At 36.3% G+C, this 288,358-nt stretch overlaps 11 protein-coding genes, 1 long non-coding RNA gene and 1 other non-coding gene across 15 annotated transcripts in view; 5 read left to right on the plus strand and 8 right to left on the minus strand.

Annotated features, from left to right (window-relative positions):
• Positions 1-4,435, minus strand: part of rtkna (rhotekin a) — a 60,805-nt gene extending 56,370 nt beyond the window's left edge. Inside the window, exon 1 of one of the 2 annotated variants that reach the window (XM_046841205.1) lies at positions 4,143-4,434. In XM_046841205.1, the coding sequence (XP_046697161.1) occupies positions 4,143-4,253 (111 nt within the window). In that variant the 5' untranslated portion in view covers positions 4,254-4,434. Of the gene's footprint in view, positions 1-4,142 lie in introns of both variants that reach the window. The other variant, XM_046841208.1, reaches the window with a different exon arrangement.
• Positions 4,436-6,803: 2,368 nt separating this feature from the next.
• Positions 6,804-12,936, minus strand: smn1 (survival of motor neuron 1, telomeric). The gene is made up of 9 exons (XM_046841869.1): positions 12,777-12,936; positions 12,467-12,538; positions 11,475-11,594; positions 10,138-10,335; positions 9,896-10,057; positions 9,686-9,760; positions 7,577-7,687; positions 7,418-7,492; positions 6,804-6,918 (listed from the first exon to the last, which is right to left on the minus strand). The coding sequence occupies exons 1-8, from the start codon at positions 12,822-12,824 to the stop codon at positions 7,439-7,441; spliced, it is 840 nt and encodes a 279-aa protein (XP_046697825.1). The 5' UTR covers positions 12,825-12,936; the 3' UTR covers positions 6,804-6,918; positions 7,418-7,438.
• A 15-nt stretch (positions 12,937-12,951) lies between these two features.
• LOC124380677 (heat shock protein family B (small) member 11) lies at positions 12,952-15,086 on the plus strand. Its single transcript, XM_046841870.1, has 5 exons — positions 12,952-13,092; positions 13,165-13,271; positions 14,302-14,370; positions 14,568-14,611; positions 14,695-15,086. The coding sequence occupies exons 1-5, from the start codon at positions 13,001-13,003 to the stop codon at positions 14,785-14,787; spliced, it is 405 nt and encodes a 134-aa protein (XP_046697826.1). The 5' UTR covers positions 12,952-13,000; the 3' UTR covers positions 14,788-15,086.
• mccc2 (methylcrotonyl-CoA carboxylase subunit 2) lies at positions 14,602-23,588 on the minus strand. Its single transcript, XM_046841868.1, is given in 18 exon segments — positions 14,602-15,271; positions 16,060-16,145; positions 16,286-16,400; positions 16,778-16,934; positions 17,618-17,684; positions 18,058-18,134; positions 18,245-18,317; positions 18,846-18,871; positions 18,874-18,940; positions 19,044-19,143; positions 19,233-19,297; positions 19,391-19,504; positions 20,388-20,500; positions 20,859-20,986; positions 21,074-21,175; positions 22,566-22,650; positions 22,858-22,924; positions 23,365-23,588. Coding segments are annotated over 18 exon segments (1,689 nt in total). The 5' UTR covers positions 23,494-23,588; the 3' UTR covers positions 14,602-15,153.
• A 1,037-nt stretch (positions 23,589-24,625) lies between these two features.
• Positions 24,626-33,077, minus strand: LOC124380927. The gene is made up of 31 exons (XM_046842247.1): positions 33,071-33,077; positions 32,753-32,816; positions 32,487-32,655; positions 32,307-32,380; positions 31,945-32,227; positions 31,825-31,861; positions 31,451-31,737; positions 31,316-31,370; positions 31,146-31,238; positions 30,591-31,065; positions 30,343-30,506; positions 30,083-30,226; positions 29,595-29,727; positions 29,404-29,491; positions 29,277-29,316; positions 28,997-29,180; positions 28,711-28,899; positions 28,438-28,621; positions 28,223-28,340; positions 27,993-28,087; positions 27,789-27,879; positions 27,425-27,704; positions 27,263-27,353; positions 27,081-27,169; positions 26,791-26,977; positions 26,525-26,712; positions 26,194-26,410; positions 26,022-26,091; positions 25,839-25,922; positions 25,359-25,750; positions 24,626-25,084 (listed from the first exon to the last, which is right to left on the minus strand). Exons 1-25 carry the CDS (start codon positions 33,075-33,077, stop codon positions 26,947-26,949), a joined length of 3,465 nt encoding a protein of 1,154 aa, XP_046698203.1. The 3' UTR covers positions 24,626-25,084; positions 25,359-25,750; positions 25,839-25,922; positions 26,022-26,091; positions 26,194-26,410; positions 26,525-26,712; positions 26,791-26,946.
• On the minus strand, positions 32,948-38,575 carry LOC124380551 (transcription factor TFIIIB component B'' homolog). The gene is made up of 13 exons (XM_046841649.1): positions 38,397-38,575; positions 37,678-37,914; positions 36,894-37,500; positions 36,690-36,793; positions 36,536-36,592; positions 35,362-35,481; positions 35,136-35,269; positions 34,896-34,990; positions 34,728-34,782; positions 34,497-34,625; positions 33,531-33,806; positions 33,199-33,401; positions 32,948-33,089 (listed from the first exon to the last, which is right to left on the minus strand). The coding sequence occupies exons 2-13, from the start codon at positions 37,911-37,913 to the stop codon at positions 33,087-33,089; spliced, it is 2,019 nt and encodes a 672-aa protein (XP_046697605.1). The 5' UTR covers position 37,914; positions 38,397-38,575; the 3' UTR covers positions 32,948-33,086.
• A 3,073-nt stretch (positions 38,576-41,648) lies between these two features.
• On the minus strand, positions 41,649-64,557 carry si:ch211-204c21.1 (disabled homolog 2). Its single transcript, XM_046841648.1, has 15 exons — positions 64,235-64,557; positions 55,868-56,070; positions 50,206-50,354; positions 48,961-49,059; positions 48,730-48,861; positions 48,554-48,637; positions 47,989-48,012; positions 47,846-47,878; positions 47,429-47,491; positions 45,923-46,510; positions 44,777-44,930; positions 44,110-44,610; positions 43,900-43,979; positions 43,107-43,203; positions 41,649-42,940 (listed from the first exon to the last, which is right to left on the minus strand). Exons 2-14 carry the CDS (start codon positions 55,947-55,949, stop codon positions 43,135-43,137), a joined length of 2,058 nt encoding a protein of 685 aa, XP_046697604.1. The 5' UTR covers positions 55,950-56,070; positions 64,235-64,557; the 3' UTR covers positions 41,649-42,940; positions 43,107-43,134.
• Positions 64,558-68,877: 4,320 nt separating this feature from the next.
• Positions 68,878-71,558, minus strand: LOC124380800. The gene is made up of 3 exons (XR_006924732.1): positions 71,263-71,558; positions 69,528-69,583; positions 68,878-69,038 (listed from the first exon to the last, which is right to left on the minus strand). It is a non-coding gene; the product is annotated as an uncharacterized LOC124380800 (long non-coding RNA).
• An 8,733-nt stretch (positions 71,559-80,291) lies between these two features.
• Positions 80,292-81,991, plus strand: LOC124380703. Its single transcript, XM_046841912.1, has one exon. The coding sequence runs from the start codon at positions 81,260-81,262 to the stop codon at positions 81,935-81,937; it is 678 nt and encodes a 225-aa protein (XP_046697868.1). The 5' UTR covers positions 80,292-81,259; the 3' UTR covers positions 81,938-81,991.
• A 9,156-nt stretch (positions 81,992-91,147) lies between these two features.
• Positions 91,148-220,978, plus strand: tmem8b (transmembrane protein 8B). The gene is made up of 13 exons (XM_046841153.1): positions 91,148-91,348; positions 132,639-132,828; positions 142,857-143,064; positions 150,377-150,510; positions 152,885-153,153; positions 189,427-189,806; positions 202,319-202,415; positions 204,127-204,250; positions 204,767-204,909; positions 207,412-207,590; positions 208,640-208,786; positions 209,400-209,516; positions 219,728-220,978. The coding sequence occupies exons 1-13, from the start codon at positions 91,264-91,266 to the stop codon at positions 220,061-220,063; spliced, it is 2,409 nt and encodes an 802-aa protein (XP_046697109.1). The 5' UTR covers positions 91,148-91,263; the 3' UTR covers positions 220,064-220,978.
• A 5,978-nt stretch (positions 220,979-226,956) lies between these two features.
• On the minus strand, positions 226,957-240,354 carry si:ch73-337l15.2 (glutathione hydrolase 6). 2 transcript variants are annotated; one of them, XM_046841152.1, is made up of 4 exons: positions 240,119-240,354; positions 232,388-232,688; positions 232,167-232,280; positions 226,957-230,227 (listed from the first exon to the last, which is right to left on the minus strand). In XM_046841152.1, the coding sequence occupies exon 4, from the start codon at positions 230,151-230,153 to the stop codon at positions 229,275-229,277; it is 879 nt and encodes a 292-aa protein (XP_046697108.1). In that variant the 5' UTR covers positions 230,154-230,227; positions 232,167-232,280; positions 232,388-232,688; positions 240,119-240,354; the 3' UTR covers positions 226,957-229,274. The 2 variants fall into 2 exon arrangements, with proteins under 2 accessions (XP_046697108.1, XP_046697107.1); XM_046841151.1 differs by having other exon boundaries at positions 232,167-232,688.
• A 40,342-nt stretch (positions 240,355-280,696) lies between these two features.
• tars1 (threonyl-tRNA synthetase 1) overlaps positions 280,697-288,358 on the plus strand; it is a 20,255-nt gene continuing 12,593 nt past the window's right edge. Inside the window, exons 1-5 of the mRNA XM_046841913.1 lie at positions 280,697-280,898; positions 281,238-281,312; positions 283,451-283,641; positions 285,782-285,905; positions 286,682-286,803. Coding sequence (XP_046697869.1) covers positions 280,839-280,898; positions 281,238-281,312; positions 283,451-283,641; positions 285,782-285,905; positions 286,682-286,803 — 572 coding nt within the window. The 5' untranslated portion in view covers positions 280,697-280,838. The remainder of the gene's footprint in view (positions 280,899-281,237; positions 281,313-283,450; positions 283,642-285,781; positions 285,906-286,681; positions 286,804-288,358) is intronic.
• Positions 284,043-284,115, plus strand: trnag-ccc. The gene has a single exon. It is a non-coding gene; the product is annotated as a tRNA-Gly (tRNA).

Raw genomic sequence — 288,358 nt, forward strand, 5'->3', positions numbered from 1 at the left:
TTTTCACATGCAGGGACATTTCTGCCAGGGACTCGCGGTTCATTCTGTTGGAATCCCAAAGTATGCACAAATCACAAAACATGCCCTCCTGCTTAGGCCCCGGTGTTGAGAGATTCCTCATTGTTGTGCGGTGCCTCAGGGTTCTTCCGAGAAGCCGGAATTGGCATTTTTACATTCTTCACCATCAAAAAGCTCATTCAGGGCTCGTGTTACCTGTAGCTTCCCTGCGGATATGGGCAGTCGGTGTCAAAAAGGGCTTGTGTCCTCGATATTTGAGACAATGCACCGTCTGGAATCAGTACTTGGTTCATGCGAGTCATTAAGGCTGCGTACGAATAACAGTGTCTTAAATATTTCCACATGGCTTAACCCTTATATATAAAACCCACCGAGGACACACGCCTTTGCAGCAGATCAACACAAAATATCCAAGAAGAAGGTGCAGGAAATGTGGGAAAGTGCTTAAAGGAAATTCACTGCCTCAGTAAACAGTCCACCGAGACCGTGCAAACAATGCAAATCTACAGACTTACATAAAGGCTCGCAGGGAAACGTGTATGCGTGTCTCCTAGCGTATAAGGTTTCATAGGACAATTTACTGGCAGTCATCGATACCGCTTAAGTACACGATGCTCGCTTTACGTCGATGTACAGCGTGTGTGTACATATTGAACTGTATCGAAAGAAAAAAGAAGCAGAAGATGTAGGAGTGTGTGGCCAAGATGGGTGTGTCTGGTGCTTGGAAGCCGCAGTCACCTCCAACCACTTCCTCTCGATGGAGAAAAAAAAAAAAAAACTCCTTTAGCAGGCAGCCAGCAAAGTTTGGTGGACCGTTTACTCAAGTGAAAATAAACCCTCTAACATTTAGAAAATAAAAATAACTCAATGTGGAATGTTACGACCTGCGGCCCAACACAGCGTTATAAACGTGGACAGACTGAAAGATTTGGCTTTTTATCAATTATTTGTGTATGTAGATTGACAGCTGAAACACAACAACACACACACACACACACACACACACACACACACACGGGAAAACAGGAAGGAATTTTGTCATGCTGATTTAACAAAGATCAGAAGCAGGGCATCGGAGCTATTAATATAGTTTGACAAAGGGCCCTAAAAACTGCACATGGTTATGAAAGTAACTCTAAAGCAAGTTAGAAATACACATGGTCAGTGGGGTTTCAATTGAAAATCATCCATGATGAGATAAAATATGATAACTTTTAATAACAACACGTTCTGAAGTTTTATTTCTATTATGCTGCAGCGGTTTGCCAACATTTTATCCATTTATGGTTACATAGTACCTTCTGGAATGTCCCTGTGTACGTTCTCATTGTAATTATAAGAACAAGTGCACCAATATTAACCTGTGATTCGCCCTGCAAGTACAATAATGGTCTTTTCCAAAATTGGCATTTTCTGACCAATCAGAGTTGAGAATTCTGCGGAGCGTATCGCATCATTCTGATGTTCAGTAGAATAATATAAATCTTCAGAAAAGATACGCATAAATGACCAAGGCCAAAAGCACGATATCGAAACTGAGTAAAAAGTTGAACATGAGTAAAAGTGGATGGTTTCGCAGCTCTGCGGTAAAAACGTGGTAAAAGTTTCAGAGGGAAATTTCTGACATGGTGCACATGAGAAACTTCTCTGAAAAGCATAACAACATGCAAAAATAATTTCTTATAGACTAGGCTTGTGAACATTAATCCAGGAAACAACTTTTCAAGAAAATGTATATTTAAGATATACATAAAACAAAAACTTTTACAGGAAATACACTTCCAATTCATTTATGTAATTATTGGTGCATTTAGTCAATAAATGTGGCCAAAAAAACACTGATCTGACTGAGACAGCAGACCCAACACAAATACTTCAAACAATCTAATATGTAGTTAAAAAATAGGATTCATCCCAACCGGAATGGCGAAAAACTGGTGCACAGAATCAAAAGGAAACCCTCTCTCACAAACGTGTAGAGCCAATCAGATCGCGACATCCAAAACTCAATACTGCGTAGGTGGAGCGTCTGATTCTGAAACTGCGGGTGAATCAGACTTGGTGGGCAGGATGTGGATTAGTACTGATTTATGAATGAGTAAGTTGAGGTGATGCTCATTCTCAGCAAATGGTGTCCTACATGATCACACTGTCCAAATCACTTCAGAAGTGGTGAAAATATGTCCTACAAATCTCCTGCTTGGTCCCAACACAGTAGTGAAATATTTATTGTGTAGTTCTGAGATTTTACCTGGAATTCAGATCTTCGTGTGTTATTATGTTCTGTGCGGCTCAAATGTTTCGATTTAATGCATATGTGGTGTGGTGTATCTTCAAGTCCCAAATATTGGAGCAGCTCCACTTTAACTCCTCCTTTCTCTCGGCTGTAACATCTTCCTGATAGACACATTTTCTTTTTAAAATACGTATAAATCATCAGACTACTGAAATTTGTTCCTGGTCTGCAGAACTCCTGCCTGCATCTATGCATGGAAGTGTATTTATCTTATCACTGAGCAGGGATTAAAGCTAAATATATTATCAGTTATATTATACTGGTAGATGTTACCTTTCCACATTTCATGCAGATATAAAGCTTGAAGGTAGACACTTTCACCATCACAAAAGCATTGATGATTATCCAACAGATCTTCTTCCAGGATGCAGGGTTTTATCACTCAGCTCATACCTACTGTAGCTTTCTAATGGCAATCTGAGCCCAGTACCCAAACCCTGGCATTGTAAAGCTCAATTAGGTCAGCTTGTGTATGAAGTCTGAGCTTTGCTCTGATGAAAAGATTGTTTTTCAAATGTCCAGCGAACTTTATCCCATCAGAGATATCCAAAGAGTATGGAAATACGCCATGACGTCAGAAAAACCTATCACGAAATGCTGATAGGGTGTAATCTCAATCAGATATCAGTGGGATATTGTTGGCCAAGTAAATGGTGTGAAAGAACACACATGAATATTGAATGAGAACTTGAAAGAAAGGCGAGACGGTAAATGGGAACGGCTTCAATGTCACAGCTGTGAGATAAACGAAACATATCAGATTTTTTTTTGCAATCTGAGCAAGACCGAGCACCTTTAATCTGCAAAACAGACCTCAACATAATTACGCATGATAGAGGAAGAGGATTTACTGCATATATGTCACATTTAGACATAAAAACAGGCTTGAGTGTAGGATATTATGGTAAAATGGTCTGAAAGCCACACCATAACAAGCTGGAAAGAGAAACCTACTATTGTGAAGGAAACTTTTCAACTTTTTTTGAGGAGGCGAGTTAAAAATAATTACAGGTTACAGAAGGTTCGCCTTCAAATATATTTTATAATATATATATATATATATATATATATACACATACATACATAAACCTGAATGCAAACCTTGTGTAAGCTGTAATTCTTGATGATAGATAGATAGATAGATAGATAGATAGATAGATAGATAGATAGATAGATAGATAGATAGATAGATAGATAGATAGATAGATAGATACTTGAAAGACAGTAAATGAGACTTAACATGCCATTAGGGCAATTAACGTTTACCAATATTTACTTTTTTCTAATATATACACCAAATATAAATTTTCACATTTTAAGGTATATACATGTACGAGTTTATATTTATATGTTAAAAGTTAGTTTTAAAAGCATTTTGAGACTTCACAGCAGTTGATTAATACTAGCATACTAGCGTTCTTGATAGTAGTCCATGTTCAAACAACATGGCTTCCCCTCACTGCAAATATACATACTCGGGTGCATACTATCCAGTATGCAAGTATGCGCTTCAGCTGTAACTAAGACAAGCTCATTTTAAAGCTAGTTTACGCTGTTTATTTTGTTATTCAGCTCGAATGGAATATATAATATTAATAATAATAATAATAATAATAATAATAATATTATATAATATAACAACTTTTCTACTGAGTTAGATCTTGTAGATGTGAACAGGACACATACTAAACAGTAACTCCGAATAAATACACCGATAAATAGTGTTTATTTTCCATCCTATAACTGAATGAGTGTCTCCCTGCTCAATCAGTTCTTTGAGGACCAGGAGTGAAGGAGAACATGATGGAGAGTGTGTAAGGAAGCTCACCTGTGGTGTGTCCAGCAGAATGCTCTGTCTGAACTTCCCCCTGCGCAGCTCCATCTCCAGAGCCGAGCCGCGGGCGATGGTGACTCTGGAGGACTGGTTTCGGCAAAACATTGTGAAAAACAGAAACAAACCCCTTCCACGGGGTCTCCAGTAAACGCGGCGGGTTTCCCCTTCACCTCAGAAACACTTTCCCTTTCAGAACAGTAAATCCCTGTGATAAAACACCGCCTGCGAGCAGACTCGATGTGAAGGTGACAAATCCCTACTTTAGTGAAGTGAGCGCGGATACGGGCTGCAGCCTGCGCCCTAGATTCAGCGCCTACTCAAGTGCGCCCCCTGGTGGACACCTGATAAGATGAATAAAGTCAAGAAGCTTTTATTGTCATTTCAACTCTATACAGTATAAACAGCATAAAGCTACATAACAGAAATGAGTTAAGAACATTTAACTTGTGTTGTAAGTTGTCCAACGCCACATACTGTGCATCGTGTGCAACCTGGTGAAAACAGTGCAAAAAGTCAACACAAGACAAGTGTAGGACAAATACAAAACACACAGTAAACCTACTGTGTATTATACAGGGCTGTGTACAAGAAAGAACTGGATACATGAATGTGCTTGTAAATAAACACAAAATGTAAACATAAAATGTTGTGCAAAAAACAGCATGTTGTAATAATAAAATAATATAATGTGTGGTACTGAAGACATTGATGTGTGAAATGAGTATGAGTGTGTGTTTGAGTTCGGATTTGTAGCAGCTCAGTAGCACACAGTTGGGTGTGTGTGAATTCCAGTTCAGTTGTGTTGTGGAGCCTGATGGCTTGAGGGAAAAAACTGTTGCACAGTCCGGATGTGAGGCCCAATTGCTTCGGAACCTCTTCCCTTTTGGTAGGAGAGTGAAAAGTGTGTGTGAGGGGTTTGTGGGGTCGTTCACAATGTTTGGCTTTGCGGATGCAGCGTTTAGTGGGAATGTCCTTGATAGAGGTGAGAGACTCAGATGATCTCCTCAGCTGTCCTCACTATCCTCTGTAAGGTCTTGCGATCCAAGACGGTGCAGTTACCAAACCAGGCAGTAATGTGACCCAAACAAACGTTGTTCTTTTCCTTAAACATGCATATTGTTTAAGGGTCATTATTTCATTATATGAAATATATTTATATGCTTGAAAGAGGACGTGGGGAACTATTTCAGTAATATCCATACAACCACTTCTCTTCCTGTTCCTATATACAGGTTGCACAGGTCTAAGGTTAAGAACAGTTCATCAGAAGAGCTCCAGCAGGGGTTACAGACGAGGCCAGAAACCACAAGCTTCAACATTATCCTTCAGTTGGCCCCAAATACCAGAATGCCTCTTTTATTAGATCCGCTTGTCCATCAACCCAGTGTGTGGTAGCACTTCAACGACTCCTGCTGTAAAAAGAATTTCTTAACTTAAATAGATTAGTGCTCAAACTGTGAGGGGGAAAAAAAACCTGTGCCACCGTGACACGCTGATAATTACTTAATAGTGAAAGCAGCTTAACCAGCATTAAAAAAAATTCACCCTACATCTAAACACCTTGTCACGAGTCCTACATATTCACTGTATGTGGCTTGTTGCAAATTTGAGTGTTTAAGCCAGGTTTATACTTTACATTTTATTTATTTATTATTACATTTAGAATAATTAAGATCCTGAATTTTCACCTGGGTAACCTTACGATTTCACTACACCCATGAATCAAGCCTTCTCATTTCAGCTCACTTACAGTATGTATCTTGTTTTCAATTCAATTTGAATAATGTGGTTACCAATAGACTGTTACAAACCAGCTGGACAAAATATGTAAAGAATAGAACATTTAAATTACAAAATAAAACCAAATAAAAATAAAAGTGTAAAATGATCCCTAATGAGTAATCTAGTGATGACGGTGGCAATAATAAAACTTCCTGAAACAAAGGAAGAAATTAACCTGTTTTCCTATTGTAATGCCTGTTAATGCAAGTTTCTAATGTCACTAGATTTGAAATAGAGAGCAGTAGGGCTGTAACTCGAGTAACTTGATTACAAAAGTTTGTTTAGTCCATTTAACTAAACACAGAGCACTGCGTTTCCCCACGGACCATTATTACCGACGCACCATCCAAATTTTTGATGGAATATGGCTAATAAATGCACTATATGCAATATCAGCAATTAAAAAAAAATTTCCAAAAAAAAAAAAAAAATTCTTTTAAGAGACCTCTTATTTATTACTATTGCTCTTTAATATATATATAAAAAAAAACAGTACTTATGATTATTCAATGGAATAATTGTTAGATTACTCGATTATAGATCGATATAGCAGCAGCCTTAAAGAGCAGTTAATAAGAATGTAATACCACGAGAAAGCAGATTTATCAACAACTACAACAGATGCTTTTGTTACAAGGGTGAGCTAGAATGTGAATCTTCCAGGGGGGCGGGGGCATGGGGGGGGGGGGAGGGTTAGTGCCAAGAATGCAAGACATCAGAACAAAGATATGAAAATGTCACAAAAATGCCACTGTAATTAAATACTGTGTTCTGACCAAAAAAAATAATTACATTTATTGTTCAAAATTTAGAATTTAAATTTCCACTTTAAATCACAAGTCGTCATTGTTTAAAAAAAAAAGATCAGACAAGTTTGGAAAAAAGAAAACATTTAATTCATTTATGTACAAAGAATACAAAACATTATTTTGAAGATGAACAAGTGCAGAACTTCAGCAACATCATCAGAGACTGAAGTCAGTTTAACCTGTGGTAGAGAAACAAGACCAAGGGTATGCATGACAAATTAAATCCAGCTGACTCAAATTATTGGCACTCTTCATCTGTACAAAATAACTGATACAAACCAAAGGTTTCACTCAAGTGGAGTCTGTTTTGGCTTAATTGCATAGTCTTATCAAGTCGATATTATACAAAGAAGAGAGCTCACATGAGCACCCTGGAAGAAATCTCAGGGAGAAATAGTCTAATAAGCATTTTAGGAATTTGTCAATCCTCCCTAGATGTTAAAAGCTAACTGTGGAATACCCCCATTTTTATTTATTTTTATTTTATTTGATTATGAATCCACAATGCAACAAGCAGGAAAGAAATAATCAATAAGATCAATCAAACTGACTTTCCTTTTTATCAACCATGGAAAGGAAGTAGTTTTGAATATATCCATGCACACATACCACTGTAACCATTTGTCAATAAACTCTTACACTAGAATACAAAAATAAAATAAAGAATCAATGACGTACCAGTATGAACTTTTCATTGCTTCATTTGTGATGGGACTTCTTTCCGGTAGCTTCTCTGCGACCTTGTTTTAAGCCCTGTAAGGCGTCAAGAGATGTATTTACCACACAAATGTTTTTTTTTCCAGTGGCATAAAAGTAGTGAATGTAGTAATTACTCACTAAGTAGTATCCTGTGTGGTAGCCACTCATGTACCATGAAATCAGCATGCTGCCTAAAGCCTCATCATCCTCCAGCATGTCAGGACTAATTGGTGGTGGCGGTGGGATCATCTGTGCAAGAGGTGAGAACTTTTAGTTCAATCCATACCATAATACTATAATATTACTATAATACTGTATTATTAGTGTTTCAAAGCTTAAATTTGAACTTTGAACAGCAGTAGACGAAGTAAACAAACTATTTGGTTCAGTTAAACACAAATATTATTTCAGTAAAAGTGCAAAAGTATTTGTTTTCAAATGTGCTTAAGAATCAAAAATTCTATGAAATTATGGCTATAATGTTCCTATTATTACTAATATACAAGTCCTATTATTATCATTTTTATCACAAGACTCTTTGCTTACATCAAAAACAGTTTAGGTGAAAAGACTAATGTTACTCTTAGCAACACATCAATTAATAGAATGAGTCACTGACACACTGATATCTATAAAAAAAATAAAAATATCATGAACCCAGGACCTTCTTCAAAAACTACCTCAAATAAATGTTCTGCTTGCTGTTGAACTAACGCTGAACTACCGCAATTTCCGGACTATTAAACGCACCAAAATATAAGCCACACCCACTGAATTTGACAAAGGTGTTTATTTTGAACATAAATACGCCGCACCTGTCTATAAGCCGCAGGTGTCTACACTAAAACTAATAAACTTTACACAGGCTTTAACAAAAGACAGTGACTGTTACACGGCTTGTATCTAAACAGTAGCCTACCAAGAAAGTCATTGTTCACTGTCTTCCTCCTTCCTTTCACAACAATTTCTCTCGGGATTTTTTCTTCTGGCATCGTCGTGTGTTTAAAAATCACCATCGGTGTAGCTTTTCCCCCCGATGCCGTGCAGCTCAGAACACAGGTGAAGTGCGTTTTTCATGCCCGGTTGATGATTTGCATTTCCTGTAGACAGTCCGAGCGAGCGGCAGGTCAAACATCAGAGGAACCTCATCCATATTTATGATGTGGTGCGGCCTGATTCAGTGGGAGCGCATCTGATTTAATATAAAGAGTTTCATTGGTTCACCTGAACCCGTTCTGCTATTTCATTGGTCTAATGTTATGGGGCTCAGTTTTTTGAAGCTTGTGAAACCGGGAAAACCCCCCAAAAAATCCATAAATTAGCCGCTTCATTGTTTAAGCTGCGGGGTTCAAAGCGTGGGAAAAAAGTATCGGCTTATAGTCCGGAAAATACGGTATATGTCTGTGCTAAATAAATACCAACCAGTTTTTCTCCAATCAAATAAAAACGTACGACTGATTTTGCAAAACGTAGTGGAGTAAAATGTTCGATATTTGACTTTGAAATGCAGTCAATTTAAAGTCTCCCCAAATGGAAATACTTCAGTAAAATACAGGTAAATGAAAAAGCTACTTAATACAGTAACATTAACTTCATAACTGTCCACCACTGGCTTTGACCTGCCAACTTGGTCAATAGGTTCAAATAAAAATTTCAGAAATGGGACTTTCAGTATACGTATGTATATATATTGTCTGGAGCAGCATATTTCTTCCTCACAGCATCTCTCTCATCCATACTACCCACAATACACTCTTTCCAATCTTCCACTCTTTCCCCTCTTCTGGTTTTTGACTATTTTTGGTCTGTGACCTAACAAACCAGTGTCAAAAATTAGTTACTGATAGAAACTTTAAAGCACATTTGTAGGTAGTTCTGTATAATCATGTCTGCCAAATGCCATAAATGTCCGGTTCAGGGTCATGTGCACCTGACACCAGCCGGCAGACGCCACTTGTAAGAATAGCTCCTGGGAATAAGAACATTTGAAACTTTACAGTAGGAAAAACCAACAATCTCTTACTCAAAGAGCATCTTATAACTTTTCTGGGCACAACCTTCTTTTCTGATTGGCTTCCACAGAAGAATATGCCAAACTGATTGGTAGGCCTGGAGTATGTGGTGGGCTTGTTAAGCAAAACCTACAGGCAGACTTCAGTAATCACTAGTTAGGCGTTTTTGATTGACTGATTCAGTCGATCAATCCACCCCATCACTAGTAAAAAAAAAAAAAAAAAAGTGTCTCACCGGTGGCCCTGGAGGCATCATTGGAGACCATCCAGGAAAGGCCGGTCCAGGGCCTCCACCTCTTCTATTGTCAGACTGAAGAAGACATGAGCATTAGCGTGGTCTATGTTAGTGATGATTATATCACTCATCGCAATCAGTGTTTGAACCATTCATCCCGAAGGGTCTCACTACTGAATTACACACAATACAGACTTCATATTTACTCACCATTCTAAAGTGAGAGCCAGGAGGAGGAACAGGAGGAAACCCAGGGCCCCACATAGGAGGTAGCACTGGAGATTTGCCTTTAGCTTTGTGTTTCGGCTGATTAGACTGATGTGGAGTAGAAGACCTGTCGCTCTCCTCTGTAGAAGAAGCCACCTCTTGCCCCTAAGATTTAGTCAGCATTAGAACGTACGTACTTGAGTGCTAAAAACAATGTGCATAAAAACAGAATAAACGTCATGTACATCAGTTATCTTTTGCGACTCTCCATCCGCCTCTGCAGCGTCTGTGAGAAGGTCGCTCAGATTCTGTTCCTCCTCGTTCCCGTAGTCATTGTAATATACGACGCAGGTCCCCTTTTCCAGGTTGACTGAGGAAATGGTTGCAGCGTACAGGTTTCCATCTTGGGACCAATATGCGTAACAGGTATCACCAACTTTCCACTGTAAAAGACAATTACAATTTCCATTTGATCAGTTTGGATCTCATTACACGTGTGGTCTCTAAGAGAATCTAAAAAATCTTCTTGTGAATGAATGAATGAATGAATGTGACCTTTCAGGGAAATTGTTGACAAAGAAATTGGTTGCTAATGCAAACTTTTAAGCTTCTAGACAAACCAAAGCATGTTCTGAAAAGAAGCACATTTGGGATTGACAATCAGGTGTTCACAAACTTCTGGCCCCATCGCATCTAGTAATAAAAATAAAAAAAAATGTGCATAATGGATCTTAAATTTGTTCACAGCCTAAAGAAATCATGGTTTCCCTGAGGTTTACCAGCAGAACATTTGCTTCATACTCTACAGCAGACGCGGATGCACTGTGTATTCAGACAACTTTCTATCAGAGCCAACATTAACCTTTCCAGCATTTTGTGCTACTCTTACATGAGATCGGAGCAGGCGTGCTAATTTACCATCCCCACAAACATCAATGAGCCTTTAGCACTCATGACCCATTTATCAGGATACAAGCTATGCTTTTATGGACTACTTAAAAGGGCACTAACCACTACAGAACAGGAAAATCCCAATATAATGCTGTTTTGGAGTTTCCATGAGCCTGCCATCTAGACCTTCCCAAAACACTCAGATCTGTACACTCGATTTTTATAGAGAGATATTTAACCTGTTAGCGGTTTTAATGGAATGACTGATTGGTGTATGTACACAAATCTCAGTCCCTTATAAATCCAGATCCAATATATCCGAAAGCGTGTTTCTGTCTACAGGCTGCTCGAACGCTAGGCATATTTGAAAGAACATATCTATCGTCTAAATGACTTTTCTCTGTTATGAAAATAAAACGAATGCAGGCACAGGATTCGTCTGACTGATGCACACCTTCACTCTATCCTGAATTGCCACAGTACAGACTTGTTCATTAAATATGCTGACCATGGTTGCCCTCTACTTGGACCATGGAGTTAATTTTGGCCCCTGCTATAATCGAGTTTGACTCCAATGCTTCAGATGGTCAGAAAACAGGATTTAGTTTATTTTTAATTCTGGGAAAAAACCATCAAAGAGAAACAGAATAATCCACATCAGTGTTCAAATGTCTGTGGCAGTGTGATTTACCTCTCCATCAGGAGATGTGTTACACTTCTTCTTGCTTTTGCTCTTTTTGGTGTTTTTCCGTTTATTGCCAGGTTTCTCTTTGGTGAGGGGAGCCATGGCGTCTTCTCCTTTCAGAGCATTCTGTAAAAGGAAAGAAAGGAAGAGGTATGGTAATTAAGTGTTTCAAGATTGTGTGTTTCGGTCATGCATGAAATATTTTTGTGGGACACAGCATTTCTCTATATTCCAAGAGGTGATTAATGCGATTAGAATCAGCACACTTGAAGCAGCAGTGAACACAACATATGTTGTTGTTGAGGGTTGATTTGTCTGAAGTAATGAATGTGTCAAAAGATCAGATATGAAATGGTGACCACGATAGAGGGTCGTAAAACAGCCATATGTGAATAACATGCTACTTTTTAGAAAAAATATTGATGAATGGGATCAGCCACCATTACTGGAAAAAACTTGGGCATTTCAGGATGATGACAGTGGATAAAGGAATGTTTGGATATCAATAAAAAAAAAACAGATAGCTGAAGTGGGAATTTAAACTCTGGTGGCAGGGGCAGCAAGGCCTTCAGAATCCCAAACTTATGTTCTAATACACTTGTTTATAAATTTATATTCATTTATTTCCAATAGTCTATTCTCTTCCTTTAATAGTGTTTCGGTTTGACTTTATCCAATTAGATTGCAGCCATCACGTAGTGCCATCAAAACATATGTGCTGCAAACTGCACAAGCTTAAATATGTGTTTGGCTTTATTTCTGCTGAATGAAGTCTTTTTCTGTAACTCCAACCCTGAGTCCTGAACTTACATTGTTTCTTTTACTTGTTATTTTAACTTTGTTATTGAATGCGCTACTATTGATAAAAACAGGCCACGACAGAGGCACTTTAAGAGAGCTGATGTTGAAAAGGTGAGAAGATTCAGAGCTCGCAGATGAAACTGGATTCAGTTTGTAAAGTGGCGTTAAATCTGTTCACATTGAACCCGAATGATTACCTTGAAAGATGCCACGGCTTTATCATAGGCTTTAATCAAGGCCGTGTCGTCCCATATATCCGAGTCGTCACTCTGTTCACACAACACAGGAATATAATCACACAGTTATAATGACTTTGTTAATAATTATTGTGGTAATAAAATGAGAAATAAAGATATATAAGTCGCACTTTCTTTACAAAAGTATATCATCGTGTTTTCACTGACACTCCAATAACCATGCTACCAGTTAGCAAAACTAGCATCCCAAGCTTGATGCGCTCATGCTAACTCCATCAAAGCGGTGTACCTACATGAAAACATCTCTTACCTGAGCAGTTCCGCGACAGAACACAACATCACCTGTTCCATTTGCCATTAAAAGACGTGCATACAAAAACAACACAACTGCAAATCCCTAAAACACGCCAGCATGCGCCCTGGTGTGTCGGATGTTGATGACGTTTAAGACATGCGACGATATGAGCTTGAATGGCTGCTTAGCAACATTAGTCTCATTGTTGATCAGGTCTGAGTGTTGATTAGAGATTAATAATGTTAAACACGGCTTTAAACTCGTTTGGAGCTCAGGTGCTGTTCGCGACGTCCAGCGATGAGAATTATCCACCGGAACGCATGATAGACGGGTGAGTTCTGAGTTACCAAAGCACGTAACCATACCAAATTGATGTCAGGACTAGATCTCGTTTCTGTTACAGAAACATGGAGACGTTCTGGCTGTCGACGGGGATTTTCCCTCAAGAGTTCATTATCCGATTTCCAGATAACATGAAGATATCGGTGATATCCATCCACAGTTTTAATAGTAAGTAATCAAAGCAGCTCCAGATATACATTACAGTCGTTCCTATAGTATTTATAAGACTGAATCAACCCTGCATTGTGAACTTTCTGACAAAGTAATTGGTTGCTCACATTTACATGTGGCAGACACCTTTATCCAGAGCGACTGGATAAATTCAGAGAATGGGATTTGAACTCATGACCCTGAGAACCCAAATCCAATGCCTTAAACACTAAGCTACCACCTCCCCTAATACAAACTTCTTTTTACATTTCTAGACAAAGCAAAACAAGTTTAGGGAAAAACTAAATTAATGTGTGATGGTAGTTTGTCTGTATACTTTTGGCCCTACAGTCTCTATTACTAAGCGAAATACAAAGTTATGAATGTGTCAATTTGCATAATGGATCTGACAATCATTTTGGTATTGTATGAGGAAGTCAGGTGTGTCAGAGGAGTATGTGAAGGTGGTGCAGGACATGTATGAGGACAGTGTGACAGTAGTGTGTTAGAGAAGTGAAGAAAAGAGTGCAGGCAGGGTGGAGTGGATGTAGAAGAGTGGCAGGAGTGATTTGTGATAGAAGGGTATCTGTAAGAGTGAAAGGGAAGGTTTATAGGACTGTGGTGAGACCTGCGATGTTGTATGGATTAGAGACAGTGGCATTGAGTAAAAGACAGGAGGTGGAGCTGGAGGTAGCAGAGCTGAAGATGTTGAGGTTTTCGTTGGGAGTGACGACGATGGACAAGATTAGAAATGAGTTTATTAGAGGGACAGCGCATGTAGAACGTTTTGGAGACTGAGAGAGGCCCGATTGAGATGGTTTAGACATGTGGAGGAGGATGTGTTGAGGGAAGACATGCAGGTAAATGGTTTGAAAGAGGCAGATGTAGAGGACAGGGGGGTATGCAGACGGATGATCCGCTGTGGCGACCCCTAATGGAGCAGCCGAAAGATGATGATGATCTGACATTCATTTGTTGCAGACAGAACACATGGTTCGGTGTGCTTTTCATATTCACTAAAGATACAAGTCTTAAATTTTTGTTACAGTAAAACGTTTAAGAATCGAGCAAAGCACAAATGAAGAGGCTGAGGATTTTAAGGTCATGGCAGAAAAGGGTATGTACCTGTTCCTATTTAAACATTTTTACTTTTATTTTATTTTAAACAAAAACCCAACTACTGATGCTATACAACAGTATAGACACAAAAATACTTATCAAAAACAGTCTGTCTACAAAAACACACAACTGAATGAGCTCTAAATGAAAGTATTTTTAATAAAATACTGAGTCACATGACCTTTTTTCTTTTAGAGTTTGAACAAACAGAGGGAAGTCTGCAAACAAATGAAATTTCAGTGAGTTTATTATTTTTTCCCTAATTGCTGTTCTGTCATGCCTATAAGAGATACACTCAATACATATGATGTTTTTTCTCCAGCTTGACTGCTCAAATGCAACACATCTGCGGTTTCTGATCCTCTCTGGATATGATCACTTCGTCTCAGTGCACAAAGTGGGAATACAGGCATAAGACTGACTTTAATGCACCATTAGGACTTGTAAAGTAGCCTTATTATATTTTATACCATGTACAGCAATCATTGTATTTTGTAATGAACTTGTAATAAGATGTCAAATAATCCAACTGTGCCTGTTAAAACTTGCTTGGTGGTAAAAAGCAGCTCGTTAATGTCATACATGATTTATAATAATTAGCTTATTATTATAGAATGCATACAATTATTTCAGAAATTAAAGAGAGACTACTCAATTTATAGTTTCAATCCTTTTACTGCTCGGACCAAGCAGTTAAAAAAAAAAAAAAAACCGTAACATTGACAAACAAAACCATTACGGTCTCTTCAGAATTGACAAAGAACCGAACAAATGTGCAGCTTCACATCCTGAAGATGCCGAAGCGAGTCTTCTGTGCGGGGGCATTAAGTGCGGCGCTCAGACTGAGTCCTAGGACGAGGCGTGTGTCAGCGGGGTCGATGATTCCATCATCCCATAGTCTGATGAATTGAGGAATGCTGGATTAGAGACACCTCAAATCTTACAGCATGATATAAAGCACAAATATAAATACTGATCAGGCATAACATTATGACTGTCTGCCTAATATTGGGTTGGTCCCCCTTTTGCTGCCAAAACAGTTCTGACCCTTCGAGCATTAACAGCATTAACTTCTTTAGCATTAAGAGCTACAGGAGCTCATCTGTTGGATCAGACCACACGGGCCAACCAACGCTCCTCACACCATTAATGAGGCTCGGTCGCCCACGACCCTGTCGCCGGTTCACCGCTGTTCCTTCCTTATACCACTTTTGATAGATACGGACTACTGCAGAGTGAGAACACCATACAGGAGCTGCAGTTTTGGAGATTCTCTGCTCCAGTCGTCTAGACATCACAATTTGGCCCTTGTCAAACTCAATGAAATTCTTACGCTCACCCATTTTTCCTGCTTCATCAACTTTGAAGATAAAATGTTCACTTGCTTCCTAATATACCCAACCCACTAAAACAGGTGCCACGATGAGAAGATAATCAGTGTTATTCACTTCACCGGTCAAAATTTTATGCCTGGTTAGTGTATAATAGAGTGAAGGAGCTTTTCTATATAGAATGTGTTCAATCACTGGGCATTTGTCTGTACAGGGTCTGTACTGAGAAGCTGAATGTATAGTGACTATTATTGTTACTTGTACTACAGTAATTGTGGTAAAAACACTTGTTTGACAGACAGGTGGATGTTTACCTGCAACACGAATATGTTTGTTTGGTATGTTCTGTATGTTACCTGGCACTGGAATAATATGGATTTCCCTCCTCCTCAAATCGTTTGATTATTGGCTCCTTCAAAGCCGCCTCCTGTTCTGCTGTGAGCTAGAAATACAGGCACCAAATCTGAACTTTATAACAGATGAGACTCTACAGAACCATTTTGCCTTTGCAATATATAACAGAATACAAGCAGACATGCTGAAACTAACAACTGACACAATTCGAGATTAGTTTATCCTTACCTGTTTCCCTTCTCTGGCTTTCTGATCTTTTGTGATGGTGGCCAGAACATTGGCTGCTTGCTCTCCTCCCATCACTGAGATGCGTGCGTTCGGCCACGTGTACAGGAATCGGGGACTATAGAAAACGTTTACAGTAAAGCAAAGGAAAAAAAAAAAAAGAGGTAGGATGTGCTAAAATCGGAAAATAACTAATGACCGGGTGGTTTGTTATAGCAGTTCTTATATTTTTATCCATTTATTGTTAAAGGTTTATTTTTTTTACCAATAACAATACCATTTTTTATGTCACCATTTACATGTCAGTGTCTATAATTATTTATTCCCTGACCTGGGTCAGAAAACTTGCAGTTGTCTGTTACAGAGTGCTCAAAGTGAAGTTTTCGAAATATTCAATAAATGTCATGTAGAAAACTTCTATATATTTATTAAAAAATTATGCTTTTTTCGTATAATAAGTTTTATATGTGGGGTGTGGCACAAGTCTTTCATCACCTGTATGCTCTTCCACACATGCCATAGTTTCCCGCCCCGTAGGATCCTCCGATGATTACAGTGAACTTGGGCACATTAGCACAGGCCACAGCAGTCACCATCTTAGCCCCGTCCTTAGCAATGCCACCTGCCTCGTACTCTCTCCCAACCATAAAACCTGCAACGCATACAGCACGTGCTTTACATTAGCGTGTATGTACTCAGTTGTGGAGGAACTTGAAAAATATATACACTGTACACACCAACCAGGCATAACATTATAACATTATGAGTGGTGAGTGAATAACACTGATTTTCTCTTTATCATGGCACCTGTTAGCGTGTGGGATCAATTAGGCAGAAAGTGAACATTTTGTCCTTAAAGTTTGACGTGTTAGAAGCAGGAATAATTGGCGAGTGTAAGGATTTGATTGAGTTTGATGAGCCAGATTGTGATGTCTAGACCACTGGGTCAGAGAATCTCAAAAACTGCAGCTCTTGTGGGCTGTTCCTGGTCTGCAGTGGTCAGAATCTATCAAAAGTGATTTAAGGAAGGAACAGTGGTACACCGGTGACAGGGTCGTGGGTCGCCGAGGCTCACTGATGCACATGGGGAGCGAAGGTTGGTCCATGTGGTCCGATCCGACAGAGGAGCTCATGTAGCTCAAATTGCTGAAGAAGTGAATGCTGTTGATGCTCAATGGGTCGGGACTGTTTTGGCAGCAAAAGTGAGACCAACACAATAAGGCAGATGGTCATAATGTTATGCCTGATCACTTGCCATTAAAGTTATGCCTGGTTGGTGTACATAATAATTAGTTACAAAGATACAAAGAGCTACAAGGTGTAGCTCTGCCTTGCCTGTGATGTTCTGGAGGAAGATCAGGGGAATGTTCCTTTGACAGCACAGCTCAATAAAATGAGTCCCCTGTCAAACACAGATATATGAACTGATTATATATATTTCAGTGACAGAAATGCATATGTTCTACAGCATCTACAGTCCCTGGAGGAAATAAAGCAGCTTTATCCTTTATAATAAATCCATATTTACTCACTAAATGTATATACATACCTAAAGCCAAAACACCAAATATTATGATGCAGTTACCCAATATGTATCATGTGGTAATATTTGCTCAGACATTGCAATAAAACTGGTTCTGTACTTTTAAATTGTTATTTAGAAAAATCTTATACAGTGTTAAATAAAACAGTGCCAACCGGAGCAAGCAGATGCAGATTTATAGATCACTTTTAATGCACCTAAAGTGTGAATGACATATAAAAGAATTAATTACTTTCTTAGCAGATTCTGAGAACAGGACTCCATTATTGCCAATGATCCCGACTGGATAACCGAATATCCGTGCAAAGCCTAGATACAAACAACAGCACCATGAATGAGTATAAAATAAAGTGATTTTCATAATATGCTGAACTGTATTGCTTTATTCATAAAAGGCTCAATATATAGAACAGACGCACCAGTTACTAGTGTGTCCCCATAAAACGCCTTAAATTCGTCAAATTTACTGCCGTCAGCTACCCGAGCGATCACCTGTAATTAAACATGGCTGTCAAACATCTGTATGAATGGAATTAATTACTTTTTCAAATATTATGAATAATACAAATACAGTATTAATAATTGACTTTGGTTTTTAATTAATCCCCCCAACCTACAGAACATTTTGTAATTCTGTAATGCAAGGTTGACTGTTTTGTACAAGAAGATGAATGTCTCCACCAGCATTAAATGATATGAGACTGTTTAACAAAAAGAAAAATAAATAAAAATAGGAAAAAAAAAAAAACTGTTCGCTTTGGAAAATGGCAAGGGTGTGCATCTGATTCCCAGCCACTCTGTGTGGGAAAATAATGTGGTCTGGTAGATTACTGGAGCCTGCTGCTGCCAAAAAAGGACAAACATCACATAGCTTTATTAGAGCTACTCTAAAGGGAATTTAACTGATGTACCCTTTGGCCGAAATTCATATTAGAATATCTTTACATTTCAATCTTTAATCAAAACTCATTTGTAATTATCCAGATTGTGTTGTGTTTAAAAAGACGGATTAAACGTAACCTCCTTCACGTCAAAGTTTCGTTTAAGTTCTCCCCCACAATGCCATAAAGTTCATCTGCTGGGAACAACGGTGCCTCAGGAGGTTCCACAGTGACCTGAAAACATGGAAGTAAAGATCTAACTTGTGTGTGGGTGTAACAAATCTATTATTATAAAAATAACAGCAGAAAACTGAATATCCTCTGGTAGCACACTTACAGAGAGTTTTTTCTGGTAGTTCAGGTTGCGCACTGCTTTCCTGGCTAGGTGAAGAGCATGATCATCATCTAAGGCGTAGTGATCAGTTACACCAGATTTACTGGAAAAAAATGGACGCGGAATTATTTACAGAAAATTAATATTTATATTTTTTTTAAGTATGTCACAAAAAAAAAAAATGAAGTCAACCTGCAGTGAAGGTCAGCACCTCCAAGTTCTTCAGCAGAGACTTCCTCACCAGTAGCAGCTTTTACCTTTTCACACACAGGATGCATTATTAACTCTACAACTCTAAAACCAACACAAGAGGCAGGCTAAACTACATCATTTTGTAAAATTGAACATACAAGTGGAGGTCCTCCAAGAAAAATGGTCCCCTGTTTGCGCACAATGATGCTTTCGTCTGCCATGGCGGGGACATAGGCGCCCCCTGCTGTACAAGAGCCCATCACTACAGCAATCTGCATCAAGAGCACACACTCAGATACTATTCCACATCATGATTATTACAATGCAAGCATATACATAAATATAATTATAAAATGGATCATTCAAAGCTAAATGTGTTTTTCAGCCATGGATTCTCCTGCATATGCCATGCTTATTTCCCTGCATAGACAAGTAAAAGTTGCCATTGATGTTTGCAGTGAAAACAGACTGAATAGATCAAAATTATTTTCGTTTTATACACAGATCTAGAATTACGCCAGCTCAAAACGCCATACAAGGAGATAAAGTAGTGCAATAAGATTTATTTTAATTTATTTTACTTTTGATAAAAAAAACAACTACCTTCCATCCAATCAGAATAATATGTTGTATGTCGTCAAAGTAATCACTCATTTCCCATTACATTACATTACACTTTTGTGTGTAACCAAGCTTTTGAATGTTTTACTTCTGGTTTAGATGCAAAGCAAAACACACATTTCAGTGAAATGTGTATTTTTCAGAACTAGATCTAGCAGAAATTTGCACTCGATTAAGGGTTTTCGCAGGCTGCCACACACACACACATACATTAAAAGTCCATAATGGTTCATTTTCAACAAGGTTTTGGAATGTCCTTTTTAAGTGGCTGAATAACTGAATAATCTGATATTTGACATGAACTTATTTAGCACAATTTGACAAAATAATATATTTTTTTAGCATAAAGTTAAATAAAAGAGCAAGAAATATTGCAAGTGCTGCAAAACTTAATCGACTGACCAGAAACAAAAATAAGATTAAAAGATGAGCACTAATGAAGCTTCAAGATTATAATCAGTCCAGCCTTCATAAAACATCCCATTATCAGAAATACAAATCATGACTCTCCAGAGAGCTCCATCGGATCCTTACCTGTGCAATGCCGTCTGAGGACATGCGTGCCTGGTTGAAGAAGATGCGTCCAAAGTGATCTCTATCAGGAAACACATCAGCCTGTCGGGGTAGGTTCGCCCCTCCAGAATCCACTACAAACAAGATTATTAATGTTTCCAAACTTGCCCAACACAAAGAAAGCATACTGGGGAGGAAAGAGATGCATGAAAATACTTGGAAAGCTCTTTGGACGTTAAAATTTCACGCTCATACACCACCGATAATGTCTTCATAAAAACAGTCAAAGAAACCTCCTTCCTGTTTAGGATGTTATTTTAACTACCCACCAAACATACTGGTTCATATTTGGTCTCGCCATATCTACAATCTCTTAAGAAAAATAGCTGCCATTCATTTCAGTTTAAGAAGCACTCTGTGTTCCCTAAAGCTTCAGAGCCTGACTAGGATAAACATATGACTGATGAACGACTGAAAAATGTTCCAACTCACCCAAATATATACATGGCAAGTGGTTCTGGTGTGCAATTTCCTGAGCACGAAGGTGCTTCTTCACAGTAACTGGATAATAGGTGCCTCCTTTGACAGTGGCATCATTTGCAACTATAACACACTCCACCCTGCAAAAAAATAAATGCAAATTAATTGTTTTCCAGCAGAATTTGTTTTCTCTAACTTTTCTCTGAAAGAAGGGCAGAAGTTCTCACCCAGACACTCTGCCAATGCCAGTGATGATTCCTCCAGCAGGCACTTCCTCATTACTGTAGAGCTCATACGCAGCAAACTGCGACAACTCCAGAAATGGAGAGCTGAACAAAACAAGTGTTGAAGCAAAAAAAAGTGAAATATTAATACAGTACCAGTCAAAAGTTTGGACAAGCCTTCTCTTTCAGTGGTTTCTTTTAGTTTTATTCTTTTTAACATTGTACATCAACATTGAAGGCATGAAAACTATGAAAGAACATGTATGGAATTATGCTGTAAACAAGAAAGTGTTAAACAACCCAGAATGTGTGTTTGATTTTTCAAAGTAGCTACCATTTAGCTACATTTGATGGCAGATTGGCAAACACATCAACATGGCACATCAGATTCACGAGGTAGTCACCTGGAATGGTTTTTAATTCACAGGTTGAGAATTGAAGATTTCATTTGTGGCATTACTTGCCTCAATGTGCTTTAGTCCATCAGTTGTCCCATGTATCTTAAGAACCTTAAAAGTATCCCAAAGTGCAGTCACCAAAACCATCAAACACTATAATGAAACAAGCTCTCAGGAGGCCTGTACCAGAAAAGGAAGACAAAGAGACCTCCGCTGCAGAAGATAAGTTTATTAGAATTAGCAGCCTCAGAAACTGCTGATTACCATAAATGCTTCTTGGAGTTCAAGTGGCAGACATATTTCAACATCAGAGAAGAATGCATGAGTCGAGTCAGGCCTTAATAGTCGAAATGCGGCAAAGAAACCATTACTTCGAAATAACAACAAGCAGAAGAGACTTACAGGGGCCAAAAAACACATGGAATGGATATTAGATCAGTGAAGGAACTGGCCATTGGTCTGACTTGACCAAATTTAGGACTTATGGTAAACAGACTAATCCTGAATGTGTAGTTCCCACTGTGAAGCATGGAGGAGATGGTGTGCGATGGTGTAGGGGTGCTTTGCTGGTAACTTGAGGGTACACTTAAACCAGCATGGCTACCACAGCATTTTGCAGTCACATGTTATCCATCTGTTTTGCAATTACGGGACCATCATTTGTTTTCCAACAGGACAATGATTTCAAACACACCTCTAGGATATGTAAGAGCTATTTGTTTAAGGAGTATGATGGAGTGCTGCATCAGATGGCCTGGCCCCGACAATTACCCGATCTATACCTGGTTGAGATGGTTTGGGATGAGTTGGACCAGAGAGTGAATGAAAAGCAGCCTACAAGCACTTAACACCTCTGGGAACTCTTTAAGTTTGTTGGAAAACAATTCCAGGTGACTACCTCATGACTACCTGACTGAGAGAATGCCAAGAGTGTGGAAAGTTACCAGAATGATCAAACATTCCATATATAGTCTGTCATAATTTGAGTGTCTTTGGTATTAATGTACAATGTGGAAAACAATAAAAATGATTGATCATAGAATGAGAAAGTCCAAACTCTGACTGGTAGTGTACATTAATATGTGGTGGCTTTATACCCCGGGTCCAGCAGCTTGTCAATGCGCTCCCGAGGCAAAAGCTTTCCTCGGGATGTGTGCAGATTTCTAGCTTTCTCTCCTCCACCTGTACAAATGAAATATTGTGTAAACACATTGTTCAGTGTGGGCCAAGGTCAACCTGTCAGAAATTCATTAGAAAAATAAAAATAAATATTAACAATTATATATAATAAATATTAACAATTTTTTATATATATATATATATATATATATATATATATATATATATATATATAAAATTTTTAATTATGCACATAAGACACTCGCTTACCCAGCTTTATCTTTTCTGCTCTGTCTTTCAGCTGCTTAACAAGAGCTTGCATACGTTCATAGTTTTCCTATAAGAAAAAGTTTTATTTAATTGCATATTTTATATTCTAATATTTAATAACTAACATCATAGATAACCTTTAATGTATGCACTTCATTAGACTTTTATCACTACGTTGTTTAACTCAGTGTCTTATACCTTGTTGGAAAATGCTACCTAATATTAGCTTTTGCCATTCATTCTTGTTCACGCGATTAGCTTGAAAAATATAAAGAATAGCGGTTAAGCCCCAAATGACTTCCCCCATTCTTCGATATGTCAGCTATATAGGGCATGACTGTGTGTATTTATTCGCCCTAGCTAGTGCACTAAAAGTTCAATACGAAGCCATTTGACATCAAGCCACACTGAAACCTATCGAGCCAAGGACGTTGCTTTCACCGGCAAAGGCTCACTGTTTCTGGTATCACCAAGTAACTCCAGGCCGCGGCTTCTTGTTTGGCCTACCTGATAATCGGGAGACTGCGAGTCTGGCTGGGAGCCCAGTGTCGCCACTTTCTCTGCATGGTAAAGTCTCGATATAGCGCTCCTGCTACGAAGAAAAGCCACAACCGGTCTGAAGGTGTGCATTAACATATTCTAATGTAGAAATAAAAAAACAAAACTACCGATAAAGTGTGTTAGTGTCACAGCATTCTAGTTATCCAGTACAGTGTCAGAGATAAAGCCACGCCCCCTTAACATCCAGCCAATGGAAACTCTTAAAAAAGGATCCGCCTACATTATAAAGCCTTTGATTGACAGCATGTTGGTTAGTCGCTATACGAAATATAAAGTTTTTAATGTAATTATTATTACTATGACTGACTTCTCAAGTGGCCAAAAATTTAATTTATGGTTGGACGGGAAAAAGTCTTATCCAATACAGATGACGGCCAGAAGTATAGCAAATTTGTTATTTACTAATTAAATAACAAGCCATAGTCTACCAATTTTACACACAGCATTTTCACAGCTTTACCTTGATCTGGGTAGTGACTGCATATCAAAGTTTGGAATAGACCCTGGACAAGACCCTACCATGTGTACCATGTGCGCACACATTCATATATTTTACACCTAATATAAGCCAGTCCACCTACTTCCATCTTTCTAGGAGGTGGGAGGATATATAAAACAAAATAAAATAAAAAATAAAAAAAAAAACCACAGTGGAAACCCACACAAAAAAAGCAAGAGCATACACAAAAAGTCAACATAGTCAACAGTACATTAACCTCAGGATCGAGGAGTTGTAATGATGGACATTTTATGAAAATTACAAAAAATTGGCACACATCTGGTTATATCAGAGCTCAAAAGAAGCAGATGTTAAATTTACTCAAACCTGTTAATTTATCTCCAACCTGTAACCAATAGGGACTCAAAACTGATCTTTAACTCGACATCAACCGCAAAAATAACCATTTCAATTCCCTTTTGGGCCACTTTCAAAAGTGGTATTTAAACATTAGTTACATCTGATATGAAAAATGCAATTTTTCATATCAGATAAATAATATAAGATATAAGAGATTCTATATTAGAGAGATAGATATTTGTGATGCATCAAATCACACAATCTTCAATGATCACAGCACATTAACCTGTAAATGTCCATTTAAAAAAATAGGCACTCTGTAAATATATTATGCAAACATGTTAAGGTTTTTTTTATTCATGCTGTAAAAAAGACCATTGACTGCAATAAAATGCAAGGAATCAAGAATGACATACACAGACATCACTGTGTTTAATCTCAAATAATAAATAAAGCAACAACAATACAACATACATTTATCATGAATTATATCACATAATCCATTGCACCAAGTCAGAAAGCTATAGCTTATTAATGAGAAGAACTCCATGTGAAGGAAACAAAATTCAAGCAATATAAATTAAATATAAATTAAGGATTTTTTTAAGTAAAAGTACATTTGCTTCAACAAGACAAGGCGAAATCTACAATAAGGAGAGTGTCTGATTTAAAAGCTTATACTGGATACTTTAGATAAGAGGTATTGATTTATTGAGCAGCAATGGCAAGATCACAAAGTCTCTGAGGAAATTACTCGTCTACTTCAGTGAAGATATCACAGAGGAAGAACTGCGATACTCTGGCTGGGTCATTATCAGGATTCTCATTGGCTGTAGGAGAGCTCCTTTGCATAGGGGATTTCTTCAGCTAGATTTGACCAAAAAAAAAAAAAAAGTGATAATGTTACTGTGATGATAAAATGTGTCGAACCTCATGCTAACAACACAGAAATGTATATGATCCATGTTCATAGGCTTTCAGATAGTGAACACGTGTCTATCCCTGGTCCTGGACTAGTCTCCCTTAGTATTTTCTCTTAGTGTCTCCATTAGAGAAGAGAAAACATTTGAATGGACATGATAGGAGGTAGCACAGTGCCAATGCTGAAAACCTTTTGTCTACTGCAACTGTAAATTTTTACCTGTAGAGGAGTCACTGATTGAGGTGCACTTTGTGAATCCCTGACTGGAGAGACTGTTGAGGTTGATGGTAAACAGACGCCTGCTTCTGTAGTGCATAACTTTACACGTGGCAGAACAACCCTTGGCCATGTATCTTGAGATATGGGAGATCCACTTGTTATCAAAGAAGCTTCTGCACTCTTTGAGTCTGCTTTCATACTGGATATATTCAAATCCTCTTTTACAGGTGGAATAGCTTCATGGTCAGACTCTTGCTTCTCTCTGGCTGTTTGGGCACTCTGGCGTGTTGATGAGGCGAACCGTGATGGCTGTGGCTGATCAGCTGTTGAAGTTTCACCCTCACTTCTAATACGTGCTCTTTTGTTCAGTATTGGTTTCACCTGCAGTTTGGCTTTTGAGAGATCAGAGGAGTCACTAGAGTGTAGAAGGTGAAGAGTAAGTGAATAGGCTCTAACCATTAAGATGTTAGATTGCCTTACCTCTCCGTCTAGCAGGTGATTTCTTTACCTGTGATACAGATGGGATTTCAGCTGATTCCTTGACCATTTCTGATGATTTTTCACCTATAGTAAAATTGGTAGAATCATTTATTTATTTAATTTTGGGAATGTGTCTTTGTATTCATTATATATTTTTGTTATGCTATTAGAGAAGCTGTTTACTTCTTTATTTTCATCCAAAGTAGGGGCTAAGTGAGAACCCTCAAGTTCTTCCGCATGCTCCGATTTTAAACTTAAATACAAAAGAGCCAGATTAACAATTACATTTTTCATCTCACCTTCAAAAAAAAAAAAAGTAATTCTTCCACAATAAATATGAATTAAAATCCCTTACAGTGTCTTCTCAGGCAGGAGTTGGTGCACATCTTTGGCTTTTAATCTTGTATGCATTTGAAGAGACTTCTCAGATTCTTTTTCTTCTTGGTTTGCTGCAGTCTGATGCAACTTTCTCTTTACCCAATCGGTTATGGTTAGCTGACGAGTTTGTGAAATAGTTTGAAGTGGGTTTGAATGTCCACATTTTCTATCTGTTGAAGATTCATTTTTCGTGCCTGTTTTGTGAATGAAACGTTGAGAATTAGTTTGACTTAAAACAATTGCCGCCAATCATGAAGAAATAATGAAAGAAAAAAAAAAAATCAATGAAAACCTCTTTAAATCTCTACCTTTACTTCTCGTAGGGGATTTCTTTTCTAATTCTGGTTCTTCCAATTTCATCTCCTCAGACAGTGATGGTATGCATGATGCCTCGGAGATATTTGTTACACTCTGTGAGCTCATCACTGTTGACTCATTGTGTCTGTGCAAATCTTCACACTGAGGGGGTTTGAGACTCCAGTCTGCAGTGTCAAGACTGTAACATACATAAGCAAAAATCAATAAATTGAAATATACAAATAATGGATGGATTCATTTGTTTTTTTTTTTTTACCTTGAGAGATGAACAGTGCATGGCATGATGTGATGCTTTCTCTGTAACTGTTCTTCAAGTAGCACCATGTTTTCATTCGGAGGTAGATTAGTTAGTTGTGGTGATGCTGCATCTGGAGATGTTTGTAAACTCAGCATTGTTTCTGTCGGGTCATTCTTACTGCACGCTCTCTTCACCTCCTGCTTGCCTGGTGGCAGAGTTCAGATCGAAATGACACGAATAAAAAAATTAAGATTCACATCTGAAATGAATATTTCAGAAAAGATATATTCCAAACAATATTTTCATACCACTCTTTTTGACAGGAGTTATTGTCCATTAAAGGCGACTGTGGTGAGTCTTCAATTAATGTCTGGGACACATTTTCAATTTTGAGTTCCTGCTCAGAATATTTATATTACATCAATAAATACAGATACCAATACAAAGATTTAAAGGTAGGAATCATTGAAAAAAATTAAAACACACCAACCTTTTGAAAGTGCTCACCAGCTCTTGGAAGACTGTTTTCTAGAGACCAGTCTCTTTCTGCCTCAGTCTTCTCACTGTCCACAGTCGAAGAACTAAAGAACAAAAGTAATTAGGGATATAGAAGTTATTGCAAAAATGTTGATATTTGCTTTTTTTTTTTTACCCTGACGCCTTCATCAGACTATATCTCCTGTCCTCACAGCATGGCTGCACTATTGCTCCTTCGTTGGGCATCGCCATTGATAATTCTTTGTCCTCTGCAGATGACTTCATATCATCTTTAATTATAGTATGTCCTGGTATATTTCCTCTGCTTTCCTCTTCAAGCTTAGGATTCCTGCATAGCTGAAGAGCACTAGAGATGTGTTTTGACTCGAGATCCAAGTCACCCTGAGACATTTTTGGAGATTCCTCTGCAGTGGATTTGGGCTTTAGTTCTTTACCTTTATGAAGAAGGTAATAACAACGATAAATCATCAGTGGACTGGTTAGATTTAAGACAAATAAAAGACATAATATTTGCCTACCTTTACTAACAGAGGTCATGTTTCCTTCGATAGAGGATATACTCTCAACTGACTTTTCATCAGTGGTATTTGAAATACTTGCCAGGTTTCCCTGCTGTAAAACAATTTTAGCTTTAATTTGCAATAAAACCGATAACCGGAACAGAATATAATTGTTTAAATCCTTTAAAAAAAAAAAAAAAAAAGAATATGAACTTTCTTTACATGAGATGATGGCAAGACGATCTGTGTAGTGGTCTGCGGACTCGACTCCTCGACTTTAGCATGTGCCCTTTTAACCAGTTTAGGCTGTGGCTTGACTTGTGAAATCAGAAATAAATAAATGGTGATCACAAAAAAAAATAAAAATAAAAAAATTATAAGAATAATCAAAACAATATTCCATCTGTAAAATTATCAGTGACGGTAAAATAATGAAATAGACATGCATTTACCTAGTCTCTCCCTCCTTCTAGCAGGTGCTTTTTTCTTCTCTGACGAAAGTGGTACATCTTTTGACTTCTCTGTAGAATCCAGACATAATGGGTTGGACACAGCTGACAAATCTCCTACCTTTTGGAAAAGTAAAATGTGATTTAACTGCAGAGACATCACCCTGAATTACTTCAAAATGAGACATTTTGTCCAGTTTCCAGGTAACAAAAGAAACCTTTGCTAGCTCTTCACATGGAGTGTCTTGTCTTTCTGGAAGACTAACTGTAGAGTCTTCTTTGCTGTGAAGCTTGCTTTTTACAGCCTTCTCTGAGACAGGAACGACGAGATCACCCGGCACCAAATGAGAAACCGTCTCACACTGCTGTGTGTCTACGTGGTCTTGAGGTAATGTTTCTGTGCTACATAACAATAGGAAAGTTAGAGAAAATTGTAATGATAATCTTAAACTTAGACAGTCATTCTGAACTGAAGCTATCTAGCCTCTTACCATTCTGATCCAGAATGCAGATTTACAGAAGTGCCTTCATCCTTTGTTTGTGGTGAAAGTATTTCGGGAGACGTGTGTGCTGAGATTTGCTCCTTGCTACTCTCTGCCAGATCCTTAGTAATGACACCCAAATCATTCTGCAGATACACTTTCTCAGTCCCACTTCCTTCCATGGGCATTGAATCTGTTCTGCAAGGTGGAAAAAATTCACTTAGTACACACAAAAAAAATACATATATAATAAATACTGTATATACAATGTACATTCAAGTCTGATTAGACTAACCTAAATGACTCTGATGTAGATAAAATATGTGTCTGGTCAGAAAATCCCAAAGAAGCCTGCTTTTCAACTGTGGGAAGGTCTAGGGCCATCACACAATCATTACTGGATGAAGGCAGGTAGGTCTGCTTAACAGGAATCTCATATAGGGTCAAGATAAAGGTGGGTTCCTCGCCATTGTGACCATCTATGTAAACACAGTGGCAGTTAAAGAGAAGAAGAAAAGGTTCCTACTTCACTGAGATCAGTTAACATTTTGTAAAAAAAAAAAAAAAAAGCTCACCTTCAGTTAGTTGGAGAATTTCTGCTGGGGCACAGACATCCTGTCAAAATATATAACAGGGAATTGGTTTGCATGATATCGAGTGAACAAACGCATTTGATTTAAACAGGACACCGCAGGGCCTTACCTCAGATGGAACGATCATCTGCCCAACGCCAGTATCTTCTCTAGTCTGTGAAGGTGGAGGGAAAGGCAATGATGTACAAGGTGGTATTCTGTAAAGAAAGGAAAAAGGGCTTGTTGAAAATCTCTTGGGTTCAAAGTTCAGTCATGTTTTATTTGTCATAGATGGGTTTGCACGGTGTATGGGGTACATACTTTCCAACATATCCAACAAATTTGCTACTACTACATTCTGAAGCCACGTGAGGCTCATCAGTGCTGGCTGGATTCTGAGTTACTGCAGCAACGCTCTGCAGATCTGGTACTGCTGTAGATGAATCACTGAGATCTGGCAGTATGAGAAGAAGGATACACATTTAACAAATTGCACAGACTTCAGTCAAAACATTCCTTTTTCTCCTCCCATGGCCACTTTGCAAACAAGAAAACTGAGACACGATCTCCAGGGCTCTGTGCCATTCTCATTGGCCAACAGCTGGTTCTTTAATTTCTCAATATATCTGCTTATTCCAGACAGCACAGGAATGCAGTTATTTTAGACAAAGCAAGTGGTTACTTTGATGAGGTTTGCACATGTGGTCAAAGAAACATAAAACCGCTCAGTCACCTTGTATTTGATAAACACAGGGCAGAAAATAGAACTCGGACAATAGAACAAGACAAGGAAACTGATCTGAAGGAACCTGGAACTGATTCAGATTCCATTTGATCCATTGCATGTGACTGAGATGTCTCCACATCTTTGTTGAGCTTCTGCATACTGATGTCTTCAAATGCATTGTGTTGGTCTGTAGCAGGACTATGAGGCAGCCTCTCAGTGGAGACAGCTACAACATTTATATATAAAATAAAAAAAAAAAAAAAAAAAAAGAAGACAATCAAAAATTATAACTCGCAATAAAACATTTAAGTCAGTGTGCATTGTTCTTAACACAGATCTTACAAGGCTGGCTGCTCTTGGGTTCAAAAGTACTGTGAGTCTTGAGGTTTCGTCTTTGGCTTAGGAGAGCTGGGCCTCTAGATTTCTGACTCAGGTTAGGTTTAGGCTTCAGAATTCTGCTCCTCCTTGTTGGTTTGATGCAAAGCTCAGAAGAACCAGCGGCACTACTAAATAAACAAAGTATAGCGTCATGAAAAGACATAACATTTTCCCTACGTTTTCTTTTACATTATTAGATTGTTATTACAAACCTGGCTTGAACAGACACGTCTTCCTGGAAGTCTTCCTTGAGCTCTGGTGCAACTGCACAACCTTGCATTCTAACTTTTACTTCTGGACTTGCAATCAGAGATTCCTGTGTACCCTTTATATTTTCTGATAAGTCATGCAACGTATCCCAAGTTTGTCCCTCCAGAGATGTTTGCAATTCCTCCTTCGGTTCTTGAGTTGCCTGTAGAGACCTCAGTGATCCCAGTTCGCTTTCTATTGGGGTCGGCTTTGAATAGGGCGTAATTTCAGAGGAAGCTGGTGCAGACTCTTTAGGTAAGATTGGAGGCATATATTTCTCAGATTGCTCCATGACATTTGAGATCACCAATGAAGTGCCATGTGAAATAGGTTCACTGGTGGTTGTTTCTTGGGCCATGGGTGTATCTGGATTCTTGCAGAAAGGATCCACGTTATCATCAACCAGAGGTGGAGAACTTTCAAGTGCTGTTGTCCCATCTGTGAAAATCAATTATTTTTTTAATTCAATGTCTAGAACCCATATTCTGTCCAAGTCTACATCATGCTAATAATCTTACCCTTACAAGCCATTGGGTGGAGATGAGGTTTAGTCTCCTCCATTGAGCATGAGGTTGTTACTTTGCTTGGACCTACTTCTGGCTGACTGCACACTAAATAGACATTTTGAAACTTAACGATATGGGTAACCAAACTGTAAACACAAAATCACATCCCTTAACAATCTTACCCTCTGATTTTAAGCAGGAAGGAATGTCTCTGATGTTTGAGATATCAGGTTGTGCCTTCAACACAAACATAAGCAATGAGCAAAGGCTACAATAAGTAACCCTTCATGTCAGTACTGCTTTGAGGCTTCTCTTACCTGTGCAGACTCTGTTAGCTCCAGATCTTCATACGTCCTTTCTTCACAAGAAGCTCTCTCGTTTGTTCTTTCCTCATTTTCTTCAAACACACAATCCTCAACCTCAGCTTCTTCATCATCCATCAAGAGCTTGCTGCACTGAAGTGGAAAAGAGAGCTCTGTGTTTAATGATAGATCCAGAGGACTCACAGATGGATCCTCATCATCACTGTGGTCAGGAGCATGGAAGACCATATCCACCTCTTCACGAGATAACACTACCATTGGCCTTCTTTGGAACATCTGACCTGGGATAGGATTTTTTTTATTTATTTTTAGGAACTTGACATGAATAACCAAAAAAGATATGCATGTTGTTTTCGTTTTAGACTTACTATCTAAATCAGGCAGGCATGATAAATCTATCAGGTTCTGAAAAAAATTGAGAAAAGATTCAGTCAATTTTACACTAAGACCGTTTATGGTACTTGTGCCAAGAATTCTGAAATGTGCACCTCATTCATAGAGTTGTCTTCTTCCGGATTTTCCGATTCCTGGATGATTTGCTCTAATAGACCCATTGTGCTCACAGGTTCAGCCACATCCTGATCTATCATTTTTTCTCTACTTCCCAACTTCCCACTAGTGGACAGATCGCGCTTCACCCTTCCTGCTCTTTGCTTTCTTGTCTGCTGAGTAGAACACTCGATGCTAGATGAAGAAGCATTAGAGCTCATTGAGGGCTCCAAGTCTTGATTTTTGCACTGGACTTTTGAAGGGCTTAGAGAATTTAGCTGCCTGTAATAAACAAACAGGAAAGAGAAAGTAATTAATAAAATGATGGAAATGATAAGGTGAACACCTCGGAGTGATGTACCTTGGGGGGGTCTTTTCCAGCACAACAGCTGCTTGCATCTGAAGTCTTTCATCCTGGACAGGACTGCCTGCTGCCTACAACATCAAAAAAAAAAAAGGGTAGAAGCCAGAATTGGCAGTGACATTGCTGAAAATTACCCAAGTTTTGTACACAAGACATCAATGGGAAGTAAATTCACACCGTCAAAATGGATTCATGGTTATTCTCATATTGACTTTCTGTTTTAATGTCAGCAGCAGCTTCTGGTTTGTTGCATTTCTTCTTTCGTGTTGCAGCCAAATTAGTCAAAAGCTTCTTACTTCGCCTGGTAGTTTTTGGTGGAACTTCAGCTGTGTCTGGAGCATTACATCTAGCCAAATGGAAAATACAAATAAAGTGGGGGATTTGCATGAATTGGAACATCTACAGGCATGAATTTTATCATTCAGAACAGAAATGTGTGTTACTCTTTAGCCTCCTGTAAATCTAACGATGATTCTCCTTCTGCAGTTCCCTCCTCTTGTACTGTACCTAAAAAAAAAAAAAAAAAAAAAATATAATACAGTAAACTGAAAAATCTTGCACAGCATTAAGTAGAGCTTTAAAAGGTCTCTGAGTAAAGAATAAAAAGCTTACTTTTCTGTGCCTTCTTTCTCTTTCTGTTCTTTTTCCCCTTGCCTGCCTCATCTCCATTCAAATCACTGTTTTTGGCTTGTTTTCTCTTCTTTTTAATAGCAGAGCTATTCTCATCCACAATGCTGCCCTCCTCATGTTCACCGACAGACTCTTCATGGTCACTGACTACTGTCAATTTAATGATGAACAGAAAAAGTTCAAAACTTAAACACTGAATACTCACCAAACCGAACAAGCAAGACAATTATGTTGATTAAAGTCTGATCATAACGACAACCTTTGCGCGATTTCTTGCGTTGCTTGGCCTTTTTTTCTTTAGTGGGCTTTTCAGTTTGTTTCTCCTCACTGCTTTTTGAGCTTTTACGCCTTCTTTTGAAGCTGAAGTGCTTCTTGCAAGTTCATCCTCCTTATCTAGGTTTATAGTGTCACCTTCAACACTAAGGCTGCTTAGACCTTCAGTATCCTCCTTGGAATGCACCTCTAAAATGAAACAAAAATGAAAAACAAAATTAAACTAAACTGCCCCAAATACAATTACTTCCTGTTTCAATAACAGGTGCCAATAATAATGCACATTATTACCTGACTTTGACACTTTTATATACATACCACTTGTGTTCTTGCTACATTTCCTTTGCCTTTTCCTTTTGACTTGTTTTTCCACAGAATTGCTTTTGTCTTTATCCTTGTGGACGTCTCTTGTTCGTTTGCATCTCTTTTTAGCAGGGACAGAGGGATTCTCTTCTTTTACATTAGACACATCTTCATTTTCTTTTTCCACAAGGAGGTCTGCATCATCCGCCAAGTCTCCATAATCATCCACACTGAAGACGTCATCGTCGCCAGCATTGTCATCACTAATACAAATTCCATGTGATGTTTTTCCTATCAAAATAAACAAAAAATTTGACTTACTGTAGCATTGAAAAAACGACTGGAGTAAGAAGCTAATTGGCGCTGCTGCTTAACAGATGCTGCAGAGATTGATATTGTTTTGTACTGCTCTTTAGTACACCGACCAGCCATAACTTTTTGGCCACTTATCAAGCATACCAATATGACCACCTGCCTGATATTGTGATGGTCCCGTTTTGCTGTCAAAACAGTCCTGACCCATTGAGCATCAACAGCATTAACTACTTCAGCAATTAGAGCTACAGGAGTTTTCTGTTGGATCAGACCACACGGGACAGCCTTTGCTCCACACCTGCATTAGTGAGCCTTGGTCGCCCATGACCCTGTCACTGGTTCACCACTGTTCCTTCCTTGAAGCACTTTTGATAGATACCGAGTGCTGCAGACCAGGAACATCCCACAAGAGCTGCAGTTTTTGGAGATTCTCTGCCCCAGTCATCTAGAAATCACTACTTGGCCCTCATTAAACTCACTCAAATCCTTACGCTCACCCATTATTCCTGCTTCTAACACATCAACTTTGTGGACAAAATGTTTACTTGCTGCCTGATATACCCAACCCAATAACAGATGCCCTGATCAAGAGATAATCAGTGTCATTTACTCACTGGTCATAATATAATGTCATGCCTGGTCAGTGTACAGTATATATAATGGTACCTTTTGATTTCCTCTGTTTCTTGGTTTTTGGTAGAATCAATTTGACAGATTTTCTTTTGTCTTTATCTTTTGCCAAAATCTTCTCTAGCAAATAGCTGAAGAACTCCTTGTCATAGGGTCGCTTGTTTCCTTGGAAGGGTTAAATATGGGACACACAGACAACAAATTCATTATAAAGTAACTGCATTAATCAAGGCTTATATTTGTAAAGCTGAGAAAGAAGAAACTCACTCAAAGCTTTGTCTACTCTCCATGGGTTGAGTCTCTCCTCCTTCTTAAATTTGTTCTATAAACAACGTCAAATAATAGTAATACAGAAAGTCACAAAACATTAATTGAGGATTATATTTATATGAATGACACCGTGAAAAATGTAAGTAAAAACAAAAAAGAAAATGCCTTAATTGCTATGCGGCTGCGATGGCTTAACAGCTGGCCAACCAAAGTGAAATCCGTCCCCACCATGCTAATGGCCAAGAAGAACAAGTCTGTCTCTGAAACACACAAAGAAAAGAACATTTTAGATATCAGCAGCATAACTAGAAATGTAAAAGCTGGAACTGTGAAACCTAAACAAAATATTTTATATGCAACATAAAGAGGTAAAGAAAAGAAAAAAATGTATATCGGCTGCGTCACCTCTGACTGACCAGCTCTTCACATGGTTTGTTGTTCTGAAACTGGTGTAAGTTGTAGTAGAGCCGCGCTCAAACAGGGCCATCGAGCCCTCCAGCACTTTGGTATTCGAGGTCCTTTGTACTCGCACGCTCAAACTAGAACACAAAATCAGTTGATATTCGATATGATCTTAAAGGCAGTGTATTAAATCCAAAAACATTTGTAACGACAGCTGAAGTAACGATACCTTTCTTCATCCAGAATGATTGATCCGTCCTCCGCCACTCTGACCTTCGGCACCAGCATTTCTTCATTGTCTGACTCCTCTTCATCTTCATCATCCCGTTCTGCTGTTTTTATTTGCTGCCTAAATCATTTTTTAAATGTACTACTTTAGTAATGTAGTTACAAAACTGCACACAATAGCTCTCGGTTTGATATTAGCCTTTATACACTAGTAATAACATCTGCAGGTAACACTTGAGGTGTAATGGAATAGAGGTAGTTCCCCAACTTACGATGGAGATGCATTACAACGACACCATTGTAAATTGAAAAGATCATAAAATGAGACATGGCCTAGCCTACCCTGGAGTCTTAAAGAATAGTGATCAGTATGAAGTGGTATACAGTAATGTATAATAATGTACATCATTTAGCAAAACAGAGCAATTTACACTACCGTAAGGTATAAACTTTACAGTATATATGTATGTGGCAACGGGCGCGTCCACGCTCTCCGTTTCGGTGTCCAGCTGAAATTGGGCTTTGAAACACCAAAAACACAGAAAAACAAACGCTGTAACTCTGAGACAACTGAACTGTGTGGACCACTGAAGAGAGTGAGGCATCTCACAAGGTGGGAGGTGTGCACATCCCGGCAGCACCCCAACGTTTTGAACAAAAATAAATAATTGTACAAATTTTTCGTATAGCAATCAGCAGCCTAAGATTGGAAAAATCGTAAGTCGAACCATTGCAACTCAGGGACTTCTTGTATCAGTCTTTCACTAGACTGTAATGAGGACTTTTCTTAGCGGTGTCTATTTACTGAAATGTTTTATGGCAGTAGAGAGGAAACCTGACTCAGAATGAGCATGAAGACATGAGTGGGGGTTTGGGTAGGGTCCTGAAAGCTGTCAAACTAAAGCTTGAGATCAAACCAGGACTGCTACATCACTGACTTGGCCACAGATAGCAGGGAAATATCTAACATAAGGGTATACTGGTATAAAAAAAGACTTTTAAGCAGCATTCCGATTAAGATGCTTTAATAGAGATGCAAAATATAAATAAAAGTACAATGTGATACTGATTGCTAACCAACTTTACAAAAATACAAACAAAATAACCGACTACCCATAAAAAAATTTAAAACAAAAGATTTCCTGTAGAATATGCTTCGTTGTGATGTTAATTACCTGGGCGAAGGTGGAATAATGGTCTCTGCTTGGTTCTCCACACGCTCTTCGGAAGACCTTTTAGATTGTGTAAAATGAATTCATTAGGTGCAGAATATCTTGAAGATAGTTCTAGATTTTTCTAGAAAAGAACAAAAAACTAAAAGATGCCTACCTCATAGGACTGGTATTGGGTAAGAAGTAGATGAGGTCCCTCATGGTCATTTTACTGCGGTCCAACGCTGTATACTCTTTATGACCAACCGTTCTTTTTTTCATCTATTGGATAAAAAGGAAAATTTACTTGTTAACTATTACTCATTATGACTAATTGTAAAGTCATTCGTTCATTCATATAAAAAAAATCAATTTAATTTACCTTAAGATCCTTTCTCCGTTCAATCTTCATCAGTTCCTTCAGTTTAAGAGCCCTTAAAATCCTGTCTTTGTCTGATGATTTCTCAGTCTTTTCAGAAGAACCTGTCTTATCAAACTGGGAAGGTGTAATGCAAGTTGAAGACAGATCAGAGGAAGATAGACAACCAGGAGGTTCCGGTTCTTGTGATGGTTTTAGAGGAACTTGACCAGGCTGTGGAGATGGTGGAGAATCCTCCATTGAATTTTTCCCATGAACTGTAGACTTTTGAAGACCAGAGGTAGAAGGAGCACACAGAGATGACGTGTTGGTCATTTCCAAACATTTTGCAGGCAGATTTGTAGTAGATGTAGACCTTCTAGGTGACCCTGACTCAGGCAGTTCATTAGAGATTATTGAGACAGAAACCTGAGAAGATGAATTTTTAATCTGAACATGTTCCTCATTTGGAATGGGTGCTGGGGCCAAAATAGGCATCCTGGCTTGACATTTTGTTTGTGTTCGAGGTGTGGAAGTATGTTTCGGTCCGAGTTTTGGAGTCGCTAATATCCTCATTCTTCTACTTGGAGCAGATGAAGTGGCAACTCCACTAGAGGGTGCTCCATCGTTTCTACATTAAAGAGTGAGAAATATGTTCTCCATACTGTATACCATCCAGTGAGTCAGCACGCATTCCTCTATGTTTGATTATAAACTTAATGTCAAACCATATTTAAGGATTCCATTAGTAGCTTAACATCTAAAAAATTATACATTAAACAGTCTCTGCACGACAGGACATACTTACAGGTTCAACCCTGAAGATGTTCCGGGAACATCTACAATAGCTAAATTCTCAGAAGGATTGTTAATTGCTACAGTTTGCTGATGAAATGGCGCTGGTCTGACCACTTCTACAGCTTCGTCGACTGGCAAGGGGTCACCTCCTCCTCTCTCCGCCTCGCAGACCTGCTCGCCGATCGTACCAGTCCGATTTCCAGACCTGACGTTGGGTTTAACGCTGATTCTCGATCTTCTCATCATTCTTAAATAAACAGATAAACAGAGAGGAAAGAGAATTTACAAGTAAAGTACAATTCCAGCACAAACACCACACCACAGAAATACACAACAGACCTAATCACAGAGGACCAATTGCATATAAGGTGCCCATGACTAATCCTAAGGGCCTTCACCTAATCAATTAATATATGGAGGAAAAAAATATATCTATAGATAAGTTCTTTATGTAAGTATTTCAATTTAATATTATTAATATAGGACTAAAGTAGTAGTAAAAATACATATATCAAGTAACAAATAACGCAACAAATAACTGTTATTTGCTGCTTTATTCAAATTTATCCTAACTGTGGTTCAACTGGGCTTGGCTGTGCTGAGACAGCACACACACACACACACACACACACACACACACACACACACACACACACGCGCACCTCCAAACCTTACCACAACACGTGGAAAGTGTCAGTTAACTAACAACCAGAGGACATTATGACTCACTTTAGCAGCAAGCCGCTTTTGAAACGCTGAAGAGTTCAAACACAACTCAATGTTTCTCTGTCTCTGTGTCTCCCAGTGTCTCAGTGTCTCTGTCCCTCTCTCTCAGCACCACACCGGCCGGTTCAGGCTACTCTCTCACGCTGCTGCACTCAGCTGTAGCGTTGTTTCAGGAGATTATGGGAATTGTAGTTTATCTTGATCCAGTTTACATTCCGTAAGGCTGAACAAACCCTTCATTTCCCGTAAACCATTGCGACGAGTTCACCTAAATCAACGGTGATTGATTGGGAACACGTGTTAAGCTGAGCTCTGACGTGACCATTGAATCGTGTTGGTGTTGGACCTGATCAGGAACTAAAAATAATTAATATTATACCAAATGTGTTCAGAATGGTGTAGGATAAACATTTATTTCCTAATGTTCTATAATATATTTTTATTATTTATTTATGCACTTAATTGTATTTATTTTGATAATTCATTTTAATTAAAAATTCTATTTTATTAGACATTATATGCATCTATCTATCTATCTATCTATCTATCTATCTATCTATCTATCTATCTATCTATCTATTTTAATATTTATTCATGCACTTAATTTTATTTTATTTAATTCATTTTAATTAATAATTCTATTTATTTATAAAATTTTATTAGACATTGTATGCATCTATCTATCTATCTATCTATCTATCTATCTATCTATCTATCTATCTATCTATCTATCTATTTTAATATTAATTCATGCACTTAATTTTATTTTATTTAATTCATTTTAATTAATAATTCTATTTATTTATAACATTTTATTAGACATTGTATGCATCTATCTATCTATCTATCTATCTATCTATCTATCTATCTATCTATCTATCTATCTATCTATCTATCATATTAATTTATGCACTTAATTTTATTTTATTTTTAATTAATTCAAATTCTATTTTATTTTATTAGACATTGCATTGCATCTATTTTTTATCAATATAATCATGCACCTATTTTTATTTGTTTTAAATGCATTTAATTCATTCATTTATCTATTTTATTAGACATTATGTTCTTCTATTTTGCAAAGTAATTTAACAAAGCTCTTGCCATTGTATTGCCATTAATTAGTTTCACATGCTTTTAGTAAAACTGTATTTATTATAGCAACACTAAAACTCATATTTGTCTTTTTTCTAATTTCTTCAATGCATCTAGCAAATCTCCGTCATAACGTATTCTTGAAATTACAGTATGGCCTATTTTGCCAGATATAAAGAGAGATTTACAAAAAGTTCAATACTTTAAGTTAATACTCTATTTAGCCGTTTTAATTAAAACAAAATAAAAACAATTCTCACCTTAGTCAAATCAGTACTAAATAAAAAGATTAAAATGCAGTTTTTATGAACATTGATATACATTTAGACATTCACACATATACACATACACACAACTGACATTTGAAACATTATTAAAGAGCCAGAAATTGCTTTATTTAAACACATACTCCAATAAAAGTTGAAATATAAATTGATACAGATAAATAGGACATATTTCAATCCCATTCTTTTAACTGCCATTCCAGTTTATTGTAACAACTACAGTTGCAAGATAAATGCCATAGTGCACAATTGAGTATATATAAATTTTATATATATTTATACACAGACACACACACACACACACACACACACACACACACACACACACACACACACACGCGCGCACCTCCAAACCTTACCACAACACGTGGAAAGTGTCAGTTAACTAACAACCAGAGGACATTATGACTCACTTTAGCAGCAAGCCGCTTTTGAAACGCTGAAGAGTTCAAACACAACTCAATGTTTCTCTGTCTCTGTGTCTCCCAGTGTCTCAGTGTCTCTGTCCCTCTCTCTCAGCACCACACCGGCCGGTTCAGGCTACTCTCTCACGCTGCTGCACTCAGCTGTAGCGTTGTTTCAGGAGATTATGGGAATTGTAGTTTATCTTGATCCAGTTTACATTCCGTAAGGCTGAACAAACCCTTCATTTCCCGTAAACCATTGCGACGAGTTCACCTAAATCAACGGTGATTGATTGGGAACACGTGTTAAGCTGAGCTCTGACGTGACCATTGAATCGTGTTGGTGTTGGACCTGATCAGGAACTAAAAATAATTAATATTATACCAAATGTGTTCAGAATGGTGTAGGATAAACATTTATTTCCTAATGTTCTATAATATATTTTTATTATTTATTTATGCACTTAATTGTATTTATTTTGATAATTCATTTTAATTAAAAATTCTATTTTATTAGACATTATATGCATCTATCTATCTATCTATCTATCTATCTATCTATCTATCTATCTATCTATCTATCTATCTATTTTTAATATTTATTCATGCACTTAATTTTATTTTATTTAATTCATTTTAATTAATAATTCTATTTATTTATAAAATTTTATTAGACATTGTATGCATCTATCTATCTATCTATCTATCTATCTATCTATCTATCTATCTATCTATCTATCTATCTATCTATTTTTAATATTAATTCATGCACTTAATTTTATTTTATTTAATTCATTTTAATTAATAATTCTATTTATTTATAACATTTTATTAGACATTGTATGCATCTATCTATCTATCTATCTATCTATCTATCTATCTATCTATCTATCTATCTATCTATCATATTAATTTATGCACTTAATTTTATTTATTTTTAATTAATTCAAATTCTATTTTATTTTATTAGACATTGCATTGCATCTATTTTTTATCAATATAATCATGCACCTATTTTTATTTGTTTTAAATGCATTTAATTCATTCATTTATCTATTTTATTAGACATTATGTTCTTCTATTTTGCAAAGTAATTTAACAAAGCTCTTGCCATTGTATTGCCATTAATTAGTTTCACATGCTTTTAGTAAAACTGTATTTATTATAGCAACACTAAAACTCATATTTGTCTTTTTTCTAATTTCTTCAATGCATCTAGCAAATCTCCGTCATAACGTATTCTTGAAATTACAGTATGGCCTATTTTGCCAGATATAAAGAGAGATTTACAAAAAGTTCAATACTTTAAGTTAATACTCTATTTAGCCGTTTTAATTAAAACAAAATAAAAACAATTCTCACCTTAGTCAAATCAGTACTAAATAAAAAGATTAAAATGCAGTTTTTATGAACATTGATATACATTTAGACATTCACACATATACACATACACACAACTGACATTTGAAACATTATTAAAGAGCCAGAAATTGCTTTATTTAAACACATACTCCAATAAAAGTTGAAATATAAATTGATACAGATAAATAGGACATATTTCAATCCCATTCTTTTAACTGCCATTCCAGTTTATTGTAACAACTACAGTTGCAAGATAAATGCCATAGTGCACAATTGAGTATATATAAATTTTATATATATTTATACACAGACACACACATAATACACACAGTTCCATACACACATAACTCATAAGTCATTATGACAAGACTTCCAGTACAGTACAGGCAGATCGTCTTTCAGTCTTCCTTTCCTTGCCTTAAAGTCACTGAGGTGAAGGCACGCTGATAATCCAAGTCTTAGATCACGACTTAGATCTCACAGTGTACAGCACACTCCATGCTTACTTGTTTTCTTCGATATGTCACTTGACGTAACATGGTAAGAAAAGTGAGTGTCTGACCATCATCTCGCAATACATACATACACACATATACGTACATAGACGTTCTTATGTCAAGTACATGAACGTTTTAGGATGATCAGTGTCCACATATGACACCTGAACACATTATATAAAACTGAACATTAAGCTTGATAATATTTCAATAGTACAATACAGAGTGGAGTAAAACACTCAGCCCAAGACATTATCAGATCAATACTAGAACAATATAAAGCAGATTGCCAGCTGTAGCCTGTCAATTTTTCTATCATCTCCATAGGAGTGACTGTACTCTGGCCATCATCATCATTAAAAGTATAAAATGACGCACATTAATCCAGCTGGTATGCAGAAATATATGTATCCATTTGGCCACAAACTTCAATGTGGATTAATGATCATGAAAAAATAGCACTCATGTGTCACTAAATAGTCTCGCATTAAAGGATATTTTCTGATAAATCATCTGCAAATTAATAAGTGTCCGCCAAGTAAATGAAATAAAAACACAAGCGATAATACTGCAGTACAGAACACAAAGCTGACCTACTCCACTTTACTGTTCTTCTGTAATTTTTATCTGTGCAATGAACACTCAGCATTCTCCTCTGGTTCAGTTTGTGCTTTCGCGCCACTGGCGGCATTAACCACTAGTTTAGTGCCATATAATGTGAAGCAATATCAGTGTTAATTTGCACTCCGCCGTCGTGGCATCGGGAACTGCATGAAAGGTCATTTTTTACTATGTTTCTGAAGTAGGAGGGCTTTAATGGAGCTTTTGGGTGCCATCTTTGTTAGGCCATGTAGATTGGACAACGCAACGCTTCACAGGAAAACCTTGTGCTTCAACCGGAGTTGCTGTGAAAAAAAAAACCACAACCATAAAATTAGCAGTGCAAACATTATGGGTAGAAGTGTACAAGCCATGTGTACTGACTAAGCAAGTACAGAATGGACAAGATTATGCAAATGATATGAACTGGACTAGCCTAATACATTTACTGTCAAATTTAGTTTGACTCACTTTGGAGATCCATGAATTTGAAGGGTCATCATGCAAAGGGGTTTCCAAATGGGGCTCTAAAGGGATCTGATCCAACAGCCTTGATAGCAGGAGCACTCTGTAAAAATTGCAAATGTTTATCCCCTGCACAACTCATTATATTAGTTTCCAGAAAAACACAAAAGAAGCAAGTGATAACAGTGTGTATATTTTCATATGACTTCTAGTCATGGATGAAATAAAACATGATGGGGGATATTTTTTAAGAAAATATTCACCAAAAACCCATGTAGCATTATACATGTTTTTTTTTTTTTTTTTGCTATTTCACCACAAAACTTTCCCACAATTACACTTTAAAGAATGTAAAAAATGTTTTTAAAGAATGTTCATGAAACTAAATCACTCTTTATATACATTCCTTATGATCAATACATACTATAGCAGTTTGTTTATGTAAGACAAGCAAAACTGTCCAAAAAAGCAGTCTTGATTATAACAAAAACACTACTAATGTGTAAAATGCAGTCGCACATTTGAAAGGGAAATCAGAGAACCGAATGGTATGAACCTGGTAAGTGAATGGATTACACTGCATACACTTGATAAATAAATATGTACTCAATCAGTTATTCTACTTCAGTTAGCTAGTATTACATACAGCTAACAATACACTACAAAAGTCTGGTAAAGCTAAAAGTAACACAGGTCTTATGTCTAGCTTGCAGCATGCCTGCAACGTGAAAACATTAATAATAATGAAACTAAAACCTAGCGAGAATTGTTTCACTACCTGAGGTAAAGAAATGCTTGCCTGAATAGTTGCTGGTGCTCCAAAACCACCTGATCCAAAAGGGCTATCAAACAAGTTCTGGCCACCAACTTTTAGTGGTTCTGTGAAAAACAAGGCATCCATTAAAAACACTTGTTCACAAAAGTAAAAGCAGACTCACAGCGATGTCTGATCACATTGCTATTTAAAGCAAACTGAAAACAGAAAAAAAAGCAAATTCTGCCTTCGTACCATTCTTAGCCAAGGCATTGGGCGGCTTAGCCATTTGGAAATCCTTAAACATTTCCTTGATGTCCCTCTTTTCTTTTTCCCCCAAAGGATCCAGGTCCACAAAGGCATCGGTGTCCAGCTTAGGAGGTTCTTTGACGGGTCCTGACCGTGGTGGGATCAGTGGAGGGGGGCTGGAGCTCTGCTGTCCCCCGGACATCATGCTTGATGTTGGTGGAAAGATGTTGGACTGGAAAGGGTTCCCCAAAGTTGAATGCTGACTCCAGGCTCCATTAGAGACAGGAGTGTTGTTCGGTCCCCAGGAAGGAAGCTGCTGAGTGGATGTAGTCCCAAAAACTCCATGGTTGCCTGGCCAATTTGGGACTGGAGTGTTGGAATAGGGTGAGGGCTGTGTGAAAGTATTAGGGACATTGGTAGTTGCAGGGAACATGGGAGAGAGGGACTCATTCCATGTGGCTGTACCAGGATTTGAGGAGGAAGATGAGTGTCCAAGTGACAGCCCTCCTTAAAAAAAGAAACTCAGTATTGTTAAGCTGAAATGAAACATTCCAACAGAAAGATGGCGCTAGATACATTGCATCTGAAATGGCAGCTTTTCACATTTTTTAAGAAAGAAGCAAAAGGTCAATTGAGGCATATAAAAATCTAACTTAGTTTTTGAAGATTGTACCAAGGCCAGCGAGGGTGTCTGAAGCACCGTTGGAGCTCTTGCTGAAAAAATCAACAGAGCTCAATGGAGTACAGTCGGGTCGAGGAGGAGATGAAGATTCCGACTGGGTGGGTGAAGTGAACGGATCTACAGCAACGTTTTCATTTGTTGGAGACTGAGGAGTGCATACAAAAACATTAAGAAGTTTTTATTATGAATGATATGTGGTACTGTTTATCAAATCCTGAAATGTTGACGTCATTAAAATCACAAAGGCAGAAGAAAATGGCACGTGGTCAGTTCTTACCTAATGTTCTCTAATTCACTGAAGCATTAAGAGATCAGATCAAATCATTAGAACACCATGCAAGAGAACCAGGTTGAGAGCTTAGAACTATAAAACTATGATGATAATGATATTTAGTAAAATGTAAAAAAAAATACAAAATCTATATTTTTTCCAAAACAAAATTCAATATATATGTTGGTGTAAAACTTCTCATTTATCACACATATTCAACATGTGAATATATCTCATATTTATTGGAAAAATAAATAAATAAATAAATAAATAAATAAATAATAATTAAAAAAATAAATATATATATATATATATATATATATATATATATATATATATATATATATATATATATATATATATATATAACTAAATAAGTTTAAGGTATAACCAAATGTTCAGCTTTCTTATTGGGTATTTAGAAAAAGTGCAACCATTCATTAGAACCACAACACTTAAGCATCTGCCATTAACCCGATATAGGTTTTGACTTGTTGTAATGAAAGGTTGAAAATACTAATATGCTATTTCAGCCACAAAATTGTAAAACAGTGTTTATGGGCTAAATATTACTTTAGGTGACAGGGTGGTTAAAGTTAAATTGGTTTGCTTCTTTTATTGTTCGAGATAATATACACAACCTACCTAATCTCATGTCTAGCCATACCCCTGTGTAAATGCAGAGCTAAAAAAATTATATTTAACCACAGTATGTTACAGAAACTGTCTGGAAATAAACAGTAAATAAAGGTTCCTAAAGACCAGGCACATGCTGAAATCACAGGCTGAAAAAACAGCCTCTAGTTTGTAAAATATATAAAATCTGTCAAAATGACCTGTCAAACTGAACATGTTTCCATCCTCACCTTCACACTCCTCCTTCCTCTGCCAGCTTTTGTGTTAAGAGGCGGAGGGCTTATGATAATAGAATCCTTGGCTTGGTTGACAGCAGCTTCAGGCTTGCTTCCGTTCTCATGCTTGACTCCATTCTGAGCCTTTTCCAGAAACAAATCTGGTGTCACTTTTCCGCTATGGCCGTTCTGTTCCCTCTCTGGTATTGTATTTTGAGTCCAGGCAGTTGTCTCTGCTGGTCTGCCATCTAGTGGCCACTGGCCATTACTGAGTGTCTGGACCATTGTCCTGGTGGAGATCTGGTCGAATTGCTGGCCCAAGTAATCTGAGTCACCGTTCTTGGGGTCGCCATTGAAAAATGACTGGGAGTTAGAGTTGTGATTGGCTGTTTGGTTGTTACTTTTGGAGAAGGGATCATCCCGGAAGGGATCGTGGTTAGGGGTGGGGAAGAAGTTGAGCTGAGAGGAAAAGGGGTTCTCAGGCGAGAGGCTGGACTGGGCTCTGAGGGTTGAAGATGAATTGATAAATGGGTTGCCTTTCACACAGTTCTGGTTGCTGTCTATTTCAGTGGACAAATCTAACAAGAGGATGTCCTCAGGTTCCTGAGGAAAGATAACGCATCAGTAAGGAACAAAATTCTATTACGTTTTTTTAAAACAAAACATGCAACCCTGAGAGAGAATGAAAAATGCGTTCATTTTATGATATGCAACCACCAACACTGGCATGCTATGATGATTGACCTCAATGATTCTCATGCACAATCATGACTGGAAAAGAAAGTGTTTTGCTAAAACACTGTAATGGTTCAACTTACTTTACAGACATCTATTTAATTTGATAATTACCTGAACTTTAACTCTCATGGTTATTGCAATTTCATAGAAAAAACAGACACTTCATTAGGAATAAGCATAAAATCCATGCAAATACCATTTCATTGGGGGTTATTATTTTACTACATCCATTCCAAATGCTTTTTCTACGCTGCTTTCCAGATCAATGGACGCATTCATTTTCACAGCCTCTTTCTTTAAACCCTGTAAATATCCTGGGTTTTTGACTAATCAACACTTTTGCTTATTGTTCTTACAGTCAAAGAGGAAGAAAAATCGGTTTCATTTGCAAGAACTAACAGCTAACAAGTGAGTCTTGTGTAAGTAACAACGTCAGATATTATTCTTGGCTTCAGTCAAACTCCATTACTCCCAAAAACCTCATTTCCTTAAAGCGGAGGCCAGTCTGACACTTTGCAAGAAAACCAAAGTCTAGAAAACAAGGTCCAAAAACACAGCTGGAGAGGCAAGCTGGAACCAGACATGTCTAATTTATTTGACATACCATGGTTCTGCTAAAGAACAAGTTTATATGGAGAAACAAGGATCCTGCTAAATATTTGATGTTGATCTCAGTAAAATTCACATAGCTCAGAATACTGGATTAATTACTTGTAAGACAAACGTTGCAAGAATTATTTATTTATTTTGACTCTAACAAGAGTGTTTTACTGGATTACTTACCGAAGGAGAGTTCATGTCTGGCGGGGTTGACATGTCTCCAAACAGGTCCAGCTGTTCCACACCCTAGAGGCAATGAGATGTGGGTGAAAAAAACAGCCGAAAACAAGTGATTAAATTAGTGGTCAGTGACTGCAAGTCATACAAAGTTTAAATGGCCACACAACTAAGAAAAGTTGAAATGTGCTTTAACTGTCAAAAATATTTTAGTTTTCATGAAGTCCAAAAAAAAAAAAAATGCCGGGAGTCTACATGGAGATTGTTAGTTTGTTTGTGTCACTTCCTGTTTTCTGTTTTTCTTGAATTGAAGAACATCATGTTTACGGTTGTCACACAATAAACTTCTGTTATAAGATATAATTAACGCAATACCATGGGTGCTAACCTAAAACCCAAAAACACAACATAACAAATACTTACTTTTCTATTGCCTAGTGAGGCATCGCTTCCATTCTGGAGTTAAAAAAAAGGACATTTATTTCAGCATTATTTTATATATCTAAAGGTTTCATCAGTATATTCTTTATTACTCATTTAACATCCCTGCAATGTTCAATATTTACCTCTACCATTTTGCTTGTTTCTTCCTGAAGAAGAGATAAAATCAGATTAGTAATATCCCAGAAATAACACAAAACACAATAAACATGGCAAATACAGCACATGTCATGTACAACTGTGATTAGAGGTTAATTCATGACGAGAGAACATAAAAGCTATTATTTTCTTAGTCAGCATATGTGGAAATAAAAAAATAAATGTCTGTGGACTCTAAAAAAAAAAAGTAAACCCACCCTGTCTGGACTAAATTTTGAGTGGGCGCTACAATAAGAAACAGGTTTGAAATGTATTTCATGCTTATTCCAAAACATAATCAACTTTGCATTGCTCTCATATCTGGTGCAAATCAAGCTTTTAGCCTTAAAATGATGCGACCTTTTCTTTTTTTTTTTTTGGATGTCTGGACTGACCATTTTTGTTACTATATACAGCATATAATTCCCATAATAACTTTTATGCCGCTGTAAAAAATAGCTCCTTTCTGAGGTGAAAGATGTAATTAGAAAGTCTTAACAGCAGTTTTCTGGTTGTGTATATGCAGTAATCCAATATAAATACATCCTGTACCTTCTTTGAACCTTCTGCTTCTTTTTTCCTCATATTAAAGATGAGCTGAAAGAGGTCCTTCAGGTCAATAACGAGAGGCTCCGCCTGCACGGATATGCGACTGTTACTCTGCTTGCAAATTTGAGTGGAATTTCAAGAAAATTCATTCTATATGCTACAAAGGAACATCATTGGACCTGCTGAGCAGTTTTAATAGCGAAGAACTGGTGCTGGCCCTCTGCACCACACACATAGCCGAATGCTCGATTGTCCGTGACGTCGCGAGCTATGAAAGAGATCTTGTTCACTGCATGTTCCATCAGTATCGCCTACAGAGACACCATCATTTAGAATTAGTGTTAAAAAAAACGGGACACTTTTCTATTTAACATGATGACATATGGAAGCAAATGTCAAAGGCAACTCACCCCTGACTTCTCTTCTGTAATAGTGATTCCTGAGAGAGAGATGTTCACCCAAACTCTCTGTTTGTGTTTGCCCTGAGAGCGTGCGGTTGCCGCTTTGCCCTAAGAAACGGCCACAAGCTTACAAAGTGCAAATACATTTTTAAGGCACTGAAATAAAAAAAAAAAAATGCAACATGTACAGAAAATCTAATGTAACATTAAAAAAAAAAGAATTCAATGCCTGTAACCTGTCCTATACAAAACTCTCCGAAATGCTCATTATTATAGATGACCTGATAAAACAAAGAATGGCAACAAAACCACCTTTTTATACATTTGCTTAAATATTCAGCAATAAAAATCCTGGTTTTTAGCTACTGTCAAAGAAAGTCAATCTGAGTTACCTAAATCCCCTTAATACACCTGCAAAAACAAGAAACACGATATGCACTAAAGTATTGGAACACCTCACTTTTCCAGCCATTTGTGGTTCTTCCCCAAATTGTTCCCATAAAATTGGAGGCACACAAGTGTATAGGATGTCTAGTGGCAGCAATACATTTTCCCTTCACTTTAACACCGGTTTTAGCATGGCAAATATGCACAAAACAAACTTCATGAAGATATGGTTAACATGGGTTTGAGTAGAAAAATCTTGAGTGGCCTGCTATAGAGCTTTGACCTCAACCCTATTGTACACATTTGGGATAAATTGAAACACCTTGTGTACCATCAGTACCTGACTTTACTAAAGCCTTTGGCTAAATTAGCACAAATCTTCTCATCTACACTCCAAAATCGAGTTGAACATCCTCTTAGAAGTGTGGATGCTGTTAGCACAGAAAATTGAGGACTAAATGCGTTCTGGATGAGTGAAAAAAACGCATGCACATCTCATGGTCAGGTGTCCACAAACTTTTGTCTGTATCTTAGAAAATAGCTTGTACTTAATTGTATTTAGTAGTTTTTATAAATAAAGCCCATGTCTAGTCTAATGGTCTTATAAAATTTCATAATGACAAATTCTTTACTTGCTAAGACCTTGTTTGCAGTACTGCTAGCTATTTAAACCATAGAGACCAGATCATTTTTCATAATTTCACAATTATTAAAAAAACCTTTCACGTTTGACTCGACAATTCATTTCCCTTTCATCTCATTTGATCAAACACAATCAGAATGTTTCAAATCTGTAATGTGTTAAATGCAATACTTTTTTTTTACTATTTCTTTAATATTAATCATTAGTCTAGTTTTACTGTCTACCTTCAGTTTCATCATAGAGTCTTGGCTCATTTTGTCCCCTCTGGCCTCAGGCACATCATCCACTCCTATCAGCTTGGCCTTGTACCGAACACCATCACCTTTGAACCTGGCCAGCAGGAACTCATCTGTTTTCTCAGAAGTGGCTAAAGCTGAAATAGAGATATGCAGAAGTACTGTCAAACAACTGAAAGACTTGAATGAGAAGCCTATAACAGAAATGATGTTAAATATGTCATCCAAAAGCTGGTTTTGTGTTAAATGTTACAATGAGATCTAAACTTTTGGAAGCTTTTAAACTACAACAGAGATGAACATTACTTGAGAATACATATGTACTTCCTCAAATATATCATTTTAGGGCAATATGTGCTTTGTGCAAATTTAACCAAATCACCAAGCTGTAAAACACATTTCACTTCTTACATTTCATAGTTTTCTTTTTATACCAGTACCAAACCAGTACTATTTCAAAAGTACAAACTGTCTAGAGTAGTGTGTTTATACTGAAACACGATACTGAGTGTTTCTACATCGAGTCGGTCTGTTTGATAACTCAACAGGGAAGAACAGGTCTTTTGAACAGGTTAGGTGCTTATTAGGCAGCCTTTGTAGTTTGTTTAAAGGTCTTCTCATGTTAGTGACTTTGATTTAACTGCTTCATGTGGTCAAGATTAATGAAGTGTGTCAAAAAAATACAAATACAAAATAAAACAAAACAAAAAGTGCCTTTATGATGATTGGCAGATCAGGGCAAAGTTTTGTGACATAAATCAATTCAGTTCCACGTAACATAAATCAAGATGTAGTTAGATGTATTCCTGGTTGTTTATCTACTGTCAAAAAAAATCGGAGGTACCTAAATTCCATTTATACGCCTGCAAAAACAAGAAATACTATATGCACAAACATATATACACTATATGGGACGCCTGATTTTTCCAGCCATATGTGGTTCTTCCCCAAATTGTTACCTTCTAATTAACACACAAGTGTATATAGGATGTTAAAGGTCAAGTGTATTTCTATAGCGCTTTTTACAATGGTCACTGTCTTAAAGCAGCTTTACAGAACTTAAGAATTAAAGTGAATTATGTGTATGTATCCCTTCGATTTTATGAGGAAGAAACCTTGAGAAGAACCAGATTTAAAAGAGAAACCCATCCCCATTTGGGTGAAATCAAGGGTGTGGTTATAAATCTTAAAACATTACAAAACTCTGGAGAGTGAGAACCACCATGAGTACTGGAGTGTGTAAGTATGAGTAATGTCCTTTCTACAGTCTTATACAGTCAACAGTCTTATAGGTCTAGTGGTAGCATTAAATTCTCCCTTCACTTAAACTCAGAGACCCTAACCTGTTTTAGCATGGCAATGCCCCTGTGTACAAAACAAACTTCATGAAGATATGGTTAACATGGGTTGGAATAGACAAATCTTGAGTGTGGATGTTGTTAAAACAGCAAATGAGGACTAAATGTGTCCTAAATGCTTGAAAAAAATCTCATGGTCAGGTGTCCACAAACTTTTGTCCGGATCTTTAACTCTAACTTTATTAAATGTAGCAGTTAAAAAAAAAGAATAATAATGCCCATGTCTAGTATAATGGTCTTATATAATCTCATAATGACAAGTTCTTTACTTGCTAACGTTCGTAATCCGCTAAGCCTTTATGATGATTGGCAGTTCAGGGCAAAGTTTTGAGATAACAATCAATTCAGTTGTCTCAAGATGTTACGAATCGCTAATGAGCAATTTGAAATCCAGCGTAGCAAAAAACCATTAGCAACATACAATTTTAAGCAGAAACTCTGGAACATCCTCTCTTGACTCCGTGCGTAACCCGTCTCTGAATATGCATAACTTTCACAATGAAAACACTGACAGAGTCTGACAGAATGGTCAGAAATCTAGAATTAGAAATATCACTAGATGTTAGCTTCTTCTATCAGACTTATCCAGCTTCCTGAGATCACTTAAACAGTTTGAATTCCTTGTATCTGACTTATCTACTTCAAGTCTATTGCTGGCCTCTGTTTATCATTTTTCATGGAACTAGTGTTATTTTCTCTCTCACTATCTGGCATTGCTTAACAGCCATATTTTTCTTTCATCTTATTTGACTTGTTTGTTTTGATGCAGGTCTATTGGCTATTCCTCGTCTCTTTCTTCAGAGCTCAGCTAATTGTGTTCGGGTTCTCCACTCGGCTGTCAGCCCGTTTAGATGGCAGGGGCGGAGAGAGGGAGTAAAAGAATGGGTACAGCCAGACAGTTTGAGAACAAACTAAGGGATGCTATTGACTTTTAAAACATTGCAGGGAGTCAACAGGCTGGAGGCTCCCCTTTATTATTACCGGGACACACAGGACAACCCCCACACCAATGAATGTGCAGGCCTCTTTCAGTTGTTTCCTCCCCTTTTAAACAGATTAGACACAAGTGCCTTTGATGACTTTGGCCAGGGTAGTAAGCTTAAGGCTTGGTAAAGTGTGACTCCAATAATTAAACCTCACTTCTACAGTTTCACTAAAATATTTAAAGTGAAAAGCGATTCTAAATAACTTTTTCACTGAATCCTATTAGTTCTGAGGAATTCCTAAAAGTTTTTTACAGAAAGCTGGAATTGTTTAATTGTCTGTAAATTTAAAGTTTCTCCTCATGTCAAATTCTGGGTACTCCAGTTTCCTCCCACCTTCTAAACACATGACTGTATGTGTATGTAAGTTTTCTATAAGTGTGTGAATGAACTGGTGTCCCATCCAAAGTATATTCTTAACTCACTCTGAATCCAAACCCTGACCAATACAAGGTACTTAACGAAAAAAGAAAGACTTAATAAACCCACATCATTGTTTTTCAATTGTGCAACATTACTGCTTCTTGTCTGCAAACACAACCTTGTTGAACATGCTGTTTACGGCGTAACCCCTGACCTCTTGAGTTCATTGTGTGCAAGGCAGCATTATTTTCAGACTAAACATTTCCCACTGTGGTCCTGATATGAGGTGTTCTGACGTTAGCAAGTGACAACCCAGCCATTTACAAATCAGCCTGCTGATAAAAGCGAGTGATACAAGCGAAACCTGAAACAGTCACATCACAGCTGCCGTATATCAGATTTGTCATCTGGTCTTCTAAAAACCAGCTCAAACTAGCAAACCTAAACGACACCTCATCAGCTGGCGTGGGCTAGTTGCACTTGCTTTTGAAAAGGAAATACATTATTGCGTGAACCGTCCTGGTGCACTTTGAAACACAAATCACTGTTAAGATCTTTAGCACGAACTGTGAGAAACACTCCGCTTGTTTTCATGCGTGTGAAAAGGAATCATAAACAGACAGGGTGGAAGGAGATTTGAACTTGCAGCTGGAAGATATTGTGAAGACAGCCTTAATGGAATCCATCATCGGTGCACTCTTGTGCTATGAGCAAGTAAGGCAAAGACAAACAATATCAATGTGCAATAGGTCCAGCTTAGCAAAAATAAATCTAAAGAAATATTGGGTTAAGGAGGCTGACAGAATCCTACACAGAGGCTTTTCATATTCTGTAGTGTTTGTGGCCTGCTTGGAATAGAAGCAGTCTAAAGAAGCAGTAACATGGTGGTGGTCAGGGAATATGTGAGTGGACCAACCAACCATTTTTTTAACAGCATTCAATTATCCATAAGTCTTCTTCTTAATTATTATCTAGTTTTAAGTAAAGAAAAAGCACGTGGGTATGGTGTTATAGAAAATACCATGAGATGTATAGTTATATCACAGCAGCTGTTCCTTCATCACGCTCTCATTTTTCAAGTCAATAGGACAACAAATGCAGCCCATCATGATTATAAGAATCTGTAGAGCTCTCAGTCATCAAGACTTTGTGTCCAATGACACTGGAGACTGAAAAAAAGTCAAATATTCGAAGATTCGATGCTTCGATAGGAGGAGCCTGATGCAAATACCAACCTCACAGTTGAATCTTTATAGAGGTGCTATGAAATGAGAATCAAACCATTTTGTTTATATGGGGGTGCTTAAAGTCTGATATCATAAAGAACTACCATTTTCCCCCTAAATAAGTTAATATACAGCCTATTCTGACAATGCTATGAATAAAAATGTGAAAAGAAAGAAGCTTTTAATAAATATTTTAAATATGCGTGAATAAATCCATTAAATCCCCCCGTGCCAGATTTAAGTTTCAACTTCCATTACCCGTGACGGACACAGGAACATCTTGCCAGCAGGGTTTTCAATATTTTTAACAAAGTCTGGGATATTCTGTTCTTTATTCTGATTCTGAGATTCTAAGATTCTGATTAAATTTTGTAAAAAAACTTTTGATTGTTTTTTGTTACTTCGATGTTGTGCTGTACATAGAGTGTGCTCACACAGGCAATTTAGCCAGTTTAATTAGATTTGCCGACATGTGAAATGCAAATCCAGTCTGCAGTGTGGCCTTTCTGCCATTATTCATTTATTGAAGGTTTATTGATAGAATATGTTTTGTACATTTCTTCTATATCTTTGTGTGATGTTCTGAACATCGTGGCTTTCAAATTGTATGTTGAATCGTTTTATACACATTGCCTTTCACTTGTTGACTGCCTTGTGCCAACACCCCCCCACCCCCCCATAACACACACGCACACATGATTCGACTATCAGTTGATTACAGGCAAGATTTGACCATTCTGATTTGGCTATGTAAATCCTTAGTCGGGGACACCCCTAATTTCCTCACAAAAAACTCCACCGTGTCAAATAATGACATGTTTTAAAAACCATTTCTGTGGCGTATTCATTATATAAGACACTGAGTAGATAAGCAAAATATGGAGTAGACATATTAGAACCTGCACATTTACATAAACCTATGATATAAACCAATCAAAATCAACAGTTTAACACTCCACTCTATACAGCAGTGTGAAGTATATTATTCAGATAATTTGAGTTTGGGAGTTCAAGTATTTGTGTATAAAATGCATCATATCTCAAAGCATGAAAGCTATATTAGGAGCAGGAAGTTCCCCAGAATATAAGTATGTAATGATCTATAATAAACACACTTGCCTTAAAATACTGTGAATACTTGGAGCATTATTGTACGGCTGTGGTATATTTGGATATACACCCAGTCAGACCTTCTGCTTTTTCCACATATGGGGGGTGAGGGGTGGGGGGTGGATGGTCGAGCGTTTCAGGAAAAAGAGAAGTCCTTTATTTGTCAGGTTGAATGGGGTTTCTGTTAAACATTACAGGTCTGTCCATTCTAATGTTCCAATATGTAAGGACATTCAACATATTTAAAAAAAAAAAGATTTATGTGACTACCTAACTATGTAAGAGTTTTTTTGCTATCCCTGAAGTTGCTTGCATTACTGGAAAACAACAGCAGACATAATAACACAGAACTGCCAGCTCCCTTGTTTGGGGAAAAGAAAAAGAGAGATTAGAAACGAAAGAGGATGGATAATGCAACACTAAACCACAATCCTAGTGAGACTCTCCATACATCAAACTGAAGAAACCTCAAATAAACCAGATGCCAAATTCACATGGCCTCCAGCCTTCAAATCATGACCACCGAACATGCAGTTAGAAGAAAACAACCTGTTCCGTAACCATATACCCTGTTGTAACCTCTGAACACCAAGCATGCTCACATACATACCCTTCTTCTTCTCTTTCTTAGATGGCGTCTTCACGGGTGCCTGCTCGGCTGGAGGCATGCCGGACTCCACCTCTGCAGACATTTTTTGAGGCCAGCCTCACGTGACGGGGGTGATCGAAAGCAGCTTTCTGTCCTTCTCCCCACTGTGTAATGTGCTCACTACAGCCTGACTCAGCAGTGGGTCATGTTCAGCAAAGCAGGAGCTGGGGAGATACGCAAGGGCAAAAGAGTGAGTGGAAGAATTCAAGTGGGAAATAAAATCAAGCTAAACACAAGATAAAAGAGTAAACTGTTTGGGGAAAACTGAAATTAAAATTTACCTGCTATGTCACAAACAAGTAAAATCTGTTGGTAAACTGACTGTATCTCTTTTACAGTAAAACCAAACACATGACAGGAAGAGACAGGTCTAATTTGCATCATCTCCAACAGTTTTTGAAAGTGCATAAACATTTAAAAACATTTAAAAACCCTGACAGGAAATGAGTAAAAGCGCATTGAAAAAATATCACGTTCACTATGATGTCCTGCAGTATCAATTATTAAAAATAAAGCAAATCATGAAATTGTAGCATATACAATCTGTATACAAATTTAGGCCGTATAAAGGCATATAAACTCCTTTTCTTTTGAAATGGTAACATTTTACTTCTGCCATTTCACACAAGAATCAGTTCTGAGAGTTCAAAACTTGGAATGTAGGGTGGTGTTGCAAAAAATGTAAAATCTTGCTGTTTATATTAAGTAATTCTAACTTCCATTGCCAAGTTGCAAACCTGTATCAGCATGACAATGCCCTTGAGCACAAAAAATGCTCTATGAAGATGTGCTTTACATGGGTTGGAGTGAAAGATCTTGAGTGGCCTGCTATAGAGCTCTAACATCAACCCACTGAACACCTGTGGGATAAATTGGAGCCCAAATCTTCACAACCATATCCAAAATAGTAGAACATCTTCCCAGAAGAGTGGAGGTTAATATAACAGCAAATTGGGACTAAATTTGGAATGGGATGTTCAAACATCACATCATGAATCTTATGGGATGGTGTCCAAAAACTTTTGTGCATTTAGTGCACCTTATCAAATAAAATATCCTCAATATTTAAAACATAGCTTTCTGTCATATAGTCATATAGTGTAGATAGACAGACAGATAGACAGATAGATAGATAGATAGATAGATAGATAGATAGATAGATAGATAGATAGATAGATAGATAGATAGATAGATAGATAGATAGATAGATAGATTACATTGGTCACATTATATAAATAATTGGCATTAATTATTTATAAACCAAATATAAACCAAAGTGGCCCTGGAGTGAAAGCTGAACAAAGATCCTGCTGCATCCTGAAATGGCAGCACTGTTGTACAATAAGAACATACTTTTCACTGTTTATCACACCGCACCTTACACTGCGCTAGCTTATCTCTCCAAACACTTTTTCGTGTTTCCTTAGTCCTAACAAAGCCATTGTTTAACAAGCGAGCACTGCGGTGGTTATAAATTCTCTCAACTTGAATACCCGTTGTGCACTCGCTTTTTTCTGCATGGAAATTGTAATAGCTTTTCTTACTATAATGTCTAAAAGAAATTTAAAAAAAGGTGCACATCGTCGTATTTGTATAAATAAAAAAAATGGATAAAGAAAGTTGGTTTTAGAACAGATAAAAGAACATATGCTGTCAATATCTTTGCCTCCGTATTCAAGCTATTACAAATGCAACCAAATATGTGGCTAAAGGAAATGGGAGCTTCCCTTGCATCTGGGATCCATAGAGCCTCCACCTTATTTAGAACATAGGCTGATTGTTTTCATGCACTTGTTTTTAATCTATGAAATCAGAGCAAGACCTTTGCACAAATATTTGAGGGTGTCTTTCTTCTGTGCCCGTGTCGAATTATTTAAAAGAACGAAATTTGAAAAGCAATGCTACAATTCTCATTAATCCCCAATTATTAAAATACTTGGAGTTTGTGACGGTGGTGTGAGTTGTGAGTAATGAGAATGAAATGTTCCGAAAAGGTTTAAGAAGCAGGATTTACAATCTAAACACGCAAGCTGTTTACGGACGAGCAAATCCCGGAAGACATCCGGTTACCAACAAACGTTCCTGAAAAATTTTCCAACATGTAAAAGGTCCTCTTTTATTATCTTACAGCCTTATTCCTTTCCTGTTCCTTTTTCAGACTGAGTGAACATAAACACTTTTCTCTGCCACCTGACATTAACACTTCCTCGTGCACACTATAATCAGCTGCACTTCACTGAGCAGCAGCCGACCCACAACCCCAGCTTTTTTTAGCAGGTAATGTATGTAAATTGAGCTGTGAGACTATAAATGGAGATCAGATTATATTATAAACAGAGCAGCTGCATTAGACACAACCACAGCTGCTTCATGCAGTACAAAAACAAAATACTTCAGTCATTATGTGGCCAATAGTTACTAACCTTTGAGAGAATCATTATTACTTAGAAATAGGACACGCCTGTTTTTGAATAAAATGCCAAAATATGAAAGAAATGTGAAGGTGATCAAAAGAATATGGCATGCTAGCAGGCAGGAAAAGCACTGGCAGAACATTTATGGGAATTCTCAGTCTGATACAAATAATCCTCTAAAGCTGTTGGCAAAGATGTTTCTTATTGAACTCTTGCTGGACGGGTGCACACCTAAATCACGGCTAAGAGCTGGTACCCGGCTGTGACCGAATTTCAGAAACACTGGATCTTGAAGCAGACCTGCACACTTAGAGTATGCACATAATCCAGAAAATAAACGAGTTTTTAATTGCAAGCATCTATGCTTTTGAACAGATAGCATGCAATTACTTAAATAACCGCTACACAATGTTTTTACCTTATTTTTTTGCCATATTAAACCTTATAATCATTAAAAGGGGGATGGAAACCCACGTTTGCATAATAGATCTTAATATACTGTTGTTAATACTAATAAGTGTGAATCACATTCATTTTAAAGCAGAATAGCCAGACCCTTTCACTTTTTAGCAGGTTAGCCCTGCCAGTTTACTTTAAACCCTAGGGTTGTGGTTAAAAAATATCACAGCAAAACAGATAAATATTGTGCTGCTCCTGGTTATCAAGAATTAAATGTGTCTCTACAAAAGCTTCAATTTTAGTTGATCTGATATCTCCTACCAGATTGCACAGAGTTTGTCGAAAACATACTGAAGGACAGATCAATTTCGACTATATGCAACCCGACTGCAGACTTACACCCGTTTATTCTAGTATTTCCTCTATTCATGACTATTCACAAGTATATTTGTTATAACTGCTGTATCGAAAAATGTATGCACCGCTTTAACTAATGAAGACTTCCAAAACAGTGTAGAAAATAGTGCCATGTTCTCACTCAGGTTAAAGAACATATTAAAACGTTAAAAAACTCAAAAATGTATATAAAAATGAACATTATACAAATTCCACCCTCTTCAACATGAATAATCTACTGCAAGAAAATAAATTAGTTTGGGAAGCTGGACAGCCAAAAAGAATGGCAACAATCCATGTTTACTGCTAACAAACTACTGCTATAAAGCAAGAATCATAAAATTCTAGACTAGATAGGATTCTTCAAAAACATCTGATAGTTTTCCTAGAAGTGACAAACTACAAAATGTACTATACTATTAGATCTATTACTGTGCTGGTGTCACTAAGGGACAGGTACAAAAAAGCTCTGCAACACCAGGGATTCCCAGGGAACATCTTAGCACACTGGCTAAAAAACAACACTTCTAGCATTGGCTCAAAGTATGTTCTTTCCTTTTGGAGGTCACTATGCCTAAAGGAACTCTTTAGAAGTCACTTGTTGATTTGACTTTCATTTAAAGCCTCTTCCCCCACCAAAACAGATGATTCCAGGACTTCCTGATCATAACTAAGCCCCAAGTCCAACATCTATATTTACACCTAGATTCTGGCCTGATATGACCTCCGGCCTCCAGGATCTTGTGCCAGAAAAGAAAGTGAACAAGAGGACCAGATTTGAAGCTATGACTCCAAGGATCCTTCCAATCAGGGAGAACAATGAGTGTACAGTAAACAGCAGCTTTTCTCTTCCCTGGCTCTATGCCTTTCTCTTCACACAGGCTGCGCAGATCCCTAAATACACACATCAAGGGAAAAAAAAGCTGGAAGCTGAGATGCATCCACCTCAGCACTGTGCCAGGAATGTTTCACAGAGGACAAGTCTCCAAACAAAAACCATCTCCATGGGTGTAGATTTAGCAGTTACCCCAAACAAGACTGCAAAGGTTACAGAAAGTTCTGATACTGCATTTATTTGATTCGCCAAAGACTGTACCTTCAAATTAAACTGTTAGCTTGTTAGCACGAGTCACTGGTTTTTTTAGGACATTTGGAAAATGCATAACGGTAAAAAACATGCTGAGATTACTGCAAGATTCAGAGTGAAAAAAAAAAAAACTTTTACCAGCTGATAACTTCTAGTGTAGACGGGAAAACAGCATGTCATTTGTGGAACTAGAGTAAATGTAATTCTTGATCCATAGTTTTGACCAATAAATCTATTATCCTGGTTTTTACTAAAGGCAACAAGAATATGCTTTTACCAATGCAAATACGTAAACTATAAAATGTGCTTGTGAATGTGTTAATATTTCAGAATTCGAACTGAATAGATCACTAAGTAGCAGCTCAGTAAAAAACTGCTCCAGGTTAAAAGGAGCACTGTCTAATGCTGTGAAAACCCAAAAATTACAACTGTTTCCAGTCAGCAATTAGTCAAATCTTACTGAGTGTCTACAGGCAGGTAAATGAGAAAATAAGGAAATAAGGATTCATGATTTCCACAGTGCATTTTCTGGAGAGTTGCCATGACTCCCACAATCTCCTTAGACAGGTACAGACATCGCTGTTCTACTTTGTTCTGTTGTTCTGTTACACACAATCCATCACCAGAGATACATAAACAAAATGGAGAGAATGCATACACATACAAATAGGTTTAAATGGATATTTCTGTTCAGTTTACCAGTCACAAGTTTGCATAAAACGAGTTGGTCTTTTGAGCGCACACAAACTGTCAGGCATGTAAATATTCACGAAAAGAATTAAGCCGGAAGCAACATGCATCCTCACGATCCAGTCCAAGGTAAAAGAGATTGTTGATCAATTGTATAACAAGAAATGGTTTCTGATTAGAATTGCAGATTATATATAATTTACAAGACTCACACACTGTAAACATACACAGAGCAACACCTTTACTAAATGACTATAGTGAAATGTTATCATATTTCATGGAATGCAATGTAATAATGGCCAAATACACCAAAGTGCTGGTTTGGTAGAACTTGTTCATTCCACTCTATCCTGTCCATTTGTGGAAAAGACCACCACAAGAGTGCTCATACCAGTGCAATACACAACACAATATCAAGTCTGGCTGAGAATAGCACTCTTATCTTATCTTATCTTTTTTATCTTATCTTATCTTATCTTATCTAACTTAGTGGTGGTACTATGGTGAACACCTTCCACTAATAAATGGAGTAGAGACAGACTGGCAAATTGTTCATTTCAACAGATAACCTACAGTCATACAGCAAATGTATAGCTGTGCACATATATGAGAGGTGCATATAATAGCTGCAATTTGATATGCTCATTCAATAGAAACAAGATAAACATACCTTCTCATTACATTGACGTCTAATGGTGCTTAGAATAATTTCCCAAACAACTGAGAATAAGCACTGTAATTACAATCAACCTAAAGCAGTGGTTAAAATAAATATCCTGAACTTATATGGTTTTTAGACACAATAAAAATGATCTCAGTCCCAATCCTTGGGAGAGGGACAGTGTATTTTCCCAGAGTAAGTAGAGACTTTAAGTTAAGTAAGGGTGAGCAGTGAACAGGTATACCATAACAGTTATAATCTGTCACATTGTGTGGTCTTAAAAGTCAGTGGTGTTTTGAGTATAAAACACAACCAAACACCAAACAATGGGCAATGTCAGTTTTCCTCAAGGACATCTGCAAAATGTCCTTGTTAACTTGTAGTGAGAAAATCAGCGATCCTTTTCAATTATAGTATATACGCTTTTAACAGTGTTATAATTAACTCTGGAATGAAACTGTTTGTGAAAACTCCTGACAAATCTGATCTGAGTGGGATCCAAACTTCCTTGACTATCCCAGCCTCATCAAATGGCTTTGAGATGATTAAGGAGTAAACTAAGCAGCCCAGACCTTTATACCATGGCTTTTCATACAAATTGAATCATTACAAATTTGCATGCCCTGGAACGTTTAGTTAACTTAACACCAAAATTACATTATCGTCAAGAAACGTTACTGAACTTACTCAAAATATTATTCAAATTGAGCAGACCTGTATACATCTAACTATCAAGTTCAATTGAAATGAAAGTCAAACATCATCGTCTACTACAGATTTCAAATGAAGAAAACAAATGTTTTCACATCTGGTCTGAACTTCTTTTCTCTTTTTTTTTCCTACCATAGAGCAATGCAGAGTTTTAAGTGATTGTCCAGATTTCCATTCTTTCTTTACAAGAGGGGGAAAGTGGGACACAAACAAATAGGCAGTGCAAAGGTCATTTGCCTCAGCATGTGGCCACCCCACTGAAAAACTGCTCTTCACGTAAAAGAGATACTGTGACTTCTCTAGTGAATTGTACATGTTGCCCATGAAATACAACAATGCAGTTGTTTTTTTTTACCCATTAACAAAGAGAACGGCAAATAAGCAAATTCCAAATAAGAAAAGCTTCCAAAGTTTATTGCTCTTAATGGGACCTCACATTACTTTCTTTGTCCTCCCTGAACTTTCTCTGCCGAAATTTATTTTCCTTCTACTCAGAGGTGGATAGCCTTGAAGAAGAAATGCTTCAGAGAACGGCGAACTGAAGGAATGACTCAAGGAGGGACCTTAACTTGAGCGCCAACATCTGCTTCCAATAAAACTGCACGCATTGTACCAAAAGAGAAAAAAAATCTTGCTCTGACTCATACTTAAACATTGCTAACCCTCTCCACCAAAATGCTATTTCACTTCTTACAACACAGTTTAACACACTTTCTGTAAGATTCAATCTTGATCTCAAAGAAAATGATCAATGATCCTTGACATTTCTAGTTATGTCTGAAAAATCTTTACAACATTTACACATACGGTAGGCTCAAATAAAACATACAGTGAGTCTACAGTGGTATTTCCTTCATTAGATGGAAGCCTGAGGTAGTGGGCAAAAGAGGAGAGAAAGAGAGTCATGTCATAATTACGGTTATTTCTAGGCCTCCCTGACATTTTTTTTTCAGCCTTCCTATCCGCTCTTCCTGTCATCTCTCGTTTCTTTTTCGTTCTACTTCTCCACATCCTGAACTGCTATAAAGGTCCACACACACACACACATTCCTTAATACTTAGATCATTTCTTCATTTCAGGGAAATGGTGTTTGTACACAATGTTCTCCTAAAATAAACAGCAGAAGAAAACATTGGTCATATTCTGTAACAGTTGGTGGTGATTTATTCTGCACTGACTGAACTACATGTCTTTTGGAACCCAAAAAGACGTTATACATCGAAAGAGAACCAGAAAACGACCATTGATCCAATCGGTATTTTATTGATCAATGATTTAAACCATCTTCTTAGTTATTTCTTTAAGAAACACTGAGGATTGATGCTAAACCAACTGGATGAATGAATACATTCCCAAGCCTGTTATGTATGACTATTAAAATGCTAAATCATTTATAAAGCAAATTTCTGTTTGTTTGTTTGTTTGTTTGTTTGTAGATAAAAGCTAGAAATGGTCAGTGGGGTTTAAGCCCAGACTACATTTGATCACATCTCAGGCTACATTTTAATGAAGCCTTATAGAGAATAAAACACAGTCCTCATGCAGGCGCGTCGTGACGCGCAATAACAGCAAAATACACGAAGGTCAAAATGTGGAGAAAGAAAGCAAAACAGTTTCTGGGCAAAACAGACCGATTCGGTTTGGTGTGTCATATCTAAATAACGCGTTACAGACGGACACGCTGGATAGAGAGGACTGTTCAAGGCTGTGCTATTGGTCAGATATGTGGCTTTCGTCCTATTAGGTTGCATAGTAACTACATTTGTAGCATAATATTAACCCCAGGTTGCAAATATGCAGTTCGGATACACACCATACAATGAAACAAAGAATCATTTATTTATACTAAAGGTGCCTTTTTTCAGGCGTGATTTACTGGATATGAATATAACAGGTAGACTAAAATTAGTATTTTGTCATGAAAATCGTCCAGATTTTTTTTTTATTTTAGACAAATGATTGTACTCACCGATGGGTTTTTAATCAGCAGGGTTTGGATCATGCATAGTTTGCGCCCGAGGACCGGATGGCGGTGTTCTGGAGAACCTACAGTGCAGTCGGTCCGCCGTGTAGCCGGGCTTTTACATGAAATGAGATGTTGATGAGATGTTGATGAAATGAGATGAAGTGAGATGAGATGAGATGTGGTAGTCAGATGTTAGCGGCTCTGCTCAGGAATGCGCTGTGATGTTGCTGCAGCAGCGGCTTGAGACGCAGTAACTCCCCCACAGAGTGCCGCCTTTAGCACGGCTTCCAGTTAACTCTGTAAAGGCCGGAACGCGCGCGCGCATACACACTCGCGCGCACACACACACACACACAGACGCACGCACATACAGTACACGCACACACACACTGGGCACACACACACACTGGACTGAGGTAACGACCTAAAGCTCCGTAACAGTTTAAAGACAGTTAGCGAGTCATTCAGACAAGACAGGTAGACAGGAGGACAGAAAGACAGGTGGGCAGGCAGAAAGGCATACAAAAAGACAGATTGGCAGACAGACAGATGGGAAGTCAGAAAGACAGTCTGACAGACAGGCAGGAAGACAGACAGGCAGGAGGATCACAGACAGGTAGGAGGAACACAGACAGGCTGGCAGGCAGAAAGACAGACAGGCTGGCAGGCAGGAAGACAGACTGGCAGGAGGAGCACAGACAGTCTGGCAGGCAGGAGAAACACAGACAGGCTGGCAGGCAGAAAGATGGGCAGGAGGAACACAGACAGGCTGGCAAGCAGGAAGACAGACAGGCAGGAGGAACACAGACAGGCTGGCAGGCAGAAAGACAGACAGAGAGGAGGAACACAGACCGACAGACAGACAGACAGACAGACAGACAGAAGAAACACAGGCTGGCAGGCAGGAAGACAAACAGGCAGAAGGAACACAGACAGGCTGGCAGGCAGAAAGACAGGCAGGAGGAACACAGACAGGCTGGCGAGCAGGCAGACAGACAGGTTGGCAGGCAGGAAGACAGACAGGCAGGAGGAACACAGACAGGCTGGCAGGCAGAAAGACAGACAGACAGGAGGAACACATACAGACAGACAGACAGACAGACAGACATTCAGACAGAAATTCAGACAGACAGACAGACTGGCAAACAGGAGAAATACAGGCTGGCAGGCAGGAAGACAAACAGGCAGGAGGAACACAGACAGTCAGGCAGGAGGAACACAGACAGGCTGGCAGGCAGAAAGACAGACAGACAGGCAGGAGGAACACAGGCAGACAGGTTGGAAGAAAGACAGACAGACAGGAGGAACACAGACAGTCAGGCAGGAGGAACACAGACAGGCTGGCAGGCAGAAAGACAGACAGACAGGAGGAACACAGACAGACAGAGAGGAGGAACACAGACCGACAGACAGACAGACAGACAGACAGAAGAAACATAGGCTGGCAGGCAGGAAGACAAACAGGCAGAAGGAACACAGACAGGCTGGCAGGCAGAAAGACAGGCAGGAGGAACACAGACAGGCTGGCGAGCAGGCAGACAGACAGGTTGGCAGGCAGGAAGACAGACAGACAGGAGGAACACAGACAGGCTGGCAGGCAGGCAGAAAGACAGACAGACAGGAGGAACACATACAGACAGACAGACAGACAGACAGACAGACAGACAGACAGACAGACAGACAGACAAACAGGAGAAATACAGGCTGGCAGGCAGGAAGACAAACAGGCAGGAGGAACACAGACAGTCATGCAGGAGGAACACAGACAGGCTGGCAGGTAGAAAGACAGACAGACAGGAGGAACACAGACAGACAGGCAGGAGAAACACAGACAGACAGGCTGGAAGAACACAGACAGGCCAGCAGGCAGGAAGACAGGTAGGCAAGAAGACAGACAGGTAAAGAGACAGGCAGGCAGACTGGCTAAAAGACAGACAGTCAGGAAGACACACAAGCATAAAGAGAGAATTATAATTAAGTTATAATAAAGATTTAAATAATTAAGGTCTTATAACAACTATAAGAAAATGCAAACTTGCTTAACAGTCTTTTGCATATGTTTTAGAATAAACGAATTAAAATATCTATATATATTGCTTAGCACAACAGTATGCAATGACAGGCTACATTAGCTTATGTAATACACTTTATATCCTGTATATAGGTAGTTTTTTTTTCTAGTTAATTAATTTTGTGTTATCTTGTGTTCATTTATGTTGTGTTATTTAGCCCTTTGATCCTGGAGGAATGTTGTTTAGTTTTCACAGCGCACTTTCTGCATATGATTAAAATGATGATAAAGCCACTTGATTTTACTTCAGTTATTAACTGTGTTAATTTGTGATTGAATTTAAATAAAATTAATAAATTAATAAATTGCTGGTTTATGGTTATAGCTCTGGGACATTGTGCTTTGACAGAATGTAGTTCTCTGTCTCTCACTGCAGCTGCTAGACATGTTTTCCTTATGCTGATGTCACTGCTGACTGTCAACAAAACAACATGCACATTGTATATAAAACTTGTTTTTGGTTACTTTTGCCTCGGTTACTCTTGGCCAGTCACAGTGCAATGACAGATTTCTCCAACTTTTCTCCAAGCAGAAAGACTCTATCTAACAAAAGCAAAAAGGATGAGATTTCACAAAACATTTTGTTATTGTATAGTCCCCAAAGGCGTTCCTTACTTACACAGATACACCCTGAATATCTTAGGAATGCCTACTCTGAGGAATATCTTACTCATTAAATTGTGTGGAAAGCCACATGTTTATGTGACAAGAAAGGAAAAGAAGAGGAAATGGATGTTACACTAACCCTAAAATGATACACTGCTTCCTGCTCATGTGTCGTTACATTTCGCTGACACTGAAGTGGAGTCTGTTTAACCTGTGAGAGTGACAAATTTGCAATAATCCCACAATGAAAAAAAAATATATATAAATAGATAATAGGTAAAAAATATATTTAATGGATATAAGGAAAATAGAATATACTGTATATATTATAGTTTCCTGTATATGGTAAGTATGGTAAGTAACATAACATGCAGTACATTAGTAATTTTTGAATGTGAATGTGTCCTTGATCTTGCTTTACTAAAGCTTGTTATGGGAGATAGAACATCAAGTTCTTTATTTGCAATGGTTTTAAGGTTAAGGTATATTCATGTTTTCCAATAATTCAGCTAATTGCAATCTTTATCAACTCTATAACACAGTTACAGTACCAATAAAACTATTGTCTACTTGGGATGTCAAACAGCAACTTGTAGCTTTTCCTCTCCCTTCACCTACATTGCAGGTTAATGATATATAAGGAATATCTGTATCTGTTTTTCTGAGATTCTAAGAAATGTTATCATATTTGCTCTAAGCAATTTCCCTATTTTTAACCTATTCTGGTTGTGGGATCACTACACACACACACACACACACACACACACACACACACACACACACACACACACACACACACACACACACACACACACACACACACACACACACATACAGCTTGGAGAACATCAATTGAAATCATTGTGAGTGTTTTTCTTTCACATGTTATTCTGTTAAGAATGTTTTACCAGACTTTTTCCAAAGAAATACAACACGAGATCTCTCTCTCTCAACAATACTACAGGGTCGAGCTTTGGAGGTTGATTGCTTGTGTTCATCTCCCACTTTGACTGTTTGACCAGTAGCTCTGAGTCATACACTGATCTCAAGTTATTTTTTTTTGTCTAAGTATATTTCTAACATAAAAAAAGAAGAAGAGGAGAGGAAGAGCAGGCAAGGAAACATCAGAGCAGTGGAAAATCTATGAACGATTTCAGGCGTTCTATCTGTGAGCGACTTTCATGGCTTCCTGAAAAGTGGTTCATTCTTCTGAAGCATCCAGAGGTTATGGGTCACATGATTTCACCTCATCTTTCGCCCTCGATCTTCACTCACAAGAACCTCTTTAATAGGAAGGGCTTCATTGATAAAGCCTACATTCATTGTGGGGTCGTAGTCTGATGAATTTTCGAAATGTAGATATTCAGTCTGTTCTTTGTGCTTACAGTGGTCTAGCACTGATGTGCTTTTGTGGCTGAATTGCATTAGACTAAATGTTTGGGGTTACGAAGGAGGCATGATATCAACGGCATTTGCATTACAGTGAGTCTTAGTGCCCTCCTGTAACAGAAAATGCAACTCCTTCTGTGTCAGCACTGTAAAAATTGTCACTGTTCTTTAAAAGGATAGTGGAACTGACAGGCCTTGTGGAACATTTTGGGCTTGAGACTGAGAAATCTCAGCAAAATGGCCTCAATTTATATGTTTTAATCATGAAAGATGACCCAGACCTGCATATGATTGATGAAAAAAAAATATATTAACTATTAGTCCTTGTTCTATATTTTAAAGAATGAAACTAAAGCAACCACACATGGGTGATAACCTTTTTCCTGTGTTCTGTTGAGGACTGTATTAAAAGGTCAGCAAACTGTGAAGACCGACTGCTTACATCATATCCTCTTCTTCACAATTCTGTTGTCACTCGAGCTGACTAGAATTGCACAATGAAAGTCTGAGGAACACCCCCCCACACACACATACACACACACACACACACACACACACACACACACACACACACACACACACACACACACTTTCTCTCTCCCCCTCAGTAAATGGGAGTTGCTCCCCCAGCAGATCCTTTTCTGAAACTCTGCTTGCTGACTCGTCTCTTTGTAGTTCTCCTGGTGGTGTTTTTCACATCCATCCAGCACAGATGTTCTCTCCCTGTAGTCTTGGAAAGAACTAAAAAAACAAATATTTCCCATAACTCGTGAAACATTTTGTTCCATTCTAATGGGTTATTGTAATCATTACAAGAATTAAGTATTTCACAAAACTAATGGTTCTGAGTGATTGCTACACTATATGAATGTAGACTTTGGTATTAAATAGTAGTAAATATATTGTCATTTATTTAGATTTGTCAATCGTTTTTTGAAATACTGTTCAGGTTACTAAACAGTATATGCTTTTAAAATGATTTAAAATGCAAGCATTTTCTGTATAATTTCCTCCTGTGTTTGTGTGTGTTTGTCTGCTTTTTCGTATTAATGTTTACTATAAGGTACCATTTGTTTCCTTTTACTATGAAGGAAAAGTTGTGGCAGCTCTGACTTGACACTGATTTTAATATTTAATGTTACGATAGTAACTGCCGGTCAGAGCACTGTTCAACAGTGAAAATGTCGAGCTTGCAATTCATCTATAGTTCATGGAGAAGTGAGGACTCACAGAGACACAATGTACTCCAGGTTCCTGCCATCCCGCCGTCATTTCCTGTGGCTTTGCTAATTCATCAACACAAAAAAAATGATTATTCAAATGAATTCAGTGGTTTTCATGAAACTTTCTGTAATCTTACAGAATTGTGAGCTGCCCTGGTTTCCAACAGGGATCAAATCCAAATACCTAAACTATTTTCACACTCAGCTTGTTTTAATTTTAAATAGACTCTGTGCTATTTCCCCTCTATAAGTCAATAGGCCATATGTGAAAGCTTCAAATGAACTCAGAACCCCATAGGCTGGTCCATCTCGGAAGGTGGTCTGAGAATGGTTTGTTTCAAGTCTGCCTTGTGGTTTCGTATGTTGACGCATTGTAAATGCAAAGCACGCCCAGCACACATCTCAAAAGTAGCTGCTTTTTAAAGCCATTTGAACCCCACATGTTTTCTTCTACATTGTTCAGGTCATGTTACATAACAGTTGAGCTTGGAAATGTAAAACTTGGAGTTATGTGGTTAAAGGGGGATATGGTGGCTCTCGTTTCAAAATGTTAGAACAATTTTCTAAAAAACACAAATGGTCGAGGGGGTTCAACATGATACACAAAGCTGAAACAACATGGTTATTCAAAAATGTTATTCTGCCTTTCTTATTGTGTAAGTTTATTATGAACTACATGGCAGCCTTCCTGCGCCAGATGAAATTATGTATAAATGCAAGTGGTTATTGGGTTCAGTCCGAAGAAAACAAGTGAGAATGAGAAGTGGAATGAGAGCTCATGCGAGGTAAAAAGAAACAACAAGTAAGCTGAGACCAGGGCCAAGACCAAGGCAGGGCCAAGACCAAAGCAAATTTTGAATGCAAAGAGAACCAAAATCTCTTTTACTCAGGTACATTTTCTGATCCACCATTAAAGGACTAAATTCAGTTCTTTTAAAAAAGCACACTTTTTGATGGCCTTATTAGTTTCCCCCCACTTTTGTGTTGATTGGTAATTTAATTTTGCAGTCACTGTTTTGTTAAAAAGGCTTATTTACAGCTAACTTGTACCCTCCTGGCACAGTCAACCAGCTAAAATATCTTTGTAGCCCAAAAAAATGAATGAATCAGCATTATATTTCACACTAGATTTGGAGACTTTTTACTGTATACATACTGTATTTCTAAACATTCAAAAGCTAAGAAGTTCAGGTATGCTTTCACATGACTACAACACACGATTCCAAATTCTAGCTTCAGTGGTACCTGGTAATGTTTGGTGAAGGGCTTCCTTTATTTAACCACTACAAACAGGTAACTGTTGTGAAGGTGGTTTTGAAAATTGACACCCCAAGTGCCAACTGAAGTCAGTATGAATATGTGCAATACCTGACAAATGTTTGTGTTCTATATTCTAATTTTGATCTTTATTGCATTTAATAATGCTTTTTTAATAGCTCTACTGCATGAGGTCTATCTTTCTCCTTTACGCTAAACGTTGTTTATTTTAAATATGAGTTCAAATGGTCTTATAAGAATAGAAAAGGTAGAAAAGGTAAATACTTCCTTCAGCTTTCTTCAGTTTGAGTTGAAGAATCAAATGAGTGAATGTATATTTGATTTGCATCATTTGACAGTTTTGTGATGTAAAAATACAACAATTAAGTCATGAAAAGGATCTTGTCATAGTGAATAAGATTTTAGGAAAGTAATGCTGCCTTTAAAATTTTACTTGTTCAAGATATTTAACAGTTTATACTTACGCCAACAGTTAAATGTTTTGTCAGTTAAAAGTAGTTTCTGGCATTTTAACAGTGCATGCCAAACACACTCTTCCATTTTGCATGACCTCTTCTGCTAAAGCCACCATCCAAATGGACAACAAACAAACCGGAGTTTGTGCCAAGAAGCTGAGGAATGCTTCAGACTTCACATCTCATTCTCTTTTAACAAACACAACAACAAACACACCAAAGCCTTAATGTTCTCTTGTCCATCCTCATGTTGACCGAGGGGCTCTCCCACTGTGCACGCGATTAAGAAACTGAAGATCCTCAGACTTACTCTCTATTTTCTTTTTCCTGTTGGAAAAAGGAAACCAATAGCCTTTTTTCCCTGAAGTGTGGGTCAAAGTCCTGGCTTACGAAGCGAGCACAAATAACCCTAAGCACATGGTAGTGTGCGAGTCTCACCAAAACAAAAAACAATGCCACCTTAGCACGACCAAAGTACCTTTTTTAACACTCAGCCAGCGGCTTTATTAGTGTATTAGGTGGGAAAGTCTGGCATGTTGCCCAGCACATAACAGAGGCGACCTTGTTGCATACTAAACGAGGTGTACCATGGTGCTCGGTTGCTTTTGCCGAATCAAGCAAAGCATTTCTGTGTTTTTGTGTCGGGGGAAAATCAGCTTAAAGCCTCACATATGGAACTTGTTACTGTCCTTGGAGATGAAGCGGCCAAGGCCAAGACAAATGCTGTAACGAGGAGCACGCACATCAACCCATGCAGTGATATAAAATGACCCCCTGTAATATTAGACAACAATGTTGACTCTGCAGAGGGGTCTGTGGTAGGAAGGTAGAAACATGGCATACATTTAAAAGTGTACTTACACGAGATTGAAATCTTCACAAGAACTAAATGAGCAGCAAGAATTCGCAGGATCAGTTCCCATTCACTCACAGTTACACACAGCCTTACTCACGGTTACTCAAACATGTGCTTACATAAACAAAAATTATGTAAGCTTTCCTTGATTTCTCTTTTCAGTCTTACCTTTAGATCACAATTTCTAAACAAATATGTATATATTAATCCAGAGCATACAAACCTTATTTCTGACTTTGTATCTTTGTATCTTGATTTCATCAATAAAGAATATATACTCTATCAGCTTGACATAAAATGTGCCTTCAGTACAGTTCTTCATTATTCATTTAGTCTGGGTGTCTCTGCCAGCATTGTTTAGCTAGTGTGAAAATTATATAACACGCACACGGTGATCTATGCTGGACTAACCAAACGTGTAATCACAGTGCTTTTAATTCAGGAAATGTTACCAGCCACCCACACATTTTAGGCTATTAAATTGTGTGTGGATGGATTAGTGTCAAAGCCTTTTTCAGGACAGCTTGGCAATAATAGGCCTTATTCATACTCTAAAGGATTGGGTTTATCACGCATCTGGTGGTCAGTCTGATTATATGTTTAAAGGGTTCCCATTGTATATTACTTTAAAGAAATCTTCTTCATTCAGAAGAACTTAGACTAAGCTTGCTACAGTATAATGTAGATGATTTTTTTAGATATAGTTACTGAAACAGAAAAGTGTCTGCACTCAAAACGTGTTAAAGGTGCAATAGATGATTTAGTACAGATAAGCGAGTAAATATGCAGAATGTTATCAACAATGCGTGTTTAAACAATGTTTTAAATGGCTATAAAAACCAATTTGCAAAACTGTGGTCCATGTCAGACGGCTTGTCTTTCTTTGCATGTGCATCCTCACAGTTTTTTTGTAGACACTCAGTAACACCTCATTCACTCTGCCTCCATCTCAGTCTGTTCGGAAAGAAAAACTAAATCCATTTGGCCCAGAACAGGCAGGTGTTCTTTTACAATAAACAACAAGAAATATATTTGGGAAAAAACTTTATTACAAGGAATATAGTAAAGCTAGAAAACAATCCTGGCTAAGTTTTATTTACATGGTTAGGAATGGGAGGTGGAATTCGAGGTGCAAAATAACATATTTTTGTATTTCATCTGCTTCAACACCAGAGCTCCAGTCATGGGTCATTTTGACTGATTCACATTTAAATGAAATATTTTTAATGCTATATTTGAATATATCCATGTATAAATACCCATGTATAAATGTATTAATATGTATATATATATATATATATATATATATATATATATATATATATATAATAGTTGTACAATCTCATACAGTTGCATAAAAATTTCAGATTGATTTTACTGTCTGTAGAACAAAATGAGAATATAAGAGCTCCTGAGAATCTTTCAATCCTACAAATATTTTTCTCTATCAGAAGCAGCTGCTTTTCTGTCCATTTTATTGCACGTTGTACACTGAAAAAATGAAATAAAGTGATGTGGGTAGAGTATAAAAAGAGAAATAAAAATAGAGAACTGAAAATCATAAATTTGAGGGGCAAAAAAAAAAAATTGTTTAATGTCTGTAATGTCCGGGAGAGATACAGGAATTAGTTTTTCAATGCATTTTATTGAAAGAATGTTGGACAATTCATTCCAAGGATACATTACAGCACATGAGTCACTGAAAAGCATCTGATCTCCAGTAAAACATGCTACTGACTCTGCCAATTGAGCCACGTCATGAGTTTCTGTTCCTCTGACTAACCTTGAGGTTGCACCATAACCCTTCTGTTTGCTTAATTTCAGGAAAAATCTATAATTTAAATGTCATCACTTCTATTTCCAAAGTAAGTTTGCTGGATGTAATTTATTTTGCTCAGTCAAAAACATTTAAATAGGATGTAGTATAACATTTTCTCTTAACAGTTCATCACTGGTATCTAGTGCATAAAAAGAAAGAAGGGACTTTAAATGTAAATGAAATACATATAGAAAGGCTGAGCAAAATAAGAAGGAATAAAAGAGACCAGTTTAACTTTAAAGGTTAAAGAGACACCTAGTTAGAGTAAAGCTCTGCAATATGCAATTATCATTAATTATGCAGCATACTTGGCCTGCATTTTGATTATTCACTCACATTTTTGAGAACATCACATAAATGCTGGGTATAACCTGCTTTGCTCTCAGAACGGCCAAATAAAAGAAATCCATGAATAACATGCATGCTGCTTTTGTATAAAGTGCATGGTGCATGTTTTTGGCTGATCGGAGTGAAACTACTGCCATTGTAGCCTATCGTCTTTAAGATTAGACGTTTGACAGTTAGGGTTGCCAACCGCCCCGTATTTAAGACATAAAAGCAGCTTTCCGTATTAAACCCATACGGAATGCAGTTTGTCCCATATAATCTACATGTATACTGTAGAACATGTAGAACTGTATATAGACTCAATGTACAGTTAATATGGTGATGTGAGTTGTGTGTGTGTGTGTGTGTGTGTGTGTGTGTGTGTGTGTGTGTGTGTGTGTGTCTGTTTGTGCATGAGATCTCTCTGTCATTGGGTGTTGCTACGTTACCTGGGTGCTATCTATTTTAACTAGTGAAAAAAGAAAGAAAAAAGAAAAAAACATTACAGAAATATAAATCAGAATGGGAGATGGAGAACATGTGGCTTGGAGAAGTCCAGGGAAATATGTACATGGCAAATTGTAAATGATGAAGGAGAGATTTTTCTGTAAGCCATATGGTGGTTTTTGCGACGTCAAACAACAAGCGTCCACGGAGACCCATCGACCGAACGACCAACAGCAAAGAACCCACAGTGCAATTTCTATTTTTTTTTTATTGTCACTTGCCAAAACATCTCCAGAGTCTGATATGGGAGGCTACTGTTTTAAAAGCCAGAATTGATTATAAGATGTATTTTTGTATGTATGTTTGTTTGTATGTTCATACAAAATAATACATTTAATTATTGTCTATTCAACATATTGTCAACATAAAGTATATGCTTTATGATGAGATTTTGCCTATTTACATTTAAAATATAAAAATAAAATTATTTCATTATTGTTCAGTCAGGTGATGGGCTTACACATACAGGCAGTTGCCCTGTATTATACAGTTGTTAAAGAATGAAAACACTTTAAAATTAAAATGACAGCTTGCATTTAATCTGTTTCTCTTTGTTGCAGTCACAATTTTATGGTGGTACAATTTGCTCATACAGGTGGTTCATCTGTAAGGTGTGTGACATTTTATTATGACAGTAGAATTCTTTTTAGAATAAAATTGTACATAGGTTAACACAAAAAAAAGTGTTGATATCGGAGATTTATTTAAGCAAAAAAACAGACTTTTTATTTTGAGTGTTCCTTTTAATGTCGCTTATTTTCCTATAAATAATAAAGTTTGTCCCTTATTTTCCTTGCTGAAGTTGGCAACCCTAGCTACAATTGTAAAGATTATCTGAGTTAGTGTTGCCTTGCTTTCAGCATGCACATTCTCCTCACTGCCATTCTCCCCAGAACTCTGACTTCATGTGCCTGCCAGTAGCTAAATGTGTTTTTATGTTCCACAGATTGATGTGCATGAAAATCTTCATGAGATCATCTGTTTCTGAAATATTAAATGTAGCCTGTATGGCACCAGCAACCACGACACAGCAAAGTCACTGAAACAATTGCATGGTGAGTGTACTTGCACTGAACTTACAGTATACTGGTGAGGTGAAAAAGAGCACAAATGTGAAAGAATTGCAAATATGAAGCTGGATTTTGTTGAAATTTATTTTGAAAACGGGTGAAGTTTTATCCCTGCCTCCCCTTCATTTTTTTCATATGAATTGTGTCAGATTGTGCAAAATTATAAATAGAGTCCCACCCAAATATTTGTTCATAATACAGTAGATGTAGAAAGCTAGGCCTATGGTATTTTGTATCTTTTGCAAAAGGGCTTGGTTAAGCATATAATATATCACTCCACATCTGCAGATGTTTAGGGGATGGAATGGGAAGTGAGGATGTTGACAATGTCCTTTGTGAACTCCCGTTAGTGCTGGTTCATCAACTCTGCCTACACATTTTTCCAGAAAGGAAGGCTATCTTATAGATCTCCTTAGTGGGCATTTCACAGTTTCCTCTCATTTTTTCTTTGGTGCAGCTTTAATGAACCCTCTTTTTTAGTGAAAGATATCTTGGTATTCATGTCACATTTTTTGTCTTTCTTCTTTTGCTGAAATTATATATATAATTTGTGTAGTGTAATTGCAAAGAAGATTTAGAATATTTATAGTGAAGAAAAAGATAATGGATGCAAGGCAGAAATATGTTGACATATCTGGGAGGTATACACAGAAAAGTATGTATACATATATGAATATATGAATACATAAGAGAAATCAAATCAAATACTCAAAAACTGCAAAAAGCCCAAATAAAACAAGTGAACTATTAACATAGATTATCATTCTATTAATAAGCCATGGAAGAAAAATATCATTTACCCTTTGAGCTGCCAATGATCCTTTGACTTAACAGCAAACATGTCTTTGAGGGAAAGCAATCACAATAGACTTTACTGCCTCAGCATGGACCACCAGAACTAAGTGCAGTGCAAAACTTAAACAGTCAGTATAATTCTTCAACTTTTTTTTTTTTTTTATGTGGCCTAGGTTCAGATGATAATATGCAGTTTTATAGATGCTACTCACATGAAAATGACTTAAAAAAGTTAACCAGGAAGCATTCAGGTTTTACTGAATTCTCATTCAGGTAAAATCAAGGCTTTGCTTGACTCAGAAGCAGCTAAAACAGGAAAGAACCAATCTGTTTGGAATTGACCATGTTTTTAAGTTTGACCAGGTTATTCCATCAATGGATTTTTTCTTCCCTGATGGCACGGGCATATTCCAAGATGACAATGCCAGGATACATCGGGCTGAAATTGTAAAAGAGTGGTTTAGGGAGCATGCCAGACACAGGATCAGCCTGCCAGACACGGGATCAGTTTCTTTCCCCAGGCAATCACCCTCATTAATAACTAACCATAATTATATTCCCTGCTTCATATCTATAAGTACTGCATTATCAGAACTGTCAATCATCACATTATCCGTATATGTATCACACACTATTGCTGCTGTATATTGTACAAAGTTCTAAAGTAACTCTTTATCATACCTGACGCACAATACTGTTATTTGCACTACCATGCTCTGTCACACTTTATGTACATCACTGATATGTCATATACTCTGTATCCCTATTTAATACTCATACTGTCTATTTTGTCTCACATTGTCTTTATTGTCTTGTATAGCCTGTTTTGTTTTGTCTTGTCTGTTTTGTCTTGTATAGTACAAGCTGAATGTGTTGTGTTATTTATGTCTGTCCTTTTGAGAGTCACAAACAGCTGGAACCAAATTCCTTCTGTGTGTCAACACGCTTAGCCAATAAACCTGATTCTCATTTTGATGACACATCATTTTCACACATGGATTGGCCACCACAGAGGTTTGGACATTTGCAGAGGAGGGACATGGGGTAGGAGAATGCTGAGGATGGAGCCGCCAGGAAGGAGAAAAAGAGAAAGACTAAGAAGGCGGTTTATGGATGTGGTGAGGGAAGACATGCAGGTAGTTGCTTTGAAAGAGGCAGATGTAGAGGACAGGGGGTGTATGGAGACCACAGAGTTAAAAAACTTAACCCCACTGGGAATCTTTGGGATATGCTGGGGAGACTGTGCAGGGGTCTGACTCTCCCATCATCAGTACAAGATCTTGGTGAAAAATTACTGCAACTCTGGATGGGAATAGATGTTGTGACTATGCAGAAGCTTTTTGGAAAGATGCCACGGTGAATGTGTACAGTCAACAAAACTAAAGGCAGTCCAACGAATGAATTAGTGTGTGTGACTTTTTGATTTTTTGGACTGGCAGTGTATAATTAATCATAATTTCCTACTATGGGATCGTTAAATTAATTGATAGGGCCTTCGCGTTACTTTTGCGTTGGTATTTTGCTGCCCTCTAGTGGACAGCATAAATACTGCAAAAATCTTTAAGTGTATCAATACAGTGTTGACGCCTTTTGGAATTCGTTTTAATAATAAATAAAACATAATATCTACAGCGTGCGGATCCAGTTCCTTTTATAGATACAGTATATTGCAGACTGGAAGAAGGAAAGGGCAATTATAGAAAGAATAATGTGTGTACACCAGAAATTCATATGCACAGCATTGACCTTACTGCTGAAACCTGGCAACCAAGATAAATAATAATGTTATTAATGTCATTGTGGACTTTATTAGCGTTGATTAAATGATAAGGCTGCAGGTGGGAATTCCTCACCTCTAACCAGGAAAAGCTAAAGTATACATCTCAACTAGTCAACTTTACTACCAGCCCTGCACAGACTATATGGTACGTGTGTGAAAAGATATACATAGATGTTCATGAAAGTTTACAGAACAAGAAAACAGCTTCATTGGATAACCCTTTACTAACCTTTTATGAGAATATGGAGTGACTTGATTCAAGGACTAACAATGGGAAGGACATTAGAATGCTTGTGATTTATCTCTTTTTTAAATCATAATTTCTTGTAACCTAATTATACAAATGACCACATCTGTAGTAAACTGCACAAGCTCAAATATATACATGTGGATTTAATAACAGTTTTTTCTTTTGGCACACAGAGGAGAAGAACTTTATTTAGTCGCTTAAAAAGAACATTTACAAGACTGACTTTTCAAGAAAACCTGGACATTATAAGGAAAGGTCAGCCAAAACATTTTTAAACTGTTGTTCAGCTTTTTTATAAAAGATTTTGCAGATATTTTTTTAATTTCCTGTACAATTTGCAAAAAAACACACAATTTGCATTAATTTCAAATCCCCAGGAAAAATTTAATGCAAAATAAAATGCACAAAAATGCACTAAAAACCAGGGGTCATTAATAAGGTTAATATCAACTCTTTGGCGTATTAATACAACTTTATTGTCATTGCATAGTACAGGTACACAGCAACGAAATGCAGTTTGGCATCTACCAGAAGTGCAAAATGTAGCAGTCGTGCAAAAATGCAGATAAATATATGACATATTTACAGCAAGTGATAAATATGTAAACATATGTAAAGGGAATAAATATAAAGTCAGTAACTGTGCAGAAATGCGTGGACATCAATTTAGAGTACAGGAATGGTTCTGAGGCTATGGCATTAAAGAGTAATGTGCAGAAGTGAAGGTTAAAATATTATGGCATTTAAGAATTAGCAGCTAAATAACCAGTCGAATATATATATATATATAAATATGTAAGCATATGTACAGTGAATAAATATAAGGCAGTAACAGTGCATTGAGATGTGTGGACAACATTAAGAAGTACAGGAATGGTTCTTAAGGCTGTGGCATTGAAGAGTAATTAGCAAGTCGAATAAACAGTCTACTATATATATATATATATATATATATATATGTTTGTGTTTGTTTTGTAGTGATTAGCGGTGTAGTGTAGAGTTCAGTAGTGTGATGGTGGATGGAAAAAAGCTGTCCCTGAACCTGCTGGTGTTCTGACGTGTTCTGCTGCCATGTCAGATCCTCAGGGATGTGAACTCCCAGGAACTTAAAGCTGGAGACTCGTTCTACCTCAGTTCCATCGATGTTGACAGGTAGATGTCTCCTGCTGTTGAATTTCCGAAAGTCCACAATGAGCTCTTTGGTCTTTGTGGCATTGAGGGTCAGGTTGTTGGTGGCACACCACGCTGCTAGATTATGGATCTCTTCCCTGTAGGCCAATTCGTTATTGTTGTCAATCTGGCCGACCACGGTGGTGTCATCTGCATACTTGATGAAGATGTTGGAGTTATAAAGAGGAGCACAATCGTGGGTGAACAGGGAGTAGAGCAGTGGGCTCTGAACACAGCCCTGCGCTATGCCAGTGCTCAGAATGAGGGTAGAGGATACCTGGTTTCCCAACCTGACAGATTGAGGTCTGTTGGTGAGAAAGTCCAGAATCCATCTGCAAGTGGAGGTGCAGATACCCAGTTCACTGAGCTTTGTGATCAGTACAGTGTTTCGCATATCCCAACTCATCTGGAAGCTGGGGTCAGAGCGCAGGGTCAGCCATGGTACGGCGCCCCTGGAGCTGAAGTGCCTTGCTCAAGGGCTCAACAGTGGCAGCTTGGCAGTGCTGGGGCTTAAACCCCTGACCTTATGATCAGTAACCCAGAGTATTGAATTGTGTTAACGAAGTTACTTGTTTTAGTAATGACATTAATTCTTGCTGACTGAGAAACCTGTCTGTGATGCAGCCTTTTGTTGTATTGCGTTTATAATATGAATGATTTCTATAACCATGGCGGCATAACAATGATATTAAGAGGTGAACGCAGGAGGATGCTGAAGGCCCGCCAATGACGAATGTGTGCACACTTAACCAGCATGACCACCACAGGATGTTCTAATATCATACTATTCCATCTGGTTTTTACTTAGTGGGACCATCATTTATTTTCCAACAGGCCATGACCCCAAACGCATTGCTAAATTATGTGAGTTATTTTTCCAAGGATGAGATCGATGGAGTGCTGCACAATCACCCAATCCAAATCCAGTTGAGATGGTTTGAGATAAGACAAGAGAATGAAGGAAAAGCAGCTAACAAACACGCAACACCTCTGGGAACTCCTCAAGATTGTTGGAAAAGCATTCCAGGTGACTATTTGGTTTCCCTGACCAAAAAAAGAATTTTTTTTTTGATCAAACTATTTGTTCTGTTTTTTCCCCCCCATCTATCTGTTTTGTTTGAGACTTTAATGCTCCATTCCAAAGCCCTTAAATTTGTCAATGTGTCACCTGTTTGATCATTTTGTGCAGTTTTAGCACATGTAACACTAGTTTCTTTCTCATAGCCCTATGCATGTTTTGGAAGAAAAGATCTACACACAGTGTGGAGGAGAAGAGGAGCGGCGCGCGTGTGCGCAGCCGCGCGTCATTGCGCGCTGATTGGATAAGAGTGAAAGCACATCCGTCTGTGTATCCGGAAATGTTGTAGACGAGATCCAAGAAACTCTGCAGCTACATCATATAAAAATAAAAAAAAGCCAGCATACAGGCCGAATGGGGCAGTTCGAGGATCGGTTGACGGAAGAAGTGCGACGTCATAAGCACTTATACGATCCTTCTTCCAAACATTACAAACACAGTGACGTGATGTTCAAGTCGTGGAAGGAAATAGGCAGGACACTGGGTGAAGATCCGGAGGTGTGCATGAAGAAATGGAAAGCGATACGAGACAAATTCGTGCGTTTGAAAAAAAAAATCAAAAACAGAAACGGCGGGGACTCGGGACCGGACGAGGAGAAAGAGCCGGAGTACTGCATGAGGTTGTCGTGGCTCAACGGGTTTATTAAACACCGAGACACGAAGAGCGACGCGGGGGAGTGGAGGCGGTGCGCCGTGCAGCGCGCGACCTGCAGCGACGACGACGACGACAGCGCGTGCACGGAAGCGTCGTCGGTCAGCCAGTCTGCAAAAAAGAGGAAGCGCGTCGCCACAGACACGAGGGTGGAAGTCGCGGACAAACTGGCAATTATACACCAGAAGATGATGCGCTGCTCGTCGGTGGTGTCTCAGCTGAGCGCCGTCGACGAATCCCGTCGGAGCAGCGACGAGTTTTTCACCTTCGCCCAGGCGGTAGCGGACTCCCTCCGGAAACTCCCCCCTGACCGAGTGGAAGCTACCAAAGTGAAACTGTTTACTGTGCTGGGAGAAGCACACAAATCAGCAGGACTTTAGAAAGACTATAGACTATTTAGAGACTATATATATATATATATATATATATATATATATATATATATATATATATATATATATATATATATATATACACACACACACACACACACACATACATATGTATATATAATGTATGTATGTATATGTATATACATATATATGTATATAGTTGTATATGTTTGTAAGATGTCACACACACACACGTGTATCTGATATTCCCTGTTTTTTACACATTTTTCTCTGTTCTGCAAAGGATTTGCCAGCATTCTTACAATAGTTATTTTTATATAAAAACTAATTGGTTCACAACTTTTGTCTTCTAAAAGTTTCATTCATTTTCGTGTTGAAAGCATTTTACATTTGCATTTACATTTGCGGCATTTAGCAGACGCCCTTATCCAGAGCGACGTACAAACGTGCTTTAAATCTCTAGTAGGAACCAATGAAGCAGGAACCAATGAATTTACCCACAGATTTAGTCAGATATCTGTGTGGCGACCTGGAAAAACTCCTTCACATGTTGATGATATTCTCAACTCCAGCTATGAAAACTAAACACTTTCTTTAACACCTTTGTTGTTTTGGATGACAAATAAAAGTAAAGCATTTCAATCAGTGACCCCTAAAGTTAAAATAGAGACAATTTTATACATTTGAATACAGTATATAAGGGATAATCCACATGCAGGTGTATATTACTAAATCTTAATGCATGATGTAAAGAAAAAAACCAAACAGATGTTGCAAAAATTGCGTAATTCACACCTGGCTGTGTTTTATTCCACTTATACCCTGGTCAGTGATGTTTACGGGGCAAAATTTGAATACAATGTGTTGTATCCAGAATTATTCTCGATCTAAAATGATACCCTGAGGTATACAGTGTATATACAATATATATATATATATTATCATTCGGGGTATCATTTTAGATACTAATATAGATTATATACTTAGATACTTAGATAGTATATACAGTATGTATATACATATATACATATATAAGATCACCAATATTGTGATAAGATTATAATTATTTAAATTAACTCTAAGAAAACGCTATTAGAGGTGTGTGTGTGTGTGTGTGTGTGTGTGTGTGTGTGTGTGTGTGTGTGTGTGTGTGTGTGTGTGTGAATTACCTGCGCCTGAGCTGTGTCAGCTGTCTCACTTTCTTTGCTATTTTGACTCTATGTTGCTTTGGTTCTAAGTCTATATATGGCACAGTGGCTAAACTGACAGAACATGTGCATTCAGCAGTTTCAACACACACTTTCCAGCCAATCAGAATGTAATATTCAGGCAGCCCAGGTTTGATGGATACCGTAGCTCATTTCAGATTATAAAAATCAAGGCTGATCATTCATGACTGTAAATTTACACACTCAGGAGCCAAAAAATAAAATATAAAAGCTTTTATAAATGTAAATCTTTTATCAATGAATACCAACATTTTGATGTAAATGCCCATGTAAAGGATTCACACAGAAATCTGTTTATATCCTGCTTAATTAGTGAGGTCTAATGTGGGATTAGTACTTCATATGGCAGAGATCTCGGGAGTAATATCAGGTATATGCACTGTAAACGCTTATTCTGTCATTACTTAAACAATCAAGTAATCTTCACTAAACTACTTGAAATTTGGTATTTTCTACTTATGACTCAAAAATACAAGTTAGTTTAACTTACCTGCAAAATACTTGAACTTAAGATTTAAAGTGTAATGAACTCAAAATCCTGATTCATTAAAATAGCTCATTCTGGTCTTCCTTTGATGTGATTGGCTTAATAAGGAGTTCTGCATGGCAATTACAAAATATAATTACAAAAGGCGATCCTTAATGCCTGTTGCTGATGAAGTTCTGGATTTAAGCTTTTCGTTGTTTGCCAGTTTAATGTCAGTAAGTAAAATTATTATGTAGGTATTAACTTGAAAAATATGATTTTAATTATGAAATATATTTATTTAAATCCTAATGGTACATTTCTATAATAAAGGACAACCCAGCCATCATTAAAATATTTCCAAGTACTTGATGAATTTTGTAAAGCAACACAAGGTTAGTAATTATAGGTATTACTTAAGATAACTTAAAATCATTTCATATTGTCAACATTGAATTTACAGTATTTCTAGTTAATTGTGAGTGATTGTGGCATTTATGGAAGTTTTCTCCTAAAGTCAGCCCCGCCTACTGTCCTGTTCTGAGATGATGTGTCTGCTTTCTTTAAGTCATGTTTAGTGCATCTATATATAACCTGTTTACATTTCAAGAGCCAATTATGCTCAAAGCAGTCTGGGTATTTGTCATACTAGCATGTTGATTTTAAAGCAATAGTTCTCCCAAAAATGAAAATTTGCTTAAAATGTACTCAACACTTTTATGGAAACAAAGGAACAAAATTTGTCAACTGGGCAGTACCTTTCTAAAAAGACACTAATATGCACACTTTATTACTAATATAGACTCTTCAGGGGTAAATAAGATACAAAAGTGTACCTTTTAAAAATGTACCTCCCTGGACACAGGTTTTGTACCTTTTTTTCCTAAGAGTGAACATGTAGTTGAGTTTGATTATTCATGGGAAGAGAAAAGCTGTGTGTTTGTGAGAAACCAATCCATTACTTGTGGATTATTGTGCTGTTTTATCAGCTGTTTGGACTCATTTTGATGGCATGCATTCACTGGAGATGATCTATTGATGAGCAGCTGATGTAATGCTACATTTCTGAAAATCAGATGAAAAAACAAAATCATCTGAATCTTGGATGAAATGAGGGCAAGTCAATTTACCCTAAATTTACTAAGTTTTGAATAAACTTTAATAAAGAAACGTGGCTTTTTCAATACAAGACTTCAAATTAATAAACGTAATTTATATTGCATCCTTTTAAAAGTGTCTTCCAAGTGTTTTCTAGGGTGCATCTATATTTACATAAAAACACGTATATTTCTTAAAATAATAAAAATACATTTAAATATGTGCACATTTTGCTTTGTGCTAACTTTGGTAGTATGTGGCTAATAACAATTTGTCAATATAAGTGATGTGTAGTGATGTGCATATATTTAGTGCGAGTTCTAATAAATATGAATTGTTGTTTGATCTTTAATGCATGATCACCATAATAGATTTATTCTTTTGTCTTTACTAGGTGTCTGATCATTGCAATTCATCCTTGATGTGCCAGTGGGGACAAATTAACGGTACATATTAACATATTTGTGAGATCATTTTTTCCTTAGTTTACTCCATTGTCTATTAATAAATAATAGAAAATGTGATTAGTTAAATTTTTCAAGTGCACGAAGTTCGAGCAGTGATGCAGTGCAGCAGTTAATGTGGGACATTGTTAATGTTGTTACCACCTGTACAGTGTTGTAGAGTGAGGCTGTGTCCCAGTTCTTTTCCATTATAGTATGTACTGCAATTTAATTCATATTGTTTAACTTTACAGTGTTGTGCAGTGTGGCTGTGACCCAGTTCTATTTTTATTATAGTATTTATTGTAATTTAATTAATATTGTTTAATTTTGCACAAGAAATACATTTAATATGCTGTTCAGTATGTTTTATTTTTGATTGCATGAAGCTTTAACAGTCAAAAGTAGTTAGTCAATTCAATTTATAATTAATTATAAATTTTAGTTTAAATTTTTATTAAAAAGTTAATAATATAAGTGCAATTTATTTAACCCCAAGTTAGATTACCTTAGCAATTTAAGTACAGTCTACATGAGCACCAAGTAAAGTAAATTTAAATAAAAAAGTTGGAGAATCCAATACTTGATTTATTTCAGGAGACCAGTTTACTCAATGGGTTGAGATCAGTGAATTTATTAGGGGTTTTCATGGTGTAAAAGTATTGATAATACTACTATTTCTGTCCTTCTGTATAACAAAAAGAAGGTGGTTATATTTCACAGATGGTATTTCCTGTTTATCAGTTTCACATTCAAAATAGATTTTGTTTCTTGATTTTTTTAATTATTATTTTCTGGCCCAAATATGTGCAGCAATAAATCTTTTAAATTTTGCAAAATAGACATGAGTTTATTCTTGTTGTTCATGGTGTTGACCGCCATTAAAACACTGCCCTGCAGCTAAAGAACTTAATAGATTATTGTTTTGGATATGTTCACAACATGTTGAAAGTTGAAGTGTGTGGTTTGGAAGAAATCCTATGCTACAATTAAAGGTGCAATTAAATGTGCAGTGGAAAGTAATGCAGGACAGATCAGCCGAATGGGACCTGGGTTAAAGAAACACTTTGCTGGCTTTTGTGAATTAACCTTAAGCTTGTAAAGATTTCTATGAACAGTTGTCAGATTCAGTAAGATACAGTTAATAAATTACTACCAAAATGATGTCACAGGTGGCTGCCTTTGTGTGTTGGTAAACAGTTTCTGTGTTGATACCTGGAGCTCATTCACCAAAAAAGAGCTAATAAACATCAGGGCTACATTCCCTATTGACTTATATTATAGTTATTGTTTTTATCTTTATTTATTACTTTATTGTTGCACACCATGACAAATTCCTTGTACATGCAACCCATGATACTTGGCAATAAAAATTATTCTGATAATCTATAGCAAGGTGCAGACATGATTATCAGTGAACAAGGTCACTTTAAGTAGGTAAAAAAGGACAAACTTGAATTGTGTAGTTGCTGAGCTAGACAACTTATATCATTTTACACTGCCAGTCCAACATTTATTCCCTCTTCCACAGTTGCAGTAATTTATTTTACCAGGATCTTGGTCCGGATGATGGGAGAGTTGGACTGCTGCGCAAAGTCTTTTCCAGCACATCTAAAAGATTCTCAATGAGGTCTGGTGGTGGCCAATCAATGTGTGAAAATGATGTCTCCTGCTCCCCGAACCGCTCTTTTACATTTTGAGCATTGATGAATCCTGGCATAGGAATATGCTCGTGCCATTAGGGAAGAAAGAATCCATTGATGGAATTTTTATTTTGTTTTCTTTACTTGATGCATTACAAAAATAATGAAAAAGGTCAAATTTAACTATTAAACAGTTCAAATCATTGACACATAAATGAAATTGTTAGTAAATATTTGTGGCATATAACCAATAAAATGTTTGGTTTATTATTATGCTGTTATTGTGGGAAAAAATCTTACATTTTGCTATGGAAAAAGTGACTTCACTTTATTCTGGGCTGCATCACATCACTGATAATTTTCTTTAAAATCACATGTCACAAAGTGTTTCATTTTTTATTTACTCCACATTTAGGGATGGATTGCATGTTTTACAGCAATCTAACCTCATTTGGTCCATGCACAGCAACAGTGTGTGTAGATCTAAAAAACATGGATGGCATTAAAATATATCTTCTGTTAATAAAAATATAAAAAAAACAATATTCATTAAATTGGGATAGACAAGGGAAAGAAAGGTTTACAGGAAAAATGAATTTATTGTAATTATGAGGTAATTGTGGAGCTCGGCCAATTACTTTTCCAGATTAAATAATTCTTACATACTTTAAAGTTGCTTACATGGTGTTGTTGAAGGGGGATTGTTTATACATTTAGACAAAGCTCTTGAAAGAGGCCCAGGGTCGATATATCCATTAACATTTGCCACCTGTGCTCTCCATTTCTCATTCTGTACCTAACCAGATGTTAGAGTTTGGGACTCCAGATGTGTTTGTGACATCAGTACAGATGATGTAGTTGTGGAGGGCAACACATGCCTTGACCGCATTTATAATATTGTAAAGGTGGAACACTATAGGCATATATCATTCTGCGTCTAGAGTGCCATTGTCTTGATTTGGCATGCATTTGTCCATGCCTAAGACTAGATCCTGTAAACTAAAAACCACATCATTTACAATAGATAACGATTGTGTAGTTAGACAATGCAGAAAAATGCGTATTTACAAACCATTTATTACCTTAATTCAGGAAAATAATTAATAATTTCAAGGACAATAGGGCCACAAATTGTTTAGGTTGAATTCAGTTCTTCTTTACCATCTTCTATTACAAAACATTTCAGCTAGGGTTGCCAAATTCAGCAAAGGAAAATAAGGGACAGACTTCCTTCTTTATAGGAAAATAAGGGACATTATAAGGACAGTCAAAATATTTGTATTGTACTGTACCACCTAGTGTATGTCTTTTCAGTGTTTGCATTTAAGTATGTCTATTTTTTTTTTTTTGCTTAAATTAAATGCTAAAATAAATCTCTGATATCAACATTTTTCTTAACCTATGTACAATTTTATTCTAAAAAGAATTCTATTGTCATATTATAATGTCACACACTGTACAGATAAACCACCTGTATGAGCAAATTGTACCTCATTATAATCAATAAAAAGAACGGGTATTTTATTTAAACACAGCAACTGATTAAATGTAGACATGTATGTGGAAATGTTACAGTAAATGTAGAATTTTTTTTTCACTTTTTTATGATCAATAAATGCAAATATTTAAAGTGCAAAAAAATAAAAATAAATAGGGAAAGAAAATATATCAACTTCTTCTTTCTTTGATTCTCAGAGCCCATTTTCCATGAGCACTTCTTCTCACTTCTTGCAGCGACAGTGATTTGTTTTTCATGAAGTAAAGTTTTGTCAAATTCATAGCATAGTGTGTTATAATTCATGGTGATAAACAGTTTGTGTTTCATGAGTTCAACAGAGCATCTGTTCCTTGAGTCACTTGTTTTTCATTATGGAAAATATACATAATGAAAAAATCCAAAAGTAAAAAAGCAGAGATGAGGATTAATATCACAATTATTAGCATCAAAGTGAACTGTATAATGCAGAGCAACTGCCTGTATGTGTAAGCCCATCACCTGACTAAACAATAAATCATTTGAATATTCATATTTTAAATGTAAATAAGCAAAATCAAATCATAAAGCATATACTTTATGTTGACAATATGTTGAATGCACATTCATTAAATGTATTTTTTGTGTGTGCATATACATACAAATAATCAATTTTGGCTTTTAAAACAGTAGCGTCCCATATCAGATGTTCAGAGATGTTCAGGTGACAGGAAAAAAAATAGAAATTGCACTGTGGGTTCTTTGCTGTCGGTCGTTCGATCGATGGGTCTCCGTGGACGCTTGTGGTTTGACGTCCACCATATGGCTTACAGAAAAATCTCTTCTACATCATTTACAATTTGCCATGTACATATTTCCCTGGACTTCTCCAAGCCACATGTTCTCCTTCTCCCATTCTGGTTTATATTTCTGTAATGTTTTTTTCTTTTTTTTTTTTTTCACAAGGGGGACTAGTTGTCAGCTTTGATAGCGTCCAGGTAACTTAGCAACACCCAGTGAGAGAGAGTGTGCACGTGTGGACATGCACAAACACACACACACACACACACACACACACACACACACACACACACACACACACACCTCACATCACCACATTAACTGCACATTTATACTATCTCTACTCTATACTCTATATGTAGATTATAAAGGACAACCTGTGTTCCGTATGGGTTTAATACGGAACGCTGCTTTTGTTTTTGTTTTCTGTAAATGCTGATTTGCTACACTGAGCATGAAGTGCATGCAAAAAACAAGAAATTCACCTTGACAGCTGCACCGTTACAATGTCTCATTAAGTTGATTCTCTTCTTACTCATTTTCCATCTTACATTAAACACTGTCCATGTCTATGTCCAACACTTTAATCACAGTAAACATGCTGTTCATTGAATTGCACACCTTGCAAATATGTTTCAATTATACTATTAAAAAGTGTTTGTTTTTGTAGTCTTTGTTTTGACAATGGACTTAGTGTGTGTAGTATTTATTAAATGAGGATTATTAACCTTCTCCATGACCCAAAATATTGTACGTGTATGTATATGACCTGAAAGTGTATTTAATGCACATGAACCTTTAGCTTCAGATCATTTTCTGGCTGCATACCAATTTATGAATTTCAAATAAATGTCACCTTAACATTTCTACAGAATGAATCATGATGAATCACATGCATTTTTTTTTGTCTGCTGGAAGAAAACCAAGGTTGAGTCTTTGTTTAGATACCATTAAAATGTATGTGCTGTTATGTGAATGCCTTGTCTTGTTATATAACGATTTCACATGCTACTGTTACCAGAAATATCTGTTCTTCACCACTTCATCCTGTTATCATCTTGATTTTTGTAGCATGCCAACAAACCGAATGGCCTTGATCAAAGTGTCTTTGTATGTTTATGCTGATCTGTCAGCACGATCCTGTTTCCTCACAAGCTAAACTATATGAATAAGACCATCATTTCTCTGTTTGTACAATCCAAAAAACATAGTATATAGATGATTGATAGATAATTGCACATATGTGTAAGTGTGTGTAGTGCTATGTGATACACTGGTGTCTCATTCAGCAAGAACGGTATTCCCCACCTTACAACTAATGTATAGGCTCTATACCTACGTCTAATCACAATCAAAGATGCTGTATATATTTTCATTTTTCACCAATACAGCATTTTGTCTGTTTACCATCATTACATGTGTAAATAATTAGCATTAGATACAGTACACCTTCATGCTTTAAAATATTTTAATAATTAAAAATAATATATATATATAAAAACAAGCAAAAACCTAAACTAAACAAACAAAAAAGATCATCAAAGAAAATATATTAGAAAATATGAAATAAACTACATTAAAAAAAGAAATTCTCATGATGTGCTGTAGGGGGCAGCATTTGTCTACTTTATATAGTAAACCTACCATACAAGCATCTTCTGACTATTAATTACAGGGACATCAGTACTATGCACTCTGTAGACCATGGAACTCAGTCATGTACAGCTGTATTCACTTATTGCATGTAATACCTTCTTTCATATTTGTATTTGTAAACAAAAGGCAAATATATAAATAAGAACGTAAAACAATTAAAAAAGTTATACTGTAATACTTAAAAAAAATAAAAACCACGTTAATCTTGTTCGCAACAACGTTAACGCTAAATTTTCTCCCGATTTTGTGATTGATTGACAGCCGCTTTCTCTAATGAACTGCTCAGGAAAGCACGCGCCGTCCAATCTCTGCGGCTCGGAGGAGGAGCCTGCTCGGAATACCCCCCCCCCCTCTTCACTCCCCTCCTCCCCTTCAAACCAGCCGTCAGCCCCTCCTTCTAGTTGACGTCATGCGCGAGCGGCCGGTCCGTCGCGAGACGCGAAGATGTGGACGGGCGCGGTAATATAAACCGGCGGAGAGCCGCTCTCGGAAGGTGCACCTCTGCTCGCTTTTTTTTTCTTTTTTTTTTTCTTTCAAATCGCGATGCGGCGGCTCGGAGATGTGAGGTCGGAATCGGGCCGCCTGCAGCTTCTCGTGCTCATTTCCGCTCATCTTTGCTCCATCACAGGTGAGTCCGTTACCGCGAGATGTCCGGTGTTGCTGCGGAGGAGCTGTTCTTTGTGCTGGTGCTGAAACACTTCGCGTATGTCGCTGCCATCAGAAGGCACAGCTGTCTATAAAAGCTCTGTTTTTATTTTTGTTCATTTAGTTAGACGAACGTGCAAACGACTAGTAGCGGTCGCTTGATGTTCTCCAAGCTTTTACTTTTACTAAAACGCACTGGGTTGTACAAATAAACTGGCAAACAAAGTCTACAAAGAGGTATTTCCGAAGTACAGCATCATCATAACCATTAACATGAGATACAATTCTCCCCCCAAACACATCATTGTACTGAAAAAGTGTACTCTTCAATACACTAGAGGATTTTTTAAATCATCTCTAAAAGGTAATTCCCGGTGTAACTTTCTATCAGTATTTTTGCAAATCAAAAGCATGACATAAAACTTGCATTCTTACACATTATGTCTATGTGAATTCAGTGAACGGCTCACCATCATAAAGCGACTTACACAAACATCTAAAAACACTCATTAATAAATCAGGATCAGGTCTTACACTGTGTATGTCAAATGTAATTGTTTCAACATGCTGTTCTAACTCTTATTTATGTCCTGTGTCTGAATGGAGCTCATGGTAACTGTTATGCTGTTGGTGTCAGTGTGACTATCCTTGTTTAATAAAGATTAAACAAACAAACAAACAAACAAATAAAATAACTCCAAGAACAACAATAAAAAACAACAACAATTAGAGTGTAGCATACAAAGCAATTCCTTACACAAAAAGTCCCCAGTGTTGCATGTTTACCTGCAATATAATGGGTCTGACATTATCTGATGGGTCTGACTGGCAAATCATTTCTCTTGGAATATTTAATTTCAAAGAAGCCACGGATCATGGTTTACAAGGATATGTAGATCATTTGTACATATACAGACAGAGATAGCAGATGAGATAGCAGAGCGAGACAATAATAACCTTTACAGAGTGACAGTGATTAATGAAACACACTGTGGACATTTGCCTCTATGTAGCGAGCATAGAAATCTCCCATGTGGAGCCTAAACATACATGAAATTATAGTGTTCTTCTGGGACTAAAACACTGATGGTGTTAATTCAACATTAGTCCATAGAAAATTAACATTGTTTTTTTTATAATAAAAGCAGCATATAATATGTTTCAAGAAGCTAGTGGTCTGCATTCTAATTAAACCTATCTGGCGTCATGTGGTTTCTCTGCACCATTAATGCAATTTTTCGAATGAGGTTTTGCATAGAACCTTTCCTGAAAGAGATCACCACTGTTATACATGCAAACAACCCAAAGAACCCTTTTAAAAGATAGATGGAACTCTGTTTCATAGTGGAAATGTGCTCTGGCTCATACGAAGCTCCGCAAAGATAAGCCAGATGTTTCTATGTTCTGTTTTAAAGCTGAAAATTACACAGCAGTTGGACTATAAACTGACATCAGTGTCACCACTTAAAAGGCAGCTTTAAAAGGCCGGATGAAGGAAGTCGTGGTGAATTGCTTGGATCACTTCATGCTGTATGGTTACCCTGATTCTGCATTGAATTCACAGCTTTAAATGTCCATGTGTTCTATATTGATATGCAGTGTGTGGTGCATTGAGAGTATATATGGTTTCTCATTGTACTAAAGTCAGAACAATATTATTTCTTTTATGAGCATCTTTTTAAATATAAACACAAACTACCTGCTGAAGGAGCCTGCAATCAGTGGTGAAGCAATTCATAAACACTATTGAACTGACAAACAGTGGAAAGAGGGATATGTGACAGTGAGGCAGCACAGGAACCATAGGCAAAGCTCTGCCCATTTACTCACATTGATCGTGGTATTGATGAGTAGTCAGAGCACAGTGATCTACAGAGGCATGCATAACCACATTAGAATGATAAGGAGCATGGTGTCATGGGAGAATGAGTCACAGCAGACGAAACGTGGATGTTTAATCAGATAGACTTCCATGGAGAAACAAATGTTTACAAAGGTCTATGTGTATATGAATCTGTTTCAGAGAGGACTGCTCTGCATGTCCATATTGCTCAGATAGACGGGTGGGAAATGAAAGAAAAATCAACATGAAGTATCTTAGTGAGATGTGCTGAAAACACCACGAGATGCCAGAACCCATTAAAATGTTCTGTTTGGCATAGATTCTACAAGTCTCTTCAAAAATATATTTCTTTAATTGGCATTTGGTGAAAAGGGCTATTCAAAAAGTCATTCCAAAAATTATTTAGACATTTAGTAAGTTTGAGATTGTAGCATTTGATTTACTGTTTATTTCTTTTTCTTGCTCATCAAACCATTCTGTAAACTCTCATGCCGTTTTGTTTTTCCCTTTAGGGGTAGAGTCAGTCTAAAATAGACCACTCCTATCAGGTCCTAAATGTTTCATCATAGGATATAGGTGATGAAGCAGAAGAACTTTGTATTGATTTGGAGTGATGCTTTACTCTAAGGGGATAAGTTGAAACAAGCCATGCACGACAGAACCACCTTTTTTCCTTTTATTTCTCAAGCATCTGGACAAGGCAAAGGAGTGGAAAGGACAGGAGAGAGAGAGAGATGGAGTTACAGTGGTAGTACGCAATTTTCTTTTCCTGGCTCAATGTGGTTTTGAGCTATTGTTCACATAATTATGCAAGGATGACCAAAATCATTTGAAGTATCCTTCTGACTATTATTAGCAGTCTTATTGAGATCTTGAAGATGCTTTCATATGAAAAAAAAACAGGCTTCATTGAGATTCAGTGTCATAGCCTGTATCTAAGAATTTGGATTCTTAAGTCAGGTGAACATGTTTTGTAAAGATTTATTGAAATATAAATTGAATGTTTAATCTTAGGCAAAAGGTTTCTTTGGAAAGGTGCACAATTCTAAAAGAATTCTACCTGGAACCTTTTCGTATAAAGGGTACATAGAGTTCATAAATTAATATAAAGAGACTGCTGTACTGCTCTGCATACAGATGAACCTTCCAGGGTTTCTTTTAATTTTTTTTTTTAACCTTAAAATCTCATGTATACTGCATAACATTAAGCTTGATTTATGTAAAAATAAGTAATTAATATTTAATTGATTACTATTAAGTCTTTGGCATATCTCCATTTTGAATACATAAATAGAGTACATTTTGTAATCTTTAAAAATTATTTAAAAAGTCTAATTCATAAGCCTAAATGGTTCTGTGGTTTGTCCCTCTCAGGTAACATTTAATGTTTATACGTACTTTTCTGCAGCCGAGTCATTTCTGTCAGAAAGCATTCCTATAGAACCAAAGGCTACTCTAATAACTTTTCTTATTTAAAAAAAGGTATACAGGAGAGTATCTTCAGGAAACTGCGCTGTATGGACAAAAGAGGGTGGACACTCGATTATAAGATTTGAATGTGTTTTAGTAAAGTCAGGTGCTGATGTTTGGTGAAGAGGCCTGTAGTGCAGTCAGAGCTCTTTAGCAGGCCACTCAAGATCTTATACTCCAACCCATGTAAAGCATATCTTAATGGAGCTTGCTTTGTGCAAAGGCACATTGTCATGTTGGAACAGGTTTGAGTCTCCTAGTTCAAGTCAACGGAAAATTGAATGCTACTAGACCCTAAGACACCCAATGCAATTGTGTGCCTCTGACTTTGTGGTAACAGTTTGGAAAATAACCACATATGTCAGGTGCCCCTAGATTTTTGTTTATATAGTGTATGAATTCTTAATGGTTCAAAGAACCCTTGAAGGATTTTTTCTGTTTATAAGTGCACTTATAAACACCTTGCTTTACAGCTTTTTTTTGGTCTCTTACCAGCTGAGAAGAAAAGCAAACCTGTTTTTCCTCAAATCCAGAGAATTACCCAGGAGGTACCTTATATTAGGCATCAGAACATTATTTAGCCCTTGTGTTTCCTGCATTCTCCCTGGAGCTTTTGGAAAAGAGTGTGAGAGATTAGTTACTTAATCAGTGGCTAGACAGAAATGCAGCTTGTCTTCGGCTTGTTCTGTTGAATGTATGATCGAATTATGAGGCTGAAAATCATTTCATCTTGTACAAAACCTGCTCAGAAGTTTCAGAAAACATTTGTTTCAGAAAACATACAATAAATTTATCATGCGATTAAATACTAACCCAATGTGTATTTTTTTCTTTCTGCTTTTTTGCTTTTAAATTAAATAGGTTTTGTGTCATCACAGTTGGAGATAATTTAAACTTGTCTTATCTCTCTTTAAATAATTGTTGTTAATGGAATGCAGTCAGATCATTTTCATTGACAATGCTTTTCAGAAGCAAAAAAAAAAATTAATGTGTTACGCCACATACAACATTCACATCATGTCCAGAATCAGTTAAACCCGTGAGATAACTGGCGCCATGAGAGCCCCACAGGGGAATTTTGGGCATCACTGCTTTGTGCAAACTTGATCATTATACCATCTGACAAATGCGTATTGCAGCACCCTGATTGATGTCATGCCAGAACAAAACTCAATATGTGCTGCACTAAGTTGCTAATCTTGTCTTCAGCAGAAACTAATGGAAGTCTGGCTCTGTGCGCTTGCCGGGCTTGCGGTAACCAAGACAGAGTGAGGAAGCTAACAAAAACAGCATCGGCTTTCAGTGTCTGGGCCAGGAATATGACCAATTTGTGACAAGGGCGATTAAAAAGGTGACAGGGCCTGGCCTTGAGTGGCCAAAAAAGTCAATACTCGATGAAAAATTCAATACTTTAGTGTGGGTTTATGTAGCTATAATAAACTTTTAGGTCATTCATTTTAAAGTAGGTGATTCAATTCAGTATGTGTTGGCGATTTAGAATAGTATAGATGATTCTGTTGAATTTATTTTGTGTTTTTAATTTAGTATAGATCATTTGAAAAGATGATTCACTATATGTTTGGTGATTCAGTATAAGTAATTTAATATAAATGAACCAGTGTATATGATTAGGTGTTGATTATGTATACGGGATTTAGTACAGATTATTCAGTTAATGTGAATAAAGATTGGAAATCAGTGCTACATAGTGCCGCATTAAGGGATAATTTCTCAATTTTAAAAGTGTGAGTTCTTTGTTTATATGCTATATGCTCTTTGTTCACACAAACACACATACACACACACAAAACTGTGAACCTATGAACCTTTAAATCCCTATTTTTTCTTTAACCACAGTGGCTATGGTAACACAACGAACCTTAATAACCCAAACACACAGAACATACATTTGTATGAAAACCCATGGACTAGCTATGCTGTATATTCGACTGAATAATTATAACACATTTAATATTTAATATCACCTTTAATATACCTTCCAAGTACTTCTATCTATCTATCTATCTATCTATCTATCTATCTATCTATCTATCTATCTATCTATCTATCTATCTATCTATCTATCCATCCATCCATCCATCCATCCATCCATCCATCCATCCATCCATCCATCCATCCATCCATCCATCATCTATCTATCTATCTATCTATCTATCTATCTATCTATCCATCCATCCATCCATCCATCTATCTATCTATTCAGTATAATAAAATTATAAGGTGTTTCCATTGCCTTGCATTCTTTTGTTCTGAAACTTATGATTCAGCGAGTCCATTAATAACCAAGTCCTCTGTGCATTGCAGAACTTGTTCAAAATTGGGATTTCATTTTGCTTGTTACAAAGGTTGACTGATGAAAGGCATGAAGCACTCTTGCATCAGTGAAGTCTCAGATGTGCTTCCGGCTCCGCTATCACTTGCTCTCCTATATCTGCATTTCACCTCTCTGAGAATTACAGAGCGTGCTGCAATTTTCCCACCTAAAACGTGCACTGACAAGCAGTCCTGCTGTGTTAGAGGAGCATTCATAAGGGTAGAACAGTCTGTATCGCAATCTGTCGGCTTACACCTCTTTAATTGAGTCATGTTTAAAAGGAAACATGCTAATTTGTTTAGAAATCGGGGCATGCTACAAATCCTAAAGAAAAGAAAAATCTTGATAGAACAATGGGAAAGTATTAATAGCAGGTGAGACATTGACAATTTTTAATGGCATCATTACTCAGGGGGAATGGATGATTACTCACATAGGTACTGTGAACATGAATCAAAGTTCAAGAGGCTACAATGAACAAACTACAGAAAAGATGGATTTCACGTATATTTCATTATTTGGGAGGGAAAAAAAATCCAAAAGATGTTTAGGAACAGGAGGCTTCCTCAAAAGACATTTATAATAAATATAATAATACAATTTATATTTTTTGTTTACTTCTGGAAGTGCATGGAATCAAAGTAGCTGTATTCGGTCTTCTATCACCTAACCGATTGAAATTATCTCCTCAAAGTAACACACCAATAACAAGACCAGCTGTATTAATCAACAGCCTTGTCATCTCAGGGTCCAGTGTTATTAAACCTGCAATGGCTTGCCTATCCAAGAGGTGCCATCTGGTATGGAAAAACAAGAAAATTACAATGACACCAGGTCAAGGCTCATCTATGATCTATATGAGGTGCAATAAAAAAAAAAAAAAAAAAACCACTCAGAAAAATGGGCACAAACCACAAAGAGAATTCATCTAAGCACGGTCAGATGGTGTTCTACATATGTTACTATGTCTACTTAATTAAAAAAAAGACAAAGTCCTATTATGCACTTTGGAGCAAGAACGTAATATAGAGGATTGCAGTTTATCAAATGGTGGACAAGCAAATATACAGCTCAGGGTACATTACATTGACATTTAATGTCATATTTTTTCTTGTTATTTACACATTATCCAAAGAAGTGGACTGAACAAAGAGAAGAACAGAGATCAAACAATTTACAGCAGATTTCTGATCCTAAATGGCAAGCTTTGTTTTGTACCAACCATGCTGAGCTGACACTTGTGTACTCATTTGAAGGGCACATCCTGCTCCAGAGGGTTATACTGTCAGCCTCTGCTCCTCTTGCCGTCTGGGTCTGGCATTAGAGACGCTTTGCTAATTACACTCATCCTCGCATATCCGGTCCCTCGCTGTCTAACCAACTGCCACCAGGGAAAAGAGGTCTCCATTTCTGTCAGGACCCTGTTCTCTCTCTCTCTCTCTCTCTCTCTCTCTCTCTCTCTCTCTCTCTCTCTCTCTCTCTCACTCTCTCTGTCTTTTCCTGCATCTGCCTTTCGTCTGCCTCTGTCATGTACTTGCAGCTTTGGTAAAGGTTACTGCAGCACATGTTTCTTTCGTCCTCAGGGAAACATTAATTAGAAGGAGTGTGCAAAGAGTGTGAGAAACTTTGCTTTCGGGCTTCAAATGAAAGCTTTCTTGATTGCGGACCATGTCAAGACTAATGACAGAGTAGTAGCTAATGGTTTAAGGAGAGAAAGAGTGAGAGATGAGATTGAGCTAAATTGCCACTTAGGCACCCCATTTGGAAAGGGCTTTTAGGAACCTTCTGTCTGACAATGCTTCAAATAAGAGGGCTGAAAACACGTATGGTATGTGCAAGGGGGTGGGGAGGTTGAAGAAGAGTGCTTGTGCACCTGCCCCTTTGCCCCTTGATGTCAGCAGTGTCCTTTTGAATCTTCCTTTTTTTTTTTTCCGGAAAAGCTTATCGAAGGCTCTTATTAAGACAAGAGGTTTCAATCAATCAGAATTTAAATTTAAATAAGAGGCCTGTATTTTCTGCCTTTTACATCACTTGACCTATTGTTGTGCTTCAGCCATGACCTATGACCATACAGTTGGCTAATATAGAATATGGGTGTAACGGTACACATATTCTTACTGACATTCTTCTGTACAGGGCTTTCAGTTTGGTACAATGCAATCATTTATACGTGCGGAACATCTGAGTTCCCTCAGGAACGTATTAAGTGGCAGATCGCAAATTTGTTCACATTGTGTGTTTGTATGTTTATATGTGTGAAGTAAAAAAACAACAAAACAACAAAAAACAAAAAAGAAATCAATAGTGCTAGCATTAGCCCTTAACCAGGAAGTGACTAGCAGCTAACGCTAGCACTATTGATTCTTTTTCTTTTTTCTTTTTTGTTGTTATTGATTTTTTTATTTATTTATTTTTATTTAGCGCTAACGCTATTGATTCTTTAGAGTTTTATGTCCAGCTTCAAGAAGAAAATCCTGACAATTCCACATGTCGAGGGATTGAATGAATGAAGGATGGAAGAAATGAAGACATTTGTTAAAGTCTGCTGAAATAAGTAGATTATAGCTTAACATAATTAAATGTAAAACACACACACACACTTACACACTCTCACACACACCAACCAAATGTGGTCTAAAAAATGTAAAATGTTTAATACAATTTTTCCATTAATTACATTTTTATTAAAATAATTTTAAATTGTGCCAATGTAATCAAAATAATAAAATGTGTATTGCAATATATATAATTAAACAGTAAACTGTTGAGTTTACATTTACAAGCAATTTTATGTTTTGCATTTGTTCCCCCTAACCGTATCGATATTGTACCATGCCGTGACTTAAAAACCGGCGTACATACCGAACCGTGAATCTTGTATACGGTTACACCCATAACATAGAAACAGTGATCAGGGCTTTGGAAGGTTGGAAGGTGTTGGCTGCATGAGTGATGCTGGTGTTGAAAATGATGTAAGATTAATTATTTGCTTTTATAGAATGAGAGTAGCAACTTGAATCTATCTTATTTTCACCACTCAACAGTTTAAGGTTAGGAGTCTTGTTCATGGGCCCACAGTGGCAGCTATAATTTGACCTTTTCATTAGTAGCTCAACATCTTTAGCATCTTTATTCACTTCAGTATATATATATATATATATATATATATATATATATATATATATATATATATATATACTGTTAATCATTCTTCCTCTCTTAGTCTCAGTTGTGCTCGATGTTGACCTACTGTATATGTTCAAACCTATTGAACGTAAATGTTAAAAACTATTTGTGATACATTAGTACTTTTAATAGGGTGTAAAGGCAAAAAAAGATTTCAATCAGAATATCAGTAAAACAGTCTACAGTGAAGCCTTATTGATGTACAGGCAACATTTTGTTTAAACTGAAAAGGTAAAGTTAAAAACTGATATCGGAATTGAAAATCGATGGACTCCACACTACCACATCCAGGGTAGTGAGAATAAACACAGACACATTTTCTTATTCAGAGTTACATTAACATCTTATATAGGAACATGTGACATAATTACATCTGAACATTGACAAAACAAGTCAAATCCAACTATTACATGTTTTAGCTGATATAAAGAGTCATTAATCACTTTTTTCTCCTCCCTTTTGAACTTAATAAGAGAAAAAACACAGCTTACTGTGTCAGTCAGTCCTGAATATTTTCCATGAATGATAAACCTTCATATAACTGAATAGATTTGTATAATTGCTGTATCAAATCTGTAGTGAATTATTATATATTGCATGTTAATATATGTTTAGGTAACACATTACCTATTGTAGATTAACATATGCAACAGATCTTTGCTGTATTTAATTAGATAAATTTAGACTAATTATACCACAGTGGTGTTGAATTGAGTGATTGATTTAGTTTCTCTAACAACAGGGCCTGGACAGTAGTTCCAACTGCAAGCCCAATCGTGGATGTATATTAATGCAGTAATTTGAATAAATTATTGTTATTATATTTAGAATGTATAAAAGGACATGTATATGAAGGAAGCGCTACATGAACAAAGTAAAGTGAAATTGTGTTTCTGGAATGTAACAGTAAAAGCCCACAAAGCAAAATTGGTTTGACCCAGAGATGGGCCACAAATCCCACTTACTTGGCTCAAATTCAGCAATGAATTACAGTACATGGCTGGACCAAGTGTAGTTGGCAGAACTCGGGCTACATATGGCCCATGGCATAGCCTTATCTCAGCCAAATGTATGACTATAGCTGGCCTGATTCTGGTCCTATGTAAGACCAAACAAGTTGGTTCCACATGCAATGTTTTAAAAAGCTCTTGAGCATCTATGGTTTAGTTAATGAACAAGCAGCACCAAGCAAGCACAATGAGGTAAAAACTGCGTGAACCATTGCGCTTTTCTAGATGCAATCTGATTGGTAGATTTATTTATGTAAACTGGCCTTGTCTTGTGCATGAAAAGGTCTGGAGAAAATATGAAATAATTCTAATTTTATTATACATTATAAAGGGTTTTATAATTAAACTACCTTAAATTTTTCATCTAAAATTACCATTATTCATAATTGAATTTATTTGTCTTATGAAACCTTGTTGATAGAGAGCAATAAACCCACATTGCAAACAGGAATAGGGGAAACAGCTGTGTGTATGAAAATATTATCATCTTACTAACTGAAATATCTGAAATTACATTTTAACAGTGGGATAAGACTGGTTACACATATGTGGTCCACAGTTCTATATTTTACATCTGGGCCAAATAATACACTTAACATCTGGCGCATATCTTATTTGCCGCCTTAAAGACGGTTCCATCTCCACTATAATTGTGCCATGTTCGGTTCACATACCTCATGTGTCATATTCTTGTCATATTCATATTCATATTTACGCTCTGTTCCTGCTCCACATCCATCATTCTTTGCTTTCTGTGTCCTCTGTAGTAAACATGTTCCTATGGTTTTCTTGTATAAAATATAAAAATATTCTTTATTACTACTGGGATAAATATGACAATATGAACTGATTTTTACCTGGAAGAATAATCAATCTACACATTTTGCATTGCCATATTACCCCAGTGAAGAAATTCTGTTTCCAGCCTAACGAGAAGCACAACATAAGATTGATCAACTGTCTTAATAAATCAGTTTTATGATGTTTTGTTCTTTAATTAATAAAACGTTTATCTTTGTTGACAAACCTTTGTGGTATACAAGGAGTAAAGCAATTCGGGGCATGCTTTTAGCGAAAAATAACTTTAGGATGGTGACAGTAACTCTGCTTTTGTGCCAGACTGCATCACACAGAACAGCCCACAGTGTTTTATTCCTGACACATCTTGAGGTATTGTAAAGAGTGGAGAAGGCTGAAACGCATTCTACAGTTGTATTGACATTAGTCTGGCTCTTTACACAAGGAAACCTTCAATCTAGCACTGTTTACTTAAAGTAATTACTCACACACTCAGAAGCCTGACTTTGCACCTGCCAGGCCTGACTGTGCTGAAGAGCTGTTATATATCTGTATTTATAATAAATCATACTTCAATTGATTAATAGATATTTAGTGATTGATTAAATACTAATATTAATGCAGTAATGCATATAGACAATAGGAAACTGTTTTAAACATGGCATCAAGCATTGCAGAAAGCAGTGGTTTTATTTTCATTTAATCTCTGAAACCTATAAAAATGAAATATGTTCAATATACTTTCCTGAAAAATGCTTGTGTGGGGTTTGCTACAGGCTAATATTGAGTGGTGAAAGCTTTTAAGAGCTGTACCTTTGATACATATACAGTATACAGAATATAGCTCCTACATGTGTTGCAATGCGCAAAATAACTATCAGAGGACATACATTCCGTAAAGCTGTACTTTATTCTACCACCCGCAGGTTCTGCAGTCGGCAAAAGGCAGCTATTGTTTTGCTAGTTGTAAAGCTTTTGCCAGTGCCACCTGCTGTGGATGCCCAATCACAAACACATTATATAAATGTAATTTTATGCGGATGAACACGCAATAGAGTCAAAGAGAACCGGAAATACAGAGCCAGAAATAGTAATGTAAAAAGAAGTGAGACTTTTTTAGTAACTGTAATGCTTATATGCTAGCGAGCTATCTTTTTCTTCATAGATAATATTATTAGACAACTGCCTCAAATATGCATTCGTATTTATTGTAATGAAATATTAGTTGTTATTAGTTTAATTTTACATCAGTGGGAAGGTAATCAAAAAAATATGTAATACACACAATCAATATGTATTTTGTAATGATGGTCATATTTCCAGTCATAGAAGAAAATTAGCTGGAAAAAATGAGCTAGGGTAAAATTGTGCCTACTGTTAAAATATTATATCATTGAAAGTAGAAGGATGGAGTCAAAGTATTGAGCAGAAATCAGAAAGTATTTACATACAGTATACTCAAGAATTCAGTAGTAAAAGTAAATATTCATAATCAAAAATTGTATGCATGAATATATTTGTTTAGACATTTATTTCATTAAGAATTTTGCTAAACTACACAAACCTAAACGATGGCTTATTGGCTAGCTAATTTTTATTAACTCTTATGGAATGAAGGGAAGTAACATATGTCATGTGACGGAAAGCTGTGATGGGTGCGATTGCTTTTTTTTTTTTTATTAAAAGCTGGAAGACAAATCCAAAATGTGAAAGATCAGGCTCAAAAACAGGCATTAGTGAGGTGATCATTAAACAAAGTTCACCACACAGAGAGAAAATGCAATATACTGTATAATGTTCAGGTGATTAAGAGTTATTAATGATCACAAGTCTGGTGACTGTAAATAGGACAAAGTGGTTTGCTCTGGAGTGTGTGTAAAACAACAAAACTAAACAACCTTTACCAAACTAACTTTCCTCAATATGTTTTATTAGATTTTATTGTTACATTTTGATAATATGTTTGAATTTGCATGAACTAATATGAAATCCAGCTAAAGCAAACCTTTTGCGAGTATATAAGAAGAAGAATTGATGCTTATTATGCTTTGTCGATTCTGATTGTTGATTCGACTCTGTCTCCCGCTTGCCCGTTTTTTTGTGGCAGTCTTTTGTGAAGGTAAATATTAAAATCCAGTGACCATAAATATATATTTTCTGGATTTAGGTAAAATTACAAGTGTTAAATTTCTACAGTACTTGAGGGAAGTACACATTTAACACAATTGAACTTAAAAATAATAACCAAATAAAATGAAATTAGTTTTTAAAGCTGCATGCCAGTTCATTTCCAAACTTGACCGAGCCTTCTGTGCTTCACTTCTTTGGCCTACAAAGCTGCCGGTCCAGCAAATTAACACCCCTAAGCCTCATTATGTCTAAACTATTTCAACAATGGGAGTCACATTGCAAAGTCCTGCCCTTGTAGTTTATGCAATGCCATGCCTTCTGGTCAGATTTTCAGAATTTGTGTATTTTTTCACCTACTGCTTTCCTGTCTTGGGTAGATAATTTAGTGCTTTTCGGTTTTCTTAAATTTTTATAGATAATCTTACAGCTACATCACCTATAATTTCAAATATTTTATATAATCTAGTAGTAAGACACATATTTTATGCTGAATATGTTTTTCAGCATATTTTTAAAAGACATTCATTGTCCAAATTATAGTATATAGTCGAAAAATCCTGCATTTGTCTGGGTATGTAAAAGTGTATGAGGAGTAAGCTAATAATAATGCCAATGCACAGTGAGTCGCCTGCACACATATAGTTGCTTTGTGCTTTCTTTGTTCTAGTCTCTTTGTATGAAAGAATGGAGTGGATTCTGCTGAATACTTTTGCTCTTTGTCTCTTTGTCTAGCTACAAGTCTTTGTGTGTTTTCCCCACCGCTCTCTTATTTGTGCAAAGCTAAAATTAAAGATGGAGGAAAATGCTTTCAGTCATTCTGACTGTCAAAGATCTTTTCTTTCCATGCATTAAATACAGCCTAAATTTGTTTCAGACAAATACAAACCAAAAGCAAAACATAATTTAAACCCAAGATGTGCACTTTTATAGGAAGCATTATTTCAGAGTATTATAATAACATTTTGTTATACAGGAGCATCAGAAGCAATAATGTATTTACCTGAAGGCTGAACACAAACACTCACTTGAAAAATGTCTAAAATCCTGCACAACATTTTTCTTTTTAATTTGTGAAATTTTGCACGTGATGTCTGGACTTCTTGATAAATTAAATTGTTGTATTAATACATTTGCAGAGTCTGCAAAAAAAAAAAAAATGTTTTTATAAAACTACAAAAAACTAGTATAGTATAATTAAATCTAGAATTACATCTGGGGACTAAAGAGAACAGTTACTGGATTTATAAAAGAGGAATGTTGTTACATTTGTGTCTGGTACATAATTATAGCTGCTCAACAGTCCTTCGTCGTTTTCAACTGGTGAAAAGCATGGACTGCAGGCAGGCCAATTCAACACCTGGTCTCTTCGACTACGAAGCCATGCTGTTGTAATAGATGCAGTATGCTATTTAGTATTGATGGGGCCTTTCCAGAAGTGAAAGCTGCCTATTTCATTGAAACTATTACAACCCCATACTACCAGAGATGCAAGCTTTTAAACTGAGCGCTGATTACAATCTGGTTCGTCTCTTTTCTCTTTAGCCTAGACAATGCAGCACCCATGGTTTCCAAAAAGAATTTAAAATTTTGTCTGAATACAGAACAGTTTTCCACTTAGCATCACTCTTTTTTAAATGAGCTTTGGCCCAGAGAAGATGGTGTTGTTTATGGATCATGTCACATATGGCTTCTTCTTTGCATGATAGAGATATAACCTGCATTTGTGGATGACATTGCAAACTGTGTTCACAGACAATGATTTCTGGAGGTCTGAGACCATGCAGTGATTTCTATTACAGAATAAGACCTGCTCTAATGCCGAAGATCACGGGCATCCAGTATTGACTTCCACCTTTGTACTTTTTACACAGAGATTTCTCCAGATTCTCTAAAGCTTTTGATGATATTATGTGTAGAAGATGAGATACTCAAAGTCTTTACAATTTGAATGATGAGGAACATTATTCTAAAATTGTTCCAAAATGTGTAGACAGTTTTTTGCAGCTTGGTGAACCCAGCCTTAATTTTAATAGACTCTGCCTTTTTAAAATACTCTTTTTTATTTTTGTCTTATTACTGACTTGTTGCCAATTATCCTAATTGGTTACTAAATGTTCCTCCAGCTATTTCTTTTTCATAACACTTACTTTTTTCAGACCTTTGTTGCCCCAACCCAACTTTTTAAAACCATTTTACAGCCTTAGACAGCTACAGTTTTATTCATTTCTTAAAATGGTACATTTCCTTAGTTTAAATATTCAATATTTTAAGGGTTTATACAATTTGCAAATCATTACATTATGGTTTTATGTACATTTTATAATTTTTTGGAAATTCAGATTGTAATCTACAGTATAAACAAGGCTAAGTAGTTGATTTTCCTTAAAAATAATTAGTTTACCCTAAGAGGGTTAAAAACCCCAGTTAAATGAATTAGAGGTTAAAATTTAATGTGCGTATGTTAAGTTTGTTTACGTGGCACTGGCAAATGTGTACTTATTTACCGGACTTTTACTTTTATGAGACTAATTAATAAGGATAGTGAGGCCAGTGCATTTAATTTATCGAGTCAGAACAAATGCTAAAATACCTTTAATGCAGCATTAATTTATTCTATTCTGGATTATCTTGTTATTTCCTTCAGCCAAACAATTTCACCTGGTATCAGGTTTACAATCTCCATACAGCATGCAGACTGGGATAATTAAGGGACATTCAGGCTCAGCTGGCTTTCCAGACTACCTCCCTGTCTCTTACACCTCATTTTCCACAATTATTGTGACCTGGAGTAGTGCTATCTTTTAAAAATAAGCCACCCCACTGCTGCTGGGGTTCTCACCTCTGATGAAGGTGCCCAGTAACTCGTTGTTTGCCCAACTTTTAGTCAGGTACAGAATGCCAAGTGCCACAGAATACATTTTATTTTGGCAGTAGTTAATTGGTCTATGTGGTCTATCTTTTAAGCTTGGCAGTTGTTGTGTGCCTATATGAGGCAAATACACTGGTTCAGTGGAGTGCCAACACTGCCAATATTAGGATTTTGACATGAGCAAACATCATGGATCATTAGTAAAAGTGCCTTGCAAAGCTTATTAGCTGGTTTCATTTTGACAGAAAAACATGAATGTAGTGATCGACTCCTGTTTTAATGTAATATTGTTTTCTTCATTATTTAATGGTGTCCTTTAATAGAAAATAAACATCTGCTTAATTATGCAAAAGTAATAAAATATACAATATTTAAAAATTGATTATCTTACATTTACATTATATTTACATTAAATTGAGCAGATTCATTAATAGTATTATGGACTTTTATAAAGTCTAAAAATAAGCTGTCATTTGCAGTTAAAAAAGGTTTTTACTTTACTAAATCAATTGCTCTGTTATATCTCCTTTCACCTTATTGCCAAATCACTAGATTTTACTTTTTCAACTAATTGAAACCATGAGCATGGCTGGAATGTTTGTATATTTTTATATACAAACTATATTTATATGTTCATTTGGTTATAACCAAAAAAAAAACATCTGAAACATCATGGCACAATGCATCGAGAAAACGTCTGAATCTGCATTTATCACCACTTTCACATGTACTGTATTCTTGAGCTATATTGTTTTTGACCCCTGCATTATCAACTTCATTAATTTGCTGGTTTGGGAAAACACGTCTGATGTCACTATGGCAAAATTCTCCAAAAAAGAGAGAAACAGCACATAAACAAGTTTAGCAAATACACAACCAATTGTTGTAGACTTACCCCCCCATGTTTACCCCCAAGGTGGAGTTGCAACAGCTCCACTTATTCAACTGTCCATTAAAATAGCAAAGCAAAAAAGCACTTAAAAGAACTAAATTTTCTTGCATCAATTTAAAGAGGAAATTGAACAAAACATATTAAATTCAATTAAATTAATTAAATTAATTTTTATTTGTATAGCGCATTTAACAATGACCATTGTCTCAAAGCAGCTTGACACAGATAATGTTATGATAAAGAATGAATAAGATGTTCTTTATGTGTAAGTTTCCATATAACAGAAACAACGCAGCCAAAACCTCTCATGTTTTTGGTCTGTGTTTTTTGGTATCCATTTGAAAAGGATAATCTAGATGCAATGCATTTTAACATGAAAATGCAGTTTTTAGATATATCTGGTTTTCCTGGCAAATTAGACATAAGCACATAGCAGTTTGTTGTCAGATACTGACTGATTAAAATGCCTTTAATATGGCTGCACCTCAGGCACAATGCGATTTAAATGCAATTAAACAAATAATACGACTTTCAGTTTTGAAGGTGAGCAGATTTGAAAGATTTGAAAAAGAATTCTCAGTCCAACAAAATCTATGTCTACTATATAGCTGCTATAATTTGCTACCATGTATTATACTACATAATACTAAACTGCCGAAATGTGACCATGCCACCACACATACCATCTCATACTATTTTATATTTTACATTTGCAAACAATTCTGTCACCAAAACAAATTCCTTGTAAGTGCAAACCTACATGGCAATAAGCTCTTTCTGATTCAGATTCTTTCTACCACCTTTGCTACAAACTGAGGCAATGACAATGTCCTCTCCTTTCAGAAATAAGGGCATCACTCCATCTTTACTCTAGTACCACTGAGAATTCAGATAAAAAAAAAAATCTCCTCAACAAAGCATGTGTATGAGATCAGGATGACTCCTGTGTGACTGAGTGGTGCAGCCGATGTCCCTGCAACCCTGCAGCACCAGATTATAACAGATATACCATCATAAACCCTCTGACAGAAAAGCTCTAGGGAGACTGATGGATGTTCATTGTGCTAGTACTGAAAGGCACTGCGAGACATCTAAAATCCGATTCCCTATCGGTCATTTAATAGTATTCCAGAAAGGTCATTAATACTAATCATAAAAAGAAATCCTTCACTGCTTTTCCTCTACTGAGACGTCTAATTGGATTACAGTTTCCCCCTTTCTCATCTTTTCATTTTCTTGAAAAAAATCTGCCTTGATTATTGCATACTGATCTAATATTTCTTGTTCCCTAGGAGTTCCCATTTGAAATGAGCATCGATTGCTCCCTCTCTCTGTTAATACTAAATTCGAGCATGCTTTTGCACCAGTGCTAATGTCACCTGTGTAACCCCACTCCTATTGAACAGGGGAAAAAAGCAGTGTCAGCACATCACAGGTAGCATTGTCAGCAACTCACTTTCCTGTCATTTTGATGGCAACATAATAAGGATATCTGGCGGACATGATTGGCTCGAACATCAGCCACTCAAGTCTTGAATTTCCACACAATCACATATGGACTGTGACGATGATTTAGCAGTGAAAACGACTTTGAAGTCTGGAAAGTCACTAACCAGCCAGATTTGCTTTTTTCAGAAAAGATTGGTGATTAAAGACATCCTTTTCAGACACACAGCATTAAAACCCATTATGCCATAAACTTTATTTACAGAGCACTTGGTTAATACCTGTCATAAACAGCAAATCAAATTTCCCCTTGGTTTTACATTGGCCTGGAGAGCACTTAACTTTGCACTCTTTTCCTTTCCCTCCGTTGTAAACGTGCAAGCCCTGATGAATTACTCTGCTGTTAAACTGGAAATATGGCCTTGCTGATATTTAGCATTTGCGCCCTTTAAAAACACTCCTATTGTTAGGTGAAACTGTATTTTCATCAACTTTTGCTTTGTTTTTCTGTCTGACCTTTTATTCATTTTGCCAAATGTTAAACATGCATATTTCAGATATTTCAGTAAAATAAATTAAAGTAATATTACTGTACAGAGGAATGTGTGCTTTAAGATGACTTTATATATACTATATAAAGGCTGTGTCTTGATATACTAATCAAACCACTGTATAACCATCCCAATCTTCAAAATATGGTAGAAGGTTTAAAAATTTGAAATACACATTAAAGAGTTTAAGTTGAGTTTGCAAAAACAAGAGACTTTGAATAGTCATAAAATTTTTTTTGTTGTTTTTGCTTTTTATTGTTTTGCATTTATCGTACTGCTGGATGAATATGTGCAAATATGTTATTTACTTATTGTTTTACAGTTTTACATATACATAAAACATTCATACATTTTATAAGCTTAAACCTGAGCAGACTGAAACGTTATTTATACATATATTAGTTATGATTTTTTGTTCAAATAAGTAGGTCAGTAAGTCTGGTTTCGTGTAGCAATGCATTTTTTATTAGACAATCTCTTAGACTTTTAAAAAAAAAAGCAGCAAAGAGTGAACTCAAAAGCCCTTTCTTGAATACAATACGCTACCAAAAAAAACAACACAGCCACCTTTTGTCCTGACACAATTATCCGTGTCAAAAAAGGGTATCGTCTGAATCCTCGCCTCTATAAGGATGCTGTCTCGAACTTGACCCTTGATGAAAGAAGCCACTTGTCAGTTTTATTATTATTAGCCCATCCTCTTGTCAAATTATTTCTATTCTCTTCCTCTTTTTATTTTTCCTGTACTTGGCAGATAACCTGCCATACAGCATGAAGCCAAAAATAGGGTTCCTCCATATGTGACGCTACAAGGGATGCTGGCAATGCAGCACAGATTCTTCACACATCGAAAACAGGTCTGATGCAAATATGCCAGTATGCTTTCCAATGCATCAAAGGCATTCATAATAATCACAGAGTTTTGTGCTGGTTTAAAAAGACTACAAAAGGATGGGAAAAAAATCTTAGTTATGCACCAAAGATATGGTGATGTTTTGGGGAGATTTTTAAAAATTTTGAATTCCCAGTAATACAGTACAGATGCTTATCATTCTACCACAACACTACTCAATGCCTGATTCTCATTGGTCACAAGGGGTTGATTAATTTTTTCTAACAGCAGCTTTTTTAATAGTATTGGTTGCAAGGACTACACCTGTAGCTGATGAGACCAATCAGTGCTCACTTTTTCATTCGGCTCCGCCCTCCACTCGTGAACCGCCGCCACACAGTTGTTTGGGGTTTTCTGTAAGAAGATATTATGGAACATTTTATAGAAGAAGTTGCATTTTGTCGCTATCAGGTTGTTCCTGCAGGTATTTCTGAAACATGAGGTGTGACAAGGTTTTTTAATTTCAAGAAAAGTTATTATGTGGTCTAATAGGAAAAACGTAACAGAAACTTTTTCCACAAAATGAAATGTAACTATGACCAAAACAGTATGATGTGTGCTTCTAAAATAAAAATAAAAATGTTTGAATCAGAACATTTATTTGGCATAAATGGAATAAAGCAATTTAGGACATTCTGTTACCAGAAAAAATACATATCGCCTTGTCATTGATTCTTTTTATATAAAAGCATGAGCCATCACAAAAACAAAACAAAACAGTAAACAACAGAAAGCTGGAAGGAAACTAGAAACATTTGGAATTTGCAGGACTTGCTTCAGTTTTCAGAAACCTATGTGATACAAAACTGGCACAGATTTAGCTCTTCACTTTTTGCTTGCTGCAGCAGAATAATCACTGTTATTATTAATAATTGCTTCTACCGCTATTTAGCACACATAATTTACATGAAGCACAGATTCTCTTGGCTCGCTGCTACAGCATTTTCAAGAACCTACTCTTCCATCTCTCCATTACTTCAGCTACGATTGTCACAGTTTTCAGTTGATTACGAAACATTAAACCTCTAAAAATAATTCGCTGCTGGCAGAAAAGTGAGTCTGAATTTATGGAACCTTGAGATGTAGATGTAGTTGATTTATGATCCCTTTGAATCGTCCCTGAAACATGCTTGGCTTGCAGAATCTTGAAGGAAACCAAAGAGCCAGGCAGATTTCTTTTGCATTTGCATCTCAGGGCCAAAAAATGAGGAATATCTCAGCAGGAGTGGTGAAATTTTCAAGGCGAAACCAAGGCAGATATTCAGCTGAAGGATGAAGCGACTTTGTTCTTCTTGTGGAGGCAAGGTCTCATCCTCTCTCAGGGAGAATCAGATGCAGGCCCAGCACAGGATGTAGAGTTGAAAAGGGAAGTTGAAGGAAGCAACACGCTGGAGTCTGAGAGTGCTGGATGAGAGTTATTTCTGCTTTGTACTATTACCAGACTGTCTAGCCTGCTGGTCCCCCAAAGCATGGCTTTGGAGGCACGCGACTTCCCCACACTTATCCATCTATAGATGCTCATATTCTTCTTTTCTTTTTTCTTTTTAGCTTCTTTTTCATTTATCCCAGCATGCACCCTGACCTACTTTTAAACTTTTGGCTCTCCAGCAATCATTGTATGAGCTCTTCTAGTTTGGCAGCTCTTTAGTCTCATTTTTCAAGTAGAAACATGGTTGATTAGGCCATGTTTTTAATTTTAACCAGCTCTGTGTCTGAGCCCTTGTTAGAACTCCTTTATCTCTCAATCCAAATATGATGTGTAGTCATGATTTAGTGTGTAAGTTTTCAGTGGACAAAAATCTCTCAATATTTCCCTACATGACTGTCCTTAGTGCACTATAAAACCAGTGAACACCTGAAGCACTATGCTTTCACACCAAAGTACAATAATACCTAGTAATTCAATTTATCTCAATTTTTTTGAGGGCGTTGACATTGTGTGAAAGTTTTTCTGGGAATTAGGGCTACATATAACTCTCAGAAGCAATTAATTATTTTTGTCTACAAGTTGCCCTAGTATTCTGATGCTACACTAGGCACAAATGAATTTTCAATCTTTCATCTTCTGCTGCAGCCTGTGTCTCATTTTTTATCCTTCACTAAGAGGTGAGGAGGGAAACCTGATGTGGTTGTCCTACTGCCTCAAGGTTTGACACATTGTGTTCGGAGATACTTTTCTGCTCAATATAGTTGTATACCATTGGGAAGCCTGGAGCATATCAGAGGGAAGATTAGTGCAACAGGAGGGGGACACCCTGAACAGTGTACAATTGCACACATATATATACATCCATTCACACAGCGATCAACACGTGTTTAGACTTGGGAAGGAAATCAGAGAACACAGCAAAAACCCATGAAGCACAGGGAGAACATGTAAACTTCTTACACACAGAATGAAAGCTGTAATAATTTTTTTTTTTAACCTGTAAAACTGAATACTACCGTCATATTTTATTTTATTGGCATTAAAATTTCATAAGTCATAACTCAAAAGTAATTCATCACATTGTTATTTACATAAATATACTGAGGCGGTTTTAGAATTTCTTATAGCATTAAATTTGTGTGTGTGTGTGTGTGTGTGTGTGTGTGTGTGTGTGTGTGTGTGTGTGTTAGTCACTGGTTTCTTTCCCACCATGTTTTCTTCTGTTCTTAAGGATTTCTGTTCTCTGTCTTGTAGCATCCAGTTTACTCATAAGTTTGTCAGTAGTGATTCTTTCTTTCTTTCTTTCTTTCTTTCTTTCTTTCTTTCTTTCTTTCTTTCTTTCTTTCTTTCTTCTGTGATACAGAGGTACGATTTAATACTTCAATAGAAGAAGTAGTGGTGACAATCACTTTTGGTGATTTAATACAAAATGACATTGAACGACTCTGAAAGTGTGTAGTTTTACTTCCTGTATTTTATTTTCTAATTGTTTATACAATTCACGGTCATAAAAATATACTACTGGCACTTTCGTAATCAGATGTTGTGTAATTTAGCTCCAGTGTCTCCTTGGATGCTGCCTTATACACTACATCTTATTGAAAGTAGTTGTAGAGAGAAGTAATGAATGAGGTACGGTTTCTTCCCTGAAGGTCTCTATAGATAAAAAAAAAAAAATAAATCAATAGCCACATTTATCCGTGGTCACATATTTTTGAATTTGCAATTTATTTATTTTTTTGCAACCACTGAATTGTTTAATTGCCTTAAGATCAATTGGCATATTAGGAAAGTATTTTTCCTCTACTCAGTAAATCAAGAACTGAATATTATGAGATGAACCAAGGTCTTTTTTTAATTGCTGATCATGTTGAAAGTGGATTATAAAATTTTTAATATGAGATGACTCAAGGAATTGCTAGAAGCATTCGTGTGCATGAAAACTTTACAACACAGCTTTAGATGAACTGATTTGCTGTTTTCCTTAAAATTGAAGATTGCGTTTCAGAAGGCTTCTTAATGAATTGCTTCATTAAGATGGTCTGCTATTCTGTTATTCGTGGTACAACCTTATTACCTTCTGCAATCAATTTGCTGAATTGTAAACTTTAATTAGGGCAACTTTACATTCGGAAGGTGCACACGGCTACCTTCGGAGTGAGCTTTGGATGTGTCTTGCTGGAGTGTCCTGCTCCTGCCTTGGTCATATTTTCCCTGTAAAGGTGAATATCGATTTGTGGCAGTGCAGGAGTGACAGAGCCCTCGACCAGGCTCTGCAAACTATTCAATAACACAGATAGACCAGTTTATGAAACGCCCTCACCATATCATGCCGTGTTTATTACCCTAGCCATCCTCATAAAAAAAGTGAGAGAGCTCCTTGCACTTCCTTCTGCATGCTGAAACGTGATTTCCAGCCTTTAGCAGCACATAAGCAAGTGTGAACATTAGTTAAAATGGTGCAGCTGTGACAGTTTTGGAGTCATAAATCAATACCCACTTTCGCAGCTGGACATTCACCAAGGATGTTATATAATAACATGGTAGACCCACACATTAATCTTTAATCAAGATGCGACATCATTACATGCTAAAATATTGATAGAAAAACAGAGTACAGATTCTAATATAATCCAAGCCATACTGCATCTATGGATGAAAAGACAGTAGAAGCTAGCAGCTGTTAACTACAACAGATAACATCACATAGATTTGCCTGATACCTGTTTTCTAAAACATTTGGACTAGACAAACATGATGTAAATTTGGTCCCATCACTATAGCAACCAAGATCTTGAGAAGCATAGAAGATCATTTATTTTGCTCTTAACTCACCTATATTCTAACAATTTTTATAGGATCTTCATATTTAGCAGTTTCACTGCAACCTTTGATATATGCTTAGACAAATGGCTTATAAGTTCACCAGAAATCCTATGCTCACTTACAGTATACTGAAGATGCAGTGAGGCAGGTGCAAGTGCAGATTTTTCTTTTAATGAAAAACAGATAACATACAGCACAATCTTAGACATCAAAACATGAACTAAGGAAACTAGACATCGTCGGATTGCAACATTACATTGAACAACAGCCGAAGACATAAGCTAGACAATCTTTGCTTTGTAAGACATAACTTAAATGCAAGTGCTTGTTAAATTAAACCATGAATCAGGTGTAGGTTAGTTATGTGACATAACCTAGTGAGGTGCAGTGCCTGATGGAAATTGTTGTAATACCTAACCCTGACACTCATAAATATTCAGAACATAACAGCATCTCAGCATGAATTTGTTTTTTTTGTTGTTAATTAATCTTCATGGCAGATGCTTTAAATAAATGTTGTGTATAAATTATGTAGTTGTTAGATAGTGGATTTTTCTCCCTTCAGTTTATTTAGCATGTATAGAGTCCCCAGGGTCAGACCTTTGTCAGAGGTGATGTTTTTCCTATAAAGTTTTCTGGAACTGGAACACTTTACAGTAGTAAAAATCTTTGCAAAATGATAATAGGAACCAACCTGATGTTCCATAATATCACATGGCTAACAAAAAATAAAAATAATAAAATAAATCTTTAATTAAAAAAAAAAGAAATTGTTGTGATAGAAACTGATTAATACACTGTTACATTAAAGGTAATGCTTTGCTTTAAACCATATCACACCACCTTGCTGTTGATTATTCTGAAAAAGCAAGATAACATCATTTAGATATGACTCAAATAACTATAATACAGACTCTAGGCCTTTAGATTATATATTACACAAAAAAATCACTATCTACACACTTAAGATTCAAAAAGTGTTATATTATGCATTGTTTAGAAAACAGAATATACTCCTTAAACCATTATTACTTCACATGGACACATAAACAGGAAATACTAGAATTTTATTATAACTACTATCAAGCTGTATAAACTCTAAAAACCTGGGCCCAGAAGGCATTTGTAGAACCAGTGAAAAACAATTCTACTAAAAATAAATAAAAATATTAACGTTGTGCGTTAAAAGCTTCACTAGTCGCATTTGATGGTAGTGAGCCTCAGGCAATTACCTGCCTAATGTGTAGCTTAGCCTCTGTATAGGTCTTTGTAGAGGCAGGATTTGTTGGAAAAAAATATTTTCTTGGAGTTTATTGTTGGATTACTGGTGCTGCTGTATATCACCATCTACTGTTTAGACATCCTGAGTGACTAGGAGAGTTGTTCAGTCATCAAGCAAACAGGCATCTATATGGCCAATAGAACATGCCATATAATATTACTGTGAATAATATTATTAAATGTATTATATTAATATTATTTCCTGCAATATGGGTTTAGATAGATAGATAGATAGATAGATAGATAGATAGATAGATAGATAGATAGATAGACCGACCACTAATGATTTCAACCCATTACAAGCGTAATATGTTGCCAAATCCCCTAAATTGGACTTATAATTTACTTAATATAAAGTAACACTGCTTACACAAGTCTAAATGTGTTCAGTCCAGGTGATTCATACTTACATAACATTCCCCCCTGCTGAATACAACACTAGCTAGCAGGCAAACAATGTTAATAAACAGACCACTTAATAATTTAGAGCAATCAATTTAAAAATCCACCTCAGGCTAAGCTATTCTTTGCTGTTTATTAATTGCAGGTATGGACACAGTCCCCCACAGATCAATAAGGCTCCTTTAAAATGTATGGCTTCGGTAATCAATAAGCAGAAATGACCAGGACAAGAGTGGTGTTCACATGCAGGGATTTGTGTCAGTATAGTATATAGAGCACAGTTTTAATTCAGTGAAAATGTATGAATGAAGTACCCGAATGGGTGACATAGTAGACTGAAGAATTAGGAATATATCAACTTCAATCAAATTATGTGCAGCAAACTGGAACGGTTAAATGGTTTTATTTTTTAAAGCTATGGATAAATCAGATTTTAAAGCTGCTATAATGTAACTTCTTGATTCTTGTATATTGAGTATCATATACAGGCAGGGTTCTTTTCAGACTGGTCTGGTCAGTGAGATCAGCCATATTTGAGCATATTTCTATTTTTAAAAGCAAATTTTGTTGCATATTGTTTACAGAACTTTTTGTATAGAAGTTTTATATACCAAATTATTATTATTATAGTTGTTGTTGTTGTACTCATTCATTCATTCATTCATTCATGCATTCATTTGATTATTATTCTTTTTAAATCGACGTCCCTGGGATTTGAATGAAATCTGTTTTACAAGATGCATAAAACATACATGATGAAACAATCTAAAGCTTTGGGCAACTTGAACATCACATAAAAGAAAGAATTCATTTTTATCTGGTCAAAACAAAGCAGGTGGACTAACATTAAATATAACTAAATATTTTATTAAAACAAAATATAATGCAAATAATTAAAAGCATACCAACGTCCGAATTACAAGCATGTATTTTGTATATATTTATTCATCAATATAAAAGAAAACAAAGTACCCAAACATGTTGTAGGTATGATTATTTAAAAAAAAAAAAAAGATCTGATCAGAGACCCTTAAGTTAAATGAAAGTATATGAAATTATTTGTTCATAAAACAGAAGACAAACTTGACAGTTGATTTCAGTTAGTTGTGTCCTTCAGTTACATTTTGCTGTTGTTGTACAATTGTTGTTGTTTTAAATTATCTGTAATGTTGTATGTGTGATTCGAAACAACCGTGTTTTATGATGGTACCAATTATAATGGAAAGCACTTTATATATTTGGAATAAAGTAATGGACTATGACTAGACTATGAGTACTCACTTATTCTTATCTTGCCACCCCATAGCAGGATCTTCATTAAGTATAACTTAAGATTGGCCAATGAAATTGTGTCCACACCTGATAAACAATTTATTATGGTGAACTATAATATGTAAAAGGAGATATTTAATGGTTATATACATAAACCCGTTCAGTGGCCAATTGGTTACTGCCACAGTGGTTGGTTTGTATTGATGTATTATTGTTCTTACCCTAACCATGTGGATTTTTTGTGGATTGGTGACTATGATTTGTCCTTAGGGGTTAATTCTGTGTGTAAACGTGTCCCATGAGTGACTGTTGTCCCATCTAGGGTACATTCCTGCTTCATGCCCAGTGTTTTCAAGACTCTGGATCCACTATGGACCTGACCTGGATAAAGTGGTTACTGAAGATAAATGAACGAAAGAAGGTATAAGGCAGTACACATGGGTCATAGTGTGTACGTACATATGCCTTGGCTATACCACTACTATGAGAAATGTTCACATATTCAGCAGTGTGTGCAACATTCATCAAACTGACATACAGTAATGCCCTCTGGAGCTGCGCCAAAAGTACCCGGTCTATATCTCACTAACTCTGCTGCTTCTTTTCACCCCTGCAGACGCAGCCACCAATGCCATCTGGCTTATATTCATCCGTTAGCATGTCCTTTTTCCCCAGGGCTCATAAAGACTGCACAGAAGACTGAGCAAATTTCCAAGGTTAGACTGTAAAGTGCATGAAGAGGATTGTGCCAGCTCGTCATGTCTGCCAAGAGTGCCAAGTGCCCATGTCTGACTCTTCACTGAGTGATTTACAGACTAGCTGTAGAAATTTAGTCAGTGGAATTGAGATCATGAGATGCAGATAAAGAAAGTGATATAGAGAGAAAGTGAGAGTGAGAGAGAGAACAAACAAAAAGTTCTCTCTTTAAAGGACCCACGTTTAGCATTTAACAAACTTTTTTTTTAAAAGACACCTTCATTATTGAAGGCCCTCTTCACTTTAATTGCATTAACCTTTACGCTGTTTAGCTGTTAAAGAGCTTGCTATTTACACTCAGCAATCTTTTACTGCCTCATGAGGCTGTACTGACCATGAAATGGACTTCAATTGCTGAGCCTGAAGGTTCTGAGGGTTTTATTCAAATCTAATCAACAAGATTTAAATAAAGAACGACAGTCCTAAATCCTCAACTTTTGAATACTTATTAAATAAATATTTAGAGGAGACATCATTAATGTGAGAAACTTTCATTAATATTATTTGTGTCACCCATATGTTCACCCCATATTAGATTATTATAAATGATTCATCAAAAGCCAGATTAAAGCAAAACAAATAGGATGTCCTTGTTGACTTCACAAAGAAAGATTAACGTCTTTGGACAGAGAAGCCTTTGATCATCAGGCTTGTATTAAACATGGCCCAAGGTTGAATCAACCTCTTTCTTGGTGTGTGTATTATGTCTGTATTTTCATTTAGAGATTTAAGATTCAAAACACACCTATTTGTCTGGTATCAAAGCGTCCATCTGTTTCTCCTGTATTGAACGCTATCCCATTGATGAGAGAGAATGAGAGAGTTTTGGCAGCTCAGTTTATTTGCTCTTGCAGAGGCCAGGGCTGGTGTTTACAGCCTCCACTGATCCACTCTGTGGCACTGGATAGATGAGCGATATGAGACTCATTACTCCTGATTGCATTTATCTACCTTGAGCCTGGACCTTCTGAGAACAGACCACGGTGCTGATGGATGTTAACACAAGTAAGGTCAAACGCTGAGGAATTAGACCCTGTTAAAACAAGAATTCAAATCGTTTATCACTGAAATAAAGCAAGTTGTGTATAAGATGTGTAAGGCTCTGTGAGTGTTTTGGATCCAGTTTTTTTTAACTACAATTAGAGACAAACAAGTAAAGAATAAACCATCAACAACAGGGTGGTGTGATCTGGCACAGAATAAAGTGAAGTTACTATTAACACCCAGAAGTTGCTGTTTTCCATTTTAGCAAGTTCATGAGTGTTTAATTCCTTTTATTCAACAGTGATTTGCCAAAGATTACAGTGTTCAATTAATTAGAAAATGACACATCATACATTTCAACAATTGAAGTACATTTTGTAGACTGTCCATGAAACGATAACAAGTCCTTATATATATATATATATATATATATATATATATATATATATATATATATATATATATATATTTATATAATGGACATTTTTCCAAAGCAGCTTTACAGAGGTAATTACAAATATAAATGTTAATTTTATAAATTAGTCCCTATTAGTTTATCCATATTGAACGAGCCAGTGGCAAGAAAAAACTTCCTAAGATGGTACGAGGAAGAAACCTTAAAAAGAACCAAACTCAAAGAGAGCCATTCTCATCTGGGTGATGCTTAACATATATTTATTATAGTTTATTGTTTAGATTCTACAGTGAAATCATTTTTCAGCATATTTCAGTGCATATTTCAGTGCAATAAAAGACTACAGTAAAAAATAAAATTATAATGGACTAATTTTCCTCTCCAGCAACAATAAACATTATGGTCAAGTGGCTTTGGGTGGTCCTGCAAAGAAGTATCATGACCATGGCAATAGAAATGTCATTCATGTTGATGATAACAGCTTTCAAAAATTTCCAAATGGCCTCTCAAGCCGGCTTGTTCATCCTCATAATCACATTGTTAATGCAAATTAACACATTTACCAAACCTTTCACATATTTGGTTGGCCTATTTATCAAATTCCACTGGTAATAATTTCAGCCTCAACATGAGTGTTTAAAAAGTCCATTAGGAGCTGTCCTTATTCAGACAGCTTAACTGCCTAATAGCAGTTGTGTTTTGAAGAATGCATTTTTATGACCAAAGGTTAAAGTTTAGTGCATACCTATTTAAACAGCACTATGTATCAGTGTTTCCGAGTAACAAAACGCTTTATTAAAGTGCTTCATATCGCCAGCCTAAAAGCTGGTTCAAACGTGTTTATAGTTAAATCTAGCCTTTAAGCTGATTGTCAGGACAATTTTCCATAAGTGGGGCATCATGCCAAATATCGTCTGTGAAAACATCTCTGTCTAGACAAAACAAAGATTTTACTTACATCATTATAGCAAAGCTATATATTAGCTGTGATTTTTTGGACATCACAGAGTGTTTTTGATTAATCCTGGAGTACTCATTATGTGTTACTGCCCCTACTTTACTGCTCCAGTACATGACAATACAGAATCTTTCCTTGTTGAGGATCAGTTTGACAGAAATAGCTAAAAGTACCACATGTTATGCCAGCCTCAATCAGACATTACAGCATGCAGGAACTTGCCTATGAACTTATAAACCAGTTAGGGAGAATATAGACACACTGCAAATATTTGAAGGCCATATGCTTTTAGGAACAATAGCAACCTAGACGCTCCAGTCAGGGAGTCAGATGAGCACTCCGCTCCACTCACTGCTATTAATTATGGAGCAGTCACTGCAGGAGTGCGCTTTCTGTAAAGGGAAAGAGCAGACCGCTTTGGGACAACTAACGTGATTCAGGCTTTAATAACGAAAAAAGCACTTCCTGTCAATCTCCTATTATTTGACTTTGGGAAGGGAGGAGAATTGGTCATCTGTTACATACAAAGATAGCCTACTAAAAGATTATAAAATGCTTTTGGGGTAAAGAGCTTTTAAACTGTCCTTTTCAAAGCAAGAATATTTATTCTGCCTTTAGCGTGCAGGGAGATCAGTGCAAAAAATCCCAGCCACATCCTGGAAAGAGCACTGTTCAATCTTGACATTTGGCTGGCGAATTTCAATGACGCATCCAGCCTTTGCAGGGAAAGGTGCCATCTCATTAGGTGACATGTGAAACAGGAAAAGAGGAAAAGCATAGCAGTTAGTCAATTTTCCATACAGGAAGAAGTAGTTATTATGCTTTTTTCTGGTTTGTGTTGTGGAAAAAGTGGAAGACAAGATTAAGAATGTCATTTTTGGTGAAGAAAAAAATACAAGAATTTGATTCAAAAAGATTTTTTTTTTTCTATTTTTTAGTTTGTTATTTCTAAAATGTCCTTGCCCATTCACCAGACAGCTCCCCAGCACACAAAGAGCTACAACTGCATGGGCTGGGGTGGAGTGTTTTGTCACAAATCCACTCTTTGCCACATACATGATCACACAGTTGATTGACGAAGCATGAGTTACAACATCAAACTCATAAACAATTTTGATCCTTTGGCTCCCAGCCACAGATGGCTAACGCTTCATCTGTATTCAAACTCACAACCTAAGGACAATAGTGCAAATGCTTTTCTCTCGCACCACTTGGAATCCCATAAAATCCATTCATTAAACATGTACTTGTTTTAGCACAGAGGGGTATGTTGCTGCCACAAAGCTTCAGGCAAATTAATTCTAAACTTATGGTCTGGAGTGTATACAGTGTAGAGTTTAGACTTTTCTTGCCATATACAGACTGGATTCCTTCAGGTTTATCCAGAAGTGTGAAGAAGGGTATGGATGTGTGTTTGTGTGTGATGGCCTGTATATATAACCATACAATAACCATACAGGATATTGACTTGACTGTAAGCACAGCATTTATGTGATATATTCTAAAGCAGGTACTGAGGATGAATGAATGAATGAAGTTCTTGCATATAGAAATAATTTAGAAATCTCTCTCTGAACATGTCTGAGCAGTTTGTCATAATATTATTTGTGTTATACCAATGACGTCTTCTATTCTCTAAAGGGTTTTTGTAATGGCTGCAGCATTTCCTCATTCTTCACATCTTTCTAACACGTGTCAGGCTGAGAGATGTCCAGGTAATGATGGTAGCAGAGCAGATTACACCTCGCTCTGCTGGAGGAGGCACACATGCATAGCTTTGTAGGATGTAATCTGGGGATTTGGGGTTAGGAGGAGGAGGAGTTGTTAGAAGGGGTAATTGAACTTTGGAAGTACTTTTCCTGTGCTGTACTGCTTTTAGAGCTTAGTGTCAGCCTTGGCGTGTAGAGTCATATAGCATCTAAAAAACTTCAGTAAAAAATATAGATAGTTATTAAACCCAGTATATAGATTTTAAAATCTTTTATCAGTTTATAGGACGGTTGTGAAAAAAAAAATCTGATCTAAAAATTATTATGTAACCAGGAATGTCCCATGTTGTTGTTGTTAATATTGCTGTCAACACTAAAAAACACTTATACCATGTGAAAACTCCATGCTGTGCATGATTAATGGAGTATAACGTTATGAATAAGGGTTTCTTATGGGTCCTTTGAATAGTCCAGGGTTCAATGATAGATAAACAGTCCGTACAATAAACCCTGAGCTGATGATTTGTTTTAGAGCTTTATGCAACTGAATGCAAGTCAACAAGAAAGGTTTTGCCCTGCTATAAAACACCTGTTGTGTTAAGGTTATAAAAGAACTGACTAATAATAGCATTCAATATTTAGAATTTCACCCTACAGGTTTTATTTAAAGCAAAGTGCACTGACTAGAGGTTACTTATCCACAATTATAAGTACTGTACTTTCATTTCCCAGCAGAGGGGACGGACGATTTTAATGTAGCTATAAAGGGCATATTTGATATATTACTTTTTTGAATTGCTACTTGGATCTCTCCACATGAGTCATACACAGGCAATGCAGTCATATTTAAAGCACAACACGAAACCTTCTAGAGTTATTGGTGCAAAGATTATTTGGTATTGTTTGTCAGTTTTCCTCACAAGATTTGTATAGTAACACTATAATGTTTGCATCATGTCAGTCCATAATGTTTCCCAGCACTGGATCATGTGTAATATTAATAGTGATAGAGGCATTTTGATTTGGATAATAACTCCAGAGATGACAGGCAGAAGTGGATAAACAGAAAGAAAACCACAAGGCCTGTGTTAGTGATTTTCACCTGTCATAGATACTTCAGTGAGATTAGGAATACCTTATTTTTAGTGATGTATTTTTGTCTTTTATTTCACACATTTTAAGATTATTTTGACATTTCAAAGTTGTTCAGAAAAGGCAGCAGAAGGTAAGTAGATTGTCAGTGATGGGAAAATGTGAAATCATGATGGAGTTATTATGAACCCCCTGAAGCCAAATAGCATGCTAACATTCCCAGTCTTCTACTTTCAGGCATAAGGTGTTTATTCTTAATGTTGTGCATAAAAAATGCATGTGTATAGAAGAATTTGAGGCAACAGTGATAAAACTGGTTAATGTTTTTCTGCATATTTTTGGTGAAGAAAAGAAGACCTGCCACAGTAAGAGTAGTATACTGTACAAGTAGCAAGAACTGGTAGGGAGAAAAAACTGTAATTTAACTGTATCAAGATTTACTTTGACTGAACAAATATATAAATGTACAGATGTTAAACTTTATTTTCAAATGAAAGATTCTCCCTTAGCATGAATAAGAGCTTTACACACTTTTGGCATCTGGACATTTAGTTGCCCCTAATATTCAGCTAAAATATTTTGCCATGTCTCTTGTAAAACTTGCCAAATGTGTTCTTTGCTAGTTGGTTCTTTCCATGATTTCCATGATAGCTAACACTCAGGCCAAATGTTTGCTCTCTAATTAATGCTTTCCAGTCTTGGCCATATGCTTCGGGTCATTGTCTTCTATGGTGAAGTTGGTTCCAATTAGCTGCAGTCCAGATGGAATTGCATGGTTCCATGGTTATGGAATGCTATTAAGTATCGAGTGGTTGCCATGTTGGTTCAATATTCTTTTCACCCAAAATAATTCTCCAACCTTCCCTGCTCTAAACAACCCTAAACCATTAAGCTTTCATATCTGTGTTTGACTGTGGGAGTGAGGCAGTCTGCTAAAATCTTCTTTCCCATTTTCTGTCTTACATAAGTTCTTCTGTTAGAGCCCAAAATGTCCAATTTGGACCCACCTGCCCAGTTATGGGAAGTAATGAAGTACAAAAACTCTGTAATCAGTAATTTACTTCACAATTGGTTTTTTGGTCAACTTTTTACTTCCACTTTTCATTTAACTTGTTACACAAATATCTGTCCTTTCTACTTCTTACATTTCAAAACCAGACTTGTTACTTCAGTTTTAATCTATTTGGTGAAATGTCAATATTTTTTCTTCTCACTGCGCACCGTTTTCAGCCCATCAACCTATTTCTTGTCATTGCGTGGCTTTTTTAACCTTCCACTGGTGTATCATTTTCTGGCTATCATGCACCACAGGCATAGGCTAGTTTACAAAGCTAACAATGGGCAAAGAATAAGGCAACAAAAAGTATGGGGCTAATGTGAATGAGACAGAGGGAGTCAGCGATGTAAACATGACTTAGAACACCTGATCATCATCGTCTTTGCTCTGCTTGTGTTCTGTATGCTGGTTGTATAGCCTGAATACTTCATTAGGTAACAATATTGGAAATTATTTTGTGTGATCAGAGGTCCAGTTACCAGCATGACACTAAAACAGGCACTACTAATGGCTACTAGTCACTTTTATCTGAGTCTTTTAAAACATAAGTACTTCTACTTCAGTGGAGGATGTGTGTACATTTGCCATCTCTGCATCTGTCCACAGAACATTCTTCCAGTCATTCATTGTCCGATTCTTGTGTTTTTGCCTGTTAACTCGTTTATTGCATATAAACAAAAGGGACATGCATGTGTTTCAAAAATGATGAAAGACTCTTTTGAGGTGCTGTAAATAAAAGTAAACATATTGAAACTTTCCTCACACTACAGAAGCTGTTTATAAGACATCTGTTCAGAGTGAGAAATTTTTGTATATCCAGTCTCTATAATTAGCTTTCTTCGAATGCTATTTTTATTGGTCATATATGAACCCCCAAATACTTCACTGCACTATGTTAAAGTTTGTGATATCTTTAATTTGGAGAATCATGGATGTTTTTTATAATTGTTTAATTTTGCTCTTTTGATTTCAGAAAAGAGTTTTCAGAAATGTAATACGGCTCATTAAGCATAAGAATTTTCATAAACATTCTTAAAGTGATTATGAGACTGCAGTACATCATAGTAATACTAGTGTTGCTAAATTAGATTAGATTAGATTAGATTCAACTTTATTGTCATTACACATATACAAGTACAAGGCAACGAAATGCAGTTTGGGTCTAACCAGAGTCCAATAGCAGCAAGTGCAGGATAAATAGTGTTTACATGATTTAAATTAAATGGTATTATAGGACTATAAACAGTAATTTACAGATATGTATGTACTATGAATATAATATACAGATGAATATATATGTACTATGAACATTATATATATATATATATATATATATATATATATATATATATATATATATATATATATATATATATATATATATATATATATATATATATATATATATATATATACATACATATGGTCCCAGAGTTACGATGGTTCAACTTACGATTTTTCAAACTTAGCATGACGATAGCAATACGACAAAATTGTACAAATATTTAACATTTCGTGCAACAGGCAGCAGCGTATGATGTGCGGTACATTGAACGCGCAGCTGGGATGAGCGTATCTCTCGCCCTGTGAAATGCCCCTCCCTCGCTAGCGGTCGATGGAGTAAAGTTGTCTCAGTGTGTATTTTTTTGTTTCCACCGGTTTCAAACAGCAATTTTAGTGATAAAAGCATGTCTTCCAAGTGCCCAAGTATGTCTCCTGCTTGCAGTGAAAAAAAAGAAGAGGAAAGCCATCAGTTTAGAGCAGAAAATGAAAATTATACATCAGCATGAAGCAGGAAAGGCTGTCACAGTCATAGCACCATCTTCGACTTACGATACAATATTTTTGACTTACAATTGGGTTGCCTTAACGTATCTCCATCGTAAGTAGAGGACTACCTATATATACTGTATATATATATATATATATATATATATATATATATATATATATATATATGTGGATCAAACCTATTCTTTACTAAATTTCTATTGTCCATTCACCAAATGTGTTAGGAGCTGTTGCTTTATTTGTTGTTTGTATGCACATCTGGTTTTACAAAATGTGTACAAGACTGTTTACCCTCCATCCTGTATGTGTCCCAGTGGGTTGGACTAAGCCGAGGACAATCTTTGTTCTTGCTGGCATATTTCCAATTGCAGTAGGAGCTTTTCACACTCTCTCTCTCTCTCCTCTGTCTCTCTCTCTCTCTCACACACACACACACACACACACACACACACACATTCTGCTGGACTAGTCATACGGTCTATTCTCCTGATGCTCTAATCTGTCCTAATGTTTAGGATATTACCTTGACAAGTTGTGAGAAGCATGAATTAACAGGAACATCTGCTTCGGGTGATGTAGAAGTCATCAATTATAATACAGACAAGGGATTATAAAACCACTGAAAACATTGTAAATTGTGAAAGAAATAAGCATTGAGCTGTGTTTCGCAGTTTTTTTCCCAAAAGTAGGAACATATAATAAAAGTTTTTTTGCACTCTTAAAAAAATAGACGGATATGACATGATTGTGTCTTGAACGACTTCTTTTTCATTTATCAGAGGCTTGAAAGTACTTGGATATGTGCCGGTACACCAGAGAGATGGGGAGAAAGAGAGAGTCATCATCAATTATTGATCTGCCATCAATGCTGTAGGCAGAATGTGGCTGGGAGAAGGTGGGGGTGGATGCAGCAAGGAGGCTGATATTAATTTTAATGCCCTTCAATCCCAGGGTGAAATTGAAAAGAAGGGCACCTGTATTGAGCCACAGTAAACTTGCTTGTGTGCGAGATATTGACATGAAATGTAATAAAAAGCTAGCCGTGATTTATCACTGGCTTTCTTCAATGAGAGAGCATGGAGAAGGTTCACAAGGCCCATGAAGAAAAACCTAAGATGTAATCAACTTGATGTTTACCTTGTGCGACTTGTTGCTCATTTTCTTTTAATTACCACATGCAGGTAGTTGGTTTGAAAGAGGCAGATGTAGAGGACAGGGGGGTATGGAGACTGATGATCCGCTGTGGCGACCCCTAATGTGGGAAGCCGAAAGAAGAAGAAGAAGAAGATGTCACAGTTGAATTTTAGCATTTTCCATCTAGTAATTTAGTTGTTGCTACAACTCCAATTCCAAAAACATAAAAAAGTATCCTAGAGTCTTTCAGAAGTAAAGATGGCAGAGGTTCACCAATCTGCATCTGTGTCTACAAATTGTGAAACAATTTCAGAATAATGTTCCTCATCATCAAATTTGGCTTTGAGGATCTCATCATCTATAGTACATAATATCATCAAAATATTCAGAGAAACTAGAGAAATGTCTGTGTATAAGAAAGGGGGTGAAAATCAATACTGGATGCTTGTCATCTTCAGGTCCTCAGCTAGCACTGTATTAAAAACAGGTATCATTCTGTAATGGAAATCACTGCATGGGATTTGCAACACCTCCAAAAATCATTGTCTGTGAACAAATCCACCATTTCATCCACAAATGCAGGTTAAAGCACTTTCATGGAAAGAAGAAGCCATATGTGAATATGATCCAGAAATTTTGCCATCATCTCCAGCTCATTTACAATAGACTGAGTCAAAGTGGAAAACTGTTCTGTGGTCAAACAAATTGACATTTTACATTTTTTAAAAACCATTAATGCTGGACTAAAGAGAATCATCCAGCCTATAATTAGTGCTCAGGTCAAAAGTTTGCATCTCTGATGGTATTGAGGTGCAATAGTGCCTATGAATTGAGCAGCTTTCACATCTAAAAAGAGACCATCAATGCTGAAATGTATATATAAGATTAACAGCAACAAATGCTGCCATTTAGATGACAAGAAGGGTTTGCAGATTGCAGCAAGACAATTCTAAACCACATACTGCATCTATTATGACAGCATGGCTTCATAGTAGTGGTGTGATGGATGGGTGTGATCCTCCTGCTAGCAAACAGTTCACACCTCTTAAAAAACAAATATTATAGAGAAAAGCACACAATATTTTTTTCTGAGATAAAACTTCCTTAAACAAATTTTGAGCAAATTCTTAAAGCCCTTGGTATCTACTTTCATATGTACTATGAAAACTATAGGCACCAACTTTGGTACAAAAAAAGAGTTCAAATAGTATACAGCATGCTACAAGGGGTAATCTATTATAATATACACAACTTTAGATACCCCAATATGCAGTAATGATTTTTTCTAGGATAGTGAACTTGAATTACACATTATGTTAATCACCAAAACCTTTTCAGTAATGACCAACAGGTTTAAAGTACAAATAAAATCACTCCTAAAGACTGTGCATATATTTAGCATCTGTGATCACATACCATACTTGGCCAGTGTGTTAGTCTTCCAGCAAAACTGAAATCACTACACCTGTTTTCTGGCTCACCTATTCCATGCTATAATGTATGTTATTGTGTCAATCATTTTAGGTCTCCTAGTGGTCTAGTGGTTAGGATGCGGCGCTCTTACCGCTGCGGCCTGGGTTCGATCTCCGGTCAGAGAACCAACCCCAGCCACTCTTAGTGCCGGTCCCAAGCCCGGATAAATGGGGAGGGTTGCGTTAGGAAGGTCATCCAGCGTAAAAACATGCAGATGATCCGCTGTGGCGACCCCTAATGGGAAAAGCCGAAATAAAGTTTATTGTGTCAATCATTTTGTACAGTAGATCATTCGATTATTATTTTCATTCACTGAAATTCCATTAAAAGTATATGAACATTACACAGCTGCAACCAACATTAAAGTTATATAAGATCCACAATATATAAAATCCTATTAGATTTGAAATAGTATATCATTATTATGTATACCATAATTACGTACAAATCAATTGTTCTTATTATGTATACAAACAAAAGCAAATTCTATTCTCGACAAATGTTATGTACAGTAATTAATGGGAGAGTGTACAGCTGAGTGGCAGCTTCATTTCCCAAAAGCCTAGTGTCCAACATGCACCCTGTAACCTTGTGTATTAACTCACTCCATGCCTTGGCTTCCCTGCAGTAATAGTCTTCTGAGAGCTAAATATAATGGGCTATTAAGTCTCTGGGCAAACCTAAAGTTTCCTCAGCAGCTACGATGTACATGGAGAGCAACTCTTCAGTGATGTTTAAGCCTTGGAATGCAGTTTTTTCACAAATTAGATTTCAGTTTACCACTTCCTTATCAGGATGTCACATTTTGTTAATTCAATTTGACAATTGAAGGCTGTAAGAGATTAAACAGACAAACAAACAAACAAACAAACAAGTAAGCAAGCAAGCAAGCAAAAAAGTCCTTTGAGATTAAACATTTACAGACTTGTGGACAGCTAGTTTGCCAGTTACAACCATGCATATAGCAGCCTACAGACTGACTGCAGTTATATAACAAAATTATAATACAATATTTGTATTTATTTTGGAAATACACACTATGTAGTTTTGATTCTTTTATGCCTTGTAGGGTGAACAATAATTAGAGGTCATGGAACCTGGCATTTAGCTGTGTAAGCATTACATCAGCGTATGTAACCGTCAAACACCATAGCGTCGCCTTGCTTCTTAACTGACAGAGGGACAAATCAGCTTGTCAGGGGGTAGCAAAGGCAGCCCACAAGTTTTACTTCTAACAGATGCACGATGTTCCAGAAATTATATTGACTGGTGGTTATTAACTGCTTGTTCTTTTGAACTATGTGTTCTGACTACATGTGTTAAAAATGTCTGGCTGATACTTGGTGAAAACCAGCTCATTAAAATTCATGCTAAATTGTTGCTAGTTTGGAGTAACTGCGCCACGATGAGCACAGCTCCAAATGCTCTCTGCCTGCCTGGGTGGTTGTTCACACTGCAATTTTGTTCACACTTTGATGATTTTGTGCGAGGAGCCGATGTGTGGGAAGCGGCGAGGCTGTCGAAGCTAACAGATGAAAAGCCTGTGCTGGTGTCATACATCTGAGAGTCCATCAGCTTAATAAAAGTGTCAGTGCGGCTGATTTGTTATGTCTGTAAATAACAGGGGCTAACAGTAGGGAGAGAGGGGGAAAAAAAGAGAGAGCAAGGTAGCATTAGGAGCTCAGGCATAGATACAGTCCGTGTAATTGTTATATTGCCTCTCGGTTCAGTTCTCAGCTGCTCTAAGCTAGACAGATTTACTTTGACAGCTTCCTCCTGCATTGTCTTGACCCAGACCTCTATGTTGCTCATTTGCTATAATTACCTTATGTGCACCAGCAACCTGTATGTGAAACAATCCTCTGTGTGAAACTACAGTGTAAGCCCAAAGCCACCTTCAAGCCCAAAGTAGCCTGTGAATGAGGTAGAGTTGGACAGTTTTTGTCATTTGGCTAAAGCATCCTCAGTGTACAAGGCTAACTTTGCTGGATAAAGCTTATTCCCACCAGATAAGCTCAATCCATATACACTTGGAGCTAATGCATTTGTGGGTGGTGTCGGCCAAGTGTGGCATAAAAGGTTAAAACCCTGGACTAAATTTATGAAGAGGCTTGGGAATGTAACAGGGGGCTGATAAAGAGACGTGCTCACAGCAATAAGATAGTATAATATGGCATAGAGTTTATACAGATGATAATTGTGAAGACTGCAAAGGGTAAGATTTGCCCCGCTCAAAGAAAGAATAATGAGACATGGTGTCAATAATGAAGATATAAATTGTAATGATGTAAACTCTATTAAAAAAACAACTATGGTTATTTAGCCAGTAAATAATGATGTACCCTAGCTTGCAAGAACCTCAGCCATCCAGCTATACTAGGCATTGAGTACTTTACATGACTTTAGAAAAAATGTGTAGCATTTTATTTTCTATTTATGTAGTTAATCATTCTAAAACTGACTTCTCATATTTTTAAACAAATGAAGAAAAAAAAACAGTTATTGAAATATAAATTAAATGTACCACCCAAAAAATAGAATTGTATTTAATTTGTAAATAATCAAAATAATTTTGACACCATAGACAGCATATGTGTTAAAACAGTGAAAAACATAAAGTGGCCTTAATGAAGAAGTAGTCAACTTCCAGAAGATGAGCATTTATTAGGAGCACTTCTCTTTGCCCTTGGGAGACAAATTGTAATAAATCTGGCCTGCCTGTTGAACACATAGGGAATAGAAAGTAGAAAATACCTAGGTGCCAAGGTATAAATGTTTCCCCCTCTCACATAACGAGAAGATTGCAAGCTATTATGTTTGCTGACAGTGGTGCCACAGGAAGGCAAGGCTCATTACTGCAGATTGCAAAATGTCATATTGGTGTCTCCTCGCTGGCCCTGTGCTAGAGGATAAGAGCAAAATTAATTTTGCATAGTGATTGTTTTGAAGGGGAGCCAAACAGGGGACGGGTTTGATTAAATCACCAATACAGAAGAAAGGGGTTCAATCAAACTGCATCATAACTGTTTCCTCATATCTTCCTTTCATTACACAGCTGGAGAACATACACATCATCTCAGAAGTTCTCACTTGTAGTCCTGGGTGACCACATTGTCTATTAGCATCTTAATGCTGAGCTTATTGTTTTGGTCTACATAAATTGGATTAAATGTGCTTTGATGGATAGCACGAAAGTGCATGCACTGCACAAGAAGGACTGGAGTCAAGAACCCTGAATCTAATGTATTCTCTCCTCATGTTTGTTTGTGCAGGTTGCCTGTTTGTGACAGATTATTTCACCCGGACACCTCGAAAACTGAATGCCTTCCGCTCATTCGCCAGCGTGGAGCTTTTCCACTTCACCGTGCCTGATGACACAGTCGTTGCCGTCTGGAACCTCATCACATTTAAGGAGCAAGGGGGGACATTTGGAGACAACTGTCCTGACCGCAACGTGACAGTGTGAGTCTCCAACACCATCAAGCAATTATGCTTTTCTTTAGCCCAATATCGAAAACACATTTCTGCTTTCAGCAAGAAGTCAGAGGTGCTGAGATTCCTAAAAAAATATATAGCAGGCAAAAAAAAATAAAATACTGCAAAACACCCATTTGTATATTAGTATAAACTGTGTTTTTATAGATATGCACCAAGAAAGAATAATGTTTGGTCTCGCTTTTCTTCTGCTGAAGGAATTACGGTACAAGTAACATTCATCAAATGAGGGTTGTCAGTTACATTGGTTTTCAAAACAATGTTTAACACACTAATCTACTGTACCGTTGCCATTGTGTTTGTTGGCATTTAGATTCAGAAGTGCTAAATGAGCTCAAGTCTTTATTTAAAACAAAATTTGGTGTAAGTGTAAACGCTTCAAAAGTGGTTTTTGAAATGGAAACATTGACCATAATGGTTAAACCAGTTACAGTTAGTACTATTAATACTACTTTTTCAATTAGTACAATTAGTTTTAATTAATACCTTTCTAGAATTATACAAACAGTTATGCTTAAGACAGAACGCTAGTTTTGTTTACAGTTTTACTTGGTGCTTGCCTGCTTACACTATTTAAGATAAGAAAAGAAAAGATAAGATAAGATAAGATAAGTTAAGATAAGATAAGACTTTATTAATCCCGAAGGAAATTCTTGTGCATGACTGCTCCAAGCAAAAAGAATTCAAACGTGTAGTAGTATTAACTAGTATTGCACATTATAGTTCTAAAATATATTGCACATAATAGTGTACAAGTATATAGTTAAATAATATTGCACATTCATGTTGATAATGTGATATCAGAACACATTAGGTTCCTTCCTGAATTACAGAGTTAAAGTAATAGAAACAATCGCATGAAAGAGTTTTCTCCTCCAGTAAATTGCTATTCTTTTCTGAAAATGTTTCATTTGGTCTACACTTGGATTTCAGCTTGAGATGTGGACCATGCTGAAGACTGAATGTTGAAACACTGCTGGGGCTGAAAGCTATAAAAAAAAATTCAGTTGAGATCTATTACTCAGTTAGCCTGACTGGTTATTTTCTGCTCTCTCCATAAAAGCAGCATTTATTACCTCAGAGGCCAAATTTCTGTAACTGAGTGCAGTGTACACTAGAGATCCATTAATATAACATGGGTGAAAACACTGTGATTAAATCATAATGTACTCTTAAATTTTTTAAAATGGGATTTTCAGCAGTTCAGTCTTCTACTTAAAAATGTATATATTTTTTTAATTTTTGATTAAAGATTTAATTACGTTAATTTCAGAGCATAGAAAACAATTTTAACGATCAACAGTTGTCTTTAGAAGAGATCATTTCCAGATGATAATTGGATGTTAAAATGTCTTTCTTTTAGTGGAGAGTGTCTGAAAAGTTTAATAACCTGGACTGAATTTAAAAGTAGGCAAGAGAAGAGACATACTTTAAACTTTTCATTAATTCAAGAATTTAAAATGGATGAACAAAGTCCAAGCTGTCTTTTAGAATTGCAAAGTAATAATGTGGTAAGATGAAACTGACAGTACTGAGCATTTCCTACTGTACAATGTGTTCTTTTAGCTTGTAATTATCAATACAGGTTAACCATCCAAGACAGCTCCATGTGCTTTCTTATCCTTGCTGTGCTAAAACACATTATTTTAACTAAGCGCCGATCTCCTGGACCTGCATTAAGGCAATTAACAGTGACATTAACAGAATATTTAAGTCTTCAAATTTGATCTTTCTTTTAGTCATTACACATTACACATCATGTACAAAACCTGACTTTTGCTTACACGTTAATGTGTTGAAGTAAATATTCCTGGGTAAATCGTGGCCATATATAATAAGAAAATGCATGTCCTTGAGCAAGCATTGCAGCTATAACAAGTAGCGATAGCAAATCCCATCTCTGTGGGGTGTTAGTCACGCCTCTGACAAATATTAAAGATAGAAGAAGTCTGTTTTATGGTTCAACTGCTTTTGTGTTTGTACACTTCAGCTCCTGCTGTGACCTTAAAGTCAAAACACGCTGAATGAAAGGTTAAGGCACTTTAGAAATGTACTGTCCATACCATGAATGCCATGACTCTTATTTTATAATAAAACTGTAGATTAAACAAGAACATTTAACAATTCCCATAATATATAGAAGAGTAAATAAGCGTAAATAAGAGTAAATAAGCTCTTCTGTTACCTGCAGGGGGAATACAAATGGAAAATATAGAGCCATGCTGCAGAAATATCTTCGCCTCAACTTTGCCAGAACCATTTATTTATCTCTTAATGTCAGACATAACTTAAGGGGAGCATAATGCAATAATTACAGCATGCACAGGCATGTTCCAGTGTGTATGCTAATGAAAATTATGACCTCAAGGCCTTTTCATGGATTGAATGGAGTTTTTTCTGCACATGTAAATTAAAACAGTGGGAAGAACAATGCTCTAATAATTAGCTTAATCTAATTATGTATTCAAATATTTTACTAACAGGCATTGTATATTTATCTAAATATAGGACGTTGCCTGGTCCAATTTCCAGCTGTCCAGTTTCAGTGAGTGTGTGCCCACAGTATGATCTTTTGCTGTTGTAACTCATCCACCTCTAGGTCTGTTTGGATAAATCCATAAATGTGCAAGTACACAGGGATTCCTGTTAAAGAATCTATGTAGGAACAGACAGTAAACACTTTTAAATCTTGTTGAATAGGTCTAGTAATTATTTCTTTAACTGTCTCCGTGAATATAACTAATTTGAGTACGGTGTTTCAGTTTTAAACAAAACACAGCATTAATAAACAGTGACTTTCAATCTGCTTCAAAGCCAAAACTGGTACTTGTGCTCAAATGAAATACAAGCAGAATGCCAAGTTACTAATTAAAACACTTTGCTGAACCTTTTCTGTATGTTTTGTTCTCCTGCTACTCACTTCTAACCCCCTACTCCTCAAACCACCACCATGAGGTCCCATTACAGCTGGGATAACGTACGAGGCCAGGCACTCATTCTGTCAATTCAGCTGTCAGAAAGCAAGTAGGGGGTTCCACAATGAGCTGGTAATTAAACGAGGATGCTGTTGAGTGCTGTGGAGAGATAAAGCGGGGAGGGTAACACTGTAGGGAAGGCTGAAATGCAGTGAGATGACTAGGGGATAGTGGAAAGCAGCCACATGCTTCTGTGTTGGGATCAATATCTTAGGGTTGGACTAACCATGACAACTCTAATTAGGCCCAGCATACACGCAAGAACTGGAGTGTAGCAAAACTCCTGAGGTTTTACCAAAACTTTGTATTAGGCATTGTCCGAATGATGTAACTGTTAAATGTTTTTTTCTTCATGCTATTACATAGGAAAAACACAAAATACTATTAGTATTAAAATATCTTCAAATAGTGTAAATCAGTGAAATTTGGACTGTCCCGGGATCTATGGAGAATATCCAGGGTTTTGTTATATTTTAAATTTAGTTGCATTGATGAACGTTATTATATCATTATATTATATTATTTATTATATAGGTCTTAGCTAATTTGACTATATATATGTCAGTTAAATAGGTTCAAAAAGAAAGTATTATTATAAATAATGTTTAATCGGAGATCTGTAATAAAAAGCTATATGGCATAAAAAGATGCACTATTAGACAAAATATTATTGTACACATTAAATTATTGTTCATCTGAATGTTTATTCAAAATAGGTGGGTATGTGGAATTTTTTATACTTAAAAATTACAATCCAAATTAAAACTAACCCCTTATAGTCGTTTTTTTATTCATCTAGGCATCATAAAACAAGTTATTGCCTGATTCATTACTTATTTAACACTTTATACAGTGTACTGACCATTTCTTGGTAATGTATTGCCTTCATTGCTACAGTGCTGGTGTGATATTTTTAAGATTAATTTCTATCATATGGCTCACTGAAGCCCCAGCTGCTCTTTGTACCTTTGCCATGTGAAACAGTGAAACAAACCCTTGACTCAATTAATGTCTGAAACCTGTATCTGTATTCTATGCTTGTTTGTTTAGACGAGAACAAGAACAGCTAGATTTATGCCACTTATTTGCATAATATCAGATTCAAAGGTTGAGCACATCAACAAACTTAATCAAGTCATAAATTGCAAGACAAGTGACAAGAGCACAAAAGCTCCTGGGGTTTCATTATGAGCCTCTTTTTTAAACTTGGGTTGTTTGGTATCTGTGATTTACTATCAATGTAGTTTATGCTTCATTATGTAGCTGCAGGCAAATGTGGCTGCACCTAACCTTTTGTTATTCAGTGATTGTGTGCCACTATTGTGCTGCTAGTATTAAATTTAGTATTAGCATGTCTAGGGTGAGCTGTAAGTTTGGATTATTACAATCTTCTTATACTTTATTTGTATTTATTTATTTATTTAAATCACACTGTCAACCTGACCTGATGGCAGGATAATGCTCACTCTTCTATTTACATACTTTTCCTATTAGTTTTACTTTTATTAAAAAAAAAAAAAAAAACAATGCCTAAAGATGAACTGAATCATAAAATGGGATTATGAGGGTTAAAATACAGCACTAGATATGTGTAATGAGGTATCAGCCTTCTAGTTATAACAGCTGTCCACACTCTAACAGTAATAGACTATAAAATACAGTAATTCAGGTAAAACAACTTATCAGTCTTATCAAATGAACTTTGTACCCCAAACCCCAATTATGCCCTCTACTAATTGTTTAACCTTTCAATATTTAAGGTAATGTTTTGGCTGCTCTGGGTGGCATTTCATAAATGTTTTGCAAAAACTTCATTAAATTCAACATGAAAGAGTTATTTAATTAATAAGCATTTACCATAAAACTCTTTTAAAATTACCAGTTACATAAATTAATTTGTAAACTAACCTGACCTATTCATTATTCAATGAGAACTACTTAATTTGAATATAATGTATTTAAAAAAGTCTGAAACAAACTAAACAAAATAATTGACTTTAATTATATGGCTGGTCTTTTCTAATTAAATCCATATGCCATTCATTCAGATACAGTACAGGAAAGCCAGATGATTGCGATTATACACCTGGAGTGAAAACAAGGTCTGCCAAGTGAAGCTGTTTGTCCCGGTGCTGTGGCACGATTAAATATACACCCTGTGGGAATTTTGAAGTGGTTTGCTACGTGCTGATATTTCATCTCCAGGTCTATTTGCTACTACCCCACAAACATTATGTGTAACCTAAATAAGTCTTTGCATCCTAAAGTGAAGTATAATGTATTCATTTTGGTCAAATATCTTGGTCACACTATATACTCCCTTTTGTTTGCTGAATGAGATAAATGGTACTTATTTATTGTGCCCATAAAGGTGCAAATGTTGTGAAAAAAATTGCAGACATTTATTATCAATATTAATTAACTCAAAAATTATTCTCTTAGCTTTTGGATTGTTGGTGAAATGTTGCTATAAGGATCTAGTTAGCACAGGTTTTGTGGGAATTATTTACAATCTCTCTTTGACTTTTATTTGTTTTCTCTCACTAACAAATCACCATTTAGAACATTTCCTGGTGTATGTTCTTTGTTATTATGCGTACATCTTTCATTTAAATTACTGTTCATTTACGTCTATTGTCTCAGACTCTGGGCCATGTATACAAGTTACAGTACCTCCAGACTTTGCCACAATCGAATGGGGGAGGAATCAACAGCATTTAGCATTATTTAGCATTTGTCCAGCATGGCTAACATTTTAATGGATGTCACGTTAAGCATGCAGGCAGTGCTAATTGGTTCATAACAGACTTTGACATGACCTGCATGTGATAATGACGCCGGAGATTCGGTGCAAGTCCCACACTGACCAGTAGTGCACAAATCATAGAGGAAGTGACAACCATTTTTGTGTAAGTTATAAAAGATAAAAGCAAGACAATATAGACAAGCAGCACGTAATTAGCCCCCGGACATTGCTGAGGTTAAATTCGTTTTGTTGTCTCAGGGAATTTTAAATGATTTACATTCAACTGCATGATGCGGATGCACAAATAAGACTTAATATAGGAACATAAGGGTGAGGAGCAGCAGTGAGCCAGCTGGATCCTACAGGGGGAAGAGCTGAGAACTCTTAATATGGAACAGGGCACAGCAGCATAAATAAGTGCTTCATCATCAGAATGCCGGGGCACAGCTCGTGTCAGCTCCACCAGGGTCCAGATAACCAGTGAAGCAAATATATGCAGACCTATTTTAAAATACCTTATTTAACTGAATAACACATCAGAACTTGCAGATTTTGCTAATTATGAGTTTAAGCAAAGAGTACCGAGTGGAACCTATTATTTATCTATGTACCGGATTCCAATTAATATAGTCTCTAATTTATTACAAATGTGTTTTTTTGAAACTACTGTACATTATTAATGTCACATTTAAATGAAGGCATGAAGTGTATGAAGGCAGTTGATTTATTTGTGTTTGCTGGGTGTGTTTTGTGTTCTTGATTTCAGTCATGAGTTTACAAATAGCATAGATTAAAAAAAAAATCCTAATTTTTCTTCTTATTATTATATATAATATAATTTTCTTATTAAGTTAAAAAGTTATTTTTAATAAACTTTTATAAACTTTTAAAAACATGGTGAATGTAAAAACTAGGTCTATATTATTTATTTGTGTGTTCTGCAATTGAACACACACATTTGTACATTTATGTATTATAAATGATATAAATGATGTAATATTTAATTATTCTAATAAGTCATAATTGTAAGGAACTACCTTGTTATCTTTTTTTACCGCATTTCTTTACAGATTTTTACATTCTTGTCAGGTGTATTCATTTACACATGCATCTTGGAAGTGGCATTGAGGCGAGAAATCACACTATAAGTGTTAAATTAATCTATTTGCATTAACACTGCCCAATATATTGCACCGCTAGAGAAACATCCAATAGTGTGCATTGCACAATGTCTTATTATGTGTCTGTATCCAAAATTCTTCAGTAAATTGAGCACATCGCTTATAAATTCAAATATAATGCTTTGGAGCGAGGTGTCTCTTTTAAATAAAGTTTTTACTTATGATTTTAGCAACATGTTAAAATACTGCATATCCAAGTATTAGAATGATAAAGGTGATTCTTTTGTTTTTACAATACTTTGTAGATATTTGGTTTTGAGACCAAAAGATGAATTTCAGCTTTAATTTCTTGAGATTTTTCTCAATTTTTTAATCAATTAACAATATTGGAACATGTCACTGACAGGTGTTTATTCCTGTGCTCTGTTAGATTAACGGTTTAAACAACTAATAGCTCTGAATGTCTATTCTTGCTTTGTGTTTGAGTTTCATGTAGAACAGAGAGCTGTTTAATAGAGAACAGCAGGTCATTTTGTGTAAGGGAAGAGGGAAATACTATCAGTGCCATCGATAGTATTACAATCCATTCTCCAAACAAGACTTCCAGAGCAGAAATAGAGAGGCCTCTCATTAGCTGTAAGAATCTAAACGTCTGATTGGAAAAGAGACAAATGGAGACAAAATTGAAAGCAAGATAATTCTCTTCTAAATTAGTTTCATTGGTCAAGCATGGTGGAGTTAGTGTCAGAGTTCAGGCTTGCATGGCTGCTTCTGAAACTGACTAAGTAAGCTTTTGATGATGAAGCTCATGATGGGTTGCAAGAAGATGAGTTCAGATGTCTACAGAAACATTATGTCTATTAGTTTCCAAGAAAATGCATCCTATCTAATTTAAACTTCATCATGCAGCAAGATGACCCAAATCGTAAACTGCGGTTTGTCTGCACGCAACCAAAAGTTTAGTGTTATTTACTTTAATTAGATGATGTGTACCTATAATTTAGCTCACCTACAAAATTGGGTGGTCTACCACCAAAGATACAATGTCCTACATTGTTTACCGAAACTAGATTTACAAAAAATTCAGAAAAAGAAAGCTGAAATTCGGATCAGTCCTTCCATATTCATATAATGATCTTTTATCCATGGCCCAGTTTAATAGGGCTACACAATTAGGTGGAACACTTGAATGTGGTTTACCTCAAAGACCGTGTGATTATGTGTTTAGGTGATTATAGTAATTTGTTAGTCTAATTGATAGACATGAGTACGTGTGAGTTTCCCGAAAGAAATGTTTGAAGCTAACATTATACCAGTGGTCCCTTGTGTTTATATGTAATTATAATCCCTTTTTTTAATGATACAGAATTATTTCATTGTGGAGTTTCTGGGAACTGCTTTTTGCCCACTTTTTTGTGAAATGACATGGCAGGTTTACAATGGGTTTAATAATCAGATTTGGCTTTACTGCATTTTAACACGCCTATTTCTGATATATAAAATGATTCTAATGGGCTGCAACAGTTATCGAGTCCACAATTATGCATGTTACAATTTTCTCATTATGATACACATTGTAGTGTGGAATACATGATGGGATAAAAATCTGACTGATCTGTAATCAGGCTCAGTTTGTATTGTTTTTTTTTTTAAATAAAAAAAACACTATGTATCACACTGGAAATAAGATGTGTTTCATATGTCTAAGGCAAACTTGCACAGCCCACATAGGCCCTCCCCAGTCACAGATTTTTTTACTCAGAGACAAAAATAAACCTGTACACCACAAGGACAAAAGCCTTTCTGCACTGACATACTCCAGACATACGAGCTCCTCGGGTGCACAGAAAAAGGGAGGAGGGTGGAATGATTTTTCGAACAACCCTACACTTGCAGTTTGAGTTATTATCTGCCAAAAACCCTAGACTGTAAGATCTGAGTGTCATTCCATTCTGGGATGGTGTCTGTGTGGGACAGGAAGAAAAAACCCAAAAAACATAACATCCATGGTGGTCCTCTTGAAGAAGATATGCTTAAGGATATCATTGCAATCTGCTGCTGAACTTGCACATGAACTTGTACTGTTAAATATTTATGGAGCTGAGAAGAACACTACAGAGCACAAACACACAAATAAAATATAAGTGTACATTTCTATCAAACACACACACACACACACACACACACACACACACACACACACACACACACACACACACACATTCCTAGTTCATTCAATCTCCCACATAGTATAAAAATAAAAACGAGAGCGAGAAAGCAATTGTCAGCTGTTATTGTGATTCCTATTCGCATGAGAATTTTGCATTTGAAGCCTGTCAAGATTCCAATTGACATACTACAGCATCCCAGCTCAGTGGGCCAAGCGAAAGAAATCACGGAAGGTGAAGGCTTTCATGCCATATGATCCATGGCAGATTCCAGCTGTCAGACCTCTATTTTTTTATCTTGAATGGCAGCACTGAAAAGAAAAGGCACTGTTTTTAGGCCCTCTGTCTCTCACATGAAAAAAATAAAATAAAAATAACAAAAGACTCACAAGAATGCGTAACCATTCCATTCATTGATTTGCATCATTTTTCACCACTTTAGCTGAGATAACAGCATGGCAAAAGCATTGTTGCGCTTGAATAGCCTCCAAAACTTGGGATCATTTCACGAAACATTACAAAAGTAGCGCCACATTGGAATATTTATTTTACATTTCAGTTTGGTTCATGAATTATTTAGTATTAGTTATGGTGTTTTGTTTAACTTCCTGTAAAAAGGAGAGAAATTGGAGTGTATGCTGAATTCCACTTGATTTTCCTTTTTCTGATTCTCTCTCTCTCTTTCACTCTCTCTCTCTCTCTCTCTCTCTCTCTCTCTGATATACACACACACACACACACACACACACACACACACACATAGACCACACACTCAGAGTTGCTTGCTCACCCAAATCTAATTAAATGTGCTGAGCTCATTGCTTGTTTGATTTATGAAAACAGTAATGAGATGAGCACAGCTATAATTTTACTAAATCAGAACTTTAGATCTAACTAAAGAGCGTCAGCTTATGACTCGTATTATTCATCCCCACATCCTGAGTATGCGCCTCAATATATTAAAATCATCTTCTTTGGTTGGCAGGTATTTCAGGTCCGGAGCCCCGCCGGTCATCAACCCGTTGAACACCCATTTCCCGAAGGACACCGTCGTCCCAGGGTCATTTGCAGTTACGTTGACATGGACGCTGCCCAACCGTACTACAGGGGTGTTCAATGTTACCAGCCCTCTTCCCGGAGACTGGTTCTTGGCTGCACATCTGCCGAAGGATGAGGGCAAAATCTCTGTCAAGGTGAGAGCAGGCTGTGAGCTCATTATAAAGCGTTTTATGCAAATGCTATTGATTCTGGTGGAAGCCTTTTGTTCATAATGCTAAATCAAACATTCAGACCTCTTGTGTAATAGCTGCTGTCTTGTTAGCTAGTGATGGAAAATTAAGAGCAAATGTGTTATCCTTGTCAGTCATGAATTATTACTCATGCGCTCAGGTGCCAAATGTGTGTAGTTATTATAATCGATTTTCTCAGTTGAAAAGCCTGAATGTAAAACAGATTGTTGTTGAAATCATGTATATGGCCGTTTTTTTTTAACTAAACTTTTTATACACTAAACGTGTGTACATTGAGGATCCTCCTGAATAGAGAAATGAATAAGGGGCATGATATTATTATTATTATTATTATTATTATTATTATTATTATTATTATTATTAATTTATTAATTTATTAATTTATTTATTTGTTTGTTTGTTGATTTATTCGTTTTCTGAAAGATTTACAGGACATCTATTTAAGATTAAACTTGGACTGGACGTAGGGATGTATTTTATGGGTTCCAACAAAAAGAATAGTAAATAGGAGGCACAAGTGTGTGGTCAGATTTGAAGTTCAGAGTAATAAACACTTTAAAATATTAATCTTGAGTAATCCATAGTGGTTTACATGTATTTTACAATTTTGGTTATATTTCAGGAAACATAACCAATAGAGTTTATAAAGATATTTAGACAATAGTATAATTAATTACAAATACAATTATTAACTGCAACTGCAAACACAAAAATTACAACCTGTACTCATGTTTAGTTCAAACAAATGTTTTTTATTCCTTCAACATTTTTTTTTAAATATTTTCCAGGGGCAGAGAACTGAGGATTAAATGTTCCTTCAAATTCAGGCCACATCGACATTGTGTTCGATTGCGAAAATATATCCAGATATTAGAAGCACTAAACATATACTGATATCACTGTATTACACCTGTAGTGTGCATACATGATAAAGCACAGACATTTGTCTATTGTTATTTCAACCATATACAGCTGGTTGTGTCCTGTGGTACACACAGGACTACATAAAGTACGTGTTCAAACGTGCAAAGCAGCAAAAAACATGTAAAAATGATCTAACACCAAGACAATAGTCACAGTAAAGGGAAGTGCAGTGCTGTCTAGTAGGCAATTCTAATGCGGATAATTTCTATAGTTAAAAAAAAGAACAATATTCAATAATTAGGGTTATCGTCAGGGTCAACCATACATCATGGGATATGCTTAACGTATTCTGTGTCAGCAGCAGCCGAATTACCATCTAATAATCACTTTCTGCAAGTTAAAACATTGTATACAAGGCAGTTAAACTAAAATAGGGAAAGGTGGAAGCAGCAAATGGAGCACATTTTCCAAGGATTCATGTTTATACACTAATATTCTGAATGGTTGTACACAAATTAGTGCATGTTCTGCACTTATGACCACCATTATCTGGCCCATAATGGATATAACATTAGTGGCGTTTCTGCATATAAGCATTTTAAATCAGATGGGCTTTTTATTGTTTGTTGACACTATTTCTTTACTGTGCAATAAGAGTGCATCTAGATTCGAGCTTAACGATGTGCAGAAAACATGCACAATCAATACCATGAAATGGCTAGGCTATATCAGCTAGTTAGTATTGTCTTTGTAAGTAATATAAGCGTTTTCTTAGACCTAATGAATTGTTTGTGTGAAATTGCTTGTTGTCAAATTCTATCATTAGAAAAAAATCCTCTTATGGTCTAACAGCCTGATTCTCAGAGAGCTGAGATAATATGCACAGACTTCTCCACTCCATGGAATTTATAATGGGCTGCTTATAGTGTGGTTTGTCAGTATATCATTTACATCCATTAAGATATTCCTCTCAGCTGTAGAGAGAAACATTTGTATGAGATGAGTGATTATTCTCAAAATGTAAAGATTTCTCTAGTGTGTACATTCTGAGCTATACTTCGAAATATCCTATACTTGGAAATAACCTACAATGCAATAGGTCTTTGATAAATTGTAAACCTTAAATAAAATATGATGCAACATAGATTCAATATATTAAACATTTTTGGTTAACGATAAAGAAATATCCTTCTTTTTTCTTATAGCTACCCGATAACTAAATAAAAATATAAAGAGTATTATTTAGTTGTATAGTTCACTAATTACTAATATAGATATAAACAGGAAATATGTTTGTTTGATTATTCATTTATTCATTTATTCAAACACTTTACATCAGAAAGGTTCACAGTGCATTTAGATGTGCATCTCTGAGATGAAAAAGGCGAGTCATGCAAGCTGGAGGGTTTTTTTAAGAAATCTTCCCATGCAGACTCATTTCCATTTAAGACCAATTATGAACTGTCAGTACTCACAGAGTTCAGAGAGTGTGCTGGTATCTCTTTTTACTCTGCCCGAATTGTCAGTGTTTAAGGGTGCTTAGTGGTTTTATTTTAAGCCTTAAAAACATTTGTTTTGTGCCCATGCATTTAAACACAACACTTGGGGTTCAGTGCTCCAAATACATAGTGTAGACTGATATTTGGAGCACTAAACAAAGAAATATGTAGATACTTACAGTGGCACTGCATTACAACCCTAATACTAATGTAATATTCTCTAGACATGAAGAATACTGTTAGTGCCTGTAAAAGAGGCACTGTGCAACAACTCAGAGTCAGTTATAGAGATTGGCATTTTCCTCCCAATGGTGGACTAAGTCATCAAGAGGCTTGACACGGCCAGTAAGACCCAGCTGTCCTGTAAACAGTAAACAACAGCTGTCTCATAAACATAAAAGCCAGCTTGTGAGTCAACATGTGTGCTGTATACGACTGAATCGGTTAGGCATTATGAGGTGTAATACTGAAGCCACTGTCTGCTGGACTTGTTACATTTGTACTAAGAATCTAGCAGAGAGATTTATGTAGGGTAAGGTTTGTGTCATCATTTGCATGTAGTTAAGGAAATATTTGGCATTACATTTCATCAGCAACTGCGTGGTAATAGTAATTGTTATGTGCAATGGGAAGTATTCAATTTCACTATTGTCTAATCAAACATTTGACAACAATGATCAGTGATGACAATTTTTTTAACCATGAACACTCTTTTCAAATTTTATGTTAGTAGCATTCAGGATTTTTTAAACAATGGATTTCCTACATTTCATAGATTCTGCAGAGCACAGAAGTTTATTTTAGCCCCAAGCTTGTGTCTAATCAGTGGGTACCTCTGCAATGTGGGCTCTAGGAAGACTCTAGGAAACAGCTCAGATCACTGAAGCATCTCTGCTAACTGAAGCCACAATTATGAATCAGGAGTGACCAAAAGCTTGGTGCAATGACAGTTTGTCTCAAGATAACTACAGTCTCGTCCCAAATCAATGTGATAATTGGAAGCTGTCAGGAGCCTGGAGATATGATTTTGCCCAGTACACCAAGGTTTGATTTAGGCAGTGACCACACAAGAGGAAGAAATCTGTCAATTTAGTGCTGGGTTGTCTCTCTGTAGCATTTTTTAATCAGTTGCTGTCAGCAGAAAAGTTATTCATGACACTCATTCTCACTGGTCTGGTGTGCATTATTAAGCCCAGCCAGAGATTTGTTGAAGCAAAGACCAAACTAGAAAATTGTGAGAATGGTGTGAGGTCTAACTTAAATCTCTAGTTCCCCAGAGCACCGGCCTTGTATGGTTCAGAACACACTCTAATTGTGTTTCCAGGTGAGGAAGCAGTGGGGAAGCCATTTAGTCTACTCGGGTTGCGTGGCAACAAAATTTAATAGGGTGGCACTTAGTCTAAAAAACTGCTAGACGGTAAGATGATCTGAGTCAGAGCTGCTGTTCAAACTGTGCAATTATTTTTTTTTTACATTGCTTACCTAACTAATGCAAAGTGAGATGTTCTGGGCAGTAAGGAAGACTTGGGGGTTTTAAAGCATATCCATGTTATTACAGAAGCTGGGGATGAGCACAGGAAGGTGCTTTTTATGATTTCTGAGGCTGTGGCACTTGTTGCACCAGGACTGACTCTATGAGATTTGTAGTGCATTTGCATTTCATATGATTAAATGCAGCATTTGTAAGGATGCCAAGCTGAGCCAGTTACATGATGCCAAAATGATGCATTGAACACAGAGATGTTGGGAATTGGCAGTGTGGAGGGTTTAAGGCAAAGCTATATCTTTTCTTCCTCCCGTTTTCAGCACCAGCTGTGCCTTATGTATGCATCCACATGCAAACAACAGATGGGGCTTCTTTTCCAATTTGTTATTTAATGTTGGAGGTGGTTTTTACTTCCCTTTCCAACCTTATTATCCTGCCTCCATTGCCATTCTACCATTTCCACCCTAGATTTGATCAGAAATCATCCGCCACAGTAAGAAAAGTACGATCTAATAGAAAATCATAATATTTAAATGATGCTTTGTAACAGAATGCAAATCAGTTAAGATTAAGATGTTTCTAATGAATCAAGCATCAAGGTCAAAAGAACGCTGGCATGCTTGAACATAATCAAGCTAACAGTTTGTTCTCTGCATGTCCAGATCTAAGGTCTGAGGTATCACATAGCTGAAAGAAAGCACCCAATGAGACAATTTTAGAGCTAGTGGCTGGCAGGATAAGTGATTGCCGGATAGATTGTAACAAAATGAATGAGCGTTCTAATCAAGCTGAGAGCAAATTAGACCGTGATGATACACAAGAGATAATGAACAATGCATGACTCCACAAATGGCTGGTGAAATGACACCTGTCCTGCAGAGTGGATCCACAAATAACGCCATAATGAAAAGAGAATGGTTTCATGACCATTAGCACAAAAGCAAACAATGTCAAGAATGAATAAATAAAGGAGCTCAGATACTATATAGTAAAGTATATGAAAGCATGAAGCATATGAATCTTAAACCTTACTTCTGTATAAGATACACTATGAATAAACACATTCTGTTCTACCCGTCCGTCCGTCCGTCCTCCAGCCCGCCCGTCCGTCCGTCCTCCAACCTGCCCATCCATCCATCCATCCATCCATCCATCCATCCATCCATCCATCCATCCATCCATCCATCCATCCATCCATCCATCTATCTATCTATCTATCTATCTATCTATCTATCTATCTATCTATCTATCTATCTATCTATCTATCTATCTATCTATCTATCCCTCCCTGTCGGTTTTGTTGGACAGGAACACTGAGGATGAGGTGGGAACAGCTTTTAGATGGGATGCCAGTCCACCAGAAAGCCCACCACCAATCCACTTTCTCTACAAACAAAACTTTTTTTGGATCTTTGAATATATAAAACAAACTTCCACTCATTTTATATTAAATAATAAATAAAGATTAATTAAATGATAACCACTGAGGCAACAAAGCATAACATAATTCATAGCATATCACTGTAAGACAATTAGTTCTTTCCTTCCTCATTTTTCATTCTTGGTCATTTTTAATAATCATACGTCAATGTAAGGAGTAGTTTGCGGTGCAGAGTGATTGCCACTCCAAGGGATATTGTTTTGCTGCATTGAGCTGACAGCTATGGCGATAATTTCAACCACTTGTTCTCTACCTTATGTAGTAATAACATGGCTGACTGACCTCAGTGGGAAAGCGTCAATGATTTGCACTATGTCTCTGTCAAGACTGTCTCCAGGAATTAAGTATATGAGAATCCCTCATCACCAGAGCTGGAAAGTCAGTTAGTCATGGGAAACGATATGCTACACATAAGAGCCCTCCGAATGGTAGCAGTAGAATTCAATTAAAAAAAGAACCTTGATGAACTTTTTTGACAGCAAAAACAAGTTCTCATACCTCGAAGGTCAGGGTGATAGTGTATAAAAGACATGGTGTAATTTCTGGACTGGAAATTCTACCAGAATGGATAGAGGAACAGGAAAAAGAGGAAGAGGAGGAGGGTGGTGGTCAGTCATTGTTTGTACAATGATTAATGCATTTGAGAATGGGGCTACCTGCTACAGAGGGAGGCCAGAGGGTAAATGATGAAATGCTGCATTGTGATTTGGCAGTGTGTACCATAATAAATAACACAAGCGCCGATGGAACACTCTTCTAAAACTAGACCCTCACTTTTTTCCCACATTTTACCTCCACTTGCACTTCATTTAATGTGCAAGCTCCATGTGTAAATACTGTACTTGCAAATCTATACAACACATCTTTAATTTGAGCCTATACAACTTCTGGATCCTGGAGAAATTCTTTGTTTTCTGCTGGTATTTTGGATCTCAGCTGTGATTCTGTTGCCAGTGGCTTCCACAAAAACAAATAGCAGCTGAGAATCTTGCAACATGGTTATACAACTGGGTTTTTTTTTCAGCACACATGAATTAGGGCATGTATTGATTACCTCTGTACTGTAAACAAAATTACTTTGGGCCAAAATAAATAAATCAATCAGGTTTTAAATATTACCTTTTATTCCCATTGGCAGATTGGCCTCTGGTGGGCTGGTTTCTTGGCAGTGCCTGAATAGTGTGATATGGCCACACAAACTGCATTTCCAACTACAGAACATATGCAAAACAATCCACTTAGCCACACTTCCATGTGGATAAAACCCCTGACACAGTTCTATATACCCTGCTTATAGAGTCCACCCTCCACATTCTTAATGGTTGTCACCACATTGCTTTGCTTTTTATTTGCAGAAACTCTTTTGCAGGTTGATTTCACATTACCAGTCACCAGCTCTCATTGAAAAATAAATGATTTCTGCTTGCATTGTCTTGTTGCTCTGGGTGTTAGCACATAGTTAGTTAACTAAGTAGACTAAAATCACTTTATTTCTCCAGCAATTCTATTTCCAGTAGTGGTTGCAAATTCCTGCTATTAAACAAAATAATTCTTACAAATGATCTACAAATGACTGACAAACTGACAAAATGTCATACTTCTACCTGCTTCCATTTCACAGGAATGGTTAAATAACTCTTTTGTCTTGTATAACAGCTCAAATGCTAAGCATTTCATGTTCTTGCAAAGTAGCTATCGTAAGTGTCAGTTAATGCTAGCCATGTGTTTGATCTCTTTCATGCCATGTGAAGTGTGAGCTTTGAAGCAGCATGCAAAGCAAAGGTGTTGTCACACAACAGAGCGAAGGCTGACAGTTATGGAATGTGATGCTGCCTTGAGAACTATAGTTAAGACAGTAACTTGGTCTCAGTAGGACCTGATGTTTGCTTTTATCTCATTTTACAGCCAAGTGCAACTCAAATTAAGTGATCAGACAGCTTATGCTTTTTCATCTTCCTCTTTTAGGGTCTTCATGAAGAATGTCAGTACCTCTTCCAACCTCAGCTCATAGTCCAGAGACTTATCGGCATTTCGGTGCTCTACCCGGGCTACTTCATAGACCAGATGATTCCGGGTCACAACAGATCTGTTCTCTACAAGTGAGTAGGCAACTCCATCACATATATGAATACAAAAAGCCACACACAAACAGGTATGCAAATATACTCCGACAGCAGCCCAGCTGGGAATGACTGATTAGTCCCTGATAGGATAAAGCTGAGAGGTTCATTTTTTTTGCAGGTAGATCCTACAAGTCTGCTATCTATTTTTAGGATCCAGAGATTCAATGAGACAGATAGGGACACTTGTGCCATTTGCAGCACTGCTCAGCATACTAACAGCAGGATGTCTACCACACACACAGACACACACACACACACACACTCTTTTCATCATTCTGTGCACATCTTTTTCTGTTCTCTTTCACAAGCCTCTATCATTAAAATGTTCAAATATTAATTAGCGCCTCAAATTTCAAGCAGTTCTTTCTTAAAATAGAAACGGCATCTAAGAGACATAGGTGTAAAATCTGCAGTGCATAACCTTGGGAAAAAAAAAGTGTGGGATTCTCAGTGTGGCCTCACACTTTTAATTTAACACAAAATCATTTGAAATATACAAAGCAGATTCGAGCTTCATACCTTTTCCTATGAACGAAATTTAACCTTTGGTTTATTTTTAACCTTTAAAAGATGCCAGAACATTATAAATCATAGATTAACTCATTAGTCATGTTCATAACATCGGTTGGTTTTAAAAGCATTGTTACTGATCGCTATTGAGGTTTTAGACTAAATAAAGCTAAATCGATTGAAAGTGGAGTGAAAGTGATTTTTATGTCAAAATATTTTCAGTAACATTTGGTCAGGTTCTCCTCACAATCTGGCAGCTGGCAATAAAATATCTGCTTAGAGGGAAAACATAACCTCTATAATATTCCAGACTTTGCAAACAGAAAAACCTCTAATATTTCATCAGTCCAGACAAAGACATCTCGAAGATTCACTATTCTAAAAGAGTCTTATTTTGTTTGTGGACATAATTTCACAATTATGTAAGTTCACAATTATGCCTCATCTAATTTTTAGTTTTATAATTTGTATTATTTTAAATAAATCATGTATACAGAATCAAGATTTTTTTTATTGAATCTTGCCATAGATAACCAAGAGATCCTTGTGCTATTATAAAGAATAATAATAATAATTAAAAATGGGAAAAGTTCAGCATTTTCTAAACATTTTATCCAAACATGGCCTTCAAATCAAGCTCGTGTCAGGCTCACTAAACAATTAAACACATTTTTTTCACCAGAGTAAACATTAATCATGAAATATTAAATTATGTAATTACTTGTGTAATAAACATAACTGTGCAGAAAATTGGAAAAAGCAATACATCATTTAAGCATGAATGAAATGGGAACGGATTCCGAAGAGACAATTTAAATTCAAAGAACCCTGTTTACTGGAACGGTCGTAATGGATCATGTAAACAAATTGTGTTCTGTTTGATTAAGTGTTTGATGCCTTGTTCACATTGCCTAATTACCATGCTACAAAAGTGGAGACAGAATAAGCAGTGTCATGGGTGAAAAAATAGTCCCTCATTTAGTTTTTGTAATTAGTTTATGGCAAATAACATGAAATCCTAGCCCAGTTATGCTTCCATTTAGGGTTCAACATAACACAATTGGACAATTTCTATATTGGATGTAAATGTGAGTACATGATATACAATATATGATTAAATTGTTGACATCTGCCCAATAAACCAATATGTAGGGGTATCCCAAAAGTAAAAAAAATATATATATACTGTATATATATATATATTTGTATAGAATAACTTAATAACAATACATTTTCTGCACTTGAACTAAGAATTCAACGTGTTGCCGCATGACAATGCCTTAGTGCACAAACTGAGGTCCATGAGGAAATAGTTTGCCAAAATTGTAGTAGAAGAACCTGAATGTTTTTCACAGAGCCCTGACCTCAACCTTATTGAACACCTAGGGGATGAACTGTAACCCTGTACTAAGGCTCTTATGGCTGAACAATTACAAATCCCCCCAATTACAAAACCCTCTAAAATCTAGTAAAAAAGCTTTCCTAACTTCTTACAGCAGACTCTATCTGAAGGTCTATATCTGTCCTCAAACATTTGACATATACACAACTCAACTTTGTTACACCTTTTGGCTGACTAAAATAATATTGCTACCTCTTTACTGTGTTCTGGCTTTTTAAAGAATGCTTTGTAAATTATAGCAAACTTATAGGCCAAATAGCCATTAAGTTTTAGAATAAAAGACTGCAGTGCCGAGAGAACACCATCACTGCAATCTTCAAGGACAGTGGACTTATGCATGAACTGACAACACCAAATATGGTAGAAGATTCTACAACATGCAGTCAAGAAACAAACCAACATACCACAATCATGTTTTCCTTCTTTTTTTCCTTTCAGAGTATTTATCCCCAGCTACATATCTTCAGTAAAGGTTCAACTGGTGGACTGCAGCACCAAGAACAGGAGCAGTGAAAGCTGCCCAGTTCTGTTGAAGTTGAGAGCTAGAGCTCCACCAGTACACAACTCCAGTGCTGTAGACTGCAGGGAGAACATGCCATGTGAACTGGAAGTTCCATTGCTGTCTTGGGAACAGTGGTATTACATTCTGGTGGAACGCTACCTCAGTACTGCAGATGTGTACTTCCGAATTGGTATACAGGTCAAAGGTAAGAACATAAAGATCTTTGTCTTTGAATGTTTTTGGTTATTTCAGTCATTTGTAATATAGAGTCATAATCAGTCTTTTGTTCATGTGCATCACATTTCAACACAAGACCTGTGTTCTTTGTGTAATTCTAAACAGAGCTAAAAGCTTAAGCTATCTAAAATAGCATTTTTACTTTACTGTCCTGCAGGTTGCCAGATATTAAGCTAGTGGGACAAAGAAAGGCCACATTTCTAAGCATGACCATGTGTTACTTTGCAATGTAATTATAATCTTCATTCAACTATCCTTAGTGATTGCTTGGCCAGCGTCACAGTGGCTTAAATTAGGCTTTGTTTATATTTAGAGAAATAGAACTAACTACAGTCCCGTATTTTTCGGACTATAAGCCGCTACTTTTTTCCCACGTTTTGAACCCAGTGGCTTAAACAACAAAGCGACTAATTTATGGATTTTACCTGGGTTTTTCCCGGTTTCACAAACTTCAAGCTAAAAAACTTAACCCCACAACATTAGACCAATAAAATTTCCGAACGGAAATGAAAAAACGCACCTCACCTGTGTGATAAACTCCCCAGAGAAATACAGTGGTACCTTGACCTACGAGTTTAATTCGTTCCGTGGGCGAGTTCGTATCTCAATTTGCTCGCACATCAAATCTGTTTTCCATATTGAAAATACTTAAATTGGCATTAATCCGTTCCAACCCTCAAAATGACACCCCGTTTTTATGTTTCATGTTATTAAATTGGAAAAAACATTTCTAAATAACAAATCTTGTATAAAAACATTATAGAAAGAGTATGTAAAGATATAATAAGGTTTTATTCAGTGTATTTTCCTTGGAGATGAGACGACTTGAGCTAACGAAAACGCCGGTGGGGTGTGTGTGTGTGTGTGTGTGTGTGTGTGTGTGTGTGTGTGGAGGGGGTAGAGGCGATAAGTGGAGGCAGAGGGAAAACTCGTTTTTTACTATCACTCTTTTACACTATGTATCTCTAAACTTTAAAATTTTAACTTTTTCTTCTTTCACTACCTAGTGACCGCTCGTACCTCGGAAAACTCGTACATTAATGCACTCGTAGGTCAAGGTACCACTGTATTTGTGAAAGGAAGGAGAAAGACAGTAAACAATGACTTACTTGGTCAACTACTGTTTAGATACAAACTGTTGTAGCGCGTTGAGTCTGGGTGAAGGGAGAGCTCACTCGGACATATTCCTCGGTCTCCACACACGCAGTAATACCGGAAAAATGCAGTGCCAGTCTTTTCCCAAAATACCGCTATGCTCCTAATAGAAGCGCAACATATTTTACCCATTACACTGTGTGTAACGTCTCTTTCGTTAAAGCCTGTGTAAAGTACATCAGTGTAGACAGGTGCGGCTTATTTATGTAAAAAATAAAAATATTTGTCAAATTCAGTGGCTTATATAAGGGTGCGCTTTATAGTCCGGAGATTACGGAATACGTATTAGAAGATATTGCAAGCGACTAAAAACAAAAACAGTAACTGTGCGAGCTAGATTGTATAAAAACGGTTAAATTTTTTTTCCAAGCAAATCCTTACAAAGAAGACAGCACAAACATTACCCAAAACCACAATTGCCAATTGCATTTCATGACAATAATTAATCACAACACAAATAAAAGCAACCAAAACATCTTCTCCTGGCTTGGGTCATGCCCACTTTATGTATATATATATATACATACATACATACAGTGTATGCACACCGATCAAGTATTATGACATTATAACATTATGACCGATAAAATAAATAACACAGATTATCTCTTCATCATGGCGCCTGCTAGTTGGTGGGGTATATTAGGCAGCAAGTGAACATTTTAGAAGCAGAAAAAATGGGTGACTGTAAGGATTTGATTGAGTTTGATGAGGGCCAAATTGTGATTTCCTAGACGACTGGGTCAGAGCATCTCCAAAATTGCAGCTCTTGTGGGCTGGTCTGCAGTGGTCAGTATCTATCAAAAGTGTTACAAGGAAGGAACAGCCAGCAAGCGACAGGATTGTGGGCGGCCGAGGCTCACTGATGCACATGGGGAGCAAAGGTTGGCCCGTGTGGTCTGATCCAACAGATGAGCTCCTGTAGCTCAAATTGCTGAAGAAGTTAATGTAGTTATGCTCGATGGGTCTGAACTGTTTTGGCAGCAAAAGGGGAGAAACACAATATTCGGCAGGTGGTCGTAATGTTATGCCTGATCAGTGTATATAGAACACTAAGCAGATACATAATGAGATACAGCTAGTGTCATTTTGTTACCAGATCTCACTATGTATGATACTGTAACTGGTCTGAGGAAAGAAAAACAAAGTTCATTCAGTACTATGATGCAAAACTGCAGAATGTTTCGAGACTTTTTCTGTCATGTCTTCATTTTCCCATTGGCTTTGTTTTCATCGAAAACGCATGCTGTGCTGCTTTGTGGTATATGCTGCAATATAATTTGCCCTTGTGAAAATTTATGTGCAATACCTTTAATTATTAGCACAAATTTTCACCACCTGGAACAGAAAGATTCTTTTTTTTTGCAGACGCTTCTTGTCATAGTGTGGCAGCGCATTCTCTGTGGAGCACTTTGATGTAGACATGCTGTTCTGTTGTTGTATATTGCATGAGAAAATCCTTGAGATGTGTAAAGTCTGTGGCAGGAAAAGGCTATGTGTGTGTGGGCTTGGGTGAGGGTGGAAAGGCTGGGGGGTAGGAGGAGACTGTGTAGTGCCATTTTGTCCAAATAGAGTGCTTGAGGGCACGCCAACAACTTATCTAATGTGATCTTAGACAAGGAATTGTCACTAGAACATTCAGACGCCTGAGCTGGTGTGCATGTACGAACGTGAAACCCTGAGATTAAAATGGAACAGGCTGAGAGTTTGACATGGGTTTTATTACTTATTTATTTGTATTTATAAGCATAAATATGGAAGGCATATGGCTCAGTGTCTTATTGTTTTCTGATGAAAGCTTTTGTGTCTTGGGGAATATAGGAACCACAAGTGCTGCTTTTGAACACGGATTTTTCTCACTTACACCAGTAAGTGGAGCAGGAAAATTAAAGTGCGGTTGGTGACAAAGGCTTAGCCATGAATCTTGATAAAAAATTGGAGTCTCACTGGGCTAAGCCGAGGCCACTGTCACGCAGAGGAGTCGCTGTTATTATTCTGCCTGATGTGAAGTGTTGATGAATTCCCTGGATCACAGTGTTTTTACTAAAAATGATAAATATAGCAATTTAGTTACACCGAAAGTAAAATAGATGGGAGATTCATTCACACCATGTTTCTTTATAAGAAGCGTATTTCCACCCCAAAGCTTACCTTAATGAATACACACACAGACACACACAAATATATATATATATATATATATATATATATATATATATATATATATATATATATATATATATATATATACAGTGAGGAAAATAAGTATTTGAACACCCTGCTATTTTGCAAGTTCTCCCACTTAGAAATCATGGAGGGGTCTGAAATTGTCATCGTAGGTGCATGTCCACTGTGAGAGACATAATCTAAAAAAAAATCCAGAAATTACAATATATGATTTTATAACTATTTATTTGTATGATACAGCTGCAAATAAGTATTTGAACACTTGAGAAAGTCAATGTTAATATTTGGTACAGTAGCCTTTTTAAAGGCAGACTAACAGGTCTTTGAGGGTCAGAATTCTAGCTGATAGACAGGTGTTCAAATACTTATGACAATGATGACAATTTCAGACCCCTCCATGATTTCTAAGTGGGAGAACTTGCAAAATAGCAGGGTGTTCAAATACTTATTTTCCTCACTGTATATGTGTGTGTGTGTGTGTGTGTGTGTGTGTGTGTGTGTATATGTGTGTGTGTTTGTAAGTGTGTGTACAGTATGTGTGTATGTGTTTACTGTGTGGGTGTGTATACAGTATGTGTGTATGTGTTTACTGTGTGGGTGTGTATACAGTATGCGTGTACTGTACAGTGTATTTGTTTCTTTGTTCTGTATATAGACAGATTCTATAGATATAGACACAAAAATTTGCAAAATTTGCAATATGCATCTAGCATTCATTTTACATTTGGCAAAAGCCTGTATAAAAGCTCATCAGAATTTTTTTAAAGCATACATGTATAATTTCAGGATATACAACACTGATGTTATATTGGTAAAATACATATATGTTAAAATAAGTCTGGCTTGCGGTTAAAGCTGCAACAACTAATCGATACAAAAAATAATAATTAATAATGAAATTCGTTGTCAAACAGAGCTTTTATCGATTAGTTGAGCTGCTCAAGTTACGAGTTAGCGTGACGGCAAGATAACACAGCCGCTCGCGAAATGGTGCAGAGTACAGCCAGCAGCAGGAAGTGTGCGTCCAAAGTCATCCAAGGCAATGAGAACATTTTATATTAAACGCAACAAAGAAAACTGTGCCTGCAAGTTATGCAAAACTGAGCTTGTGTGGCATGGAAGTACCACAGTGATGCACTAGCACTTGAAAAGAAAACACACTGGTGTCACGGATGAAGACGAAACATCAGCACGTTAAGCAAAAACTGTATAATCCTCATCATGTGAAAATGGTAGTTAGATGAAGTGCTTCGGTGTAAACTGCTAACTTTCGGGGCAGTCGCGCTGGATGTGTTCTGTCGTGACTCACGAGGATCAGGTTGCACAATCAACTTGCTCGTGAAATAGTGATGGATTCATTTAAAATGGTTTGAACAAACACTAAATCTAAAAGCATAATAATAGCAGCAGTAAATGATCACATTTTCAGAAACTGTTGTGGTTTTAGGTAAATGTTTATGCATTTGTACAACAAAGTATATTTAAAAAATATATTTTTAATCGAGCCTGTAAGCTTGCTGCATTTGTTCTATTTTCTTTTATAGCATTTGTCTACTACAACAGTAACTTATCTGTTTTCAAACATGATTTACTGCAGTTTTACTTCGTTCAAATTCTTGTTTTCAATGTTTGTATATAAAATGTATGCATATATCATTTAATTATTATACAAAATGTAATTAATTATCAATTCTAGATGTGTATTTATTTATACAAATATAAATGTGTATTTATTTGAACAATTGAAACAAAAAAGTTTTATATTGATTTTTTAAGCATGGTTGTCAACTTGCCACAATACAAATGTTGGTTTACACAAATAGCTTTACCTTTCATACTCAAATGCGGTTGTTGTTTTGTTTTTTTTTTTTAGAAAAAGAAACAACCCAGCATGAGGGAATTATTTCATAGAAGAAATCCCCCATGCACAAGCTTTAAATGTCAAAATTAAAGATAGTTAAACTCTCTGTGGCTTGTGCATTTTTTAAGTACACTTTTATACATATAATTACCCTGAATTATAGTTTAATAGCGTTGTAATAATCAAAACATCTAATAAAAAAAAAAAAAAAATTATCCGATTAATAGAAAATAATCTTTTTTTAACTTGGTCCCTGAACAAAGGACAACAATCCACAGTCCTGTGGTCAAAAATAGGTTATCTTTTATACATGATATTCAGAGACTGATTTTTTGATCCTTCAGTAGGAAGGACAGTGTGGTGTGAAAGTAAATACACTGTAGTATATATTCATCATTTAAATGAAGTCAGGTAGTGGAGTAGTGAGAATGATTACAAGCCAATGAATAAATTTTGTATAACGATCAGAACGTGTGCTGCTTGGCAGACCACAATGGAGTCCACAATGTGTGACCCCAACGGTATTAATGTAGCACCGTGTCACATGGGAGATGATGAAGTGGCTGCACTGATCTGAGTGCATTTTGGAGGACCTTCCACTGCTCAGGAAAAGTGAGTGATTCACAGCAATGTCAATTTTAATATAAGAGATGTTCAATTTATTTGAAAGAAAGTGGATATCCAGATGCTGTTGCGACATAACTAATACTGCCTCCAGACTCATGGAGACCCATCACTCATTCAGACTAATGGAGTTTGAAGATTCACTAATATGATTCAAAAATTCGGCAGCGACAAATCACTTCCAATCTTAGGCTTGTATAATAGAGATGAATGGATATTATAGTTACTAGCACTATAAATGTAAGTATTGTGGAATCTGAATGAATTGCCGGTCTTATTTCATTGCAGTTGACCTACTTTTTAAAACTTATGTCTAAAAAATACCTTGTAGAGGTAAAAAGTAAAATCAGGTTAATTAGTGTTAAAAAGAAAAAGATAAATTAACATTTTTTAAAGCCATAATATTTAGAAACACTGTCATTCCTAGATCTGAATTCATAACAGCAGAACCGACTCACACTCATATCTTATCATAATCCTGAATCATGTTTAATGAAGTGAACAATTTGTTTGGTCACATTGAATGAGTCATTTTCAACACAAGAAGCTGAATACATTTTATATTAACTGCTCTGGGCAGATCACGGGTAATAGGCAATAAATAGAAATACAAAATGTAGTTCAGGTTTCATGCGTGTGAATCTAATAGCACACCACTTATAGTTTTAATGAAATGAGTTCACACAAAAATGCTTTGGTCACACAGTATCTCACAAAAGTGAGTGCACCCCTCACATTTCAGCAACCATTTGAATATATCTTCTCAAGGGTTGAGTTGTTTTAAAGGACAGTAAATCTCTACTGCTATACAAGCTGAACATTGACTACACTTGACTACACATGTACAGTACAGACCAAAAGTTTGGACACACCTGCTCATTCAAAGAGTTTGCTTTATTTTCATGACTATGAAAATTGTAGAGTCACACTGAAGGCATCAAAACTATGAATTAACACATGTGGAATTATATACATAACAAAAAAGTGAACTGAAAATATGTCATATTGTAGGTTCTTCAAAGTAGGCATCAAGAGAATGCCAAGAGTGTGCAAAGCAGTAATCTAACAAAAGGTGGCTACTTTGAAGAACCTACAATATGACATTTTCAGTTGTTTCACACTTTTTTGTTATGTATATAATTCCACATCTGTTAATTCATAGTTTTGATGCCTTCAGTCTGACTCTACAATTTTCATAGTCATGAAAATAAAGAAAACTCTTTGAATGAGAAGGTGTGTCCAAACTTTTGGTCTTTACTGTATATCCATGTTTTATTTCTAGAGTATTGTCCCTTGAGAATATATATAAAAATGGTGGCTGAAATGTAGGGGTGTACTCACTTTTGTGAGATACTGTACTTCTTTAAAAAAGCATCACATGGATGTTAAAAAAAGTTTACATCATAGATTTTTTTATTATATTTATATTATAGCACATAAATGGCTAACATTGTATCAAGAGACAGAGTTTAACCTAGAGTTAATGCAAACAAATTCAGTTTCTTTATTTATTGGCAGTCAGTTATAAAGCAAGCCCAGGACCAGATACAAATCCATAGTTACCAATGTTTTTCAGTGTAAGACCCAAAAAAGTACATGCAGAATTTTTGGACTATAAGTCGCTACTTTTTCCCCACGTTTTGAATCCCGTGGCTTAAACAACGAAGCGGCTAATTTATGAATTTTTCCTGGGTTTTTCCCGGTTTCACAAACTTCAAGCCCAAAAACTGAGCGACATAACAAACCAATGAAATTTCCGAACGGAAACGAAAAAACGCACCTCACCGGTTTTTCTCCGGGAGAAAAACTTTTTTAAAAACGCACGACGATGCCAAAAGATAAACCCCTGAGAGAAATAGTTGTGAAAGGAAGGAGGAAGACAGTAAACAATGACTTTTTTTGGTAGGCTACTGTTTAGATACAAGCCGTTGTAGCGTGTTGAATCTGGGTGAAGGGAGAGCTCACTAACTCCAGTTGCAACAGAAATCATATAAGCAAAGACAGGTTTCCAAAACTCGTGCTTTTTTATTTTTCTTGGCAACAGCGTTATGGGTTAGTCAAAAAAACTTAGAAATCAGCATCAGAAAATAATAAGGACATAATCCTCGTCTTGAACACACGCAGTAATAGTGGAAAAATGCAGTGCCAGCCTATTCCCAAAATACCGCTATGCTCCTAAAGAAAGCGTAACATATTTCACCCGTTACACCGTGTGTAACGTGACTTTCGTTAAAGCCTGTGTAAAGTACATTAGTGTACTTATAGACAGGTGCGGCTTATTTATGTTAAAATAAAAATACAGTACAGACCAAAGTTTGGACACCTGCTCATTCAAAGAGTTTTCTTTATTTTCATGACTATGAAAATTGTAGAGTCACACTGAAGGCATCAAAACTATGAATTAACAGATGTGGAATTATATACATAACAAAAAGTGAACTGAAAATATGTCATATTGTAGGTTCTTCAAAGTAGGCATCAAGAGAATGCCAAGAGTGTGCAAAGCAGTAATCTAAGCAAAAGGTGGCTACTTTGAAGAACCTACAATATGACATTTTCAGTTGTTTCACACTTTTTTGTTATGTATATAATTCCACATCTGTTAATTCATAGTTTTGATGCCTTCAGTGTGACTCTACAATTTTCATAGTCATGAAAATAAAGAAAACTCTTTGAATGAGAAGGTGTGTCCAAACCTTTGGTCTGTACTGTATATCCATGTTTTATTTCTAGAGTATTGTCCCTTGAGAATATATATAAAAATGGTGGCTGAAATGTAGGGGTGTACTCACTTTTGTGAGATACTGTACTTCTTTAAAAAAGCATCACATGGATGTTAAAAAAAGTTTACATCATAGATTTTTTTATTATATTTATATTATAGCACATAAATGGCTAACATTGTATCAAGAGACAGAGTTTAACCTAGAGTTAATGCAAACAAATTCAGTTTCTTTATTTATTGGCAGTCAGTTATAGAGCAAGCCCAGGACCAGATACAAATCCATAGTTACCAATGTTTTTCAGTGTAAGACCCAAAAAAGTACATGCAGAATTTTTGGACTATAAGCCGCTACTTTTTCCCCACGTTTTGAATCCCGTGGCTTAAACAACGAAGCGGCTAATTTATGAATTTTTCCTGGGTTTTTCCCGGTTTCACAAACTTCAAGCCCAAAAACTGAGCGACATAACAAACCAATGAAATTTCCGAACGGAAACGAAAAACGCACCTCACCGGTTTTTCTCCGGAGAAAAACTTTTTTAAAAACGCACGACGATGCCAAAAGATAAACCCCTGAGAGAAATAGTTGTGAAAGGAAGGAGGAAGACAGTAAACAATGACTTTTTTTGGTAGGCTACTGTTTAGATACAAGCCGTTGTAGCGTGTTGAATCTGGGTGAAGGGAGAGCTCACTAACTCCAGTTGCAACAGAAATCATATAAGCAAAGACAGGTTTCCAAAACTCGTGCTTTTTTATTTTTCTTGGCAACAGCGTTATGGGTTAGTCAAAAAAACTTAGAAATCAGCATCAGAAAATAATAAGGACATAATCCTCGTCTTGAACACACGCAGTAATAGTGGAAAAATGCAGTGCCAGCCTATTCCCAAAATACCGCTATGCTCCTAAAGAAAGCGTAACATATTTCACCCGTTACACCGTGTGTAACGTGACTTTCGTTAAAGCCTGTGTAAAGTACATTAGTGTACTTATAGACAGGTGCGGCTTATTTATGTTAAAAATAAAAATACAGTACAGACCAAAAGTTTGGACACACCTTCTCATTCAAAGAGTTTTCTTTATTTTCATGACTATGAAAATTGTAGAGTCACACTGAAGGCATCAAAACTATGAATTAACAGATGTGGAATTATATACATAACAAAAAAGTGTGAAACAACTGAAAATATGTCATATTGTAGGTTCTTCAAAGTAGCCACCTTTTGCTTAGATTACTGCTTTGCACACTCTTGGCATTCTCTTGATGCCTACTTTGAAGAACCTACAATATGACATATTTTCAGTTCACTTTTTTGTTATGTATATAATTCCACATGTGTTCATTCATAGTTTTGATGCCTTCAGTGTGACTCTACAATTTTCAAAGTCATGAAAATAAAGAAAACTCTTTGAATGAGCAGGTGTGTCCAAACTTTTGGTCTGTACTGTATATATAATATGTATAAACTTTTGGTCTGTACTGTATATATAATATATATAAACTTTTGGTCTGTACTGTATATATAATATGTATACAGTACAGACCAAAGTTTGGACACACCTTCTCATTCAAAGAGTTTTCTTTATTTTCATGACTATGAAAATTGTAGAGTCACACTGAAGGCATCAAAACTATGAATTAACAGATGTGGAATTATATACATAACAAAAAGTGTGAAACAACTGAAAATATGTCATATTGTAGGTTCTTCAAAGTAGCCACCTTTTGCTTAGATTACTGCTTTGCACACTCTTGGCATTCTCTTGATGCCTACTTTGAAGAACCTACAATATGACATATTTTCAGTTCACTTTTTGTTATGTATATAATTCCACATGTGTTCATTCATAGTTTTGATGCCTTCAGTGTGACTCTACAATTTTCAAAGTCATGAAAATAAAGAAAACTCTTTGAATGAGCAGGTGTGTCCAAACTTTTGGTCTGTACTGTATATATAATATGTATACAGTACAGACCAAAGTTTGGACACCTTCTCATTCAAAGAGTTTTCTTTATTTTCATGACTATGAAAATTGTAGAGTCACACTGAAGGCATCAAAACTATGAATTAACAGATGTGGAATTATATACATAACAAAAAGTGTGAAACAACTGAAAATGTCATATTGTAGGTTCTTCAAAGTAGCCACCTTTTGCTTAGATTACTGCTTTGCACACTCTTGGCATTCTCTTGATGCCTACTTTGAAGAACCTACAATATGACATATTTTCAGTTTACTTTTTTGTTATGTATATAATTCCACATGTGTTAATTCATAGTTTTGATGCCTTCAGTGTGACTCTACAATTTTCAAAGTCATGAAAATAAAGAAAACTCTTTGAATGAGCAGGTGTGTCCAAACTTTTGGTCTGTACTGTATATATAATATGTATACAGTACAGACCAAAGTTTGGACACACCTTCTCATTCAAAGAGTTTTCTTTATTTTCATGACTATGAAAATTGTAGATTCACACTGAAGGCATCAAAACTATGAATTAACAGATGTGGAATTATATACATAACAAAAAGTGTGAAACAACTGAAAATGTCATATTGTAGGTTCTTCAAAGTAGCCACCTTTTGCTTAGATTACTGCTTTGCACACTCTTGGCATTCTCTTGATGCCTACTTTGAAGAACCTACAATATGACATATTTTCAGTTCACTTTTTGTTATGTATATAATTCCACATGTGTTCATTCATAGTTTTGATGCCTTCAGTGTGACTCTACAATTTTCAAAGTCATGAAAATAAAGAAAACTCTTTGAATGAGCAGGTGTGTCCAAACTTTTGGTCTGTACTGTATATATATATATATATATATATATATATATATATATATATATATATATATATATATATATATATATATATATATATATATATATATATATATATATATATATATATATATATATATATATATATATATATATATATATATATATATATATATATATATATATATATATATATATATATATATATATATATATATATATATATATATATATATATATATATATATATATATATATATATATATATATATATATATATATATATATATATATATATATATATATATATATATATATATATATATATATATATATATATATATATATATATATATATATATATATATATATATATATATATATATATATATATATATATATATATATATATATATATATATATATATATATATATATATATATATATATATATATATATATATATATATATATATATATATATATATATATATATATATATATATATATATATATATATATATATATATATATATATATATATATATATATATATATATATATATATATATATATATATATATATATATATATATATATATATATATATATATATATATATATATATATATATATATATATATATATATATATATATATATATATATATATATATATATATATATATATATATATATATATATATATATATATATATATATATATATATATATATATATATATATATATATATATATATATATATATATATATATATATATATATATATATATATATATATATATATATATATATATATATATATATATATATATATATATATATATATATATATATATATATATATATATATATATATATATATATATATATATATATATATATATATATATATATATATATATATATATATATATATATATATATATATATATATATATATATATATATATATATATATATATATATATATATATATATATATATATATATATATATATATATATATATATATATATATATATATATATATATATATATATATATATATATATATATATATATATATATATATATATATATATATATATATATATATATATATATATATATATATATATATATATATATATATATATATATATATATATATATATATATATATATATATATATATATATATATATATATATATATATATATATATATATATATATATATATATATATATATATATATATATATATATATATATATATATATATATATATATATATATATATATATATATATATATATATATATATATATATATATATATATATATATATATATATATATATATATATATATATATATATATATATATATATATATATATATATATATATATATATATATATATATATATATATATATATATATATATATATATATATATATATATATATATATATATATATATATATATATATATATATATATATATATATATATATATATATATATATATATATATATATATATATATATATATATATATATATATATATATATATATATATATATATATATATATATATATATATATATATATATATATATATATATATATATATATATATATATATATATATATATATATATATATATATATATATATATATATATATATATATATATATATATATATATATATATATATATATATATATATATATATATATATATATATATATATATATATATATATATATATATATATATATATATATATATATATATATATATATATATATATATATATATATATATATATATATATATATATATATATATATATATATATATATATATATATATATATATATATATATATATATATATATATATATATATATATATATATATATATATATATATATATATATATATATATATATATATATATATATATATATATATATATATATATATATATATATATATATATATATATATATATATATATATATATATATATATATATATATATATATATATATATATATATATATATATATATATATATATATATATATATATATATATATATATATATATATATATATATATATATATATATATATATATATATATATATATATATATATATATATATATATATATATATATATATATATATATATATATATATATATATATATATATATATATATATATATATATATATATATATATATATATATATATATATATATATATATATATATATATATATATATATATATATATATATATATATATATATATATATATATATATATATATATATATATATATATATATATATATATATATATATATATATATATATATATATATATATATATATATATATATATATATATATATATATATATATATATATATATATATATATATATATATATATATATATATATATATATATATATATATATATATATATATATATATATATATATATATATATATATATATATATATATATATATATATATATATATATATATATATATATATATATATATATATATATATATATATATATATATATATATATATATATATATATATATATATATATATATATATATATATATATATATATATATATATATATATATATATATATATATATATATATATATATATATATATATATATATATATATATATATATATATATATATATATATATATATATATATATATATATATATATATATATATATATATATATATATATATATATATATATATATATATATATATATATATATATATATATATATATATATATATATATATATATATATATATATATATATATATATATATATATATATATATATATATATATATATATATATATATATATATATATATATATATATATATATATATATATATATATATATATATATATATATATATATATATATATCCACCTTCCAGTGTGCATTTGGTAGGTGAGAGGAAAATTTGGAACCCAGCCATGTGGAGTACACACAAAGAACACTATAAAGCTAAGCCCCAACCAAGAAATTACACACAAGATACTGCATACCACATCTGAACCAGAATATAGTACATGAAACAAAGTATATATTCTTTCTGTATAATATTTCTCTATCCTTGAGCATTCTCTATTTTTTCACCTTTGTATGGTGCTGCAGTATTCCTGGCCATGTTCTGAAGGTAAGCACGGATCAGGAGGGGGCCATTGATGTTCAATGAGGCTGAAAAGGTCTTACACCAGCTTAGATGAAGCACACGCAAGGGAAACAATTGGCCATGATGGGCTGCTCTACCTGTGGACCGTATTATTGCTCTTGAATGAGGAGCAAAAAACCTGTGAAAACTCTCTACGTCTCAAATTGCATTGTGTATTGAGCCATTAAGAAATGGAGCGTGGCTTTACTGCAGTGCAGTTTATTGCTCTCAAGTCTGAGAGTCCAGTCTATTTCACCAGATGCACTTCCACTGTATGGTTGTGTTATGGTTCTAGGTGTTTAAATTTGATGCTGGCATTTACAGTAAGCCCAAGGCTGAAAGTGCTAGCAGACATGAGTGTTGAATAACAGCTGCATCCTATAATATGGACTCAAAATCATGTGATGGAGATCTTCCGGTTCATTATATCAAAGGACTTATTAGCAATCTTTAGTTTTGGATTGAGTAAAAGATGTGCATATGTTAGATATACATTAAACTTTAGGGATTACAAGCTGAGTATGCCACTTGATTTTTATTTAAGCAGGATGTACATCTGAGGATAGATATCTGAGGTCCCTTTCTGAAAACGTTGAAAGTTGAACCTTTTGTTTTAATGGGGCTCAATAAATTAATGTGTGAATGTGAGTGTTTATTATGCCCAGTAATGAACTTGCTTCCCATGACGTGTATTCTCTCCTCATTGCCAGGCATTCCTGATGTAGACTTTGAATCTAAAACCTTGGACAACAAATTAAATATGAAACATTATACTTTAAGTTGTTATTATCATTTTTTCTTGGTAATGTAGCAAAAATCATAATTTTCTTTTAGCATGCTCTGTTATTGTTATTTTTCCTTTGTTTGTGTGCTTGACTCTTACTTATATTCCAGTCTTACACACACACACACACACACACACACACACACACACACACACACACACACACAGGGAAAACTAATTTTCAGCATCTTCTATACAGTAGGTCTTATATAAAAAATAAATGTTGTTTTGCATATGGACCAATAATGATTAGTATGTCTATAAATATGACAATGGTGTGTGTTTTGTTTCATAGTGGCATTTCCTGTTACCACTTTGGACTAGCTCTATGTGTTTTGAGTTAAATATGAAATGAATAATACAAATGTATTTTCGAATCCATATTTAAATATTTTGTTATTCTTATTCTCAATTTAAAGCAAGACATATCATCAGTTCATCAATCAGTCCAGAGAGTGCAAATAAAATGATAAATAGATGAAGCTTGCACCTTTTTTTTGTACATGTATCTAGTTTCTGGTCCAATGAATCGCCTTCAGCTTAATCATTTTTATGTACATACATGTGATTGGATAAGATGCAACAGGGGACCTGCTATAAAAGCTGTGTTGGTCCATGTTTAACAAACTGGAAGGCATTTTTTTCCTCAATACATTGTCATCCCTGCTACAATATTTTTTAAGTATTTGGTATCTGTTTGCTAAAATTCATTGGTCGGACTGGACCTAGTGTAATACATTTTTTAAATTCATTCTGAATAATTTAATCTATTCTGCAGAAGTCCACTCACTCCACCACATTTGCAGTGTCCTGCCATCTTTTTCCTGCCTTGCTAGAACACACACCGTGTATTGCCTGACCTTGTAGAGTCACTGTCCCTTGGATGTAACCTTCAGGTCAGCGCTTTTGTCAGACTTAATTCTATTACACTGTATCTCGCTCCCACCCCCACTCTTCAAATCAATTTCATCTAACAGCACACACTGGCATTCTGCCATTATTCGCAGCTCTCCTACATTGACCACCCACCAGCAGAACTCTTCATCATCCTGCCCTCCTTCCCCCAGTGCTCTGGGACTTTAATTAGCAATATATCCAGGGTCAGTGGAGAATAAAGATCATATTCGGGTTCAACAAAAAGCTTCCTGGAGCGAAAGAGAGAAAGGTGAGAGAGGAGAAAGAGGGAGATAAAGAGGGAGAGAGTGAAAGTGTACTTATGGGAAACATCCGTGCCTTGGGAAGTTTCCTCTCTTGCTCAGCTATTTCTTCATGAACTTTAAATTGCATGTTAACGTAAATGCCAGCTTCAAATAAAAATAAGATAGTTGTTAATTAAAACTTAGCATAGTTTGGAAACCCGGATTTCCCAGCTTACTATTTAAAGGATTCATACCTTGTGTTAAGTAACAGTGCTCTGAATGTCCTGTGAAATGTGAAATCATTTTGACACCACATTTTGAAATAATTTTTCCTGCTGCTTGGAGGTTCTTTACACTCCTTATTTTATTGTGTTTCTATTCCACAAATACTAAACCACCGTAGCCATTACAATTAATAACAGTTAAAACTCTGAAAATGCTAAACCGCTGCGGTGACCCTCTTGATGGTAGCTTTAATTGCAATCATCGCTCATTAGCTCTAGGCATCATTGAGCCCTTGTTTTCCCTGCTCTGTGTTTGAGTGACATTCAGAAAGGCAAATTGAAGCTGGCGGTTATGGGATTTCAGAAGCAGTTTCCAAGACAATGGGCTCCAGCTTTCAGCTGCATAATGAGCATATTTCATCACCAGTCTGTAATTGAAACATCAGCAATAGAGATAAAGGGTTTAGCAAATGGCACATATGCTAACGTTATTTTGCTCGTGTTTGTTTGAGACTTTCAAACAGAACAGATGTAAGTGTGAGCATCCCTGCAATTACCATAGATCTTCAACTTTTTTTTCCTAGCTCTGGAATACAAATGGTTTTAATTAGGACTTTAAAGCGTGGTGAGCTCTCCACATTATTGTGAAGAAATCATATTGAGGAGAAACTTAATCTAAACTAATCCATCACAGTTACGTCAGCTGGGAGTTTTACTGCCTAAACTTGTACCTCTGTTTAAATCTATGTTTTTAAAAACTGTTTGTTGTCGAAAGTCTTAGTATTTTAATCTTGGTATTTTAAGCATGTTGAAATTCCTCAGATTACAACACTAAGACGTTTGACTCACCAGTTAGAAAAGGATCTGCTATTTAAAACAACAAATTTATAGAATACATAGATATTCACATGTAACACTTTCAAGGTTTTACTTTTACTACAAAGAACGTGAATTACCATTGTCACATTTTAATTTTTCTTTCCACAATCATTTACAAATTTTTCTTAGGATAGGGTTACTTTTAGAAATGTTGATTGTTCCCTCAGAGAAAGAAAAAATTTACTTACGGATTATATATTTGAAATATTTGACCATTCCTTGGCTACTGGTTAATACAATACACTTATGTATTGCGTACAGTTCAATTTGTTCAGTAGGTATCATTCAATTCAACTTCAATGTCCTCAGTTCTAGTTTGGGTTACTGTATGTGCAGAATTTTTCAAGACTCCCCTTCATCTGCTTGGGTTTCCTCTCGGTTCTCTGGTTTCTTCCAGATGTCATAATTGGTGACAAAGGTATAAGTGAGTATTTGTCTGCATAGTGCTTTGGGTGTCTTACAGTACATTCAGTGTTCCTGGGATACATTTTAAGTTTACCATGACCCTGTCAAAATGAATAAATGAAAGGAATCATGATATATATATATATATATATATATATATATATATATATATATATATATATATATATATATATATATATATATATATATATATATTTTTTTTTTTATTTGCCTAGCTTGGTTTTAAATGTATTATTTATTAATAATATAACTTAGTCTAATATAACTTACAGTAGCAACCTTGACTAGATAGAAAAGGTGGCCAACCTTTAAGAAGTCATAAAATAATGAATCAGTGGAGCCATGGAGATTGGATTTTATTGTCTGAGAATCATTCAATGGAAAGTGACTCTAAATTCAGGAAGTAAATACAAAATTAGAATAAATATCTTCTAATTTTTGGTGCCAAATAGTTGCGCATTTAGGGTTCATCATAATGACATCATGATTGAGTTCACAACCAGGACCCAAGCATGCATCTGCACTGAGATCAGACACCTGCCAGGGAAGGTAGAGCAGCATTCATCTTTACTGTTGACACACTGACAGCAGCTAATGGCAGGCGATAATGAGCAGTAGACATGTTGTAAAGCTTGCGGCTAACCTTGATGTATGAGTAAAAAGTAGGTTTGAGCGCTGCCCTCAAACCTGAAGGTTGAACATGAAAACCAGACCAGAACTGTGGATTCATTCACACCATCTAAAATAAATAAATAAATAAATAAATGAAACCATGGTTTTATTTCTATTTGATTCATAAACATAAATGGTACTGTTGTGATTTCTGCTTTCAGGCCATGCTTGCGGGCCTATCGGTCTGGCAAAAATGTGTGGGCTGTAGGGTGTTAACCAAGGCTATTAGTCATAACAAACCCTAAAGAGGCAACCACATGGAAATTCCTCTGTTCGCCAAGTCCTTTTTAACCACTGAGCACAAAAACAATGAGTAATTATGGGCTGTATTCAGAATTGAAATAAGCACAAATGATTTAGGAGTTAATACTTAATATGCCTGTGATTTCTGTGCTGATCATAACATCTGCAAAGGCAGGGTAAAATTTGCCTCAAAATGATGTGCTGCTCACACATTAAACTTTAAAGTTTAGAAATTTCTGTACACAGTTCTTTACATGCTAACAGCAGACACAATCTTTCCACAAATTCCTTCCCTTTGTTTTCTCAGTGTTTATGTACTGTAGGATCAGTAGTAGTACATTTCAAGGGTCTTTTCCAGTGACAGACACTTTTTTTTTTGTTTTTACATTGTCTACTGGTTTACACATAGTATAATATTATCTAGCTTTTTGTGTTTTTTTTTTTTACTCTTTAAGTACATGGTTGATGATTAATGATGAGGAAGGTCAAAAAGAAGGTTCATGGATGTGGTGAGGAAAGACATGCAGGTAGTTTGTTTGAAAGTGGCAGATGTAGAGGACAAAGTAGTATGGAGACGGATGATCCGCTGTGGTGAAGGGGTCAGCCGAAAGAAATAGATGTACATGTTTGATGACTTGATATCCATGATTAAATAATATTTAGACTACAAACCTAATACTAACTTAACTTTACACTTTCCTGTGCTGTTGGTGCCAAACCAGTATAGTAAGTTCTTCATTATTATTATTAGGAGGTGCTGTGTTCTAGGCTGGCAGCCAAAACAATGGCTGATCATAATGAAGTACTTGGAGGTTAGGAATGCTGTAGTTAAGCATGGTTAATTTCACCAAGCAGAGAAAATAGAAATAAGAGTACACATGATTACTTTAGAGTAGTCAGAAATACCACTGTATGCAAGCACTAAAAAAGTGCTGCGTGTGTGTGTGTGTGTGCGTGTGTGGGAGGGGGGTATATATATCAAAAGAACGTAAAGCAGTATTTCCATTATCTCTCTTTTATTGGCCTTAATATGTGGTGATATGCCTACAGAGTGCCTATTGCACAGTCAATTAGTGAAATGAAGCAAGGCTAGGGCAACAACACAGGCCATTGGTCTTGGTAAACTAATTACCTGCAGTCAGCTCTACACAACAAGACAAACAAGTTCGAATGGAGCCATGGGCAGATGTTGCAGGGCTTATTTAATGCTGCAGAAGGTGTGAAGGATTGATCAGAACATGATTTATCACAAGCATAACAATGCTTAGTGGCATTCTGAAAACTAATCTCTCGATCAGAGCAAAGAGCATTTTTAATGTTCAGCCTCTTTGGTCACAGATTCATAGCAGTCACTTCATTTCTCCTGATTATATTGGCTTTTTATTGCTGGTTGCATTAAGAGAGTGGGCATGAGTTCAAATCTTTATTGTTATTCAAAGTTATTATTAACTATATCACATTTACATAATCAGAATTACACAATATTTATATCCCTAATATCACATTTACATAATCATATCTATGTAATGTGTACAATATATTTATAATATCAAGGATCATTTAAATTTGGCATATCTATACAAAATTAGTGTGACAAAATATACAGCAAAATTTCAATCCCAATAATTATTAGGGATGCACCGAATATTCGGGCACCGAAAATTTTCCGAAAGATTTTGATCACCGAAAAAACACGCCCGAAACAGTTTGTTGTGATGACGCAAACAGAAACCGCGGACCGCACGTGCTTGTCGGTGTGGACGTATTTCAGTATATCTGAGAAAGACCCACGGATAGCGGATTGCAAAACATGTAATCGCGAAATTTCAAGAGGAATGCGTCTGCAAAGACTTTCTCCAGGTCGGGTTTAATTTATCACCTGAAATCCAAACATCCCGATCGCTATGCTGAATATGAGAGGAACGCGGCACAGAAAAGCAAAACCCCTCCGAGCATGCGCACTCCGTCTGTGGCGGACGTTTTGAAAAGGCAGGAAGTTTCCCAGTGATAGTGTTGTATTGTTGTGTCTTTAAGCAGTTGCACTTGTTCTGAATGCACTTTGTTTTTATGAAAGAACATACTTAATTTTACAACCTTTCAGCAGGCCATTATTATTGAAGTGCATTTAGTTTTTTTTTACAAACATTTAAGTTTGAATTTTAATTAATTTTATCCTGTGCATTGTTGCAATGTGCTATAAATAAATATTTTCATAATTTGTAATTTGAAATTCCTTGATTTTAGTAAGGTTAGTACACAGTCATAGCCATAAATGCAATGGTAATAATAATTGGCATAATTTCTTTCAGTGTTTCGGTTTTCGGCCTTGCTTTCCTCTTTTTGGTTTTTCGGTTTCGGCCAAGAATTTTCATTTCGGTGCATCCCTAATAATTACCAAAAAGATATGGAGATTTTTTAGGCAAAATGTGCACCATGTGCCAATTAAATTCAACCTGGCAGCAAAAGACTAACACTTGGTGTAATGCATCCTTGTTACAATTACAATGTGTATTTGTAATGATAACTGGATTGTAAAAACATGGTGATCAATAACTAATCAACTTCAGCAAGCATTTTATTAGGGCTGCAACGACTAATCAATAATACATAACGTTGTCAACGAATGCGGTTGTCGATACGTAGGGCTGCTCAAGTTACAGGTTAGCGTGACGGCAAGATAGCAGCCGCTTGCAAAATGGTGGAGAGTAAAGGGTCAACCGGCAGCAGGAAGAGGGTGCGTCTCAAGTCACAGATGAAGGCGAAACATCAGCACAGTAAACAAAAACTATATAATCCTCATCATGTGAAAATGGTATAGTATAATAAAGTTTCATTCTCTTTTTATAGCATTTGTCTACTAAACAGTTAACTTATCTGTTTTCAGACGTGATGCATATATATTTTAATTATTATACAAAATTAAGTTTAATATATATATTCTAAATACTTATATATTCACAAATGAAAAAAATTATTTTGTATTATATTTTATAGAGATTTTTTAAGCATGATTGTCAACTTGCCACCTGCAATTATCATTAAAAACAATACAAATGTTGATTTAAACAAATTGCCTCACTTTGCATTCTCAAATGCTGTTTTTTATTTAATTAATTAATTAATTAATTTATTTATAGAAAGAAACAACCCAGCATAAGTGAATTTGTTCAAGGAAAAAATCCTTGCACCCATCAATAACTTAACAAACATTAATTGCCCCTTAATCGATTATCAAAATAATAGTTGGTTGCAGCCCTACATTTCACAATATTAGTACTGAGCTAAAATCTTTTCATCTATATTTCCTTTATTTTCATCGAAAAAATTATTATTTACAGTGCATCTGGAAAGTATTCACAGCGCTTCACTTTTTACAGCCTTATTCCAAAATGCATTAAATTAATTATTTTCTCCAAAATTCCCCCAAAATACCCCATAATGACAACATGAAAGAAGTGTGTTTGAAATATTTGCAAATTTATATAAAAATAAAATATAAATATAAATCACAGGTATATAAGTATTCACAGCCTTTGCTCAATACTTTGTTGAGGCACCATTGGGAACAATTACAGCCTCAAGCATTTTTGAGTATGATGCTACACGCCTGGCACAACTATTTCTGGGCAGTTTTTCCCGATCTTGAGATGAACCATCACCCAGTCTGAGGTCCAGAGCGCTAAAGAACATCCCCACAGCATAATGCTGCCACCACCATGCTTTAATGTAGGTATAGTATTGGCCAGATAATGAGTGGTGCCTGGTTTCCTTCAGACATGATGTTTGGCATTCAGGCCAAAAAGTTCAATCTTAGTTTCTCATGGTCTGAGAGTCCTTCAGGTGCCTTTTGGTAAAGTCCAGGTGGGCTGTCATGTGCCTTTTACTGAGGACTGGCTTCCGTCTGGCCACTCTACAAACAGGCCTGATTAGTGGAGTGCTGCAGAGACTTTTGTTCTTCTGGATGGTTCTCCTCTCTTTACCGTGAAACGTTAGAACTCTTTCCTGGTGGTTCCAAACTTCTTCCATATACAGATAAAGGAGGTTATTGTGTTCATTGGGACCTTCAATGCTGCAGAAATTATTTTGTTACCTTCCCCAGATCTGTGCCTATACAATCCTGTCTCAATTCTGACAATTCCTTGGACTTCATGGCTTGGTTTGTCCTCTGACATGGATTGTTAACTGTGGGACATTATATAGACAAGTGTGTGCCTTTCCAAATCATGTGCAATCAGCTGAAGTACTGTGAATAATTTCCAGATGCACTGAATGTAATGTAATTTGACAAGAATTGGCCAAATGTATTGTTATTTTTAAAACCCCACAAATTAAAAAAAATATTTACATAAATTATTAGTAAAGATTTATAGTCAAAGGTTCATGGGTTCATGCAATATTACAATATTACACTCACATGGCCCACACACCAGAATATATCAAGGCTCTATGAGCTGCCATAAATAAATTCACACTGGTTCCAAACAAATGCGGATGCCCAAGGGTCGGCAAATCCTAGTTCCAAAACTTGCCTGTGCCACCCTGTATGTATGTACTGTATGTATGTATGTATGTATTTACGCGTTAATAACGTGTTCGCACGTTAACTAATTTTATTAACGCGCGATTAATGCAGCGCACATTTCCGTTTGACCATTTTTGTTAAATATATAAATAAATAAAAAAGCAGCGAAATTAAAACCCTTAACACACATTTATTCATGAAGTCATTTCTTTACTATATATATATATATATATATATATATATATATATATATATATATATATATATATATATATATATATATATATATATATATATTGATGCGCATTGGAAACATAGCAAAAGTTCCGTTTGGTGTCCTGATGATTTACGTAATTTAAAACACCATAATTACTTTCAAATATTTACAAGAATATTTTGTCTTCATGCTGTATGTTAAGTTTGGTTTCACTAATAATAAACATACATTTGCATAATGTTTGTCCCTGCCCATGTTGATTAGAGTCTTAAAAACTGGAAGAGTATTAATTAATTGTTTAAGTTGTGATTAATCATGAGTTAACTCATGATAATCATGCGATTAATCACAATGAAATATTTTAATCAATTGTCAGCCCTAATATATATATATATATATATATATATATATATATATATATATATATATATATATATATATATATAAAAATATACCCACACCTCACTATGCTCTTTATCTGTGGGTTTTGCTCATGTTCTTTGTTTATAAAATGTATACTATTTAATAATATGAAATGTGAAACTTTAATTTACAATCATAAATACATTCGGATTAAAATGTACACATTATCTGCAAAAAGTATGCTTGGGACTCGAACACTTTTGTACTGTGCCTTTTTTCTTAAGTAATTGCAGTCCAAAACTCCATGTGTGAACAAAAACTATTCAGTGACTGCTCACAGCCAGAGAAAAGAGCCAGAGATATGTCTAAATTAACAAGCCCATCTTGTTTACATTTGCCCCAGGCTCATTAAATTGGCTCTCATTGCATCGTGCAGATGCCAGGGTGACGTCCAAATTGCTTTAAAACTAAAGGACCACTCTAAGGTTTATGGGTCATTGGTCTAGTAGGCTAAATGCGACGTGTGCGAAATGTGCTGGAAACAAAATGGAAAGTATCCAGATATCTGCAGGCTCGAAATGGTAAAAGATATTAAATGTAGCCTGATAAGCTTCTTTTCAACCACCGCTATGGCACTTACTGGAGAAGACAGGAAAAGTAGAGCAAAAAAAGGAAAGAGTAACATTTATTACAGAGAAGAGAGAGTGTAAAAAGTGAAAAGAGTCAGATGTGAAATGAAATGAGCTTCTTTCTCTCCACAAGAACTCTTATCAAAGCAGGAGTATAGATAGTCTTGCTTTCCTTGAGCCTGCTTACCCATCCTTATCAAGACTCTGGGCCTTGAGAGAGGCAATTAAATAGGTTTAGTGTCTGTTGGTTCTGTGGCTTGTGTTAAGGTTAAAAAAGAATAGCATTGAATTTACTGTGCACATAACAGGATCACAAGGAAACAGAAAAATGTAAGGTGAAGGATTCATTTTGCTATTCAAACTGAACATAATACAAGGATGTTTTTGAAAATGTTGATAATGGTAAAGAAACACATACAAAAGATAAGGCTTGGAAATTCATACCAGAATAAAGGCAAGACCTTGAAAGGATGTATACACACACCAAGCTCATATGATTGAGCTAAAGTTAACTGACTGACACAGTGTTTAAGAAAACATTAAAAATCCCATAGTACAATATTGTTTCAAATAGATTTAGAATTATGAATTCTCCCAACCTGCACTCTATATGCTTTCGTTCTCATGGTTTGAAAGGCCCATGCACAGTATTAAACTTTAAATCCACTCTATGTAGACAAGCCTTGTGCATTATATACTAAAGATGTTTCAGAGGATTTTCATCCATCTTACAAGGTGCAGGATGACCTTGGTTGACACTGCTATAATGCTGAGACAAGAAGAGAGCATTTTACCTTTAGCACAATAAAGCCAGGACAAAAGCGTCTGTGTTGTTCAGTCCACCAGAAACCTGTATGTAAGGTTGACTGTCAAAAATGGAGTTGTGTAGTACCTGTTGTAGGAAGCCTCACATTTCCACCTCTTGTGGGAGCTACATCAACACTGAGTAGTGGTTAGTGGAGATGAATGAAATAATTAAGGTATTTCTGGCCCAGGATTTGCAGCGGTTGTCCTAGACAGCCACATAGCAGTCTGTTGAAGATATAAATACTTATGCTTACATCGTGAACAAAACTGCCCGAACACACACAGGAATTTTTTGTGATGTTATGCAAGATCCATGAAGCCATTGAGCAACTTGGACTGTAATTAATATCAACAGTCTACTACAGTGTCTCAAGACCACAGGTTGCATTAATAGATGTGCATTTACGCACCTATTACTACACACCTCAACAATGTAACAACAATGAATGGACATTATGGACCACACAGATGAGGACGGTTCCCTTTTGAGTCTGGTTCCTCTCAAGGTTTCTTCTCATATCATCTAAGGAAGTTTTTCCTTGCCACAGTCACCATTGGCTTGCTTATCAGTGATAAACAATTATAAAGAGCTTACTTATAGGCAATAAACATACACATTCTTTTATTTAACCTTATTACTGCTTTATTTGTATAAAGCTGCTTTTAGGCGATGTCCATTGTAAAAAGCTTTATAAATCAAATTAAATTTGATTGGTTTGAATTATAAAATTTGATCAAACAAATTGGAAAACCATTTATAAAACCTTCTATGGATAGTGGTGGCTTAGTGTCTAAGAAATGATTGAAAGGTAATGACTTCAAATCCTAGCGCTGCCAAGATGACACTGCTGGGCCTCTGTGTAAAGTCCTTAACTCTGTACTGCTCCATTTCATCAATTATCAAGTGTAAGATGCTCTGGATAAGAGCTGCCAAATGCCATAAATGTAATTTCCAAATAAGTTTTAATAAACAATAATGAAGTCTGTTTAATGTAAATAAATGTAACATTATTTAACACTTTCCATAATTGTGGAGCTACAAGATTTAGACAAATATGTATCAAGGCTTATTCCTTTAAGTGTATTCTGCCTTTAAGACCACTTCTCAGAGTTAATGGTGCCACTAACCCAACACTTGAGTCAAGTCACATTTTTGTTGCCATAAAATAGCCATATCTGATTTTCAAGTTTGGAGGACATTTTGTATGTCAGAGTCAAACCTCTAAAACAAATTTATTTAGGGGCAGGCAAAATGCACACAATTCTGTAACTGTGTTTTCATGACATTATCATCAGGTAACTAAACCTGGGAATAATATTTGTGTATTAAAATAAAACAGAATTTGTGTGTGTTAACTTGTGTGTTATACAGTTTCTTTAAGGGCCAGAAAAATATGTGTTAGGTATAGGTTAGGTATATGTAAGTATTCATAAACATGCATGTAAAATCAAATATCACAAAGTTCTATAATAAGTGAATCAAAAAATGTTTTACAATTGCATGTTCATAATATTCAGTGTTGCTATACACTGCTGTGTAATTAACCTGATACTCATATGTACAAGCCCCTAAAAACTGATTACCGTATTTTTCAGACTATAAGCCGCTACTTTTTTCCTACGCTTTGAACCCGCGGCTTAAACAACGAAGTGGCTAATTTATGAATTTTTCCTGGGTTTTTCACGGTTTCACAAACTTCAAGCCAAAAAACTGATTGACATAACATTAGACCAATGAAAAAACATTTTTTTTTAAACGCACAACGATGCCAAAAGATAAACTCCTGAGAGAAATAGTTGTGAAAGGAAGGAGGAAGACAGTGAACAATGACTTACTCGGTCGGCTACTGTTTAGATACAAGCCGTTGTAGCATGTTGAGTCTGGGTGAAGGGAGAGCTCACTAACTCCAGTTGCAACAGAAATCATATAAGCACAGACAGGTTTCCAAAACTCGTGCTTTTTAATTTTTCTTGGCAACAGCGTTACGGGTTAGTCAAAGAAACTTAGAAATCAGCATCAGAAAATAATGAGCACATAATCCTCGTCTTGAACACACGCCGGAAAAATGCTGTGCCGGTCTTTTTTCAAAATACCGCTATGCTCCTAACGGAAGCGCAACATATTTCACCTGTTACACCGTGTGTAAAGTACATTAGTGTAGACACCTGTGGCTTATAAACAGGTGCAGCTTATTTATGTTAAAAATAAAAATATTTGTAAAACTCGGGTGGGTGCGGCTTATATATGCGCTTTATAGTCCGGAAATTACGGTAATAACAGTCTATATGAGAGCCAGCACAAATTGGAAAACAAATATATATATTTCTTTTATGTTTTACATTTTAATTTAGGTTTATGTGAGTTATTACATATGGTTTATGTCATCAATCCCATTGTCACTTGCCTTATAAACATTACCATAATGGATCTCAAATAGATTTTCCAAATGCTGCCCAAAATCCTTAACACTTCTGCGACTGCATTTTTGTTTTCTAAGTTAAACAGGAACTGAGTTTGTGTGCAGTATGTGCATTTGAATGCTTTTTATAATGTTGATTCAGACAGCACGTCTCTATAACTAATGAAAGGCTGTCAATTTTAATTGCATGCATTCAGACTGTTATTTGGAGTATAGCGGTTTTTGAATGGATAAAGATCTCTCACCTAGATTGTGCTAAAAAGACTGAAATACATCTATTTATCAGTATCTATTCAGTTAATGCTCTATGACTTCTGTAATTCTGTGAATTGCATGAAATGTATCAGATATGTCTACCTGGCTGAGCTGAGTCTTTCTTGTCTTGTCTTGTTTTTACTGATGATAGTTGACATACCTCACCTGCCAAATATTTGGTAGGCTTTGTGTTATGTATCCTTCAGAAAATCATTGAATTTAGTGGTGTACTAAAGATTAAATGCTTCATGTGACAATAAGTGAAGTTCGATTAACAATCTGGTATCACCTCTAGGTAGCGGTGAAGCTGAGAATTCCTGGCTGTCTGAATGGGTATTGCTTTACCCGCAAAGTCAATGAGTCAAATAGTGGACATATAAAAAAACAAATCAGTTCTCCACACTGCTTAACGCGGCATGCCTTCCGACTTTGCTCATGATGAGCCTGAAATGCCACTAGCACCATATCGAAAAAGGTCACATGAAGAAGACACATCTACAGATCAGTGGCTTTCTTACAAGCCATCACAATCATCTGTGATTTTATTTGGTTATACTCAGGGACAACTGTTTGTTAGGATGGGATGTTTAAAAAAAGTTTGCAAATACCTGAAAAAAGTTGGAAAAGTTTGCATATACCTGACTCATATATGGTTCTTCTTCAAACTGTTGCCTGAAAGTTGGAAGCACACATTTATACTGAATGGCTGTGGATTTTGGAGCATTACAATTTCCCTGTACTGAAACTAAGAGGCACAAACATATTCAAGCATGACCATGTCTCTGTGCACTGAGATCCATTGATGCATAGTTTGCCATGGTGTGGTGTGGAAGTGGCCTTCACAGAGCCCTGACTTCAACCCCACTGAACCCCCACTGAACATGTTCCAAAATTTAGTGGAATACCTTTACAAACGAAGACTAAATCTGGAGATCCATTTACAGGGTGTCCACACACTTTTGGCTTTATATTGTATCAACCAATAGCACATCAATAACAAAACATTCTTAGGGACAAACAAAGCATTATAACAAAATGTATGTATGATGGTACAATAAGCCTGAATGAAACAACTACACACACACACACACACACACACACACACACACACACACACACACACACTTCACAGCCAAGTAATCAGATTTTGATGCCAAAACCTTTATTTCATATTGATGTATGTTTCTTTGAAAGGAGGGATAGAGTTTTAATTGAGCTACACCTACTTCCCCGTATTTCAAAAAGCACCCAGAAGCAACAGTTGATCCGTTTAAGTAAATAACCCACAAACAGGAACATCAGACAAGAAGATGTTTAAGAAAAAATAGGAAACTATAAGCTTGATTCTTGTATGACTGTGAAGCGTAGCTATAACTAAAAGTTATACTTGAGATAATCACCAGTAAATAATTTGTAGTTCCAGAAACAATTGCTGGATTTTCTACAAAGGCTGTCATATTCTGAAGCTATCACTCACCTTTTGAGCACCAGACGGAAAGTTTTGTAGGGCAATAAAGAATTTTGAACAGCTTCAGAAAAAGATCCATCTGCAAGCCCGAGGCTGACTTTTGAGAGGCTCCTTCTGAATACAAAAAAAGTTAGCACTAAGCGTTTATTTGCATTCCTAACCATAAGTATTGGTTTGTAGTAGAAGTATAACCCAAAGCAACTATTGAGATATATATATATATCGGTTAAGTGCTTTATTCATATTCATTTTATATATTTGCATTTAAATTAGAAATGGGAAGTGCCCCAATTATAAAGGATTTTTTTGAAAATGGATTTTCTGACTGCGATGCTCCTAAAAATACTGGGAAGAAACCAAGATGGCGGCGTGTTCACTCTTGCTGTTTTACAGTCTATGCATCTTGGTCCATTAGTATTGACATTTTGTTCTTTTGTATACTGTGTACGTGGAAGAATGACATGACATGAGTTGAGTTGAAAAGCATAAAGGTCAGAATGGCAGCATTTTCAGCATGTCATAAATAAACATTACATTCATTACACAACATATGATTTTTTTTTGTCCTGTGAGCTTGCTAAGTGTTTGCTTACAGCCACAGGATCAGTTCATTTTAACTAGATGCCCTTTGCAAAAACAAATTCTGCACCTGCTATTAATAGCTATATTTGAACCCTTTAAATACATAATATATGTTTGACCCAAATAATAGTCATATTCAATTCCATCTTTAGTTTACAAATTGCATTAACATTACAATGTCTTATTTGTCAAAGGCTCTTTTCCCAATACATCTTACAGTTGGACTGAGCAGATCAAAATTTCTTGCTCAACAGCCCCACAGTGGCAGGTTTGCATTGGCAGGGTCTAAACTCACAAATGTCTTATCAGTAGCCCAAAGCCTCAACCACTGAAGATTCACTGCCTTATCATAGTGCTATGTATATCACAGAGATGATTCAGTAATTTGCATTGCTGAGAGCATTTCTGAACTGCCATGCAGAACCCACAGTATGACCTTTGTACCAATGTGTAGCTCTATTGATTGTTATATAATCAATATACTGTATATTGTATCAGGCACTTCATTTCTTGGCTTGAAAATCTAAAATAAATCCAGTGTGGCCTGGAATCAAGTGTAAAGAATGCTAAAACTTAAGATGGTATTTAAATACCTGGATATGATTTGGAGGCCATTAGGTCTTTTTCTAAAAGATATTACAACAATGTGCATAATAATAATAATAATAATAATAATAATAATAATAATAATAATAATAATAAGCATCACATGAGGAATGAGTTAATGCCTTGAATATTCTCTAAAACTGACATCTCATACATATTTTCATATAGACATGCTGTTTAAGTAGAAACTGTCAAGCTATTGGGTGTCATCATTTCACAGTCTAGCCGTCATGCGGATCTTTTGAAATCTTGGCTTTAAAATGAGCAAAAGATGACACGTACTATCAAACCTTCATCAACTGTCAGGTGATTTCCTGTCCATCAAAATGTAGAATGTGAGAGATATGAGAAAGCCCTCTGGAATGTATGCCTATTGAAAATGCTTTTACCTATACCAGGAAAATGATTCAGGTACCAACTTAAGCATCAAGTAGCTCTTTTATTGAACTGGAGCTTTTGAAATTGATAGCACTCACAGAGGAGCATTCACCAATACATTGTTAGAAGCCTGCAGGGAAGTGGTCGAGGATGCTGGAGTAGCCTTGTCTAATGTGCTCTTTTTCTTGCACCTTGCCTCTCTTAGCAGGCTCAGTTACCATAGCAATACAGCAGGAGCGGCACTGTGTGATATTTTGCTTGACCTCTGCTGAAGTCGAGCTCAGTCAAGGGCCAACACAGCCCCTGGTTCTACATACAAATGATCACATACCGCCTCTTCTTTTCCTATACGGGTGCTCTCCTGCTAGCACTGCAGCTGCGAGATTGCTGAGGAACGCGCAAGGAGAGAAAAATTCCATTGTAAAGAAAATGTGTTAATTGGGGATACACAAAGATCCGACAGTCTCTCTTTACTTAGGGGTGCGATTTGGCGTAGGCGGAAGGCTGAGGGTGGAAGTTACTCCACAAATATGTATCAGCCGCCCACTCCTCAGCTGTTTACTCCACTCATTCATCTTCTCTTAGACCCACAGTGGAGTTTTCTAAAAATTTTAGCTTACTCTCATCCCTAGCTTGCACTTGATCTATTACTATCTGTAAAACTTTAGGGTCCTGGGATTGTGAAGGTTCTTTCTTACAGTTTTCTTTATGATTTAAACACACTGAGCTGTTCAATTTTTGACCATAAGTATGGTCAGATTTCTTTTCTTTCTTTATTATAACCTTTAGCTTTATTATATAATCAATGGCAGGGTAATAATATATTTATGACACAAATGTTTGAAAACTTCCACGTGACTGTTATGAAAATGCTCATTTTGAAGTAAACTCATTTTGAACACTGAAAACGAATGAATAAAAGAAAATCTCAAAAATCTCAGATCTTTGGACAACCAGGTTTTTTGGTTGTTTAGCACCTTGAAACTAATTTTGCAGCCTTGATGGGTATGGTGAAATAAAAGCATGAGAGATTTGAAATACTGTTTTACTTTGTATAACTGTATTTTAATGTCATTTTAGAATTTTTGTGATTTCACAGAAAACCATTAATGTGATATACCACGTTTAACTACTACAGTAACAGAAATGGAAATGCTTTGGTAGGAGCTGGTAGTTCTACAGAGATATTAGCCTTGAAATGAGCCATGATGCGACAAAATAAATCATGCTCCTTATGGTCAAACTTGAAATATCAGGTTTGTTGTTTCCCAGCTAGCTCCTGGTATTTTTTTTTTATGTAACCCTCCTGGTGCATCTCAGCAATCAAAAGTACAAGGAAGGCTGACATTTTCTGACATCTAAATGATTGAAAAATGATAAAATGATTGATTCTCAGGACGACTGTTTCATCTGTTTTCAGCACAAAAAAACTCAAGAAAGCATTTGTAATAGTTTATACCCCAGCTAAAGTTAAATGTAATATTTAATAGGTTTTATACCCTTTAATTGGATTCACACATTGATTATTAATAGTTCATAAGAGTTGTTTCATTACTAATCTTGAAAGAGAGGGGACAAATAAGTGATCACATAAATGTATGTTGGATAACCCTGCTCAGGTGTGACACGTTAGTCATTACCCCCCACTAACTCACCCCCAAAACACATTTCTTGCACCTCAGTCCCATGTTAAACCACACCCCCCACCTGCTACAAGACAATTACTGGGAATGGTTTTACAGCTACGCACCTGCCCATACTCGCTTAGACAATTTATTGCCCAGTTAATCTCACTGACATTATCCACTCTTTTCACACACTGCTTTAAAATCTAGATCATCTTCCGCTGTCCTCTCATTACCTGGCAAAAGATAACATCCACTCGGGTTTTAGAGGAGAGAGGAAGTCATCAATGGAGCAGGGGAGTAATAACACGGTAGTGTTATTAATTGTGGGTGCTATGATGGCTGATCCGATGAGCTACACTTCTGGGGCATGCCCTGAAATGCAAAATATTAAGCTTTTAATGGTCTTAACAACAAATCATTGGTCCGAAAATTAGCAAGAATGAAACAAGTGCACTCCTGAGAGCTCCTGTGCTACCATTTGCTGTTCTACTTTTGATGAAGTGAAGTCTAGGGGAAAACTAGAAACAAGCAAATTTACTCATATAGCCTTCTTGTATGCAAAAGTAAAACAACAATAATGACTCAAATGCTTGATGTAGAATTCAACACGTCTACGTTCTGAACCTCAAAAACTGTTTAAAGGGAACAACACTGAATGAAACAACAATGTCTTTTCTTCCTATAAATATGCCTGCAAGATTACCCACAAGTTTTAAACATTTACAGAAATCAAAATGAACTATATCATAATAAATCTCTTTATCTACTGACTTTTTTATTTATTTTTTTACTGAATAGTGATTTTAAAAGCTTAATATAATTCCATTTTGATAGGAGCATAATTATAAAATGCACAGTTGTAAGGTGTATATTTTGTGTATACAGTGAAAATGTGATTGTCTACACTGGTTACAAGCATAAGTCTATTTCAGTAAATTCTGCTCATCTAATCTTTTATCAGTTGACCTTTCAGTAATGGCATTCATACAATGTGTGTATTGAAAGAAAAAGTTGTAGTAGTTTGTACTCTGTTTCTTACAGTAGCGTGAGCCTTTACAGTCACACAGCGCTGATGTGATGTCCAGAAACATCATTTCATAAGAACTAGTAAAGAAAAGTGTCTTACCTGTCAGGTCTTTAATACATGGAAACAGAGAAATTAAGATCTAAAATACTTGTATCTTTATACTTATCATTTTCCTTATATTCACTTTGATTACATTTTATCTATTTAAAAATATTACCTTTATACTTTCTTATATTACTTATATGTCTCTCACTTTTGTGTTTAGCAAATCCTACAGCAGTGCATTGTTAAAATCATGTTGTATTAGTCATGAGCCTGAAGCAATAACGTACACGTTGATCTAGCAGGACAGTGTTGCATATATTAACATCCACAGATGATAGTTTTGCCAGAACATTTCAGAAGGCATAAAGCTATTTTAAACTATGACATAGTGCTAGATTTTTTCAAGAAAGTGAATGTTTGGGCTCACTGTGGTTATGTGATTTTTTCTTTTTTTGGCTGCAAATATTTATTGGTTATTTGTGGTGAATTCCAGTCAAATGTTGAACAACTATTACCCTGTAATATCTTTAGAACAGAGGTGGATGGCAATGGCACATTGTGAGCAAGCTGGAGGAATAGGAGTTTAATGGGCTCTCAGAGAAGCAGCTCATGGAAAATAAAATATAATAGCCCATATCCTGAACTGTTTTGTGGTAATCTTGTGCTTGTTTGTCTTGCCATTGTGTCCACATCGAAACTTTCGAGTTGTTGGTAGAGCTGAAAATGTCAGCGAGCACTCCCACTGGTACAGCAATATATTCTCATTGTTCAAAGGCAAAGATCCAGAGGGAATATAAAAATTGAGCTTGGCTTTCAGAGGGTTATGATTAAGGCAGCGCCTTGAAGATCTGCACGAAGCGTCTTCTCTTGACTTTACAAAAACAAAGAAAGTTTTCTACAAAAAATAGAGCTCTCAAATAGAGCTCCTGTGGTATCAGTGGCTTAGCTGTCGAATGTAATGACACACCGGTTTTCCTGACTACAGATTTTACCAAATGTTTATCAAGCAAAAAAATGATGCTAACATAAAAATGGATAATAACCTGTGGACTCACATGTGCTGAAATCGGTGTCCAGTTGGTTCAGATGCAAAAAGCGGCAGCTTGTTGATGCTTCTGGTTTTCCAGCTCTACACAAAAATCTCTAATCGCATGACTTAGCCTATTATCATTTTCCAATGGCTTGGCAATAATCTTGGAGGAGTGGAAGAATGGCTTGATTTGATCAGAGGCACTGGCTAAATGAAAGATAATTAACATAATAATGAAGGTTTATTTCAGATATGACAGGTCCTCTGTTTCTCTCACTGATTTTTATAGCCTTCATGCCCCTGGTTATAAGGGTTACTATTGGTCCTCCATTCATGCGTATAAAACTGTCAGTTTTGCATTGTTATTCAAAGCATTCACTTGTATTTTACTTTATAATAAACCGAAATTATGTTAAAAGCCAGATCCTTCCCAGGATATGGAAAACACAATTACTTAAGTATTTTCTAATTGAAATACCATTTCTATGCCCTATATTTAAGTGAAAATGTGTCTAGAATTAATATGTGAATATGTGTAGTTGTTTTGGGATTATTTTATGCTCCTGTGCCAAATATTTTGTATTATCATATATATATATATATATATATATATATATATATATATATATATATATATATATATATATATATATATATCATTTTATTTTTTAATTGTGTAGTTTTGTGCAAGCAAAAGTGCCACTGATTTGATTAGGTTTGATAGGTGATAATCTGAAATTTTTTGTTTTGTTGCATTTCCCTTTTATGTTTTACAAAATTAATGATTAGTGATTTAGGACTGAAAAGACGCCAATATGTTATCAGTGTTTATTAGTGTGAGCCAAGTACTTAAAATCTTCACTCACGAACGGTTCTCAGCCTGCTTGTATATGCTTTGAATTCTCTATTGTTGGAAACCCTATTGCCCTTGGGGCAGTCAAATGTTCCCAGTACACAATACACCCACCCATGCCAGCCTAAAACTTTTTGCATTAAAAAAGGAAGGTTGCAGGTGAATCTCTGGATAAAACTAGAATGGAAAGATATTCCTACAGTGTCTGAGCTCAGAGATATAGCTCACGGATGTGGTAGATTGACAGGCGGATACTTTTATCCCTTCTCTGACCTGTGTGCTTAGATCACCCTGTCACATTTTCCTTAGGGAGTGCAACATCTTCATTTCACATTTACTTAGCTTCTTTGTCATCCCTTATCATTCTCATGTGCAATCTGCACACACCTTATGAATTTCAACCTGAAACCTTGCTCTGACCCTCTCCCTTTAGACTGCTCCAAGCCAAGCATCACTAAAGGCTCGTCTGCCATGAATATGCCTCAGTCATTCGGCACAGCGATGGGCTTTTCTCTGTCGGAAACCCTGCCGGCTGCCAGCTTGCCCAACCTGGCACGGAACGGCTCGGAGCAGAGTCCACTGCTAAAGGCTGAGAACAGCATCATCTACTTGGCTCCCATCTCTGACACCAATAAGTGCTGGCCAATCCGTCCTACATTACGCAATGAGTTGGATACCTTCTCTGTGCACTTCTATATCTTCTTTGGGCCCAACATCTCCATTCCTCCAGACCGTGCAGCAGTGTTTGCCATTAATCTGATGCCAGTGCTGGACAGTGGAGGGGTTCTCAATATGGAGCTCAAACTTAATGTGGTAAGTAAAGATTTCTAAAATATATAAGTTTTTACTTTTAGAGTTGCTTCACGTGATGTTTAGTTGAAGAGCTGAATGGTAAACTGTCAACTTTAGATTTGGTAATTGAAACTACTACTTTGGGTGGCAGTTTTTTTGCATTATTTTTATTATGTCTCCTCATTAAAATGCACCTGTAACATACAGTAGCTAATATACTGCAAGGCTTCTTCATCTCTCAGGGTATTATAAATACCAACATCAACTTGGGGTAGGTGCTCCTGTAAATGCATAGATGATATCACCACCTCAGAGCTGATTTTCTTTTCCTGTAACAACACACCCAGATATTTTTTATTCAGATGACAATAATTTGGCATTTACATTTTTTATTTAACTTTTTTTTTATTATTACAACATGACATGTTATGTTTTTTAAACACTTATAGTTGCATTAAATGTAAAATCAAGAGAATATCCTTATTATAGCTGAAAACTGTTCCCTCACCCGTCTCATTTTTTTCATTTTCTTTAAAAAAAAAAGGTTTAAAAAAGAAAGTGTCATTGTACAAAGAAAAGAAAATCCCTCTGTCCCTAAAAATGTTCCTGTAGCAGAACAATTACTGCATGTTACAAAGCACTGACACTAATGATAAATGTCTTCTACTAAAAAACCTCACTTTTCATTGTAAAATACAAACACCTTTTTAATCCATTTAATATTAGCCTTAGATTATGTGGTTCAGCCGCTATCCACGTCTATGTGAATGAGCTGTGACTGTAGAAACAATAATGCATTACCGCAAGCACATTAATATAAAGCCTTCATTTGAATTATAGCCAGCACTCCTGTCAGTGCTGTCTGACCAAACAGAGCAAACAGTTCAACAGCGCTCTGGTATAAAATGTAATAACTGTCATTGTGATGGAATGACTTTTTCTTTCAAGTCTCTGCTTCCTGGCTAAATTTAAAAAAATATATTCATTGTGCATACTTGCATTTTTGTCAGTTGTGCTTTTCTGCCCTCCAAAAAAATTTTTACTTTTCTGACTTAGAAAAAATTAAGGTACATGCCCTTTTTCACATGGTGTAAGTGTCACTGGCACTCCAATGTTCTCTGAGATGTCTCATGAGGCTAAAATATTAAAGCTTCAATAATTCAGTTCTTCTTATTTCCCTTGCAACTGAGAGAACAGATCTGAAAGAACATGTGTAGAATATCAAAGGCCAGGGTTAGGTCCATTGAGATTTTCAACAATATACTCGATGTGGGTGGATGAGGACTTCTGCAGCACCTTAGTCTAATTAATAACAAATGTTAGCAACCAAGTAAGTGCCTAGGAGTTCCCATTGCTGGAATTGTGTAACATAGTGTAAGTATGTTCCAGCAAATGTCACTATCTGATTCCACTGCTGAAGCTTGCACCTTCCCTATGTATCATAGTTTCACATTATATAAATTATACACGTCAAAAGAAAGCTTCAGAAGGTCACATGGCATTAAAGAGAAGGATCTATTAACTTGGTTGTGCATATTCAGCCACACATTATACCTGTTTTTACATTTTTTCTTCTGGCGATGCCATTAACAGGCATTAATGGTTATTTTATGTGGTACTATTGGCAAGGAAAATGTGAAGACACAATGCAGCTAGTGAATAATTATTCATAAAAACCCTTTTGAGAAACAGAACATAACATTCTAAGAGTATATTTCAAAAGGAGTCTAAATGTCTAAACATTTCTTAGGAAGTATAAAGATTTCTAAACATCTTTGTATATCATGCTCTAATAGATTATTTTTTTTCTATTCAGGAATAATTTAGGCTTATGCCACATATTTCCAATTAGAAAGCAAGCAACAGTAAGACAAGCCAAATATTTAAAAAACAATACATGCTCGGAGACTGTGCAATCTTTGAATGAAACATTTCAGCGTTGTTCAAAAGCACAGTCATTCGGAGTAAAAAAGGCTGTCATATTTGCAACACATTATCCTGAATCCGATTTTCCACTGTTGTAGTCAAACATGTTCAGCTGAAAAAGGGTGTAATTAGAAATGGTCTTGTGTAATTCTGGTCAAGTCAGTGGAGGTGAAACGATCCGTGTCAGCGAGCTACAAAGTCATTTTCCATCAGCACTTTAGAAGCTAGGTGTAGATTAGCTTTTCACTTTGTCTTTTAATGGTAGAAACGGGCATTATAAAAAGGCCTATTTTAAATTTAAAGTAAAGACTAGCCTCTTGAGTGGGTGCTGTAAAGTAAATGATTTCCGCCTGCTGCCATATGCTGTCGACCAGGAATTATCTTGCAAGGACGGTGAAGTGATGGATGTAGTTGTACAGGTTTATGAGCAAGCAACTTAATGGGACCCATTTGTACTTCCGACCTTGGGCTATTGGCTTTTCCAGAGTCAGGGCTTGTGATCAGGAAGGTGTATAAAAAGGATGGAACAGGCAGGTTTTAAAGGCATTATCCATACTTGATGTGCAGCGTGAGGGCTAGAACTAGCATGCTAACATATCTGACCAGTGCCATGAACAAAATATTGAATTAAATGTTTTCAGCTTAGTCAAGGTTAATGGTGGCATGATGACTGCGTTGGTCAATGCCGACTCTCACTTTGTGTGTAGGCACAGCTGGTCTGTCGTAAAAAAAGTACCAACCTCATTACACTTTTCTATTATGGGTAGAGATGAGCTTTCTGGCTCAACTGCCTGCAGATCTGGGCAGAACAACTGTCTGGTAGGCTGTGCATCAATTGTTTTTTTCTAAAAAGCATTTTCTACTGAAAACAGCAGGCGAATAAAATGTGACAGGAAAGAAGCCCATTAGAACACAGATCTAAGGAAACATTTGAAGCAACACCATTAAGACATTTTTGATAATGGATAAACAAAAGTAGACGGATCCACATTTATTTAAAAATCTTTGAATGTTACCAATAAAAGGGATTATTTTGATAGTGTATACATCATAGTACAGTGTCTTTGATCAAATCTAATTAATGTGGTTTGGCCGTATGCATTTAAATTGCTGCCAAAAATCACACATTAGTCCAGACATCTTGTGTTGTTTGTCGACACAGGGGCTACTTATGTCACATGTCTGAAATACATATTGAGGTTCTGTTCGAAAATCGCTCCAGCCACTTCATTTACATTTACATTTATGCCATTCAACACTACAGTTCTATGATACAGTTATACAGCAGTTGAGGGTTAAGGGACCAACAGAGCCAGCTTGGTGGTCCTGGGATTTGAACCCATGACCTGTACCACTTCCTGACTGGGAATTCCAATAGACCTGTATAAACAGCAGACCATGAAGAGCCACCAAGAAACCATCCTTGCCCCTAGGCTCTATGAAGATCACAGCACTTTACCACACTGTTGGTCCTCCTCTTGATTAAACTTTGTTTACTGACAATTCAGTTATTTGAGTGTTATCTAAGCAGCATTAAAGAATGTGGTTAGACTGGGAGCACATTTGGTGCATTGGTAATTGCATTGGAAAAGGGAGAATGAATGCAGGACATTAACTGTCTTTCGCAACCAAGGTGGTTACCGTTATGGATATGGAATTATCCATTATTCCAAATTATGGAACTGGAAATGCTGCTCTCAAATATAGCTGAACTTTTGGAAAACAGAAATGTACTATTTGTAGCCACAGTTGAAGCTTCAAAGAAGTAAAAAAAAAAAAACAAGAAGCCTTGGTAAAAAATTTTATAAAAAAAAATTATTTTTATAAAAAAATCATTGCACCCTTTAAAATAGAGGCTCTGCAGCATTAATTTATTGGATTAATTTACAACTGTTTGACCTGAACACATGGTGTTTTACAGCAAATTCTTACGGGAGTAAATACTTTAGCTTCTATGTGTACTCAGAAAGAGTGGTAGTTTGACCAGGCCATGGTACTATAGTTAAGGAATAAAACATAATTAATCATGCCAGTAACACCCTGAAGTTGATTATATCTCTATAACAGCATGACCAGTCAGTATTTAATTTCAACAGCAATATGCCAGCATGCTATACATTTTACAACCCATTCTCACAGGAAAAAAAAAAAAAGCATGCAACTTTTATTCAGCACCTTTTATATCTCTATATAATATTAATGTTATATCACAGGCATGTATTGCAATAAACCTATACTTAAATCCTTTCGATTAATAAATTTCTGATTAATTAACCACAGTAATTTACCCATATCTATCTCTACCACTACACAATTTTGATAAGATTGGGATGTAGTTAATAATATAACTTTTTTTACACATTAAGTACAGCATATTTGTGCTTATGACATATGAATAGATTCACCAGGCTCATAAAACACTCAGTCATGTGTTAATTGATTTACAAAGGTATTTTATAAATTGTTTAAGCTATAAAAAATGCTGAGACTTTCTGGGATTTAAAAACACCATGCTACGATACTGTGCTGCTGTGTTTTACCTTGACTTGCATACCTGAATGTGTTTAGAGAGAAAAGAATGAGCATGAGTCTCTTCATGAAAAGCTTGACACATGTGGCGTCGCTCTATAAGTTTAAAAAGAAAGTCCAATTATTCATTACATATAGATTTATATAATCATGTGTTCAGGAAGGTAAGATTTGTTGAAATCAGTCACAAGTTTATACATTTTTATTTGTTCATGTAAGAAAGGAGGTGAAAAGGGATGCAGTTTGAGTGGATTTGATTAAAGCCAGAAAACCAACAAAAGAAAATAAAACGTTAGATCAGAATCACAAAGCGGATGTAAGTTGAACAACAATCACAGAAATTAAAGGCTCGGCAATATTCAGATGCACAAAAAAGTATATTTTCACCACGTGTTTGTGAGTGTTTATTTGGTCTGGGGCCATGTTTATTGGCTGTGGTGCATTTTGGAAAACAAGAGTTTGACCTGAATATTTAATTAAATTTTTTTTTTTTTGCATAGATCAGGTCTCTATGTAAAAATGCATTAATATAAATACCTGGTACTAATTTTATAGAAAAGTGATCAATGCACAAATTTCTGAGTGGCCGATCAGGTTTACATTTCACTGCAAGCTGTAATCTGCATATAACTATGCTTGTGACAAATAAAAATGAATCTTGGAAAAACACTTGAATTTCTACTAACAGATTTGAGAATTCAACAGCACTGATGCTGACACAACAATTAAATGCTGCATGGTTGATCTAGAATTGCATACTGTTGCAGATCTTTGCTTGGCTTTTAATTGCTCGACTGGACAAAACATTCACATCAAAAGGAAAAGGGTGTTTTTGTAATGCAATTAACTGTCCCTTAAAAAACACTGCGAGCTAATAAACAACCGAGTTGCCAGAAATTTCAACACATTCATTCGGAATACAGATTACCGTATTTTTCGGACTATAAGCCGCTACTTTTTTCCCACGTTTTGAACCCCGCGGCTTAAACAGTGAAGCGGCTAATTTATGGATTTTTCCTGGGTTTTTCCCTGTTTCACAAACTTCAAGCCCAAAAACTGAGCGACATAACATTAGACCAATAAAATTTCCGAACGGAAACGAAAAACGTACCTTACCTGTGTTTTGAGCTGCACGGCATCGGGAGAAAAGCTTTCACCAGTGTTGCTTATTAAACGCACGACGATGCCAAAAGATAAACTCCCGAGAGAAATACAGTAGTTGTGAAAGGAAGGAGGAAGACAGTGAACAATGACATTCTTGGTAAGCTACTGTTTAGATACAAGCCGTTGTAGCGCATTGAGTCTGGGTGAAGGGAGAGCTTGCTAACTCCAGTTGCAAATAAAATCATATAAGCACAGACAGGTTTCCAAAACTCATGCTTTTTTATTTTACTTGGCAACAGCGTTATGGGTTAGTCAAAGAAACGGCTTATACAACGGTTCGCTTTATAATCCGGAAATTACGGTAATCAATACTGAAACAAGACCCCTCACAATGTCTAAAGAAGAGAAGTCTCTCTCATAAGATTCGTGGTCACAGGATGTGATTCTGTAAAAGGGTGGTCATTGCAACTTGGCATTGCAAAGATCAATGAGAAGCTCTATTCACTTTTTAGTGTACACCGAAATTGTAATAAGTGTTAAACTGTAGGGGATAAAGTGTGAACACAGGCTAGAGTTGTACTCCTTTGTGGATTCAGCAGTCTACTGGGATGACACCTATGCAATTTCTGGTAAATTATGTGTGAGGAGATACTTTAGGATTTTCTGAGGTGGCTGATGTAAAACATTAGAGCAGTCAAGCAACAAAAGTAGGGAAAAAAGTACAAGAAGTAAAATGTCTGGAAATTGGACCAGCCACTTGAGAGCCAATTTCCTAGCTATTCATTTAAACCTAGCATATTTTCTCAATGCTACAGTTCTGAGTACTAAACTTTTTTTTTTTTTTTTTTATGATGATCAATAATGTCATGGGCATTTAGTGTGGACAAAAACAGCTCATAATGTATTGGTCTACTCCTCATAACACTGATGGTCTCCTTGCCTGCTGAGTTTCCTGCAGAGAGACCCCATTATCATAATTACATGGAGATTATTCAATGTTCAACAGTAAATGGGTAATGCAGCCTGCGAGGATCTGTGATATATGGCGCCATATGAGGGTCAGAGTGAAATCGGCTGACGATGAGAAAATCTGAGCTTATAATCTTACACTATATTAAACCTAGCCAGGCTAAATAGTAATACACAACTAATATTTAAAATTAATTAATTGTAACACTACTTGGCTTTGCAGTTTAATGTGTTTACTTGTGCTGCATCCTCTTAGAAAATGACTTAAGAAGACAAAGAAATGTCAAGATCCCAAACAACATGATCAAATTTTTGTATACAACATCAATTACAATGCCATCTTGTAAGCGATGGTGATATTTATTACTGTATTACTTTATAGCATTTTTTTTTTGCAGTGTATAATCTCTCATATTTTTTTGCATTATACTGCAAAACAAATCTGTTGCTTATATTAAACTATTTATCTATTTTACCAAAGCTATTATCATTTTGAGATGTTACATTACATTATTCACATTATACAGGTGTATAGACAAATATTTAAAGAGTTCCACTATTATTATTATTATTATAATTGTGACACAACAACCAAAAAGTCATATATGAACTTCACAAGACAAAGAAAGACTATTTTTTTAAACACAAATACAAATTATAGCTGTGCAGGTGGGATTTTTATAAAACACAGCCCCCTTCGAATCTGCAGTTTTGAACTGGAGCAATGAGAAACAGTCAAATCCAAAAAGAAATCTGGGTTGAAATTTTGAAAGAGAAAATACACATAGAGAAAACCATTGTTACTTTCACATTTTGTTCCTAATGCAAAATATTTTGAGCTTGATGTAATTGGTGGTCATCACTGACAGCAATATTTATGATAAATGGATATCGATATTTCATTATAAGCCATTTAATGCAAATGATTCACTCATTTATCAGTGATATATCAATGGTATAATAGTAAATCATTTTTAGATCTGTGTTAACCCGAAACCGCCCATGTCTGGCGCTCACACTGATCTCTATACTGAACAACATGGACTACTGCGCAACATGGATTTAATTTTGATTTCATAATGTAAAATATAAAAAGAGTATTTAACCCTGGCTTGACTATTTTATCTGCTATTATAAATATTAGAAATCCCACACATACACAAACATATATTTTCCCACTAGGCATGAGATTTGTCCTCAGACAGCCGTTCGTGCTAGACAGAATGCCACTAGGGTGAAGATGGGCTAATGAGCTGAAGCAAAAGCAAAAAAAGGCCCTTGGCTTTGAGTGCATGGCTGAGAGAGACAAAACACGAGAGAGACAGTTCTCTGTGAAGATAAGTCGACATGCCTGTATGTGTGGGAAGCGAATGGAAATGTTCCTCTCGAGTGCTTTGAGTGGCTCTTGTGGACAGTTTGATGCCAAATCTAACAGTCTAAGCCTTGTCAGGGCTGCATGAGGTGTTAGGTTACTGCTGCAGGACCCAGTGCGCTCATGATAATTATGTCCTTCATGATTTGGATTGAGATTAAGAACTGAGCTCCGACTAGGACATTTGGGACAGAAGGGCTGGCATGAGTCAGACTCAGTTTTCTCAACATGGAAGAAAAACAGAGCACTCTTACAATGAATAGTGATTAACGCTTAGTATTGAAGGCCCTGATTTACTAAGATCTCAAATAACACACATTAATTTGCGGGTGCATGAGATAAATTGCACGCACCAAAAAGTGGGTATGCTGCTGCTGATTTACAATAATTGCATGAATTATGTCAAGTGCAAAGCAGGGGTTGGAAACAATATGTAAATTAGCTTTGTGTCTGTGTTATTTATTATTGATATCTGCAGCGAGTTAAGATCTCCCAGAGACTCCTTCAATAAAAAACAAAAAAACAAAACTACTATAAGCAAACAAAAAAAAGAACCTTGACATAATTGCATGTACAGTTGACACTGGTGAGATTTGTTGAAATAAAGCTTTTTGATTAACTTGTCCATATTCTTTACACTACTGCATGGTAATACTGTTTTGTATTCAACTGAAGGGTACACATGTATACATATTGTTTACAGTATCTTGTAAATTCAGTACCTGTTTTTCAGTCATATACATTTTTGTGCACAAAAAACTGCCGAAATGACAGGTTTAGTAAACATCTATTCTATTCGCATTTACTCCATCCTGTATTTTTATTAAATATTTATTTGGTAAAAGAAATGCACTAAAATACATTTTCAATATGTAAAACACAAACTCGATCAAATCCTTATGCTTGAACATTTTTCCTGCTTCTACTTGCTGCCTAATATATCTTACTTACTTCCCACGTACTAACAGCTGCCATGATGAAAATATAATTAGTGTTATTCACTCACCAGTCATAATGTTATAATGTCATAATGTTATGCCTGGTTGGTATTTAAAGTAACACATTATAGGCCATGGTGCATTAATGACTGATTTCTTGTTTTGTATATGACAATTTCAGAATTGTTTAGAGATCAAATTTAGTAAAAGTTTTTCATTTAACTGTACAGACCATATGTACTCTCCTTCCACTAAAGTGAAGATTCTGGTATGAAAAATATAAGGAATAATAATCACAAGGCCAACATCTCTTCCATTCATTATGGTAGTTTGAGATTTAATCTAAGTAGTGTTTTTCTGACTTAAGAAGTAGAGTGTGCACCATAAGGGTAGTGTAAATGTCCAGAGCCTAATGAATCTGGATCTCACCATATCAAATGATAAATGGATGGGGCATCACTGTCACCACCAGCCACTCATGAGCTATGAAGGACCTTTGTCACCTTTGTCATTAATTATATTCAGTTCAGTAATTCACAGCTAAATGATTGGAAGCATGACAGAAAGAGTTATAGAGATAACACGATTACATTTTAGGGCTAGTCACCCTTTTTCCTTAGTCTATTTAGAAATGATGGGATCTCATCCATCACCTGTTTAATACAAACTCTCACAGGCGAGAATATCAAATATAAAGCACAGGCTTTTATGTTTTATTGATCTAACTTTGTCTGTGATTTCATCTGCTGTCATGAAAAAAACACTAATAACAAACAAACAAACAAACAAACAAACAAACATTGAAATAACAGCTGTCTTTTATTGAAGCTGATAATTATTCACTCATTCATCTTCTGTAACCACTCTATCAAGGACATGTTTACAGTAAATATGGAGCCTATCCCAGGTATGAATTAGTGTAGCAATACTAACTGAACCTAAAATGACATGAGTGAGAGATTCTGCAATCTGTGTTCTGAGGCAGGATGTGAAAACGCAGCATGATTTTACTGAGGGTTATCCAAGAACCATTAACATAGTATATACCAGAAGCCAGCATTAAACTAAGTGAGATTCAACAGCAAAACAATGAGGCCAAAATAATGAAAGAAAATAATTAATTTACAAAAAGAACAAGACTTTCCACTAGACACAGGAACATGAGAGTATAAATACATTAATTAGGAACTAAGACTGAGAACAGGTGCACACATATGGTAATTAAACCAATGAAAGGAGATGGGCAGAGACATGACTGAAACCAATACCAAAAGCACATGCCTTACTAATTAAAACAAAACCGAATGCTAGCTTTATTATTTCAGTAGTCTATAGTTTTAATTCACAACAGTATAGCTATCTACAGATGAGCTTTTACACAGCAAAGCCAGCCAGTGTTTGTTATGTGGCTTAAATACACAAGTAATATTAAGAAGTCGAGGACATTAATCACTGTTCCTACCTGTGTTAAGCTTTGGCGGTTTGCAGGACCTCTTGTGAGCCATGTTGTTGTAATTGTGGTTTTCCCACTTGGTGGCTGATTTGGACATTATCCTGTGGTCTTTCCAACTCCAGAGTTGGAGCAAACGCTTCATGTTGCTTGTTAATTATGAGGGCATATTTGAATGACAGCCAAAAAGTACCCTAAGCTCAGGCATGCTAGCCATCAGTCATTTTTTGAAAGAGTACTTCCTAGATTAGACTCTGGTCTGTGGCCAAATCAACACAGGTGCTTGGCAGAGTATCAACGGAGAACGTGGTAAATGGCAAGCTGTTATGAATGTTGTGATGAATACAATGACAGCAGCTCTGTGGACATTTCTGTTTGAGATTTTACTGCTTTATAAGATCCACATATGGTTACAGAACGAACAGAATGGCAGATGATTGGCATGTGGGGATGTAGTCAGTGGACAACAGTCAAACATATTGCAATTCGCTTTCATTCTGCATATTATATGCACACTTTCTGAAACAGAAGCTACATAACTGACTGATTGATTATAGCACAAAATATACTGACCGACTATATTTTTACTTATCAATCACACACTGTGTAATGACCAACATTATGTCACAACGTTCACTCTGTTGTAGCCATCCAAGGTCTTGTGAAAAAAGACGGTTGATAGAGTAGACATAAGATTTTTTATGAGCAGGAAAACACTGCGTGAGCAAGATCAAGGTAAAGCAAAAGTAAAATCAGGTTTTTTTAATGACATTGATTTTTTCAATGATAAATCCATATTGATTTTCCGTATATTTTTTATAAAAATGGGTGCCATTATATTAGTCTCCGCCAGGCTGTAATGTCATAATATAAAACAAATAAAACAGCAATTAATCATAGCAGGGTCAATATAAACTTGATGGAAATTCTTGTTGTTACTGTTTAAAGTGCATATGGCCAAATGATCATTACTTTATCTGCAGTATTACTAAATTCAACTATCGAATAGTTTAAATGACTGAAAAACTTTTTGACTATATATAACTTACATACAATACTTACTGTATAAAAACAGCCTTAGTGACTTTGAAAAAACTTCAGTGGTTTTATATATATATAAAAACTGTTTAAAAAACTGTTTTAAAACTGTTTAAGATTTAGCCTTTTGAGGGTCCTGAGTGTTGCCACTGAAGTTTTCACTCTATGATTAGAGATACAGTACCCATGTTGAGTCATGATGATACCACAGTCATCTATTTTCAGGAGTCAAGCAAGTAAAACCAGGGTCAGGAGGGCTGGTTTACTTATTCTCTCCAGTCAATATATACTAATACTATTCTCTCAGTATAGAACTATACAATATGTAAAGCATACTCTCGTCCCTGTCACTTACCAAACACATGCGTCTGTGAGATCATGCATGCTTCAAATTTTTCCAAGTGTGTGAAACTGTAGCAGTTTGAAAAGAGGCAGCAAAGGTTTACTTCATGAGTCAGAGGAATAGTTAGTAGTAGGTATGTAGTATACTTAATGTTTGGGGTGTAATAGAGCTTTTTTCCTTTAAACAAGCTGTAGTTTAGGTCCTTTTAAATGACGTTTCACAATAGTAACGCTGTGATAAATGACAAAAGAAGGACTGTTTAGCACTGTGAGGTTGAGTCATCTAAAAAGCAGTCTTATTTTTTTTAAATGTAACACCAAAACAACAAAATGTTTAGCTTCACATTTGTATGAACCAAAACCTGGCTCTTGATGTATCCCAGCAAACAACGACTGACTTTCTACATGTCATCAGGCAAAAGGAACTTTTTTTATACTATAATAAAGCAGCTGAAACAACACAAGGAACTTAGTTATCAAAGCATTTTCTACATCATCCAATGAGCTTAAAGCCCTACAGCATATAACAACCCTTTCTATAATTTTTATGCCAAGGAAGATATAAGGATGAACATCTCTATTTTCAGATGTCTACAGATGTTCAGAGGGTATATGCTGCCACATATTCCCTAAGTGCCCCTAGCATCCCGCAGTGCTTCAGGCTTAACACTGTCTTTAATTAGTATTGTGCAAGATATAAAATAAATTTAAAAAGTGGATATTTATTAAGTTTTGCCAGTTTAGCCTTAATGCATGCATCAAGCCCAGAATCCGACTCAGTGTTTGTAATGTCTGTACTGTCTTATGCACTCGTTTTTAAATGTTTTATTTTTGTCTTTGTTATTATTTTACTTCTTTTTTAAAGACCTCATTGAAAGGGGAAAATATTACTGTATTTGGATGCCTGCATCATGGAATGCCTCTGGCCCTTCGAGACAACTCCTCCGTCAAGTGCGAGTCTGGTAAGTGATCCATTCTGTGTCGTTAACCTCAATCATGCAAATAAATAATAAACGAGGAAATAAATAACACACAGATGACTCAGAATTGAAATCAGGATTTCAGTTCTGGTTTCTTTGAGCTGCTGAGTTCTATATTCAACTGTCAGATACCAGCCAATTATAATTGAACTTCCATTAATATGGCGCTTTTAGGAAAAAAAAATCTGACAAAAAGACCAAATACGGTGAATGGCAACAGTGGTTACCTCTCAGAACTCGATTTTATGTTTATGACTACACTCATATGCCAAAAATCTCATGTAAGTGGTTTTGCACCTGTGTCATATTGCCAGATATTTAGCACTCATGATAAATGTTATCTTTTTTTGCACATTTTGCACATTTTGCACTGCATTCACTGTCTCTCATTCTGCCATGTCACAGAAGACAGATGCAAATTCAGATATTAATTTATTTGCAAACATAAAACAAAAGAAAACATGAAATCACCAGATACATGCACAAAATAAATTGTATCCTGAGCATAAATATGTAGTCCTTCTTATGTAATCCTAATCCATAACTGTGCTTATGTCTGATAGTTACTTTTGTCTTGTAGTGTAAATTAGTTCTTTTATGTAGTACCTTGGTCCTGGAGGAACCTTCATTCATTTGACATTGTACTGTACCCAATGTATACGGTTGTATTGTCAATAAAAGCCAAGGTAAGGCTATATACATGTACCAATTAATTACCAGTGAATGGGAATCTGGTGCAGAATCACACAGCATAGTTTAGTGTCGTGCAGTGGCTTATAGGAAACATAGTTTATGTCCATACCCCTAACAAAATTAATGTAATCTATTAGTCAGCCTATAGTAATACTCAATCTGCCTATGAAATAGGTTTAAAATACTAAAAACATTTGAATATATATCTTGTGTACTTGGTAAAACATCCTTGGTGAATTAGGAAAACTCTAGTCCATGATGAAAGTTATAATGATGTAAAAAATGTATCTTATAGCTAAATGTAGTATGAACTAAACACACAGCTTGTTTAGTATTTAGTCTTTAGAGAACTGACACAAGAGCAAATAAGTTGAATGGCGACAATAGGTAATGATGCCTCAAATGATTAATGATAGGTTTTCAAAATAGGTTTTAAAAATCATGTTTTCCTATCCCATTCTAACCTATAATGATGATTTTTGCACTGTGTTTCTTTGAAACTCAATTTTCTGTTACCTCTGTTTTGAACTTAAAGTGGATAATAAGTATTCACTTTTTTGTCCATTCATTTTTTTAGACGAAAGGGAATGTCTATAAAAGTTCAGCGCTTTCTGAGCTATGTCTCATGTCAGGTTATACATTAGCAAAAACATTTACACATTGCTTATTTATGTTTGCTCTGTATCTATATGTTGTTTGTGTCACTTTTTACTAATTGCCAGAATTTATATGTATAGATATCTGATTCTGATTGTCCCAGGCTGCAAGAAAAAAAACCTCCCATGTATACCAAAATGTATATTCTGTATATTTATGTATATTCTTTTGATTGCATTAATTTATATCATAATGTGAAGAGAACTCTATGTAATAATACACAAACCAAATATTGTTGAACCAGTTGAATTTGCCTGTCAAAATTTGAATACTTGAAAAAGTCTGAAAACTATAACAAATAACATCTCTTCTTATCCTCTGCTGTTGATTTTCCTCTTAACAGAGTCCGTTTCCGGATTCCTCTTGTCGGTGAACACCACTACAAACATTACTAAGCTGCGGATCCCATATCCCCAGACCGGCACCTGGTACCTCAGCCTCCGATCTCTACGTTCCACAGAGAACGGGTACGTTTAACAACTCCAGACCAACTCCACATCCAAACACATTTCAAGAGGCCACACTTTTTTCTTTCCTCAGACACATTCATTTAAATGCAGATAATACCTTCTCCATGTGACTGACAATGAATATTGAGTGAAGCTGCTACACATTTATCTAAAGCCTTTCAGAAACAGTGCTATGTTGACAGCTACCATGCTAAAACTTCTTTCAAAACACTAATGCAAATCAGCCAGTGAGATGGAGCGTTCATCTAAAGTTTGAGACCACAATTTCCGATTGCCAACTGAAAGATGTTTGTACTTTGAAAACATTGGGGAATATACCTCCATACTCTCCTCTATAGCTGCCTTTAAACTATAGGCCTCTTTTCATCCAGTTTTACTGAGTCCCTGGTTGCCAAGTAATATTCTGGATAGATATTTTATTAAAGAGGCTTAAAACAATCCCAAGAAGGAGTTTATATTCTGACAGACTGTCCGATGAATTTGTTCCGATTTTCTTTTTGTTGTCTGTTGCAGGTTTGAGGCGTGCACCAATATAACAGCAGAAGTGTATCTTCGGTCTTATCTGACCCCATGTATCAACGACTGTGGCACTTATGGCCAGTGCAAACTCCTCCGCACCAATAACTACTTGTATGCTGCGTGCGAGTGCAAAGCAGGTGATCAATCTTGTGCTTTAAAAGGCGCTTTCCTTGTGACATTTTATTGCTTCTAAGCTCTTGCCTACACACTGAATTTTTTTTTTTCTTACTTGATCTCACGTCCACGCACAAAGTTGAGGTCCAGAGTGGAAATTTTGCAGGGATTTTGTGTAAACCAAGAAAGCATTTTCAGCAAATATATTCCTGTTAATTTTTTATTTCAATCTTTCTGTCAATCTTTAGTTTTTTTGTTAGACATTGATAATACTATTGCTGAGAATTATTGTTAAAATAACAGCTAAAATATTTTTGATTTTGGACACATTTCATATTTCTTTTTTTTTTACATCTTTATCTGAACAATTTTCTTTTGCATTGCCAATCAGTTAAAAGGGTAATGGGATGTTAATCGCCAAAATCCCTCCTAATTTTATGGTAATCACCCACTTGACAGTTAAGCGACAATCAGGCATAATTGGCAGGTTAAGTTAAATGATGAATCAAATGTACTGTATGTCACTCGTCTCACCTTGTGAATAACAGATCAGGAATCAAATAGTAGCTTAATTACAGGACATGGGATAATGTTGGGAAATATGCAAAGCAAAGCCTCTCAATTACCTCTCAATTAAGGATCCTCTTGTGTTTCATGTTTTGTTTCTCCCTTTGGATTCTGTCTTGTGATTTCTATTGCCAGTTGCATAAACTCTCTTCCCTTTCAGTGGATATTTGTAGGCAAACAACTGGTATTGGAACTTTTTCTTTTTAATCGAAATAAGGAACACTCTGTCTCCTTGCACAGGCACAGCCTTTCTTCTTGAGTGTCTGAAAGAGCTCATGCTGATCGTCACTTCTTCCACTCAATCCTTCTTTGAGCTGTGAGAGATAGGGGAATTTTTGTTGGGGAATTGTACTGATTAGACAACCATAATTAAAATTAGTGTCTTCAGAAAAGACCATGATGTGCCTATTTTCCACAGTGCTGACATCACAGCAGGCTTACAGGATCCAATCTATATTTATGAACCGTCTCACAAAGACACATAGATGAACCAGCAAATGTGTGTGTGTCCTTCTCTTGGTTTGGTTTTCATGCATGGTATGTAGCTATTATATGCTTGTGTTCACGTGTGTATGGATGCAAAAAAGGAGCTGTGGTTAAATTTTAACATGTTAGCTAAATAATACAGGGGCATCAGCAGCATAACAAAGTCCAAGGAGATGTCAAAACAAGTCTGAGATACAATCTGGAAATGTGTCAATCAGGGCTTGGTGACAGAATTTAGGATGTGGACTATGATCCCCAGCAGTCGGTGCAACTCTATGTTCCAGGTCATATTCTAAAGTTATCGACCATATTCGCGTCACTATTCAAGTTCTGGATCCTGTGTTTCACATTGTCACTGTTTTTGTTCATGGTTGCTGTTATTCTCGCACCAGGTTAGGTTGATCATCTTGATCTATTTTGTGGTTTTGTTTCTATTTTCTGTATAGTTTTAGGTTTACACTGTAAATAAACATTTACAATAAGCACTTGCATCCACCTTCATATGATTATGTGACCCCTGGCTATAAAAAAAACATATTGAAGATCATTAAATCTATTAATAAGACATGAAAACAATATGGTACAACCAAGGCTGTGCCTAGAGAAGGCTGAGTAAGTCATAGACTGAGTAAGGACGACATTAGTCAGAGAGGCAAAGACTCTGGCATGGTCCGCATCTCGGATGGGAGAAGCAGAGCTGTATTAAACAGGGCCGAGAAAAAAAAGACAAATACAATTTTGGAGACTCAGCAAACCTCCTTGGTCTGATGAGACCAAAATGCAAGCTCTTAGACTTGGCACAAGGTGCTGCATTTTGCAGAAACACAATAAGAACACGGTGAAACACGGTGGCGGTAGCAATATGTGAAGAATTCTTCTTAGCAACTTGGATTCTTTATTGGCTAATTCTTACATGGTAACTGATTTCTCATAAATAGTCTTCTCTCTCCTCCACCTGAAACATAGTATTTAATAATGGATTTAATTGTGTTCTGAAACGATCTTTAAATTATTATATATTTTTAATAAACAAACCCCGCTTAAACTTTCTGCAAATTTAGTTCTGATACCTCATTAGTTTCCCAGATGCTGTTTGTGTCTGTATGTTTCCTAACAAAATCTGGGGTCTTCCAGATATGCTTTAATCCCATACTGGTGGACTCTATACAACCAATTATATGGCATTAGTGAGAAGAAATGTAGGGGTTATATAAAATAACGGTGAATACTGAATACTTATCAAGCCGACCACATGTAGGCTTCACCATCTATTTTATTTTTAAATAATACACAAATTTTATTGATTTACACACTATATACAGTAGTTTACTTTGTGTTGCCTCATGACATATAAAGCATGTTATGTTCAACTGTATTATGGAAAACATCCCCAATCGATCTTACACTGGGTTTTCATAGCTTTTTGAAAAGATTTTCTCCAAAACTAATTATTTTAAACATGTGTCTCTTAGGTTGGGAAGGCTGGGGCTGTACAGACAACACAGAAGCGTATTCATATGGATTTCAGCTATTGTCCACCCTGCTGCTGTGTCTGAGTAACTTGATGTTCGTACCTCCGGTGGCCATCGCTATTCGCAGCCATTACTTGCTAGAGGCCTCCGTCTACATTTTCACGATGTTCTTCTCTACTGTGAGTATTTCTTTGATTATCTTACATTCTATTCATGAATGAATAAGCAGTGCATCCATTGTAATAATAACAACAGCAACAAAGCTATTATTGTCAGACTAGCAACAAGGCATTCTAGAGTACAATAAAATGACAAAAAAAACCTTTGTATTATGTTTTACATTTTCATTTCATTTCACTAGTGCACAAAGCAACTTAAACCTAAGACAGGATACAACTAAGCAATTGATGCTTGCTCAAGATGGCAAAAGTAGTAACATCATGATGCTTCGACTTGACTAATAATCATTCAGTAATCTATAGTCTTAATCAATAATAAAATATATACTGTATTTTTGAAGGAAAACCACACATTAAATGTCAATTTGAACTCGAAATGTTGGAACCAGATGTTTTGTGTGAAAATGCCATGCTGAAGACAGAGGTCAGAGGAGCATTGCCAGCCTATTTTGAGCTGACAGGAATTCACAATAACAGCAAAAAATGAAGAACAGAAAACAGGAAAACAACATGCCAAACCTTGAGGAAGATGAACTACAACAGAAGACAACAACAGGTCCATTCATTACAGCCAGGAATAAGAATCTGAGTACACAGTATGCAGAAGCTCATTGAAACGGGATTAATGATGACTGGAAAACATCTCCTGTTCTTTTTTAGCCAGCTTGGCTCTGACCTCTGTTGGTAACCCTAGAGATTGTGATGTGTAAAAATCCAAGAAGATGAACAGTTTTTGGTACCTACAACCATCTGATATCAGATGTTCTTCCCATTCTAATGTTTGATGTAAAAAAAGCTGCTGCCATGTGATTGGCTAACTGGACAATTGTACAGGTCGAACTAAAGAAGCATTTGCTAACAGTATCTTGTCTATATATTAATAAAATATTTACTTAAGCATTTCTATATTTGTTTATGAAAATCTTCACTCAAGAAGGTTCCATACCTCATATATATACCCTTTTGGTGAGTAATTGAGTCCTGATAAAACCCTGCAGGATTATTGTTTAAAAATACACTATAGTTCTTTCTCTTTATTTTTTCTCCAGTTTTACCATGCCTGTGATCAGCCAGGCATTGTAGTGTTCTGCATTATGGAGTATGACGTCCTCCAGTTCTGCGATTTTCTCGGCTCGCTCATGTCCGTCTGGGTTACAGTCATCGCCATGGCCAGACTTAAATCCATCATCAAGCAGGTAATGCTAATATGACAATTTATTTAGCAATAATAATACAATAAAACATGCAGAGATTTTTTGTATCACAAATTATATGTTCTGGATCTAGAGTCAATTACATGTAGAACGATATTGGGCACTGTGCTTTTTAGCTATGGAGAAGTTCAGGAGTCCAGCCCTGATTTAGTGCTGTAAAAAAAAAAAAATTACCCCTTATATTAATGCATAAAATATGCGTTCACTTTGGTAGTAAAGATTTTAGGCAATTCACTTATTGTGTGTGGCTAACATTTAATCTTTCCCTCTGGTGCACTTAGGGCTGCAATTAAAGAATTTAAGAAAGAATGAAGAAAAGCAAAAATAGATATGTACCAGACAGATATAACTTGTGTGTGTTTGTATGTGTACGAGTGAGAAAGAGATATTAATAAGGCAATACATTTTAATACTAGAGAGTCTATAACTTAACCAGAATTTAATCAAATTGCTTTTGAATCATAAAATTATATGCTTCAAGTGGTTCATTATGTTAAGAGTGTACTTTAGCATCTAAAAGAATTAAGAGGACCTGGACTAACAGTCTTTCACCTCTGAAATGGGACCTGATGCTAATTTCACTTACTCTGCATAGGTGCTGTACCTGCTTGGAGCAATGTCTCTGTCCATGGCTCTTCAGCTGGACCGCCATGGCTTGTGGAACCTTTTAGGCCCTAGCCTTTTCGCCTTGGGTATAATGGCCATTGCCTGGGTAAGAACTGTCTCATACATCTCTTGTACTGTAAAGCCTTCCGAACAAATAGAATAAAAATTTATAGCATGGAAGTTGTCTAGCCGTGCCAGAGAACATAGATAAAACTGGAGTTGCAGGGTCAGGACTTTGTGCGGAATGTGTGATGTATAGGTTTATAAATTTAGAAAGGTTTGGCAAAGTTACCCTCCAGCTGAAACTAGACTCTGAAGATCTTTTAGCAGCTGCTGAATCATGAAGCACAAAGTCTGAAATTAGAGAACTATGTGGACCAAAAGTTTTTTCGAGTTTCTTTTCCGCTTCAGAGTAATTGCTCGTATGAAATGCTTTGCGGTGGAAGAAGCTGCACTGCGCCGCACTCCAAAAATAGCGTGTGAATCTAGCTCTTGGTCTGAAAATCTGTGATTGGTGTTAAAGTGCTTATGCTAAGTGCTAGGACTGGCCTGTTCCTCATCCTGGCTGATTGCAAACGTAGCACCTCATTATTTGCAATTTGCTAGGCTAGATTTTAATTGATTTGATTCAACATGTGGCCCTTAGCTTTTCAAAAGATCTAAAGACACATTTATCTTAGGTAGCGGTCATTAGCATGACGGCTAAGATAAAATGAAGGCCGCTGACATTACTTTATACAGGCGGTATTAGTCATGCCTTTATAGTTCCATTACCAGCCAGCTTGTTCTTTCTCTATCACAATAATGTGCTTCCTGAAGTGAGCAGATAAAAAATAATGGGTGTTGGGGAAAGGGAGGGAATTTAGAATTTAGAGAAGCCTCCCTCGAGCCGAACAGTGGTACGTATAAAACAAAATAGAGAAATAAGGCAAGATAAAGTGGCGAGGACTGAGCTGTGTCTTCATGAGGTGAGTCGGCAGCAATAAGTATGAATCATTCAGTACATGTGTTGACCGAGCACATGGATCGATATAGAGGGAAAGGAAGAGGGAACAAGTCACGAACTACTGCACAGGAAAGACAACAAAACCTACAGGAGGCAAAACATTTTTTAGTCTGTGATTATTTATTCTTAGGAGTTTATATGGAAATAAGACTTTAAAAGCATGTCGACACCATTGTACTCAGCCTCAGCACGCATCCGACTTATTACATAAAAATGGATGCTCTTAATTAACAAAAAAGGGAAAAAAGTAGGCACTGCAGAAGATACATTTTATGTAGACACAAAATATTGTAATCGCACATTTGATATAGTCATATACATGACTATATCAAAAGATGTATACATGCTTATTTGTGAATGCAGGACTTCTGTATATTTCATTATGAATATATATATTATGCAAATTTTTTATAGCTGTTTCACATTATTTGGTAATAGTATTTAAAGAAGCAGATCTCTCTCTCTCTCTCTCTCTCTCTCTCTCTCTCTCTCTCTCTCTCTAATGAATATAAACACTTTATTTGAAATAAACAGATAATATATTCAAAGTAAATACAAATACAGATATGAATACAAATTTTTTTACAAAGCTTGCCAGAAAGGTTTATAGGGCATCTGTTTGAGACTACAGCCGTGCATCTGGACTGGACTTCTGCCAAACTCAAAACAAAAAAGTTGCTTGAGTGGGAGGTTTTTACTTCCATGCGGGTGTGAGTGAACAAAATGTATTTACAGCATCCATTGTCACTGACTGGTCAGGGTCACTGAGGTTTCAGTTGCTTTATTTATATTTTAGGAAACAGAATTTAGAAATATTCTAAATAGTGAAATTACAGAATTATAAATGACTGTCTGGTACTAATATAACTCAGCGAGTGGGTGGGAGTGGGAGTGTGGGAGTTTAAAACAAAAAACACAGTACCATCACTAGATACTTGAGGTTGAAAAAAAATTTGTATAATTTCCGATATGGACACGACCATTGAATTCCTAATAAAATCATAATACAGATTATAAAAATACAGATATGTAATATTTTGTTCGTGTATTGGTCAGTGTGCATAAATTTGATTTATATTTTACCTGATTATAACTAAAAGCTAATTTAACTCTTAGCTAATTGACTTTATTAAATAAAAATGCAATTTTCTTCAGAACAAACATCAAAACTCAAATCTTTTTATTTTTTATGCCTGGCTACCAGTACCACTTATTATCTACACAAATTTGTGTGGATACTACATTTCAACATGACAATTATTTTCACTCAGTTCAAATAAATGTACACTTTATGAATAAAAGTTTGTGGACACCTAACCATTAAATTTGGTATACTGTATGTTTTTTGAACATATTATTCCACATTGAGTTCCCATTTGCTGCTTTAATAACTTCCACTCTTCTGGGAAGATGTTTGTGTAACATCCACTGAATTTGTGTGGAGATTTGTACTCATTCAGCCACAAAGGTGTAAGTAAAGTCAGATACTGATGTAAGTGCGATCAGCATTCCAAATCATCTGGAAGATGTTTAACAAGGTTGAGGTCAAAGCTTTGCAGCAGGCCACTCAAGATCTTCCATTCCAACCTATGGAAATCAAATCTTCACAGAGCTTGCTTTGTGCACAGGGGCAGGTCTCCAGTTCAAGTAAACGCAAATTCACAGCATCCAAAGGCAGTGTATACAATTGTGTACTTCCAACTTTTTTGTGACAGTGAGATGTCCTAATACTTTTGTCTATATTTGTTTCTCTCATAATACTAAATCCCCAATAACAATAGACATAATTTTTCTTGGTCGGGCATCCCAAAGTGTGGTGTCGTGTAGCCTGATAAGTACAGCCATTGAGAACATTTTCACACACGCAGTACAAACGACACGAAAAAAAAAAACTGAATCAGCATCTCTGTTAACCTCGCGGCATAATTGTGTGACGGTGTGCAGACTGTGCAATTTACATAAAATTATAGCCCTTTACAAGCAGCAGTATATACATAGGCACAGCACCAGTATGGAATGTAGAGGCTACAGATAAGTAAGTGCTGCTTTCAGGCAAAGCAAAAAGGCAGATTGAAATGTCAAGCTATACTGACATGTGTTAGTATTCCTGTGTACTCTGAGTGTGTTTTTTATTACACATTTAGGACATTATATGCTTTAGTTATTGCCCTCAGCTACCATATTTTTCTTAAGACACATCTAAGTATCCCATGGTGTAATCTACGTATTTATTTGTCTATTTTTCTATTGTCACGTATATGCTGAAAGTAGAGTTCATCCATCCCAGGATGTGGCACAGCTGCCGTGTGAATACGGTGTGTGAATATCTATCAAAGTCCTTTTATATCAATCAGCTTGTTCGCATGTGTTTTGGCAAGGCCTCACACTGCAAATGTGCACATACAGCCAAAATGAGGGCAGCAGAGCGGAATAGAGGACGGCACTCATGCAGAAGCAAAGTGTGATAGAAGAACAGAATATAAACACGTCGAAACTGACAAAAAAAAAAGATTGCGAGAAAGGGAGAGAGAGAGAGAGAGAGAGAGAGAGAAAGACGGAGAGAGGTCTGTAATAAATTTGCTAGTGTGTCCTCTGGATGGCTGCTCACACGTACTGTATATCAAAATACAAACAGGGCAGACTGTCAAAAGAAAAGTAATAAGAAAGCCAGCTTTAAATGAGGAGTCTTTCATCTTAAAGAAGGGTGTAGACCAAACTCATACTTTTGCCTTCCAAATAATACTCTCCTATCACATGGCCTGAAATATGATTTCACTGTTTTTGAATCGTTGCATTCTGAGAAAGCCGTAACTAGATTTGCAGGTGTAAAATGTCAGCATCCCGACGTGCCAGGTGTCAAGGGACTATTGATTCATGCTGTCATCCAATCAATGCGAGCTCTCAGTCCTTCCACCAAGTTTGAGATAAAGTCTGTTTTGCTGATGAATGCTACTTTTGAATATGTGAGGATCTTCAAGAATTTCTCCATTTTGTTAGCCACTGTATTATTTTATTTAGGATTCTGGAGGAATGCTATCGATCCCTAAAGTTAGAGATCTCTTATTGAAAAAATATCAATGTTTCAGGTGTACAAGAGAGACATTAAAACTGAAAGCTGAATTCACTGTACATCACTGAAATGGACAACATCTAGGGTTTCCTGTGAATAAATTGTTAATATAAACAGTTTTGTATTTATTTATTTATTTATTTATTTTATTATTATTATATTATTTATTTATATACACATGAACAAACTACTCACTTTTACCCCAGCAAAACTCTTAAACTCGTAAATGTATATACTTATGTGTATACTTGTATATGCAGTAAACAAATATAATTATTATATAATATAATATAATATAATATACCATAATATAATGTAATAGAATAGTATAGTATAGTATAGTATAGTATAGTATGGTATAGTATACTATGGAATAGATTAGTATAGTATAGTATAGTATAGTATAGTATAGTATAGTATAGAATAGTATAGTATATAGTATAGTATAGAATAGAATAGAATAGAATAGTATAGTATACTATGGACTAGATTAGTATAGTATAGTATAGAATAGAATAGTATAGTATAGTATACTATGGAATAGATTAGTATAGTATAATATAGTATAGTATAATAGTATAGTATAGCATACTATGGAATAGATTAGTATAGTATAATATAGTATAGTATAATATAGTATACTATGGAATAGATTAGTATAGTATAGCATCGTATAGTATAGTATAGCATAGTATAGTATAGTATAGAATAGTATAGTATACTATGGAATAGATTAGTATAGTATAGCATAGTATAGAATAGAATAGTATAGTATACTATGGAATAGATTAGTATAGTATAGTATAGTATAGAATAGAATAGTATAGTATAGTATACTATGGAATAGATTAGTATAGTATAATATAGTATAGTATAGTATGGTATAGTATGCAATAGTATAGAATAGTATAGTATACTATAGAATAGAATAGAATAGAATAGATGGTTCCATTGAATATGTCTTTTTTTTTGGAATGTACATATAAGATAAGACAAATATTAGTTAAAATCCCCATGACAGGTGGTTGTTATGCACCTATGAGGTAATGGCAGGTAATGGATAATACATTGTTTTGAAATAGCGATGTAAATGTCTGGATTTAAACCGTAGTAAACACACTGTCTGTACAACTCCATAACGTAACTTTTCAGTATTGAGCAATAATGAAAAATCTCTCTGTGTCTCTGTGTTTCCAACCTGGCTGGTCATTACAGGGAGAGGATTAGTGTCTATTATTTGGTCCTAAATAGACTGTGGTCTATTTAGCATTGGCATGTTTAAAACCAATGTTTTGCATAGTTGGAAAACACTACTGTTGTCGTTTTTGTTGTTGTTTTTATTATTTATTTATTTATTTATTTTTTTTAATATCCATTTAGAGCCATGGCAGAGACTATTGGTTTTTATGTTGAAATATCCTCAATTACACTAAAACGTCTGAACATAGATTTTTGGGGGAGAAAAATGCGGTCTCGGTGTGGGCTGAAGGCCAAAACATCAAGAAAATTTTGCATTTTTAAATAATTTGATTTAATATGGATGTGGACTTAGTAACTCGTAATTTCACTCACTTTTTTATTGTTTCAACAAAAGAACATTCTATAAAAAAAAAATTCTTAATTTTCCTGATGTTCATGTTGTAAATGTTTGTCGTAGATATTAGTGCACTGTTAGATCTATAGTATTCCAATTCAGTAAAAAACACTCTTGTTCCATTAACAATCCTTAAGCAAAACACACATTATTGGATGATTTACTAAAAGTCTGTCATTATAATTGTGTGAAATGATTTAAAGCAATTTCAGTTTAATCACACTTAGACACAGAAATACATAGATATTTTTGGAAGGAAAATTCACACAGATTTTATCTAGATATTGAATTTGTGAGACTATTGCTGTGTCAAAACTATTTAGTAATCATATAGGACAGTCACAGGACCGCATGTACTATAAAAAAGATCCATTATATGAAACCACTTTGGTAAATGATGGACAGCTAATTAAAATGTTCTGCTCCGATGAGTAAAAGTGCAAAAGTTTAATCTGGAATGCAGTGTGAAGTGCAAGTACATTGAAGAGCACTGCGATGTCAGATGGTTAAGGATAAACGGCTGTAGACGATTCTTGAACAACATACTGTAGCAAAAGGCCAAATATGGCACTGTAGCTGTGTGGGGGTGAAGATAAAGGAAAAGGGTGAAGAGCAGGTGAGAAGACTTCTGAATTTCCACCAACAACATAGTTTCCATAAAAAAAATATATATAATGGCATCCGAGGTTGATCTGTATCTTACTGACAAAAAGGCATACTTGACTAAACGACATTTACGAAGAGTTCACAGGAGAGTTATGTTATAGTACAGAAAGTCTGGCTTTTGCTGGCTTTTAAAACAGTCAAGGTATAAGTAATATTTCAAGGTTGTTTATATACAAGATATTGAAATACAATACATTTGGGTAATACACACTTCCATACACAACTATTTAAAACGTCATGATATTTCTTGATTTTCTGTGTCTGGACTTATCTCTTCATTTCAAACCACATTTAATGGCGAAGACTGAGATGTGCATTGTAATAACACTTTTGGGTTCCATCAATCAAATTATTCAGGTGTTTTTTTTTTTTAATCTTACTAAAATATTCATTTATGGCCAAGTCTTAACCTCATTACAGAGGTAACCTGCTCTAAGTGTTTTTCTGCAATTTCTTGGTTGATACAGTAAATGCCATCACTCTACATGAAATGATGTTAACAAAACTCCAGACACAATATTAGGAACAAGCTTATACATACATTTATAACCGCTTTACCTGTGTAAGTAAATAAAAATAAATTGAATTGAAAACGAAGCATCACTGATCCACCATCATATTATCCTTAGGTGTTTTTCCTCACATGCCCTCAACCCACAATTGTTAACATTTATCTTGAGAAGAACATCTTTTTTCCTCTCATTACAATTTCTTATGTTGAAAAAATGTGATACATTAAAGAGTCTGTTAACTGAGAAATTAGGAAATTGACTAGTTTGCTACTTGTCTGCTTTTTGGTATTAACCATTCAGATTGATAATAATTGAAATTTTATATCCTTACAAGTTTAGATGCAGTATATAATCTGGGGTTTTAGGACTAATAAAATCATAATGCTCATTATTGAAAATAATTGTCGAAATAATAATAATTAAAAAAAAATGTTATTTAATGTTAAAATAATCACACAATTTTTTTTAGTGTATATGTGGGAATGTAATATTTTTTATATTGCACATATTCATTGCATTGCTTTTTGTCGATTTTGTTAAGAAAGGTGGCAGTATTTCTGGTGTCGACCGAAACATGCTCAGAGATGACCTGGGTGACTTCTATCCATTCATGAATTTTTAACATAGGACAAACCACTGGTTGGCACAAGAGGAGGTAGCAAACGTGACCTAGTGAAGAGTGTAAATGGAAAAATAAAATACTCCAGAGGACAGAAAAATGTATTATTCTATTTGTTGTGCTTTCTGAGATCTTCTGTTTCCTTCGGCTATATACCTGTCAAAGCCGGCTCTACAAAAGAGTTCTGGAAAGTGCTCTCTACAAAGTAGAGCTGTCTTATCTCCCCAGCTTCAAATGCTACATTAGCATGGCAAAGGGGTCAAACCAGACGCATGGCTGGTACTCTAGCGATAGGGCCAGGGGAAAGAATGGTCCTAAATCTGAGAAGCCGTTGCTCTAAAAAGGTATCGTTTTTATGATTGCATTTACAAGCCAGACTGATGCGGTGAGTGCTCTCGTGAAAAGTGGTCCATGCTGAAGTACTTGCATTACTGATAATGGCGTCAATGAAAGTCTGAGTGGAATATGAAATAATGGAGCGTGTGGTGTCGAGCTGGGGAGTGTTTGTGTGTGAGGGGGGAGGGGTCTTGAGACTGCGGCTTACTCTGGTTTAGTCTAAGACCTTTTCTAAATATCAGAATTTTTGCAGGTTAAAAGCTAAATTTTATGTGACATGACTATATACAGTGAGGAAAATAAGTATTTGAACACCCTGCTATTTTGCAAGTTCTCCCACTTAGAAATCATAGAGGGGTCTTAAATTGTCATCGTAGGTGCATGTCCACTGTGAGAGACATAATCTAAAAAAAAAAATAATCCAGAAATCACAATGTATGATTTTTAAACTATTTATTTGTATGATACAGCTGCAAATAAGTATTTGAACACCTGAGAAAGTCAATGTTAATATTTGGTACAGTAGCCTTTGTTTGCAATTACAGAGGTCAAATGTTTCCTCTAGTTTTTCACCAGGTTTGCACACACTGCAGGAGGGATTTTGGCCCACTCCTCCACACAGATCTTCTCTAGATCAGTCAGGTTTCTGGCCTGGAGTTTGAGCTCCCTTCAAAGATTCTCTATTGGGTTTAGGTCTGGAGACTGGCTAGGCCACGCCAGAACCTTTATATGCTTCTTACAGAGCCACTCCTTGGTTATCCTGGCTGTGTGCTTGGTCATTGTCATGTTGGAAGACCCAGCCTCGACCCATCTTCAATGCTCTAACTGAGGGAAGGAGGTTGTTCCCCAAAATCTCGCAATACATGGCCCCGGTCATCCTCTCCTTAATACAGTGCAGTCGCCCTGTCCCATATGCAGTAAAACACCCCCAAAGCATGATGCTACCACCCCCATGCTTCACAGTAGGGATGGTGTTCTTGGGATGGTACTCATCATTCTTCTTCCTCCAAACACATTTAGTGGAATTATGACCCAAAAGTTCTATTTTGGTCTCATCTGACCACATAACTTTCTCCCATGACTCCTCTGGATCATCCAAATGGTCATTGGCAAACTTAAGATGTGCCTGGACATGTGCTGGTTTAAGCAGGGGAACCTTCCGTGCCATGCATGATTTCAAACCATGATGTCTTAGTGTATTACCAACAATAACCTTGGAAACGGTGGTCCCAGCTCTTTTCAGGTCATTGACCAGCTCCTCCCGTGTAGTTCTGGGCTAATTTCTCACCTTCCTTAGGATCATTGAGACCCCACGCGGTGAGATCTTGCATGGAGCCCCAGTCCGAGGGAGATTGACAGTCATGTTTAGCTTCTTCCATTTTCTAATGATTGCTCCAACAGTGGACCTTTTTTCACCAAGCTGCTTGGCAATTTCCCCGTAGCCCTTTCCAGCCTTGTGGAGGTGTACAATTTTGTTTCTAGTGTCTTTGGACAGCTCTTTGGTCTTGGCCATGTTAGTAGTTGGATTCTTACTGATTGTATGTAATGGACAGGTGTCTTTATGCAGCTAACGACCTCAAACAGGTGCATCTAATTTAGGATAATAAATGTAGTGGAGGTGGACATTTTAAAGGCAGACTAACAGGTCTTTGAGGGTCAGAATTCTAGCTGATAGACAGGTGTTCAAATACTTATTTGCAGCTGTATCATACAAATAAATAGTTTAAAAATCATATATTGTGATTTCTGGATTTTTTTTTTAATTATGTCTCCTATATGCACCTACGATGACAATTTCAGACCCCTCCATGATTTCTAAGTGGGAGAACTTGCAAAATAGCAGGGTGTTCAAATACTAATTTTCCTCACTGTACATTATACTGCAAAAATTGGAAGTATCTTTTACTTTGTTTCTCCCAGTTATATCCTGAACATACAGGGGCTTTTATTTGTAAAGAGATTTTTCTTTTGAAAGCGATATATTTACTACTATCTAAGTGAGGGCTGTATTTATTTCGTGAGTTAGGTGAGTGTTGTAAGGATTTAATTCTGAAATAGCATTCGGGGGTATTCTCTGGTACTCAGTGAGCAGTGTGGGATTTGCACGTGCAGACGCTATTGAAAATCTTTGAGTCGAGAAAAATCTGGCAATCTCAGACGTGCGAACTTCATGCAGGTGATTTGCATAATCTACAATGGGGGGCCCAGACAATCTCTAAATACAACTTTTCCCAAATGCTGTCATGACTTTCGGACTGTCAAAATATGAATCTTGCAAATAATAACTGTAAGACTGAATTATAAGGCCACTGTTTTCATCCAATTGTTATTAGGTGCTGTTTATGCCATTATGAATTATTATTGCTCATACACCAAAAATGGTCTTGCATTATTCAGTCCACTTGTGATCTCATAATTACACCCTGCCGGCATGAATTGGCTGTTCATCTCTGTGTGTGTGTGTGTGTGTGTGTGTGTGTGTGTGTCTGTATGTGCATGCATGTATTCTTTTAGACTGTTCGCACCATACGCCGGCGCCGCTGCTACCCTCCGACATGGAAACGCTGGATCTTCTTCCTGCTCCCAGGCACCACCATTGCTACTTCCGCCGTGGCGCTCTATGCCTTTGTGGAGACTGAAGAGAACTACTTCTACATCCACAGCATCTGGCACATGCTCATCGCCGGCAGCGTGGGCTTCCTGTTGCCACCTCGTGCCAAGCCTGATGCCAAGGTGACACCGATGCGGCGCCAGCGTGGTTGCGGATACCAGCTTTGCGTCAACGAGCACGAAGAGATGGGCCTCGTCGATCCGGCCATCATCACCATCAACAGCATCTGCACCAGCTGATGACGCCTTTGGAATTCAAAACAAAAAAAGGAAAACAAAGCCAGAGAACTTGTCACACTGTAGATAAAATCTGAAAAGGACACATACAAACAATTTTGTTGTTTTTAATTGCCTTTATTTCCCTTTTGTTCATATCAGGAAATTCTACAGTGATGTGTTGCACTGATGTTAGTGAACACGGTAATGTAACGAAATCTGACTACTCGTGTAATACACTGGAAGTTTTTTTTCTTTTTTTTTAATCATTATTTTTGGTGGTTAATTGATGCTTGGATTTCAGCTCTATTTGCTATTTTGCATTTTTCGGTATGTCCAGACGGATTGCAGTGGTTACAGTGTTGCACTGCTGTTTGTGAAAATGGTACTATTTTAAAGATGAACATTGCTGCTGCTATAATGGTGACTGTAAAAAAAAAAAAAGTGTCATGTAATTATTTATTGCTGTCTGAAATCTGAAAAGACCAAAAGTACTACTGGGGTGATAGTAGAGAAGCTAATAGTAGATGTATTTATGAAGGAACAGATTTTTGTTTCCAGTTTTTTTTTCTTTCTTTTAGTAAACTTGCACTGAGACACAACAATGTGATACAGTACATTTTTTATATCTACTGTATGAGTATGTAATAGGTAAGTGTCACCATTGTAAAGATATAGTCGTTTTTTTTTCTTTTTTTCGGTGGAATATCTGACTGTACTATGGATTGCATTTTATTAACTATTGATTGTTCATTCAAATATGTGGCCAAGAATTTTTTTTTTTTTGCAAAAAAAAAAGAAAAGAAAAAAAAAAAAAAAAACTTCAATATGAAAGAAAAGGAAAAAAAATACATTTCCTGTTGTAAGTACCTGGGGATTTGGGTCTAAGAGGGTCATTATTAACCACTAAAATAAATAAACATTTTATTTTTTTCTGTATTAAGGAGGCTCATATGTCTTTTCCTGAAGGGATAAATAAATGAGCTGTTTGTCATGAACATGGCACACCCTAATTTAGTTTCTAACGGATGCTCTTGGCATGTCATAATGTGCCAGTCTACTGAGGAGATATGACGCTGTCGCCGTAGGCCTCTCAGGAGAGGTATAAATGAATAAATTATATATTGTCTGTCCTGGCAGAGGGTCTGGTGGCTGTAGCAGCGGGAAAGAAATCTCCACATAGCCAGGACGTCATTACAATGACAACAATGACTCTTTGAGTGCATTGCTTTCCTTCCTGCATTCCACAACAGATAAGAGCAGTGAGAGTTTTATCTCGGAACGAGAATGTCTTAACGCCGGGCTGCTTTTACAACATTTTCGAAGATTGTGGACACTTCAGGGGCTTTTCTCAGCGTTAGCTTAGTGAATGGAAAAGGAGTGAATGAAACCCAGGTCAAGCCACTTTTTAATTCAAATAGCACATCGGGGTTTTGTGACCCATTTTTATTAAGGTGTTAATATGTGGTTTATTTTTGCAAACAAGATCCATGGCCTGAATTTATTGCCAATAATATACATTTCCTATGGGAACATCTGTCATGTATGAGTAGGTTTAATGTTTAATTATCTTTCGGGCTGCATAGAAAGAAAAAAAACACAACACTTGTTCACACTTACTCAGTAAGCAACCACATGTACTAGAGGCTTTGTTGATCACCCCTGATCTACACATACTGGTCAGGATTTGACATTATTTTATAGGTTGCAGATAAGAGCAGAGAAGCCTGCCTCTGCTTCAAATAATCTTGCAGGCTGACAATAAATCTCATAGCAACATCCTACTCCACTACGTGTATTCAATACGGTCCTGTTCCATGTACTGAAACGCCTCTCTAAAAGACAACTCGGAAATTAAGCAGAGATAAATGACCATGGATGACGCTGTAGCATATTTCAAAGCTCCCCTGCTAAGAGGAATGACTGACAAGTGGAAAACAGAAACAGGCATCTAACCAGATGCTTATGTTTATAACCAGCCATGTCAATAAATTATTCTCAAGCACATTTTTGCTGGAGGCAATGCATATCCTCTGATGATGAACTACTAATCTGCATAGAAACAAATAAATCCACGAGGCTGCTGCTTTTATGAGATGACTCTACTATATTCTCAAAGAGTGGATGCCAAAATTAAGGATAATTAAATAGTTTCATAAAAAAAATTATATTATTAATCCCCATCCACTAGCTATACTACATGGACCAAAGTATTATGACACCTGACCTTTCCAGCCACATGTGGCTCCTCAAACTAAAAGTTGGAAGCACATAATTGTATATGATTAAGCATTACATTTTCCTTTTACTTGAAGTAGGAGCCCCAAACCTGCATGACACTAAATCTGTGCACAATGTGAGCTCCACAAAGATATGGGTTACATGTATTGGCATGAAAGATCTTGAGTGGCCTGCTGTCAAGCTTTGACCTTAAACCTATTGAAGACCTTTTGGGATGAATTGAAACACTGACAACTGACAACTGAACCACAGGCTTCCTCACCCTAAATCAGTACCTGACCTCTACATTCACAAAACTAAAATCTAGAGGAACATCTTCCCAGAAGAGTGGAGGTTATTATAACAGCAGTGGGGACGTAACGGGGAATGGGAGGAGCACATATGAATTTTATGGTCAGGAGTCCACAATTTTTATTATTTTTTACATATAGTGTACTACTTCTTCATCACATAACATGTACAACATTTTCTGTATGGATGAGCTTACAGAAACTAATCAAACAAGGACAAACCATTCCAACCCAGAATGTACAGCCAGCTTTGCTCGCTAAGACTCCCTGCCCTAAATGACAAGAAGCATTTTAAAGGATCAGACTGTACATCGCTTAATGATATGTCAAGTGCTTTTCTGTTGCAACAATTAGAAAAAAAACGGATATAAGCCATATCAACATGGGCTTTTTTTTTTTTTTACTCCTAAGCAAAAAAATTTGTCAAACCTCAAATGGTCAAATATTAGGGTTTTAATGATCTTAAGAACAAATCATCAGTCAGGAATTGGGCAAGATCTCTACCTGTTCTATGAATCCTGTTTCCATTAATGAGCTTGCTATCAGGGGCTTGATGGACTGGCACACAACCAATTATTGACTAATTTTAAAAGAACAAAACATCCCAGAAGCAATTTTTTTTAAAACATTTTGCACATGTACACATATATATATTAAACATGTGAATCATTAATGTTTTTACCTTTGAGTGCAAGAAAACGATTAGTGAATTTCACCTATGTGTAGCTTTTTTTCCTAGATAGTTCCCTACAGCAAAATTTAAACAAGCAAATGATCGCTTGGAAAATCTCAGTGGTGCATTTTTGTATTATTTGACCAGTGATTTGTTGTTAAGACCATTAAAAGCTTAATACTTGAATTTTGGCATTGGTCCATTTGTTTTGTCCAGGGGTTTAAATTTTTATTCCAAAGGTGAAAAGTGTTGATTTTATAAACCAATTCAATTTTATTTATTCATCAGGCTAAACTATATGGACAAAAGTATTGGGATATCTGAGTTTTCCATTACAAAATAGAAACATGGAACAACTTACCAGAAGAGTGAAGGTTATTATAATAGCAATGGAGATAAGTGTGGAATGTGATACATGCACAATTCTTATGGTCAGGTGTAAATAAACATTTGTCAATGTAGTGTACACTGTCATGCACCAGCTTGACTGAGATCCTAAAGAGATTTAGAGCCATAATGAACAACCCTAAGATGACTACATTAAAAAAGAAATAAATAAAAAGAAAAAACAACCCTCTCTTATAGAGCTTTCCTTGAGAAAAAGTCTTGAGATGAAGCAGTCTTAAAAGTAAACTCATCCTCTTCTGCGTGACACAGGAAATCTTTACTCTGCTATAAAGTCAAACATTCAAGCAGCGTTGAAAAGATGTTGAGTGTCAAAATCTTAATTAAAGAAACAGTTCTGAGGTACAAGTCTACATTTTCTAGGTGAGTTTATCAACCATAGTAACTATCTGAAAGTCACAAGCACAAAAGCTCTGAAATTAAGCGTAATATCAAAATGAATCAATCAGTTCATGAAGGTGAGAGATGTCAAGTGGCAGGTTTTTGTTGAGCTTGTATAACAAGACTTTTGAAGTCAAACATCAGGAAACCTGTACCTCTATATAAAATGGTGAAATTAATTATAAAATGTCACAAATGTGACAGTAAAATACACTCTGTATTGCCTTTCTAAGTTTACACAGGGAATCAATGTCATAAAAAGTTTTCTTTAAATGTAATAATCAATTGACATTAAGCTGACAAAAAAATATTGTACATGTACGGACAGAGTTATTAGTATGCATTTATGAGCAAAAACTAATGGGGTGATAGTATAGAATATCAGTTGTTTGATAGATTACAACTTTTAGTCTAGTTCTGAGGTAAAAGATACACTATATAGCAGAAACGCTGCAGATGCCTGACCTTCACACTCATATGAGCTTGTTAAATATGTGCTTGTTGCCCCCCCCATCCCCCTGCACTGCTATTATAACCTTCACACTTCATGGCAAGGCTTTCCACTAGGTTTTGGAACATGGCTGTGGGGATTTGCCCCTTTTAACCACAAGGGCATAAGTAAAGTCAGAATGCTGGATGCGTTCCAGTTCATACCAAAGGTGTTCATTGGGGTTGAGGTCATGGCTCTGTGCAGGACACTCGAGATATTCCATGCCAATCTTGACAAACCTCACTTTGTGTGCAGGGATGTTGTCATGCTTGAACATGATTAAGCTTGACCCCTTTAACCTGAAGGGGAAATCATAATTCTTGAATACATACATATGGCCATAAGATTGGTTTGTGCTTTTTTGTTTTATTTGTTCTACAGTTAGTCCCCATTTACTGTTATAATAGCCTCCACTCTTCTGAGAAGCTGTTTAAATAGATTTCGAAGCGTGGTTGTGCAGATTTGTGCACATTCAGCCACAAGCACATTAGTAAAGTCAGGTACTGATGTAGGGTGAGGAGGCCTGGGGTTCAGTCAGTTCTCCAATTTATTCCAAAGTTGTAGGAGGTCTGAGCTCTATATGAGGCAACTTACTGTATCTTCATTAAGCTCACTATATGCACAGGGGCATTGTCAAGCTGGAACAGATCTCCAAGTTCAAATGAAGGGAAAATGTAACACATACAAAAACATTCTATGCAAATGATGTGTTTACAACTTTGAAATATTGCAACCACTTGGCGGAAACTTTTCATTAACACCCAGGACGCTAACAAATTACAACTCAATAAAAACATTGTATTAAACATAAATGGCAGATAGAGCCTTAAGGTAACATAAGGGTCACAGTTTTACACATATTCGTTTAATATTTGCTCTTAACATTTATTTAGTGCTTTATGTAAGTGGTATTTTTTGCTCCTTTAGTGTTTTGGATAATTCAGGTCTGGCCCTTGTGCACACTTGTGCTCATATCCCCGAGTGAGGCTTTAAAAGCATATATTGTTCTATTAGTAATATTATTGTATATTCATTATGTGGCATTCGTGACCTCCGTGGCAGCACCTCAGTGGGAATGCAAGCCGGCAGCAGCCGACCTCCCGTAGAGGCTGAGACGGACGTAACATTTTAATTCAAACATGACCTTAATATTCATGGATTTGCTGCCACTCAGAATGAATGTAGCACTGCAGCATGGGAGATAAGAAGACAGTTTCACTGAGAAGAACAACTCAGGCTAAACTACAGGTTACAGAAGAGGGGAACGAATAGATCATTTATAAATGTACCATTTATAGAAGTTAATCATGTAGAAATAAAACTCATATAATGAGGATTTCAAAACCAGTGCATAATGTAGTTGATGAAGTACAATCAAATCTGTTATAGCAAGCCTACAATGATACTTCAGCACTGCTCTAATCAGACAATCATAATTAGAATTACAGAATCCTAAAACATGCTGATGGGAAGTTTTTCTTAGTTGAACCAGCCAAAAAATGAGTTACACCCTAAAACAAAAACCTGAAGCATAATTGTGCATGCTAAAGCCGAACATCCCGAGCCCTGATGTATTCTGTCCCACTGCTTTAGTGCGAAGGAGGAGAGGAACGACACATTACAGTAGGTCAGAGGGATGAAAACCGAAGCCGACAGCGCAAGGCGACAAAGACAGACCACATCTTTTACAATCAGAGGAAAGGAAAAGATTCTGCTTCCACAGCAATAATGGAAGCAATTTTTTCCATCAGACAGGACCCGCTCACCTGCAGTGTGAAAAATCAAGATTTATCAAAGGGGGATGGGGAACGCAGATAACCCCTAAGGCAGCGGTCTGATAAGAGATGTGTGAAGCAAGGCATCAATATACACACCTTGCACGCATTCATCTAAATTAATGTAACAAGCCTGCAGCTCTCCGGAGGTAGGAAGATAATGTCGTCTGTCTGCAGACAGACCAGATTTGAATAGTGGAGAGCGCGTCAGGAGAAAAAACTAATAGCTATCAGCTTTATCATTTACACTTAACACAAAATAGAACTTGCACAAAGATCTGTCATGTCATAACCTTTGCTAATAACACAAGCGAGGCATTTTTACAAATTGCTGAGTTGAGCATATATTTAAAGTGACGTCATTAGGTTATCCAAATGAACATAAGATCAGTTCTCAGTTTGAAATCTTGGATCTTCAAACATTTCTATGCCAAATTCTACTCACAAGTCAAGTTCCTTGCTATCACACAACAGCGACCATACCATTAGGAGTAAAGGCTAATCCAGTGACCATGGACTCACTAAAATAAACTCATTTTTGGTAAATTGCACTCCAGTGCTAAGGTGGCTGCATAAACAAACATCAATTATTTCTTTTATATGTGTTAATTTACTGAGATTTTATGCATGGACTGACTACAAAAAAAATAACGGTTTAAAAATTCACAAAATGAAACTCATGTTTATTCACACTTAGAAATGAACAGGTTGTATATGCATAACAATTCACACATAAATTGGTTATTTTGGATATTTAAAAAAAAAATTAGATGCAGAATCTATTTTTTAGCTTACAGTATTAATAAATAATTATATATTATCATTTTATTTTCTGCCTTGTGCTTCTTTTTTTCAATCTTCCAATTCAGTTATGGTCACTAAGACGATTTCAACTTAGAAGATGGATTTTAATTTCATTTGGTGTGCCTGAGCAGAACCTTCACTGGGTCAGGCCTGACCTGCAGGTCATATCTTTGACACCATTTGCTCTAATACATCTTGCACACTTAGCTAGACACAATTGGACTGACTAAATCACATGATATTCTCCCTAATAATAAAATAAACCTAAAAAATTCATTTTAATTTTAACACAATACGCTTTTCAGTGCATGAGACAAATACAGAGCACAAACAAATAACGACATAAAATGTTAAAAGGTTGTTAAACAGTGTGTTTGAAGACATTAGTATCATGTAAATGATACTAATATCACAACAAAAAAAAACCCTATTTAATCGTGATTGATCGCATGTTTAGTGATTAAAAACTTTTTTCGGTGTAGTAAATTTTTTTATATCCAAGTAAAGAAAAGGACTCGTGAAAAAATGTGTGTTGTGATCTTAATTTCTCTTTTATATTTATTTATTTTTCAAAAAAGAACCTAACAGGAAAGAGAAACAGGAATGCACGCTGCATTAATCAAGCGTTAATAAAATTGATGCTGTTAAATGAATTTGCGTTAAGGTGTTATCAACGTGTTCATTTTGACAGCCCGAGTAAATTCATTATCCTTGTGGTTATTTTGCCAATCAAATTCTGTGAAAGTAGCTGCTTCTTGGGCACATCTAGTCTGGCTTGCATGTGAAGCCGTCACATCTTTTTGAGCTGTTGGTCATGCTTGAGTGGAAGCGCTAACTGGCCTCTTCTGCATGCACAAATTCATAGATATCTTGCTTGGCTTAACAGATACTGACGATTTCACCACATGGGGGAGAAATGCCATTTCCCCACCTAAAGAGCAGGGCCAGTTATGCACTATGCATAACTGCAGGGAACAGATATCTCTGCTTTTCAGGATGCAAAAAATATGATATAGTGTACTGTTGCACTATTTTGAGACTTGGGATTATATAAGATGCATGATTAAATCTATCAGGTTTACAAGGACTACAAAGAGGCAGTAGTCATTGTAACACTTGCCACCAAACCAAATGGGAGCACAATAAATTAACACAAACACTATTTAAACCTAATACAAACTATGTGTAAAGAAATGTAAGTGCCCTCTAATAACCTTGAGTAATAGTTCAGAGATCACTTAAATGTGCACAGGGTACTTTCAAGATCAATCAATTTACCTGTATTGCCCAGATATCCGCACTTCAATGTTGTGGAAGAATATGGAATTACTAAATGTGTTCACATAACAATCAGCTAGTTCATGTAAATGAAGTGTGTTTAACATTATGTGATTCCAGCAGTTCATTCACATGCCAGTGGCACTACTGTGTTTGTAGCTGCACTAATACATCTGAGCAAACTCATGGGATCCATCGAAAAAGTATACTGCTACGCCAGCAGTGCCATCAAATCTGCTATGGGTAAACTGGTCATATTATAGATTCTAAGACCGCCAAAGAGATTCTAAACCAGTAAATTATGTTATGATGTGTGGTTGTTGTCTGAGACAGCAAAATTGTACAGTGCACTGTACTCAGCTAAAAGGAGCTCACTTCAGTAGCCATTAGCATGACTGCATGACAGTTGTTCTCTTATTTACTTTTTTGTATTTCATGCAAATAAAGGAAAAAACCTGTAAAAAATATTTCGGCGTGAACCGATGGACTAAAATGACCGATACTCTAGTTGTTTTCATTCTTGTACATCACCACCATAACTACAAATCGACACGGTTGGAATGCAAAAAACACAGTCAGTATCCATCAATATGAGCATTAGCAGCTGGGGCTCCAAATGCGCCTACGTGGTCTGCGTGTAATCGCAGAAGCATGGCAGAAGAATGATCTGAGCACTCGTCCACCTGCTGGAACTCAGGTCTACCATCAGAGAACATCATATAGAAGTCTGAGTCATTCAGAGTGGCAGACAGACAAAATGCAGATGACGTTCCCGGCTCTAAATGGACCAGAGGGCTGCTAATAGCTTCTTTCGAAGACATTCCTAAGTCAATCCTGCAGTGCAAAAGAAGAGCAGCATTAAATAAAGCTGAAAGCCCCCCAGTAATGGCCAAAACTTCTACTTCATTTTGTTCTTCATTGACTTCTGTGTTGTCATCATGAGAGTAGTCATCTTGGTGAGTCTTAGAAGCAATGGAATGTTTAAGTAAGGTGAGTTTGAGATGTTTCTGGTGAAGCTGTTGAGGAGAATTCCACTGGATGGCAAAAATCGCCCGGATCCCCATGTGCTGTTGAGTGAGGCTGACATAATTACATAATTACCATATTTATCCAGCACAGCAATGTGACTGTTTTGAGTATTAAGCGAATATGTGTCTAGGAGGCCCGGATACTTTTCATCCAGGGATGAATTGTTGCGTTCTTGAATCAAGGGTAAGAGAGCACTGTAGGAAGCAAAGGTCCTGTTAAAATCTGCACCATTCCGAAAGGAGAGGCTTTGCTGCCTGACTCGCTCTAATATATCAGATAGCATCTGGGCTGCGTAAGGCAAAGCGGCTGAAAGGACAGAATATTTCTCTCCCTCGATGATAAGAGAGTCATTGATTTCTCCACGGCTGTGCTGAATGGCGGCTAAGAAGGCTGGCCTCTCACTCGGGGAGAGGTCTTCGGACAATTTCACGGCCAGCGTTTCTAGGAAATTGTTCTCATTCTGGCTGGCGCGCTGCAAAAGCTCTGACAGATTCGGATTTTGGACCATCGCACCCACCGATTTCATGCTGCCGGGCGCATCACAGAACAGATCACACAGCTTGGATAGGAGTATTTCCTCCTTATGGCTTTCCAACGCCCTGCCAAGGACATCATCTATGAGAAACCCGTCCTGAGCAAGCGTTACGGCTTCTTTGAAAAGTTGCCTCCATTCACATTGTCCCCAGTGAGAGTGGAGTTCTTTAATGCCCTGCAGAATAGATGGGATTCCGAAGGTAGTGGATGACATTTGGTGTGCAACTGAATGTATTGTCTTGAGTGAGCCTGATGTGCTGTTGTACAGGACGGCTGAGAATATACCGCCTTAAAAAAAAGCACAAAGAAGAATCATGAATAACTAATAATCAGAAGTTAAAAAAAAGAGCTATTAATCAAATGTAGCAAGGTTATTTGTGATTGTGTCCTCTTAGTCAAGGTTGACCACTCTAACACTCATTACAGGAAAACCATTAATTATCATAATAACTGAATAATCAATAATACTTATGCTTGAGAAGGCCACTTACAACCTCTTATTAACCTCCTAAAAAACCCATTACAGGTCCAACTGGTAATGTGAAACGGAATAATGCATGCATCTGTGTAAAACGTTCAAATATTTATATCTTTAAAATAGGCTTTTGGCTTTCAGAGACTATTGCAATCTCCAGAAATGCATTACAAGTTGAGATTGTGCTCATTATTTTACCATATACAAATGCACACCTAATAGTTCAACATCACTAAGGCATGCAAAAATGCAGAATTATTGGCACCCTTCAAGAAAATGAGCACAAATATAAAATAGCCTATAAAAAAAGGATTAACATGCAGCTATATAGGTGATATTTTGAGCTCCAACATGCAGTGCATATATGTAACTTCTAAAGGATCTTGGAGTCACTTTTGAATAATGTAAATCTTAAGCGTTCTTACTGAATGATTTCAGGTTTGTGCATGTGGAGTTCAATTCAGTTTCCACGAAGATTACAATCTGGAAATTGGGATGAACACAAGTTTTTTGCGTTTATGTTTTTGTGTTTCCATTTTGATGCTGATTATATGAACAAAAATATTGGGACACCTGACTTTTCCAGCCATATTGTTCTTTCAGTTCACTTGACGTAGCAAACCCAAACCTGTTCCAGCACACCAATGCTCCTATGCACAAAGCCAGCTCCATAAAGATATGGTTTGCATGGATTGGAGTGGAAGATCTTGATTGGCCTGCTATAGAGTTCTGACCTCAATCCTGTTAAACACGTTTGGAATGAATTGAAAGTGACTGCAGCTGCTGCTACAGCTGACTGCACTCCAGGCCTCTTAACCCTTTTTATTAAAACAAACTCACACTAGAAACTAGAGGAACATCTTCCCAGAGGAGGGGAGGTTATTATAACAGCAAATGGAAACTTAATGGTGAATGGGATATTCAAACTACAGATACAAATTCTCAAGAGATCTACAAACTTTCGTCTATAAGTTTTGGCTGAGGCAGTAATGCTGACATTCACAATGCTATCAATACTTCTGTCAATCATTCAAATGATCAATTATCTGCGTTTTCTTTTTATGCAGTCATCTTTTGTTGCAAAACATTCTGATGGTGAGGGTGACCATAAAGTGTGCATGTACATGATGCCAATTTTAGTGATGATGCTCGCTGAAGTTTGTGATATGTTCTTAAGAAAATCTCCTTTCTTGCACATAAAAAGCGGTTTAACAATTTTGTAAACAACTAAAACACTAAACTGGATCACGTTCCCTCCTTCCTCATTCTCTACTGTGTGGGGGGACACAAAGCATTTATTTAAAATATTTGTGTCAATCATTTTTTGTTAGAACAATACAATTATAAAAGAAAACTCTTTGTTTGAGTTTCTCCAAAATCATTTTTGCTGATTTTTATGACAGGTGCCAAGAATTCTGCAGGATGCTGTAAAAAAAAAAATGGTGCAAACTAAATTCATTATGGGCATAGCCATTTGCATGTTTTAAATCCAAATATTACTCCTGACTGAAAATAAAACCACAAAGAAAATGTCTGCTCTAACTGCCTCGTATAAAAATGCCCGTGTGTTAGAGAGGACCAAATGTCTAGCTTATATTATTTTACAATTGACTGCTTTAAATGTTCAACTTGTATTTATAATCATAAACAGAAACCTATTGTGAACACGAGCGTGTATGAAATACATTAGCACTCTATAATATTGTACTATTTTAATTTTCATAGATGGTAAATGAATGATATTTCACTAACCCACTCCAGCTGTGTGTGGGTGGACGACTCCCAAGCAAAGCAGCGAAGCGATAGCTGCATCCACCACGTTTCCTCCCTCCTGGAGAAGTGTCTTACCAATGCTGGAACAGTTGGCTGCACATAGCAACAACATTGCCTCGTTAAAACAGTCAGAAGCTAAACCGTCTCAAAATGTATGTTGATTGGCACAAATGCACTAATCTTAGAAAAAATATCCAAACCGGAAGCTGTCAAGACAACAGCATGGTGGAACAGTGCAGTGTGCACATGGTGGTGAGGTTCTTCTCCATTTTATGATCATCATCATCATCATCTATGGCGGTGTCATGATGATGTTCTTCCTGTTCCTTTGAAATGTTCTTCGTATTCCTTTCTGCATTGTAAAACCCTTCAGAATCAGGCCACCAATCATACCACTGAAGAAGTGCAAAAACTGAGACGATACCCAGCAGAAACAGAGCCACTGAGACACGGAAACATGTGAGCCTCTTTCCTGTTGTTCCCTGCAGTCTATCTTTAGGCCTGAAAGAAATATACAGAATGGATTATATGTATATATATAATAGTTTGGCTGATCTGTGTTATTCTGCTCACTCTACAAAGAATAGCCAACAGATTCAACCTACGATTTATTAATAAATGACACACAACACTTTTTAATTGTTTAATTACTGCATAAATACATGCTGTATTATAATGTCAGATTGTACAGGAGGAAACACCGTTTGGAGGGAGTTTTGGAGATACAAATAATGCACAATAATTAATCATTCACAAGAGATACTTCTCAAAAAACACTAGTTACAAACTACATTAGTCATCGGTTTAGACAGAAATGGCACATTATAGTAATAAATAGTGTACAGACTGTTCGCCATCAGTCTCACCTGGCTAAACTTCCAATCTACAAAGCCCTAATTACATTCCTTTCACAAGGCCACTGTTTACACTGTTTTCTTTATAACTTTATAACAGAACATCATCATAAAAGGTACGCCAAAATACAACAAATCTGTGGCCCAGAGGCTTAGAAAGCAAAACTGCCCGTGGTCTGTCCCATGCCAATGAAAGTCATTCTAGACAATCATGGGTTCCTGTGAGCTCTTTAGTTAGCACTTCAAACACATTCAGCTACCGTGGGACATTGCATTAACAGTATTTCAAAATGATGTAGCAGTTTTTGCTGCCTTTCTGCAAAAGCCTTTATTACATTCTGATTGGCAGCTGTCATACGATAAGGAAGAATTGCTTTAAATGGAAAAGGAACTGAGTAAAAAATCCAGAATACAACTTCTTCTTCTTTCGGCTTCTCCCATTAGAAGTCGCCACAGCGGATCATCCGTCTTCATACCCCCCGTCATCTACATCAGCCTCTTACAAACCAACTACCTGCATGTTTTCCCTCACCACATCCATGAACCTCCTCTTTAGCCTTCCTCTTTACCTCCTTCCTGGTGACTCCATCCTCAACATTCTCCTAGCGATATACCCCATGTCCCTCTTCTGCACATGTCCAAACCATCTCAATCTCACCTCCCTCACATTTTCTCCAAAACGTTCTACATGTGCTGTCTCTCTAATAAACTCATTTCTAATCCTGTCCATCCTCATCACTCCCAATGAAAACCTCAACATCCTCAGTGCTGCTACCTCCAGCTCCACCTCCTGTGTTTTACTCATTGCCACTGTCTCTATTCCATACAACATCTCAGGTCTCACCACAGTCCTATAAATTTTCCTTTCACTCTCGCAGATAATCTTCCATCACAAATCACTCCTGCTATCACTCTTCTCCACCCACTCCACCCTGCCTGCACTCTTTTCTTCACTTCTCTAACACACTCTCTATTACTTTGCACTGTTGACCCTAGGTACCTGAACTCCTCTTCTTCTCCCTGCAACCGCACCACTCCACTGCCCTCCCTCTCATTCACACACATGTACTCTGTCTTACTACTACTGACTTTCATTCCCCTTCTCTCCAGCGCGTACCTCCACCTCTCCAGGCTCTTCTCAACCTGCTCTCTACTCTCACCACTAATCACAATATCATCCGCAAACATCATAGTCCATGGAGACTCCTGTCTGACCTGTCATTCACTACTGAAAACAGGAAAAGGCTCAGCACCGATCCTTGATGCAGTCCAGCCTCCACCTTGTACCAGTCTGTCGTTCCTACTGCACACTTCACTTGCACACTGTCCTCATACATGTCCTGCACCACCCTCACATACTTCTCTGACACACCTGACTTCCTCATACAAACCACAACTCCTCTCTCCACCCTGTTGTACGCTTTCTCTAAATCCACAAACACACAATGCAACTCCTTCTGACCTTCTCTATACTTCTCCATCAACATTCTCAAAGCAAATAATGCATCTGTGGTGCTCTTCTTCAGCATAAAGCTATACTGTTGCTCACAGAACAACTACATTATATATATATATATATATATATATATATATATATATATATATATATATATATATATATATATATATATATATAATGTAGTGGATTTGCTTGTGTGTGTTGTGTGCGTTGATAATAAAAGAGATTATGCAGTTTCCATGTGATTTACTTTCTGCTTCTGCCTACCATTAGTTAATTGTAATTTCAATAATCTAGTGTGACAACATTACACTTGCCACCCACCCACACACACACACCCACATAGGTATAGGCTATAGGTAGTGCAATATATTGATGAAATTTTATATGCAGGCATAGACAGACTAGGTTACCCCATAACTGCTGCTCAACTCTGCCTCGGGCAAACCTACAACATTTTAGATAATTTCTAGAGAGTCTTGTGCATTTCTTATATTTACCAAAAGGTGTGCAACAAACTACATCTTCTGCAGGATATCATTCTGATTTACTACAGTTAAATTCACTGCTGTAATGTCGTCCGGAACGTATGACAAGGTCGGCCAATCTCAGTGAATAGCCCTTCACTTTAATCCACTCAGCTGCCTTGCATTCTCTGAAGGACTCACATGAATCCTCCATGCTACCTTAATCTTTTTTTTCTAATCTTTTATTAGGAAAGAAAACACTTGCTCTGTGTATTAATGCTATTTCAGAGTTTAGCCGGAAAAGCTCTGAGTGAGAGCAAAGCCCAAATGTAAGCTTTAGTGCAAAATGCTAATAAATCTGAATAAAATCATAAAAAGGACTCAATAATAAAAACAGAACGAAGCTCGTAGCAATATTAAACTTAGAAGAAAATGTTATATTGGTTGTGTGTGATTGAAATGCCTTGGAAATATATTTATTGTGACAATACTTCAAGTAATAAATGCATCATTTACAAAAAAAAATAGGCTATTCATCATTTTGCACCAACATGCCATGCAAAGAGTAGTATATTACACTAGTTCACTGTGAGGCTATGACAGGTTTTCAGTGAATTATTCAGTAGGATTATTCAGTAAGGTCAATTATTCAGTGGCGTACCTACATTCATAAACCTTTTATTAAGCATGTCTGAAGATTTTATCTATCTTAAATAAAATCTACCAATAAACATTAGTAATGTAATACAGGAGGACTTTGCAGAATCATGAATATCAGTATGAGTACTGTGCAAAACTGATATTAAAATTTTTTACCCCAGTCTCCCTTTATTAGTCTTTGATTACAGCCTAGTCGTGATGTATCCATACTATTCCCATTCATTCCACTGATATATGAGTTTCTTAAATAAGTAAAGGTGTAGAGGCTATACATAGTGCTTCCTAATACTGTTACGAATGCATAATTATCACTTTAGTTTAGAGGATATTAAAATAAATAATATATAATTGATGTATTTTAATGGTGTCTAATGATTTTAAATGTATTAAATAGAATCAGTAAATATTTTTGAACATGTGAATACATGAATCTTTATTCTGAATCTCACAGATGTACTGTAAGTAACAACAAACGAATTGCATGCTAGAAGCAATAACCTTGAACTGTGAGTTGAAGCCTTTTCTCATATTTAGACACACTTGATTACACAGGCTTTACTGTAATTTCTTTTTTCACAGACACACTATATGTAGTCATAAGGGAAGTGGCAGCTCAGTGGTCTTCTGGTCAGAAGGTTGAGAGCAAATCCCAGCACCGCCAAGATGCCACAGCTGGTGTTCAGCTGGGCCCTTGAGCAAGGCTCTTATTCCTCAACTGCTCAGTTTTATATATATACAGTGAGGAAAATAAGTATTTGAACATCCTGCTATTTTGCAAGTTCTCCCACTTAAAAATCATGGAGGGGTCTGAAATTGTCATCGTAGGTGCATGTCCACTGTGAGAGACATAATCTAAAAAAAAATCCAGAAATCACAATATATGATTTTTAAACTATTTATTTGTATGATACAGCTGCAAATAAGTATTTGAACACCTGTCTATCAGCTAGAATTCTGACCCTCAAAGACCTGTTAGTCTGCCTTTAAAATGTCCACCTCCACTACATTTATTATCCTAAATTAGATGCACCTGTTTGAGGTCGTTAGCTGCATAAAGACACCTGTCCACCCCATACAATCAGTAAGAATCCAACTACTAACATGGCCAAGACCAAAGAGCTGTCCAAAGACACTAGAGACAAAATTGTACACCTCCACAAGGCTGGAAAGGGCTACGGGGAAATTGCCATGCAGCTTGGTGAAAAAAGGTCCACTGTTGGAGCAATCATTAGAAAATGGAAGAAGCTAAACATGACTGTCAATCTCCCTCGGACTGGGGCTCCATGCAAGCTCTCACCTCGTGGGGTCTCAATGATCCTAAGGACGGTGAGAAATCAGCCCAGAACTACACGGTAGGAGCTGGTCAATGACCTCAAAAGAGCTGGGACCACCGTTTCCAAGGTTACTGTTGGTAATACACTAAGATGTCATGGTTTGAAATCATGCATGGCATGGAAGGTTCCCCTGCTTAAACCAGCACATGTCCAGGCACGTCTTAAGTTTGCCAATGACCATTTGGATGATCCAGAGGAGTCATGGGAGAAAGTCATGTGGTCAGATGAGACCAAAATAGAACTTTTGGGTCATAATTCCACTAAACGTGTTTGGAGGAAGAAGAATGATGAGTACCATCCCAAAAACACCATCCCTACAGAAAAGCAAAACCCCTCCGAGCATGCGCACTCCGTCTGTGGCGGACGTTTTTGAAAAGGCAGGAAGTTTTCCAGTGATAGTGTTGTATTGTTGTGTCTTTAAGCAGTTGCACTTGTTCTGAATGCACTTTGTTTTTATGAAAGAACATACTTAATTTTACAACCTTTCAGCAGGCCATTATTATTGAAGTGCATTTAGGTTAAACATTTAAGTTTGAATTTTAATTAATTTTATCCTGTGCATTGTTGCAATGTGCTATAAATAAATATTTTCATAATTTGTAATTTGAAATTCCTTGATTTTAGTAAGGTTAGTACACAGTCATAGCCATAAATGCAATGGTAATAATAATTGGCATAATTTCTTTCGGTGTTTCAGTTTTCGGTTTTCGGCCTTGCTTTCCTCTTTTTCGGTTTTCGGTTTCGGCCAAGAATTTTCATTTCGGTGCATCCCTAGTAAACATTATGAAATTACAACATTCTGACCGGTGAGTGGCACCTGTTAGTATATTAGGCAGCAAGTAAACATTTTGTCCTCAAAGTTAACATGTTAGAAGCAGGAAAAATGGGCAGGTGTAAGGATTTGAGGCGAGTCTGACAAGGGTCAAATTGTGATGTCTAGACGACTGGGTCAGAGCATCCCCAAAACTGCAGCTCTTGTGGGATGTTCCTGGTCTGCAGTGGTCAGTATCTATCGAAAGTGGTCCTAGGAAGGAACAGTGGTGAACCGGCGACAGAGTCATGGGCAACCACGGCTCATGGATGCACCTGGGGAGCGAAGGTTAGTACATGTAGCTCTTTTGCTAAATTGCTGAAAAAGTTAATGCTGTTGACGCTCAATGGGTTCTTCCAACTGTTTTGGAAGAAATACAATCACAATATTAGGCAGGTGGTCCTAATTTTATGCCTGGTCAGTATATATTGAAATTACAGTTGCTGTAACCTTAAAACAAGATTTGATGGTTGCTGGAAATTTTCAAACTAGACAAATATGGTGTGGAAAAAAACCTAAAATTTGACAATTCTGCAATGAATTGTTCCATCTACAGATCCGACTCAAATAGAAAGAGTTCTTATTGTAAGCATGGTCCAGAGTGACTATTGACCCAATGGACTTCTATTAGCTATTTGTAAAATTGTGCAAGATCTAAAAAGGCAGGCAAATCAATGGAACATCGATACGCTTATATCTGTTAAAAAACAATAATAAAATAATTGATCATTAAAATTACATAAGTTATTGAGTTATAACCGTACTAAATACTTTATGAAGATCATCGCTGCAGAGGCAATTATTTGGGGGCCCCATGCACAATAAATTCATGGGGCTTTTCTGACAGATTTTTGTTATGTTTTCATGTTACCCATTAATAAACAATGTAGTCAAAACGCATAGTACATGAATTGAAGAAACAAAACACTCGTTTTCTGTTAAATGTGCTGCTAATGTGCCTTAATTGAAGCAAATATTGCAAATATATCCAAAGACTTTCGGCTGTTGCATTCGATTGAAATTAGAGTCAGCGCTGAGAGCATCTCTCGGCTCATTGTTGACATGCAGTATGTTAAAGTCAGCTATAAGATGTCTCTCTTCAGATGCAATGGTGTTGAGAAGTGTTAAGAGCAGAGTAAGAACAATGTTTAGTACCGTTTCCATTCACATCTAAAGGTTGCTTTTTGTAAATGTAGCCCAGTATGTCTCTTTGAGAGGTAGATGCATGATCAAAATATAACCAAATCCTCTGCAAGTATGCCATGTGAGACTCTCTCCAACATGTTGCAGTTGGCTTCCACTTTTGTATTGTTTGTGTCATGTTTTCTTATGAGAACAGAAAACTATATAGGCCACAGAAATCCTCCAGAATTGAGAATCGCTCGTTGAAGCTCCTGATCGCCATGTCAACCGAAGGGCAGAACAAATTCTCATCTGAAAGGCTCCTTTGGAGTGGATTGTGTCTGATCTCTAACCTTATATAAGAATTGCTGTGATGTTTTTCGTATTGTGTTTTTTCTACTTCGATATCCTGAGCCTCTACTATCTCAATTGCATCACAGCTAGCAAGTCCACTTTGCCCCTAAATAATCCAGCTATTCTCACACACCCATGTTGAGTGATGTTGCTTTTCGTTCATTTTCAGATGAAAATTCAGGATTGTTTAAACAATCAGGCCTCACGGGGACCTCTCAGAAGGAAGGGATATATCCTGCCCTGTAGCTTCGCTTCTTCCCAGCTTCCTCTATAAGCAAGTCACCGGTGTTAATCCTCTAATATTGCTTTATAATAGATTTATGGAAGGCTTATGAATGTTTGATGAAAGCATCACATAGCCCAAAGTGTTAGCAGTTCTTTTTAGATTGTTTTTTTTTTCCCTTTTTCTTTTAATGATCCACTACTGAATTTTGATTAACATATATTTAACTTTTACTTTCTTCCTTGCAAAACTGGTTCAACTGTAGATCTAATGGTAGACCTTTCTTTGGTTACTCTTGCGTCTAAGGCAATTTAGACCTGAAAGCGTTTATGCATTATATAAGCACTGGTGAGCTTGTGTATTTATTATGGGTTAATGAAGGCTTTGGGGCAGAATGTCTGCTTATAAGGCTTCTGTGGAACCGCCATTCAAACACTGCTGAATTCAATCAGCAGCAAACACATTCGTGCTGTAGGTTCTGAATTCCCTTAAGCAATGCAATTATTAGGATCCACAGTGGGGGTATGTAATAAACTTATTGCTTATAGTGAACATTTGTACTGCACGGTGAGTTTAATAACTGCACTATACACACACACACACACACACACACACACACACACACACACACATCCCTCGTCACTTACTGCGTGAAGTAGACTGTCACTTGTTCTTCATCGCTGTCCTCGTGCGCGCGCTCGGCTTCTATTTCATCCTGGTTTTCTGTGGCTACCTTCGTGTACTGAACATCCACTACCACCATTTTAACTCGGGCATGAACAGTGCGGACACACCGCTCGAATAAGTGACATGCGCTTAATCAAGGTCGCGGTTGCCTTTCGCTTTGAAAGCAGGTAAAGCTCTTGTCCTATTTCCGGTCTGACCTGCCACTTTTTTCCGGAAATCACCTGCGCTCAGCTGCCAAACCTGTCCGACAGCCGTATGCAAATGAAGCTTATAAATATTTTGAATTCGCGCAGCTCATTGGCGAGATAGATAGATAGATAGATAGATAGATAGATAGATAGATAGATAGATAGATAGATAGATAGATAGATAGATAGATAGATAGATAGATAGATAGATAGATAGATAGATAGATAGATAGATAGATAGATAGATAGATAGATAGATAGATAGATAGATAGATAGATAGAAATCCATGTTTTCCCCAATTAACCACAGTTCCCCAGTACCAGCAGCAAAACGTGTAGCTCTCTGCTCACATTAATACATCTTAGACTTTTTTTATGCTTACAGAAGAAGATAATTTATTTGGTTTTGGACATACTTAAAAATCAATTTTCCAGAAAAGCTAGACATCGTGAGGTCAGCCAACCCCGAAGCTAGCAAGCTAGTCTTAGCCCGAGAAAGGGTTTGTCCACCACTTCCAGACCACTTCTGCATTTCTGGTTAGTAGGTTGTATTTTATTTAGAATGTTTTTTTGTCATGTTATTAGACAAATATTGATTCTGAACTGCTCCAGATGATGTAGGTGCACAGTTGAGGTTGTAGTGTAAAGGTTTGGAGTCTTAACTGGGTTTCTTGCTTTAGTAAAATGGTATTTACCCTTAATATGCAAAATGCTTCTCTCTCTTTAATGCCACGCGTTGTTATATTGTGTTTTTGTATAGTATTGATGGTTTCTATAATCATCAAATGATAGTGGTGGTATTAAGAGGTGGATTAAGTCAGGTCAAGTCCCCTCTGAAGGCCCAGGTACCAAATGCACGGCCCTCCACTGACACAAGTAGTCACAGGCACACACTTATTCAAGGTGATTGAAAGCATCTGCGTCTGCATGTCATTCAGCCTTTCTGGGAATTACAGCCAACCTTTTTTTTCAGAAAGGAAAAAAAGCTTTGTTTAAAAAAATTCTAATTTCAAACCTCATAAAATATTTTTTTATTGGAATATAAGTGGTGATTGATTTTCTATTCATTTATTCATTTCACGTACTGTACGTGGCACTAACTTCTATAATCCTGCTTTCACGCTTTGTCCTTTTTTATTCAAAGCACAGATGAATAGAGTGACCATTCCAGTACTTGCGTAAAAGTGCAAATACAGTACCTTGCTAAATATTACTCAGTTATAAAGCAATTTGTTAAATATTAGCAAAAATACTTGAAATGCTTACATTTTTTAAGTTTTAAATACTTAAAAAGTATCCAAAGTAAAAATGCTGATCCAGAAGGATCCATGAGGGTGTGTATATTTTAATAATGTATGCAGATTTTCCAGCTCAACATAATCTACCTTGTAACAGGCACACAGAGGGAGTAAACGTAATGCTGCGTCTGAAATCGCTCGCGTTCTCTTATTCGCTAATCCCTTTATAGTGCATGGCAAATGAGCTCATTATATAGTAAACATTATCATAAATGTTACACCAACCCTGCAATAAATGTTTAATTGTAATAATTAATGTAATAATAATTGTAAGATTTTTTTTTATTCTACCATGTTATTTATTTTTTTCATGTTTATTCACTATTACATTTATTATATAAAATAAATTAAATGAAAACATTTATGAATATCAAAAATGAATTTTATGTATTTTATTTTATTTATAAAAAAATAAAAAAATTAATCAACCAGATTAATACAGAAGTGATTCTAATGGTTTATACTGCAAACTTATCACAGACGTATATATCTTAATATTTTTCCAATTTCTGATTTTGTTGGCACATTATAGTTCAGTCTGATCTGCATTTCCAAATTGTCTGTAGTGTGTGTGTGTGTGTGTGTGTGTGTGTGTGTGTGTGTGTGTGTGTGCATGCAGTGGTGCCCTGGGCATGTCCCCTGCTTTGTTGGAATGGATGAATTGATGAATAGATAAAAAGATAGATGGACATTATGCTATTGAGAAATCCAGCAGAGGTTTATTGGGTTAAAATGATTTCACAAAATGACCTAAAAAGTGGTTTGACTGTGCCAAATTGTCTTTTTTTCATATTTCAGCATTTGGCCAAATAGCATGTATAAATGCATGTACGCTTTAAGAAATGCCAGTTTGAATTGATGTGTAAAGCTATTTAATATCTTCTCCTTAAACCATCTATTTCTCCACGATTCCTCGAAGGGTATGTGTTATTCATTTAAGAGCAAAATGCAGCCATGGTCGAAAATGAACCTGAAAGATATACACCGACCAGGCATAGCATTATGACCATATGGTCTGATCCAACAGACGAGCTCCTAAAGTTTAAATTGCTGAAGAAGTTAATGCTATTATCCTCGAAAGTGTCAGAACTGTTTTAGCAGTAAAATAGGAACCAACACAATATTAGGCAGGTGGTCAACATGTTATGCCTGATCTGTATAATGCTACCTGAGATGAATTAATTTTAACTGGGTAAAAAAACAGAAACAAAAACTTTCCTTTGATTCATTGCAGAGAAATAACACACAGGATGGTTAGAACGCAGTGTGATCATGAAATGACCCAACAATGAGAAGTGTCTGCTTATAATCAAGAGCTCAGGTAACTATATCCTCACAATTTATTAAGAGGCTTTCAAAGAAGCAGGCGAGATGACTGTGACTGGACCCAGTAAACCAATTTCAATATCCCAGTGACCTGAGAAGGTGAAAGTGTGATAAGACTTTCAAAGAAGCCTATGATTCCACATCTTCATTCTCAAGGGTTTAGTGACTCCTTGCTTTATTTATTTTTTGACATTTGCAGGGAGATTTTCCGGCATGGTGATCGTATTTGAATGTAAAGTCCGTACTGTGACACCAGGAGGGCAGACACACATCAAAGTGTTGAGAAGAGATGGAGGCAGAGATTGACCACCTTAACCACATGACTGTTTGTGTGTGTGTGTGTGTGTGTGTGTGTGTGTGTGTGTGTGTGTGTGTGTGTGCATGCAGTGGTGCCCTGGGCATGTCCCCTGCTTTGTTGGAATGGATGAATTGATGAATAGATAAAAAGATAGATGGACATTATGCTATTGAGAAATCCAGCAGAGGTTTATTGGGTTAAAATGATTCCACAAAATGACCTAAAAAGTGGTTTGACTGTGCCAAATTGTCTTTTTTTCATATTTCAGCATTTGGCCAAATAGCATGTATAAATGCATGTACGCTTTAAGAAATGCCAGTTTGAATTGATGTGTAAAGCTATTTAATATCTTCTCCTTAAACCATCTATTTCTCCACGATTCCTCGAAGGGTATGTGTTATTCATTTAAGAGCAAAATGCAGTCATGGTCGAAAATGAACCTGAAAGATATACACCGACCAGGCATAGCATTATGACCATATGGTCTGATCCAACAGACGAGCTCCTAAAGTTTAAATTGCTGAAGAAGTTAATGCTGTTATCCTCGAAAGTGTCAGAACTGTTTTAGCAGTAAAATAGGAACCAACACAATATTAGGCAGGTGGTCAACATGTTATGCCTGATCTGTATAATGCTACCTGAGATGAATTAATTTTAACTGGGTAAAAAAACAGAAACAAAAACTTTCCTTTGATTCTTTGCAGAGAAATAACACACAGGATGGTTAGAACGCAGTGTGATCATGAAATGACCCAACAATGAGAAGTGTCTGCTTATAATCAAGAGCTCAGGTAACTATATCCTCACAATTTATTAAGAGGCTTTCAAAGAAGCAGGCGAGATGACTGTGACTGGACCCAGTAAACCAATTTCAATATCCCAGTGACCTGAGAAGGTGAAAGTGTGATAAGACTTTCAAAGAAGCCTATGATTCCACATCTTCATTCTCAAGGGTTTAGTGACTCCTTGCTTTATTTATTTTTTGACATTTGCAGGGAGATTTTCCGGCATGGTGATCGTATTTGAATGTAAAGTCCGTACTGTGACACCAGGAGGGCAGACACACATCAAAGTGTTGAGAAGAGATGGAGGCAGAGATTGACCACCTTAACCACATGACTGTTTGTGTGTGTGTGTGTGTGTGTGTGTGTGTGTGTGTGTGTGTGTGTGTGTGTTTGTGTATAAAGTCTGTGCCGTCTTGGATTCTGTTTCGACATCTATTCTAGTTGTGACCTGGAAGGTCAATGTTGAAAGGTCTGCTTGTAAATGTCGCTGCATTTTTAGGAATGCAGTGGATAATAGATTTTTTCCAGGAGAAACTCACCTTGACTGTCTTTTTATTATAGGAGTGTTTACATGTATGTGTAATATTTTGAGTTTTTAATTTATAGCAGCCTGGAAGTTCTAGAATATTTAATACATCTTATATAAAAAAATTATTTTAAAAGTATTTTAAAAAGTTAGCCATTAAGGCAAAACTGCAAGGAATGATAATTAATAGACTGAATAGAATCTCAAATCTATATCTCGATTTGTAAATAGTTTTTAAGCTGCAACTTAAACACAACTTTAATTCTTAGTAACTAACAGTGTAGCTTTCTTTCGGCTTCTTCCATTAGGGGTCGCCACAGCGGACCAGCCGCGTGTTTTTACGCTGGATGCCCTTCCTAACGCAACCCTCCCCATTTATCCGTGCTTGGGACCCGCACTAAGAGTGGCTGGGTTGGTTCCCAGACCGGGGACCGAACCCGGGCCGCAGCAGTGAGAGCGCCGCATCCCAACCACTAGACCACCAGGGGACCAATAACTAATGGTGTAGCATTAAATATAAACACTTGACACAGTGCTACTGATGCAAAAAGTGCTGTACCTGGTGTCAAATGCCTGATGATATTTGTTTACCACAGTTTCTGGCCTGAGTGAGTGAGTGAGTGAGTGAGTGAGTGAGTGAGTGAGTGAGTGAGTGAGTGAGTGAATGAATGAAGGTGAGTGAGAGTGTGAATGAGTTAGTGTGTATGAACAAGTGAGAGTGGTTGTGCAAGTCAGATTGTGATTGCGATTGTGAGAGTGAGTAAATAAGTGAGTGGGAGTGAGAATGAATAAATAAAAAGAAAGAAAGAAAGAAAGAAAGAAAGAAAGAAAGAAAGAAAGAAAGAAAGAAAGAAAGAAAAGAGTGTGAATGAATAAATCAGACAGTGAATGTGAATTAAGTGAGTGTGTGTATGTGAAAATATAATAGAGCAAGTTAGATTGTAAATGAGTGATTGTATGGATAATTGTGAGAGAGTGAGACTGAATAATTGCAAAAGTGAATAAATGAGAGTATGAGTGAGTGAGTAAGTGAGAGTATGAGTGACTATACAAATAAGTGAAAGAGTAAATGAATGAGTGAGAGTGAGTCAGTGAGTAAAAGCATGAGAAAGTGAGTGTACTTGTGAGTAAGTGAGTCAGGTCTTCAGTGAATTATATAGTGAGCATGTGACTCATTAAGTGATTGAATGAGTGAATGCTCTTTCAATCAGTAAGGTGTCCAGAGTGACAGAACAGAATGCTGTTGTTTCCGAGCCTAAAACACATTTATTCAAAATTCATGTTACACAAATGCCTCCCGCTGTTAAATAATGTAAAATCATTTAAAGTTCATCTGATTATATTACAAACAGTACTACTGCCTGAAATAGACCAAATTGCATTACTTAAATGCGGTGTAGTAAATTATTCTGCATTGGACATGCTATATTAGTGTACATCTTATATAATATATAACATTTCTTATATAACAGTTTTTGAAAATTGTAGGATTTAGTACAGCTAAATTGTCAATTAAGAAAATGAAAAGTAGAGTTGAATGCATATTAAACGTTACAGAAAACTGAAGGTTTTGCTCATTTGCCCTTCAAGCTTCTCAGTTCTATGCCATTGACATCTGCCTTTCTCCTATTGTGCCTTTCTGAATGCTACCGAAACACCTTCAGACAAACTGTTTGAAGCAATCTGTACTTCACTGTTGTCAGACACAACAAAGCTTTCAAGGGCAAATAACATGGAAAACACTCTCTCTCTCTCTCTCTCTCTCTCTCTCTCTCTCTCTCTCTCGCTCTCTCTAATGAACTAACCTCTTACAAAAAAAAGGACTTTTCAGGTAGTTCAGGACTCTCAGCTTCTTAAAAAGTTTTTTTTTTATTGGTTTTTCTCTATTACACAATCCTACCCAGAACTTTTAATCACAAGTATAATTTATGACAATTTACAAACAAAACAACAGAGCAATAGTGATTTTAATAACAATTAAGTATTGTTTATACTATTCAGGAATATATTGTTAGGCAATATAAGTATAACAACATAATGCATATTACACAACTGATCATTTTTCCCTTCTCTTTACGAAATGTTTAGTTTAAATTTTTAAGTATTAGTATTTATTTGTTTGGTTGGTTGTTTTGCTTTATATCACACATGACATTGTTGGAATGAAATACCATGAAAATGCCACAGTGAGATGGTTTTACATTGTGGTAAAAATAAAAAAACAATGTCTCAAAATAAAAATATTGACGTATAAGCTTTACATAACATGACATGGTCATCTGTCTGTGCACTAAAAGCAGCACGATGGCAGAAAATGGATGAAAGTGCAGATAAGAGTGTTTAATGTAACGAGCATACAAATTCAAATTGACAGGCAAAAGAGTAGTCAGAAACAGGCAGAGGTCATGCGATTAGCAAACAACAAAGCAAGGGCAAAACAAGAACATGAAACAGAAACAAGATCAAAACAGTGAGAAAACATGAACATGAACAACAAACAAAACATTTTGTAGTCGCTAGAAGAGTTACTTTGTAGAGACAGAACTGAACCAATTGGGTATATACACACACACATAAGTGGGAACAGAACACATGAAGACAAGAACCAATGATAAGACATTACATTACATTACTTTACATGAATGAAGGCAAAACACGCTATGCGTATTTACAATCTAAATAGAGCAAAGTAGGGAATCTCTAATTATAACCTCTCCAAAAGATTTTTGGAGGGGCCTACAACAATCCTCTGTCCCCTGGCCCAGCCCCTGAGGGCAAAATATGTACACTGACTCCTGGTTGTGGAGGCAGACATTGTCTTTGTTGGGAAATGTGGACAGGCTCACTGGGGACAGGTCGCAGGTCCACCCCTTTGGGTGGTCAGGTGGTCAGGAGGTTAGAGAGTAGATGGAGGGACCGGCTTAAGTTCAAGCATGGGTGGAGAGACCACCTCAGGCTCGAGCATGGATGGGCCACCTTGCGCTTATAGATTGACTGGAGGGGCCCCCTCAAGCTCAACCATGCCAGGAGTGGAAACATTACATAAAAAAAATACATATGGCACAAAAGACAACAAAAGCACATGGAAACAGACACAGAAACAAGAAAGTGTGCTGCACTTTGTGGCAGCTAGTGCTATGCATGTGCACACGCTAAAGGGAGGGATCCCTGTTTAATGCTTTTAAGACTATTTGTTTTACATTTTATTACAATAAACACAACAGATAGACAGCTAGATAAAAACACTTGGATTTTGTCAGTAAGAGTTAGTATAGTTGCCATGAGTAATACAATGTGTGAAAGGTGGAAATAAGTATTTTGAAAGTGATGTAATAGCGAATGAGTTTGTGTTGAACATTTTGCACGATATTTTCTTGAGGACTCAGGAGGTAAAAAGATTGATTGCTTTTATTTTCCAGCAAAACACCTTGTCATAAAATGCTGTGCTTGGATACTATTTATGCATACATCCATTTTGCAAATGTGTGTGGGTTGTGGTAATGACAGGTGAAATGGGGGAGAGGTATAAATAAAGTACTGTAAGTATGGTAAAAAAATATGAAATAAAAATAGACTAGTTTCCCTGTACAAATCTGCCTGTTGTGCATCAGCGAATCGGCATCCTCAGAGGATAATTGGTGTAGAAATATGAGGGTTGTAAATTTTAGAAGAATTACATGGTCTTAATGAGCTTGTTTCCTTATTGATTCTTAGGTATCATGGTATTTTAAAATGACATTTTGATAATTTGTTCAGCAACTGTAGTCATGATTTTAATACAGCATTTGGGAATGATAAATATACAGTTTGAGTAACAAGTGGTTTTAGGGCTGGTTTGGGTTCAGTGATGTAATGTCAAATGTAAAGTTATGCAGACCTGGCAACCCTAATTATATAGTTACCTGAGGTGTTATTTTATACATTTTGCTTTACAATTGGTTCACATGTTCAAACTGCTCTCACAATGTTTTACTGTCATGGTCGTCGTTGTCTCGCTACGTACTTGTATTTGGATAGAATGACAAAAAAATAAATGCAAACATACTAAATTAATAGTTTAATAATACCTCTGTTAGTGCTGGCTGAAGATCAAGGCATCTATGCTAACACAGCTTTCCCATGACAAGACACAATGCACACTTGCTGATTATTTTTTGGCCCAGTGCGAACACACAGTTGGTTCATGATGCCTATGCGGGGACATAAGGTTTTGGGCTATCATTTCAGTCTTTAATATATTCCCCCAAGTGCACATAACAGGCTGTCAAGCTTTATCCCTAAAGGAACATTTCAAATGATAGCTTGACTCTCGATTGACAGTTACCCGACTGATGATTGGCACGTTCCCAGGTTTTCAAGTTAGAGCTGAACTAAGTGAAAGAAGTTGCAATGAAAGCGGTAATAAGAAGATTTTGACCTCCTCCGTTCAGTCAAATATATGCTGAGTTCTGTTTGTCAATGCAGATCTATTTTGCATACTAAACTCCTGTGTATTCCACTGCCCATGAAAAGCAGGCTCACTTTCTGAACTTTTGAAACCTCCCGAGAATGCCATTCAATTTCAATTTAAAGCGGACTTTATTTGTGCAACCCTGCTTGCCTTGTCCTGAAGCAATTACTAAATGACTCAGTTCATCCATCAAAGCGTTTCCAGCAGGTATAAGCAATATGCATATAAAAAGGTGCATGTGCATATTTCTTTTATAATAACTGAAGTTTAACAGTTATTGACAACATAAACTAAAGGACACAATCTTTACAAAGCATTATACATTAAGCATATTATTCCCGAATAACATCCCGAACCATCTAGAGACGTACCAGTGCCATTTGGATCCCACTACATGTGTGGAGTTTTGACATTGGACCTCCTGGAGTGTTTAAAGGCTCTGGCATGGAGAAGCTGATGCTGGATCTGTGGTGATCACAAATGCTGAGCTCATAAAACTCAGAGCTACTAACCATATAGACTGTATAAGACTGCAGAAAGAACATCACTTATAATCTTATACTCCAGTAATCATGTTAGTTCTCACTGTCCAGTGTTCTTTATTGTTGAAAGATTTATGATCAAACTCTTGATGTCACCCAGATGAGGATGGGTTCCCTTTTTGAGTCTGGTTCCTCTCAAGGTTTCTTCCTCATAACATCTAAGGGAGTTTTTCCTTGCCACAGTCGCCACGGCTTGCTCATCAGGGACAAATTCACACCATTCACCATCACTGTTGATTTGTGTAAAGCTGCTTTGAGACAATGTCTGTTGTGAAAAGCGCTATACAAATAAACTTGACTTGACTTGACTTGATTATTCAGGGATTGTTCTATAAAGCTAAATGTTGTGGCACAAAACTGGATTGCAGCATTATATAGGTCCTTCATTACGTTTGACAAAAAATCTGATCACTGTAAAGTGTATTAAAGCCACAGCAAACTTATTTTCATTTTTAATAGTTCTTACTATTAACTGAAAAAGAAAGAACAATTTTTTTTTTCTTATTAGATTAAGCTGCTGAGTTGAGAATAAAAGAGAATAAAAAGAGAATGTTAGTGAGTGGGTTAAGAATTAGCTGCTTAAATTCTTTGGTGAACTGGGATATTCCACCCCCACTCTCATACGTGCATTTAGGTAGTGTGGTGGGCCGTCTCTTATCCCAGAGTACCCTCATGTCTGTATTACCTTCTAGCTCTCCCTTTTAGTTATGCTGCCACAGTGCCCTAAACACACAGTACAGCACAGTCATTTTACATAACTATAAGGATACTTAATAATCCCTATTTCTCTCTCTCTCTCTCTCTCTCTCTCTCAAGTTAAACATGATCCTGAGGTACCAGTGATCAGTGTTGCTGTGTCTTCGCTCTCTTCGGATTTGTCTAGTTTCTCCCAGTGCCCTGCCTCTGGATGGGGGTCTCTTTGATTGGCCACTCTGTGCATCTGGGGATGGTTCCACATCAATGGCCTGCGGATCCATGAGATTACTGAGCAAAACAGGAGCTTTGAGGATGGATTCGGATTGTAGTTAATGTCAACAGTCTACAACAATGGCTCAGGACCACAGGTTGCATTTAATCACTGCACACCTTAGCATTAATGCACTATGATGCATGGACTTTCAGTGCCACCCAGATGAGGAGGGTTCCTCTCAAGGAACTGGCTTGATCATTAGGGACAAACTTTCAATTATAAGGAACAAACTTTCTTTTATTACCGCTTTATCTTTAAAGTTGCTTTTAGATGTCCACTGTTAAAAGTGCTATACAAATAAAAATTTAATTGACATGAAATAATATCATTGTCTATCATTGTCTGCTTTCTGCGAACAGCTTGCACCTAGAAATATGTACAGTACAAAATAAAACTTTTGTGATGATTTTTTGACTCATGACGCATTGGGAAACATCTTGCTTTCCTTCCAAACTATAGTGTGTTTATTTGTTTTTTGACTGGGATCTGCCATTTCTAATTATTACAGAATTTGACATCCCAATAACATACACAATAATTAATGCTGTTCTCCCCACTGCTCTCTCCCATGACTGTGTTGCCACGCATGACTCAATAATAGCATCTGCTGATGACACACCAAATATGGACCTCATTAGCAACAATAAATTAGGATGCCAGCATAGAGGAGGATAAACTCCTCACAGCGTGGTGTACAGACAATCTTTCAATTAGAGTCAACAAAACTAAGAAGTTGATTGTGGAATTCAGCAGAGAGAAAGTGAAGATTGTGAACCCTTGAGTTGTGATGTGACTACTGTAGTAAGGAACAGTGCATTCAGGTGGAACAGTGGATGCAGTAACTCGGGAATGGCATAGGTTCTCTTTAAAGGTTTCCATTAAAGAAATCCAGCAGTATAGGAGCAATGCAATACATTTTTTGCTCTTCATTGTGCAGCCTTGTCTGCTAGTCACTAATAAAAAGGCAATAAAGATTGTTGTGTTGTATTTCACTTTTTGCCTCCCACACCAGGAGAATGTTTGTTTTTCATCCAAACAGAATTGCACAGTGAAATGCAGTGCAGTCGAGGTTGGATTACCTTTAAAGGTGGATTACATTCAGCATTAAGACCAGTGTTTGATTTCTAAAACACAATCCCCTGCTGACTGTTGTTCATTAAAGAGATCAAGCGATGTAAGAGCAATACAACAATGTTTTTACCTTCCTGTGCTGTACACTTTTTTTTATTTCATTAATGAAAAGAAATGCAATTTGTGTACTGTTTTTCAGTGTTTTTCCCCCTTTGGTATGATTGCATTTTGGTCTGGCATGGAATCATTAACACCATTTTCCTTGTCAAAAAAAGCTCGACAGCAATCCAGTTCCTAAGGAAAGTAAATTGATCTGCCTAGCTTCTACCAACTCCTACAGGTGCATGATGAAAAGCATACTAATCAACCGTATCATGCTCAGAAGTGGCAATTCTACTATTGCTTACCACAATGTACTTGAACTCAAGGACTCTTTAAGAACACCACACACCTCTAGCTAGCTCACTTGGCCAGCTCTGAATATAAGATACACAGCAGTAGCATTAAAACTGGAGAAAACTTGTGTCTATTTTCATTGGAACCTTTGTACACTTCTATTGATGTAAGAACATGATTCAACTCTGATTCAAGCCAAGTGACCAACAAATTTAGAACATTAATCAGCATATTTTCTAGAGTTGCATCTTTCTTCATGTGTACAGGAAAGCAATCTGTTTTAAATCATATACACACACTGAGCACTTTATTAGGACCACCTGTATAACAACTCATTTATGCAAATCATTTAATCAAGCAAAAGTGTTGCAGCAGTACAGTCATACAATCATGCACATAGGAGCCAGTAGTTTTGGTCAATATTCACGATCAGGACTTCAAAAATGGGAAAAACCTAATCTCAGTGATTTTGACTGCCTATAATGAACTATTTCTTTTTATTAAAAGCAGCATTCAATGATATGCATTCAAGCACATAATGTGTTGTGACAAAAAGATTCTCCTCTATAAAATGAAATGCCAAAAATGAACTGTGTACATCAGATAAAAAAGACGGTTGTCCAAATGATATGCATTCTTTCTCGATATTTATAAAGGAGTATTTGACTGCCACTTTCTCTGTCGAATTAATTGTGCACTGCTCTACATTTGGTTTTCTTTATTCCAAAGTGTGTCATCTTCAGATATTTTTGCCAAAACTTCAGAGTGTTAAGTAATACATTAATCGACATATTGACAAAATTAATTGGGTGATTGTTTGATTTGAAATGTATTGCTATAAAATATAAAGTTTGCAAAAACTTACTCGAACAGGAACAGTTTTATCTTATAACTGTTTTTTTCCAGTGTCTATATATACTTGTCTGTTATCTGCATTAAACTGAAGAAGAACATATGCGCCATGCTGTGTTCTGTGTGATTCTTCCCTGATCAGAAAACGCATCACGGGCATCGTAGATCACATGGAAAACCTCTCCAAGAATTAAGTTTTGTTTGGGCATAATAAAAATCTAACAGCTACTTAATGTATTTCCTCATCATTATCTGATGATGATTCTGCATTATCCTAATTGTTTTTTATACCCTATTGTTATTCCACATCATATTGGCACATTTAAAAATTTTACTTTGTTTTCTGTAGCTCTGAACTTCTGATATGACATATACAAATCATTTGTTGACTGCATGCCTTTAGTGTAGAAAATAAAATCGTCTGGATTTACTGTATGTAGTGTTGCACCTTGTACTTTATGCCACTCTGGTTGTAGAGTTATATCACCCTATTATACATATTAGTATTGTATATATCATTCTGTCATGTTATGAAGCAAAATTGGCTACAAGTGCAAATATTTATTTAAAGTGCAAATGTAAAGAAACAAAAGACATGAAAAAAAAGACAAATTATCTAAGTACATGAACAGAAACTTTAACCTGAGCATGAATATGGATGACAATAAAGACAACCATGGTAACAATAGAGAGAATGTGTGATGTACTGTAAGTCTTTAGACTTTAGAAGTGCTAATAGTTAGTAAATGTGAAATAGGTGCAAAAACAAACATGTGACATGGTAAAGTGGTTTATGGGAGATGTGTACGGTGGCTGAGAAGTGCAAAACACATTAACAAATTAGAAAACCCTAACAAATCCGAAAACACATTAACAAATCCGAAAACACAATGATAATTCAGACAAACCGGAAAAGGTAGGTATAGTTTGTCAATGGAACACTTACCGATCATTGGTGGAGACACCTGTCATTGAAGATATACGGGAAGTACAGTCTTTTTTTTTTTTGGTTATTATTATTATTATTATTATTATTATTATTAATTAGCCATGTACAAACAATGCGGCAATAGCAAGTACAATTTACATTACAATACACAGAACAGGTGCATGAAAATACAAATATATACATATATAAATAAATTTAATTAATAACAATAATTAAATTACATTTAAAAAAGGATAAAAATGAATAGGGCTATGGTTTATTCTGTAAATTATATTTTTCTATAAAGGACAAAAGATTCATTGCATTTTTCTTTTAAATCACTTTAAGGGCTTTTGTGAAAGAAATAAACTCATTATAAAATGCAAAAAACATTGGTTTCACCTTCAAGTATTTCGATTTGTGTATATAATATTTTCCCATCAGAAGTATATTATTAACAAGAAAGTCTTTATTGTTATTGTTCATTACAAGTCCAAAGATAATGTCCTTCACAGTGAAATTTCTTAGATGGGTAACCTTTGGGTTAAGCCAGTTATGGATATCAGACCATAAAGCGTCTGAAGTAACAGTCTGTGGCAGGAGAAATTGCAACGTATAAAAGTGTACAAACTAATCTTTATGTCATATCATCTTTATGATATACTGCAGCATCTCCAAAATCACTGCATAAGAATGTCCTTCCTCAAAGTAGATTTGAATTAATTCCATTTTCTTCTTGCTTTGCAATGTTTCTTTTGTTATTTTCTTATATTTAAAGGTGCACTAATCAAAATATAAAATAGTTTAAATTAAACAGAGAACTTTACACATGTACAAGAAACAAAGTTATAAGATTAAATACTTCCTGTATATCTTGAATGACAGGTGTCTCGTCCAATGATCGGTAAGTTTTCATTCACAAACTACACCTACTTTTTCCGGTTTGTCTGAATTGTCTTTGTGTTTTCGGATTTGTTACTATGTTTGCGCATTTGTTATTTTGTATTTGTATTTGTTCATTTGTTTTCAGATTTGTTATTTTGTTTTTGCATTTGTTAATTTGTTTTCTGATTTGTTAATGCGTTTTGAACTTCTCGGCCACCGTAGATGTGGCATGAACCTGACAGATTCATAGTATTTATGCTATACTGATTGTTCATACAATATGTATCCAAAATGATTTGCTGTAAAGACAGGATGTTATCAAAGTGCTTGAGGTCCAACAGTGGTTTTCTAGAAGTCCTTCCAATCACTTACTCAGAGTAATACAGTAACTGCTGCAATGAGTCAGGGTTGGCTTTTTAAATCTATTCGCTTTTGTCCATGTGTTCATCCAGTTAAGTGCAAGTCCAAGTCGAATCTCATGTCAGTTAATGTATGGCTCAATTTCTGAGTCTCCATTTCTATTTGCAAATAGTAGGTTCTCTTTTTTTTTCAATTTAATGGATTTAATGTAATATAAGGAGCAAACGGCAATAATATAAATAATTGCTTGGGAAGATAATCTGTATATATCAAAATCAAAGAAAAAAAAAAAAAATTTTAACATTTATCTATAACTCTGTTTTAACTGCAATTTATTAGTGCATATAATAATAACAATTGGGTATAAGTATCAGTTATATGGTCGTTTATCGTGTTACAGTGGAGATGTCACGGGCCTTTTTATCTTTATTGCTTTGATGTTTTGACCCCGCCTCCTCAGAAATAATAGCACATGTGTGATGTTTAAAAATGCTCATCTTGATGAGAAGAATTGCATCTCACACTTTTCAATCACAGACAAAAAAGTGTGTCCAGTGACACCTTTGAACACCACTCACATTTTCTTCAGAAATGATTTTCTTTTTACAGCTTTAAAAAAAAAAACATTTCTCTTATGCCACAGCTATTGTTTTAAAATACTTTTCCATTCATCGTTATTTAGCTGAACATCTGTATGAAAGTGGTTAGCTTCTGTTATCACTTGCTATATAAAAGCTGGAACCTCTTGCATCAACTTGCACCAACGCCAATGCTTACTAATCATGTGTTGAATATCTTCAGTAGTCTGTGATTAGAGCATCTATACTATACAACCTATGAATTAGCTGTTACTATAGAAACAGTAAAATTATTTTCGACACTGGTGTCACATTTTCAGTAAGCGCTTTATCCGAGGACCAGTGGGTCAACACCTTCTCACCAAATTTGAAATTATTCTTACAACTCACAATCCAGTTTCTCACTAACATTTTGTTTAATTATATTGTATATTACTGTATGTATTATATAATGCTGATTATTGTACAGAGTATCAGAATATTGATGTAACCCACTGTTTAGTTTTATTGCTAGCTTTATTAAAAAAAAACTTTAATTTTCCACAAATCATTTTTAAATTAGTTCATTGTCCCATCAGAGAGGGAATTCTCATATCATAAATAAATGATTGCTTCTCTGTTATCTGGTAGTTCTGTCTGTCATCACTCTCCGATTGGCTGAGATGGGGCTAAATGATTAGTCCCCGAGAGCTTGATACCATGACGTCTTCACAATTCTACATGGGTCTTGGCTCCACTTCAGCATCTGCAATTACAAGATTACAGCCATCTTTTCTGCCTTGTATTACTTCAGCTACATTGCCTATTGCAGGATTATTTTATCTAAGACTTGGGCCCTGATTGATGATGGTGTACGGATATTTTGCTATGCCGCACTCAATGTCACAATCATCCTGAGTGTCCTGCATTCAGGCTCTTTTTTTTTTCAGACATTTTATACACAGCTTTTAAAGCTGCTTAACACATTCCTGAGTCTTTATTGCTCTTTTTGATTTTGGTGATTAGAAAATAAGTTGAAGCTATTTTGTCTCTGGACTGTTATTGGACAGATATTTAGTGTTTTAAGGCCACAATTGGAATCGGTTGCATCTTTACGACTAATAATTATGGGTCAATAGAGGCTTTTAAACATTTTGCTGAGCTATGCTGCCTTTTGTAAAGAGTGAGGCTTTAAATGAGAATACTATATAATTAAATTGTCTAACCTGAAACTACTTTCACCCTAAACAGACATATATCAATTCAAGCTTATTTTCAGCTACTGACTTAAAGATGGTTGGGGAGAAACGCATAGCTTCAGAGAAACACTATCTCTTATCCAGCAATCACAGTAGAAATTAATGGTTGGCAGGAGATTAAAACCAGACGAGAGAAAACATATCTAAAAACTAGAAGTAGAACATAAATAGGACTTAAAAAAATCCCTCAAGGGCTAGCATAACCCAACAGAAAGCTAGTGTCGCTGTGGTTGATTGGTTAAATGAGCATGCATGTCAGACTCTGACATATGCCACACTAATCTGCTCTACTGAACCACTCATTTTTCAAGGCATTACTAATTAGAGTGCAAAGGGCATCCTTGTCAGCCATGAGTAGTTCTTAGTCAATACATCAATCCAGCCTCGCTTGAGGATATTAGATATTGAATAGGATGCTCTTAAAAGGTTAATGCAGACCAGCTTTAGTGTTGCTATTGTCAAAAGGTATTTTGAGCCTATGAGATTCGCCAAGTTTGGAAATGTATCAATCAACTTTGTGCAACAAGTTGTGCAGTGTTGAAGAAATGGAATTGCTTGAAATGTGAAAAGCTTATCAAACTGGAACTCGATTCACAGAGGCATAACCTTCAGCACTCTGCCTTGCCATTCAACAGAAAAAGAAAATTCCAGTAGCGAGTGTGATGTGTGATCTTGATTAAGGGCTCCTGAGGTCAATTATTCTTTAATTTATGATCAGAGAAAGCTTTTAATAATACCAGCTTACCAGCTACGAAGAGATCCGATGCAGCATGAGCCGTTTCTCTTGCATTCCTTTTTTAATGTTGATATCTGTTTTGAAGCCAAATCCTAAAACCTTCTTTCTGTCCTTTTAATGATCGAATTCTTAGTGTCTCAGCAAACTTTGAATACTATCTGAATCAATGTGGCAGGACATAAAATTTTGAAAAGATCACCTAATTTGTTGGAAAGGGGAAAATGTGATGATTTGGGACCTTTTTCAATCTGTTAGAAACACAAATTAAATTGGACTGAAGCTCAAAGCAAGGACTTGCTGACACGGCACTCCATCCCATGACCACTTCTAAAGGTGGCTAAATGCATTACTTTGGATAGCAAAGACATTTTAAACAGGCTTGACACTCGAATTTCATGCACAGTAATAAAGGCAATTTAGAACAGCAAATAATTGTGTTAAACTTCTTTTTTTCATGCAAATTGCAAGTTCAAAGTCATCTTTTATGCATCCCACAAGAAACAAAACAAAAGAATAAAAAATAGTGAATTATAAATATAAATAATGAACATGAAGCTATTCTTATTTCCACAGTAAACTTGTGGCATACATACTATATGTTAAGGTGGTGCAGCATCAAAACATGGTTCTTGGAACATGGATTCTGGCTACATTCAGATTTTAAAATCCAGATTCATTATTAAATCTTTTCTATATTGTTTGGTGTAGGTTTATTTAGATGTAATCTAGGAGTTCTAGACCAAGTCAGGTTAGGAAATCATATACTGATCAACATTACCCTGATCAACAGTATTTCTGGATTTACACTGGATGCACAGAGCCACACCACATGTTTCATATGTTCATCATATGTTTAAAATACAGATCAGTCACAATACTTTCATCCAAGCCAAACAAAAAAAAGGAATCATGTGTACATAAATATTCACAGCCTTTGCTCACCTTTGGCACCAATTACAGCCTCAAGTCTTTTTGTGTATGATGCTACAAGTTTGGCACACCTATTTTTGGGCAGTTTCTCAGATTCTTCTTTGCAGAACCTCTCAAGCTCCATCAGGTTGGATGGGAAGTGTTGGTGCACAGCCACGAAAGGACATTTACAGTGTTGTCCCATAGCCACCCCTTTGTTATCTTGGCTGTGTGCTTAGGGTTGTTGTCCTGTTGGAAGAAGAACTGTCGCCCCAGTCTGAAGTCCAGAGCGCTCTGGAGCAGGTTTTCATGAAGGATGTCTCTGTACATTGCTGCAATTATCTTTTCCTCGATCCTGACTAGTCTCCCAGTTCCTGCCACTGAAAAATATCCCCACAGCATGATGTTGCCACCACCATGCTTTACTGTAGGGATGGTATTGGCCAGGTGATGTGCAGTCTCTGTTTTCTCCAGATATGATGCTTGGCATTCAGGCCAAAGCATTTCATGAGACCAGAGAATTTTGTTTCTCATGGTCTGAGAGTCTTTCAGGTGCCTTTTGGCAAACTCCAGGTGGACTGTCATGTGCCTTTGCATGGCTTCTATCTGGCCACTTTACCATTCAGGCCTGATTGTTGGAGTGCTGCAGGGATGGATGTTCTTCTTGAAGATTCTCCTCTCTTTACAAAGAAATGCTGTAGCTCTTTCAGAGTGACTATCAGATTCTTAGTCACCTTCTTGACTAAGGCCCTTCTCCCCGATCGCTCAGTTTGGCCGAGTGGCCCGCTCTTGGAAGATTCCTGGTGGTTCCAAACTACTTCCATATACAGATTTGGAGGCAACTGTGCTCATTGGGACATTTGATGTCACGGCAAAGGCTGTGGAAACTTAAGTACGTGTTTTTTTTGCTTTTTTTGTAATGGTATTGTTTGTAGAATTTTGAAGAAAATAATGAATTTTGGAATAAGGCTGTAACATTAAAATGTAAAAAAAAGTAAAGCTCTGTGAATACTTTCCTGACGCACTGTATGCAAACTATCTTCATATAGATCAGTGCCAAACTTGTACAACAGTCACTGAATACATTACAAATACCTGTGGAGATATCAATTTAGCATTCAACATCCAACCTTCAGAAATATAAACTGGTACATTAGCTAGACAGATCTTGATATTTTCTTGTATTAAACATAACACTATTGTAACACTAATAAACTACTGCATTGTCCATTTAGCAGTTGCCACCAATATAGTGACTGTTTATAATGTATCTAATTTACACACACTAGAATCTGTCACTTCTCTGAGGAGCATGTAAGAGAGATTAAAGCAATGAATTTCCATCACCCAACTCACTAGGGCATAAAGACTCATTCTGATTAAGCCTGACCTCTGTGACTATTGGAGATTGTCTAAGAAAAAAGCAAGAGATAAAAAAGATTAAATGAAAAAGAACTTGCATTTGTGGTAGGTGTGTGTTTTAGATATCATGTCATGGTTTTAGAGGCATTTGGATTCTATGCTTTTCCTGTTGTCTGTGTGTGATCTTACAGGTTCACTAAGGCTGAAAGTTAAACCAAATATTTTTAAATTTAATATGTAGATTTTTTCTTTTCTTTTTTAAGCATTTCTGCTTTCTGATATTGCTATGGTGATATTGTGTGTGACACAGTATTTGTGCTTTGTAGGGAGGATAATGGTGGTGTCACTTTTCTTTTGTGGTGCAGCTTAAGGAAATCTTTCTGCTTAAATCTACAATGAACTAGAGGAACCCAACAGTTATTTCCAATTCGGAGCATTGTAAAACTAGTACACATGCATAATACACATACTGTATAACTATTAGACATAAATTAGTCTTTAAGATGCAATACTATTTATCTATATTTATGATCTTAGTAAGGTTTAAAATATATTACAAATTCTGTATTATGTACAAAGATAAGAACTTGCAGCTTGGGTAAAAAGTATAATTTTGATGGTATATAATAAATAAGTTAATACAGGACGTATTGCTTGGAATAATAGGCAAGAAGGGCCATGTAACTTAAAACTCAACATAATATATCTCTCAGTCATGCATTGATGTCTTATCACTTTTATGCTAATTTAAGGCCACGTTAAAGAGAAAATATGTTGTTTGCTTGCTACTTTATCCATCTATCATAGATGGCAACAAGCCACTGAACCTGGTAGCAGACCAACAGGCATGTAGGAAAGAAAGTTGGGCAACTGGTGTTTCAGGTGTTCTTTAGACTGTTATTCACATTTCAAGGTATAATCACTGATCTTAGTGCACCTGTAATGTGTGATTCAGAATCAGCATGGGTTCCTGAAGAGGCCATTACAATCACAACCAGTCTACTTTTTAAACACAGCATGGAGCACTGAGTTTCTTCAGAGTAATACAGTTTCTTAAAACACTTCTTTGAACAGAGTCTGTTGTGAAAGTCTGATTTTTTTTATTTTATTTTTTTCAATCGCTTCAACATCAAGGTGATTTGATTGAAGCTTGCAGATGCATTTTTTAGACACTTTTACAAAGCAACACAGCTGTGAATGGTTACAAAGAATGTGCAAAGCTATAAGCAAGTTAGTTACAGGCTGAATCACAAAACACTGTGTGAATACAAATGAGATGTAGCGCAAGCTTAAACATATCCATCTCACATCACTTTCATCATGGCTTACCTATGATGCATTTTTTTTTTTTTTTAACAATATTACGAGGTCTCTCAGGGACACTTTTTTTTATACAATATATAACATAGAGCTGTATATTTTGAGTCCAGGTGAGCTGTTCTTTAGAAAACCATTACATACATAAAAGAATAAAAGGATTTTGAATTGTGAAAGATTATTTATTGATTGAATTATAAGCATTGTAAAAGATGGTAAAAACTTCACAGGTCCTGATCACATTACCCAAAATCTGTGACATGCTTAAATATTACATATCGTATTAAATAGTTTGGCATAATTCCATGTAATTAAATTATTATTATAAAGAAGCTTTTTCTGAGATGATTTGAATATCAACAAGCATATTAGGACCTACTCTTGGCTTCATGGGTTCTGTTTAAATGGGACCAAAATGTAAAAAAGAAAATGTTTGGCCATTAACATAACTTTCAATTGAACTAACTTCAATAATATCAATTAAAATAATAACTCCGTCCAATTCCAACATAGATAACCATGCTTCATAAAATGAAAAAGTGGATATTGGTCACGTCTGACAATTAATGAGTTAAAAATTGACTCATTTCAAGAAAGAACACCTGATACCCAAAGTAAAATACTGTATGAGGGTTGATCACTGATGCCAACAGGTCTGTTTCACAACAAGTGCTGACTATTAACTTGAAATTCAGGATTATTTGTTTTTTGTTTTTTGCCCAAAACCATAATTTTGTCAAAGGTTTAAGATCTTGCTAGTACAAAATATATCCAGACCCACTACAGAAACAAAACATTTGTATTTATTTATTTAGTTTTTTTTTTTTAACAAATAAATTAAAGTTGCTTAAAATATTCTGCAGAAAAGAGTAAGCCAATATCCTCTACAAGTCTCCCAAGCCTTGTTAAGCATTATAGCCAGTGCAGACCTTTGCAATTTACTCTCTTACAAAAAAAGTATTATTTTGAAAAAAGAATCACTTATTTACTCAGCTTACCAAAATTTTTGTGTTTTTTTTTTTTTGTGCAAATAATTCTGGGGCTGACTGTATAACCCCAACCCTAACCCTAACACTACTGTAGATTTCATAAATAAACAATTGATTTTATAAATAAAATATGCAAACATTAACTTGTAACCAAAGGTTTACATGTACAAGGTACACATGTATTTTGTTTACAATATAATATAATATAAATGTAAGTTATTGATAGTAATGTTGGAGAAGAATGAACAAGTAAGTGAATAATCTAATTTGCAATTGTCGAAAGCTCTCATTAATTAGTTTGCACTAATTTCTAAACAATAAAGGGATTATTATATTCCCAAAGTTGGCAAAAAAGCATTTCCACTTTAAATCAAATCCTGTTATAATTGTTCCCAGAGAGCCCAGCATTCAGGAAGCACACATTTCTTTCCTCCAACCTTAATGAATTAAAAATGGTAATAGTCAAATAACATTTACCATATATCTTCTGCAGAGATCATTTCACTTTATTGCTTTTTTATATTGCATTTATGTCTGCTTTCTCTCAAATGTATTGTCTAGGTGAGCTGACTCTAAATTTAAAATTCTCACAGAGAAGCTCATAAAGCAGAGGCCAACATAAAAACATTAACTGGCGCCTCCTTACAAGTGTCCTAACTGAACATAATGTTTACTCTGGCCAAGGTTTCATTATTAAGAGGCTAAATGAGATGAGTAGCTTGTTGTTTTGTCATTTTTGTCTTGCCTCAAGTAATTGGAGTGGCACACTTTTAATACTGCATCCTGCCAAAAAAGCAACCAGCAGTAATATGCAGTAATGGAAGAATCTTGTGTATTGCTTTGTATAAAATGTATTAAATATATCCAGTACACAGGGTGGAAATTACTTGAATAATTGTATGTCTATACATAATTGTACAGACATTCAAAATACTCAAACAATTTATTTACTTTATATTTTTGCTGATTAAAAAAAATATATATTTATATGCAACATATTATATAATACAAACACAAAGTCAGGGATTTTATAGGATCAGATTCATTGATTAAGAAGTTATTCCAAGCAGGTGCTAATGATCAATTTATTATGTGGGTTGAAACACAGTCATTAACTGAAACAGAAATAGGGTGTGTAAGAGGCTTAAAACTGGCTAAGGAACAGCTAAACTCTGCTACTAATGTGAGGTTTTGGAGGACAGTCATGACACAGGACATACACCATGGCAAGACTGAGCACAGCAAAAGTCAGTAAGTCTCTCCCAGGCAAAAATTTTAAAGCAGACTGGGGTTTCAAGATGTGTTGTTCAAGGTATTTTGAAAATGCAGAAAGAAATGGGCAATGTTGAGAATTGTAGACGCAGTGGTCCAGGTACATTCATCTATTGACTAAAGAAGTCTGGCTAGAAGTGTTCCCTTTCAGAAACTCGAGCTGTGCCAACAACGCTTTGGAAATCACGTGTGATATCAGTCCAATGGAAAAGCGCTTCCCCCGTGCAGAGAGTGCTGCGCTCCACCTCTCTTTCTCCAAGGAGGGGAAGGGAATGGATGCCAGCAATCCTGTGGAGGACATGCCCCCATAACCAGTTCAGTTTGAAGGAGCCACATCTCCTAAGTAAGATGGATGAGTGTACTTCACTACCTCTATGTCGGAGTCTGCCCTTTTTTCCCAGACCTGAGGTGACTATGTCCTGGAATAATCCTTAATCTGCACGCCTCTTCAGCCCCAACGTCTCTCTCTACGCTAATGTAGTGGGGCTGAAGAAGTGTGGTTGTGGGGTAATGCCCCAGGTTGAAGAGACGCTGGCTGGCTATCTCTCAACGGGTGCTGCATTGTCCCTTAAGGCACCGGTCCTGCCCACCAAGCCTCTGAGGACTACATTAGCTTTGATGGGCAAGGCTGCCTGCACACTATGGCTGTGTTACAGGCTTATCAGGCTGACCTGCTGCTAGAGCTCAACGTGGGAGTGCCCACGAGCAATGATGGGGTTAAAGAGCTTCATCGTGCAATAGACCTGGCTCTCAGGGCCACAAAAAAAACTGCTAGTGCCAGTGGCCCTTTTCTCCCTCATCGCTCTCATGTGGCTGCTTGGCGGGTACAGCCCCAAACCCAGCCCCAGCTGAGTGCTGGGCATCGTGAAATTCAGAGACGAAGTGTTGCCACTCATGCTCCCCCGAAAAAAAACTAGGGACCCTGGGTGGTGCTCCAAGCTGACTAAACTCACAGATCTGAGGACCGTTATCTCTAATAAGAGGGCTTCGGCCAAAAAATCCTGATGAGTAAGGAGTTTTTGGGATCTCCGTAGGGGTGGGGCAATGTGCACCTTGGTACACAATGCCTGCCCCTCCTCGGCGCTCGGCCATCTTCAGCGAGTACAACCCTCAGCCTCCGCCCAAGAATTTAGCGGATAAAGTGGCTCACCAACTCTCAGGAGGCCCCTAGAGCTGCGCCGGGCCATACCCCCGGCTCTAGGCACACCAGAGGTCAATCTTGAGAGACTGATTCCCTTGAGAGACTATTTGGCAGCCTGGAAAGACCTGCTGGATGTGTCTCAGTGGGTCCTGTGCACTGTCCACTGGTATCGACGACTGGTTGATATTAGCTCAATCAGAGCACCTTGCAAACCGGCATCAAGATGTTGTTCTCGCCCATATGAAGGAATTGGGGTTAAGACTGAACGCAAGAGAAGTATACTTTCTCCGGTACAGAGAACTACCTATCTAGGCGTGGAATTCAACCATTATGCGGACGCAGCTGTCACAAGTTGAGTCTATCCTCATGTCTGCCAAGAGAGTAAGAAAAGGCCAGCTACTCACTGTAAAGCAGTTATAAAGACTGCTGGGTCCGATGGCAACTGCATCCAATGTGGTGCCACTTGGCCTCCTATACATGCAACCCCTGAAGTGGTGGCTCAGGGACAGAGGATTCTCCCAAAAGGGCAACCTACTCTGCACAATCAAGGTCATGTGGTGAGCCTTCGGGCCTTAGCCATGTGGAGAGATCCCGGGTTCCTTTTACAGGGCTCAGTGTTGGGGGCTGCTGCTGCAAAATGGCGTCTGTTTATTACATGGTGCATAGGTCACCAGTTAGACCGAGTTCACCAAAGGGTTGTCTCCTTCCACCTTAAAGGTATACGTGTTCGATACTGTGGCTTATCATGCTTCGCTTGCCGAGCAATCACTAGGGAAAATCCTGTTAGTGACAGGTTTTCACGGTACCCTGAGGCTTAGGCCTCAGGTGCGACCCAAAGTGCCTGTATGGAACCTGGCCGTTGTTTCCTTCAAGCGCCTGTCTGAAGTTCCCTTGAAATTTTTGACAGTCAAAACTGTTTTTCTACTGGAGGGTTGGGGACCTTCACGGCCTTTCCGTCAGCCCCTCCTGTCTGCCAGGGTCTTCCTCCACCCCAGACCGAGTGCCCTCTGGTCACATATGTCCACAGATATGCCGTCTGAGTAAGTCAATCCAGCTGTTTGTCTGCTATTTATCGGCAGGAAAACTGTATGAAAATGGTTTTCCTGCCAATTAGACCCTCAATAGGTGGATTGTGGATCCACTCTTCTTATGAGTCATCTGGTCTCCCGGCTCCTTTCGGGGTCAGAGCACACTCCTCCCGGAGTGTGGCGGCCTCTAAGGCCTTGTCCTTTTGGGTATCTCTCCGAGACATTTGCAAAACTTCGGGCTGGTCCACCCCGCTGACGTTTGTCAAGTCCTATAGCCTTGACCTTAATGACACTCCTGGCCCCTTTGTCCTTCGATCTAGCTGTCTGGCGGTATTGGACACTCGTTCCCAAAGCGTTGTTGATGCAGCTCGAGTTCTTGAAAGGTAACGTCTCTAGGTTACGTATGTAACCCTGGTTCCCTGAGGGAATGAGATGCTGCTTCACCAAGCCACACTCCCTACATCCCTGCGAGCGTTTCCTTGACTTTCAAAGCTAGTGCTGTCTCCACGGCATGTGCTTTTATAGTTACCTGGTCGCTTTTTCGTTCGTCTGATTACACATGTTGTTGATGCAGCGTCTTGTTCCCTCAGGGAACCAGGGTCACATACCTAACCTGGAGACGGTCTTCATGAGAGAGTCAGCACCAAAATGTCATGCATTCAACATGGAAACAAGGCTAAGCGACTCAACTGTGCAAAAACATTCAAAATGTTGCTGAAAAAGGTGCTGAAAAATTGACTAATGATTCACAACCACAACAACCCCAAACATACAGCCAATATCATTACGTCATTATCTTCCGTGTAAAGAAGAACAGGGAGTCCTGAAAGTAATAGTCATGATCTCAGAGTCATCGAGTCTGTCTGGGATTATTCGGAAAGAGACAGAAAGGATTTAAGGCAGCCTACATCCACATGTGTGGTTAGTACTCCAAAATGTGTAGCACAGCCTACCTGCCAAGTCCCTACAAAAATTGTGTGCAAGTGTACTGAAAACAGAAAGAAGAATTGATTGGCAGGCAGAGGGTGGTCACACCAAATATATGGATTTTTTGATTATTTGTAAATTGATCAAAAGAAACAAATATATCAGTATATCTCTCTATATATAATACCAGTCAGAATAAAATTTGTTTTCTGCTATGTGATTTTTTTTTATCATACAGAGAATATTGTGGCCCACATCACTTTACACACTCTGATTATTTTCCCAAAGCAGCACATCCTGACATAAATCATGCCTTACTTACAATTATACAGAACAAGGTGGCACTGCAGTGTCAGGATATAATGATACTGGTTCGAAGTGAAATTGTTTGTGGTCTTCAGTTTAACAGTTAGATAGCAGTAGCATAAGAAAAGGTTGGCAGCAAAACACTTCTGTTACCCTAAAATAATTCTGTACCATGTTCTGTTCACTCCTCTAATATTCAACACTTGTTTTGTCAAGGACAATCAGATTTCATGTACATATAACATGAGTATTCTATTATCTAGCACATCTCAACATTTGTGTGTGAATGGATGAGTGCAATTTAATTGTAGAAGCTCATATCCACAGTGCCTTTACTGACACCTGCTGTTTTATCTCAGCGTGTGTGTCCGTGCTCAGCTGCTTTTGTAAAAACTATCGCATTTCTGCGTATCTAGTTTTTTTAAATTATTATTCTTGTGTCTATTTTTTGTACATTTTTCCGCAAGTTAAATATAAGACATATTCTTTAAAGATATCATTACATTTTATGCACAAAAGTATAGGTATAACTGACTTCCATCTATATGTGGTTCTTCTCCAAACTGTTACCACAAAGTTGCACACAGTTGTATGGGATGTAATTGGATGTGGTAGGATAAAATTTTCCCTTCACTTGAGACCCAAATGTGTTCAAGCATGACAATGCCCCTGACCTCCATGGAGATATGTTTTGCGTGGGTTGGAGAAAAAGTGGATATTGAGGGCCCTGATGCTATAGAGCTCTGATTCCAACCCTACTGAACACCTTTGGGATAAATTGGAACTCTGACTGCACCCAAGACCTCCTCACCGTACATCAGTACCTGTCATTACTAAAACCCTTTTAGCTGACTGAGCAAGAATCTACACAAGCGCACTCCAAAATCTAGTGGAACATCTTTCCAGAGGAGTGACAATATTGAAACAGCAAATGGGGACTAAGTGTTAAATGGGATGTTCAATTATCACATACGAATTTCCTGGTCAGGCATCCACAAAATTTTGTCCAAATAGTTTATTCATTTGTTTTGGTCCTTGATTGTTTGCATAATCTTCCATAAGTCAATTTGGGGTTTTGTCAGGGTTCTCAGGTTTTGTCCTTTCATCCATATCAGTAGAAGGATTTACTATGCTATAATGTCTCTAGATGTGAATGAGTGTGTGAATTTGTGGGTATGTGGCCCCTTTGTCTCATCCTGGTTATATATTTTTGCCTAATACCCAGTACAAGCTCACAATCCACCATGACCCTGACCAGGATAAAGAGCTTACTAAAGATGAATTAATGAGTGCAAAGTGACTCAGAATAATACAAAACAGTATTACAGCTATCTTCAACCCTCATGTTTAACTTTTGTTTTTTAAATATTTCCACATTTTATACACAAAAAAACGAAATGGATTAATATTTTTTTTAACAGATATGACAGCCTCAAGGAGAGAGGCAAGGCAACCCGTATAGGATCACTTCTATTAGCACAAACAGTCTTGCCACTTATACCCATACATTTGCATCCTAATTTCATTGTGCAGTGTGTATTGTGCTTTTAGGGTGTGCTTAGTTAAAAGGCAGAGCATGTACAGTGGATTTGAGCAGAGGGCAATAGGAGTACCTTTCTGCTGACGAACACATACCCTGGAGCATTGGGAATTCTGGGCCACATTTAGTAAACGTGACAGAGATTTGGGAGATGTAGAGGGTTGACATTGGGCAGTGTTTGTGTGTGTGTGTGTGTGTGTGTGTGTGTGTGTGTGTGTGTGTGTAGTTTAGGGAGAGTGGGTTGGCAGGTGTTGCAGATATTTTTATCACTACTAAGATGTCTATGCTGTCTAGAAGATGAATACAGAGAGAAAACAAATAGGCAGATAAATAAAGAAGGAGAGGGACAGTTCTATATTGCAATGGAAGAACACTAAGAGTAGGTAAAACACCAGTGGACCTCCAGATATGGACAAATAAACAAATAACTGCCTAATATAGCAGTAACTGATGCAGCACTGTTAATGGGTTTGACAATCCCAGGGGTAAGAATGTAATTTGGAGACTTAAACCCCAAACGAAAACAAAAAACTAGAGCAAATGTTGAAACTTCTGCTGCATTTAAGTAAATTTGTAATTCCCAATCTCCAAAAATAGAAACCCCTAAGAAAACACACCTTAATTCAGAATTGTGAGGGGGGCTCCACTTACAATCTAATTAGCCCCTGTGTTCAGGAAGTGGTGTCAAATCAAAATGGCTGCTCACCGAAAAACTTGAATGTTTTACCTTTAAATGAGTTGCACTGTATATACGAGCATTTGTTTTAGATCAATCAACATACCGTCATTTTGACACAGCCTTGTGGCAGTAAATATACATGAATCTAACAGATGCTAACAAAAGACAAACCTGGTGGTGTCCATTTTTTGTTCACCCACACTGTAGCTCAGACACATGGTGGTTTACAAATAAAAATAAAAAAAAAAAGACACAAATCCAAGTTCCCCCTTCTGTGTATTTTCCCCTCACTGGTAATAAGAGCATGTGGAGTTTTGATCCCTAAGCTGAAGGAGCAATTCTAGATAGTTTCTAGTTTCAATTGAGTAAGCAAAAAATCTTGTCCTGAAAAAGGTCCTCTGGGTGTAGGTGGCCAGGTCAGAAATAAAAACTGTGCATTATTTATATAGAAATGATGCACCATGGCTTAAAATAAATAGCAGTACAGGAAAGGAAAGAACATGATATACAGTATAAAAATTTAGTACATTCACAAAATCCAAATTGCTTGCATAGGAACTGTACACCCAAAGCAGTGTTATGGTAAATGATTTAATTGTAACACCACTGAAAAAAAAAAGATGTGTGCATCGGGGGGATGCACACAGTATTTTGTGGTCATGGTCATAAATCCATTAGTCAGTAATAACCCATGCAATCCACACATACAAAGAAATCAAACCCTATATGTCCATAAATAAAGTTCTGTGTAATAATGTGAAATGGCACAGGGAAAAATAATTGAACATGTGAAGAAAGGGAGGTGCAAAAAGGCATGGAAAGCCAAGACACCAGCTGACTTGACTTGACTTGACTTGACTTGACTTGACTTGACCAAAAGGATGCCTCTTAGGATGTTATATTACAAACTATTTCTGGAGGACAAATGGCACTGCACAGCACTCCAAAAACATCATACCAACAGTAAAGTTTGGAACATGGGAACATCATGGTGTGGGGCTGTTTTTTAGCATACAATACTGTCAAACTTCATATAATTGTAGGAAGTATGAATGGAAAAATGTACAGAGACATTCTTTATCAAGAATCTGCTGCCATCTACCAGGATGATGAAGATGAAATGAGTGTGGACATTTCATCAAGACAATGATCCCAAACACAAAGCCATTGAAATTTTGACTTAGAGCTGCTAAAATGGTCCAGTCAATCACCTGACTTGAATCCCATTAAAAATCTACAGAAAGAACTAAAGATCAGGGTTCATAGAAGAGGCCACAGAACCTTCAAGATTTCATCACTGTTTTATATAGAAGAATGGGCCAAATAGCACGTTGTTGTTGTTTTTGATGTGTGGATTGCATGGACTGTTACCAACATCTGGTAAAACAACATCTGGTAAAAAAAATCATGTCAATAGGACCTTTACAAATATTTTTACTGAGAAAACTGGTGATGTTCAATACTTATTTTACCCGCTGTATATAAAATGTAATAATTTTATGTTCCTGTCCATATAGCAGAATATATTTTAAGCAAGAATTAATGACTCCCACTTTTTTTTTATAATTTTTTATTTTTATTGTCAAAGAGAAGTGATATAATGATGAATATATTGATGTGTCTGTTTTATGCATACATTAAGAGGAAAAAAAAGCTTGCTTGCTTGCAATTATCCTGGCTCTCCTCTAAATATCATATGGCAATGATAGAGATGTTAAATTACTAAGAATTAAACAATCTTACTCTTATTAAAATTCTAAAAATAAAAAATAATAATAAAAATAAAGTAAATATTCATATCTCCTCACAAATTTTCTGGCACAGCGAAAACACACACACACACACACACACACACACACACACACACACACACACACACACACACACACACACACACAAAATCTGATTAAACATGTACTATAAAGAGTATGCTGTGCTACCCACATGAATACCCATCAGCATTTTTGTAAAAAACAAAAAAAAACAAAAAAAGGAATCAATGTTTTGAAGCAGGTCTGTTTCAAAGTGAAAATAATGTTACTGTGGATGAAAGAAGAAGACTAAACAAAGAAACCAAAGATGAAGTAAGACTCACATACGCATGAAAGATGTTTGAGAATATGCTGTACCCAGAGATTTATGACTATGATGAAAATTCCTTATTCATGTCATGAGTTCTCGTGTGAGAAAAAAATAGATTTGATGTAGATAGTTTGTGCCAGCTGGCACTTTTTTATTTCCATGCCTCTTTTCTTTTATTATTCTCCACTTTGCTCATCAAACTGCACAAAGTTTACTTCAACACGTCTACAAATTTTTGATCGTTGTTCTAAACTGTGCTCTTTTGAAAGCTTACTATTATTCCTGAATATTTTAAGTTTTATTACACTACCTGCCTGCTTTCTGATCAATACACCTTAATTCCATTTCAATTTGTACATGACCAAATCGGATTTATTTGTCTGGACTGTCATGGGCATTTAAACAGATCGAAGGCTTTAGCCTGCAATTGAATTTAGATATTTATTCAGCCTGTAATTTTAGGTAGTACATTATTTTCTACAGCAGAGACAGAGCTACTGTTAGTAGTAGCGCTGCACTGCATGTTTGTATCGCATTAACCACCCATGGACGGCTCAAATGATTTCTAAGACCTCAAGTCATATGGCAGGCATGCTACTAGATGTTTTTATTCATTTATTTTTAAACACATATGTTCCCACAACAAGTTCCTACCTGCAATTATTGCCTATGTACCACTTGACTTGTTGACAAATTTAGATTAGTATTTTTTACTATTGTTTTCATGATACTGCCCATTTAATTTAAGGTAATATAAAGAAATACAAAGGTAAGAAGAGTGTAGCAGAGGTCATTGATGTCTCTGGAGAGTGTTTGTACTGTTGCTAGAACAGTTAACGCTGACAGCTAATACAACACTTGCAAGTAACAAAATCAAGTCACACATTTTCACCCTCATTAATGCATTGTTTCATTTGTGTTTAATTAGTAGGTAAAAGGAGTATCTAGATAATAAGTAAAAGAGGATTATATTAATGTAGGCATATAATGGTGCTTCTGGTGAGTGTACAGTATGTAGCTAGCACAGTTAACAGAGGCGGGCCATCAGAATTACTGATTTACATACATTTAAAATCCCCCCTGGAAAACCGTAATGCACAGAAATAAATGCACACAATTGCATGGAAAACCTGGGGTCACTTTATGAGGTTAATATTTATGCTTCTGGGCGAGATAATGTATGCGTGTGGTGCAGCTTTGGCTGCAGTGAAACGAGAACTGTTGAATTTTGTTAATTGGGTTTCTTGCTTTAGTATTAGCATTCATTAATAAAATGCATGGCACACCCAATTTTTTTAATTCAAACATTAGAAATGTTTTTTTAAAGGCAAATTGTATGCTGTAGTAACATCTCTAGGTTATGCATGTAACCTTGGTGCCCCGAGTGAATGAGACACTGCATCAACAACACTTTGGGAATGCCTCCACATGACCATGCTCCAAACCTCGTGTTTAATCAGTTCAACGGAAAAGCATGACTTAGAGGTGAGATGGCCAGTAGAAAAACAGTCTTGACTGTTGAAATCTCAAGGGCACCTCGGCAAGGGCTCGAAGGAAGAATTAGAGAAGGTCTCTAGAAGTATGGCCAGGTCTGAGAGGAGCTGCGCTACCCACATGAATACCCATCAGCATTTTTGTAAAAAAAAAAAAAAAAAACAAACAAAAAAAGGAATCTATGTTTTTGGTCTGTTTCAAAGAGAAAATATTGTTACTATGTGATCTTGATTGTGTGGAGTGGGTTGCCCTTCCGGAAAAACCCTCTGGTCCTGAACTGCTTTACAGTGAGTGACTGGCCTTTCCTCGCTCTCTTGACGGCCACGAGGATAGAGCCAAACTGAATCGTGTAGCCTCTTTCTATATGCCCTAGCAGTCTCCTTAGTGGCCATGAATGCCAGGTTTGTAGCACGACCCATCTCTAAAATGCCATTGTCTGTCCTTTCATCTTCCTTGTCTATTTCCTTGTGCAGTAAGCGTTACATTTTGGCTCCTACCCTTTCTCATAAAACAAGCACACAAACACACACACACAGGAAACAAAGGAGAGTATAGTAGCCCATGCTTCAGACCAGAAAAGCAAAAAGCAACCTGTAGCTTGCTACTGTGCAGTATACAGTATACAGTATACAACTTATTACATACAATAAAGACTTTGTTGACTGCTCAATGACATTTGAGATTCAGTAACAGTAAAAACCAAAAGTTTAAGAAAATATGTGATGTAATAGCCCTTAATGGTAGTATATGGTCTAATGTGTATTTTTGGCCCTAATATTGAGAAAATGTAAACAATCTCTGAATAGTGAAATTCTGTCTGAAAGCCTAAGCATGCATACAAAATTTTTCACAATTCTTAATGTACATCACATTGAATAACAGTAGAAAAACCTAGCAAATAAAAAAAAGGAGCATTTAAGCCACATATCCGAGTTAATGTCCAAGTTGATTTCTCTGGTATAGTTTTTTATGTTGATGATTATGATGATGATAATAATAATAGTAATATTAATAATAATAATAATAATAACAATAATAATTATTATTATTATTATGAATTAGTATTATTATTAATCAGCTTTTGATTTCTGCTTGTCTGTTTTTGACCTTGATAACTGTCTGTACTGCTCTTTGAATACTATAAACTCTTTCAAATTGGTAAACACACAATTTTTGGTAAACCAAGCTGACATTGATATATTGCTACTTCAACTACCTGCTTTAAATTTTGTTTGACAGTACAACCTTTTGGAAACTTACCTAAGCTTCATTCACTTTGATGGACAAAGCTACAAAGACTGGTACATTTAGAAGCAGTGCTGGACTATTTAAAATCATTTGTGCCCCAGGAGGTAATGTGAAAAAATATAAGTTTTGAAGATTCTTCAGGGTCACATTTAGACAGCCTGTACTCCTAACGTTTTCTTTATCCATAAAAAAAATAAGTCCCATACCTTACAAATTGCTTTTTAAAACCGACACACAAAGTGATCATGCAATTAGCATCACACTGCAAGAAAAAAGACTCCTCAAACATATTTTACTGGTTTTATTTTGTTACTTTTTTCTTTTTATCCTCTACAGGCCTGGTTGTGAAGTTGTAGCCCAGATGATTTTTTTTTAGAATAAATAATTGCCATGCTGAAGGTCAATTTGCATAAGCCATCAGCTTGTCCTTTGAGCATGACTGTTTTGAAAGGGTCTCGTCCCCATCAGAGACTCGCCGGCGTCACCTGTTAATGCTAATCTCCTCCTAAGTGGTTAAATGGATGGAATTAAGCAAACAAGGGCAGCATAAGGCAGATGCTTTCATGTTTCCCTGGGAGGACATCTTTTTCATGGTAAAACCAGTTCAAAGCTTAGTCAGGGGAATTCTGCAGCTCAAACAATATGTGAAATAGACTCACTGAACCTCAAGAAATTTCATTTCACTACGTTTAGAACTTTTAATTTAGAGATAAGATAAGTTTATGTTTCATTGTGTTCTTTGTGTTTTATTGTGTCCTTCATTCTTTATGCCAAGGTACAGTAGCTCACCTGCTATTTCCTATTTACCAGTCATCTCCTCTCTGTCATATGATACACATCCGCTGGTGAGACCGAAGGCTAACATGAGATTCCTCTGTGACAAATAAAGACAGCAAACTGCTGTTTTTCCTGCAGCGTGACACATTCAAAGGAAAGCATCATTTATCACTACTACATACATGAGCTCACAAATTTCTTACAATTGGTTTAGTGTTGTTGTGACTGACAGAATAGTGGCCCAAAAGCATGTTCAGAGAGGGCACTAGCCTGAGCTAGCAATCTACATCTGTAGCAAACTGCACAAGCTCAAATATATTTGTGTAGAATTGTGTGAAACAGCTGTTTTTTATTTGATTTACAATGGCTGATGGGAAAATATATTGATTTTGTCACAGATACACTTGCAAGGCCATTTCAAATTCTCATGAAAACCCTGATGCATGGAAAAAAATATGCACAAAAGTATACAGAAATTATAGAGTGGACTGTATTTTTTTGTCATTTTATAATATCAATGCTTTTGCTAAAGATGGTGTATGCTGGTGGTGAATTACTTATTTTTTGTACAGTAATATGTATTAATATATTCCCAGTAGTCTATTCTCTTCATTTCATAGCATTTCTTAAAAGGCCATTTTCAAGGCAGACTTTTTAAGAAAAGCTGGACATCATGAGGAAAAAGGCCAGCAAAAACTATACTAAACAGTTGTTAAGCTTTTTCAAGACCCAATTACACTTTTGCATTTTTCTTTCCTGAAGAAGTTTCAAATGCTCATGAAAACTGTGATTCGTGGGGAAAAAATGCACAAAAAATATATAGAAATTATGGGGACGACTGTATTTTTGTAATTTTTTGAGGATAATGTTGATGATTTTGCTAGAGATGATTGTTGTCATTTGGTTTCTCGCTTTGGTAATGGCATTTATTCTCACTGTATGTCTGTGATGCACTGCTTTATTATACTGCATTACTGAATAATGTTGATAGTTTCCATAGTTGTGGCATGATAATGATGGTATTGTGAAGTGGATCAACTCAGGTAGGACACAACTAAAGGCTATGTGGCTTGATGGTTGTAGACACCTAAGCATCACAGCCAAAAAATGGCTCTTCCATTTGGCTTCAAAGTCAAGTTTGAAGCACCCAATAGTCTTTGTATGCAGTAGCAGTATAAAAACCCAGCATTGGAACTAAGGGACCCAAACATGTTCTAGAATGAAAATATCCTGGTGCACAAAGGTCTGTAAAGACATGGTGTGCCAAGTTTGGAGTGGAAGAACTTACATGTTCTAAACACTTGAACTGAACTCTTCTGAACATCTTTGAGATAAACTGCAATGCATCACTTTATGACATCAGTGCATGACCTCAGTAAGCTCATTTGGCAAGCTCAAGTGCAAATCCCCCCCATCAACATTTAAACTTGTTGTGGTGACCATCCCAGAAGTGTGAAACTCATTATAATATCAAAAGAGGGGATAAAGCACAAACAGTATCTGTGTGATAAATAGCTTGCAATATGAATTGAGGTCTGGCACATTTTTAGTCAGCATAGTATGTAATATTATCGAAATAATATTGAAATATTCACAAACTTGCATGACGTTCAGAAATGAAGGTGAACATTTTTTTTTTTTGCTAGGGAAGGTAAAAGTTTTAATGTAGTTTGTAATAATTCAGAGAAATTGTTGCATAATATGATTGTTAAGAATAACAGCAAGAATAATAAGTTGTTAGATGTTAAATAAATAAAAGATTTGCAATATCAGTCTTACCCTATAAATTCGATTTATTTAAAGTTCAAGCAGACATATGCAAGTGCTATGTATTCTGTTAACACTTGAGTGTCGAAGCATACTCTCTGGCTATGAGCCAAGGCAAATATGCAGAAAATTACAAGAACCCATGGCAAGAGCTCAGGTCAATCTGACACGGTCTCACCTTCTTAAGCAAGTGTCTGTGCATGAAATTGAATCTCGCACTCAATCCGTGCCGGAGCACTTTCTCACCCCTCTTCCTCACCTGGGTAATAAAGTGGCCCGTTTATATGCACTTCAATGCCACTCTAAATTTGTGAGTTCCTTGAGGCATTATAGGTTACATAGTAGTACTTGGACAAGGTAGTGGATTCCTGAGCAATCCATAGGGGACTGAATTCACTTGTACAGAAACTGTATTCAGGAGATTTGTTCGACAATGGAAAATGCTAAAATCTGCAACACATTGAGTTCCAAATGTATTTTTCTATGAGTAGAAGACTGCCATCCTGTGATCTTTTTAATGGTGAAACCATTTCAAAGCCTAGTCAGGGGAATTCTGCAGCTCAAACAATATGTGAAATGGACTCACTGAACCTCAAGAAATTTCATTTTACTACTTTTAAAACTTTTAATTTAGAGATTAGATAGGTTCATGTTTCATTGTGTTAGAATTTTAGCACTTTGGGGCACAATTGTATGGGTCCATATACAGTATCTTGTATATTTAAGCCATTTTACCTTCTTTTTTTTTTGCCAAGGTACAGTAGCTCACCTGCTATTTCCAATTTACCAGTCATCTCCTGTCATATGTGAAGGTAATTACAACCAAAATTCTAATATTTGTTCAATGAAAATTAATTTATTCCCAACAGTTTATTCTCTTCATTTTGTAGCGTTTGTCTTGGCTGCACTGCTTCCAGTACGTGCATGTGGATTTTTTGTCCAATCAGATTTCAGCCTCTATGTGCTGCCATGTCAATCTAATCTGTCCAGGGCCTTCAAAGTTTGCACTGCTGGCCTTTTTACCTTAGTCTCTATTAGAAATATATCTGTTTCTTTAACCAATCAGATTTAAAATTCATCTAGCTAGCTGGCCCAGAATAGCATCAGCATTTTTTTTGTCCTCTGATTGGTTAGAGGGAAACTACTACAGCCAAGTTTGACTGGCAAAACACATGTGTAGCGATCTGCACACATAGATACATCTGAGTTAGACTTTTTTATGCTACGGAGGAAGAGAAATTGATTTGGTCTCGGACATTCATTAAAATACATTTTGAGGAAACGCTAGACATCGTGAGGAGGTCAGCCAACCCCAAAGCTAGCTACCTTGTCTTAGCCAGGGAAAGGGTTTGTTCACCACTTCCAGACCAGTAAATACGAGCAGTACCACTGGCTTACAGCATTTTCATGTTACAGGACATGAATGATGGCAAGACTGAGCACAGAAACAAAGATTTCAAAGCAGGCTGGGATTGAATATGTGCTGTTTAAGCTATTTTGAAAAAAAAAACACAGAAACAGGCAAGGTTCAGGACAGTAGATGCAGTAGCCGACCGAGGAAAATTAATTCAGCACACGAAAGACACACCATGCTTACTTCCCTTCAGCAGTTGAAGATGTCCAGCAGTGCCATCAGCAAAGAACCAGTGGGAACAAGGTAAACCAATCTACTGTCTTCCAGAGAAGTCTAAGTGGTTTTCATGGAAGAATTGCGACCAAAAAGTCATACCACTGACATGCAAACAAGACTCAGTGACTCAACAATGCATGAAAACATAAGAACTGAGGTGCAGAAAAATGACAGCAAGTGCTCTGGTCTGATGAGTCAAACTCTAAATATATATATTTGGCAGCAGCAAAAAAGACAAGCTGTTTGCAAAATCATCCATCATGCAATACCATCAGGGACATGTCTGATTGGCCCCAAATTTATTTTGCAGCAGGACAACAACCCCCCAAACCCACAGCCAATGTTATTAAGAACTATCTTCAGTGTTGAGAAGAACAAGGGACTAACAGTTTCAACCCCCACAGAGCTCTGATCTCAACATCATTGAGTCTAACTGGGATTACATCAAGAAACAGAAGGATTTAAGGCAGCCTACCTCCACAGAAGATCTGTGGTTAGTTTTTCAAGATGTTTGGAACAAACTTCTTGCCCAGTTCCTTCAAAAACTGTGGTCAAGCATACCTAGAATATTTGATGCTGTTTTGCAGGCAAAACGTGGTCACATCCAATATTTATTTGATTTGGATTTTTCTTCTGTTTATTTACTTTTCATTTGGTTAATTGACACATTTAAAAGAATTTATAAAACATCTTAAGGCAAACATTAACACATTATTAATCAAAGAAATATAATGGCAATGATTTTCACACAATTATTTCGGTTTTGATTTAAAAATAACTGTGGGGTTATTCAATCAATGAGAAAGGTTCAACAATATAATGGACTTGGCCTAAAATAGCCCTCTATAGTGTAATCATTACAAGAAGATATATTTTTGGACTGGTAATCTAAATATTTACTACGATGTGTGTTAACATACATCATAAAGTACACTTACATCATTTTCCAGATGCCCTTATCCAGAGTTACAGGCCTTGTTCAAGAGCCCAGCAGTGGCAGCAGGATTTGAACCTGTGACCTTCCAATCAAAAGTCCAATGTCTTAACCACTGAGCTACAATCCGTATGTGTATACAAATGTACACTTAAGCAAACATTCTTTGTGTATACATTTTCTAAAAGCTGGTTATAAATCTATAATGCTCTATAAATCTTCATTGGAGTGAAATTTCTATAAATCACCAATATGTGCAGTGTCTGGTTAATGTAAATGAGATGTTTTTCTTGTTTGTGCATTTTATTATCATATTTTACATGTTGTTTTGTTGTGATAAACACATAATAATAATAATAATAATAATAATAATAATAATAATAATAATAAATGAAGTGATTAAGAAGTAATATACATTAATTAATAATCTGTTTACTTACATTATACATATAATATAATATTATTTTAAATTAAGTTACAAGACAGAACACAGTAGTCTTTAGTTATATTATAAAATATAGATATTAGATTTTCAAAGATGAAAGTTGAACTATCAGCTGACATTTTGTAACGCTCTGCAGAGGGCTGATAAAATTGCATGATTATCTTTAGAATTTTCAGAAGGTTCCCTGGTGGTCTAGTGGTCTGGACGCGGCGCTCTCACCGCTGCGGCCTGGGTTCGATCCCCGGTTAGGAAACCAACCCCTGCCACTCTTAGTGCCGGTCCCAAGCCTGGATAAATTGGGGAGGGTTGCATTAGGAAGGGCATCCAGCGTAAAAACATGTGCCAAATCAAACAAGAGGATGATCTGCTGTGGCGACCCCTAATGGGAGAAGCTAAAAGAAAGTTTGTTTTCAGAAGAGCAATTACAAAGCATGTTCAAGATCACAATGATTATATTGGAGTTCATTAGAAGGATACATGCCACGTAAGATGTGTGTTCCTTTTAGTTTAACAGTAAGTGGAATAAATAAGCTGTTCTAAAACACAGTTTTGTAATTAAATGTGATCTAAAGCATTTCTTAAAACTTTTTTTTAAATTTACATTATAGGCTACCAAAAAACAAAAAGGAAAGAACGGCAGTAAGTTTATAATATGACAAGGGAATGTCTATTATTTATTTTCCAGACATTATTACATTAACAACAGTGAAGAATTGACATTACACTAGGTTTTATTTATTTATTGGTTTATTTATTTATTTATTTTAAACAGAAAATATTACTAACAAAACGTCATAGTCTAGTTGGAAGGCTGAGGAACACGTCAGTACAGATCGAGTTCTCTTTATCAGATAGATAAATAATAGATAAATTATTATTTGTTTTGTTTTTGAGTAGGGGCAAAACCACTTTCACAGTAAATTGTAGTTTAGAAGAAAGATCAGTCAGTGTTTTTTATATTAATTATATTATAATATATAATATTAATATTTTTGGATATCGCAAAGAAGGGATCTCCATTTATTAATATAATATTTAGAATATTGTTACTGATTCTTTGCGTAGTATTAATAATATTATAATAAAGCAACTCGATCCCTGGCGTCAATTTGTTGCATCATTCCACAGCTACGTGATGTTCCAATTTCCGGAAACCTCATTGGCTGAAATGTGTGGTCAGATGGCAGAAGAGCCCGCCCATTGCAACATTAAAATGCCTTACTATTCGCGGAGGGTGCTGTCAGTCAAAAGAAAACCCCGCCCACAAACTCACTATTACGTCAGCATGGGTGCCTGTGAGCTGGCTATATCCGGGAGGCTGTGTGCCGGCATAGTGTATCAAGACGTTACAAAAGGAGCGTAAGGAGCATATATTTGTGTTGCTGAGTTGTTTTATTATTGAGAGAATGACGGAAGTGGCCATTACTGATCAGATGCAGGAGCTCAAAGTGAAAGAAGGGAAGCAGGTAGTGTTCTATATTAAAGCTAACTATCATAATGTTGTTAGCTTGTTCGCTAACTAGCTTGTGGTTGGGTTTTGAGTGCCATGCTGTCAAACTGCTCATGCTTGTAATCAGCGATCTCTAAATTCCCCATAAGCCAATTATTCTAACATAACAAAAATGAGTGAATTATTTCTGTGGTGTAAATGAATGACTAGGTTTATAGTTCTGGTTAATACTGTACATGTGGGACCATGTTTGTATTAGTTCTTCTTGTAATTAGTACCAGCAGTTTAAGACCCCATGGTGCTTTCAGTAATGAGAGGTGAAGCCTCAGACTGACATTCTGTTTATCTTTATCAGGGCAAGACAGCAGGCAGTGGTGATGGAGGGAAGAAGAAGAGCAAAGCAGCTGGAGATGCAGGGGGTCTATCTGAGGTAGGGTTCCTTGGGAATTTGGGGCAGAACTGGCCATTCCCCCCCATCCTCTTCATTCATTTTCTTCATTTCCCTCCCTGTCCTTTTCATTTCCTTCCGTCCCCATCCTCTTCAATTCCCTCCCCATCCCCGTCCTCTTCATTTCCCTCCCCATCCCCGTCCTCTTCATTTCCCTCCCATCCCGTCCTCTTCATTTCCTCCCGTCCCGTCCTCTTCATTTCCCTCCCCGTCCCCGTCCTCTTCATTTCCCTCCCCGTCCCCGTCCTCTTCATTTCCCTCCCCGTCCCGTCCTCTTCATTTCCTCCGTCCCGTCCTCTTCATTTCCCTCCCGTCCCGTCCTCTTCATTTCCCTCCACTTCATTTCCTCCCGTCCACTTCATTTCCCTCCCCGTCCCCGTCCACTTCATTTCCCTCCCCGTCCCCGTCCACTTCATTTCCCTCCCGTCCTCTTCATTTCCTCCCGTCCACTTCATTTCCTTCCGTCCCCATCCTCTTCATTTCCTCCCGTCCCGTCCACTTCATTTCCTCCCGTCCCGTCCACTTCATTTCCTCCCGTCCTCTTCATTTCCCTCCCCGTCCTCTTCATTTCCCTCCCCGTCCTCTTCATTTCCCTCCCCGTCCTCTTCATTTCCCTCCCCGTCCTCTTCATTTCCCTCCTTGTCCTCTTTTCTTGTTCCCCCATCCTCTTCATTTCCCCCTTCTTCTTCACATCCTTTTCTCCCTTAACAGCATATTTATTTTTATCACAAACCATCAGTGGTGCACTGTAAGGAAGTAAAAGTTATTCGTTTCTGTAAGTGGCTTTTTTTCACGTATCTGTACTTTACTAAAATATTTCTATTTGAGGGAGACTTAACTTCGCTACATTTCAAAGTCAGATATCTTACTTTGTACTAAACTACATTTGTCGTTCCTTTTAATTTATGAGCGGATTAAAAACATCATTCAACAGCAAGCAGAACATTTTGAGAGCAATAAATGATGGAAGAATCTCTTGACTCCTACTTGCCACAACACCTGTGGCCTTATTTGCACGATTGTTTTTGAATTATTTTGTACTTTTTTTTTTTATATACATGTATTGTATATCGGCTTTGGCAAAATATCTGATACACTCACATAATTAACGATAGGAATGTGTGTTACGTTGACTTACACAACTCTTGTCATGGACTACTTTCAATTAATAACTTGTTTGCCAAGTCTGAAATAGATTCTTAATTTGGTTTGCTGTCACACTGTGCGTGATTCTTCAAATCGTAACTGATTTCACATATTCACTGTTCAGGTAAACATTAATCCAAAACATATCCTGCCATGTGCACATAAAAAGCCTTAATATCACCTGAATAAAGAGTTATTACTATGTGGAATAAATAGTATTAGACATATATGGGTTAAAAACATGCTGTGTTTTGCACCCTGCCTTTGTTTACTTTTTATAGGCAGATTTTGCAGACAGTAGGTATTTGAGTATGTGGCCTTTTGTATATGTTTTGACATTAATGATGGTGGTTTAGGGCTGGGGCAGTATTTGCTCATTATGTTGTTCCTGATTTGTTCATGATTCAGAGTAATATCTTCCTTTTGTCTCATTCCTGTTCTGCATATTAAATTGAAACGCCTGATGAAACGATGCTTTCATCACACTACTGCACTGTATTTTCACCTTTGGGATTCAACTAAAGGCTGATAACTTCCACAAGGTCATGTGACCTAAATCATGCCCTACATTGTAACTGCTGACTAAATATAGACTATTTAGACTATAAATGTTTATGTATACCTGAATCGCAAACTGTCTCCTACCAGCGTGTTTTACTAAATTCATTTTTTTTTTTTTACACTGAACCATATGGATTTTCTTCCTTTTTAAATTTTTTTTGTTGTGCACCACTGAAATGGGCAATTGGGCAATTTATTGATATAAAAGTTTTTTTATATTCTGTTGTCAAATTGAGTATTTTGGCTTGTCAAAATTTGATATCCTAATAAATTGTAGCAGTTGTTCCATATGCATGGCTGATTTCCGTTTTATTTGCACTAATACCATTATACAGAGTTCCAGTAATTTTTTTTTAAATAATGTATCTTAACAAAAATTATATTCGAATGATAAATTCTATTTCCTCATGCAGATGAATCCTCAACCACGATATATAGAAGACCGTCTGGTTTTGTACAGCAAGCTAAAGGCTGAACACGATGCTCTGATGGCTGAAAAAGCTGAGAAGGAGAGCAAGCCGATCAAGATCACCCTGCCCGACGGGAAAGTGGTGGACGGCGAGTCCTGGAAATCCACACCGTACCGGGTTGCCTGCGGCATCAGGTCAGTTCTACACAACCAATCACCAATGCGTTTGCCTGTTTTTCCGGCTTTTCCATTTCTCATTAGTGAATCATGAAAGTCTGGTTTCTGCTTCTGCATTGTTCATGATATTTGCTAATGAACAGAGCTGACGAAGAAAGACTTGATTATTAATGGACGCAAGATGAAGGCTGATTGATGAAAAAGCCAATTAACTGAAATGAGGAAGGATGCAGTGTTGCTCATTCGCTTTAGGCAATGAAGGAATTTGCTTCTGGCAGTGAGGGGAAACATGCGCTATTTTATAAAAATTTTAAAAAAGGGACACGTACAATCTTTTTTCAAAACCCAAAAAAAACCTACTTTAGTGTAATGCTGATCATTTAATTAGTGGTCATTAGTGGTATCTTTGTCTATTGGGGTCCCCTGGTGGTCTAGTGGTTAAGACGCAGCGCTCCCACCGCTGCGACCCGGGTTCGATTCCCGGTCAGGGAACCATCCCCAGCCACTCTCAGTGCCGGTCCCAAGCCCGGATAAATTGGGGAGGGTTGCGTTAGGAAGGGCATCCAGCGTAAAACATGTGCCAAATCAAACATGCGGAGGATCCGCTGTGGCGACCCCTAACGGGAGAAGCCGAAAGAAAGTGGTATCTTTGTCTATTGGGTATTGTTTCCGACCGCTCCCATAAGCATGTAAACGAAAAGCATTTCTAAAGCAGAATATAGCATCTTTTTTATTCTATCCACTTTAAATATATATTTTATGTAGTAATAATCAAGTTTTTCCACTCAAATCTGCTTAGGGGCTGCGAAATTTTGCATGTGTCAGACACAATCTAGAGAATTAATGAACTGAAATACTAAATTCATATCAAATGCTTTAGTGAATGTGAGCTCAATATTCAAAAAACAATTGACAAGTAGTCTCGAGGCTGCATATCACACAGCTCTTGTTTAACAGGTCATGACTTTTCTTTTTACTTGTGCATGAAGCAGCCGGATTACACTAGACACAAAGTGTGAGTGCAACATGCACGCAAGAACAAAGCCGCTGCTTTTTTTTTTTTTTTTTCTTTAAAAAAAAATAAATAAAAAATAAAAATAAATAAAAAACCCAAAGCAACAGAGGACATTTGAACATTATAGTTGAAATGTAAGCGTTTAAAAACTTTCTTTTGGCTTTTCCCATTAGGGGTCGCCACAGCGGATTATCCGCATGTTCGATTTGGCACATGTTTTTTACGCTGGATGCACTTACTAACATAACCCTCCCCATTTATCTGAGCTTGGGACCGGCACTAAGAGTGCACTGGCTTGTGCAGCCTTAATGGCTGGGTTTGGTTCCCTGACTGGGAATCAAACCCGGGCTGCGGCGGTGCTGAATCCTAACCACTAGACCACCAGGGAACCCCCAAAAATGTAAGAGTTAAAATGTGTAAATTAAGATAAGGTAAATCGTCCTTTGTCCCACATTGGGGAAATTTCCATGATACAGCAGCAAAGAAGATGTGCAGATATGAAGCAGAGAAACATTGCAAATTATATATAATATATATATATATATATATATATATATATATATATATATATATATATATATATATATATATATATATATATATATACACATACATACACACACACACACACACACACACACACACACACACAACATTGTACAGTTTAAATTGTTATATAAAATTTAGATGATTGTTACTGTTTAAGAAAAAAATTAAAAACAATTTGTGCATTATGGTGAGCGGTTCAATAGCAGCACCTCTGATTCTAAAGTAATATAGCAGCAGGTAGAAAAGACCTTCAGTATTGTTTCTTCAGACACTAAGGATGTAACAGTCTGTCACTGTAGGAGCTGCTCAGAGATGCAGCTGTTTTATACAGGGTGTACTGTGTCCAGGGGCATCCCCAGGACTGAAGTGGCCTTCCTGATCAACTTCAATTAATTAAGACTAAATAAGACAAAGTACAATGTAACATACACATTTCTTGATCTAATAATGTTATTAATGTAGAATTAACATAAAAAAAAAATCATGTTACTAGACTGGGTGCACCTATTCGCTGCATCTTGAGCATTTTCATTCATTTCCATGGTAGCAAACTGAAAACCTATTCTTCCCGTGTTCTTTCAAACTGTCAAACAGCCAAGGCCTTGCCGATAACACGGTGATTGCCAAAGTGAATAACGTTGTGTGGGACCTTGACAGACCATTGGAGGAGGACTGCAGTTTGCAGCTTCTCAAGTTTGATGATGAGGAAGCACAAGCAGTAAGTACAAAAATGCTGTTTCGTTCTTTGGAATTTGATTGAAAGCTTTACGCCTGAGTTTCTCTCACAGTTGATTGTAAAATGGCAGGGTTTTGTAGTGTACAAAAATGAAACCAAGATAAATCGTCCTTTTCCGCCTTCCTTTTCCAAAATGCATCATCAAAGAAAATACTTGAATTATTGGTGCGTATTGAAATAAAGGACCTCCTATAACTATAAAACATTGTACGCTTCTATTGCAGTAATATCCAAAAAAGAAAGAAATATTTGAGGGACAAACAGGAGGAATAAAAATGTAATAAACTGGTTGCATAAAGTAGGCAAATTTTGTTATAGGGTTTTCTGCCTGTGCAATTGCATTCAATTTTTTTTTTTTTTTTGCGCATCACTGATGAAAATCCCATGCTGAATATTTTTTAGAATCAGTGTTATCGGTTTCAGTCTTTGTATCCTGTAGCATTACAATTTTAGCCCCAAGCATGTTTCAGCATGACACTACCCCTGTGCACATCTGTGAGATACATGAGCACATGGTTTGCCCAAGTTGTAATGTTACTCCAACAGTTACTAAATGAGCAAATCCCCACAGCCACGTTCCAAAATGTGTGGAGGAGTGAAGTGTGTAATTCTAAAAGCTAAGCATGAATAAATCTAGATTGAGATGTTCAACAAGCACATATGGGAAGATTGGTTATCTGTGCACATACTTTTATTGTATTTATCGTAACATATTGTATTATACTTGGTTAATTTACATGAAATGTTTGTTTTTGAAGGTGTACTGGCACTCCAGCGCCCACATTATGGGCGAAGCCATGGAGAGAGTGTACGGAGGCTGCCTGTGTTACGGACCTCCTATAGAGAACGGTTTCTACTACGACATGTACCTGGACAATGAGTGAGTGTGCAACTGATATTTTACTGTATATATGTTTGTATTTGGTAGCATCTGTATCCTTCTTGTGCTTTAGATACACCTGGTATGAATTATTGATATTTTTTAAGTAAATTATTTTCCTAAAACAATAGAAGAATGGCTGTATCCTTAGAATATTTAGTGTTGTCATGTTTGAGTAAGTAGAATAAGATTAATGAGATCTTCTCCAGGGTACAAACAGCAGATTCAGAACCGCCAAGTGGAATTGATGAAATATTTATTACATTTGGTGGTAAATGGTGCGACAGCTGATACGTTTGACTTTCGCGTATACAGAATTGAATTTCTCATGGCCTAGTGAACCTCGCATACACTAGATTCAAGATTCTAGTTTTTTTTTACGTAGTTATATACTGAATACAACTTAAAGTGAAATTGTTCAACGGGAAAATGTCAACATATATGGACAAATGTTTGTGGACACCTGACCCAGAGACGTAGCAGCTGTTTTGAACCTCACAAGCAAACACAACAAACTCACTATATATTTAAAGGAATATCAATACGCCCCCGCACCCCCACTCCCAAGTTGCTACGCCTCTGACCTGACCAGTCGTATCTGCATTTTGAACACACTAGTTCTACTGGGAACATCATTTAGTCCTCGTTTGCTGTCATAATGACCTCCACTCTTCTGAGATGATATTCTACTTGACTTTGAAGTGTGTTGTTTGGATTCAGCCACAAGGCCGTTGGCTGATTGGGGGCTGATGTAGGGTGAGGAGCCTGGGCTGCAGTCAGTGTTCCAATTATCCTAAAGATGTTCAGAAATTTTTAGAGCAGAGCTCAATATTAGTCCACTCAAGATCTTCCACTTCAAACCATGTAAACCATATCTTCATGCTGCTGGCTTTATGCACAGGGGTATCAGCATGCTGGAACGGGTTTTGGTCTCCTAGTTCAAGTGAAGGGAAATGTTAACGCTACCGTGTCTACATTTTTGTGGTATCTGCTTGTGGAGGAACTACAGAGACCTGGAAAAGTCAGGTGTCCCTATACTTTTGTCTATATAGTGTATTTTGTGTAGTATTTATGTGGAAGGTGAATTTAGTCAGATGGTTTAATAACTAAAAGTTACAGGACTTGGTTTCTGTTCCCTGAGCACAAGGTCAGGCTTTTATTAGTTTAATGAATTCAAATCCGTTGATGGCTGAATATTCAGGACGCACTAAAGAAATGTTTATTTCAAAGACAGTGTTCGAAGCGATCTCGGGAAAGATGCGTTCTAAAAAATTTATTTGACCTTTTCCTTTAAGAGTGCCATCAAATTAGTGCGACGGGAGAAAATAATAATAAGTGCTGTTATTTTTGAACCGAAAAGCCAATTTTATGCTAACGATATTCTGGGAGATGATTTGACTGTCAAGTTGCGCCTTGTTTATGGTGTAGACGTGTCGGCTGCAGAACAGGCACACCGAATAAGGTGACTGGTAATAGAGAAAGTTCCTCTGAATGTGGCATCTAGATGTTTGAAATTTCTTTGGGAGTTTATTTATTTTTTTTAGCTCATGTGTAT

The sequence above is a fragment of the Silurus meridionalis genome, chromosome 27, assembly GCF_014805685.1.
Source record: "Silurus meridionalis isolate SWU-2019-XX chromosome 27, ASM1480568v1, whole genome shotgun sequence".
In the NCBI taxonomy this organism is placed as follows: Eukaryota; Metazoa; Chordata; class Actinopteri; order Siluriformes; family Siluridae; genus Silurus; species Silurus meridionalis.

What these genes read in the sequence shown, in the direction of transcription:
- tmem8b (XM_046841153.1), top strand. Translation starts at nt 91,264, where the DNA reads ATGCGGCGGCTCGGAGATGTGAGGTCGGAATCGGGCCGCCTGCAGCTT. An exon ending in TCATCTTTGCTCCATCACAG is followed by an intron (nt 91,349 to 132,638) that starts GTGAGTCCGTTA and finishes TTGTTTGTGCAG; the next exon opens with GTTGCCTGTTTGTGACAGAT. An exon ending in TGCGTGCGAGTGCAAAGCAG is followed by an intron (nt 204,910 to 207,411) that starts GTGATCAATCTT and finishes TGTGTCTCTTAG; the next exon opens with GTTGGGAAGGCTGGGGCTGT.
- smn1 (XM_046841869.1), bottom strand. Translation starts at nt 12,824, where the DNA reads ATGGCAAATGGAACAGGTGATGTTGTGTTCTGTCGCGGAACTGCTCAG. An exon ending in ACACATCTCCTGATGGAGAG is followed by an intron (nt 10,336 to 11,474) that starts GTAAATCACACT and finishes TGTCTTTTACAG; the next exon opens with TGGAAAGTTGGTGATACCTG. An exon ending in AGTCGCAAAAGATAACTGAT is followed by an intron (nt 10,058 to 10,137) that starts GTACATGACGTT and finishes ACTAAATCTTAG; the next exon opens with GGGCAAGAGGTGGCTTCTTC.
- LOC124380927 (XM_046842247.1), bottom strand. An exon ending in CTGCATTCTGGATCAGAATG is followed by an intron (nt 28,622 to 28,710) that starts GTAAGAGGCTAG and finishes ATTGTTATGTAG; the next exon opens with CACAGAAACATTACCTCAAG. An exon ending in CATGTGAAGAGCTAGCAAAG is followed by an intron (nt 28,341 to 28,437) that starts GTTTCTTTTGTT and finishes CTTTTCCAAAAG; the next exon opens with GTAGGAGATTTGTCAGCTGT.
- LOC124380551 (XM_046841649.1), bottom strand. Translation starts at nt 37,913, where the DNA reads ATGATGAGAAGATCGAGAATCAGCGTTAAACCCAACGTCAGGTCTGGA. An exon ending in GCAGCCGCATAGCAATTAAG is followed by an intron (nt 34,783 to 34,895) that starts GCATTTTCTTTT and finishes CGTTGTTTATAG; the next exon opens with AACAAATTTAAGAAGGAGGA. An exon ending in GAGAGTAGACAAAGCTTTGA is followed by an intron (nt 34,626 to 34,727) that starts GTGAGTTTCTTC and finishes AACCCTTCCAAG; the next exon opens with GAAACAAGCGACCCTATGAC.
- LOC124380703 (XM_046841912.1), top strand. Translation starts at nt 81,260, where the DNA reads ATGGGGCAGTTCGAGGATCGGTTGACGGAAGAAGTGCGACGTCATAAG.
- si:ch211-204c21.1 (XM_046841648.1), bottom strand. Translation starts at nt 55,949, where the DNA reads ATGTCTGCAGAGGTGGAGTCCGGCATGCCTCCAGCCGAGCAGGCACCC. An exon ending in AAACAAGCAAAATGGTAGAG is followed by an intron (nt 47,879 to 47,988) that starts GTAAATATTGAA and finishes TTTTAACTCCAG; the next exon opens with AATGGAAGCGATGCCTCACT. An exon ending in CCTCACTAGGCAATAGAAAA is followed by an intron (nt 47,492 to 47,845) that starts GTAAGTATTTGT and finishes CATTGCCTCTAG; the next exon opens with GGTGTGGAACAGCTGGACCT.
- si:ch73-337l15.2 (XM_046841151.1), bottom strand. Translation starts at nt 232,299, where the DNA reads ATGTTGTTGCTATGTGCAGCCAACTGTTCCAGCATTGGTAAGACACTT. An exon ending in CCCACACACAGCTGGAGTGG is followed by an intron (nt 230,228 to 232,166) that starts GTTAGTGAAATA and finishes CTTTTTTTTAAG; the next exon opens with GCGGTATATTCTCAGCCGTC.
- LOC124380677 (XM_046841870.1), top strand. Translation starts at nt 13,001, where the DNA reads ATGTTAAACACGGCTTTAAACTCGTTTGGAGCTCAGGTGCTGTTCGCG. An exon ending in CCGGAACGCATGATAGACGG is followed by an intron (nt 13,093 to 13,164) that starts GTGAGTTCTGAG and finishes TTTCTGTTACAG; the next exon opens with AAACATGGAGACGTTCTGGC. An exon ending in TGCAAACAAATGAAATTTCA is followed by an intron (nt 14,612 to 14,694) that starts GTGAGTTTATTA and finishes TTTTTTCTCCAG; the next exon opens with CTTGACTGCTCAAATGCAAC.